At 43.4% G+C, this 288,358-nt stretch overlaps 1 protein-coding gene across 1 annotated transcript; it reads right to left on the reverse strand.

The window, feature by feature from the left end:
• Positions 1–20,509: 20,509 nt before the first annotated feature.
• PPM1H (protein phosphatase, Mg2+/Mn2+ dependent 1H) lies at positions 20,510–236,045 on the reverse strand. The gene is made up of 10 exons (XM_065408660.1): positions 235,810–236,045; positions 120,215–120,383; positions 108,345–108,689; positions 96,450–96,562; positions 73,151–73,235; positions 63,977–64,095; positions 48,522–48,585; positions 44,014–44,121; positions 31,297–31,448; positions 20,510–20,657 (listed from the first exon to the last, which is right to left on the reverse strand). Exons 1-10 carry the CDS (start codon positions 236,043–236,045, stop codon positions 20,510–20,512), a joined length of 1,539 nt encoding a protein of 512 aa, XP_065264732.1.
• Between the last annotated feature and the right edge of the window lie 52,313 nt (positions 236,046–288,358).

Consider the following 288,358-nt stretch of genomic DNA (forward strand, 5'->3'; position numbering starts at 1 on the left):
GTGAAAAATCTCAGCTTCTTTTTCAAGAGACGATCCCTATGCGGATTCCAAACGCGGGCAGAGCTGGAACTGTTCATAGTAGTGTCCTTTGACCTGCATGTGCATCACCGGTGCCCCGTGACACATCCAAGGCTTTAAGAGGCTGTGTGGGTCGATGCCGCTCCAGTTCCTTCTTACAGCTGCATGGCCAGCATCAGAACCCCTGTGCCTTGGTGCGCTGAGCCTGCTAAAAGAACTGCTGTCCGCTTCTTTTTTGTACATAGTTTCTAGTTGTATAGAGTTGTCTGTTACTGTAGTTAGTTAGGTCTTCCTTTGACTTTTATCCCTGCAGGGCCCTTACCCAGGGGAGTATGCTGAGGCAAGCTGGTTTTAACAACTGTGCTTCGTGTCCGCGTACCTTCTCTGTCAGCAACGAACACCACTGTTGCCTTTACTGGCTTGGCAAAGCCGCCATCATCGCCCATTGCTCCATCTGCCGTTCTTTCCCCTCCAGAACTCAAGCAGCTCGAGAACTTTGCCACCACAAGTACCTCATGGAGGAGGCTACACGCCCACATGCGCAACCAGCTCTGGCACTGCCGGCTCTGTCAGAGCGGCACCCCCAGTGCTGCCCTGGGCCCCAAAAGCTCAAAAACCTTAACACTTAAGACGAAAAACCATTATTTCTTTTCAATGTCATGGGTTTTAAGGGCCTTGGCTACACTTGAAATGCTACTGCTGTATCACTTCAGAGTAGACACTACCTATGCTGCAGGGCGGGAGTTCTCCCATCGGCATAGGTAATCCACTTCTTCAAGAGTGGGTAGCTAGGTCAACAGAAAAATTCTCCCATTGACCTAGCACTGTCTACATGGGGACTTAGGTTAGCTTAAATACATTGCTGGGGTGGGGTGGGGGGTTGGGGGTGTCTCTATGTGTGTGTGTCTTTTCACACCCCTGAGCAACATAGCTGGGTCGATCTAAGTGTAGCCCAGCCCTTAGCCACTCTCATGATTTTCACAGGCCTGACTCATGGTTTCTGAATGCTTGGGATAGGTAATGTTTTGGTTTTTGTCCCTGTTCCTGTTTGAACTAATACTTTAAAAGTGGCTTGGGAAGCAGGTTGCTTTTTTTTTTAGATGAACTACTCGTGAGATTATCTGTGGAATCCTCCAAATGGTAACGCTAAAGGAGAGAAAGCCTGTGCACAGAACTTATTTTAGACTTACTTTTGTTTGTTGCTATTAAGGTCCCCTGCATAGTGGCCAACCGACTCCCACTCTGCTGTGATGCTGTGATGTTACCACTAAAACAGAAGGACCATCCCCCATCTTCCCTCCAGTGCAAGGAGCTGGCATAGGAGACAGCATCAAGGGGGTGCCCTTTATTTTTCTCCCAAAGAATTTTGCAAAGTTTAAGATGCTATTTATTATTTCCTTTCCCATGGAAGATATTGCTATAATATTTAGAAATAAAAAGAATAGTGCAATTGTGGTGAGGAGCCTAGAAAGGAGGCCAGCAGGTCCAATCCAAACACTTTAACTCTTGCAAATGAAGTTTGGCCAAATCATTCACCTTGTTCCTGCTAGAGACAGTTTTCCTGTTCCTGTAGAACTAATTTTGATTAGCGAGTTGTTGTTGATGTTGGTAATTGTGGAGATATTTAGGGCATGATTTTTGGTTAGTTCCTCAAACATTAGCATATTTGCCTTCTTCTCAGAATCAACGGATCCAAGGAATTCTGGGGGGTTCCAGAAGGGGCCAGCTTTGCTTGAAGATGAAGCTCTGATCCGGTAAAAGCTTACACATGTACCTGAATAATCCCATTGACTAATGTGCATAACGTTAAGTGAGTAAAGCAAAGTAGCATGCTCCAGGTCTGGGAGCAATTAACAGTGAAGACGTTACTGCAATAATTTTTCTTTCTTTCAGCTCCTGGAACATTTATAATCAGATTGTGATTTCATACACTCTACTTGCTGTTCAAAGTTACATTACAATTTTTTTAATACATACAGTTTGCTATGGCATATTCAGTGCTCAATATTCTATTTGTGCTGGCTAGTTGGGAGTGTTCCCAAAAGTTATGTGGTATTCTTTCTGTTTTCTAGTTGAATGAGCACTACTCCTATAATTGGAAGGAAAGATTGAAACAACAGCTAGGGAACTCTCTTAGGAGAGGTAACAGATAAACAGGATCAGAGTATTTGCCTTTCTAGGCCACACAGGCCTTGCCTGAGGCACCATTCTTAGAAAAATGCCAGCTCCTGTAAGATTTATTGGCTGATCATAGAGTTTAGTATTCTCACATGCACACAAAGTCATAGTGTGTGTGGACCTGAGATCTAGCTGTGACGGGCGTGGTTATATCCTTGTCTGCTCATTGAATTGCTTCTGTGGCGTTATAAGAACACTGTGCCCTTGGTATGTTAAGCTACTAACATCCCATCCTCTATAACATTCCAAATTCATGTATGGAAAACTGAATTGCTTTAATGTTATGACTTGTCTACACTATGCAGCTTTTAGCGACAAGGCTGTCACAGCCTTGTCACTAAAAGTCAGCATGTCTGAACACTCTCTGTTGGTATTTTGTCAGCACTTTTGCCGACAAAATACTTCCAGCCCCGTGAGCGGCATAGCTTTGTTGGCAGGAGAGTGCTCCTGCCAACAAAGCCGCGTTCACACTGCTGCTTGTGTCGGCAAAACTTTTGTCTTTCGTGAGGGGGCTTTTTTAAGTACCCGTGAAAGACAAAAGTTTTGTCAACAATGTCGCAGTGTAGACAAGGAACTAAAGTGGCAAACAACTACAACAGGGTGAAAGCACTACTGAAGAAAATTCATTTTTAAATGTGAGCAATACTCTCTTGCTGTAGTCCCCCAGCTCTGCTTCTAAACTGTTATTAAATTATGGTATTGTTAAACTAATGTGTGAGGTCACTAAGGGTGAGATTCACAAGGGGGACTTAGGTTGAGCAGTTCAGTGCCTAACTTTTAGGTGCCCTGCTATGCAGGGGAATTCCACTTTGTATAAAATACCGAAATAGGGACTTGAATTTGGGTCATCCATATCACAGGTTAATGCACTAACGTGCCAGACTGTACCCCTATGTTCACCCACTTTTACAGGACTATGATAAATTTCATACAAAATATGCCTTGTGAGTTATCATTTGAAAATTCATAATTTACTGACCATTTACTGGGGTGGCTGGTGTTGGGGCTGCACTACCTGCCCGGAGCTCAGACCGCACTGTCCGGCCACCCAGTGCTCTGGGGCTTGGGGCGCTGCTGCCCAGTGCTCTGGGGCTGGCCACCCGGTGCACCAGGGCTGGTGGCGCTGCCACCTGGGGCTGGGGAAGCTGTGGCTGCACTGCCTGGCACTGGGGCTGGGGGCCATGGCAGGGGTGCTCTGGGCTCCTGTGGGGAGGGATGCAGAAGGGGAGGAGAAAGGGTGGGGGTGGGGCCTTGGGCACAAGGGGAGCGGGTGAGGGCTAGGCTCCCCCAATGGCTGGGTCACCCGCCACCCATGGAGCTGACTGAGGAGATAGCTGAGCCATTAGCAATTAACTTCAAAAAGTCATGGAAGATGGGAGAGATTCCAGAGAACTGGAATAGGGCAAATACAGTACCAATTTATAAAAGGGGGAATAAGGACAACCCGGGGAATTACAGACCAGTCATCTTAACTTCTGTACCCGGAGAGATAATGAAACAAATAATTAAGCAATCAATTTGCATATACCTAGAAGATAATAAGATGATAGGTAACAGTCAGCATGAATTTGTCAAGAACAAATTATGTCAAACCAACCTAATAGCTTTCTTTGACAGGGTAACAAGCCTTGTGGATGGGGGGAAGCGGTAGATGTGGTATAGCTTGACTTTAGTAAGACTATTGATTCTGTCTCGCATAACTGTCTCATAAACAAACTAGGAAAATACAACCTAGATGGAGCTACTATAAAGTGGGTGCATAACTTGTTGGAAAACCAGTCCCAATGGTTATCAGTGGTTCACAGTCAAGCTGAAAGGGCATATCAAGTGGGGTCTCGCAGGGATCTGTTCTGGGTCCGGTAGTGTTCAATATCTTCATCATTGATTTAGCTAATGACATAGAGCATAAAGTTTGCAGCTGATAGCAAGCTGGGAGGGCTTGCAAGTGCTTTGGAGGATAGGATTAAAATTCAGACTGATCTGGACAAACTGGAGAAATGGTCTGAAGTAACTAGGATGAAATTCAGTAAGGACAAATGCAAAGTACTCCACTTAGGAAGGAACAATCAGTTGCACACATACAAAATGGGAAATGATTGACTAGGATGAAGTACTGTGGAAAGGGATCTGGGGGGTCATAGTAGACCACAAGCTAAATATGACTCAACAGTGTAACACTGTTGGAAAAAAAGCGACCATCATTCTGGGATGTATTAGCAGGAATGTTGTAAGTAAGACATGAGAAGTGATTCTTCCCCTCTAGTCCGCGCTGATTAGCCTTCAACTGGAGTATTGTGTCCAGTTCTAGGTGCCGCATTTTAGGAAAGATGTGGGCAAATTGGAGAAAACCCAGAGGAAAGCAACAAAAATGATCAAAGGTCTAGAAAACATGACCTGTCAGGGAAGATTGAAAAAATTGGGTTTGTTTAGTCTGGAGAAACGATGACTGACAGGGGACATGATAACAGTTTTCAGGTACATAAAAGGTTGTTACAAGGAGGAGGGAGAAAATTTTTTCTTGTTAACCCCTGAGCATAGGACAAGAAGCAATGGGCTTAAATTGCAGCAAGGGTAGTTTAGGTTGGACATTAGGAAAAACTTCCTGTCATGGTGGTTAAGCCATGGAGTAAATTGCCTAGGGAGGTTGTGAAATCTCAATAATTGGAGATTTTTTTAAGAGCTGGTTAGACAAACACCTGTCAGGGATGGTCTAGATCAGGGGTTCTCAACCTTTTTCTTTCTGACCCCCCACCCCTTGCAATGTGCTATTAAAAACTCAAGAGCCCAGCAGTGAGGTGGGGTGGAGGGCTTGAGCCTCTGGCCACCGGGCAGAGGGGGCCCTCAGGCATCGGTGTAGTTTAATGGCTGTTGGGGGGGGCGGGGGAGGGCAGGGCCCAGGCCAGCTCTGCAGTGGGGCCTGGGGAGGGCGCACCACCTCCACCTCGTGACTCACCTCAGTGGGCCACCCAGCCTGACTGGGTTATTGGAGGGGGAGGGGCTCAGATAAAAAAGTTTGAAACAGGGTGGGGGGTTAGCTAGGAATGGTGTGCAGAGAGGGGTATAGCGCAGGGTGCAGGCAGGGGTTAGCTAGGAACTGTGTGCAGTGAGGGGTGTAACGCAGGGTGCAGCGAGGAGAGTAGCTCAGGGCGTTGGCAGAGGGGGCTAGCTAGGGGCTGCATACAGGCGGGGGCATCGCTCAGGTGCAGGGAGAGGGATAGCTAGGGGCTGTGTACTAGGAGCTGGGGTGGGCTCTCCCCTCCCTCCCTGTGGTTGCTGCTCCCTGAGGGCTCTGCCACCTAGGAGCCAGCCCCCCCCCAGGGCGACTCTTACAGGCTGCCCGAGCAGTCAAAGGGGGCTGGAAGCTGAGGAGCAGCCGCAACCCTGGGCACTAGCAGCAGGAGACAGGGGAGCTCTGCGGCTGCCAGCTCCATGGCACAAGCCAGAGCAGCAGCCACCCCGCACTGCCTGGATCCGGGTTCCTGCCTCCGACCTGGCGGGGGGGTTGTGTGTGTGAGAAGGAGGTGGAGGGGGAGGGTATGGAGTTGACCCCAGGACAGCCCTGCTCTGGGTAAGGTGCTGCAGTTTTGGTGGTGGGGGAGGAAGAGACAATGTCACCCCACCCAACATTACCCCTGGCCTCAGGGCTTTAGCCCCACAGGGCTCACCAGGGCTTGGGGCTTTTGCCCCTTGGGGGTGGGGGCACTAGGGCTTCAGCCCCATAGGGATCACCACAGCTCCCAGCTTTAGCTCTGTGGGAGCACCGTGGATCAGGGCTCCGGGGTTCAGCCATGCAGTTCCCTGCTTTAGCCCCACAGGTGCACTGGGGCTCGTGGCTTCAGCCCAGCAGCTCCCAGGTTCAGCCCCACGGGGGCACTGGGGCTTGGGTCTTCAGCCCCAGGGCCCCACAGTCCCCCTGAAATGGCTCAGAGCACCCCAGGGGGCTGCAGACCCCCAGTTGAGAACCGCTGGTCTTGATAATACTTAGACCTGCCTTGAGTGCAGGGGACTGGACTAGAAGGTCTCGCGAGTTGCCTTCCAGTTCTATGATATTACTAAGACATGTTCCAAATCTGGGGAGCAGTCACAAACTAGTTCCCTAGAGACAAAAGGCTAGTCGATGCCTCAACCACGTGTCAACAAAATCAAATGGACCATCACCTGGTTAGAGGGCTCTTTTTTGGCAGGAGCAAAATAATCTTGACAATGAAGCAGCTTGGGGTTCTCAGCCACACACACTTTCTGTCTCCTGAACCGCAGGTGGAGAGGATTGCAAAGAAGAGAAAGACCTATAAGGGAGAGCAGACTCCTGAAATGATCTAAACCAGTGTGTTTGGGAAACTCCATTTGGGCTAACAGGATTTGTGCATATCATTTTCTATTAATAAAATGACAGACTTTATATGAGCTTATATGAGAGAGCTGAGCAGAGCAAGGCATACATTTCTGGGGAAAGTCTGGGACTGGGAATTTGCTGGTGTTGTGCTGCAATGTAATTCATGAGTGGCTGGCTATAGCACTCATACAATATAACTGGGAATAATTTACATGCTGGAGGCGTGGTGTGAGCAGACTAGGAGTGGTTGCTCTTATAGCAAAGCCATATAAAGGGAACCGCAGGGTGGCAAACTAAGGGGAGACAGCTGTTCATCGAGCCAGAATGTACCCTGGGTAATGTCACCCCTAACCACTAGGCTATGGACTCATGTTCTGTTTCATCCGCAATGAATATTTAAATATTTTATACCATGTGGAACAGCTTGAACAGGAGAGCTTGGGAGAGGCCTGCTGTATTAATTTAGATGGTATATATGGGCCCAAAGAGCCAAAGGTGTTAACACAAGCCTGAAACTGGCCAACATTAAACAGTTTTAAACAAGGGTTGAGGGGTTCGTGTACAGAGACTTCAGCCTGCTTCATACCATGGCAAACACACATTAAAAAGCTTTAAAACCTTTTATTAAAGATAAAGGAAAAGAAAAGGAGTTAAAGCATTTGAAATGTAAAGTATTAAATAAGGCTTTCATTTTAACCATTACACTTGTTTCCTTTTCCTTTAGCTGGAGAGTTTTTATAAGGCCTTCATCCCCCCTCCCCCCCGTTGACAATCTTTTAGATGGCATTAAAGATGGCAACAACTGGTCTTTTGGGGAAAGAAAGAGTTTGTTGAGATGGGCTGGAGCTGTCATTGTTGCTGTTACTGGCCGAGCCTGTTTCCTAGAAGAATCAAACAAGATAAATGCACTGAAGAGGGCAGAGAAAAGACAAGCAAAGATAGAAAATGTAGCCTCTGTTGCTGGTGTTGATGTTCATTTGCAATCTCTGCTGGAAAAACACAGGCATGGTACATGGTTTTAGCAGTCACTCCAGGACCTGGCAAACTTGTACCAGCATTGGGCTATTTAGGACATTGCTTTTAGCTGCATCTTTGGTGACAGGCTCAGCACAGTGCTGCATAATATACAGTCTTGGCTGGCTAAAACAGACACTCATTAAACAGGAGGACCGAATGGCTAGGTAGCAGTTCTGCAGAAAAGGACCTAGGGGTCACAGTGGACGAGAAGCTGGATATGAGTCAACAGTGTGCTCTTGTTGCCAAGAAGGCTAACGGCATTTTGGGCTGTATAAGTAGGGGCATTGCCAGCAGATCGAGGAACGTGATCATTACCCTTTATTCGACATTGGTGAGGCCTCATCTGGAGTACTGTGTCCAGTTTTGGGCCCCACACTACAAGAAGGATGTGGAAAAATTGGAAAGAGTCCAGCGGAGGGCAACAAAAATGATTAGGGGTCTGGAGCACATGACTTATGAGGAGAGGCTGAGGGAACTGGGATTGTTTAGTCTCCAGAAGAGAAGAATGAGGGGGGATTTGATAGCTGCTTTCAACTACCTGAGGGGGGGTTCCAAAGGGGATGGAGCTCGGCTGTTCTCAGTGGTGGCAGATGACAGACCAAGGAGCAATGGTCTCAAGTTGCAGTGGGGGAGGTCTAGGTTGGATATTAGGAAACACTATTTCACTAGGAGGGTGGTGAAGCACTGGAATGCTTTACCTAGGGAGGTGGTGGAATCTCCTTCCTTAGAGGTTTTTAAGGTCAGGCTTGACAAAGCCCTGGCTGGGATGATTTAGTTGGGAATTGGTCCTGCTTTGAGCAGGGGGTTGGACTAGATGACCTCCTGAGGTCCCTTCCAACCCTGATATTCTATGATTCTATGGAAAAGGAGAGGGCTAGAAAAGTGAAGAAATGAGGTGGGGAAGGAAAAGGACACCTGGGGAGGGAGCCAGTCTGACATCCCGGGTGGTATTTGGAATTTAGCTGGAGCCAGTGAAGATGGTGGTGTCCTCTGGAGTCCTCTCTTGGACTGTTGTGGTCAGGACATGTCTCAGGATCAGAAGAACATGATGAAGACCCAAAGATGTCCTGGTGGATCCCAGGCTCCCAGAAGACTGGGGCAATGATAGCCATGATGGTGATGCTCACTCCTTTCCCTTCTTTCAATCAGCAATTGTGCTTGCGCTCGATTCCCCCCCAAAAGGGAGCAATGGATGGAATAGGCCCATCACCTCATTATTTTTTCCACCTATTTGGGCCTAATTTCTGACTCGCTGATGCTGGTTCATTGATTTCTGGTCCCACATGTCTCTTAATTATCCGACATGATTTTTACACAGTCCTTGAACTATATCAGTCGGCCTTTTGTTTGGACTAATTCAGTCTGTCTCCCTTTTGCACCTTTTTCCATCAACATTTGTTGCTATGCAACATTTTATGACACTTCACTCGCTTGTTACAATGAAGCTCACAATTAGGGTAAATGTATACACCCCAATAGTCCAACAGAATCCCGATAGCCCACTGGTCAGGGTACTCAGCTGCTTAGTGTCAAGGACTTTGGCAGTGATAATTTGGAGGGTGGCTGGCTCTCTTGGTGCTGTCTGTAGATGTTGCTTATGTGGAGACAATGCCTGATCAGTGATCTACACTACTGCTAAGTACAAGTGACTTCAAGCATTGCGCTCTCGAGGGTCCTGTGGATCTGGCGTGTGGTGAAGTACCTGGCTGAGAGACGTTGGGTCTGCACTGCTATGGGAGGTGCTGCCCCACAGTGCCAGCACTCAGTGGTTGAGGTGGACAGACTTACACTTTGCCTCATGCTGGCTTTTCGTGGGTGGGGCTGGAGGTGAGCACCACAACATTTGAGTGCTTGCGATGACAGATCTGACAGAGGTTGCAGCGAATGTCCAGCATGGATGAGCACGTCTTTCTTCTGTACTGATACTGTTTGATATTGTCTGCTGTGTTAACCCCTCAGGAGTAGCAGCTTCAACACTGGAAGAACCCTTGAGCACAGAGACACGTCTCATAGACGAGACTTCAAAACACCAAACCAAAAAGGCACCAAAACAGAAGTGCTGAGGCAAAAGCTATTGTAGCACCAAAGAGATGGCCCAAGGTCACTGAACCAAAGTGCCTCTGAGGTCTGGTACCCTGCTGGTGCCCCTGAATATGCAGTGGGATCACCAAAATAAAACAAGCAAAGAACCAGCCCCAACAGGAACGGAGATGGGAACACTTGAAAGGATAGTGAAGCAGAATAGGTGCTGCGTCGCCTGAAGAGCTGGATCGGTCCTGCTGGGAGCTCTTTTTCTGCCCTTGTTCAAGAAGAACTGACAGGATAATTCCAGGTATAACATTTAAGTTCAGAAGAGGCCTGAGACCATTAGTAAGGGGATTGGCCTTGCATTCCTAGCTCGTGCTGCTGCCTTTAGGGAACAACACCAAAAACAACAAGTCTTAAGAAAATCTTAAGGGAGTTCTGACTGTCTTGCTTTAGGGAACAAACATTGAGGAGTGAAAAATCAGGCACATTTGGTATCTTTAAAGACTGGACAATTATGTTTTAACATCCCCATAGAGGAAAATGGCTCGCTAATCCAAGAGACAAGGTGGGTGAGGTAATATCTTGTACAGGACCAATTTCTGTTGGTGAAAGAGACAAGTTTTCAAGCTTACAAAGAGGTCTTCTCCAGGTCTAATCCCAGACTGTTAGTTGGTTTATGGCCATAAACATGACTGTTTATTATCTGCATTTTTTTTTGTCTTATTTAATGTATCTGTAGCTAGCCTGGTCATTCATACAAATACCTAATCCTTTTGAAATCCTACTTTAGTTCTTTGCCTCATATCTGGTGGCAGCACAGACTAGATCTGCAGTCTCATTATGCAGTGAGTAAAAATATATTTCCTTAGATCATGTTTAAATGTGGCCCTTCTTAATTTCATTGCTAAATAGGGTAAAGAAGAGCCCCCCAACTGACCGCTTCTGCACCATTATTTTTTATACCTTTGTTATGTTCCCTCTTATTCATCTTGCTTTAGAACTAAATAGTTGTTCTTTCAGTCTCCTCCTTAGGGCTTTCCATGCCTCTAATCATTTCAGTTGTCCTTCCATTGTTTTGCAAAGTAGAACACTTAAAAAAAAATCCATCTTTGTCATTCCCCATAAAAGCAGGATGTGCAATAACTTTAGCTTATACACTCTTCCCGCCACAGTTCTAGAGTAGACCTGGAATCAGTAAACGTTGCAATCTAGGCTCATATGCTAGAAACGTCGAGCAGCTAGCACAGGAATGTGTTTAAGACGATATCATTTTTCAGGCCATTAACAGCTTTTCAATAATTAGGCAAAACACAGTAAAATGCTACAACTTGCATCATTCCTCTATGATGTTTAGTTAATTAACGCCATCCTGTAAAAGTAGCAAGCATAAATTATGGTGCCAACCATTCGTTTACTATATATAGAGAGCAATTGTTACTTTGGGTCTGAGTTGTGAATGTCACCTAATTCCTAAGGAATGAAAATAGCAAGTACATTACAGTAGCCACTCTCATGCATAGTTTAGACCTGCATTTCTCAAATGCGACCACCGTGGCCACATGCAGTCACCAGAGGCTTTTTTTTGTGGCCACAGCGTCCTGGACTGTTATGGGCGGGGGGCGGGCAAAGTAATGGCCCCCTCCCTGTTACTCCTGGATGCACCGCTTTGGTGTTGGTTGCTGGGGCTGCCAGTAGTGGTTTGGTCCTGCTTCCCCTGTGGAGACACCTGGGGCACAATGTTGGAGGACCAGGCAAGCTGATGAGTTTCCCACCTTCCCAGGGGTGGTGGGGTTCAGGCTTTGGGCTTCAGCAGCCCAGGGTTGGCAGGAGAGCGGGGCGGCAGGCTCTGGCCACAGGGCTTTGGGCACCAGCTCCCCACCTACCCCCATTGCCCCTAGCCCCCGCTGCCTCCCCCGACCCCCCCATCCAGGGCTTAATTTGTCCCCATGCTTGAGTAAATCTGCTGTGAAAAGTGATACTTGTATGCTTGTTAATATCACTTTTCACAAGACTCACTAGCTAGCAATACATAAATTACAATGATTTAAACAGCTATATGTGCTTATTTGTTTTTCCTAAAGCGAATTAAGTATTTTAAGAAAAAGTGTGAGCGGGGCCACTAGCAAGAGATGGTAGCTACACTCTGAGGCCACGAAAAAAATTTGTCCTGCCAACCCCTGGTTTAGACTGTATCTGAGGGGAGAGCAGTAGAACCACTCTAGGTCTAGTCATTACAAATGTTGTACTTGGAAGGGCACCGATTATAGGTTAAAAAAGGCTTTGATATTCTTTAGTTCCCTGTCATTACATACTATAGACCAGAGGTGGCCAAACTGCAGTGAGCAAGCTGCATGCAGCGCTTTTACAGTTAAAGTGTGGCTCACGGGGCCCCCTCTTCACATGCCCCCTCTTCTCTGCCTACCAGACTGGGGGGGGGGGGGGGAGGGGAAGAGTTCAGGGCTTCTACCCTGCAGCAGGGTAGCAGGGCTAGGGGCTTCTGCTAGAGATGACTGGTACCTGCTGAGAGTGGGAGTGCACAATTTAAAGGTTCAGCTCCCACAACAGCTTGAGGCACACCTCTCCCCCCCCCCCCCCAGCATGCCCTGCCCATTACCCTCACCAGCCCCTCCCTGCAGCTCCCAGGTATTAGCTCTGCATGGCGAGACAGTGGCAAATAGCTGGGAACTGCAGGGAGGGGCGGCTGTTTAGGCACCACAGGGAGGTAGCAGCGGTTCTCCCTGAAGCTCCCAGTTGTTTGCCACTGTATTGCCCCACGGCTGCAGTGCCCAGCTTGTCTGCTCCAGCACCTACCCCACACACGTTGCCTCTGGCTTCGGCCCAGCGGGGATGGGGTCTCGGGTTTTTAGCCCTGCAGAGCACGCCTGCCAGGGCTCAGGGCTTCAGCAGGAGCAAGGCTTCAGCCTCAAGCCCTGGCAGGCACCTCCAATGGGGCTGAAGCCCCAAGACACCCCTCCCCCCACCCCCGAGGCTCAAGCCCCGAGCCCCAGCAGGTCCACCGTGGCTCTTGACCATCTGAAGATTGTCGTATGTGGCTCGGGGGGTCAGTACATTTGGCCATCCCGATCTAGACCCTTGTTTCTGCAGTTTCCAAGCGTGCTAGGCACATTCCAGAACAAAGAAAGGAGCTACAATCTTTGCCCCCAATAGGCATGACTCAGCAGTAAACAATGGGGCATATACTGAGGAAAAGCAAGAGTAAAAGTAATAAAAAAATCACACAGCTGCGCACTTCCCAGTATGGTAAGTGACCATTATGGTCACTGGTTTAATTTTTTTTTAAAAAGAAACGAATTAATTGTGACTATACAGAACGTGTGTGTGTGTGTGGTTTTTTTTTTAAAGGAAATATTAGATTGAAGGGCTGTGGTGTGAGGAGAAGATTTTGAAAAGTGTAACCAGTAGCTTGGCATATAATGCTCATTTGTGCTTTTAGAAATCACCCTCAGATTGAACAGGGATTGTACATGTTAAAGAGTAAAATAAACAATCCAGTGTCATTACACTACATAAAACCCTACATTGTATGGATAAGGAAACCCTGAGTTATATTTTAGTGTAATTAATATACTGGAGGAGGAGTAGGGAAATGAAAAAATAGCATTAATTTAGTAAGCTTTCTGGGGGTATTTTCTTCACACATGTAAACAATGTATGGGTTGATTGCTGGGAAATGTTTCTGAAGCTGACAGAGAGATGCAATTCCAGCTTTTTAATGAAGTGCTGGAGTTCTAGGATACATGGTATCCTGCAGGAATATTGCCCTGGGCTCTGGTCTGCTATGATTCAAAGAGGCAGGCATTACTACATGTATCTAGTGCACCTTACAGATGCTTCTTCACTTCTATGACTCAAGTATACATTTGTTTAGCTTGGTGGAATCATCAGAATTATGTCTGGATTTATGATTATGCAGCTTGAGAATGTAAGCCCATGCGTCCTAAGAAAGTGACCCTTCCTGAAGATATGTGGACTTTTTGTGACAGTCTCTGCCCCAAAGCAATACCCTGGCACCCCCACATTTACCATGGTGATATGATTATATGTTTTGTGCACAGTATGCCTTGTAAGGTATCATTCTAAAAGTCTTCATCTGTTAAACATTAATAGCCTGTTGGATTGTATGTGCTGTCATTGTATCTGAAGTTATGAATATTGACTATGTACCAGTATTTCAAATGTATTTCCTCCTTGAGTGACACCACAAGGCAGTTTACATCCAGTCTAGCCAGCACATTGTGGATGTACCATTCAAAGTAATGGCCCATTAAGAAACACAATAGGCCATAGAAGCAGCTTATCCTCGCCTGATGGGTTTTCCTGTGGATGCTTCAGCCAGAATATAAGTAATGGCTGCTATGACGCATCAAAGCATGCAAGGATAAGTGACTAGATCATGTAATACTGGACTCCATGTATTTTTCCACAAACTGTGATGGGGACTTTGCTTGGAACAATGCAGTTCCCGCCACATGGAAGAAGCTATAAAAGTGACATAATTACAGGGCCTCACTCCCCGTACAACACAACACCTAGAAACACATCTGCAAGAAAAGACTTTGAATGAGGGAGAGTGGTCCCAGGTGGGAAAGAAGGAATCCCAGCCTGTGTATGAAAGGTCTGCAAACGGCTTGTACCATCTGGGTGAGAGACTGCTTAATTCAAATCCTGTCTAGTTTATAGAAATTAGATTGTGATTTTGTTTCGTTTTCTAGGTAACTAACTTTGATCTGTACACATTACTTATAATCACTTAAAATCGATCTTTCTGTAGTTAATAAATCTTTTATTTTTTTCCACCTAAAACAGAGTGGTGTTTGAAAAGCAAAAGGGAAATCTGCTCAGGAATGGTGCATTGTCCTCTCCACATTGAGGAAGGGGTGGACTGTATAATAAACATACACACTGGTCAGGCTTTTGGTATAGATGGTATAGTTCTGAATTCCTAGGCTGGGGAACTGGAGGGAAACTGGCTGAAACCTCTATTGTTGGTTCATAAGTGGCTAGTGAAAGCATTCATGTAACTGCAGCTGGGTGTGTCTCTGCTTGTGTATGGCTGTGTAGGTGCAAGTCCAAGAGAGGACTGCAGCTTGTCACAGCATCACAGTGAGTGAGGGAGCCCAGGCTGGTGAGACAGAGGGCTCAGTGGTACCCAGTTCCAGGTTGCCCCCCTGGGGAAGTAAGTCACACTTTTCAAAAGTCACTTCATGTCTAATTTTCATATTCACTTGCTACCATTTTGCATTTGCCATAAACTGAGTTGATGATTGAGCACTTTGCAGGATCATCCTCTGTGTCAGGCTGTGGCCCACTGACCACGACTTAGAGATCCATTGAGGCTGAGAGATCAGATTGTCTCTCATAGAAGCCAGTGACCATGCCATTGCTTCACAAGTGAGACTATTTGGCAGTGAATCATCCCATCTCTTGTAAGACATAGCATGTTAACAATAGTCATTACTAGCCAATCATCAACTCCACAGTAAAGGAATTTGGGACAGCAATCTCCATGACAATGACAATCAAAATAAAGTGTTTATATATATATATATATATATAATTAATTTTTTTATTTTAAAACTTCTTTGCGCATACATTTCTTCAACATCCTCCTTTTTTTTCATTGCACTTAAAAGTTTCAACCCCCCCCCCCCCCCCCCACAAAATATATCCCTTTACTAAACATTTTTTGTTCTCGGGTTACAAAAAAGGTAACATTTCACAGTCACAAAGCAAAAGTACATTGGTCCAAAACATCTTCATCTAACAGATTCTTCTTTGTTTGGGCTATACAAAGTTTAGACAATCAAACGTTCCTCAAAATATGCTAATGACGGAAAGAGGAAAGTGGCAGCTACCAAATTTAAGAAACAAAAAAAGTAGTAAAATAAAGTACCCATGGAAGAACAAAAAAGGTGGAGGTTGACAAGGGAGCCTCCTTCAAGTACATCACAGGTAGAAAACAGCAGCACAGTTACAGCATTGTTTGGTCACTGTCTATATGATAGCCACATTAATAGATCTACATCTAAGAGCCAGATAGAACAAAAAGTTATTTACACATCTAGAATGTTGTGGAAAGAAATGACCAGAGTCTGGAATTCATGTTAGATACAAGCCATGATGTCATGTGTGCAAAAAAAGGCAAGAACAAATATGACAGAGTTGGCTGGGTTGCGTAGTGTCCTTTAAAACCAAGTCTATGTACAAGTACAGTTCAAAGCCAAAACCTGTCCAGATATTGTAAGTGTTGTGCTTCAAATCAGCAAGGAGACAGGGCATAGCTACTACAGTAATTCAGAGACCTCTTTAGTCGCATTTGAGCATGTAAATAATTTCTTGTCAGTCCCGTGGCCTAAAAACCACGTTTGCTTTACACAGTCAGCCTTGTTGCTTTTCAATTTGTTTTATTAGGAAATTTCTCTCTTTTCTGGTGCAGGGGCTATTGACAACGAGCTCTCTCAGGTGGTATGATTATGTATTCACTCAGAGAATGTAACTCTGTTGGTTACCTAATGAAATATCTGGGCTTTCCATTAAATTAAGCAAGAGAAATTTTTGGCCGCATAGGCAGGAGAAAGTTTGAGAGGCAGCTGTATTAGCGTACGGAATAGTATTCAAAGGAGAATAGAGGAAGTCACTTTGCTTGGGATGTTTAAAATAAGACTGGAGCAAGCACTTGGAAAAAAAGCTTTAGGGAGTTATCCAGCATTTGCAGAAGAGATAGACTAGATGGTTTATTAGTCATTTTCCATATATAATTTTTATTAGTCTATGATTTGATGACTTGCCTGATTTTGTAAATAGTACTGCTTGATTGGAGGGGGATAGCATTGTGAAGCAGCAATATTGATTGGCACAGCAAGATTATTACTATAGTTGATCATTCCTAGGCAGTCCAATTCCTGCATGTCAAATATCCTATCAAAATGAGAGCTTTTCTATGTGCTGATCCCTTATGGGCGCATGTGTGTATTGGGAGCGCAGGGACTGAGATTTGCTGTCCCAATGGAATGTGCCTTATTACTGAAGTAGTGCCTTTAAGGTACAAAATCTTCTTGCTGGAAAATGGCATGCACACAACAGTGGTCATAGGTGGGAAGAAAATTTTCAAAGCTTTCTACTTGCCTTCAGAAATGTTTGCTGCTGTGACCCATAATATGCTGAAATCTACAAATGGAAGCAAGAGTCTATGATAAAACAAGATGTACTTGAATATCTTTTCAATAATTCTCCCCCCACCCCCAAATATTCTCCTGCCTCCTAAAAGCATCACGTTTTGGAGAAAAGTATGGAATGCTATACAGAGGTGGTAAGAAGGTATTTATACTAAAAGCCAGGCTACGACAGCATTGTATCAGAGGAAGTTATATTGGGCAGACATTTCTCACAAGGAAAGCATGTGCATGCCTAAGAGGTTTTGAATTAAAAGCAAAACAAAAAACACCAGCACAATTACAGTAAACTTATGTTTGACTGGGAAGCTTTTTATTAAACTAGAACATCCTCAGAGCTCATTAAAACAAGGACTTGACTGCAATTCAGTTTGCACAGAATTCGAGAGTCTGTTTTCTTTCTCAGTGTTCTGAGTGACGTGCTTTTGGCTTTTCCAGGAAGTGCCCTGGAAGCCAACACCATGATCTAGACATGCTAGCTGCAAAGGGATGAGGTGAATTGTGGTGGAAGTCTGAATGAAAAAACAAGAAAACCTACTGAGCTCAATTCACAAAGCAATAGCAATGCTGGGAAGATTTTGCTAAGAGTCATTTTGCTACTTTTGATTTATGCACCTCACTGTTGGTGCCAAACACTTTTAAGGTTACTTTTAAAAAGGTTGTTAAATGGGAAGGTATATTTTCCATTGCAGTTTAAGGACAGTAATATTCTAAATCTTGCTGTAATGCAGAGTCACATATTGCACTGCAGATGAATGAGTTTCAATTAAAAGATCTTTCTTCTTCCTATCTTCTGAATGATGGCAGCTGTAGACACCATGCTTCTAACTAAAATCAAGGATAACACACTGGCATTGGATTTGTATCAATCAGGCTCACAGCGAGTACCATAGGCATTACCTTGAGATGTACCAGTGCTCCCTCCTGTTAGTACCGCTGAAAAGGATTTGCCATTGTTTCCCTCCTGATTTAAGTGAACTGAATCATTGAGGACTACACAGCTACAAAACCCATGAAAAAGTACATGGATAAGTTTACTAGGCCAAACAAAGAAAAAATAAATAGGTGCATGAGGAAAAAGCTCTTGCTTGAACTATAAAACATATGAGAGATTATGTGGAAAATGTTCTAGACTCAGTGAGATTTCAAATCTGCATCTCTCTTTCCATTTGCATAAAGAAATAGGGGTAAGGGCAAAAAAGGTAAAGCACAGCAGTACATAAGCAGATATGCTGCTGATTTATGTAGGCTCTGGATTGTGAACCAGCTGTGTTTTCTGCGGTGCTATCATACGCAGGCACTGTGGAATCCATGGAACAGTTTGCAGGCTACAATCATACACTTGGGACACGTTTGAGCCAAATTATCCATACAGCACTGCCTCGTTTCAGCTTGGAACTCCTGCTACTATTGACAGGGAGGGGCTTTTAAGTCTGGTGCACTGGGATTGTTGTACTTGCACATCAAAGTGGCATAGCAGCCCTTGTAGTGCCACGGATTGAACTAAACACCTGTTGAGCTTCACTGAAAACACACGGTACCTTGTTTACGTAGCACATAATAAATTACTCAGTTGGAAGGCTCCAGGCCTGTCCTATTCAGAAGAAAATGTGACCACCTCAGGGAATGCAAAGGACGCGGCATCCACTTGTTAAAGCTGGCACTTTCTCCTTTGGGACAAACTTCCCATTTGTGAGGTGTCTAGTTAGCTCTCCCATATTTCTAGGATTATGTCAACTGCATTTCTCCTAGCTAGCCAATTTTATTTACAAACTGGGATCAGCAGCTCCAGCAGTCGAAGGTTAGGGGGCTCGCTAGCCATGAGGACCCAGCTATCTGTTAGCAGATTCTGAAAAAAGGACTGAAATCACTGGCAGCGAAGAGAGTTCTATGTTTATAGACCAGTAACTGCAGCTATGTCTGCATTGCGGTCTGTGGAGCCATAACCATCTAGCTACCCCAGGTCCCAATAACAGTGAAGACGCAGCAGTGTGGGTGTCAGCAGAGGCTGTCCAAGCTCCCCGGGACCTCTGGGCACACCCTGGCATTGCTAGCCCACGCTGAAGCTCACTGCTGTTTTTAGCCAGATTAGTTAGATTGAGGCTAGCGCGGGTATGGCTACATGAACTGCAAATCACACCTCCAATTACTGCACTACACTGGCTATGTCTGTGCTGCATTTTGCCTGAATGGTTTCCTGTTGCACTGTTGCTTCTACGCTGGTATCTTATTTAGAGAGATTTTTCTTAACATCAAGTGAGTGCAACTGGCAGAGGAGACCAAGCAAGCCAAGGACTTCCACTAACGCGTTAATCCTCGATCCCTGGTACCAAAAGGTGCAGAGTTATGAGTGAGTTGCCACCTTCTGAGCATGGGACTCTGATGATGGGGGCAGGGCAGAGGGCTTTTATGATGAATAATAAGGGAGACAGAAATGAAAGGCTTTTCAATAAGGTTGCTATCTGTGTTCCTGGGTTAATAACTAGAACAATAACATTTACCATAGACACCCAATTAAACCCAAACTCAGAAGACAAAATACATTTACTGAACACTGATCGCTAAGCTGTATGTCCAGTGATCTTTTCAACAGGATGCATCATAAAGCAGACAGACCCAGCCAAAGAATGAAAATCCTAGGTCCCAAACGGTACGTCTACTCTCCAGCGAGGAGCAAGCCTCCCAGCCTGGGCAGACGGACTCAAGCTCGAGTGCTAAAAATAGGAATGTGGACATTGTGGCTCAGGCTGGAGCTCAGCCTCTCAAGCCCACGGACCTCTTAGACTTGAGAGCCCAAGCTCCAGCCTGAGCTGAAATGTCGATCCTGCTATTTTTAGTGCACTACCTCGAGCCCCGCTAGCACGAGTCAGTCTACCTGAGCTGCAGGGTAGCCCGACCCAAAGAAACCTTGGCTTCCAGAGGAACTCTGCATCAAGTCAAGATCTGGTACATCATGGTCATATCAAAGGAAATCTTGACAAAATTCCTGTTGCAAGATTTATTCTTGTATCGACACAATGTGCCCTACTCTCCAGGGCAATTTTTGCAGATGGCTTGGCTGTGGTGAGCTAGACCGAGTCACAAGGACAGTCTTGGTTTTGCCACCAGAACATGTGAAATAAGGAGCTGTAAAGTCTCTGAAGGGGGTTTAAGTGGGAAAAATGAGAATTCAATCATACATGTACAATTTTTGGAAGGTCTTCATGGAAAAAGAATGACAATTACTCGTAATGACCAATAACGTCAAGTGTCAGATCAAGTTTTAACTTTTTTTTTTTTTTTAAATGACCCATCCCAAGGCCATGACTTCAGTCATCTTGGGGATGTTAAGAGCCTCACTGGCTTTCAATCCCCGTTTCTATTTTCAAAACTGAAAATGGCTGTTTCAAGCCACATGGTAAACTGAAAAAGATTAAGTCCTGTTTCAGGTCACAATGGGGTCCTCACTTGGAGGGACAATACAGGGAACCATCAATCCATAATATATTAGCAGCATTTAAGTTCCATTCCTGTTAAGCACCAAAAACCATTAATATAGGGAAGCTGTAACCTTAAGAGATACCTTTAATCGTGTGCAGGATATGTGCAGAGCCCTACCTTTTGGGCAGAAACATCGCCTTCCAGCATGAGTTTAGATTAAATTACATCAATCAGAACTGTCCTGGTCAGATCTGAACATCATGTCTTTTCAAAGGCTCTTCCTAAAAAGACCACCCTCCCATTATCATTGTCGGTGCTACTTTCATGACAAGTTGTTTCCATGTATTAAAGGAATGACATAGACAGAAATGTCGTCTCCTGAGCCCAGTCTGTCATTGGATATTCTCCAGCCCCTGTCCTTCAGCACTCCCCTGGCTCGCATCACCAGGTCCTGAGCTGCTAGCGTGTATCTGTGGAGGAGGAGGAACACAGTTACATTGCAGAAATAGAGCATGCAGAGATCACGGTTGCTAGTATTATGAAGAATGTGTTTTCACAGCTCATGAGATTTACATTTGTGAGATACAAAGACAAGCTGTCAGATCCGTTCATCAGCAATCAAAGAACAAGTGTTGACTACTAGTAAAAATTATTTAGCACCTGAGGATCTCTAAGCATTTTACAAATTTTAAAGCATTAGGTCAAGTTTTTCACAAGCGGCTAGCGATTTTGGGTGCCCAACTCGAGACACCTTAAGGTCGCCCGATTTGCAGAAAGTGCTGAACATCCCTCAGAAAATTAGGCCTTTGTAAGGGGTCTTATATGGAGCACCCCAAAAAAATCACTAAACCCCTTTTGAAAACCTTGACCGTCAGCGTCAAACACCTCTTTAAAGAAAGTTAAATAGTAGTATACCCATTTCACAGATTGATACACTATGGCAAAGAGGGTGAGCAACGCATAGTGAGTTGGTTACAAAGCCAAAAATAAAATCCAGGAACTCCCTGATCTTTACTTCAATTTATACCTTACACCAAAAGGATGAATTGTCAGTTTCCACTGAAACAGTATCCTATTTTTGAAACCATTATAATTATTTTAAAACTGACAAAATACATAGAGGTTATATAGTCAGATTAATGAAATCAGCACTCTCTTTAAATTTATTAATTCAGTGAAGACCATTCCAAACTGACATGTCAGGTGCTTACTGTATTGGAAATATTTGCTAGCCATTTCATTAAGTTACAAAACTGTGAAACAGAGCAGCACTCCATTGAGCTGAGCTGCATTGTATTTTATTGCAGATATTTGTTGTCCCCCAGCTTCATGAAACAGTTGAGAAACAATGACACTGCTCTGGGGGCCAGAAGCACAAAGGTGGCACATAGCCAACCTTGGACCCTGCCCAGCTCTTGTTCTGCATGATTCTCTAGCAGAACTCAGTCAGGGCCAATATGTATAACTGAAATGTTAGAGACACACGGTGGGTGAGGCAATATCTTTTATTGGACCAACTTTGTTGGAGAGAGAGAGACAAGCTTTCGAGCCACACAGAGCTCTTCTTCAGATCCCAAAGCAGGAAGAGCTCTGTGTAGCTTGTCTCTCTGTCCAACAGAAGTTGGTCCAATAAAAGATATTACCCCACCTACCTTGCCTCTGTAATATCCTGGGACCGACATGGCTACAACAACCCTGTACATAACTGAAATGTTGTCAGTTCAATGACCATATGCTCAGCTACAGAGGCCTGCAGTTTTGCACTACACTAAAACATATTTGCAGGACATTTAGAGGAACGATCACAACAACAAATCCCTAAATGGCTAACTTGTGATTTTGACAGGATTGATTCTACCTTCCAGAGGATTATGACAAAACTGATCACAATGGCACTGGAGCATCAGTGCAGGACACTTCCGTTTCCAAGAGAAAGCAGCTCACTTACAACTTCTCAGATACATAGCCCTCAGTCTGAAAGATCAGCTGCTTAGTAGTGTTATTTTTACAGCACGAGTCCTTGCTCAACTCTACCTCTGGTGCCAATGCAATATTTACCATGAAGAATATCCCACATAATCCTAGTTGCATTAGCTGGATCCACACTTCCATGACAAAGTACATTTTCACCCATCACAAGGCTATCTCAATGCTGATAATCATTGTCATCTCTGTTTTCCCAATGCCTGGCTGCTTCTGCCTGGAAAGGGGCAGCAGGATGAGTGTGTGTGTTTTGGGGGTGGGAAGGTATCCAGGGGCTGTATAATAAAATCAGTGCCAAACACTGGCCCAAATATACAGGGAACAGGAACCAAAGACTCTGGCATCATGGCAAACCCCATAGACGTCAGGTAGGTTGCCCCACCAACTGTGAGGGATCCCTTCCTAGAACACCACAAAGTACAAGGGACAAGGCCCCAAAACCAGTTCTAAGGGCAGCACTCCAGGGAAACCTTTCGGGGAAGTGACCTGCACCAGAACTCATCTAAGGACAAAGAGCAGACACTTCAAATGATCATAAATGGCAGGGCGCTCATTATGCAAGAGATGGTTACTACAGGATTTGAGGTTAGAATAAGCTGAGAATGCATTATTTAATGGCACAAAGCTTGAATCAGAAAAGATTGTATGTAACTGGTGAAGATGAATACTCAAGAAACAGTATGACGGTGGTCATTATTACGGTTTTTCATTTTAACACTTGTTGGTGTCTCAGCCCTCCAGGAAATATTAAGACACACTACACAACGACTCAGCAGTTGGAAGGGATTTTTAAAATACAATGTAAACTTCACTGCACAGTAAATGGAGATTGAAAATCGGAATGTAAAGGAAGGGTCAATGTCAAATGCAAATAACGGATTAAAAGCAGAGAATGGTGTGTTTTGGCGATGCAGTGAGAAACTGGTAAGATTTTCTAGGCCTCACTAGTTTTAACAAGAGATTTCCTCTCTGTGCTAAGAAAGGGGTCTAAGGGTCATTTTACACAAGTGAAGAGGTAATGACATAGGCACAAACTCTCTCTTAGACACACACACGCTGCAGTTGCCAAGGTCTGTTCTATAGCAAAGATCCTGAAGAACAGGGAGAGAAGATAACAAGAAGCACTGACCCTATTGCCCTAATACAAAATGAAATTTCATTTTCTAAAGAAATACACATTGATACGCCTCAGCTTCCATATACCAACATCCAATGTGAGGCTAAAGAACACACAAATTCCGCATGGCACACCCAGAGCTTGTATCAGACATGCGGTGAATAAAAACAATCAACGAGAGTTGCAGCTAAGAGCATTTCAAGGATTTCTCAATTTTTGTCAGAATTTAGGAGAAGAAAATGCCAGCAAGCCAGTGAAAGGGAAAGTTTATCTTTCACCTGTTCCTAATTTACAAGGGCTTCCCACAATTCAAGAACACAAAGGAGTCACTATTGCTTTTAAGCTGCTGTATAAAAGCTGAAGGGCTTTCCTGTTTAAAGTGGTGTTCTGAAATGACAAGATGACAAAAGCCTTCAATAAGCCAGAGAGTCTCACAAAGACAGAATATGAAAAACACAAGAAAACGAGGATGTTGAAGCTAAGAAAACAGAGGAGGTAAAGACAGTAGAGAGGGAACATATTCCTCTTCCAATGCAGAGTTGAATTAGAGCACTGCTGTTCGGCTGGGCATCAGAGGAAATGGGGTGAATTTCTGGCACTTGGCGATGAATAGCAGCAGCAGTCCATTATTGAATGCTTTATCCACTAATGCTGTGAACTTGGGATTCAACTGTCAAGATAGCATTAGAGAACTGCTGAAATAGTCTTAAAGTACTTCTTCCCCAATGACGAGCTGCACCGGAATGCAACTTTTGTGATTTGAGAGTACTTTTTTCCCTCCCACTGAAGCTTTCCGTATTGATCAGCGGAGTACTGCAAAGAGAAATGGCTGCAGTGGGGGAAATACACTCTTGGCAGACTGTATGGCCTTTTTGGGCTGCTTCCCAGCCTCCCAAGCACAAAGGAGGTACAGAGACTCCCCAGAACCTCCTACCTATCCCCCACAGCCTGAGAGTGGGGACAGGACATGGGGAAAGGTGAGAAGGAAAGATTTTTGAAGTAGCAATCAGGGAGCACAGCTGCAATGCCTTAGCTGTATCAGCCTCATACGAGGAAACAGCATGATACTGATGCTCCTTCATTGTCTTCTTCATTTATGCTTTTTCACCGCTCCCTATGTATGGACTGCACTTCCTGAGTTGATCTGCAAGGCCACCTTCCAATCATCATTCATGTTCCCCTTTAAGGCCCATTCTTGCCACAACACCTACAAGAAATTAGCCAGCTAGGATGTCCATTTTGTGTAAATATTAACCCCCCACCACGCCACTGGTTAGCCCGCACTGGGAAACCACAAAGTGATCAACCCTCCCTACTGTCTTGTTCCTTCACGTCTCATTGTGCAAGTTCCTTGGGGCAGGGATCATGTCATCTGTTTTGGGGAGACGCAGAGCATCAGCTATATCAGCTATTATAAACACGTAATAATCCTGAAGCGTAGTCTTATGTCTCACTGTCCTCTGTTGTTTCTCTTTTCCTTCCCTTTTGCCACATAAGGGCCTTCCCATCATCACTTCACTATGTTTAAAATTAGTAACACTGTTGTGTAATTTCACTTGCATGGCAAGTCGGAGGACAGCAGAATATCAGCAGGTTTATATTTACATATAGGAGGTGACCTCTGTTAGAGCCCAGTGGCCTATATTACAGTGGGATCAGGATGAAGACACTGTGCTAGTGCTCTAATGGACACTTGAAGTAGAAAATGAAGCCTTCAGATTCAGCCACACAGCTTGGAAGACATTCCAGATGACGACCACAATGTGGCAGGTACCACGACAATGCAAAACTTCTGCAGTTTATCTCATGAATCCACCGTGCTTTCCATGTGATTGCACCGCCATAGTTTTTAAAAGAGGAGATAGAACCAAAACCTCATATCAAACTATGCCTGAAACACAGGAAAGCTTGGATTTGAGGTTCCATTTTTGTAATGGGATGAACTAGAACCTGAATCTGAATACGGCTTCATTTTAGGAAGAGTGCATATAGGTATTTTGCAGTTTGGGCCCATCTTTAGGATTCAACAAAGAATTTATATAGATAACAGAGAACATCCAGAGTTCCAATACTAAGAATTAACAAACTAACAAAAGCCCCAAGAGTTTTGGAAGGGATGTAAACTGTCATGTGTCAGAGCATTAATTAATGGGTGTTAGTAAGAAACCATTCCTGTGGACAGATGATTCCATAACTGCTTACTCTAGTGTTTCTTGCATCTTCCTCTAAAGCTTCTACTATTGGTTACTGTTGGAAACTGGGCTAGATGGACCACTAATCTCACCCAACATGGAGGTTCTTATTATAACCACAATGTGGAAGGTATTACAGGATCCATACAATTTCTCCCATGGGTCATTTCCACATTCCCCGTCATTTAAAAATTCAAGTTGATGAATTTACCGTAGAGTGTGTTACTAAACTTATCAAACAAGATGGAATTTTGCTGGACAACGTTATTTTAAACATATTTGCAAAGTGATCAATACGTAAGATCTCTGCTTAACTGACTACTCCGAAGAATGGGACACTGTTTCATAGTCAGGACTGCTATACAATCATGAATCCATTAGCTATACTTCATTTGGACTACTGTGAGGTAATTAGGTAAAATCTTTCACACAGTACTTTAAACCCTTTAAATATTCTTTATAACCAAGCAGCAAGAGCAATTCTGCAAGGTAATTTTCATAAATATCATTGTAAGCCACATGAAAGACTGTTCTAATTACCTCTTGCAAGCTGGCATGAAAAATGCCTTGCCACTATTATTTATAAGTCCCTAAATGATCTGGCACAAAATTACTTAAAAGAACAAATTAACATTCACTTCAGATGTCCATTCATAGAACACCAGTTCAAACACTAATAAATGTGTTTGTTCTGAGACTTAAGTAAAGAAGGTCCTGATTCTGGTGTGACTTACACTGGAATAGATCAGGAGTAACCTCACTAAATTTAATGGAGTTAAACCAATGTTAGATGGATCAGAATGAGACCCAGAAAATCTGCTTTTCCTTTTAGGATTCCTAATCTTTTGTATACTGTATAATAACCTCTACTAATTAGTTCAGCTAACTCATTGGTGACATTTAACAAAGAATCTTCATTCTTAGTGCAAGAAATGTGTGGCAAAGCTACCTCATTATCCGCCTTCGTATCCCACCTCAAAACTCTCCTTTGCCATGATACCTACAAAAAAGCTGACAGTGATTAGACTGCTGGCATGCACAGACCAGTGCCTACCATGCAGACCAATTATGTTTCACGGTTTACTTGTACTCCCCCAACCATCTAATCCATCATCTGGTGTATCTTGTCTTATATTTAGACCGTAAACCCCTTGAGGCAGGGACTGTCACCTTTTTTGTTCTGAGTGTACAGACCTGCCACAGATGGGGTGCAGATCTATGAGTAGGGCCCCTAGGCACTATGGCAGGGGCGGGCAAACTTTTTGGCCTGAGGGCCACATCGGGTTTCCAAAATTGAATGGGGGGCCGGTGCCTCCCCAAACAGCCAGGTGTGGCCCAGCCCCCAACCCCTATCTCACCCCCCCTGCTTCTCACCCCCTGACAGCCCCTCTGGGGACTCCTGCCCCATCCAACCCCCCCGTTCCCTGTTGGCCCCCCTGGGACTCCTGCCCCATCCACCACCCCTTGCTCCCTGTCCCCGACCGCTCCCGGACCCCCCGCCCCTGACTGGCTCCCGGCACCCTATCCAACCCCCCCTCCTTCCACACCCCCGCCCCCTGACCACCACCCTGAACTCCCCAGCCCTCTTACCACGCTGCCTGGAGCACCGGTGGCTGGCTGCGCTACAGCTGCGCTGCCCAGAGCGCCGGCTCAGGCCGCGGCTCTGCAGCTGCGCTGCCTGGCCATCCGGAGCATTGTGCTGGCGGTGCATTGAGCAGAGGCTGCGGGGGAGGGGGAACAGGAACAGCAGGGAGGGGCTAGGGGTAGCCTCCCGGGCCAGGAGCTCAGGGGACGGGCAGGAGGGTCCCGTGGGCTGGATGTGGCCGTGGGCCGTAGTTTGCCCACCTCTGCACTATGGTAATAAAAATAAAAACAACAAGGAGTCCTTGTGGCACCTTAGAGACTAACAAATTGATTTGGGCATAAGCTTTCAAAAGCTTATGCCCAAATCAATTTGTTAGTCTCTAAGGTGCCACAAGGACTCCTTGTTTTTGCTGATACAGACTACCACGACTACCACTCTGAAATAAAAATAAAGTTATCAACTTCTGAATGATTGAAAGATTAGACCTATTGTAAATGGTTAGCTGCTGAATAGGTAGGCACTATTATTTGTATTGTGGTAGCAGACCCCAGAGAGATCAAGATCCTATTGGTCTAGCTGCTGTACACTAATGTAGCAGGAGACGGTCTCTGCCCAGAATCTATTGAAATCTGAATAGATAAGGCCGGCAGAGTGGGAGGAAGGGAGTATTATCACCCCCATTTCACATATGGGGAACAGAGGCACAGAGAGATGCAGTGACTTGCCCAAGTTCACACAGGAAGTCTGTGGCAGAGCCAGGAATTAAATCTGATCTCTGTGCAGTGACTTACCCTCACGACCATGCTTCCTCTCCACTGTTAATTTACAATAAGCTATTCATGATTCCGGGTACGTGTATGTCCTTGGATAGCGTTGCTGATGTCAACTCGGATAAACTGAGATTCCCCGAATAAAGTTTTAAATAATATATTGTTTGGCGACTCCCTCCCCCACATTATCAACCAGGTGAGGCACCTCAAAGTTCTGACCATTCTTCCTCTGCCATCGCCTAACACCCTGAGGATCCCTCTGTTCCTAACTGATTCCTGACTAGTTTCTCCTCCTCTTTCCACTACTTCCCTCACAGGAGCTTAGAGAAGTTCTGGGTCTGCTACTAACTGATGATAGGATTTCATTAGTTTGTAACAAAAGTTTTGGGAAAGCTTGTTTAAATAAAGATGGCGGCCATGCCAAAACCGGGAAATCAACAATCAAGCAACTTGTTTCTAAGCTGAACGGCACACAAAACCCAGCTCTCCATTCCCCCGGGCATATTCCTGCACTGTTGCAAGTAGAATCATGTCCTGAAAAGAGGAGAAAAATTACAGGAAAATTCTCTAGGATGGGGGATGGTCAACACTGCTCTCTGTCTGTCCACCGTGGAGCACTACTTCAGACTCAGATGAGCCGTACGTTCTGATCAGCAAAGGACTTTCCCTGGGGTTCTCTATGCTTTTTGACTGGCTGAGTCACCAAGCTCACTTTAAGCTTTGCAGACAGCCCTTTCTTCTAACTGCTTGCTAAGGCAGTCCTTGCTACCCACCTAGAGACAACTGTGCCTCAGATTTTCCAAGAGAAAGTCATTGTGCCTAATAGGGAATGAATGGGGTGATTGTAGGCAGCTGCCCTGGGAGCTACAAGTGTTTGTCATAGAGTTCAAGGCCAGAAGAGACCACCAGATCATCCAGTCTGACCTCCTGCATATCACAGGCAACTAAACACCACTCAGCCACCTCCACACCAAGGCCAACACCCAGAATTAGACCAAAATATTGTAGCCCTAGGAAGACTAAACTATAGTGTGCCATAGGTAGAGAACAGGAGGAACTGTGGTGCACCAGTGGCCAAGGCCCCGGTAATGGCATGGAATTAAGTGAGAAATACCCAGATGATCCTGGCAAGTGACCCATTCCCCATGCTGCAGAAGAAGCCAACGCACATCCCCTCAAAGTCACTGCCAATCTGACACAGGGGGAAATTCCTTCCCAACCCCATGTATGGCCATTAGTTTAACATTGTGTGCATATTCTTAAGTAATCAGTGCCTATTTTTTAGGCCCTGTTCCTAGGCACTATTCACCTACCCAGCCTCTCTTCCTCCCAACCCAGGATGGTGGGTTGGATGTCCACATGACCAGCTGTTGCCTCCATCATGGCTTTCAGATTCCTCTCATTGCGGTGGCAAGTTGGAGTCAGCACTCAGTAGTACTATGTGCATGTACTAGCAGTGAGCAAGAAGCAACCAAGATAAGAAGGGCAGCACCAGGTTTTGTGGACAGTTCTTCTGAGACTCTCCCTTTTGGGGGGCAGGTGAGTGTGGCAGGTGTGCACAGGGAGAGAGGAAGCAACAGCTGGGCGAATGAAGTCCCAGAGAGGTGGGGAGGTTCCAGGAAGCAACCTCTCAAACAACTTATTTATAGAACAGACAAACAGTCACTACAGTATTAGGGGAGCCTTTTAGCACTTGGTTTGGCTGGTATCTACCTCTTTGGGAACAGGGCAGGAGAAAGGGGGATGGGTTTTCCCAATCCTGCTGGCACATCCCTAGACTTCGTTGTTGTATTTTTAAATGAAAGCACCATTTTGTGTTGGCTGTTCAGCATATACATATGCTGCTGCTGCTTCTCTTCTCTTGGGCACGCTGTATGATGCCATAGCCCTGGCCTCTCCTGCAAAACCTAGTATTTATTTATCTATCTATCTTAGCAAAGGGACTAATAAGCTGTAGGGAAGTCAAGCAGCCCAGGCTCTCTCATTTCTACCACATCTCTCAGAGAGGAGATTGTGAAGGTCAGAATGTCACAGCTGCAGCTTCACGCTAATCATCCATTCACCTGACAATCCAGCACTTGCAGTGAAATGCTATTTTACATTCCATGTTTGTAAGTGTCAGTATAAGAAAATACTGTTTGCAATTTTCTCTAGAATGGCTGTCACTTAAAAACCCAAGTGGCTGTCAGAGTGCCTTTGCCCATGGTTATCTTCCCCGTTTTCCCTTTGTGTGGTAGTACAGGGCTAAGCCTGAAAAGATGATGATTCAGAAACAAACACATGAAGCATTTTCAGACTTGCTGTCCTCTTTCCCACACCAACTGCCATCAACAGACTAATGTAACTAGAGCTCTATGGATTTTTCCACACATTTTCATTTGGGTGCCAAAATATCCCAGATTTTGTGTCTGACACTGGGCTGCCCTCCCAAGGGAAATGGAAACAAAATGTTTAAAAAGCTCTATTCTCTCGTGTGTTCGAGTGGGAGTTTTCATAAAAGGAAAAATGCAACCCAGGAGAGGGGATGGCTCAGGAGAAAGGGGTGGCTGGGCACAGAAACCACGGGGCCTGAAGTTGGGAAGCAACAATGAGGCCCCCTTCACTCTGATATTTTAATTCACAATAAAACTGACTGACCCACTCACTCAAGGGAGAACATGTGACATTTAGCTCTTTGGGAACGTTTGTATTGCTAGATAATAGGATGCTGGGAAGAGCAATGTTGACCAGGAAGAGGAGATAAAGCCAGGAAAATAGCAAATATTATTGATGAAAGAGGCTGCAATCAAACTTTTAATCTCTTGTTCTCACTCAACTTATCCAGCCGTTGGCACTCTGGGCATGTGCTATTAAAGACTGGTTTTAAGAACATAATATGACCAGTAAAGTGAACGCACAATGAGCAATGGTACGGGAGCCCCGCATTCAAAAACCACATGTAGCCTCAAGGCTCCTGCACCACATGACTGCACTGAGGAAAAGATGCTCAGAACCTGTAGGGGCAAGGTGGGCAAACTACCTTTCCTTCCAGCACTCCCTAGCAACAACGCCTACTGGGTTGGTGCTGTGGCACTGCAGCTGCTAAATTCCTCAGGGGAAAGAGAAAGTTATTTTTAAGTGGGAAATGGCTTCCCAGAGGGAAATGATCAGCCAGACAAACAAATATGCCATGTCCTTCACTGGGAGAAGCTGAGGTCTCCACACAGCTTTAGTGTGGTGGGGAAAATAGAACCCGTGCCAAGATACTGCCCAGCCTATCCCCGTACAGTCAGCAGGTTTTTTAACACATCTTTGATAATTCCCACTTTGAGAGCCTCCAAGCTGCAAACCTATCCATAAAGATACAGAAAAACTTACAAGAGAAGGTTCATTCACTTCATGTTACTCTCTCGAAACAAATGAGTTACAAACCCCAGGCTTGCTGCAGCAGAGGAATTCTAACAGTCAGGTAAGAGCACAAACCTGTGGGGATCATCAGGGTCACAGTTTGGTAGGAAGTTTGTGACAGCTTCTGCCACTTCTTCATTTAATAATACATCCCAGAGTCCATCGGTAGCTAAGATCAGCACATCCTCTGGTCCGTGCTCATACTGCAGAAGATTGTAGACTCTCACCTACAATCACAAAACAAGAGATTCAGTCACATGAAGGAGGAAATATTCCAATTCTTGTGAAAATCTGCTGATGCTGGTCTTGAGTTAGCAACTTAGACAGGGGCGCTCAAATAACTCCCACATGTAGCACTTTTGCTCTACCCTCCCCACCCCCAGTAGGGCAACTTCTTCATCGAGCTGGCAATCTCTCTTAGGCCCTGATTCAAAATAGCATACCCTACTGCTGGATGGCGCTTAATCAGGTGCTTAAGTGTTGACCTGAATAGGAACAGACTTGAGTGTTCTTGAATCAGGGTTCTAATGCATTTATGTAGTGCTGACAGCGGTGATCAAAACAATCAAACCTATTCCTCTCCCTTCTCCTCTTGTGGCCATGCTCTGCATTTTGGCTATTCTCCATCATCGGGATAGCTGGTCAAATAAGAATTTAATAATTTATTTGATGAATTTTTAATAACTGTTTTCACTATTTGCCCAGAACCCATTAACTATGCCCAATAAATTGCACGTGTTCTGAAGTGCTTAGTGCATTGTATAAGGATTTGCTACCTAAAGTCTTTTCTATAGCCCTGATCCAGCAAAGAACGTAAGAATATGCTTAACTTTAAGCATGTGAGTGGTTCCATTGAAGTGAATGGATCATATTCTTAAGTGATTTGAGGGACTGGGGCCAATTTAAGGAACCACATAAAATATCAGTGGAAAAGGTTCTTCCATACTAGGCTATTTCCCTAAAATGCCCATAGGTTTTGTTACTTAAGGCTGCAGTCATATAGCCAAGAACTGAACTGACTTCTCAATCTGGCCCCTGATGCTGAAGAATCTGACATCCAATGTTTAAAATGGCCTCCCGTAACCCCCTGCTTGACTGAGCTGTCTAAACCATGAAATCAGGGGGTTAACTGAGTCAGCACACGAACAAAGGTCAATGCAAGTTTTTCAAATGAGTCTTTTGTTGGATGTAAGTCTTCTTCCAGCCTGCCCTGCATTCCAACTGTCAAACCGCCTGCTCCTTTAATTCCCCAAACTAAAACTTGGAATCCTCGGGAACCACTCACAGAGCACTTTAATTACGCCAGCAATGACTGTAATTTGAAAGACGTGTGACAACCTTGGCAAGGTAGACAAGAAGAAATGATGATCTGTAATAGAATTTGGGAATAGTGCACCTGGTCACACATGCTGCTTTATCCTTGTGCTTCAATAGCAGCATCGGTGTTCCACAAATTTGTTCAGACATGTACTTGGCACAGCTAGAAGACGGGGAGTTATTTCATTCTCTCTTGGCGCACTCTCTCGTTAGGAGCCAAGGAGCAGGAAATGCACATAAAATTCTTGGACCTTTCAACTTAATTGTGAATTTTATGGGATTGCAACCAGGATAGGAGAAACAATCATGTTGATCTCAGTGCTAATTCTCACCATTTTTTCCTTTTGCTCTAAAGGGGGAGAGGGTTATTTGTAAAATGTATCAATTGCTTAAGGTCTATCTGAGTGAGGACTCTCGAGATGAGCCCCCCCCCCCCCCCAAAAGTCAACCTAAAACACTCCCATCTGTCTTTACCTCCTGATTCAAATCTATCAGGAATACAACTCCAGAGCAGCAAATTTAGTCTATGGAGACTGAGTGTTACAGGTACGCTTCTGTGCCAATCCACAGAGGATACGAGTGTTTGCAGCCCCCACACTATAGAACCTTGGCTCTTTAGTGCAAAATGTAGCAGCTCATGCTTTTGTTTGTTGAGGTCAGCAGCTCAACTCCCAGTGTATTGGCCGAGATGATGGTCATCACACAAAAACACGTTTGGAAGTCAGATCTCTTGGATGTTAGCTACTTTTATACAGATAGTAAGATACTTAAATGTTAATTATCCACTTAGCAGTGAATCACTCAGAACAAAACAACATGTAAATCAGCAGACTTCTAAAATCCATCTCTGCCCCATCTCCCTCACCTAGATACAGAAAGTTCAAATTAAAGTAACAGATCTCCTCCTGCTAGCACTGGGGGAAAATGTTATCGGCCAGATCTTGCTCGTACTGAAGTCAATAGCAGATCTCCCATTGATGTGTATGGAGCAAGATTGGAGCCTATGGCTGCAGCTTCAAGGCAATAGAATTCTGTCAAAACTAGAGCTGATGCAGCAGATGAAGGACCCAAGATGTATATTTCTGCAAACTCTAGTGTACATTACTGAGAAGAGAGACTATTTTGAAATTCAGGTTTTGGGGAAAACTCAGGCAAAGATGATATGACTAATTTGGGAACTAGTGGCTATTTCTTATGAGGAAAGACTAAGCTTGACATGTTCAATCCTGAAAAGAGATGGCAAGGAGATGGATACTGACAGACACCTAATGATGCACAGTAGTTAAGGGGGATGGGCAATGGTGTGAACAAAGAACTGGCTATTTGACTAGTATGCAGTTCAAGGAAAATAAGAATGTGAAGTTATGGAAAGAGATTGGGTTAGTTGTCAGATGAGTTAGTTGTCAGATGTGGCTCTCACCCAAAGAATGATTATCACATCTATTTACTGTAATAAAGTAGTCACCTTTATAAACTTTCCAAACTTTTGTAGATAGGTAGGATATTACAGTATTCATATTATTTCCTATACCAAGCAGAGGACATGTCCCATGTCCCGGTGATGTCACCTGGTCGCAAAGTAAAGTATTTAAGGGTGGCCACAATATTTCTTTTTCCCTTCAGTTTTCTAAAATATATCTACGGGTAGCTAGCGCACACTAATAGAAATGAGTTAATTTAGAGCTGTTCATAGAATCACAGTATTTCAGAGGCAGGCTGTCTTGCCCAGATGCATTCCCACTTAGCGGAGCTGTTCCAGTTCTCATTTTTAATACTATCGTCTTGTATTAGTTATTTGCGATTTTACAGTGGAGTAGCACGACACTAGCATTCTCATGTGGTATACGTATGGCATTACAGGCATTTTATGTGGCCGAGAGCTACTTATCAACTCCAGCTCACAAGCCATTTTCTCCAAACCCCTGAGCTACCCCCTGCTTGCTGCCCTTCCTCAATAATAATTCAGGAAATTCAGCAGATATGAGATTTAAATGATGTTATGGCTGTGACACAAATCACTCAAACTTGCATGCGCTTCAAATGGATACAGAACTCTCCAGCTCACACAGACGTGGGTGGATGGCCAGCCAGACCACCAGGCAACCTGGGCAAAAGCCATTTTCCCAATCTAGACGGACTCTCTGTATGGCTTCCACTCCCTCTTACTTCCTAAACTCCCCCTGCTCCCTCTATGCATTTAGGAAACCCTCTGTCCACCTCCAATGGTCATCAGGAAGGATGGACAATTTGGGATTTACCTCGTGGTCTGTCTTAATTAGCCCATACCGCAACTTCATATCTAAGAGTAGGAATGTTTAAAGCTAGCAACAAAGAAGTAGCGTCACTTCTGCACAGCCAGCCAGCAAGGAGAGGGCGGGTCAAGATGAATTACACCATGACTGGGGTCTTCAGACCTCTGCTAAGTTTTAGCAGTGGATGCTCTGTACTACAGCTCACCGTTATGCACTCTCTCTATCTGGATATGGATTGTGCATTCTGTTATTCAGCAAAGCTCTTAATGTGTGCGGAGGAAATACTCCAGCACCAAATCCTGGATTGGTGATACAAAGGATGGGTCAGGTTTGTGTTTACATCACAACAGAATCTACCATACATACATAATCCCAACTATACATATACAATGATGGGATCTAAATTAGCTGTTATCATTCAAGAAAGATCTTGGCGTCATCGTGGATAGTACTCAGAAAACATCCACTCAGTGGGCAGCAGCAGTCAAAAAAGCTAACAGAACGCTGGTAATCATTAAGAAAGGGATAGATAATAAGACAGAAAATATATTGCTTCTTTATAAATCCATGGTATGCCCACATCTTGAATACGGCGTGCAGATGTGGTCTCAAAAAAGATATACTGGAAATGGAAAAGGTTCAGAAAAGGGCAACAAAAATTATTAGGGGCATGGAACAGCTTCCATTTGAGGAGAGATTAATAAGACTGGGACCTGGTCTACACTACGATTTTAGGTCGAATTTAGCAGCGTTACCTCGATTTAAGCCTGGACCCGTCCACACAACGAAGCCCCCTTTTTTTTTTTTTTTTAAACTTAAAGGGCTCTTTAAATCGATTTCTTTACTCCTCCTCCGACGAGGGGATTAGCGCTGAAATCGGTCTTGCTGGGTTGAATTTGGGGTAGTGTGGACGCAATTCGACGGTATTGGCCTCTGGGAGCTATCCCAGAGTGCTCCATTGTGACCGCTCTGGACAGCGCTCTCAACTCAGATGCACTGGCCAGGTAGACAGGAAAAGGCCCGCGAACTTTTGAATCTCATTTCCTGTTTGGCCAGCGTGGCAAGGTGCAGGTGAGTGCAGATCTCATCAGCAGAGGTGACCATGATGGAGTCCCAGGATCGCAAAAGAGCTCCAGCATGGACCGAACGGGAGGTACGGGATCTGCTCGCCATATGGGGAGACGAATCCGTGCTAGCTGAACTCCGTTGCAGTAAACGAAATGCCAAAACATTAGAAAAAGTCTCAAAGGGCATGAAGGACAGAGGCCATAACAGGGACGCACAGCAGCGCCGCGTGAAAATTAAGGAGCTAAGGCAAGCCTACCACAAAACCAGAGAGGCAAACTCTGGGTCAGAGCCGCAGACATGCGGCTTCTACGCTGAGCTGCATGCCATGCTAGGGGCTGCAGCCACCACTACCCCAACCCTGTGCTTTGACTCCGTCAATGGAGAATCACGCAACATGGAAGCGGGTTTTAGGGACGAGGAAGATGATGATGAAGAGATTGAAGATAGCTCACAGCAAGGAAGCAGAGAAACCAGTTTCCCCAACAGCCAGGATACGTTTTTCACCCTGGACCTGGAGCCAGTAACCCCCGACCCCAGCCAAGGCGTGCTCCCGGCCCCTGAGGGCGGACAAGGGACCTCTGGTGAGTGTACCTTTGTAAATATTAGATGTGGTTTAAAAGAAAGCGTGTTTAATGATTAATTTGCCCTGGCATTCACGGCCAGTACAGCTACTGGAAAAGTCTGTTAACGTGTATTGGGAAGGAGCGGAAATCCTCCAGGGACATCTCCATAAAGCTCTCCTGGATGTACTCCCAAAGCCTTTGCAAAAGGTTTCTGGGGAGGGCTGCCTTATTCCGTTCGCCATGGTAGGACACTTTACCACGCCAGGCCAGTAGCACGTAGTCTGGAATCATTGCATAACAAAGTATGGCAGCGTATGGTCCCAGTGTTTGCTGGCATTCAGACAACATCCATTTCTTATCTCTCTGTGTTATCCTCAGGAGAGTGATATCATTCATGGTCACCTGGTTGAAATAGGGTGCTTTTATTAAGGGGACATTCAGAGGTGCCCGTTCCTGCTCGGCTGTGCAGCTGAACAGAAATGTTCCCTGCTGTTAGCCACGCGGTGGGGGGAGGGGTGAAGTGATCATCCCAGAGAATTGCGTGTGTGTGTGTGGGGGGGTTATTTGGGTTTGTGCTACACGCTAACCGGCAAACCGCAGCCCCTCCATTTAAATTGCCAACCCATTTTAAATGGCCAACCCAATGGCCGCTTGGTATGGGAAATGAGGGCGCTGCTGTTTGAAACCATCCCCACATGTTATGAAGGTTAAAGAAGCCAAAAGACTGTGGCTTACCATGGCTGCCTGCAAGCCGAATTCTGTTGCCTGGCACTGCGTGAGTGATCTCTCACACCAAACCGGCAGGCCCTCAATATAAATAAGAGGCAAAATGCGACCTTGTAATGAAAGCACATGTGCTGTGTAATGTGAACAGCAAGATTTAACGGGAAAGAGTGATCCTATTGTTCTCTAAAATGTGTCTTTTTAACTACCAATCTCCCTTTTCCCCCACCAGCTGCAAATGTTTCTCCTCTGCAGAGGCTAGCGAAGATTAGAAGGTGAAAAAAATGCACTCAGGATGACATGTTCTCGGAGCTCCAGATGTCCTCCCACGCTGACAGAGCACAACAGAATGCGTGGAGGCAGACAGTGTCAGAGTGCAGGAAAGCACAATATGAACGCAAGGAGAGGTGGTGTGCTGAATCGCGGGCTGAAGAGAGTAAGTGGCAGGCTGAAGAGGATAGGTGGCGTCAGATTGCTGACAGAAGGCAAGAGTCGATGCTCCGACTGCTGGAGCATCAAACTGATATGCTCCAGCGTATGGTTGAGCTACAGGAAAGGCAGAAGGAGCGCAGACCGCTGTTACAGCCCCTGTGTAACCAACAGCCCTCCTCCCCAAGTTCCATAGCCTCCTCACCCAGACACCCAAGGATGCGGTGGGGGGGCCTCTGGCCACCCAGCCACTCCACCCCAGAGGATTGCCCAAGCAACAGAAGGCTGGCCTTCAATAAGTTTTAAAGTTTTAAATTGCAGTGTGGCCTTGTCCTTCCCTCCTCCCCCACCCCACCCCACCCCACCCGGCGCTTCCCTCCTCCCCCACCCCTCCCTGGCTACCTTGGCAGTTATCCCCCTATTTGTATGATGAATTAATAAAGAATGCATGAATGTGAAGTAACAATGACTTTACTGCCTCTGCAAGCGGTGATCGAAGGGGGGAGGGGAGGGTGGCTAGCTTACAGGGAAGTAGAGTGGGGGAGGGGGGGAGGGTTTCATCAAGGAGAAACAAACAGAACTTTCACACCGTAGCCTGGCCAGTCATGAAACTGGTTTTCAAAGCTTCTCTGATGCGCACCGTGCCCTGCTGTGCTCTTCTAACCGCCCTGGTGTCTGGCTGCGCATAATCAGTGGCCAGGCGATTTGCCTCAACCTTCCACCCCGCCATAAATGTCTCCTCCTTACTCGCACAGATATTGTGGAGCGCACAGCAAGCAGTAATAATAATGGGAATATTGGTTTCGCTGAGGTCTATCCGAGTCAGTAAACTGCACCAGCGTGCTTTTAAATGTCCAAATGCACATTCTACCACCATTCTGCACTTGCTCAGCCTATAGTTGAACAGGTCCTGATTACTGTCCAGGCTGCCTGTGTATGGTTTCATGAGCCATGGCATTAAGGTGTAGGCTGGGTCCCCAAGGACAACTATAGGCATTTCAACATCCCCAGTGGTTATTTTCTGGTCTGAGAAGAAAGTCCCTTCCTGCAGCTTTTGAAACAGACCAGAGTTTCTGAAGACGCGAGCGTCATGTACCTTTCCCGGCCATCCCATGTTGATGTTGGCGAAACGTCCCTTGTGATCCACCAGTGCTTGCAGCAGCATTGAAAAGTACCCCTTTCGGTTTATGTACTCGCTGGCTTGGTGCTCCGGTGCCAAGATAGGGATATGGGTTCCGTCTATCGCCCCACCACAGTTAGGGAATCCCATTTCAGCAAAGCCATCCACTATGACCTGCACATTTCCCAGAGTCACTACCCTTGATATCAGCAGCTCTTTGATTGCATTGCCCACTCCAAATTGATTCCCAATTGACCGGTAGCTGTCTGGCGTTGCAAGTTTCCACAGGGCTATCGCCACTCGCTTCTCAACTGTGAGGGCTGCTCTCATCTTGGTATTCTGGCGCTTCAGATCAGGAGAAAGCAAGTCACAAAGTTCCATGAAAGTGCCCTTATGCATGCGAAAGTTTTGCAGCCACTGGGAATCATCCCAGACCTGCAACACTATGCAGTCCCACCAGTCTGTGCTTGTTTTCCGGGCCCAGAATCGGCATTCCACGGCATGAACCTGCCCTATTAACACCATGATGTGCACATTGCCGGGGCCCGTACTTTGTGAGAAGTCTATGTCCATGTCTATTTCCTCATCACTCTCGTCACCGTGCTGCCGTCACCTCCTCGCCTGGTTTTGCTTTGGCAGGTTCTGGTTCTGCATATACTTCAGGATAATGTGCGTGTTGGTTACAGTGCTCATAATTGCCGCGGTGATCTGAGCGGGCTCCATGATCCCAGTGCTATGGCATCTGGGCTGAAAAAAGGCGCGAAACGATTGTCTGCCGTTGCTTTCATGGAGGAAGGGAGGGAGTGGGGGCCTGACGACATGTACCCAGAATCACCCGCGACACTGTTTTTGCCCCATCAGACATTGGGATCTCAACCCAGAATTCCAATGGGCGGTGGAGACTGCGGGAACTGTGGGATAGCTACCCACAATGCAACACTCCGGAAGTCGACGCTAGCCTCGGTACTGTGGACGCAGTCCGCCGACTTAATGCATTTAGAGCATTTTGTGTGGGGACACACACAAAATTAATTTTATAAAAATGATTTCTAAACAACCGACTTCTATAAATTCCACCTAATTTTGTAGTGTAGACATACCCTGGGACTTTTCAGCTTGGAAAAGAGACAACTAAAGGGGGATATGATAGAGGTCTATAAAATCATGACTGGTGTGGAGAAAGTAATAAGGAAATGTTATTTATTCCTTCTCATAACACAAGAACTAGGGGTCATCAAATGAAATTAATAGGCAGCAGATTTAAAACAAACAAAAGGAAGCATTTCTTCACACAGCGCACTGTCAACCTGTGGAACTCTTTGCCCGAGGATGTTGTGAAGGCCAAGACTATAACAGGGTTCAAAAATGAACTAGATAAATTCATGGAGGATAGGTCCACCAATGGCTATTAGCCAGGATGGGCAGGGATGGTGTCCCTAACCTCTGTTTGCCAGAAGCTGGGAATGGGTGACAGGGGATGGATCACCTGATGATTACCTGTTCTGTTCATTCCCTCTGGGGCACCTGGCATTGGCCACTGTTGTAAGATAGGATACTGGGCTAGATGGACTATTGGTCTAACCCAGTAAGGCCGTTCTTATGCACTCACCTGCAAAAGGCCATACTTGGCTTGTGAAAGAGCCACACCTGATCTGGTATCCCATTCATGTTCTTAAGCGAGCCAGCCAACTCTGGCTTGAAAACTACCCGTAGCAAATGGACATGTGAGCCTGCAGCCACCTGAGATGCTCCTGAACCAGCCTGGCCTAGTGGAATTCAAGCCAAGAGGGGCAACACTCTATATTCAGCTTCAGCTGCCTTTACTATCAATCAGCACAGCTACTTCAATAAATTAAATCCTTTCTTAATTGTATTGTTCCTTCTACGTGCAGCGTCATCCAATGCAGTTTCATTGGCAAACATGGAAATCTCTTTCAATACCATCTTCCAAGTAATTTATATGTAAATAATGAAAAGCTGGTCCCAACACTGTTCCCTGCAGCACTCACCAATTAACCTCCTTTTAGCTTTTTACTGCTACCTTTTGTTTCCTGCCCTTTAGCCAATTCCCAGTGTACTGTGCCAACTTTCCCCTTACTCCATGGCTGTCTTTTATATTAACCTACGAGGCAGAACATTTTCTCAAATGCTTTCTGAGAAATCCAAGCGCTGTGTAAGACCATCTACTGCATTTTTCATTTCTTCCCTGGCAGTAGTAGCCTAAAAGAATTCCAAGCTAGTCAGATTTGACCTGCTATTCCTGAAATCACCTCGATTCTCCTGAATCAAACAGTCCCTCTCCAAATATTTACCCGATTTGTTCCTTTAAATGGAAGTGCTAAAGCTTTCTCCCAAACACTGATGTCAGTCTAACATTGTGTGGTTTCCTTTTACATACTGTGAAGTGTTCAGCAAGCTCTTTTATCACAGCCTTTATGGGAAAAGGTTCTTCAGTTCTCCATCTCCACATCATTCAGTCAGACGAGTGATCAGATGAAGTAACAAGGGCCAAATGGCGCCATCGGATGCATGCCTCTTCCAACGAATGGGTGAGTAATCATTTGAAGAATCTTAAAACCAAACCTTACTTCCCAGATACAGGGACAAGATTTCTATTGAATTCTAATGCCAGAATTTCATATTAAGATTTGTCAAATGATTATTTCACTATGAAAAATAGATCTGTAATACAACTGAGATAGCCTCAGCTCTGGTAAGTCTGCTTTGTGCTTCTCCAGTTCATTATAAGTGGTTCAGTTTTCTAGAGCTGTGAAAGTCTTCCAAATTTTGTCTCATACCAGCTGAATCACTGAATGCTGATGGTCAGACTTGGATACTGGTCTGCTCCTCTCATGGGTTGGTACGTCTATTATAATAAAATTTGATTAATCCAAAAGTTACTTAAACCTACACTTCTGGATTTAGACTCTGAGTCTGCTTCTTCAGATATTTATATGGTTATGATTTCAGATGCGTTTCTGTTGCAATCTTATATCATAGCTTTGGTTTTACGATTTGAAACAAATTTGCCATGTTCTCCCCTGGCCTGGGAAAGAGGGCAGTGGCTATGGCACAGGACCTGAAGTCAGAAGATGTAGTTCTATCCTGTCACTGACTCACTGTGTGACTAACTTCTCTATGCCTCAGATTCTCAGTCTGTAAAATGGAAATTATTTCCCCCCACCTTTATATAATTATTTGAGGTCCACTGATGAGCAAGTGCTATAGAAGTTGCAAGTATTATTACTACTAAATTTACTTCCAAATGCAAGTTCCCCAAATGGCAGCACAAGGCATTGCTTCTTAACATAGCTTTGTCTGCAAGATGTATTGCAGGTTCCTGACGATATATAGACAATATTTGAGACAAGAGCATTGTTCGGTGTGTGGGGTTTTTTGGCACATGTATTTGTTTTCTCATAGAATTTGATTTCTGCTGGCACTATCTCAAGATTGCTAGGGCTGGTATTCTTCATTTCCTGCTACTGGCCCCTGCGACATTTCTGCTAGCCTTAACTGCCAAAAGACTATGGAAACAAGGATCTTTTTTGCTGCCATTTGATCAGGCACTTGCAGAGTCTGAGACTCAGAGTATGTGTTGTGCGCACCACGTTTTGGAATTCAAACACAAATTGGAAAAACCTACAAGATGCAGAAATCTAGAAGATCTTTATATTGCATGAATGAATGTTACTGCAGCCAATGGATCGTGTGGTGTGTCCTGGATGGAAGCTAGAGGCATGTAGGTAAGTATAGCGGACAGTAGGTTTCCGGTATAGGGTGGTGTTTATGTGACCATCGCTTATTAGCACTGTAGTGTCTAGGAAATGAAACCCGTTACTGCAGCAATTGGCAAGGTCAATCCTGCCGAGATACTACACTAGAGCCAGACCTTGGAGTGCCAGAAAGAGGAGATAGAATTGTAGCATTACACTGGCACAAAACAAATCTATTACAACCATGAGGGCAGAAATGCCGATTCCCTGGCTTGGGATAGCAGAGACGGTTCAAAAGTAAGAAATGGCATACACTGAAAAAAAACAGGGAAAGGAGCAGAATGCGAGTGAGGAAGGATGACGGGTGCTGTCAATAGACTTCTTTTCTTTAAGTGACCAGAATCTCTCTGCAGCTGTCTTTTCAAGCCTCAGTGCAAGCACTTTTTAGTCAGGACTTGTTAGTTTGGCAGCAACACTATGTTTCAGTGTGTGCAAGCTCGCTTGCTCCCTCTCCGTCGTCTTTACTAGGGCACTCAGCATCATAGCATGTAGGTCTCAACAACTAGGTTAAATGTTGGCAACTGTTGAGTATTTGCTGAAGCCAGTGGGAGGTGCAGAACTCTCAGGATTTGACCCATGGTAATTAAGATTCATGTGTGTTCACAGTGGATTCTACTCTTCAGCTCTGTAGGCTTGACCTGTCTTGCTTACTGTTTTAAATATAATGTTCATTATTGATTCTGTATATTTTGTTATTCCAGGGTGGCTTATGCAAAAAAGGAGTTTTCGATGAAGACAGCCAGGCTCAGGCTCATTCTAAGAACCTCCAGTAGGCCACTGCAACATCCTGGACCATCAACTGAAAAGGCCCTACATCCTGTTCTGAAGTGCTTTACTCCAAATACCATCAGCTACCATGTATTGGATAGTGATGAACTGAAAATCTTCTGAAGTTAGGTCCCAACTGACTGAAGGCCTTAAAGATTAAGCATTGGGTCTGCAAGGTAAGTGGATCAAGGGCAGGTGTGCAGTGTATTTTGATGTGCCCTGGCTATTTTTCCTCCTTAGACACTGGGGTTCTGTCCTGTGTACAAGCTGTAGTTTCCATGTTGCCATGCAAGAAATCAGAGACTCCAGTATCTAGGTTCTATTCTCTTATTTCAGAAGCTGACATGAGCTTTAAATTCTGTGTCAGTAGCATGCTCAGTCACTGAAAGGGAAATGTAGGGGGAAGAGCATCTTGTGCCACTGAATAGTGAATCCTTGGGCTGACCATGAAGCAGCTGCAGAGTCACATCTAGTGCCCCTCAGGCAGAAGGACATTAACCATGACACTTAGAAGGCGGGAAGGCATCAGGGGCCTGACAGGGATATGTACATTCCTGGGGCAGTAGGAAGAGGAATGAAAACTACATTACTATGTAGCGAATGGCATCAGTCCTGTCATTATTTCCACCCTTCATTTAAACATTTATTTAAGTGATCAAATAACATTCTGGACATTGTCCACAGTTGAGGGTAATTCAGGATGAACAAAGTGCGCTTAGTTTAATTAATTTTCCTTCACTCCCATAAATCATGTAACAAAAACATGGAGGGCGTACCTCGGGAGATGAGGACAGAAAAGGTTTGATGTAGATATTGGAGTCATGCACCTTCAGGTCATGGTCTCCAAGTCCTCTAGTTACTCCAATAGTTGCCATGACACGAGCCTGGAAACAAGAGAAACGCATTAGTATCAAAGCCAATTCCTCACACAATGTTAATGTGGTAGAGAATTAAAAACTGACCCCACCACACAACTGCTAGGGCTTTTGGAGGAATTACCTCTCTTTTTCAATGTCTCCTCCCCTATACGGGGAAGTTAACATAGACAGTGACCTTTAAGCAGCTAAAATTGTGGAAGTGAAAAGACTACCCACCAGGATCACTCTGACTTCAATTTCTCCCTTTCTGCAGGGCCAAGAAAAAACCTGCCTATCATTCTAGACCATAATTAAATTCCCCTGAGTAGTTCAGGAGTGGGTTTAACATCCACTGCATCCTCAGGTGGTTTGTGAAATTTGGGAATGCTGCAAATACTTGCTGTCTCAAAATTATATATAGCACAGAGAGAAAGAGAATGAATGAATGAATGGTGTGTGTGTGTGTGTGTGTGTGTGTGTGTGTGTGTGTGTGTGTGTGTGTGTGTGTGTGTGTGTGTGTGTGTGTGTGTGTGTGTAAGTGAGAAAAAGGTCAGTAAAATAAAAACGTGTAATCTCAACCAGAATCAAAATTCTCTCTCATTAAGCTAAGTCTTCAGGAATTTAAAAATACCTAATGCACCTCTCTCTATCACTTCCTTGTTCTCCCTTCCCCTCCCCTATTTCCCCATTTCTGTTTATTCTAACTTATGCATTGTCTAGAGCCTAGATTGTGAGCTCTCTGGGACAGTTGTTTGTGCAGGGTCTAGGACAATGGAGCCTTAATCTCTCTGTAAGAGACCTCAAGTACTACTTGCACTAGAAGTACTAAATTATATTAAGTGTATGAAGCACTCAGCATGTTAGTCAATGAGAGCACTCTGTTAGCGGAATATTTTGATAGCTCTTTCTTGAAGTATTGTCATTTCCTATATGCAACATCCCCCTGACCACCTGGGAAGAGGGGAGATGCTGAGTGGTAGGCAGCTTTTGAAAAAAGGCAGGTAAGTTAAATATTGAGGGTGCCTCCCTCCTTTCATTTTGTTTAGGAGTACCAGACAAGGATGGCTGTTATGCTTTGCTTTGGCAATGGAGCCATTTGCAGTGAGTGTGAGAAACAGTCCTATGGTAAAAGGCATCAGAATGCCTTCTGGATTAAACACATAATAGCTTTTCATGCCGACAACATCTTGTTATATCTGCAGGAGCCAGGAGCCTCATTAAAAATTATAGAGCTTTGGAATTTGGGCAAGTATCAGGCTTCAAAATAAACTACGATAAATCTGAAATTTTAGGAATTAATATTCCCAAAAGGGTCAAAACAAATTGTTGTCACATCTACATAAACTTAAATGGGTAAAGGAATCTTTAAAATAGTTGAGAATAAATACTGTGGAGAAACATAAAAATCATTTTAAGGCAAGTGATCCTTCAATGTGAAATAAAATGATGAAAGTCTTGGAAGAATGGATGAATAAGAAATAACTTGGCTTGGTAGGGTAGCCTTGGTAAAGATGAATGTCCTCCCAGTAATTTTTTTTCAGTACATCTCTGTTGGTATCCCTGACATGACATCAGAAACATGGCAGAATGCACTATTAAAATTCATATGGAAACATAAGGCCAAGGGTGAGTTCTAAGTTCCGTAAAAGTAGGGTGGACTAGCTTTCCCTAATTTGGGTTTATTATTATTATGCATCACAATTAAAATATGGGGTCATCTAGGCTAACAACAGACCATCCAAACATGGGGTAAAATTCTAACAAGACTATAGCCCAAATATGGCTATTCATAGTAATTGTTGAGTTAAAAAGAAACATACGTCACCAAAAATAAAAGGTGGTCATTTATCCAGACCACCTTAGCAGCTCTGGACAAATTTTCTAAATTCCTGTCACCAAGACCCTCTTCCTCAACTACTTTCATTAATAATCAGGAATTTATCCCTAGAACGTATCAAAGTGGCTGTCCACTGTGGGTGAGAGCTGAGCTTATTCAATTCAGACAGCTGTTCCTCGGTACTGATTTGAAATCATACCAAATTATACCATGTAATAATGTAAGTGATATAAATATCCCATATTGTCAATATCCCATAAGTCAAACATTTTATTGTGAAAGCTGGATATGAGGTGGCTCTATCTAGACCTTTAACCACGTTTGAAAAGTTGAGCCAGGAGCAAGCTGAAACAAAAGGTTTAATTTCTAAAACATACACCATTTGGATTGAAAAAGATGTTGATAAGAAAACAATCCAGATGAAAAGATGGGAGAAGGATTTGGACAAAGAAATTGATGCGGGTGAGTGGGTCTCTCTGTGGGAAAGGGGATATTCATCTTCAATATGTGTAGCTCAAAAGATTAATAATTTATAAAAATTATTACTGTATAGATGGCATTAGACTCCAGTTAAGATCCATAATATTTTTGCTACTAGGGAAGAGCTCTTTTGAAGGGATTGGAGGTAAAGGGAAACATACTTGCACATAGGCTGGATGTGTCCAGGATTTAGATGGTTTGCAGAGGCAATTATTAAAGAGATTCATTTTATGACAAAATGCTGGCATCCTAGAGATCCCCTGATCTGCTTCCTTAAAGCTCAAGTAAAGGTTCGGCCTTTTAAGCAGAACTACAAATTAATTACATTTTTGTTAGCAGCTAGACCTTGTGTTGCACATTATTGGAAAAATGTGACCCCCTCCTCCTATAGAATTGTTGTGTAATAAAATATGGACGGTTCTTGTAATGGAAAAGCTTTCACACCAAGAATGTACACAAGAGAAGTGCCAAAAAGAAGATCGGTATTTAGACACTTGGCACTCTTTTTAGCATACTCAGAGGAGGAGGGCTGCTCAACCAGCAAACCAAAAGCTTTAGCTGATTTCTTTGAATATTAATCTGATCCTGAATAAGTAATATATGGTTTAGTACGTTAACATTTTATTTTAATTTTGTCTTAATAAAAAGTAAAAAAAAAACACAACCACCACCCTGGGGGGTTAATAACGAAGGCAGCAGGATGTCTCTTCATAATGGAGTGCTGCCACATATTTCCTTTGGCAAGACAAGAACCATGAGGCAAACTCAAATCGCTGATGTGACAATAATATGAACAGGGTCATTACTGGGAACAGCAATAGTTTTAGAGATGCACCTCATTCCCCAATACCCTCTTTCAAAGTGCTTCTCCTGACTGCAGAACCAGTACAGACAAGATCTTCAATTACCTCAAACACCTCACCTACTTGCTAGAGCACATTTCCCCTGAAACATCAGCCATTCCTCCAAGAAACTCCTGAGTCTTCCTTAACTAATACCATGCCACAGAGCAGCCAGCAAGATACTCTCACAGGGCAATGAACCCAACATCTTCTCCCAACAACCTTCCTACCACCCTCCAGTCAAGGGGATGGGAATCTGGGGCCACCTCTGAACCAGGAAGCTTATGCTATGGATGCCAGCTAGTGACCGAGATTACTTTAAATAACATTATACATTAAAACACTACATCCACAAAACAAAGAGAAAATAAATTAAAAAATAACAGGTGCACAAACTCTTTGCAAACAAAAGAACCAATCCCATCAAACCTGCAGATAAGCTACAGCAGGTTTGAATCCTTCATAACTAGATTATATCTGAAGATTGCATATTTCTGTATTCAAATAAGAATCCAAACAGTGGGGAAATGCTGTTTGGAAACACAGTGAGCATACTAATGTCAGCAAACTGAGACCTCTGTGTCCTTATATTCATCCTATTGCTATGTCTAGCTAGGCTTGTTGGGATCAGAGCGAATAATCTTGCTGTTCATAATCATGCAATTGGTAACACAGTGGCACTTGGATGAAATTATCATTAAAAAAAAAAAATTTAGTTCTTATCACTCCGAATGTGTTACCTTTCCCTGAGATCACACCCACCTATGCCTCCCCTTATGTCAGAATTTCAACAGCTTCCTTTATCTCAATATACTGTAAATCATGGTTAAACACACAACTGCTGTTTTATTCAGCAAAGTGGATAGATTTTTGTCTTCTTCACCCAACCAATCCACATTTAAAATGCATTTCATAACCATGCCATGAGAACTATCTGCACATGAACAGCAATTTAAGATGGTCTCATTTTAGCTTATTTGCAACAATGCAAAACACTCTTACGAGCTGCGTGCATGTAAGAAAACAAAAGTAAATTGAGCAACAAATGACTAAGTTTGTTATAAAACTACCTTTTAATACACTGCACTTTTCCCTCCCTGAAGACAGCAGAGACTGATTTATGTCAGACACAATATTCTTTCAAGCTGTCAAAATGATAAAATAAAGAGATACTGAGTGGAAAACATTGGACTGCCACAGGCTACACTGAGTGGTAAACAGCACAGAGTTCTTTATCCCTTTGGTTCAAGGAAAGCTCACATGCCTACCTTCTTGCCTTCTCCATATATAAGGGGAAACTTCAAGTCGTCCTCTTCAATGCTTTTGTATGCCCTGTGGGGGGGGATAAACAACATTTTTTTTTAAAGCTTGCACTCAATTAGTGACCCAGTGCCCTAACACAAGCAGCTGTGTATATTTTTATTATTTTTTCCTAGAGACTCCATCTTTGCAGCAAGCTGCCAATTTGTTTTTGTTTTTTCTGTGTAGAGATTTTCCTTACAGAACTGTGCTATTTGAACAAAAGAAAAGCTAATCCAAAGTACATGCAGTATTTAACACCAAGCTGTCCTTGTTTCTATTAAGCAGAAGAAAGTACAGGTAAACTGGAACAACATCCTAATTAGCGAAGGGGGTAGGAGGGGAGATATATTGCTGGGCATGGCATCAGCCGTACAATTATACATTGCCATAAAGAGCAGTGATTGGATTCACATTAATAATCTGAAACTGTGAGAAACAGCAGAGTTTGTAGATGGCTGAAGTGTGAAACAGTTCTCAGATCCAGTTCTCACTTTCAGGAGCTGTTTATAACAAAGCAAGCTTCATATTGCGGAGGGCGTGAGAAGATATTTAGAGCCCATTTGACCTTGGCTAGGACATTCAAGGTTGCCAGAAATTCTGTGTTTCATCACAGCTTTCAAATGGCTGAGAGATGAGAGAAGAATGAGTTCATCCTCTAAATGTGTTTACTCCATGTGTGCATACTCTACCTTTTACACGACTGATTTTTAGCACTGATGGGGTTAAAAGGTTAGCAATTTTCCTGGTGAGAAATTAAGAAACATAGAAGGTTGTAACTATTATAGCTCTTGAGAATCCTTTTGTATTACCGAACATATTCTCAGATCAATGAAATGGGGTGCTCGCTGGGTTTAGGTATGTAGCCCGAAACATCAGACAACAGGATTCACCTCCATCGCCTTCTCTATATGACAAACATTTTTTTCCCTTTGCTATTTTCTCCCCTTCCCCACCATTTGAGTTACCTCAGACACATCACCTGAGAGAACAAATCAGTATTCAGCACTGAACTGGAATGCACGAGTGTGAAAAAAGAATGCACAGTAGCGCACCCACTTGTCAGTCTCACCCAGAGCCTCAACACCTAATGTTCAGCTCTGGAGCTGGACTGGTTGTTTGAAGTCATGGGAATCAAATGCAATTAGGTTTAAACAACATTAAGGTTGTGACACAAACCAGCAGAAGCCAGGAAATTAAAGTTTAAGGCTGAAATCCTATGCTGAAACCCGCCTGTAACAACCCCGCCTGCTACCCTGAAATATTGCATAGAGCTGGGATTAATACAGGGTGTTACATTACGTAAGTACCTGTGCTGCACTACCTTGGCACAGCACGGGCAAGTAATGATCAAGAGACAGTGACACAGGCATGATATTTAAGTCTCATCTTTACCTTGCCTTGCATGGTCAGCTGGTGTCAAAATTAGCTTTTTCAATTTTTGTTTCCATATTAAAAAGTTAGGTAAATGTATTTGAGTGAAAATAATAATAATAATTGCATATTTACCATGTGCATTGAATGCAGCTCCTGGAGCAGATAAAGTCTATCATACAATGAAAGCCACTTTTTTTGTGAAATCTATGTAGCTGCTACTGCCCAGATACTACAGTTAAAGAAGGCATTCGTGCTACAGACTGAAAAATACAGCTACAAACTGGGGAAATACTGGCTCTGCTGTAGGAAGCACAACTGAGTCTTTTCTATGCTCTAAGCTATTGAGCTAGTACAGCCAAAGGATGATTTCTTGGGTTGATGTTCTTCCACTTTCTTGGGGAGAAATAACTGTCCATTACAAAAATTATGTGATATTCACACCCTAAATAAACCGGAAAAAAAAGATTTTTCTATTAGACACACCAAGTAAACTTAGTGCACTGATTCAATTCAAAAGCAAAGCTAGTTTCTTGATGGAAGGAACAAAGTCAGTTGTACAGCAGAAAGAACCAAGATGAGATACTAGCAGAATCTGTGGAAGAACAGGAGTCATGAGTCTCCATGATGGGACAGCCCAGAGGGTGTCTTTTTACAGGAGTGAATGAACGGGGGATGCTCTAGAGCTGGAGGAACAGGGTTAATACATGGCGAACATCTCAATGAGGAGAGCACATGGGGCTACTGAGCTGAAGTGCACAGCAGCAATGTACTGTTGAGAAAGCATCTGAGTGATGTCTTCCTGGGGTTTTCTATGGGGGATAGAAGCAGGTCAGATCCAGAATCTGAAAGGAAAAGAGTCATAGATCACCTCATGTGCAACCTTAGGGCTAGCATGAGACCCGTCTGCATATGGAGCCATATGTAGGTGTGCTGCCCAGGAGCAGCCCAGGGAAGGACTTATAACACCTATCACCACTGTACAAGGTGGGCTCAGTTCTCCCTGTGTCTGAGCAGAGCTGACAGGGAAACAGTGGCAGCTTCCTGATTCCCCGTTAAAAAGCTACAGGGTGGGCGCCTTTAACTTAGGTAACCGGTGCAAGGTCTTAAGAGTCACAAATTCCTCACTTGCTCTCTATTTTGTTTCCAGTAGAAAGTAACTAACTATAGCCTGAAAAGGATGCAGATTACTTCCTCCCCTTCCCCCAACTTGGCTGATATATTGAGGGGAACGGTTGCGACAGCTCCACTCACTCCCCACCTGCTCTGGAGCACATTTCCCCACCCCCAATTAAACCCAAAATGCAGGGAGGATCCCAAAGCAAGCCCCATAGAGGACTGGGGAGGTTTCATTTCCCAGCATGGCTGTATTATGGCCAGTCAGAATCTGACCCCAAGTAACAAGGATGTTATGTGATTCAATATTACATACCGGATGGATCCAAATGGCTCTCATATCATAATCTAGTAAGGCCAACAAGCCATGAAAGATTTCTAAACTAATATTTTTGGCTTGTTATATATATATATATATATTTCAAATAGCAAACACCACTAAGCCATGGCACTAACTCCCTGACAATTTCCTTTTTTAATAACAAACTGAGCCTGATCTTGAGCCACAAGACTACAGAAAAGTTAAAAATGCTTAAGCCTCTGGTTCTCCCAATGTACCCTATGCTGTAAGTTACTTGGAGCAAGGACCATGTCTGTCCTTATGCCTTCATGGACAGTGCTAGACACACGGTTGGTGCTAAAATAAGATAACATTATTAATAACTTTTGTTATTAATTCATCATTAATTTTGTTATATATTCATCACCATAATGACTGAGAATCTTTCAGTTGGGCATTAAGCAATGTTGTTTGGTCTCTCTTCCTCTACCCAGAGGGAGAAGCGTGTGTAGTGAAGTTCAGACCTGCAGGAGAATGATAAAGGACAGCTTTTCAGCCAGCAGTTTAGTGATTCCACTGGGGAGGAGGAAGGAAACTGTGAAGCTCCTTTTGATTTATACTGTGTGAAACCTACTGTTGATTTCACATAGGCTACAACCTTCTGGGCTATTTCACTTGACTTTAAGAAATAAAGTTGCATTTACGCTTGCCTGTGTTGTTTATAGAGAGAACACTGTATATATACAGATACTATATGGCCATTGGTATGTCATAAAACAGATGCATGCGGAGGTAGAGGAACCTTCCATTTTGTAAAAAATGCTAGCACAAGCCCTCTTGAAACATCCATGTAATTCAACCTAAGCTCCCTTCGATAACAAAACAAATGCAGTTTCGTTGCGACTTGTAATGAAATGCTAAACTGTATTATACTGTTCAGCCACTAGGTGGCTTTTTATTTAAATGAACCTCTTCCGTCCCTGGCAGAGCATCAAAGGATCTTATGACGAACACATTTGGTGTATATAAGCAAGCTCTGTAGCCAGTTCACATCTGGTACAGAAGTACATGACATGGTGTCAGGAGTAAATTAAGAACAGAAACAGAAGGAACAAAGCAACACTGGTTTCAGAAAGAAGGAAAACAGCAATAAACACAGGTGCTGACTTTCATTTTTCTGGGTGGGTGCTCCATGCCCACTCTGCCCCAAAGCCCCGCACCCACTCTGCCCCTTCCCCCAAAGCCCCACCCTCGCCCCACCTCTTCCTGCCCCTGTTCCGCCCCCTCTTCCAGTGCCCTGGCCTCACTACACCTCTTCCTGCCACTTCCTGCCTGCCGCCAAACAGCTGATTGGTGGGGGAGAGGGGGCACCAAAAGACTGATTGGCAGAGGGCTAGTGGGTGCTGAGCACCCACTTTTTTCCCCCCTGTGGGTGTTCCAGCCCCGGAGCACCCATGGAGTCTGCACCTATGGCAATGAAGGTTGCAGGATCTCATCAACATGCCACTCTTCAATGCCCCAGAGAACTTCAGCTTCTTTAATTTATGCTATGGGGATGCAGGCAGAGCATCTCTTTAAATCCTTAGATTTTACTGAAGACAGTCACAAAGGTATCTATGCTAAAGGGTTTAGGCTATGTTGATACATACTTTATACCCCAGAGAAATGTGGTTTATGAAAGAGCATGTTTTCACCAGAGAATTGAAGAACGAGGGGGAAATGTTGAATGTTTTATAAGAGTTCTGCACACATTGGCTGAAAACTGATTTTCAGAATGCAAAACATAAAAATATCAAAGACAGGCTGGCTATTGGATTAGCAGATGAAAACCCTTCCCAGAAGCTACAATTGAAGACAGATTTAACCCTAGTCACAGCTATTCAAATAGCAAAACACTCTGAACTGGTGAAACAGCAAAACCTAGAGAAATCTGACAAACTTAAAAAACCTAAAACTAGCTTAGAAATTGTAAAAAGACATTTATGCGTTAAAAGTCATCATCATAAAACCCCTGAGGCAAGGAGAGAGAACTTCCCTACATACACAAAGTGTGGAAAAAAGTCATATTCCAAGAAATGATGCATGTCCAGCCAGAGCACAGAGTATAATAAATGCATGAAATATGGATATTTTGCAGCTGTTTGCCTCACCAACGCAGTCAGGGAATTGACTCGTATTACAGACAATCAAGAGCCATTGTTTCTGGGATCTATCACTTAAATTGAATATTCGTGGCAGGACTATTGACTTTAAAATTGACTCAAGAGCTGATGTCACAGTCATCTCAGAAGGGATTTACAATCACCGTCAGCCCTTTCCACAGCTGAAGTCATCTGACACAGCTCTGATTAGCCCTGGAGGTATTCTGAATCACATGGGCTTGTTCACCACAGAAACAAATTACAAAGACAAAAGCAATGCTTTTAGAATGCATGTGATCAAAGGATCAAAGACAGCATGCCAGTCACAATGGGCCTATGGAGAAAGGTGGAAGAACTTGACAGAGGATTTGACGATATCGGACTTTTGAAAAGAGATCCAGTACAAATCAACTTGAGAGACAAGGCTGAACCATATATTGTACAAACACCTCTACCAGACAGACCTTGGAAGAGGCTAGTTGCAGATTTATGCAAAGTCAGAGGACATCCTTACCTGGTCATAGTGGACTATTTTTCCAGGTATATAGAAATAATTTACTTAAAAGACATAGCATGTCACAGTGCTTTTGAGAAACTGAAGTGTGCTTTTGCTCATATTAGTGTTCCAGAACAATTAGTGATGGACAATGGACCATAATTCACTGCAGCAGAATTTAAGTCATTCCAAATGAAATACGACTGATCATATTGTTAGCAGCTCACATTAGCCACAAGCGAATGGAGAGGCTGAGAGAGCTGTACGGACAGCCAAGAAAGTCTTACAGCAGAAAGATCCATTACTTGTTCTTCTGAGTTACAGATCAACACACAGCAGTTATAGGATACAGTCCAGCACAACTTCTGATGGGAAGACAACTCAGAACTACGGTTCCAACTTTGGAAAAGAACCTGTTTCCAAAGTGGCCACACATGGAGAGTAGCCAAATTGGATTAAAAGGCTCAAAGAGCTTATGTACACTTTTAAACAGATGTCACTCAGAGAACTGCCAGGTCTAGAGCCTGGTGACTGTGTTAATATCAAACTGGATGGAGAAAAGGATGGACAACTTGAACTGTTGTAAAGAAAAAGAATTCAGCACCCAGATCATATGTGATCGAGACTGACAGTGGAGAGTACAGCAGAAACCATTGACATCTACAGTTTGTTCCTCAGAAAGAACAACAAACAGAACAAACTCTACAGATGGCAGACGCAGAACAAGACGATGATGACTCAAACTGACCACAGCCAGTCGCTGCAACTAATGGAGAGCCAAATGACCAAGTTATTACACATTTGGTTCATATAATTAGAAAACAAGTATGATTCAGAGACACTTGACAGACTGATATGTGCTCAACCTCAAAGACAGCATGATAGTGTAAATATTGTAAATGGCAGGAATGTAGAACCTGCAAGGGGAAATGGAATGGAATGGAATGGAATGCTGAACTGTATTATACTTTTCAGGTGGCACAATATTTACCTTATCCAAATGAACCTCAGCCATACCTAGCAGAGCATTAAAAGATCTCACGATGAACACATCTGGTGTGTACAAGCAAGCTCTGTAGCCAATTCTGTACCAGATATGAAGTGCATGACACAGCCCTTCAGTTTTCTCCTTACTTTCCTGACCAATGTCTCAGAAAAAAGCAATGGCCACAAGAGCATGACAAAAGTAGTAGTAAAAGCAAGGTTGTGATATTGCTTACTGCTCTGAGCCTCCTTAAATCCTGTCAATGCCTCCATCACAAACTGGGTTTAAAAGGGAAAAAGGAAAAAGGAAAGAAAGAAGGGTAGCATGTACTTGGATGGATCTAACTGGTATTTTTTACTTGGTTTCGTCTTTTTTTTTTTTTCATTTTTAAAAAGTAATTGTGAAAGACTGTTGCAGTCCAGAAATACTCAGTAAAGGCCTAGCATACACACCACCCACAAGTTACATTTGGATTCAGTACCAACATTTTGGAAAACAGGGCCAAATTGCATCAGGAGCCAAAAGAGGTGCCAAAACTAGAAGCAACCAAGATCTAGATCAGAGGTGGGCAGAGTATGGCCCGCGGGACCGTCCTGCCCGGCCCCTGAGCTCCTGGCCCAGGAGGCTAGCCCCCGGCCCCTCCCCTGCTGTTCCCCCTCCTCTGCAGCCTCAGCTCACCCCGCCGCCGGGCAGCTCAGTACCGGCGCACCCCCTGCAGGGGGTGGGGGCAGGGGAGAGCAGGGAGGGAGGCCCACCCGCAGCCTCAGGGGAGCAGGCAGGCGGTGCGGTGGCAGGAGTGCTGCGAGCCCGGGCTGGAGGACTCAGGAGGAGCATCGGGCGGCCGCGCAGCCGGCTAGAGAGAAGTGGCACTTTAAAGGGGAAACTGCCGCTTCTCTCAGGCTGTGCGGCTACCCCTGTTCCTCCTGAGTCCTCTGCCCATGTTCGCAGGGCCACATTCCAAAAGGGGCTGGGGAGGGGCTCCAGGGGGGCAGTTAGGGGCAGAGGATCCCAGGAGGGGGTGGTCAGAGGACAGGGAGGGGGGGTTAGTTAGGGGGTGGGGTCCCAGGGAGCGGTTAGGGGCAGGGGGTCCCAGGAGGGGGCAGTCAGGGGCCAGGGAGGGGGGTTGGATAGAGGGTGGGAGTCCCGGGGGGCCTGTTGGGGGCGGGGATGTGGATAGGGGTCGGGGGACAGTCAGGGAACTGGCAGCAGGGGGGTTGGATAGGGGGTGGGGTCCCGGGGGGGGCGGTTAGCAGTGGGAGGTCCCGGGAGGGGGCGGTTAGGGGACAAGGAGCAGGGGGGATTGGATGGGTCGGCGGTTCTGAGGGGGGCAGTCAGGGGGCGGGAAGTGGGAGGGGGCGGTTATGGGACAAGGAGCGGGGGGGTTGGATGGGTCGGCGGTGCTGAGGGGGGCAGTCAGGGGGCGGGAAGTGGAAGGGAGCCAGGCTGTTTGGGGAGGCACAGCCTTCCCTACCTGACCCTCCATACCATTTCGCAACCCCGATGTGGCCCTCGGGCCAAAAAGTTTGCCCATCCCTGACCTAGATGATGTTACTCATATGCTAAGTGGAATCTGGTCTAAGCACACTGCAGAAAATTAGGAGGACACTGCTAAATGTCCTGCACAGGGCAATCTCTGGAACAAACTTCCCATGCGTTGATAATGACAGCAGCTACCACCAAGTGTTCTTTAAATAGTTAAAATCCTCTAAAAGGTTATGAATGTCCACATCTTCTCTTTTAGGCACAAAGACCCAGATTTTGAAAAACAGGAACCTAAACTTAGGAACCTGTCTGGTTTTCAAAATTCCTGCGTGCCCAGTGAATCCTATTGATATCAATGGGAACCGTTTGGTGCTGAATTTTGAAGAAAAAAAAAACCAAAAACCTGTTAGTGCTTAAATATGGATACAGTTTGGTCTCATCTGTTAGTTTTCTACGTACAAAATTTTTAAATTGGCTTTATAAAACATGAAAAAATATGTTGTATTTTAACTCAACTTTGTTTAAATATACTCATTTAAAAAGAAAATTGAGTGAATTTATCACTTGTGAAAAGTGTCATATTGACATCCTTGGGCATGAACAGATTGGCACTGATAACACAAATTATCCCTTGCAGTTCTGCTAACAGGCCTCAGCCCTACTCTGGGAAGGATCAGCTCTGCGGCTGAGAGGGTAGTTCAGATTTCACGTCCATTCCATGCTTTCCTTTTCTACTGAGACTGACTACAAAGTTGCCAGAGCCCATTGCAAGTTCCTCCAGTGGTGCAAGTGGAATCCATTTCTTACCAGTACGGGGGCAGAGGGAGGAGCAGCTAACGGGGGGCACGTGACCCCCTCACGTGACTCCTCCCCATCCTTCCCCCAGCCCGGGGCCCCCACACTCTTCCCGTCCCCTCCCCATAACCCACTCCCCTAGGGTGACCAGATGTCCCGATTTTATAGGGTCAGTCCCGGTTTTTGGGTCTTTTTCTTATATAGGCTCCTATTACCCACCCGATTTTTCACATTTGCTGTCTGGTCACCCTACACTCCTCTCACCTGGGGGCACGGGGGTCTCTGTCCTCCTCCTTCTGTGTGTGTCGGAGACTTCAGAACCGCAGCCAGGAAAGGAGCAGAACGCCGGCAGCTCCTCCGGCGTAGCTCTACCACCCCCAGCCCCGCTCCCCCAGCCCTGTCCTCTGAGAGACGCAGCTCTCCTGGGAACTGCAGCGGGGAAAGGAGCAGAACTGGGGCCAGCGGGCAGCCCCACGCAGGCAGCTCCTGTGGTGCTGCTGTACGGCCCCCAGCCCTGACCTCTGGCAGGGCTGCTGTACAGACAGAAGAGACCCTGAGTGTAAGGGCTGGAGGTGGTACAGCTGCGCCAGAGGAGCTGCTGACGTGGGGCCTCCCGGCAGCCCCACGTTCTGCTCCTCCTGTCTCTTTCTGGTATGCCATACTGGCTGTAATATCTTGCTGGTACGGCACAGCAGACCGTACTGCCCTACTTGCACTGCTGAGTCCCCCCAATGAGACATCCAGTACAAACCTGAACAAACAACCCAATGGAAACAGTTAATGGCACGTGGCGTGGTTTCAAGGGGATATAGCTTGACACGCAACTTCACGAGCCACTTATGTTAAGTAAAAAGAAAGGACAGCAGTTTCAGACATGTTCTGTTTGCAGTGATAACAAGGCTAGGGGCATCCCTTTAAGACAGGTTTGAGAACACAAGCTGTTCTCAATACCCCCACACTACTTCTCTCTAACCAACATTCCCAGCTCATACAGCTAGAAAGTGGGGTTTTAATCCTTGAGCAACATATAGATGAAACTGACTAGAAATGATCCCTTATTTACCTGTCTCTGGATAGATGGGGAACAAAGGTTGGAACTAATTCTTTGAATAAAGGGTGTTCAAATCATTAATCTACAGGAACTGGTTCTCTATATAGTATATTTGATTACTGTCACTGAACCAGAATAATTAGCCACTTATTACCATGCCTTCAAAGGAGAGGAGAGATAGTTTAGTGTGGTTAAGGAACACTACCTTTGAAAATCAGGCAACTCAGGCCCTGATCCAGAAAAGTATTTAAATATGTGCTTAAATTTAAGCACATGCTTATTTGCTTTTTCTGGATCAGAACCTTGGTTAGGACCCTATATATGGATATAGGTGTCTGACTTTAAGCAGTCTTTGAAAACGTTCGCTGTAATCGGCTGATGCCTCAGTTTTCTCAGCTGTCATCTTCATGTCATGAGGTTGAATGGGTGTGTACAACTAAACTGAAAACCTAACATGGAAGGTGCTAAAGAGGAGCTAAAAGTATTCAAAAAGCCTGTACAAGGGAGTGGTGGTTGTGAGGGAGGGGAAGATGGCAGAAATAAGCAACAAAACTAAAGAAAAGATTTTCACATTAAAATATATTCGAGGAGGTAAAATCCTTTTTTTTTTTTTTTTTTTACACAGAGAACCCAGCAGAGAGGGGTCTGTTGCATAAATGGTGGGAAACTGCTAAGACATCTCGTGGCTCTACTTTTCTCCTTTTGGTGCAGCAATGACTATTACTTTTCTGTTCTGTCTTTGTTTTATCCTGCCCCAAAGACACTGGCTCAGTTCCTGTGGCATGTGTGCACTTGGGGAAAGCAGAGTCATTCGTCACTGTCAGGAGATGTGCTGTACACAGCAGGTCAGGTCTCATCCCCCGCTGTTCCTGCAGCTAGAGCTGCAAATCTTGAAAAGATGCAGAACATGCACATTGCAAACAACCATTTATCATTCCAGAGCTGTGCTCCAGACAACGAGCTGCCTCATCCGCACATGTGAAAGAACCATTCTCCAGCCCTCTCCCATTACAGGAGCTTTGCAAGCGGCTAATTCGCCTTGCTATTTTCTCCCTCTTGCTCTGTTTGCTAGTAGCTCTGGATTACAGTTCCTGCTGCAAAAATGACATCCTACCCCCCTGTTCTCTAGAAAGGCCTAAAGCTGCCAAGGTTGCCATAATCATTAAATTATGAAAATGTAAGTCGCTGGGAGAAAATTAATACCAGGCACGACCAGGAAAAGGCTGCTTTCTTGTGAAGTAATTATGAAATTAAAATTTGATCTCTCCCTGGCAGTTCTACAAAGGATATGAGACTGAGGTCTAAGCACAACAATACAGTCAGAATTTCAACAGAGGAAGCACACAGGGTTCCACTAGACAAAAAAGCCCATAAAATACTAATAAAAAATATGAACTTTTTATTGTAAATTACATGAATTTGGCTAAAAGGTGTAATCAAGTGGGTGAAGATGCAGGGTTTGCAGACTTCCAATTACTCTTTACAACTTGGAGTCAAGCTGTTAGGAAATGCAGCTTATCTGAATAAGACTAATAATGCTAAGTTAATTAGACCCACAGGCATTGACCAGCAGATAAATTCAGGCCTAAAAGAGGGACACTGCCACTTTAAATACTGCCTTGGGATCCGAGGGAAAGCTAATGAGGAGTGTCAGTTGGGGCTGTTTTATTAGGTGGTTCTCTAGAGGATAAAGCCTGAGGTTTCTGTAACAAGGCTTCTGTGCTTGATTCAATAAATCAATTTATATTAAACAGGGGTGCAGCGCTGGCGTCTGCTTCATAAAGCACTCTGTGGCATTTCTCAATCTGCTTATCCACTTCTCTGTCAGGCTACCTGAATGTGCTGTCAGAGGACATTGAACAGAGCAATAACGAATAGGACAGCATCCACCTTGACATTATTGTTCAAAATCAACTTGCGTGTTCCCAAGCAAAACATGCGCAATTGGCTCTTGGTGTGGGATTTTGGGTCCCCGTTAAGTGATTAATGAGACCTTATTTTTAAGAGCTGGAGTCTGAGCTGCAGACGCCAGTGCAGGCTGCACAATAAAAGCAAAGGTCATCCATCCTAAACAAAATTAAAAAACCAACTTCGCTTTAAACTCATTTTATCAGATGATCAGAGGCTGAAAGATCTTCCCTGTTAGAAAGGAAAGAGAGAGCACTAAATAGGTTGGCAGCATTCCAGGAGGTGGACAATATTGACCCTAGAGTAAAATGGTTTTTGTTTAGTGCTAGTCCTAGGATACCAGCCTTTTTGGTATGGAGTAAGTCGCACAGAGAGATCCCTCCCCAAAACGTGATGGCCATTGGTGGCTAATTGTATACAACAACCACAAAACCTCACAGACACAGATGATCTGGGAACAGCTGTACCATTAGGTACACAGAATGCTCAGATTCTGTTTATGACTTCTATTCACTTTATTCCTAGTTTTTAATCCCTTACATGTAGTTGGGACTACAGCTGGTTGGAACATTTTCAATAAAATGCAATTTTGTCAAAGCCAAAATATTTTGCGGAGACATACATTTTCACCAGGAAGGATTTTTTGTCCAAGGTTCTGGTCACTTCTGACACACACAAAAAAAATCTTCCTGACTCAAAAAGCTCAGGTATCAGTTTCAAACCAGCCATTTCAACACAATTCTGTTTTTGTGAAAATGTTCCAAAGGTTTGGGTTTTGTTCCCATACAGATTGAAAATAAATTCTGAAACCTCACAAGCTGCCATGAAATGGAACGTTGGCAGCTGCTAGACTTTATGGCCACAAGTGAAGAAACATCACTGGTGTATCTGTTGTCTCATGGACAGCCCAGCAGGACATGTGGAAAGATACCAAACATGCCATCTTCATGACAAGGTTTAACTTCTACCAGCCATAGGCCTGGGAACCCAGTACCACAGATCCAGCTGTGAGAAACTGCTCTTTCAACTTAGTAATACAGACGTCTGCCAGAAAATTGCAGCTTGAGATAGCCCAGAGGCTTGTTCAGCAGGAGACAGAGCTCTTAAGATACAATGCCAGCTACAATATATATCCCGTGATGGCTGCTCAACACAACGCCGAGGGGGGTGACTTGCATTAAGCTCCCACCTAAAGGCTATAGTGGAATTTTTGGCACAAAATCTGAACACACGAGACAGAGAAAGGAGACAAGGTTGGGGGTGGGGGTCGGGTAAGGATTGGGGGAGAAGGGAAAGGGTTGGTCTCAAAGCAATTACAGGCAGCCTTAGACTAGTGTGAGGCAGTGCATGTTGCCGGATCGGTGGCCGTCCTTATGCTATGAGGAAGCTTGGCAGCTCTGCTACCACTGTGAGCTGCTGAAACAAAGCCAATGTGGAAACTTCACAGAGGAAAAAAAAAATGAAAAAAGAAGCCCAACTGCATTATGACAGTTCCAGAGACAATAACCTTTTGTAATCCAAACAAGCTAGCCAAGCCAATCTATTGTTGAGCCTCTGAAAAACTCCAGAGCACAGTAGAAGGGAAAAAAAAAATCCTATAGCTTCTAATAGAAAACACAGAAAAACGCCCTGAATTTTAAAATCAAGCACAGTTCCTCTTTCAAGAGAAACCCTGGGGGCTATGTTTTACACCACTGGACTTAATTATTGAATGCAAAGAAAACTAACAAAGTGTGAGAGTGAGCGTTTCTCTTTCAAAAACCACCCACACATCTACTCACTTGTGCAGGAGGTTCGCAGATCAAAGATCTTGCGAATTAATTCAACCCCTCCCCCCCATGCCCTTCTCTCTCTTCAAATTTGGCATGAAGAGGTCTAGGTTTGGCACTGGCTTAGTACACCAGGTTATACTATAGTGAGTCTTGTGGAGAAGGTAAGGAAATATATGCTGGTTTAAACTCTATAATAGCTACCTTAACTCAAGGAGGGAAAGGGAGAAGTAAGTAACCTGAGGAGAGAAATCATCATCATGAAATAACAATCACTGAGCCTGTAGGTATGTTAGAAATCTAACATCTTAACCATATTTTTAGCCATTAAAAGGATTCCAAACGTTGAACTCAGGGGCCTGTTTTATGAGCTAAACAGAAGACTCCTGCCTAGAAGATTATTACATAAGAACACACAGGTAGTGGGAAGCACAACTTCCTTGACCAAGCACATTTAAAACGGAAATGGCACCCTTATCTGATCAGCTAAGCTTCACGAGGACATAGCAGTCCCTTCACCATTAGATTGTTTTCAGCTCTGAAGCAGAGAAACAAGAGAGACTGCTGATACGCCAGCACCGGACTTAGTCTGAGAAAATGGCTACAAGATACTCAACTGCTGACCAACGACTCCAGTACAAAAGTGGTCCCCCCTTCTTTGCTCACATTTATAAATTCAGAGACTAGAGGGAAGACGTGGCATCATCTTCCACTTGCATTTTTGTGGCTCTTTCCATGCCCTTGTTCTTCAACAGTCAGTACACCCGTGGTGTACTTATAGGTGAATTTTTAGTCATGGTTTAAGACATGTTAACTAACAGGATTGTAAACTGTAGTGTAAACGCTATGCAAATGTTTGTCCTCTCTTACTCATCTCCTTTTTAAAGCTATTTTAAAATACCATCCCCCGAATCTCCTCATATGAATGTGTTTCCAGGCCTTTGATCATTCTTGTTGCCCTTCCTTAAACACACCTTTAATTTTGCAAAATTTCTTTTTTAGCTGGGATGACTGAAATAGGACATATAATTGATTTATATAATGGCATTATAATATTATCTGTATTATTCACCATCCCATTCCTTATTCATCCTGACATTGTTTGCCTTTTTGACCACAGATGCACAGCTCCATTGAGCAGTTCACAATGATGCCCAGGTTTTGCCTGAGTCGATACAGTTAATTTAGAACCCCATAAGGTGTTTGAGTAGTTGGAATTTTTCCCTCGCGTGTGGATTACTTTGCATTTATCAACACTGAATTTCATTTGCCATTGTGTTGCCCATTCACCCAGCTTGTTTAGGTCTCTGAAGTTCCTCCCATTATTCTCTGCTCCTGACTAACCTAAATGACTGTGTTATCTGCAAATCTCGCTACCTCATTGCTCATTCCCCTTTCCAGAGAACTGATAAATATATTAAACAATGCGATAACTGTTACAGAATCTTGAGTCACCCTGCTGTTAACTCTTTGCCAAAAAGGAAATTTGACCATTTATTCCTCTTCTTTGTTTCCCTTCTCCTAGCCAGTTTTTAATACTTTGCCCCTCACCCAATGACTACTTACCTTCTTTAGTAGCTTCTTGTGAGGGACCTTGTCCAAGTTCTTTTGAAAGTCTAGGGGTATCTACCCTACAACCACTTCAGTGGCACATTATTGAAGAGTTCTTCAAGCACATTATTAAAGAAAATGAATTTATGTTAAACCAGAGACTACAATATTTATAAAACAGAATGATTTCAAACACATGAAAGAGTCGCATGATATGTCCTTTGAGGGTCTTGCCTCACTATCACTTCTCACACCAAGAATGAGCCAAGGTCATAACTCTAGACAATCTCTGATTTATTTAAGATTTTGTTTTCTAAAAAGAATAAAAAGTTGGATAGAGGGAGATCCCCTTTCACAACACACACACACACACACACACACACTGCTGTTTTGATGTAGACAGATTTATGCTAATCAAGAATGCATGCATTATTTCCCCCCCCCCCTTTCAATGCTCAGAAACGGCATGTTCTTACCAGCCAGTCATGTTAAAGTCCCTGTAGAGCATCCTCTTCCCAACTTCCTTACGCTGCACCCTCCTTGGAAACTCTAAATGTGTGAACTCGTTACCCAGCAAGTGGGGCTGCATGAAAGCCTATGGGCAAAAAAACAGAAACCATGCTCATATCTTACAACAAAATTCATCTATAAGATAGTTTCTCTCCCCCTCCCCCACTTTTATGTATTTTTTAATTTTTTAAAAAGAGGCGATGAGTAACTATCCTAGCAAACAGTATTCATACACATGAATAAAAATCTGACAGACTATTTGGTGCTTAGTGCAGAAAGCTAATCAGATACCTCCATAATCAGCAGTGAGATCTCCCCCAAGTCTTCTATTTTCTCCCACTTAATAAATACTAATACTTAGTACTTGTATAGCATATTTCATCCATTTATCTCAAGGCAGTTTGACAAGGTGGATAAGCATTATCATTAAGGCTAAGATTCTGTCAAGGGTATTTTTAGTAAAAGACACGGACAGGTCACGGGCAATGAATAAAAATTCATAGAAGCCCACGACCTGTCCCTGACTTTTACTAAAAATACCCGGGGAGGTGAGGGGGGGGGGGGGCAAACAAAGTTCAGCTGGGGCTTGCAGCTGCTCCTGTGGCAGGGGCTGACGGCTGCTGCTCCAGTCCCAGTGGGGCTGACCCAACCCCAGCTGTTGTTCTGGCGGCCCCAGGGCTGGCTGCTGGCCAGCTGTTTTGACAGCCACTGCTTTAGCAGCCCTGGGGCTGACAGCTGCTCCAGACCTGCCCCAGAAGTAGTCACAGAGATCCTGGAAAGTCATGGAATCTATGACCTCTGTGACAGAATCGTAGCCTTAATTATCATCCCATTTTACACCTGCAGAATCTGAGAGAGAGATCAAGGCCCATCTTCAGTCAGCCAGCCAGTTCCCATTTTTGTAGCATTTTTATTAATTGCTTTCCTTCTTCTAAGGAAAAAAAAAAAAAAAAAAGCAGTACTGACCCCATTTCTCCTGTTAAACCTGGACCAGTTCCTGACAAATTGCCTATAACAAATAAACTCTGGGTTATACAATATTTTCTGTTACCATGAGTATATCTGGTCCTCCCGGAAGTGAATAATTTTTCATGCCGGACAGATCCAATCATAGTATGGGTAAACACATTTACTAGAGCTAGTCAGAAAATGGAATCCTCCCCCTGAAAGAAAATATCAAGTTTTCAGCCAAAAACTGAAATATTCCAGTCCTGCCTCATGGGAGTTGTAGTTTGGGTGCCTCATATTCCCTTTCTCCTCTGTGTGCCCGGTTCCCTGGTCAAACGACATCTTTCCACATGAAGCACTATGGTCTCAGTTCTTGGTGATGGGAGGCAGTGTATCATGGTAGCTGCATGGCAGTAGTGCATCATGGGAGATTAAATTCATCCAGTGACCCTGGCCCATAGAAAAGAACTGGAGCATGAGGCACCAGAACTACAATTCTCATGAGGCACTGTGGCGGCATTTCAGAATCAAAATATTTCTGTTTTCTGCCAAAATATTTTGGGTTTTGGCTTTCAGATGTTAAATAAAAATTGATTTTTTTTTGTGGAAAGTGGACACTTTTCACAGAAAATTTAATTTAGTTAAAAACGAAATTTTCTGTCAAAAACAGCTTTGGCGAAAATTTTTTGATCAGCCCTAATATTTACACAGCTCTGCCAACGTGCCTCAGTTGTGCCCTGCTGCACTCCAGCTATTGAGATCCTTGGTCTCTCTATCAATGACTGCTTGCTAATGTTACTAAAGGGTCTGGTGATTCTGTGATGGGGACCAACTTCAGACTAAACCATTCGTTTTCATTTGGGGTCTAGAAAGAAGTTACACCGAAATCCCCAGATGTGAAAAGTTAATCCATTAACACTGTGCCTGAGCTCACATACAACATTAACAGTTATGTTTCCCCTCCACATTTTACCATAAGCAGCAGCAAAAAGACAAACGAAAAAACATTTAAGGCTTAATTACATGTGCATACTGGTGGGGTTTTTGCATTTACTGGCAGTGAGCTCCTGCCTGAGACAAACTGAGCCAAATTAGCCAGGGATCACTGGGCCTAAGGTGGACAGACAAAAGTTGCATTTCCCCTTAGCCTTCTGGAAATGCCCCTTTCCCCCCCGTTCAGCTGGTTAAGGGAATAAAATCTGCCTTATCTTCAGCAGCAGCTGCAGTCAGGGAAGATCAAATGAGTTGGCATTAGTTTCTAGCTATGACATAAATGTAGTACTCATGAAAAGTGAGCAGTTGGGAGTATCTGAAACCTTTACTGATTTACCCAATAGCTCTCATACAAATAGGTCAAAATAAAATATTTCCTTCATTTAAGGCGTGAACTTGCGGAATTCAGTGGGAGTTGGATCAGGCTCAACACATCACCTCTCTATCCTAAAGAAACCAATTGCTTCCATTCTTTTATCCAGATATCTTTTGAGAAGAAATCTCCAGCTTCACTGAAATGGAGTCAAGGCAGATGACGTTCTGACTGGCTAACTAGAGTGCAGTCTACTTTCAAGGCCCAACTTTCAAGTTTGATGGAGACCTTCTGCTCTTTTGCTGGAACAAGAGTTCCATCAAATCCCTTCTCAGCACAGGACAATATTACTTTATCTGCAAACTGTAGTCTTCAATAAAGTTCCCCTAAAATATTGTCCTAACGGGCCATGTAGATGGATCACTGTTCCCTGCTAAAAGAAAGAAATTATTGTAAGGTATTACTGATTTTTAAAAATGTCTAGTGAGATCAAACCTATAGCATACATCTTGGAAAGAGGTTTTCTGTACTTTTACTTTAGTATTTTAGATATCCAATATGTAAATTTATGTATAATCATTGCGTTTATCTTTTTTTCTTTTATTTTGAAAACTATACACATCTAAAAGAGTTTGATTCAGTATATTGCAGTATAAAATATATTTGGTAATTTTTGACAGCCAAGAGATGGAATAGAAACCTGGTTGCTAATTTTAATAGATAATTTTATATTTTACTGATGTCCTAAATAAATTCCAGAAACTCAGTATTTTATTATAGTTTTTTCTGGATTTTTCCAATATTCACTCTTTTTTCATCTGCTGTGTTGAAAAAAAGAAGTCAATAATCAGTTTAGAACGTTGTTGATTTCAGTTTTTGTAAAAAATACATGGATTATCTTGAGCAAATAATTACAAATCCAGTCCACTTAAAGCTTAGTGTTCTCTGCCTTTAAAACAGGCAGCACTGTTTAAAACACAAAAACACCCTACCACCAATGGAGTTTTTTCCCTCTTAGATTATCAAATTGCTTGTTTTACTGTATAGACAACTCCAAAAGAAACTAAATCCATAAGGCTTTTAGCAACATTTTTTCTTGGAAAATAAGAATTTCCCTTATTGCAAAGGGAAAGTGATTGTGAGAGACTGCGTTTCATAAAGATTTGCTCAGATGGAAAGTCTAAGGTCACACATGAAATAAGATTAATAAAGCTGGCAGAGCTACCAGTGGACTGCTAATGTTCAAATAAGATTTCTCTTCCGCAGCCTACCCTCAATGTTTGATTTACAATCTAAGAATCTTAACTTGATTCTAGTATTTTTGACGTCAGTAAAACAGAGAAGGAGAAGAGGAATTTGGAAGCTGCTGGTGTCTGAATGTGAGTTGAATTCTTATGTGAAGAAACATTTCTTTTGCAGTTATTCTTGAAGTTTCCCTGGTAATTCTATAAAGTGATATGAATGTGCCACTATAAAACACAGGCTTGACTCCTTTCAGACTGACTTATTGAGAACTGTTCCCTATTTACTACGAGGCGTGGCTCTTCGCCTTCCTCCTGGTGACAGATTGTGCTTTGCAATAGAAAAAGAAAATAAATACAAAACAAAAATCTTCAACATCTGCAGATCTTTAAAGGAGATCCACAAGCAGACACAAAGAAATCTCTTTAATTGATCAACAAAAGCAAAATGTGAATCAATTCTAACAACATTTAAATAGTGGTTAGACATCACATTTATCAATGATTTTACATATACTCAGTCTAGGTTTAAAAGTATGCTAAGGGGAAAATATATTTCACAGAAAAAATGTTACTTAGCTTTAAAGCAAAAACAACCAACCTTGGTGAATATCAAATACTTTACTTTCTGTATCCTTACCAGGCTAGTTAAGAAGGCTTCACTCTACTATTCTGGCTTTAGGGTACAAAAAATATTTTCCACCATTTTGGTCTTTCAACAGTTATTACTGTCTGCTTTGGCACAAATCTACAGTATTCTGTATTATATGCTTTTGGGAGTCAGCCATTTTATGGTTGTCTATATTAAAAATTCAGTGTTAGTTATGCTCTTTTAACAGTTAGCCATGTAGAAAAGAACCCGCTCATGGAAATATGAGTCACTTTTCTTTCAACAGGCCGGTTTCCCCATTTCCTTTTTATTAAAATTGATCTGGAAAGCAAATGTGAAAACTAAGTTAACTCACATTTATCCCAACAAATTAGGCTGTAGAGAGCATTTGTGTGCCTTACAATTCTCTTTGCGAAGTCCTTTAATGTTGACTACTTCACTCAGGCTATCCTAGAATGCATCATTCTGTGACATCCAACATCAGAAGTTTCATTGCAACTCATGGTACTATCAGGGTTGCCATTTTCACCCATACATATAGCCAAGCCTCAAGGTATAGTACTATTCCTTTAATACAAGGACAATTATCATTGTGCCTTTTCCTCAAGCATTACATTTTAGTTCACGACCCCACACTCAAACTGGAAAAGGTTAAGTGTGATGCATCCAGGAGAGGTTCCAAGCATACTGGTCAGTTACTCTAGGGCTGGATCCATATTCAAAGCCAAACAACAGGAAATCTAAATAGGGGAAAACATTAGAAAAAGAAAACAAGTCTCCAGGATCAGAAATATAGGGCCAGGTCCTTGGTGGACAGTTGTAGTTCCCTTTATATGGGAAAGTTTCCAACTGGTGGAGAACTGACACTGGCTGTCTCTAGCACCAGATGAGCACAAAAAGTGGCCTATAGACACCTTTGCCCCTCCGTCTGCCCAATGCACCAAGCAGAGCTCTGGTGCATCTGAAGATTTGGATCTAAGGATTTTGATCTAAGGTGAATGTGTAAAGAAACACAAGAGTAAGAAATTTGGACAAAATGGGTATTTTGGAAGTAGACTGTACTACCATTAACCAACACTCATTGTTAGGAAGTTGAAAGGAGCCCCCGCTCCCCAAACCATACAAAATATTTCCATATCTCAGGTAATACTTTGTAAACTAATCTTTCAGACAGAGAAGTATCTATTTAAAAGAATTACATGAGGGGACGGATGGTCTTGTAGCCAACGCATTAGACATACTCAGAAGATCTGGGTTCAATTCCCAGCTCAGGCACAAAATTCTTGTGTATTGTAGAGCAAGTCATGTAATGTCTCTGAGCCTCAGTTCCCCATCTGTAAAATGGAATAGCAATAATTCCTTCTGCCCACTCCTGCTCTTTCTAGACTGCAAACTTTCTGAAGCAGGAACCCTGCCTTGAATTGCGTACGGACAATATTTAGGCCGACTGTAATGCAAATGATAATGTTGTACCTGTCTGCAAAAGTCAATATTAACAGAAGTTTCTAGAGGGAATACATGATAAAATATATGTTGCAAAAATGCACTAAATGGCAAAATCTAGAATGATTCATATTAAAAGTCTCTTCAGAAGATAAAAAGGGAAATTGACTGGGGTAATCTCCACAGATATATTTTTTGCCAGCCCAAATGCTGAAGTCTTAGAAAACTTCAGAAGTCAACAAATCAGTGCACAGTCAATATCTGGTTGGATTTTGTCATCTTTTTCACAGCATGTTAGCAAGGGAAGCACCATGATTTCCTTCCAGAGTGCCTCACGGATCATAATAAAAAGGTTGTCACAAATGCTGAGCCCCACAACTTCAAAGCAAAAGGACAACACTTCGTAGGCTGGCAAAAGCCTGTCTGAAGAAGGGCCTACTACATGAATGGAACCTATTGGGGAGCAAGAAGACAACAAGTGCTGTGAATCTGGAGAGGGAAGGGAATGCGAATGTAACACTTGTACATCTTTTGCTAAATGATCTGTGTCTTAAGGTGTCATATCTTTAAGAGGATATGACTGCTAGGAGAGGATCTATAACTGGAAGCTCCAAGAAGTTTCTAGCTCATTGACAGAGCAGATTGCTTCTGCTGCAAACATCCATATGGAATCAGTGAGAGGAATCCAGGGGCTACATTCAGTTAAACGCAGGTTGCATTTGAATGTATGCTTTTCTCCTAAAGAAGTAAAACTCTAGGTGAGACTAGTCCTTACTAGATGGTTGGGGTGAGAGTGACTCGATCAATGGAAGCCCAAGTGCTCCTTGGAGCTGCTAAGAAAGAGGTCCATGCTCATGGATATTGTAGGACAGGCCATACCAAAAACTACGCTATAATTTGGGCTGGTCAGAAAATCTTTTGTCTAATGGTTTTTCTGCATTGTTAAACTAGCTCTAGTTGCAACAGTGACCCGGGCCACTTTCTTCTCTATTTCTGGAGGAGACAAGACTGGAGTGGGTTTATAGTTCATTTGAGCTAAACACATATTACGAGAAGGAAGATTACATTGGCACTGACAACTGCAGAGTGAAATATTTATGTTAAAATGACCAGAATGTGCATTTCTTCCTGTTGTTCGGTATGCATGGGAGAGGGAACTGGGAAACTACATTTAAACTGGAAGCCAGAGACTTGCATCCAAACAAATCCAAAGTAAATACCCTTAAGACAAGGAAGTGCAGTGAATATTGGTTTTCAGAGATGTAAGGATGAAGAGAGACAGGTGATGGCCCTGGACAGATAAAGAGGATGACCAGAAATCTCAGGTGGTTTAGATACATTATAACCAAGCATTTGAACTTTTAGAATTGGATGCTTATTCAAGCTAAATAAGCTTGGGGTTCTTTTGAGGTTTTCCCTAATTAACACTCATTTTCCAAGTGCCTCAAAGTACTGTTAGATGGCTACTACTACTCTTTTTTTTAAACACTGGAGTAAAAGTGTTACCTATGGAACGTTTGAAATTGTCTCTAATTTTGTTTCACACTCTTGCTGTCTTGCGTGTATTTCCTTTGAACATGATACCCATGGCCCAGGCACATTTGCTACATATACAAATGAAATAAACAAAAAAAGGTAAAGAAAATTCCAGGGGAAACAGCAGAAGTGCTTTTCAAATCAGCTGCTGTTTTCAAATATAAGCCAGAAAGGACATCAAAAGAGCAAAATCCCTTCTAGGCAATGCTTTATCTCATATTTTCCTAGAGAAGTGCCAGGCTCCCAAGATACTACAGATTCTCTTTATTTTACAGGAAAACAAATTATTTTAAATATAACTAAGTATAAATATTTATTAGGTCTGCTTTGTATTTGGTTCTCTGAATATGAATACATCCCAAAGTATTTCTTTCCTCTGAAATGTTCAGACTCAAGCAATGAACTGGAATAGGAATTAAATCTGAACAGAAAAACAAAAAGGCATTTCCTTCAAAAAAATGTTTTTAAAATCCCAACAACCTTGCATCTCTACCTCGCCAAATACTGAGACAGTTGGAGTAGGCTGAACATAAAAGGTATTTTAGGAACAGCAGAAGACCATCAGGCCTAGGTTCCCTGTAGAAGGGGCGGGGGACCCCTAGACTGAGAAGCCCTGGGGAGGAAGAAGAGCAAGGCCCTCGGGGTAGCAACCATGAGAACCCTAGACAACAGAGCCCGGACAGGGTAGATTGAGGGGAAGGAGGTGCGGGGGAGATGGCCAGCCCAAGTCCCTTAGAGGGAGAAAAGGAGCAACTGGAGCTCCCCACAACGCAGCTCCCAGGAGAAGAAACAAGGACCCCGCATGGTGGCTTGGGAGAACCCGAGGTGTCCTGCAGGAGGTTGGGATTGGCCTTGACCCTTGACCAGAAGAAAAGGGGATAAAGGAGAAGGATGCTTGCTGGGGTGCGATTGGTGTGAGGACCTGTGGGTGGTGGCAGAGCTATGGGGACATCCGCCCCTCGACCAGTGTACTTTTTGTGGGTGGGGGATGAAGGAACCTCCAGGAGATGATGCCGGTGATTGCCTGAAAAAGGGGGAGAGGCTTCCCCAGACGAACCCTACTGGATGCGGGTGGAGAGGCCGAGGAAGGACGAACCTGGCGGTTCATAAGGGGGCAGGTGTGTGACAGGGTGCTGGCTAGGACACCCTGAGCCAGCCCTCTGTCACAACAGCTCCAATCAGGAAAGGGGAATTGGAGCTGGTGGAGTAAGCGCAGGCCTAAGTGGCAAACGGGGAACAGCTACTGGCCTTGTTAGCCAGGGGCTACATAAACGCTGGCAGGAAGGAAGCCGTGGCAGAGGAAAGGGAGGAGCCAGGGAGTTAGTGGCCGCTCTCCCCTGCTGGCTGCAGAAGCCAACAGTCCCTGGGGCTGCAAGCCTGACACTTTCTGTAGCTACAAGGTGGTGGGAACTTCTACCCTAAATAAAGAGCATGGGTGATTGCACCAAAGCAGAGGTCTACGCCTGGTTTGTGGGTGCAGCAGGGGCAGAAGCTAGAGGGGCCCATCGGCGCCCTGTTACAGTCATACAGTAATCAGTGGGCTCAACTGTTAGTTTTAATGGTGTAAAAATTAAATGGCGGTTTGAGTCAGAAAGAAGTAAAAATATATTTAGTTATTCGTTACATGGCTTATAGGCTAATAGTGCTTTGTACATAAACCATCCTGTCTCTCATCAGCTAGTCATTGGCTGCAGGGGGTTCGGCTGCCCTAAGCAAACTAGTAAAGCATCCATCCCTCCCAATCCACAGTTATCCACACTGAATGAGACCACCCACACTGAATGAAACCACCTCTATGGTAGATCCAGCCTAGGTAAGAGATCTCTGTCAGCCATGCTAATAAAACACGGGAAAACAATATGCACCACAGTCTCTCTCACACACAAATGTCAGACTGCTACATTAAATACCATCGCACAGTAAACACTGGGAGGGAGTTAAGTACCCTACTCAGTTTGCTCATAGATGTGCTATAGTAAAATGTTACTTAACAATCCTGTGAACACATGACAGAGCAACATTCAGCAGCAGCTAGTACAATCCTCAGGTCTCTTACCAGATATTGTAGTCGCTGACGCTCAGTCTCAGGAGTGAATTCTGAAGACATTGGAATAACTTCTTTGTTCCTGATTATTATGGCCCTGCAATTGTCATAAAACATTGTCAGTAGAGACTACAGAAAATACTGGGACATGTGGGCTTTTTCTAACATTAGCTGGGTGCTTATTCTGCTCGGACCAGAGCAAGACAAAAAAAAGTCTCCCTCCCACCCCCCACAAAACATTATAAAAACAGGATGCCAACTCTTGCCCCATTTTATTTTTGGTGGAATAGCAAAACAGTAGATTTGCTTATGTCAAATTCACCTCATTCTTAGAGCTCAGAAAAATCAGGCACCCAAATAATAAGGACAGCAGTTATTTCAACCCAAGTCTACAGGGTATATTCTTATTCGTGAAAGCCAGACACCCAGAGGAGATACTGCAGAATTACTGATTGCAGAACAACCCTTTGCAGGCTTTAATCCCAGTAGGGGCTGACACTCTCCAACCTGCTGGCTTCAGATGACTCATGCAAGCCACTTTCCAGTTATTGATTGGTCGTATGTCATGTCAGAACATATCCATTCTCGCAGCAAATGGAAATGGCAAAGCAAATCCTGTTTAACACAAATCTAACTAGCTACCTGCCAGAGGAAGACGGGTAATGGGATGGCTATAGATCATCTGGCAGATTTCACACACATTTCTGCAAATGGCACAGAGAAAAGAAAATTCTACCAAACAATGAATATATTTCTGTCATCCATATAAAATATCTGTATAAAATAAAATGCCACATTTGTCCCTTGTGTAACTGTTTCAGCTAATGGGAGATACACCAGGGAAGAATTTGGTCCATAATGTTTCTACTGTATTTATTGTTCATGTATCCATTCTAATAATAGAATTGTATTCTCATACTTTTTTATTATTTATGCAGCCCCTCAAGTGGTGCACTCATGGTGCTTTATATGGTGGTTAGAGAAGACATACATGTTCCCAAAGATTTTATAAGCTTCAAATCTGCCCATCTAGATTATTAGAGTACACTGCTACCTCGATATAACGCCACCCGGTATAACACGAATTCGGATATAATGCAGTAAAGCAGTGCTCCGGGTGTGGTGGGGTGGCGGGGTGGGGGGCTGAGCACGCCGGTGGATCAAAGCAAGTTCAATATAACACGGTTTCACCTATAACGCGCTAAGATTTTTTGGCTCCTGAGGACAGCGTTATATTGAGGTAGAGGTGTATCTTAAAATTGGAACACTTGGTGCTGTATTGATTTCCCCCCTTTTTTGACATTACACTATGCATACACAAGTTACTGTTATTTGAATGCAAGTCTTTACAGTTCCAACAGCATATTGATCCCTCCTTTTGTGATCCTTTATGCCCTTTTTACTTGTGCTATTCACATCTTAATTCCTTTGATAATTTGATCCATTTGTTGACTGCTACCCTACATTGGGTATCCTAGTGGCACTGAAAAGCCATCAAAGTATATTGTATATACACACACACATACGCTTTGATGAACCTTAAGCGGAGATTCAAAAGACAGACCCTCCTTGGAAAACACCCGTTAAAGTGCTGCTTTTCACAATTAGGTCTATGGCATAACTACAATACATCACATCCCCATGAGTCATTTAATGCTATATTGGATGAATGTAACCTCCAAATCACTAGCTAATATGCAAATATAGCAATGACATAATGGAATGACAGAGGGAACAAATGGGTTGGGTGGGATTGTAGGGGTTATGTGGAAATGAACAGGGATGCGTGGAGAGGTTAAATCTATGTTGCAGAGAATGCAGAAATGTGGGGCTTCAGTTGCAAGGGGTCTTGTAGTGGGAGGAAAATGTGTGTGTGTGTGTGGGGGGGGGGAATATTTTTGACAGAGACCATGAGCTTATTGCTCTTGGTTTTTCTGAACTCCACATGCAAATGATGCTACAGGTTTATTAGTGGAAGTTAGAGGGGTACACACAGAAACCCACCCAACAGCATCACATTTGCTTCATGAAAGCTAAGAAGCCCATTGCTACTAATATCAGAAATTTCATGTATTTTCTGTGTGGGGAGGGATTCCCCTAGTGGTAATAATTCAATCATTTTAAAATGGGGAGAACACTGGGGAGAAATTTTGGCAGAATCTTCTTCTAAATATAGTTTAAATTAGTAATGGGTCTTCCCCCCCCCCCCCCCTTTCCTCATTCCAGTCTGGTAAAAATGACATGGTGGAAGTCACAATTAGGCTTTGCAGTATGCCCAGTTCAACACCTTCATTTGCAAAACTGAAATAAGAACAGCACTGGCTGTTTTGTGTGCTGGCAACTTTGCTTTATTTTTTGCTAATGGTTAATTTAATGTGGCTTTGAAACAGAGACAACTGCTCAAATACATTAGCCAGTTTTCATAACCCTTTCATCTGTAACACTGCTCTACAGCCAAAATGCTTCTGAAATAAATGTAGTCAAACTTTACTAATTCTGGGTCACTGAGAACGAAAATGATGCTTAAAATTGTTGATTGACTCTAGTTTTCAAGATATGCTATTGGGTCAGTATATACGACCCTTGACTTGGGAATGGCGGAGGATAAGTGAGTTATAAAGGGAAGGGATCTCAATTTAAACCAGAAATGACTAAAATACATCTTTGACTGGATCTATGAATAAATCTATGACTGGGTTTGGACAGTACTTGCTTTTTAGGCAAAACAATGAATGATGCAATCTGAAGCTGGTATTGCATGATATGAATTGCATCATGTTATTCCTAGAAGTCATGGATGATGCAATCATAACGAAGCTTACATCACTCTGCTGAACAAATTGCCCTATATCAGCTCTAGAAATCATACAGTGTCGTGCTCTCTTATTTGTCAGTGTTTGATTTTGCAAAGGGACACATTTCTGTTTAGCCAAAGTGAGCAGAGATGCCTCGTACTTGTGTGAACAGTGCAGATAACTTCTGCTATGTTTGTGGTGAAGTGACTTTTGCATCACAAAAGCGCAGTATAACCACTATGGTTAAGAAAGCCTATCACCTTTATTTTGGCTGCAAAATTGGAGATCAGGACAAGAGGTGGGCCCCAACATATGCTGCAACACTTGTGCAACAAATCTTCGCCAGTGGTTGAACAGGAAAAGGAAATCTATGCCTTTTGCAGTGCCAATGATTTGGAGAGGGCCAACAGATCATACCAGCAATTGTTACTTCTGCATGGTGCCTCCAGTTGGGAAAGGTGTGTCAAAGAAGAAAAAGTGGACTGTGCATTATCCAAACATTCCATCAGCTATACGCCCAGTACCCCACGGAGAAAGACTGCCGGTTCCTGATGCACCAGAATCATTCTCACTTGAGTCAGACGAGGAAGAGGAAGAGGATGAGGATGAAACTTCTGGTCCTGAACCATCAATGTCACAGGACACACATTTTCTCCCATCCTTCTCCTCTGAACCACACCTCATAACACAAGGTGAACTGAATGACCTTGTCAGGGATTTGGAACTACCCAAGAGTAAGGCAGAGCTGTTGGGCTCCAGACTACAGCAGTGGAATCTCCTGGCAGGTGATGTTAGGGTTTCCATGTTCCGTGACCGTCAAAAGGATCTTGTCCCATTCTTCTTCATGGAAGGTGATCTTGTAGCCTGCAACAACATCGATGGTGTGATGGCAGCCCTCAACATCGTTCACGATCCAGATGAGTGGAGACTGTTCATTGATTCATCGAAGACGAGTCTTAAAGCTGTTTTACTGCATAATGGCAATGTTTTGCCATCAATTCCAGTTGGTCATGCAGTCCATATGAAGGAAACCTATGACAACATGAAACAACTTTTGAGGTGCATAAACTATGACCAACATCAATGGCAGCTTTGTGGCGATTTGAAGGTTGTTGCTCTCTTGCTTGGTCTGCAGACTGGATACACAAAGTACTGCTGTTTTCTCTGCGAATGGGATAGTCGTGCAAGAGATTCCCACTACATCAAGAAAGATTGGCCACTCCGACAGTCATTGGAGCCTGGGAGGAAAAGTGTTCAGCATCCACCACTTGTTGAATCAAGGAAGATTTTGTTACCACCCTTACACATCAAGCTGGGTCTGATGAAGAACTTTGTCAAGGCCATTGACAAAACACAAGCAGCTTTCAAGTACCTCCGTGGAAAATTTCCAAGGTTAAGTGAAGCTAAGATAAAGGAAGGGTGTCTTTGTTGGTCCTCAGATTCGTGAACTTCGAGATGATGCATTTGACCATGCACTGCGTGGCAAGGAAAAGACGGCATGGAAAGCCTTCCAGTTAGTGGCAATACATTTTCTCGGAAACAACAAGGCAAACAACTACAGGTTGTTGGTGGAAAATCTCCTCAAGGCATACAAAAGCCTTGGTTGCAACATGTCACTAAAGATACATTTTTTGCACTCTCATCTAGATTTTTTTCCACCGAACTGAGGAGCAGTGAGCGACGAGCACGGCGAGCGATTTCACCAGGACATTGCAACAATGGAGAAACGCTATCAGGGTAAATGGAGCCCATCAATGCTTGCAGACTATTGCTGGACAGTGACAAGAGATGCTCCATTTAATGAATACAAGAGACAAGCCAAGAAGCGCCGAGTAGACACTGAATAGGACTAAACTATGTACAGAATAGTTTTTTGCCTTTTGTTTCATAATAAATTTTATTTATATAACCCTTTTGCTGATTTTTAAAGTGTTACATAAACAGGACAGGTGAAATATTATCATGTAAAGCAACCATAAACACATGAAAAGACCTAGGTTTACAATTTATGATTAAAACTCTACTATCTACACAATATACATAGACATAAAATGTAAAAACTTAAAAATCTTAGAAACAGTAGCCAATCAGTTGTTTTAATTGTCATATTTGAATTCAGCACATCAAAATACATAATAAATAGCACATTTTATCTCTGAAGCAGACGACTTCTCAAAAATTGTAGACCAGTGTAATTTGACTCGTAAGTAATGGTCTGACACAGTTTGAAGGGTCTAGGGTTTCAGCATGTTGATCAATAGTCTGTATTGTGCCATGCTAGAATGATCAAAAGACGTTAACAGAATTTTTTATCTTAAAAGAATGAATTGGAAGGATTCCGTGGATCCTAAATTTGGTCTGAAGGAGCTAATGTTAAAGTCAATGGAAGCATCACTCACATCAGTACTATTGTTAGACTATTAACTTATGAGTTCTACTGTTTTTCAAAAAGCTACCACTTAAGAGATCTATATCAAAATACATTTTAGGGCTCAGGTGCTTCCTGGAAGACACTGGAATATTTCCTGTTTAAGTTCGATGCCTGTCTCAGGCATATATCTGAGGGTAGAACTGAGCCCCAAGGGATTAATATTGCGCACACACAATGACATTCTAAGGTAGGAAAGGCAGTGTTTCATGGGCCCAGCTTGTTTTGACTAGCTATTATAGCCATATGGTGTGAAACAGTACAGCCCAGCATGAGAACCTTGGAACAATCAAAGCAAAAAGGTGACTTTAGGATGGAACAGAGCCTAAGTCCTGAATTTCCTTGAATTTTATTAGTGTTAAATATAAAAATCTAGAATTTATCTTAATGTGAGAGAGAGTTGCAACTGCCCATAAGAGTAAAATGGCTTGGACTGAGGGACTAGATAGCTCAAGAGATTAGAAATGGGACACTCAGGCTTTCACTTCTAGGTCACCGGTTTGAATTCAGCTCAGATCAATAGTAGTGCTCAATATCCCATTACCACTCTCTCAAGCTATCCAGTACTCAGTCCAAGCCATTTAACAGCTACATATCGCTGAAGGTTGTTACTTTCAGTCCACATCACAGATGCTGGCACCACAACTGGCAAGCTTGTTGGCGATCTCACCAAGGAAGCTAAGGATTAAAGTTCTGGTCTAATACTCATTGAAGTAGAAGGGAATCTTTCCAATGAATCCAAAGGATACTGGATCAGCCCTAATTGGACATGGAGACTGAAGTACCCTCTCACCGACCCCTCCATGACCCCTGAAGTACTGCTGCTGCCTAAACAGAGTCTGTTGTGTGGACAAGGCCCTCAATCTCCAGTATGATCAACATCAGTACTACAGTCACTTTAAAAATGACTTGATTTTAAAGGTGCAATCTTGACGACTGACGTGGGAACTAAAAACATTAAAATAACTATTTTGAAAAGTATAAAATACATATTTCTACAGTGCTGGGGGAACTCCGCTTTTAACTTTGTATTTCACATACCAGCAATGCCATGTTATAGCATTATTGCTTCCATCACACACGAAGGGTGTGTGTGTGTGTGTGTGTGTGTGTGTGTGTGTATGTATGTAATGAAAAGTGCTAGCTCCCAGAATATTGTGGGATTGTGGCTGTGAGATTTTATACTAGAATTTCAACTGGCCGAACACTTATGTTTTGGAGGCTGTCCCCCTCTTTAAGGGAATAGCTAGATAGAAAACTACTGGATTTGGAGAGGCTATTGTTCCCACAGCCCATCTGGTTCTGCCATATTTAATGCTGACATTTTAATTTTAACTACACTAGTGAAACATTATAGTACAGCCAGAGGGTGAGGCTGCTATATGAGGCTGGGTGATTCATGTTTGTAGGGAATGAGTATGTCAACACTAACAGAATATTCCTTGATGACAAGGTTACTTCAGATCCAGAGCAATCATTAATTTTTATCAGCTATGAAGAAATAAAAAAAGCACTTACTGCAGGAAATGAAATAAGAAGTGTCAAATACCTTAGGCCCCAAATTGTATTTACTTTGAAAGTTCACTTTTCTTCCAGCTTATTGGCTTTGTGCTGTTCCCCGCCCAGAAAAACACCACTTCATCCCATAGCAATTAAATAAATGGGGGAAAAAAACTGTTCATATATTTTAAGGGCAGTGGGATCATTAGATCACTATTAGATTCCTTTATTATACAGACCATAGAATTTCACCCAGTTACCCCTGTATTGAGCCCAATAACTTCTATTCTTAGTGTAGACCCTACATAAATAATACTGTGAAATTGCACCATGTGCTTTTCACAGCATGTCTACGTGGGTTCTACAAATAAGGGCAGTTATTTTTAGTAGCGTAGAGCTGGTAGAAATGTAGAGAAAAATATGCATTTAAGAAATAAAAACCAATTCAAGTATTTAAAACTGGATGAACCAAAACCTGTTATTGCTACCTCTTTTCTGACCAGGTTAATCCATGGGGAAATCCAAGCAGTATTGCATTTACCTACCGGTTGGATGGGCCAAAGCCCAGTGCACAAGTATATGAAGGGAAACATGCACAAGGTGGAAGCGTAAGAGGGGTACATGTGAATTCTTCATAAAATGTTACCATTTTTATTTCAGTTTGACTCAACTGTGCATTTCATTATGGCCAACTGAATGATCTCTGAGCACGTGAGCACTGTGTCCAATGCATTCTCACACATATTTAAAGTTCTGTTTATTTGTCATATTCAGTGCCAATACCCTAAAGCAATGGTAGGGGCAAGATTTTTACTTTCTGCCTTTAAATTGAATGGTTCATGAGGCAACAAAAATGGGTAACTGGTCACTGCATTTCAGTGTTGTTCCTGCTACTAAGGATTATGAGGAAAATCAATCTTTTATCCCTTAAAAAAATGCATAAAACACTTTTTATATAAAACCGTGAGAGAGAGAATGCACGCACAGGGCAGAGGAGTCCCCTTAAGAGGAGGCAATCATCTGGGAACTTCCAGGCATCCTTTCGTGTAAAAACCATATAAAAGAGGGAAACTCATGCATTTTAGAGAAAGTCATTGTTGGTTACTCTCATTTAATCATAAAGAGAAAGGAACACTTTAGTGAATAAGGTCAAAAGTGTAATTTCCCTGCTGTCGCGGGTCTGTTGGGAATCTAGTGTTCAAAACAAAAGAGGCATCTCCTACTGTTAAGAGTATTCATGGGACGCCCTGATTCCATTACACACTTTTTCAGCCGAAAATGATTTGAAACGCAACATTAAACTGCACATTTCTACAATGGAGGATAAAATCGGGTAGAGGTGACAAAGAGAAACCATTTGGAAAACACTTTTTGACAGCGTATATCACTTCCAAGCCACGGGAGGATGTATCCATTTTGTCAAAAGGTGTTGAGCAGTGGGGATTCTGTACATGTGAGGCAGAAGTGTCTGACTTGTCTGAAGAGGTATTAGAAATGTGTCAATGGAAAAGAAAGAGGGATTAGAATGACAAAGAATAAGGCAAGGTTTTATTACATTCAAAGGGGAACAAAGAAGTAGATTTTAATTAGTTGTGTCACAAAATAGCTGAGAAAAACATGTAAATCCTGTAACTGTGGAATTGGTCTAATGGGTACTTTTTAATAAAGATCAGAAAGCACAACTGCTGGTTTCTGCGATGCTTAAAACAAATCAGCTCTATTTATCTTTTTAACAAATTGCTAATAAATACAAATGCTTAGAAAATGAGCAGAATAAAATTGTTTAGATGTTCCCGTATATAAAAGAGATTTGTTGTGTAAGAATTTTGATGGGGTTTAAATATATTAAAACACACAACCTTTGTTTCCCTTACTTCTAACTAGACTAGTCTGCTTTTAATACGACAGATTAATTTCTCAGTGTCTTACTTCAGCTGGCTTCTACAAACATCTTGCTGTATCAGCGACATTCATGGAACCATAGCACCAGCACTATAATTTTACAGATTAAGGAGGACCCAGCAGGACACTAAAATAGACCATGGTGTGAAATTTAGTTAGCGGTTAACAAGGATGAGTTCCAATGGTGACATGTCCATTATCAAAACCCACAGGGGGTGAAATCCTGGTCCCAGTGAAGGCTATAGCAAAACTCCCACAATTCAACAAGAATGTTCCATTTACACTGGAGGATTCACCCACTCATATCAGACAAGCTTGCAAATGCCTCATCTCTCCTCAATGCCCCCACGAGCATAACATACAATCAACAAAACCCAGAATCAGGAAGAGTCAGAGCGGATGAAATTCTCTGTGAAAGGAGAGTAGATGGAAAGAAAGAATCTCTCAACCCTGGTTTCTTTACATTCCTTAGTGGCAGCATCAGACCTAACCCTTGCATATATAATTATTCATATACAGATCACAAATACTGGATAATTTCTCTTTCAACTGAACAGAAAAGTTTTTCTTTTACTGTAGCTCTCATTGATAGGGAGTACAATCTTCTGGCCCCCTCCATAACCTCTTGGGCTAGCTCCCTATGCCGATTGAAACAGGGAGGGGGAGTGCTCACCAACCAACAAACCAAAGAGGAAGGCAAGATGTGCAAGAGCATCTACTATAGATTCCCCTCCTTCCCCCCAATATAGCTGATATACAGCTATTTCCTTCTGCATTCCCAGGGTCAGAGAGCTGCAGTGAAAAGCTACGTGGCTCTGCCACTGTATGGATTTTGTGGAAGAGGTGAGCTTATAAACTTAGCAGATCTCCCTAAGCACAAGTCTACAACACAATATACAGAATTTTCAGTTTTTATTTTCTTTCAAATTGTATGATTTACTCACATTTACTTTTGAACGTTTATTTCACACTCCTTGTAAGGCACTCTGGACAAAATAAGGGTTGCTAATATATTTCAAAGCCTCTATTCTGATTGGTTGATTTTTTACAAAAAGATTTATTCTACTTTTAATGCAGAATAACAATAGTCAAGTAGAAGCTGTTTGCAGTAGAGGAGCAGTCCTTGTGCATTTCAATGGGAGGGCTTATTCCTCATTCATACTAACACCTGAGTTGATCGGCTTTCTCACTGCCTCAGAGAATAATGAGTATGGATTTTCATACTGAACTCCCCTTGTCAATCAACACACCAACACCTATCATCATCAGTTAGAGGGGACTCCTAGCTTGGGGGTCCCTCACTCTGCCCTGGTTATTTCTTGTGTGCAGAGGTTACCATGGTTTAGCAGGAATCTCCAGGAGTTGGAAGTTGTTGGAATTGAAGGGAATGTGTCTGGAAAGATACATAGAGTTTGATTATCAACTTCTATACCAGGATTGTATGCAGGTATACAGAATGAATAACTATGGCTGAGGTCAATAGATGTTATCTGCACGAACCATAGTCAACTCTGCAAGTACACTATCCAGCACAGACTGAATAATTCAGACTGGCTTTCACAATTAATAGATGTTTTTAAAATGATTCCAATAGTGAATTTGTCTTCTTCAGGATGAGTCTTCTCCAGGCTGGTCTCACTGGCCTTTTGATTGCAAAAGCTGCTCCCAGGTGGTCTTCTTCTGATGGAGTTCATCTCAGCTTGGAAAAGATTGTCCATATTCATCTGGACTCCTTGCTTCAGCTTTGATCCTTGTCCAATTTGATTACTTAAAACAAATAGCGGGACCATGGTTTGCTGCTACTACTTGTGTCCTCATACTGCTTTCCCTCCACACCCATGCAATTGCTGGATCACTGCACTCCACCAGGTCACTGGAAGAGCAATCACACTCAAGCTGCTGGCATTTCAGGAGATGCTTCATATTTTGAGGCTCTCTGCCACAGTCAGAGGTACTGGGGTCAGTGATGTAGTCCCACCTAATCACTGCCTCCCTAGACCAGTCAACTCCAGTGCAGAGTCAATTAAGGCAATGCTAGATAGACCAGGGCTAATCTGTATTGTGTGGAAGGTGCTTGACTTGTGGATGCCAAAGCGCACAGGCTACAGGATTGTTCTCTACTCATTTGCCATAACTGAACCCTTGTCTGTTTGGGTGACAATGTTAGGGGTTTAACAGCGGCAAGAAAGCTTCGTTGTGACTTCAGTTGACTCAACATTGGTGTTATGTCACATAGCAGATGTCTTGGATCTGTGCATTGCCTTGTGGACTCAACTCTACTAGCAACTTCCTGGAGTATATTCGGAAGAGCAATACCTGCCAGGATGTATAGGCTGTTGACATGGGCAGGCTTAAAGCATCCTCTAACATACTGGCAGACAGCATTAAATACAGGGTCTAGCTTCTTTGAGTGAGGGGATCATGCCCACACTTCACAGGCAGAGAGCTTAGAAGAGTGAAAGAATTTAAATACATAGGATGGCTGACAATGGTGCTCTCCTGCATGATATCTGGCATTGTACCAAAGCTGCTTGGTGCAAATAGTGGGAAATGACCCCAGTTCTCTGAGATTAAAAATATGCCAATAAAGTTGAGTGTATAAACTGTAATTTGAACCATTTTAACATATGGAACACAGACTTGACCAGCCACAAGAAAGGAAATCAGTATGTCTCCACCACAGAAATGAAGATATTGATATCATCAAATGGTTGGACATTCAATGACAGGAAACAAAACGAGGTTGTACGTCACCTAAAGTAGGTTTTTCCTATTGAAGACAAGTTGAGGGAGGGTAGGCTATGTTGGTAGGGGCATATTGATTGGATACAGGACCACTATATCAGTAGAATGACTCTTGCAACGATTGTGGACGGAAGATGACCAAGCGGGAGTCCAAAGGCTTGGTAAGTGGACTGGATATCTCAGTGGATCTGAGAGAGACCGATGTGCGTGACAGACTGGCGGATGATCATGAGTTTTGGAAGAAAGCTATAAAAGTTGCTGACCCTGAATAAGGAAGTGGCAAGAAAGAAGAAGCAGTAGTAAAAGTCGACAACAGTGTTACAGTGATGATACACAACTGTGTGTCTCTGGCACAGAACAGCTTGTTGAGAGGTTTGAATATCAAGCCTATGACCTTAAGCACATTTTATTATTTATTGGGTATGCTGGAGAAATGACAGGAGAACCACAGTAGTATAACCTTATTGCTTTTGTTAGGAGGTGGGTTGCTACATATTGTACCAACTGGCGGTTTTGGGACAGTTTTGGTTGGTTGGTTAATTTTTTTTAGTTCCCAAGACAAGTGCCCTGTAGTAATAAGCCAGAATGATCGGATCACTGGGCAAGTCTATATCTTTCACATTGGTGTATAGTTTCCTGGCCACCTAAAAGTGGAAAAAAGGTGAGGGTTTTTTTTGTTGCTGTCCCTGTTTGGGTATCCAGCATCAAGAAATAATCTAGAAGGATCCCTATGGCTGAAAACTACCTGAAAAAGTTAAGTCTATGTTGGTATAGATCCACCTATGTATAACCTTTCAAGGCATGATTATAGAATGTGTGGACAGGTTGGACCGGAGGGTACCCTTGCAGACAGACAAGAAAACCTCTAACCTACATGCAAAGTAAAAGGGGACATTAGAGTCACCACACATACCACTAAGTACTGATCCAGTGGGAACAATGCACAGCTTTCTACAACCCACCTAAACAAGTAATCTCAGCTCACCTCAGTGGAAGTCTCCATTCCTTGGCTATAGCCTGGGCAATATCATCTGCCTGATCTTATGGGAAGAGTTTTCATCTAGGGTTCCTGCACATATACACACTCAGAGTTGATGAGGAACCTCTGTCTCTAATAAAGCTCTAAGAAACTAGACTCAAGGTATTTTAGCTAGAAGCTGATGAGCTGTAACTGCTTAAGTTACCTGAAAAGCCTGTAGACTCCAAGGGCCAGGAGAAGTTGAAAGAGGCTTCCAGCAAAGCAGGGTTCTCAACAGACTTGAGGTACACTCCAAGTGAATCTGGAAAGCTTCCCTCTAAACCCTTTCCTACTTGATATGCCTCAGCATTGGTTCTGAAAAGATTAAGGAAGAATCCACAAGAGCCTCCTTTGAGTGATCTGTCAAAAAGGCATAGGTGGAAGGATAGTCTTGTGGTTAATGCACTGCATTGGGAGACCTGGATTCAGTTCTCAGCTGTGCCACAGACTTCCTGTATGATGTTCACCTCTCTCTGCATCAGTTCTCCAACTATAAAGTGGGGAGAAAACTTCCTTTCTCCCATCATTTGTCTATCTTGTCAGGGCATGGATTCTCTAGCCTACTATGTACATATACAATGTTAATGCAATGGCAACCCAATCTCAGTTTGTGCTACTGTAATATAAATAAATAGGGAGTGATTCCATTTACAGTGGCTAATGTAGCTTAAAAAAAAAAAAAAAAAAAGGGAAATCCCATGAGTGAGAAAGCAAGAAAATGCATGCCTTTTGGGAGCTGGTAACAAGCAGAAAGTGGCTAGCCTATCCCCAGAGGCTACTGCAAAAGTAACATACCCTCCACTTCCACGTAACCTGCAATGACAGCAGTTCACATATGGAAGAAGGAGAGATGGTCAGGACTGAAGACCCATTTTACACAAACTACCAAGTATGCAGGGCTGTTTGCAATGCCACAAACACTATGCTAGAGGGCTAGGAACGTAATACAAGTCCTCTCATAGAAATGAATAAGCTTTGGGGAAGAGGTAAGAACGCTGTTTTGTCTTCAAAGGAATCCATGCGTGGGATGGACTCTAGTCTTTTTTCATTCAGCTTTGTCTTTAAACCTAATTCCTTTCTCTTTAACTCTCCTGACCTGCTGATACAGGCCTCTGTGCCTCTTCATTGCAAAATGGATCATTGTAGGCAGTCACTCAGTTAGATATAATGCACCTGTCTTCTGAAACGCATTGTCCACTGAGATCAGGAAAGTCTCTGCTTTCTCACCACTAAATGTAAAGGCTTGTTTCTTGTCAACTACTTTTATTTACTTTTAAATTAAAGTAATCATTAAAGGAGGATAGCCAATTATGGTATTATTCGAAATCACCTCCAACAGTTTCATCAGGATAAAATGCTGTAAAACCTGAAGTTGCTACTGTTCTTTTTAACCTTTCTGCAATTCTAACTTCTCCTTGCACAAAGAGGATGGAACACTGGGAGCAACAGTGACTCCCACATGCATACAAGCCAGGCTTCTAAAGCAAGGGAGGCAAAAAGAAAAAATGGAGGGAATGCGGGATTTGCTTATATGTTCCCAGTGTGAATGACAGTACATTTATTTCCATGACTTTCTGCTGAGTGAAGACAGACTGTTCTGCACACCAGACTGTAGCTGGAGGAGAGAGAGAAATTCAAATTTATTTTTAAACACCAGCTTTGTTTTAAAAGGGTAGTTTCAATCCAGTCTGCACTGCACTTGAGCTGGATGGGCTGAAGCTAGGCAACCAAAGATTTCAATATCTTCAGTGGTCTTTGCACCTCAGTTATGGTCCCAGGAAGTTTCAATAATCTAAAAAGGGCACAGATAGTTTGGCCAAAATAGGACCTACAACTATTTTTAATAATGAACTTGGTGAGAGAGCATCCTGAAGATTCTAAATGGCCATAGATTTTAAAGAAAAGGCATAATCCTGTTACCTAGAAATTTTTAAGGTTCTAATGAGAAAAAGGCTTACACAAAATAAATGGCTTAGATCTCTTCTGCTCCCCGTGCAGGAGGACTTAAGCAACAAGCATGGGTGCTATTCCAAAGGTTGTGTGGATTTTTTGCTGAGTCAGCACAATATGTGACCTTGGGCAAGTCAGATAATTTCTCTGAGCCTCAGTCTCCTAACCCATAAAATAGGGATAATGATACTTCCCTTCTTTTGTAAAGCACTTTGGGATCTATGGACTCTCAGAGTGAAGTATGATTATTATTGCTGATTATTATTATTGTTATAGTGGTACATAAATAAGACAATTAAGACTGCCATGCAGACTAATGATTAATAAAAAGGACAAAGTAAATCCAGATTAGCTAATAGGGAATGAAGAAAATCAGAAGAGAAAGATCAGATTATTTTACAGGTTTTTTAAATACTATTATAACTAGGGCTCTACCAAATGCACGGTCCATTTTGGTCAATTTCACGGTTATAGGATTTTAACAATCGTAAATGTCATGATTTCAGGTATTTAAATCTGAAATTTCACGGTGTTGTAATTTTAGGGGTCCTGACCCAAAAACGAGTTGTGGGGGAGTCACAAGGTTGTGGTACTGCTACCCTTACTTCTGCGCTGCTGCTGGCGGTGGTGCTGTCTTCAGAGCTGCGTGGCTAGAGAGCAGTGGCTGCTGGCCGGGAGCCCATCTCTGAAGGCAGAGCTGCCGCCAGCGGCTGCGCAGAAGTAAGAGTGGCATGGTATGGTATTGCCACCTTTACTTGTGAACTGCTGCTGGCAGGGCACTGCCTTCAGAGCTGGGTGCCTGGTCAGCAGCGGCCACTCTCTGGCTGCCCAGCTCTGAAGGCAGTGCAGAAATAAGGGTGGCAATAACTACAACCCCCCCCCCCCCAAAATAACCTTGTGACTTCCCTTGCAACACCCTTTTGGGCCAGGCCTTCCAATTTGAGGAACGCTGGACTCCCCCATGAAATCTATATAGTATAGGGTAAAAGCAAACAAAAGACCAGATTTCAGACGAGATGACCAGATTTCACAGTCTGAGATGCGTTTTTCATGGCTGTGAATTTGGTAGGGTCCTAATTATAAACCTTAAAGAGTAAAACAAAAATAGTATGAAGCTATGCAAATTGCCTCCCCATGCTTTATTTTTAAATAGGCATATAGATATAAGGACAAATCATACTGCTAACAATGTCCTGAGTAGTGCAATCATAGTGCTCCTTCAATTCTCCCTTTTTAAAAATTCTGTTTCCATTATAGCACTGTGCTTCAGCCAGTGGACACATGGCTATTTCCCTGCCTCTCTCATCTAGTTTGTACAATCATTAACTCTAAAAGTGAACTCCCCTTCCGAGGACTATTAATGACTGGTGATGAAATGAAAACAAGCAGATATGACCCAGAAGGGAAAGGAGAAGAAACTCAGTGAGCTCCAAACAGGGCCGGCTCTGGCTTTTTTGCCGCCCCAGGCAAAAAAGCCTCCTGCCGCCCCCCCGCGCAGGGGAGGGCGGCGAGCCGCGCCGGGGAGAGCGGAGCCCCGGCGGCCAGAGGCTGCGCCGGGGGGAGGGCGGCGAGCCCGGCCGGGGCTCCGCTCTCCGCGGCGGCCAGAGGCTGCGCCGGGGGGAGGGCGGTGAGCCCGGCCGAGGCTCCGCTCTCCCCGGCGGCCAGAGGCAGCGCCGGGGGGAGGGCGGCGAGCCCGGCCGGGGCTCCGCTCTCCCCGGCGGCCAGAGGCTGCGCCGGGGGGAGGGCGGCGAGCCCGGCCGGGGCTCCGCTCTCCCCGGCGGCCAGAGGCTGCGCCGGGGGGAGGGCGGCGAGCCCGGCCGGGGCTCCGCTCTCCCCGGCGGCCAGAAGCAGCGCCGGGGGGAGGGTGGCGAGCCCGGTCGCGGCCCCGTTCTCGGGCCGGAGCCCCGCGCCACCCCCCTCCAGGTGCCGCCCCAAGCACCAGCTTGGTGGGCTGGTGCCTGGAGCCGGCCCTGGCTCCAAAGCTGGTATTGGGAGAAGGTAGCTTCAACTTCAACCAATATTCATTATTTTATTTTTCTCCTCTTTTGTGAATGGCAACAAGTGTGGATATGACACACTTATTTTCCAACAGTAGTGAGACTGATTAATCTTAACCCAAATGTGAATACCCTGTGTAAAGCAATTACCCAGTATGTTACTGTCATCTAACTAACTATCTGAAGTACATTAGAAAAAGGAAGAGACATTTTTTCCTGGAAACCTAGGTATGTCCGACATTTTTAAAAGGAGAGAGCTTTCCAAATATAAACGAGAGGGGTGGAGTGAGGAGAAGGGAACAAAACAAAATATCAATACGAAAATCTGATTAAGCAAAGTAAAGTCCAATGACCCTCCAATTTGTGAAAGCCTTTGAAATTCTCATCCCTTGTTTTGATCCTTTCGTTTGCACACAAATAAAAAAAGTTCAAGAATCTATTTGCAGATTAGCCAGAGTTTGGGGACTTTGTGGGGAAACCAATCAGCTTGTCTTTTGTTTCTCAATGGAGTGATAAAAGTGCAGCTGTTGAAAGACTTCGTAGCACCACCGTATATAATGCAGCACAAAATGGTGATACTTGCATTCTCTGATAAAATGGGCAGATCCATGCTGGGGCCACCATGAAAACTAAAGGAACTTTTGTGGCCAAGAGGGCTAATCTCTTCATATCACATAAGAGTCATCGGAATGATATTGGGCAACTGTTACACTGAGTCAGCCATCACTGTACTTGGCTAGTAATCAGCAAAGAACATCTGTCCATTTCCTGGTTTACTATCCCTCTATCGCTAAACTACTGACTGACTTTAAAAAAAACCCCAGCAACAACAACAAATAAACCCACCAAAGCGAGGCGAAAACGAACTTAACAAGACTTGTATCATTTTTTTAAAATTAGAAGTTACTCTAACAATACACAATTAAATAATTCTATTTGAATTAAGTGAGCAGTGAAGTTTTACTGTCTTTTACAAAGCAGCTATTCAGATACTCTGGCCTGGTGACTATAGATTGTGTACGTAACACTGGTATGCAAAGTGCAATGTAATAGACTGAGACCAATATAAACTGGAAACTTTATTGAATACAAGACCTATAGTGCTGCAGTCAGCTACCCAGATAACCTTGCATGAATGTTGCTGAATATCCTTCCTGCCAGCACTCATTTCACACAATGTTTGAAGGGAACCAAATAGATGGCTTGACCTTGGGACCTGTACCTTTAAAAGGAAAGCACTGAAAGACTCTCTTTTCATTTTCCCTTCCCCCATGGAGGAGACAGTGTGCCAGGTAGGCTGATGTTTAGCTTAGAGAGAAAGAGACACATTAAAAATCTTTGGCCAAAGTTCAGATATAGATTTTCACTGTACAAGAAGGTATATTTATGACAGAATCTAAGAATGACCAGGCCCACCAATTAGAGAGCGGAAGTGGCTCTCTCTGTAGTTTATCAGACTGTGAAGATGTCACCTCATTTTTAGTAGGATGTTGATATCATGTTCAGCTACTGTAGAACTGTGACTCCTTGGTTAGCAAAAAAATTAATTATATCATTGACATTAGCATTATCTGCTAAGGCCACAACATCATGCTCAATAAGAGTACATCACAAAACCTAGAATTAGCACAGTTTTCCTCCCTTCCATACCCAACTGAAAATGTTCAGCTTGGGTAAGCCTACTAGTCCATGCAGAAGTGAGCTAGTGCTGTACCAGAGGACTGCCTGCTGGTAATTTAGTAATATGGTAATTAAAGTCTTTTCATGATGTAATTACATATCAACTACAAAGGGACAGCTGCTATACAACAGTGCCAGGGTACATGGCATGAAATGATTAGATTTGAGAAGCTTTAGTGGTTAAACTGAATACCACAGACATAACTCCGAGGTGTAGTTAGCACTGCAGAACCCATTATTATTCAAGTCTCACGCTTAGTCTTTCCTTATTCTCATTGTGATAGTAACAGTTTCCTTCATATACCTTGTTTCTATGATACCAGAAAGCCTTTTAAAACCCACCTTTGTAAACCCCTGCTGTTTTGAAATTGCACTGAATTTCAAGCCTAGGTCTATTTCAGGACAAGAGATTCTGTACAAATCAGATCTATCTTGGTACGTATAAACAACGAGGAGTCCTTGTGGCACCTTAGAGACTAACAAATTTATTTGGGCATAAGCTTTCGTGGGCTATAACCCACTTCTTGTCATCTGTTGGGAATGGGCCACATCCACCCTAACTGAATTGGCCTTGTTAGCACTGACCCCCCCACTTGGTAAGGCAACTCCCATCTTTTCATGTGCTGTATATTTATACCTGCTAACTGTATTTTCCACTCCATGCATCTGAAGTGGGTTATAGCCTATGAAAGCTTATGCCCAAATAAATTTGTTAGTCTCTAAGGTGCCACAAGGACTCCTCATTGTTTATACTGATACAGACTAACACGGCTACCCCGCTGAAACTTGGTACGTATGCGGTTCCAATCACTGCAACATGTGATCTTCTTCTATGTACTGTATTCTAACCTATAGGAAACAGAGCTTGATTTATTTGTAGATTTTTACAGAGAGAGAGAGAGAGAGAGAGAGAGAGCGAGAGAGAGAGAGCGTTAACATGCAAGTGAATAGGGGTGTGCGAGAATGGGAGTTAGAGTGGCATGAGAAAAACTGAGGGAAAGCTAAGTTAAATACATTAGTTTTGCATTTACTTCTGGAAGTAGTGAGGAATTTCTTTTCTCTTGAGAGAATTCCACAATGTAGATGTAGCACCAGGAAAGAAAAGTCTCCCACTTACGTTTGATAAGCCTACCCTTTTAGTTTACAATTTCACTGTTCCCTTTTTCATTGCAGTCATTCATAATTGTTCAAAAGGAGTTGCAAAGTGGGTGTAAACAGCAACTATTCTGATTTAGTAGAATTTTGTGCCCACTTTCTACAGGCCAAAAGGACCACCACGGTGTAAGCCAGTGGAGAACCAGTATTTTTATTAGCCATGTGACAAATTATGTCCAATTGTCCCTATGTGGATATGCCTGAAGTTCCTGGCAATAGGCAGGCACTCTCTCAGCTGCCGCCATCTTGGTGATTGGCACCTGTCTTGAACCTGGTACTCTTACTTCTACCTTGCAGAGGTGTGAGAAGTAGGCATCAGGTGCTTGAGACACTCAACTCAATCTAGAGATTTTAAAGCAGTAACGAGCTTTTCCAGCAAAACCCTGCAGAACTTTATTTGTTGGAGATACTTGTTCAGTTTTCAAAGATCTAGACCTGGATGCAGGAGATACCATGCCAGTCAAAGAGCGCTCCCTCTCTAGGTTCTGAAAAGGCCTCTAGCCATTACTCAGCACGACAAACCTATTGCGAAGGCCCCACTGGTACAGATAAAAGATCCAACTGCCAGTGATTTGAAAAGGCCCTATTCACTCTATGGGCCCCTGGGATCCAAGGAGGTCACATGCACTGATGTATGATTGGCAGCAACTCAACTCCAATCCATCAGACCTATGATTGCTATTAGACTCAGACTTTAATGCCAGAAGGAACCATCATGATAATTTAGTCTGACCTCCTGCACATTGCAGGCCACAGAACTTCAACCACCTACTCCTGTAACAGACCCATAACCTCTGGCTGAGTTACTGAAGCCCTCAAATCTTGATGCGAAGACTTCAAATTACAGAAAATCCACCATTTACACTAGTTTAAACCTGCAAATGACCTGTGCCCCATGCTGCAGAGGAAGGTGAAAACCCTCCAAGGTCTCTGCCAATCTGATCTGGAGGAAAATTCCTTCCCCACTCCAAGTATGGCAAATTGTTAAGACCCCAAACATGTAAACAAGACCCACTCACCAGACACCTGGGAAAGAATTTTCTGTAGAAAAGACCCAGAACCCTCCCCCTCTAGTGTCCCATCTCTGGCCATTGGACATATATGCTAATAGCAGACATGGATGGATGGGCCATCTGCCACAGTAGCAATCTCACCATACCATCCCCTTCATAAACTTATCAAGCTGAATCTTGAAACAAATTAGTTTTTTTGTCCTGAGTACTCCCCTGGGAAGGCTGTTCTAGAACTTCACTCCTCTGATAGCTAGAAACCTTCATCTAATTTCAAGCCTAAACTTGTTGATGGCCAGTTTATAGCCATTTGTTCTTGTGCCAGCATTGATCCTTAACTCAAGTACCTCCTCTCCCTCCCTGGTGTTTCTCCTTCTGATATATTTGTAGAGAGCAGTCATATCTCCCCTCAGCCTTCATTTTGTTAGGCTAGACAAGCTAAGCTCCTTAAGTCTCCTTTCGTAAGGCAGGTTCTCCATTTCTCTGATTATCCCAGTAGCCCAATTAGTTCCCTCTCTATTCCTATGCTTCCTCTTCTTCTGAGCATAGACTTTGGAGGGATCCCAAGGGCACTCAGATCCATCAGAATTCTCAGTAACTCAACTCAAGTGAATAATCAAAAATCTCACTTGCCGGAACATCTCATATTGTTCCCTGCTGGATCTGAGGACTTAGGCTTACTCCAGAAGATCCTTTTGGCATTGTGTAACTAACACCCAGAGCACCTCCCACCCCAATAGAAAAATTCTACTCAGTTCCGAGAACCAAGGCCTCCTTCATAAAGAAGGTTTTGAGGCTGTGGTCTGTTCTCACTCAGGTTTTGATGAGAAAGATACAGGGGCAGTACACTCTGTGATGAGTGCTCTCTTCTTTCCAAACACTTAAGGTTTGGGAATGATGGTACAAAAATAAAATCACTGCAGAGCAAAAAGAACACCTCAAAAAACCTTTAGGGGCAGTCATACAGGGTTTTACGATATCAAGGTACCTGTTCCAGAACAATCTGCGGGGCAGAATAAAAAGCAAAGCCCTCTCCAATAAGATCACATATGACATAGTCAGTGACTGCTACTTTCTAATCATACTCCTTTAGTCATGCAGAAGGGAGAATTCTATCTGATTGAGTGAGTAGCTGAAGTGACAGGAGCTGAATTCAGGATAGTGTCTTGTGAGCTTTACTAGTGTGATTAAAAAGGGTGCACTGTGTCTGTAGTCTGCCTAGAGAAATTTAATCCTGGAAGCAAGTTCTAAAAGGAGCTAGTGCACAGATTTTAGTTACAATGTTAGGACTGACGATCCCAGTTGCTTCTAAGTCTGAGCATGTATTGTGTGAACAGCACTAGGAAGTGCTGAAGACGAGGAGACTTTTGTTCAGATTGTAAAAGACTACACCGTAACTTCTCCTCTAACTTAGCCAGCTCAATGGAAGAGTCAGAGATCCAATTTCTTATCCATAGAGCTAGCAGAAACCAGTTGTAATTGTTCTGAATACAAGGCAAGAGACATAAAGAGTGATGCGGCTAGTATTTATGAGGACTGTTGAACTCTAGTATCAGTGTGATGTAATGTGTATGTGCATGTCACTTATCTGTTCACCTCAGAGGTGAAAGTAAAGCCGAAGACTTACCAGTACGGTGGCTGGGGGGGGAGGGGGGGGGGAAAAGGGGCAACAATGTTAAAGCCGCGGCAGCGCTTTAAGCAGGGCTGCCGACGGGGGGGTGCAAAAGGGGCAGCTGGATACAAGCCGGTACTGGCCCATACCGGCTTACAGTCACCCCTGGTTCACCTTGGCCTGATGCTGTGTGTCCAAGGGGGATTTGAGCTTCACATTTTAGTGTCTTTTGTGAACATGAAATTAATGAGTAGTTCAAAAGAAAAGCATGCAATACCTTGTTCCGAATTCAATGTGTGTCTACAAACATCAAGAAGAATCATAGCACTGGCATGCAGAGAACTGGGACAGTGTGCACAAGAGATTATTCTTGCTAGCTGTGAGATTTCTGGGCCTGCTGCCCCCTTAACAGTCTAAAGCTTCTGAGCAGCACTACAGCTGTTCTCTCACTAGCTTAGTCAATACATGCATATACAGAATGAAATTGTGAAAAATATATACTCACAAGCATGCGTGTGCACACAGAAATAGAGATACATTTTTCTTCTTTTAATGACTTTCTGTCTAATATTAGGGCTGCCTACTCCCCTTTTCAGGCTTATGAAGTCTTGCTCCATACCACCCAGAGAATAGCCTTCTTCTCCTCCCTACTTTTCTCAGCTTGTTCTTCTTTCCCAATATGACAGGGCTGCTGCACAAACAGCAAAAAGACTGGAAATCTACAAGAACAGTCTCTCTCTCTCTCTCTCTGGTGGTCGTGTGGGGAGGAAAGAGAGAGTGTTCCAGTATGTTCCTGGTTTTGACTTACTCAGAAGACTTGAAAAACAGCTTTTTCTCTGTGAAATTTCCAGTGGCCAACATTTTATAATTATCATCATCATTATTAAATAAAAGGGGTTAGCTAAATGACCTGAGCTTCCGAGGAGTCCATCAAGTTTCAATCTGAGGGGTAGGTAAATAAATAAATCCTGATTCAGATATTCAGTTCTATCCTAAGCTGTTCATATGCCCAGTTACAAAAGCACTAACCAAATCTGTCATAACTGACTGGCTCTGAACCCATCAAGGATTAGCTAGGAGATCCTCCAAGACTAGGCTGGGGGACAACAGCAACTTCTAGTTCAAAACGTTCTTTCAATTCTCATAAACAAACACAGAACCATTTCAAACAGTGGTTAATAAAAAACTTCCACTAGAACACACAGTAAATGATTTTTTATTTCACACTGCACAAGAGCCATTGAATCATTTAGAGCCTGTTAATAAGGAACGGCAGAATATTCAACTTCTCTAAACACCACTCTTATCTGAATAGCGGGCTTATGTTAGTTTTAGTTTCTATTAAATACTTATTGCAACTGTTCAATATAAACAGTAAGGCATATTATTACTACTCTTATATGAATTGAGATGCATTCCAACCAAGGAGCAGGGCCCCGTTGAGCTACTTTGCTAACTGCCTGTTGCAAAGGCAATTATTATTTTTAGGCAAAAAAACCTAGAGATCCGCTTTGCTTACCTACTGTCACCAGCATTTGCCACGTAGAGCTTCCCCAGCATATACACAACAACAAGGGCTGTGCAGCCACCAGATATACTGTAAACAGTCCTCTCTCGCTCGATTTGTAAATCCTAAGGAAGACAGAAGAGAGTTTATAAACTAGCTCTGCAATTGGCATTTAGGAAGAGCAGATTTTCATTAAAACCTTACATATTCGTATTCCTAAACCAAAAGTCCTGCTGAGTTTGTTTACTTGTTGCTGCCACAACTGTATATTCAGGGAAACAAATGGAACATCAAAGAGCAATGTACATAGGGCCCAATCCTGTTTGTTCCATGGATAAAGTAACCTGGCTAATATCGTGCCAGGCACAGCAGAACCAAGTGCAGTGCTACCCAAGGAGGCCATCCTCTGACTAATATTTGAATTACACTCTGGTTTCTGTTACATTCACGATTTCTGTTACTGCCTACAAATCAATGTTGAGGAAGAAAATCCAAACGAAATCAAATCTTACAGTCTTTTGTCAGAGACATACACACATACATATACTAAAAATACCTATTTTATATCATCTTTGCCATAGACAAGTTTTAAGTTGATATCCCCCGCCATGAATTTTTACATTTTTAGCAAGCTACAGAGTATTTCAAAGGAAGCAGAAATTTTTAACCATCAAAATAATTTCAACCCATAAAGTGGATTTTCAAGGCATTTCCAAGTATGTTAAAACAGTTTTATTCCCTGGCTTTTTATAATGATCCTTTTAAAATCTGAAATCAATGTCCGTTTCCTTACCCATTTTCAGTGTGGCGTGCATATGCTTTGGGACTGTAAGGATGACGGCATTTATGTTTTATTTCGTTTTAATAAGATGACTTCAAAAGTATTTGTTATGATGCAAAAGAGGGATTACTACAATGAGCCTGATTTTTCAGAGAGTATGTCTACACTACAAAATTATGTTGACATAAGTTATGTCGATGTACAGACACCACAGTAATTAAAATCACTTTTGCGTGTCCACACTCCTTGTGTCAGCAGTGCACCTCCGCACTACCTGCATCGATATAAGTGCTGAGAGCAGTGCACCCGTGCATAGCTATCCCACTGTGCAACCTGCCACCACCTAGTGCAGGGTGTTTTGGGAAGGGTTTGCAATGACTCATGGGGGCAAACAAGTTGTACCGGGGTGCCTGGGAACATGATTTCAACATTCCATAATGCAGTTTTCTCCATCGCATAATGTTTCCCGCCTCTTTTCTAAAGCCCCATAAACCTGTGTGCATGCCATCTGAGTGAGAAGAAGCATGGATCCTGCACAGCTCTTTACTACTATGAGGAGTGTTGCAAGTAAGGGACGTCTGATCCTGCAGTATTTGCAGTGTCACCAGAGGAGCCGTGGGGGACATGACGATTCCTTAGAGGCTAGATTGCTGTGGGACACAGGAAAAAATAATTCAAGGTTGTTGGCTGTGTTCACAGAGCAGCTGAAGATGGTGGAGCACCGGTTCTGGGCCTAAGAAACAAGCACTGACTGGTGGAATCACATTGTCATGTAGGTTTAGGATGACAAAACGTGGCTGCAGAACTGTTGGATGTGCAAGGCCACGTTTCCGGATCTGCGTGCAGAGCTTTCGCCTGCCCTCCGGCTCAGCGACACCATAACGAGAGCTGCACTGACAGTGGAGAAGCGAGATGGCGATCACTGTGTGGAAGTTTGTAACACCAGATTGCTACCAATCAGTCAGGAATCAACTGGAGTTGGGAAAACCACCGTGAGGGTTGCTGTGATGCAAGTGTCCAAGGCCATTAATCACATCTCGCTACAAAGGACTGACACTCTGGGCAACGTACAGGACATAGTGAATGGTTTTGCAGTAATGGGGTTCCCGTACTGCGGTGGGGCAGTAGACGGCACACACATCCCTATTTTGGCACCAGACCACCTTGCCAGAGAGTGCACCGACAGAAAGGGCTACTTTTGTGTGGTACTGGAAGCAGTGGTGGATCACTGGGGACATTTTACCAACATCAACGTGGGCTGCTCAGGGAAGGTGCATGACACATGCATCTTTAAGAACACAGGCCTGTTCAGAAAGTTGCAAGCAGGGACTTTCTTTCCAGACCAGAGGACTATCACTGCAGATGTTGAAATGCCAATAGTGATCCCTTACTCCTGTGGCTCACGAAGCCCTGGACAGCTGCAAGGGAGCACTTCAACTACAGGCTCAGCAGGTGCAGAATGACAGTTGAATGTGCCTTTGGCTGTTTGACAGGCCGCTGGCACTGTCTACTCTTGAGATTAGACTTCAGTGAAAAAAAATATCCCAATGGTTATAGCTGGCTGCTGTGTCCTTCATAATATTTGTGAAACAAAGGGAGAGAAGTTTCTGCCTTAGTGAAGTGGCTGTGTGGTGACTTTGAGCAGCCAGATACCAGAGCTATAAGAAGAGCTCAATGTGGAGCTATACAGCTCATGGAGGCTTTGAAATACCATTTTAATAGTGAGCCACGGTTACGTGTGCTGTTTTAACGTGCTCTGCCTTGCGTTGCTTTTTGGCACCCCAGTATGAACCTTGTAATGAGTGCCGTGTGTGTAGCAATATAACATTGCATATGCAGCTATTGCTATTAACTGTGAATGATGTCAGCCCCAACCAGCATATGCTGTAAATTAATAAAGATGAATTAAGTTTCCATAAATAGACTTTTATTACAAACCCATGCAAACAGACATGTTTATAATTGAATTAAACTTTATAAATACAGGGGAAAGAACTGTTGAAGGAGAAAGAACAGTCATTTCCATTTCACAAACACGTACACCAACCATGTCTCTCACAGGTCAGTGCATGTGCTGCTATGATTGCCTGCACTCTCCCCCAGGGTGGAGTGGTAGGCATAGTGCAGTGACCCCAGATGCCACATGGAATGCCGTTCTCTATGTGCTGCAGAGGGAGGTGAGCATGGAACTGTTGAACCTGAAGGTCCACAAGAGTCTACAGCATGTCTGTTTGCTGCTTGAAAAGTGCTAGCATCTGCTGCTGCGTGTCCCTCTCTGCTCTCTTTTCCACTCTATCCCCATCCATGCTGTCTGCGAGGGTATCGAAAGCAGCAGAGGCTTGCAGGATCTCTTGGAACATGCCATCCTGCGTCCTCTTCCTTCTCCTTATCTGGCTGCGCCACTCTGCTGGTGCGGATGCAGAGATCCTCAAGGCCACATTTCCAGCTGCAAAAGATACCATGCACAGAGGTACTATTGTGAGTGTATTCACAAGATAAATTGAAACTTGGTATACTGCATTCACTCCCTTTTATCCACACAAGTTGTAAGCACTACATTCTCACTTCTCTTTGGGATTCATAAAGCAGAGCGGCAGTCCCAGCGATGGTGAGGGAGGGTGGGTACGTTGGGAAAATAAGCAGTGGGGATAGTTCACAGGCATGAGTATATGCGTATAGGACAACTGAGTTGAATACTGGCACTGTTTTCCACAGGTGGTGGGGATTTTAGCTGAACTTCCACTGCTGAGGGTAACAGCGGGTGAAAGGGAATAGCTCCTGCAGGCATCCGGCTGTAGATCGGGGCCATATGCTGCTAGCCTGCACGCTGCAATGGTGCCTGCTGAAATAATTGTTGAGTGGTTTGGGAAAGTGTCCTACCACGGCAGGAGAAATAAGGCAGCCCTCCCCAGAAACCTTTGGCAGAGGATTGCAGACTGCCTTCACAAAAGTTTCCTTGAGATCTCTATGAAGGATTCATGGGACAACCTGGTACACACAAAAACTATTCTGCAGGACCCCCTCAGCAGCTCTACTTCCCCTCTACAGTTAGACAATCTGCTTCTCACTCTACTGGTGATTTCACTACCTCTTCTAGCATAAGTTTAAAAAAAAAAAAAAAAAAAGAGAGAGAGAGAGAGTAAATGAACGGATGTGTCCCTGCAATATCAAAGCAAATTGTATACTTACCAGAGGTTCCTGCCCTTGTATCAGGCTCACCTGTGCTGGACTGTAGGGACTGCCCAGGAGCCAAAAAACAGGTCCTGGCTTGCTGTGCCACTGGATACACCGGTTGCCTGTCCCCCATACTCCTCCTCCTCACTGTTCACAGCTGGGGCCTGTGACTTGGGCTTCCTGAAGTATCCATGGTGCTCTTGGGGGTGGGGTGGTGTCTCCACCAAGGATGGCATGCAGATTTTTGTAAAAGTGGCAGGTCTGTGGCTCTGCACCAGAATGACTGTTAGCCTCCCTGGCTTTCTGGTACGCCTGTCGCAGCTCCTTGGCTTTCACATGGCACTGCTCTGGGTCCCTCTTATAGCCCTTCTCCCCCATGCCCCGAGTGATCTGCTTGTAAATAATGATGTTTCTACAGCTGGATTAGAGCTGTGCCTGCACAGCCTCTTCTCCCCACAGATCCACCACCTCCTGCGTACTCCAGGCAGAAGCGCGTCTGCAGCGTGTAGCCAGTATGGTCAGCTGGGCAGCTGCTAGGTGACCTCTCCATGCCAAGCAACCAGGAAATGAAATTTCAAAAATTCATGGGGCTTTAAAGGGGAGAGAAGTGTACCTGTGTACCTGGCCGGTGGGCAGCGGAGTTCAAAACAGTGACCAAAGTGGTCATGCTGAGGCATTGGAGGACACCTCCTGGAAGCCACTAAAGTTGATGTGTGTAATGCAGTGTCTACACTCACACTGCACTGAGCGAATTATACCAACTTAAGCACTACACCTCTCACGGAGGTGGAGTTAAGTGAGCGCAGCGCGCAAGTTACATCGGTGGGAGAGACATTTTAGTGTAGACACTCAGAGTTAGGTCTATGTAAGCTGCCTTGCATTGACCAGGGCTGAGAATCTGGCCCTTAATAGTTTCATAGATTCCAAGACCAGAAGGGATCACTCTAGACTGACCTCCTACATAACAGGCCATAGAACTTCCCCGAATTAATTCCTGTTTGAGAATCTCTTTCAGAAAAATATCCAATGCATGGGATGGAGAATCTACCACAACTCTTGGTAAATTGTTCCAAGAGTTAATTATCCTCACAGTTAAAAAATGTACACCTTATTTCCCATCTGAATTTGTTTAGCTTCCAGCCATTGAATTGTTATACCTTTCTTTGATAGATTGAAGAGCCTGTTACCAAACATTTGTTCCCTTTGTAGATACTTATAGATGGTGATGAAGTAACCCCATAACCGTCTCTTTGTTAAGCTAGATAGAGTGAGCTCCTTGAGTCTATCACTATAAGGCATGTTTTCTAATCCTTTTATCATTCTCGTGGTTCTTCTCTGAACCTTCTCCAATTTATCATCAACATCCTTCCTGAATTGTGGGCACCAGAACTGGACACAGTATTCCAGCAATGGTTGCACCAGTGCCAAATATGGGAGTTTATATTACCCTACTTATTCCTACTTGATATTCCTGTTTATACAGAACAAAGATTGCATTAGCCCTTTTGGCTACAGCATCACAAAGGGAGCTCATGTCAGCTGATCATCCACCATGATCCTCCAAATCTTTTTTGGAGTCACTGCTTCCCAGGATAGAGTCCCCGAGTGTGTAAGTATGGCCTGCACTTTAATAACACCACTAATTCTGCAAACAGATACATTCAAAAAATGACCATCTTTTTTCCTTACCAGTCTTGACAGTGACTCATGTAGCCATCTGTAGATGCAGGGACAACTTCTGTTCAGAGCTCAAAGTTTTACTACTGTGACGTGCCAAAGTCACCATGCTTTGTTAAATGAAATGTGACCTCAAATTGTGCCCACATTGCTGGATAAGGTATTTATATGTTATGAAAGATAGCTAAGTCTCTGTATACTACTTGGAAAATCTTTGTCACAGTATGTATGTTGCAATGACAGAGTATAGAATTCTCAACTGCTCAGTGTCTCTGAAGCACCGTAGAGGGATTCATTTTGGGTAAAGCCCCTGGGGCATGAAACTTTCCAGATTCTCTATCTACAGTAACTGACTTCCATGAAAACTTGCACATCTCAATAACTCTTTCATTTCCAACTGTGACAAGGTGAATCTTTCAGTGAATTTTTGCAACCACCTCACAGCGAGCAAGCTGCCTGCCTGAGAGCCAAGCAATATTGTAATGGGACAAATCTCAAGTCTTCTCTGCCTGAATTTCACCCAGTGCCACTCCCTGAGATGCTCAGGTTTTGGGAGAACTTTATGCTCCAGTCTAAGAATTGGATCTATGTTCTTCCTGGCTGGTGAAGGCCAGTGGGGAAATATCTGTGGTAAAAGATTGCCACCACTGCCGTTACAGAGAGCTGGCAGCCAACTGCTCTTAAGAAAGCATTCTGCAGCCTCTGATCAACCAGCTGTCACTTGAGGTTAAGAGCATAACCCTTTCTGGCCACTGTTCCACCTTCCATTCTTCAGACAGATTGCGGAGAAGGTTCTGATGAGATAACCCTCACAGTGTCTCTGTTATCCTTGATCCGTGTCAAGCCAAATACAGACTGGGTTTGGCACAGACTGTGTTGGTTACACTGGATGATCTCTTCCTGACAGTGGATGAAGATCAGGTATCGAAGTTCAAATTACGCCGATCAGCTGCCTTTGATACCATCAACCATGATATGTTGCTTGGCTTGCTTGTGCCACCTAGTGGGGAATAGATGGAGCTGCTCTTAGATGACTGTTCTTTTCCCTTGGAGTGGCCACAGAGGGTAACTGGTGCTCTACCCTAAGGGCTCCCATTTGAGGTACAGCAGGGTTCAGTTTTTTTACCCCTCTCATTCAACATATCTATGATGCAGCATGTGTGGCAATGCCTTCAGTACACTTTTCACACCATACAAGCCTGACCCAGTTCTTGGCTGAACTTGGGACACTAATGTGGGCAAGCTGGCTAAGGTTCAGTCCAGACAATACGGAGGCGATGGTAGATTAGGGAAAGCATCACGAGAACATGACAGAGACTGTACTGGCATCTTTCAGTGGTATCCATCTGCTATTTACTGCCCGACTTCACAACTTCAGCGTGGTGTTAGATCATCATTTTCTTTTAGAGGATTAAAATTACAGCACTCAGCAAGAGAGCTGTTTAAATTCCACAAGGTTGTGACCTAGTCTCTTGGATATGGACCGTTTTCCATGTTTTGCCACTTTAACACCTGCATTGTCCATGAGGCTGTCCCTAAAATCCCTTTGGAAACTAAAGCTGGTGCAGTAGGCTGCTGTCTACTTGTTAAGCGGAGAATCATACTAGAAGCACATGCCATTAGTGCTTCATGAACTAGCCTGCCTGCCTATTGGTTTCCAGCTGGAGTTTCATGTTGGTTTTAGTCATGATCAGAAATGGTTTAGGGCTGTTACTGTTAAAATTAGATGCTCAAGCTGAAGCCATCTCTGCTAAAAAAAGAGGGAGGGGGGCTTCTGGCAGACACTTTCCATTAGGGCTCCTCAGCTCTGGTCCTCATTGCCATTTTGCTCCAAAACTGTCCATATCTGTTAATCTCCAGGACACACTGCAAAGCCCATGTATCTGTTCAGGGTTTGGGGGAGGGCTGTGGAGAGGGGTGGGATAAGGATCTTTCTAGGGTGGGGTACACCTGCATTTTCACTTTGACATCCTAGGCAGCTGGTGCTTCTCCTGTGTGTGGTGTTTGCTATGTTGTTTGTACTGATTTGCAATTTAAAGTGTTTAAACCTCCAGAGCCTGGGATAACCATCTATTTTTGTATTTAAATCAAAACTTAATTTTTTTTTTTTTTTAAATGGATTTTTGTTTGTAGTATGGATGTGACAAAACAGTTGTAAGAATCATCACAGGGATGCTGTTTATAGCTTAGGTTGCATTGTCCTGACCACAGTGCTACAGGAAAAACTGTTAGAATACAGACTCACTTAGCCAAGCCAGACAACCATGAGCTAATACTGTCAGAGTTGTAGTGTAGATGGGTCACAGTATAAGACCACTAAAAGGGTATTTGTTCATTCATTGCCATGGCCTACCCAATGGGCCTCGCAGTTCCAAAAAAGGGAAGGCCAAGCAATGCTAATCATGGCCTCCAAAAGAACAAGCAATCTTTCCTCTTTGTGCAACAACTCTGTCCTGAGCAGAAGTTTAAAACAGAGTAGCGATACCTATTCCCCCCCTTCAATGAACTTGAAATCCATTAGTAAGACTCAGAAGTAGGGCTTGTAAATAAGTTTGATCTTGACCCAATTATACATGGTTGTAAACATCACATACGGATTCATTTGCTTTTTAGGTTATCAAGCAGATGCAAGTCTCTCTGTACAGACCATCCAGAAAGTAATGTCCTGTTTCTATGCAGGTTCCAGGCTTCTCAGTCTCCCAAAAGAAACATGGGAATTTATTTAATCTACATTAGAAGGATGAAGGGCTGAGGTAACTCTCTTGGGATTTGAACTTGTGGCTCCAGGAGTGATGCTAAAAAAACCCGATATTCTGAAATATAATGTTTGCATCACCAAGTCAACCCTCCTCTTGTTTTGTCAGTTATTTAAACAATGGATTCTTTCAAGTGTTTCCACCATTCAAAATGGCAGAAATATGACGACATATTCTCATCTTTCAAAATCGCCACCATTTTGATCTGAAAGTTTTACAAGAACAGTTTACTATATTTCATCTACACTGAATACAAATCTTAGTCCTGATTTAGAATCTCAAGTTGAATCCAAACCTGGTTCTGGATTTGAACACTACCTCTTCAGCCCATCTGTTATTTTAGCAGTAAGCCAGCTTTGTATCACTTAACTAATTTTCACCCCAATATAACAAAAACAAAAAGCTATTAACTAAGTCATGACCTGAGAGCAGGATAACTGGGGGTGAGGATATACCTTTCAGATGGGAGTGTACTCTGAGTGGCACTTTTTCTACATAAGGCTGAGTGTGGAGTGGAAGCTCTTTCCTTTAATCTCTCTTTAAAACAAAAAAAGAAAGAAGAGGTAGATGGCTCACCTGTGATGCACAAAGCGATGCATACACCCCCAACAGGTGAAATTCCGATAAGCCCCCTTTTGCTCAGTTCAGCAAGCTGAGTTTGATGGAGTTGAGTTTGATTATATTATCGGAGTAGCTTAATATAGAAGAACACTTGGCAATACACTTCTAGCTCCCCAGGACATGGCCTATAAACCACTCAGGATTTGTCCAGACTACTGTTTTGGGTTGTACTATAACTCGAGTTAACAAATGTAATTGTAAATGCTAACAGTGAACACTCAACTGAATGTGGCCTGGAATAAACATTTGTGATCTCAGGTTACAACATGGAAATAAATTAACACACGCTACAACACAATCAAACATTGTAGTCTAGAAAAAAACAGACAGGAGAGAGGTTAGTAGTTTAAATAGCTGAGTAGGGTAACAGCCTTCCATGGAAAATAAACAGGGTGCCATGTGGTTTACTGTGTGGGGGTGTGGTAGATTGAGCACTCTCCAGAAGAAATCAGATTTGACAGACACTGGAATTATTAATTGAGTTGTGACTAAAAGGGAGTTACACTGAGTCTGACACTTCAGGCAAGACAGGGAAGACCTAATTAGCATTTAAAAGGAGGCTGGGCAGAAAGGAGTAATGGCACACAACACTCCAGGGGAAGAGAAGAGTTGAAGGCCTTCTATTAGGCAGTACCTGAAGGGACGTGCAAAGAGGGTTATATGTACCTACCCAACACTCTATCCAGGTTCAAAGGGTTCCCGTGAAGTGCTGTGTGTTGCAGGAAAGACAACCGAGAACTGTGCCTGCCTACTTTAGGAATGCTGGTTTTTGTTAAACATTGGGTGCAATGATACATTGTGCTACTAAGGAACCCATGTAAATAAGATAACTCAAAAGGGTTGGACTAGCATAAAAACAAAAACACGGATGAGGTACTAATACAGAATGACCACAGTGATATCAAGGAGATCACACCGTTACTTCAGAGAGCGCCAGGCGTATAAAGAAGGACAGAGTTAGAGCGGTAGGAGGAGTGTGTCAGCCTTAGAAATGCTGTTACATAAATCTCTCTCTCACACACACACACCCACCCACACCCACCAATGTTATTCTTTTGCTTAAACCAATTATAAGCACAAGATGTTATCCAGACCTTAGACTGGATATATTGTATTTACTCCTATTTTTTCCCGAATAAAACTGCTTTTTTTTAATTAGAATTGTTATTGTACTGGGGTAACCACTGAGAGCCATTCCTGGAGACAATGATGGAGAGGCAGAAGTGGGGGTAAAAGGTCCCCAGCCTGCAGCATTTGATCAAAGGCATGGGGCAGGAGATACTCATTCTGAATAAAGCCTACTACGATGCCAGCTAGTGACATGGAGAAAGACAAATTGCCATGATTTGTGTGCACAGTCCCTAGCACAATGGAGTCCAAATTTCAGGCAGGGCCCTCAGTGCTATACTAAGCCATGTGCATTTTTGATGATGTTGTGGTGTATACTTCATAATACTAATTTAAATATAGTTGATTCTGTGCAACTTCTATCATCGTGTCGTGTAATAGTAAAAAAAGATTTGTAATAAAAATGTACAACATATTTTACAGTGAATATTTTCAGTTGTACGGTAGTTTGTAAAGAGCTTTCTGATTCTTTGGGAAGGAAAGCACTACACAAAAAGCTAATAATTGTAATTACTGTACTTGAGTGCAGAAATGAAACAGTTCTTTTCTGGAATGACTGCTGCAGTCTGCCAATTAGTCGCATGTACTAAGACTAATTCACATATATGAGGAAAAACTATGTTTGAGTCCTGCCTTTGTACTTCACCTTGAGAATAAAATCTCTGGGAAATGCTTAGTTTAAAACTTTTCTGCACAAAGAGGAGGCTTTTTTAAAGACATAGAATATAGTCATTTCCTAAGGCCTGATCCCACAAGCACTTATCAGGCATAGTTCTAACTGCTAGGAGCGCTCTCAGGTGAGCAAGCACTATGCACAGCGGCAAGAGTTTGCAGAACCAGGCTCCCGCAGGGGATATCCACTCAAGGGTGAATCCCTAGCTCCACTGAAGTCAAATGGAAATTTTGCCACAGACTTCAGTGGAGCCAGAATTTCACCCGAAGTATTCATGTGAATAAAGCATAAATGAGTGGAGGGGTGAGGCCCACCCCCGCAACAATGGGCCAGGGTACAGAGCTACTGTGCAGCCCCTATTCTAGCCTATGAGCTAGAACAACCGCCATTGCTTCTCCACCCAGATGCAGTGGGTACTGGGGCTCTTCCCCTGGTCCACCCGCAACCTGCCAGAACATGGCCTCCTACATCAGCCCAGGCAGGGCTGGTGCAGAGACCCTGCCTGTGGCATGAGGGGTACAGATGCATCCTCCGTGCAGCTCTTTCTCCCACACCCCCTATACAGGGCCCGAGGCCATCCCACTGCACCAGGGTAAATTTCACCATTTTTTATTAGGAAATATACAGACTAGCGTAAATAATTTATCTCACCATTGAAAGCGGATATCTACTATTGTGGAGCAATGTAGCTTTCTACATAATACATCTCCTTTTTTAAAAAACAGCTTCTAAAAGCCATGTCAGCAAGTTAGACAACAATGTGACAGGAAGAATGATCCAATGGTTAATGCAGCTGCCTGGGACTTAGGAGACCTAAGTTCAATTATTTGTTCTTGTATAATCTTGGGCTAAGGAGCCTCCTCTTTGTGTGACAGCTCCCCATCTGTAAAATGGGGATGATAGCACTGCCCCACTCACAGAGGTGTTGCAAGAATAAGTACATGAAAACTGTGAGGTGCTCAGATACCACAGGACTGAGAGCCAGCAAATACACACCTAATTCTAGACTGAACAAGTGAAAAGAAAGTCATCTCCCCCAACCCATGTTACTCATTAAACTGAGTAACAAGTAGTCAACAGCACTGAAATACACCTACCATTTCTTTGAATGCGCTTTCAATAGCTCCAGTAACAAGGCTCTCATGTTGGATCTTCTTCTCTGTAAAGAAGCGTGTTGGAGGGGTGTTGGGTGAGCCCGGAGCCCCAACCCCCCCACGCAGGGAGGCTGCCCTGGTTAGAGTTCTGCTGTTAGCGACCATGCTTTCTGGCTCCTCTCCTAGGCAGGTTGGGGGAAGGACAGCAGAGTTCTTCAGGATCTCCACAATCTCCTGTAGCTGCTCCACAATATGGTGATGAAGCAGTTTGGATGCTACAACAGCTGCCCCAGATCCAGCATGTCCGTCAAACAGTGACCAGTAGTACAAATTGATGCCATCATTTTCCTGTTTATGAGAAGAAGAAAATCACAATGTACACAATTATCAGTGTTGTCAGTGACCCTAGCACCACTGACAGGTCAGCTACAGTCGTTAAGGTGCAACTAACTGTTCCATGATACAAAAAGAGTAGGTTTCTTTCTGGAAAGGAGAAATATGTCATGTCACTTGGCTTTTCCCCCCCCCCTCTTCTGAAAAGGCTGATAAATTTACAGTCTTCAACATACTGCACCAAACATGTCCAGGAGGCAAGACACCTCTGGGATAGGAGGCTAGTTAAATATGCCACTCTATCTTTGCCCTCTCTCTCCCTTGTGAATGACAAATGGGCCACTTGCAGTGAGGCTAGATACTTCTGCATTGTTTCATTCAAATGTAACTTTTCAGTTCTCATTGTGGAGATAAACGTATCAAATCTCACTTCTTTGCTGCTTCCATCAGTTTGCTGGTTTATAATTTTACAATCTTTTTTTCTCTTTTGATAAGGTAAAGACACTGCTGGAAATGATCTGGCACATACCTTCATATCATCACATCCTGCATGTTCTCTGCAAGTCACAGGGCAGTAATATATATTTCCCAGATCTTTCTCTTTTTAAAAAATGAATATGATAGAAAAATACAGCAATGAGAAATTTGTGCTCCTAAGTCACTTTGGCACTTCTGAAAATCCTACCCTAAAATCACCACTCAGCACAGCACTTCAGCATGTGCTTAATATTAAGTCTCATTGATGCCAACAGGACCTAAGCACCTGTGTATGTGTTTTGCTGACTCAGGGCTTAATTTAAATTGACAGACACTCACAGGCAATGTGATTATAGCCACAGACACGGCTGTGATAGAGATTTACTTCATTCTGTCACAAAGGGAAAAAAAAAAATCCACCTCCACCCCACAACAAACCAGCACGAGGCCGACACACAACTTAAGTCCCATAGGATTTGTGCTGGCTTGCTACACCAGGATGAATTTTTACCCAAAATGAGCAATGAGTCAAGGAGCACCAAGATGCAAAGAAGGCCATATGAAAAACAAAAAACGTGGATAATTTCTCAGAGGTGTGTCACAAATCAGCATGTCAAGAAAGGGCAGTCAATCTGAGCTACAACATCCCAATCCTAGCACAAAATCCCCTTTGCAATATCACATAGTTACCCCATCACCGTAAATTCTTGCAATTCAAATTGCTAATGAGCTCTATTGCTGAAATTAACATTTCATTATTAATCCTAATGTTGCTCTAATTGCATGCATCTTTCAAGACATGAATTATAAAATGATTAAGTAAACCTCTCTCTATCTGGTTACCTTCCCTGGACCTGAAGAAGAGCCCTGTGAAGCTCGAAAGCTTGTCCCCTTGTACCAACAGAAGTTGGTCCAATAAAAGATATTACTTCACCTACCTTGTCTTTTTCTAACTATGACTTTTTCTAGCTTAACAAAACACGATGAGGGCCACACTTACAGAATGGGAAACTGCCTCCTGTGAAGCAGTGACTGAAAAGAACTTAGCGGTCAATAGTGGACACGCAACCCAACATAAGCGCCCAGTGCAATGTGGTCACAAAAAGGGTTAATTAATTTATGGAGATATCCTATCTCCTAGAACTGGAAGGGACCTTGAAAAGTCATCGAGTCCAGCCCCCTGCCTTCACTAGCAGGACCAAGTACTGATTTTGCCCCAGATCCCTAAGTGGCCCCCTCAAGGATTGAACTCACAACCCTGGGTTTAGCAAGCCAATGCTCAAACCACTGTGCAACCCTTTATGTACAAAGAGGGGAGAAGTGAGTAGGAGTAGAGAAGTGATATTACCTCTGTACAGCATTGACGAAACCCATACTGGAATACTGAATCCAGTTCTGGTGTCCACGTTTTAAAAAGGGATTTTGAAAAACTAGAGAAGGTGCCGAAAAGAGCCACAAAAACAATTACAGGGCTAGAGAAAATGCCATATAGTGAGACATCTGAAGAGCTCAATCTGTTTAGCTTATCGAAAAGAAGATAGAGAGGTGACTGGATTACAGTTTATAACTATGTTCAAGGGGAGAGAAAAAACCAGATACTAAAGGGTTCTTTAATCTAGAGGAGAAAGGCATAACAAGAACACATGGGTGGAAGCTGAAGCCATACAAATTCAAATTAGAAATAAGGCACACATTTTTATCATGCAGGGTGATTGATCACGGAAACAAACTATCAAGGGAGGTGATGGATTCTCCCATCTCTTGATATCTTCAGATCAAGGCTGGCTCCCTTTCTGAAAGATATGCTTTAGCCAAATGCAAAGTAGGCTTCAGTCAAACCAAAGTTATGGGGTTCAGTACAGGGGTAACTGGGAAAAATTTAATGGTATGTGATATACAGGAGGTCAGATTAGATGAACTAATGGTCCCTTCTGGCCTTAAATTCTAGATATCTGTGAAAGCAACATCCCATCCAATCTCAGTAACTAGAAACACAGGGTGAAATTCAGGCATCTTTGGCTTCAGCGGGACCAAAATTTCACCTATGGCTTAGAATCACTCAAAGTTCACACTAGTGCTGGTTGAAACAATTCTTTCAAAGCTGTTTTTCCATAGGAAATTAGGTTATTGTCTGCTTACCTTGGAAAAATTTGATATTTTGTAAAAAACAAAAATGACCAAACCAAAAGAAATATTTCTATTCAAAATGGTGCTGTTGGCCTCATGGAAGTTATAGTTTGAGTTACTTATGCTCCCATTCTCCTCTGAAGGCCTGGATCTCTGGCTGGACTATAATTTCCCATGAAGTACCGTGGCCAGTGACCCCTATCACAGATGCCCTTCCCTCACAAAGAGAGGAGAAAGTGGTGCATCTTGGAAGATGCAGTCTGGCCAAAGAGCCAAGACCATAGAGGAGAGCATAAGGCACCTGAACTACAACTCGCATGAGACTAGGTGGCTCCATTTTTGAATACAAATACTTGTTTTTCAGCTGAAGTATTTTGGTTTTTGATATTCCAAAAAGTTTAGAGGGTTTTGTCAAAATTTTCAGCAGAAGCCCTCCCCCCCCCCCCCCCCCCGCCCTATTCTGAGTAGCTCTAATTCGCTCTTTAAGGAGAGCAAGTATTAACACCCATGAGAAGGATACTAAGTCATTAAGACCTGCGCAGAGATGTCCACAGCAGACTGCATTTTGCCTCTCCCTGTTTGGCAGTTTGTGCTTACATTTTTTTTGTGTGGCCATTTACTGGTGTTGTAATTCTTCGTCTTCAGTTACCATAGGAAGGCTCTGGTGGCTCTCCTCCTCTGTCTGCTATAGTGGGAAGGTGCCAGGATGGGGCAGAGAGGAGAAGAACTGCTGCCTCAGCTGATTTAGGAGCAGAGCTAGAAGTTCTGCTCCTGAGTCTGTTTCTCCATTTAAGGAAGGCCCTTGCTGGTCAGAAGCAGGACCGGCTCCAGGCACCAGCTTAGCAAGCAGGTGCTTGGGGCGGCCAAGTGGAAGGGGCGGCATGTCGGGCTCTTCGGTGGCGGGTCCCTCATTCCCCTCTCGGAGGGAAGGACCTGCTACCGAATTGCTGCCGAAGAAGAAAGCGGTGCGCCGATCGCAACTTGTTTTTTCCCCCCGCCGCTTGGGGCGGCAAAAACCCTGGAGCCAGCCCTGGTCAGAGGGGGCGCTATGCCAGCATGGCTCTCTGGTTCTGTCAGCAGCGCTGCTCCTGTAGAAGTAGTATTCTCTGGACAAGTGGCCCTCCCTGGGTTAGGAAGGGAGCCTGAATGAGTCAGCATACACACACTCTTCCTCTGTCTCCCACTTGCTCGCTTATGCCTCTAATTCCTGACTTCACTACTCATTCCCTGTGCCCCAGCTGGGTGCATATTCACCAGGCTCTGCCTCAGGATCAGGGAGAGCAGGCCGCACTCCTAACCCAGCTCAGCTCACACACTCCCTCTCCTCCCTGTCACCCATAACTACGGGAAGAGGAAGGAACAGTATCATCCACAGACATACATGCCATCAGCAGGGCTACAAAACACATGAAATTAGCTCAGTTTCTTAAAGATCCTGCTCTTGGGGGCTGCTCCAGCCAAGAGCCTCAACTTCACCAGAGCAGGGAAGGGAATCAACTTCCTCTTAACCGGGGGGCATGGATGGGGCAAACATAGCTGCTCTAACCCTATCTCCCTAAGCTGCCCACGTGAGAGATCATTCACTGAGGTCCTGCATCCCCTGAGGCAGCACAGCAGACCACGGGCCCCCTTTGCAATATAATAAAGTATCAGACACCAGAAATCCCTGACAAACAAAATATTTTCACCATGGCATGCCCCCGGCAACAGTAAATGAATTTGGAATGATGAAGCTTATCCGTTCTAACTTGCCAGGCAGCATGGGTCAGTGGAGGGGACACGGAGCACTCAGGAGACCAGGGTTCCAGTCCCAGCCTCCCCCTGGCATGCCGTGGGACCCCGGGCAAGTCATCTCATCTTTCTGCGCCTGTTTCCCCTTCCACACCTTGTCTATCTTATCTGTCTAGACTGTAAGCTCTACAGCGCAGAGGCTCTCTCTTACTGTGTGTGTGAACAGTGGCCAGCCTAATGGGGCCCTGATCTCACTTGGGGCCTCTAGGTGCTGCTGTAATGGAAGTAATGAGAAGTTCAATGAATTCTATTAAACAAAATAACGTGTTTTAGTTTGAGGCTAGAGAAGACGTGGAACACATGGCTACCTACTGGTAATCTTTCCTGAGAGGGGACAGGGAAGAAATCATGAGACTCTCCGATTTTTTTTTTTTTTTAGAACAATTTTAAAAGGCTCCTTTTAAAGCAAGTATTTTTTTTTTCAGCTTGTGATGCCTCTCGGAATATGCAAGTACAGGAAGAGGGATGGTCCCATGACAAGGACATTGCCTGGGACTTCGAAGCCCAGGTTCAGTTTTTTGCTGCTCCACAAATTTTCCTTGCGACACTGGGCAAATCACTTAGGGTCTGTCTACACCGGCAAGTTACTGCACCACAAGTTATACCACTTCTATTAAAATGTTGGAATTAAACCGCTGATGCGTGTCCACACTGTGCTTCTTGTGACGCTGGAGCGCATCCACATTAGCAGCTATTAGAACGGCAAAGACAGCAGTGCATTGTGGTAGCTATCCCATAGTGCAACTGGCTGCAGGGTGCTTTGGGAAGGGTTTGCAATGCCTCATGGAGCAGGCACAGTGTCACATGATGCAGGTTTCCCAATCCCATTATTCCATGGGCATCCTACTACATTGCCAGCTGCTTTTCAACTGAAGGTGTAGGGAGGGGGGGGGAAAAGAGTGTGTGACAGGGAGTGTGTGTGTGTGTATGGAGGGGGGAGAGAGACAGTGTGTTTGGGGGGGACAGAGAGTGTGTCAGCATGCCGTCTTGTAAGTTCAGACAGCGGCAGGAAGCAATCAGTCCTGAGGCAGGGGGAGGGGGAACCCCCCAACATCAGCCCCTGCCTCCCTCCCTGGGCTCTCTGCACAGCAATCTCTCTCTACACACCCCTCTGTGTTCAACAGCACGAGCATCCCACCTTAATGGTTTGCTTTGTGTCCCAGAGCAGATCAGCACAACATGCAAAGGCTGTCAGAAACGGTGCTTTGAAAGGGAAGGGGTGCACATCTCCAAGGCAGCCGACTTCAAAACAATGAGCAGAGCGGTCACTTGAGGCATTATGGGACAGCTCCGGAGGCCAATTACAGCGCAGAAAGCAATCAAGTATCTACACTGGCAATAAAGCACTGGAGCCTCTGTGCAAATAGCCCTACGACTCTCAGCGAGGTGTTTTTTTTTGCAGCGCTGCAACGGAGGAGTTTCTGCGCACAAAGTGGCTTGACAGTGTGTTCCCGTCTGCAGTTTGAGCGCAAAAAGCTGCTTTACTGTGCAAAAACTTGCCAGTGTAGACAAGTCCTTACTCTCTTTGCCTCAGTTCCCCACCTGTAAAATGGGAATAATGGTAGTTCCCTACAATAGAGAGGTGTGAAGATCAAAATATTGAAGATTGTGAGACATTCAGATATTACGGTAATGAGGGCCAAAAAATACTTTCTTCTGCTGCTGCTTAGTGACTTGGTCACATATTTTTTTATTTCAGTGGCAGTCACAAGCAAAGCTTTGAGTAGCCAGAATGGCTAGCTAGTTGTTTTTGTGGCAGGATAGTGGAAGAGTGAAGCACACAGTTCACAAACAAATTTTTTCCCTGTGAAATTAGCTTTAAAAATATCGGTTCAGTCTGTTGTATTCTATAAAGTAACTGTCTCTCAATCCGGCCTCTCCCCCTCCACTTCTTGTTTGGCTGGTCAGAGTCCTTCAACTGGAAATTTAATCAATCAAAACACAGTAATAATAATATGAAAAAAATCGAAAGTGTTTCTTTTTTAAATTTGGGAAGGATGCAGACCTCTGACTAGGCACCAGAGAAATAATAATAATAAAAAAATAAAAATAAGCAGCCATCTCACTGCACTGAATCCCAAAATGCATTTCTAGTCTGCTGTGAAATGTAATCAGCTTCAGGCTCCTCTGCTACTGGACCTGGCTGAAAGCTAGAACAGCAGTCTTCTGGTTTTGTAATTATAAGATAAATTAATTTTGACCTTTTAAAAATATGCAAGCTTTAGAGATGTGGCCTTTGTTTTTAACAAAGCAACAGACAAAGAATCATATGTGAGACTGCATGTATGTGCACAATAAGAGCTTGAATCACTGACAAAATCATACAGTACACAGCAATACAATTTGGGGCAAACTTTCAGGCAGGCTGGAAACTAGCCTCCCATTGCAGATGAAATGCAGGTGCAAATCTCAATAGTTACATATCCAACTACTTGATTAGCACCTGCAATCTGGTATTTAGAAATGTATTCTTTAGAAATGGCTCCTGCAATGAATCATAAGTGCAATAAAATGCACCCAATTTTTTTCCAAATGCACCCTCAAAATGCAAGCTGGACCACTGAAAATATATACCTGTGGGTCTAACAATAAACAGAAGTGGGTCAGTTGTCACCTTCACTAACCAAATGGTTGGTGAAACACTTCCTGATGTTACAAATGACATGTACAGTAGGCATTGTTGTGCAATGAACCTTAAGTCACACAAAAAATAAATATGCTTTGAAACTGGATGTGCATGAATGACACTACAGTATTAACCAATCAAAATTATCCTGCTTTGAGTTAATATTGTCTCATATTAGTGAATTATCAGTACTAATATTAAATCCTGCATTCTGACTGGTCAGCAACCATGGCAATATCCTCACACAACATAATAAGTAAATAAAACAAGTTCCAACCTAACTGTATCTAATATTGTCAGGGCACTCTCTCCTCCTCCCAGCTGCTAACGATCCAAAACACAGAATTTAATAGAGTTTCTAAGTATAATCTTTGCAATTAAAACAAATGTCCAATCTGGGATCAAACCTAATTAAGTAAGTCAATGGGAAAAATCCTATTTACTTTAGGATCAGGCTTTCTGATTCTTTTCTTCTTCTGCTTTTGTCGTTATTTTGTCAATTTTATTTTAAAAAAATGTTAATTTCGTTTTTCCAGGTTTCCTTGCTTTTTGTGGGCAAAAAAGTAGCCTTGCATCCCTTTCTTGCTTCTCCTCCTCAGTAGAGTCCCACCTTCCCCCTCCTCCTCCTCTTGGGAGGTTCTAACTTTACAGCTCAGCTTTGAGGAATCGGGTCCCAGTCCTTCAAGCTGATGCACACAGGCAGCTTCCTGTCCCCATGCAGAGCCCCACTGATTTCAATGGGGCTCCCCCATGTGGACAGACTCCCACACGTGTGCAAACAGCTTGCAGGATCAGGGCCCTAGTGCAGTGCTTCTCTCCCACCTCCAGCTGCAAAGGAAAATCTGCTGGAAGCCACTTGGTGATACTGCACCAGATGGCAACTTCTCTTGAAAACTACATTTTAGTATTGCTTGGCAGGCATTTCACACATCTCCAAGCAGCACTTCGATCATCCTGGTTCGCGGGGGCTGGGGATTTCCAGTTACTTTGATCAAATGTTAAATGAAAAGGATTTTACAACTTCCAAATTTGGCTGCCATTTAAAAGTCATACAAGCGTCCCAGGGAATGTGAGAAAAACGGAAGACGGGAGAAGCAAGAAAAGGCATGTGAGCTTGCAGAGCATGTTCTGTCAAGTAGTAAAGAATCTGAAGAAAAGAAACAGTATTAATAAATCAACAGATTTTAAAATTTAATTTGCATTTTCTTTTTAATTGTTTTAACTATTTTAAATACCTTTTCCTTAAACAATTATTTAATAAATCCTTTCCTTTTCCCCTCTTCCTTCCTCTATTTACATGGAACCCTTTAATAATCGGAGTAAGATTTCAGAGTGTGTGTCATGCTGGGATATCCCTACTGAGTGGTTGCAGAACTCAATTTTGGCCTTTTTCCTAACAACCCATGAGGTGAAATAACACCCCAGCAAGACACATGCATGAAGCGTCTCATCTCTTTAATTCTACATACTAATGTGATACTGAAGTGCCTGCATTTTATATAATCTTCCTCATATTAAAAAAACAAAATCCTATCATATTAAAAATACAGTATCCTTAGCACTGGGACAACACCAAAGGCAGATACAGATAAAAGATCTGCTATGCTTTAAATAATACAAACAATTAATAATAATAAAGATGTGACATCTTGTCTTTTTTCATAGGTTCAGTCCAGAACACACACAATCAAAAAAAAAAAAAAAAAAAAAAACACACCTCTGCTAGCTGCTGGAGCAAGACTGCCCTCTAGTAGCAAAGTTTCTCTAGCCATATGCTCCCTCTTTTGGGAAAATATTATATTTGCAATTTTAAATCTGCAAGCACTAGTCAGATACATGACTTTGTAAGGTGCACTGCCCCATAGTGCTAATACATATTATAGCATCCTCTCGTGGTCTCTATTTAGCAAATATGGAGGTAGATCTATAGACAGGATATATAAAGAAAATGTATCAAGGATGGGATAGCAAATAATACCGTAAATAGTGTCATGCTATCATAGAGACCTATGGTGCCTCACCTGGAATACTGTGTTTGTTTGTGGTCAACCTCTTTCAAAAAGAGAAATACAGCAGAAATTGAAGAGGCCCACACACAGGTAACAAAAATTAGAATTATGGTAAAACTTCTGTGTGTAGGAAGATTGTAAAGATTAGGACTGTTCACTTCAGAGAAGAAAGGGCATAAGAGTAGTAAATTAAATATCAAATAGTATGGAGAAAGTAAACCTCAGATTCTATAAACCGTTTTTCATAACACGGGAACATGTGGACATTTAACTAGGCTGGAAGTCAGCAAGTTTAAAACTGATAAAAAGAAATAGTTTAAAAACGTAATTAACTTGTGGAACTCTGTCATCATGGAGAAGTTAATGAGAACATCTACTGATTAATGAGTTACATTTAGATAGAATTAAAAATCGTGTAAACTAGGGATAAAAAAACCACTAACTGCCTTTGAGTTGGAAAAACATATTCCCTTTGGGTAAACTATTACGTAAATAGACAAACATAAGGTTTTTACCTTCCTATGAAGCATCTGATTGTGGCAACAGTTGGAGACAAAAAACTAGATTAGATGGAATATTAGTGTGATCTGGCATGATACTTCCTATGCTCCATGAATATCAAAACAGTATATTAGGCAGGAAGACAAAAACAGATGCAACAGTTAACTGTACATGTATCAAATTAGTACTATACTGCAGGATACTAGCATGGTCTTCACTTGTTTTAAAATGAAATACCAAATGAGGTACACATGTGCAATTACTGTGACTGTGTGTACAAGTCATGCATTGCATGTTTACATGGCTATTATGATCATTTGTGCATGCAAATACTGAATAGATTTGCTGAATCTCAGTGTTTGTTTGAATTAGTTCAATGCATAACTGAATGACTATTTTGCCTATGCAACTGAAAGTTTAACTTGTCAGGACCTCGACAAAATCTGTAGAGGAGCTTGAGTAACATTTTTAAAAGAGCCTTATTACTATTTGATGTCATCATTCTCTGCTGTCCTGATGTCTTGAACAATTTCAAACTCACTCTGATCAAATAAAAAGATTCCTCTGTCCCAGTTTTCTTGGTTTTGGTTTTGATGTTTAAGACCTTCCCCCACCACCTTTTACCTGTTCATACCCTCAGGGCAGAGACTGTCTTCTACTTGTTTGTACATACGTTTCTGTAATTGAGAAGTTCCACATATATTTATGGTGCCTTTAAAATAATAATCCTAGTTTGTGAAAGACTGAGTGAGAAATGAAGCTGAAAACATCATGGGGAAGATTGCTGATCTGACAGGCAAACACAAGCACCTAAATGGCACCAACGCATGCATTCTGTTATCAACACATCACATTTCAGTGTCGTATAGTGTCTGCCTACACATACCACATACAGTATATTCTACAATGGCTAAGGCTACGATTATGCACCAGGGCTGGAGCTGTCAGCAGGCAGCCCCGCAGCTCTCAGCCGCTGCTGGTGGCAGCTCCCAGCAGCTCCTAGGCACTGGGCAGCAGAAGGATCCCGGAGCTCCCTGAGGGTCCCCCAGAGTTCCCACTCGCCACTTGGCTCCCCGCAGCAGCCCAGCTGCGGCGGGGGATCCCGCAGTATTTCAGCCGCGGCGGTGCACCCCCCCCAGCATTTCAGCCACGGTGGGCAGGGAGGAGACCCCAAAGCCCACAGCCGCTGTGGCTGCTGGACCTTCCTCCTCTCCATTTTGTCAAGGATATTTTTTAGTAAAAAATCACAGCTAGGTCATGGGCGCCTGTGAATTTTTGTTTATTGCCCGTGACCTGTCCGTGATTTTTACTAAAAATATCCATGACAAAATCTGAGCATTAACAATGGCCAATCTCCCACTGATTGCAAGAAACCCTCTATTTGACTATTTATGTCAAAATCTGCCCACAGGAGAAATTTCTTCCATACCCAAGGCTCTCAATGATTAGCTTATATCATGAAGTACATATATCCTTTTAACTCCTATTTATATATAAATATTGAGACTATTTCTTTTATGAATCCTACTAAGCTCTCTCAATAATATCTTGTGGCAGTGAATGCCACTTGTTAAATATGTATTATAGTAAAAAAGTATTTCCTTTTATCTGTGTTAAATATGTTGCCTTTAAGTTTTGGTTACGTTCTCTTGGGCTTGTGTTATGAGAAAGGATCGACAGGTCCACCCAATGGACCTTCTCTAGATCCTTCATTATTTTATATACCTCTAGCATGTCCCCTATCATTTTTTGTCTCCTCTCTAAATTAGAAAGCCCTCTAAGTGAGAAATATTTTGCAGCATGTGAAATTCACAATCCAAAGGTGGAGCTAAGTAAAATGAGCGAAGCTTTCTTTGATAGAGCAGAGCCAATTAGGCCACAGAGGGGTAACAAGAAAATCTGCAACACTTAGCAAGAATTCTTGGGATTTTCCATTGGTCTTACACCACTGTCTACTTATGTTAGTTTATATTTCTATTCTGACAGCAAGATGAGTGGAGGTTACTTACTGAGTTTTCTTTCAGTTGTAGTCCTTCTCCATTTGGCAATGAGGATCTTCGTTTGGTGGACGTGTTTTTGTTTGGTGTGGAATTGGTGCCTCCAGTTTTCTTCTTTACAAAAAGCACTTCACAACTTGCTTGGTCTTCATTGTGTGTGCTCTTCCCTGCATTTATTACCCTAGAAAAAACAAAAGGCATGTTAGTTTTAGCAAACCTCAGAAGCTTCTATCACTGTTTGCTAAGTGACTTACCAAAAATTAAAGGAACGTGGCCAGAAGGTTTCTAAATACTCATAAGCTTAAAGTTTGACCTTTGACATTTACGAGCACAAGATTTCTTTATGAGATTTTTTTCATAAACAAGCAAGCATTTGGAGCAGTACAAATTGAAAAATGTAAATGAGCATTTCCAGACAACTACATGAGCATTAATTAACTGAATCATTTCTACGACTTATCCATACAAGCAAAACATGAATTTTAAACCAAAATTATACTGGACAGATGCCTGATGAATGGATGAGTCTGGTAATGTTCGTACTTCCCAGCTAAAATACAAAAAAAGAGATTTATAATTGCTCTTTCAGTTTAATTCATATACCTACAATCACCCTCTAATAGCTATGGTTCATAATGGATAGGTCAGCTCCAGGAATCTATTCTGTCCAGTTCCTCTGAGCGGTACAAGCAGAACATATCTACCAAATAGAATGCTCTCCATACTGATGGCACAGAATGGAAGGAAGTGACAGTTATAAAGCACTTACTCTTAAATTTAAAAAAATAAAGAAACAGTAGGAAAGATGGTATGTGGGATACAAACTTCAAAGGGGTGCTCCTATCTCTTGCTTTGACAGGCTGGCAGAGGTTACTTGTACTATGATGAAGTGAAAGGGGCGCATTTTACAGCTCTTTCTTTCCAAATTCATTTCTCTAGGCACAAAGTTTGTAATGCAGTGCACATTTGGGACATGGTGTTGTATTGTTGCATCAATATGTGTCACTGCATGATAGAACATTGTTTTTCAGAGGCAACATTATCACATTTGTGTCAACAGCCCAAGTAAATGCAGAATTCTCATAGTTCTGCGTGCCAAGCCTGTAAAACCTGGGGCAGACTCATGAAATCAGGGCAGTTCTGTGAATTTCAAGATAGACGATAATCTCAACACCCATTAGTCCGCAAACAGAAAGTACAGGTCATAATATTTGCTAACAGTATCTCTATCAGACACTTTGTGAAACAAAATGATAGATACTCTGAAGTACGAATTCCATAAAAAAGAGCTTTAAAACCATGAGCATAAGTACACCTCTACCCCGATATAACACAAATTCTGATATAACGCAGTAAAGCAGTGCTCGGGGGGGGGGGGGGGGGGCTGCGCAATCCAGCAGATCAAAGCAAATTCAATATAATGCGGTTTCACCTATAATGCGGTAAGATTTTTTGGCTCCCGAGGACAGCGTTATATCGAGGTAGAGGTGTATTTGATTCGAGTATTTCAGAGCTTGGTCGTCAGTTAACTAAAACAAATGAACAAGCTCAAACCAATCTTAGATGCAGATTAATTATGCATTGTTTCAATGTGTGTGTTTGTACTATGTATGTTCAACAGTCCTGGAAGGTGAGTGTGTACTGACCTGGAAGTACAATAGCCTCAGATGTGTGAGGAACCTGTACAACATGGGATTATGTCCCGTTACAACAATATAAAGTTATTTCCCTTTTGATTAAATGATTGACTGTCTTCTTCCAAGAACACATTTTCTAACCCATCCCACCCTTTCTCCAAACCATTAAGTCTCCTTGACAAATCATTGTGTGGAGGGAGTTTTGGGCCAGATGGGGCTTTTATTTATTTAAATACATTGCACACTCCTGATAACCATGTGAAAGTACATGAACAACCTGGAGGCATCTCACAACCCATTTAATAAAATCAAACACAACTGATTCCTCGGTCGCTGATATTTTTACCACAATTTGTATACCACATTTTATACTCTTTGAAAATCCTTAATCCAAATTGTGGTGGGTTTTTTTTAAATGGGGAGGGAGAAGGAGAACCACACACACACACACACACACACACACACACACACACACACAGAGTCCACTCTGGGCATCATTTTACCTATTCTTACCAGATTAGAAAAATTCCAAATTTCATGTCACCCCATTTTAAGATAAAAATATCTTTTTCTTTATTGTATATAAATGAATTTTTTTTTCTTTTCGTAAAAGCAACTCAGTTGTACCCTGAAAAAAGACACACCCACTAACCATAACCATACTCGTGAATGAACAGATCATTGAACACCACCAAAATGTTACTATGCTGCAATCTGACATACAAGAATTTGAATGCAGTTAACATCTGTATGCATATTACCACCAGCTGTTTGCAAGGGTTTGTTGTACATAAATATCAACTGTGGATGAAACCATTTTGAGACACTTGCAAGTAAGGGATTAAAGGATGTGTAATTTCAAGCTATCTTTCAGCAGTTTTGCAACTCTGATTAACTCTTATGCCCAATATTTGCCAAGATGGAGTTTAGATATTTGGGTATAATGGGTTTCTGGTCTGAAGGCACATCATTTTCTGGATGCATTTGGAAGGCTGTGGTGTGATTTGAAACAGAAGACGTGAAAGTACAAAGACATCAGGGTAAATAAGCCAGTGGATATTAACTCCCTGACTGCCAATGTGACCAATTAGCTAAAAGCATCACTGAGCAACAGAAAGCTTAACTAAAGTACTGTATTATGGCTTCTAAATATCTTCCTGTAGCTTAGCCCATCACTTTCTCCTCAGCGTGGCTTGAAATGGTTTTCAAGCACCATTTAAGTCATGAACTTAAAAAGCTAAAGGAAAAGAAACATTAGAGCAGCAAAGCTGAGCACATAGGGTGTTCTTTACCGTGAGTCAATACTATTAGCTGCACCTGTTCTGCATAGATCCCAGAACTGCCCTAACTCTGTACTTAATGCTAGACTAAGAACTACTATTGAGAGAGACATTGTGCCCTTCGGGGCTTGTTAGGTCACACACACACACACACACACACACACACACACACACTCTCACTCTCTCTCTCTCTCTATTTATAAAGCGGCTTTATCAAGCAAACCTCTCAAGGAACTGAATGGTTCCAAAAGGCTGAAAGAACAAAGTGACCCAATAGTAAGTAACCTGGTTTGGCAAGGCAATTACCATTAAACATCTGAAGCTTTGTACTTCACTAGTCAGATGTGCCCATGCGTGGAACTAGTTGGTAGAAAGGGACATGAACAAAGGAACTTGGGACACGTTCAAATTATGGCTTAGGAGGTCCCTGAAAGCTATGGTCTGGCCATCTAACTCTTCTGTGAAGGATTTCAATGCCTCTTTAGCCTTTGTCTGATTAACTCCACTCTGTCTTCTCTGAAAAGGTTCTCTTAGTCTGGAAATTCTGATGGAAACTTGAAATATCACAATGTAGCAGTTCTTTCCATTCAGTGCCTAGAAGCTGCAGCATTTGATGCCAGCAAAGGTATCAAATGCTGCAGCTTCTAGGCACTGAATGTGGCTCTAACCTGATGCTGGACCATCCCCGTACCCTCACACAAAAAGGCCTTGAACTTCTGCCACTTTTGGGAAAGGGATTCAGTGAAGGTCCAGGCTTCCCCGTCCTCCCCCAAAGCTTGGGGTGCATTTGGAGCATATATTGTTGGTAATACCAACTTTTGATGCTCAGCACGGAAACCGATAACACCTTCTGGACAGCTTCAAGCAGCTCGGGGTGTTTTCTCCTGCTTGAAATCCTTTAAGCAAATTCTTGGCCAAAGAGATGAGCCTTGCACTGCAACATGAAGACAAAAGAAAATTGCTCCTGAATGTAGAATTCATAAGTATCTGCTGGCTTAGAGTTGAGATGACAAAATATTTTAAAGATAGAAATCAGTGTTTTAAAGTTTTGCTCAATAACTCAAATAACTAGTGTATGCAAAACATTGTCTTTAAAGTATTTAAACAAACTGTACATCACCTTTAAAGACATAGGCTCAGGTTTTCAAAGGAGCCTAAGGGAATTCAATGAAATTCAATGGATTTGGGCACCTAACTCCCTTAGGCCTCTTAGAAAATCCCATCCATATTTATTAAAGATCCAGATCATAACTGGCCCAGAGTTGATGATGCACAAGCAGGTGTAGATGCTACCAATGTGCATGCGCCTCTCCCCTCCGACTCCCAAAGGCAGTCGTGAGTCTGCCTCTCTCCTCCTCCACCAGACTATAGAGAATAGTGCTGGTATTTTTTCCCTCCACTTCCCACTCCCACAAAGCTGTGGCTTTAAAACTACAATATCACTCCAAAATGTGGTGGCTTAATTGTATTTTAGAAAGCAGGATACGATCAAAGAGCTTTAAAAAACTCAAAATATTTGTAAAAGTAAACAAAGACTTTATATATTTAAAGGAGAGGAAATCCAACAAGATACATCAGCAAAACATCCAAGTTTCTTGCTTATACACCTCTACCCCGATATAACGCGACCCGATATAACGCGAATTCGGATATAACACGGAAAAGCAGCACTCCCGGGGGGGGGGGGCAGGGCTGCACGCTCCAGTGGATCAAAGCAAGTTCGATATAACGCGGTTTCACCTATAACACGGTAAGATTTTTTGGCTTCCGAGGACAGTGTTATATCGAGGTAGAGGTGTACAACCATAGTGCATGAAACAGATAATATAAAGATGTATTCCTAAGTTTCAGAAAAGTTCCTTTCACCCTATTTAGAGCAGAATATGCTTTCTTTTTCCACACTGAAACAGTACAATCTTTCCTTCTGTTACCTGACAAGTGTTCTATTTGTGTATCTGTTTCAAATTTCAGTGTACCTGCATTTTGCTCTACGAACTGGTTCATACAACAAATTTTGTTTTTATAGTGAAAATTTGGCTTCTGATATTACTTCTGTCAGAACTGCTGGACTAAGTCCACATTGTGAACTAATTGGAGGCCACTCCACCATATATATAAACCTGCCATGGACAAAACTGTGGGATGCAATTAGGGTGACCAGACAGCAAGTGTGAAAAATCAAGACAGGGGGCAGGGGGTAATAGGTGTCTATATAAGAAAAAGACCCAAATATCGGGACTGTCCCTATAAAATCGGGACATCTGGTCACCCTAGATGTAATGTACAACAAAGACCCAAAATGAAGACCACTAAAAACTATTAATGCTGGGAACTCAAAATGGCAAGGGATTCTTTCCTTTAGTGCAAATAATCCTTTCTATGATCAGTTTCATTTTTTTAAATTTCTGTTGCAATTAATTTTGAATAAGAAAAGTGAAGGGACACCAAATTGGTATGAACCATAGAAGTGACTCTGGGACTAAAGAAAGTGACATTGCTTGAAACAAGGAACATTTAAGAGTTATCCATGCCATGAAAAAAAAAATCTAGCTGCACAGGGATTGCTTAAGAAGCTGTTCAATGCCACAACATCTTTAACTATGCTTCCCAAGCAACAGGGAATATGAAAAAAAAATCGTTAGGAATAACGGAAGTGCAAGCAAAAATTAGGTGAATGCAATAAGCATTTAGCAACAACCACCTCCTATCAGCTCTGCAAAAATGAAGAGTAGGTACCCAGGTGGGTGGTTATTTTGTTACTTCTACAGCAATAAGCAATAGTCCAAAACTGATTGATATTGAACCTATAGAGACAGATGTGCAGCCAGAAAGTTATGAGACTTGAGGATTCAGAAGGTTTTAGTGGTTGCATCTTTTAAGTCAGCGTAACAGTCTCTTTTCTGGGTCAGAGTGCCGATCTTGCTATTTTTTCGTTCCTGGGCATTAAGAATACGAAATCAAAGCACAAAAAGAATAAGACCCACCAAAGTTGTCACTGGTTGAGAAACCTGGCTCTATGCAGATACTACAGCGAATTCTTTCCCAGGTGTCTGGCTGGTGGGTCTCGCCCACATGCTCAGGGTATAACTTATCACCATATTTGGGGTCGAGAAGGAATTTCCCCCAGGTCAGACTATAAGAGACGCTGGGTTTTTTTGCCTTCCTCTGCAGTATGGGGCACAGATCACGTGCAGGTTTAAACCAGTGTAAATGGTGGATTCTCTGTAACTTGAAGTCTTTAAATCATGATTTGAGGACTTCAGTAACTCAGAGGTTATGGGTCTGTTACAGGAATGGGTGGGTGAGGTTCTGTGGCCTGCAATGTGCAGGAGGTCAGATTACATGATCCTTATGGTCCCTTCTGGCCTTTAAGTCTGAGTCTATATTCTAGGTTCTTATAATCAGAGTACACTTGGACAGGGTACAGGACCCTTTCTAGATAGGAGCACCACTTTTCAAAGGCAATCTTAATTGCCAGGAGTTTTCTACAAATTTTTAAATTTTGCTCTGTGTGTGAGAGTCTCATGAACTAAAAGAAAAGTGGACACATGGACGTAGCAATCATTGAGGAGTGCGCTTTTGGGATAGCACCACTTCAATTGCCAAGTTAGAAACACCTGCTTCAATGATGAAAGCTTGTATGGACTAATATAGGAGCAGTGGTAAATGCAAGTTTTAATTGCTCGTAGGCCTGGTGGATCTCGAGAATGCAGAGGAACCTGGTGTCTTTGCAGAGAAGGGCAGTGAGGGGGTGATCAGTTCCAAGAACCTCAGGGTGAATAGTTGATAAAAGTTTGTGAACTTCAGGAAACATTGTAATTTGTGAATGTTCTATGGCACTAGCAACCGAAGGACTGTCTTTACCTAGCATGGCTATTTCAATACCAGCAGGAGATAGGATGAATCCAAGGAATTCTATGGCGGATTGATCATAGGTACATTTTTCTAGCTTATTGTAGAGGCCATGTTGGTATGGCCTCTTTGGGATGGAATGGATATGCATGGTGTGTTGTTAAAAAACAAAAAACAAAAAAACGCATGTCATCCAGGTATGCAACCACATATTGATCCAGAATGTCTCGCAGTACAATCATTAATAAAAATGTTGGAACCTTGCCTTGCATCACACGATACTCGAAGTGACTGTAATGAGTTCAAAAGGCAGTCTTCCATTCGTCCCCAACTCTAACACATACTAGGCTGTATGACCCACTGTGGTCCAGCTGTGTGTATTCCTGAGCAGCATTCATGCAGTCCATTAGTTCAGGTTAGTTTTAATAGGTATTGATTTCAGATGGTGACCTGATTCACAGCCTGATAATCTATGCACAGTTGGAGGCTTCCTTAAGACAGAAAGACAGACAGAGATAAAAAGGAGGACTGGCACCCCGGCAGGCAAGGTGGACTTATGAATAAAGCCCTACGTTCTCCTGTACGTAGGCGTGCAGTCCGGCTAGTTCAGGCTTGGACATGGCATATAGATTCCTGAATGGAATGTTTGCCCCTGGTTGTAGTCAACTGGGCAATCAAAGTCTCTGTGTGGCGGCAAGGGGCCTGCATTTTTGTTTTCTTTCCATCTGAAGACATCACTGTAGTCACGGTATTTGGATAGAAATCAAGGACCAGGATCAGTGGGTGGCTCTGTTGGGCTACTCCAGCTTGCTACCGCTGGGGAACTACTGAGCGCTGCCCATTTCCTGGGCTCAAGCAGTGCTCCTGGCAGGATTCGGGGGGGGGGGGGGGGGGGAGTCAAGTTTTAGTTTTTGCCAGCAGACAAGAGGGTTGTGGAGGGCCACCACAATATATCCAAGGTCACAGGGAAGTTGGGGAATGGATGGTACTGAACTGTAGGGTCTCTCAATGATCTTGGATAGTAAACTTGAGAGGAACAGTTTCCATGGCCACTGGTGCAGAGGATAAGAAGAACCCATTGAACGTCTCTATTAGGTCTGGAATGGCTTGGTCCACAGGGGAATCTGTAGTACCTGGGCTGCTTCTGTATTAATAAAGTTGTCTGCTACATCAGTCCATAAGGGCCCTCTGTGGAGGTTGTGGTTGGGGATTCCCCAGGATTCATAACTCAACTAGCCCTTGTAGGTCAGTGCCGGTAACAGGAACCACCGTGTGTTCCAGCCAGGACCTCAGTGCAGGGTTCAGAGGAACACTGTCAGGATGCCCCGGGTTAACCCCCTTTTCCGAGCCTGGGCTGGCTCATTTCTCAGATTCCTTCAGGCTGGGCTCCTTGTGGGACAATTGGAAATATTGTTATGGTGAGCGGGTCATACTAAGGCAGGTTAAGGTGTTGTTGGTGCTCTCTCTAGGAGCAAGTTGCTGTCGGGTCAAATCTACCTGCATTGACTCAACGGGCTGAGGGACAGCACGTACCAGCTTGGGTGACAGTGCAGCTGGACGGATCTTGTGCATACTGTTCTTTGCATGGAGCTGGTGGGCTTGCCCCCCCCAATGCCTAATTCTCAGCAGCCGGCTGCTCGTTCTGCACCTGCAATGCTCAGTTGTCTGTCTGCAGATGGATTGCCTTCTCGTGCAGTGCCAATGCCCCTTAGGGAACAAGGGAATCCAGTGGGTCCCATCCTCGGTCCCGAGGAGCTGGAGTGGTCTGAGCAAGCTGTGAGGACTGGGGCCCGGGTGGTCAAGCCTTATGGTCAGAGTCAGGACCAGAGCTGGGGTCAAGCCAAGGGTCAGGGGGACAGTGATGGAGCGAGGCAGGAAAGCAGGAACCTGGAAGCGGAGAAGGATCTGAGATAAGGAGGGCAGGAACAGGCCAGGAGGCAGGAACCAGGAACAAGTAGGAAGACAGGGCTCAGGTGAGTAGGCAGGCTCCAAAATGACAGCCAACCAGAGATCCACCTAGTTGCTCTGACAACTTCCTGCATCTCCTCCTGGCTTAAGTAATGCATCTGAGCAATTGGTGGGGCTGGACGTCTCCCCCAATCAGGAGCTTTGCGAGCTGAGCCCTTTATGAACTAGAGCTCCACTAACCCCCTTCTCCACTGGTGAGCTGCCAGGTGGCACCCACAGTCCGATCACTGCCTGGGGACTCATGGCCCAGGTTCAAGACCAGTGATCTCTAACACCTAGGAAGATCTTTAGTGGAGCTTTCTGTGTAAGGATCCAACCTGGTAGGCTCTGCCTTCAGACTGGTGGACATTTATGTTTATGAAACAACAAATCAAAACACCAAAGAGAACTAAATCTCACTTCTAGGTTTCTGCTATTTAGGAGGCAAACAAAGAGCACCTATCAGCATTGGTGAGGGCTATAAGTAGTAACAAGATGTTAGGGGACTTAAAATTGAAGCAGCAGAAATTAACAACAAGGAAGGAGGACTGGAAAGGCGAATCTGTGTATTTAAGGGACTAGACTAGTACAATATCATGTATAGATAAAACATCTGTTATATGAAATATATAAAACATTTTATATATGTATATATAATACATATATAAAACAAAGTCAAGGAATAATTTGTAAGGAAGACATTTTATAAGATCATTATAGAAGTCTTTGACAGCTCTGGAAACTGAAGTACTCCATTGATCTGCAGAAAAGGTTTGACATAGGCAGTGGAAGCCTGAGTTTTCTTCATGCTGTCCTACCAATTTGTTGCCAGCGTGACCTTGTTGCATCAATCTTTAGGAGGGAAGGAAGTTCATTGTCCATCAGATTGAAGTGTCTTGTGATCATACTCGTGACCACACTCAAATGAATAACTTAGAGGTGAAAGAGTAGACTATTCCATTACTAGTCCACTGAGCCACCCTATTCCATGTACACATACTGAAGATTAACATGTCCACTTAATAGATATCACTCTAGGATGAGTAATATTCACTTTGGCTAAGAAACCAGCACTACAAAACCAGAAATATCCAAACATTTGCTAACTTGAATTCTGAAAAGTCAGGACTAAATATTCTGTTCCAAAATGCAGACCTGAAAGTGAACTATTGCACTCAGCAAAGTAGTAAAAATAAAACACACAGGCCATTTACCTTTGAATTATTTTTCATATTTCCCTTGCTGCTGTTCTCTTTGAAGATTTATGCATAGACATGGCCTTTTCTCATAGCTATTATATAATCTCTCCTTGTTCTTACATGGAAGCCAGTCCTTTGTTTAAGGAATTGCAGTAGTTCCCATAACATCATTCTGCAATGCTGCGAAGTGCAGTCTCAGCTCTCCCAGGGTTAAAGGAAATCAAGATAAATGGCTTATGCAAAATTGTTCCAAGCTTTTGAAATTTATCTTTCATATTTAGCATGTGTGAAAGTTAACCTCAAGAGTTTGATGGTGATGGTACTAATCCCTTTTATACAGCTGTCAACTTAAATTAGCACAAAGCTAATCTTCACAAGTGTGACAGAAAGAGTTTACACATTTCCATAGATAAGCATTCATTTCTTATTCACAATATTCATCTAACATAGCAGGTATTGTAAAATTGTATTATCTGAAAGAAAGTAATATTAGTAAGTTGACTTTTTTTCTTATTTAAAAAAAAATCAGAATAGCAGACATCTGTATGAAAGCACCCAAAAATCCAAGAGGCAAGTTAAAAAAAAAAGTACAATTTCTGCCTCCAAGAATCTGCACCTAGAAGGTGAACTCAGAACCCTAGAAATCACTGACACATGGTAGAATAGCTCAGAGCAGAAGTAAGTACTAATGCAGGAATTTTACAACTCATAACTTTTCCTTTGTAAGCACTTTAAATGGCAGATCTATAGGCAGGGAACCATGCACAGAATATACCACAGATTCACTCTTTGCCGTAGAATTGTGGTCCAGAATCCAAGCTTTCCATTTTTATTATTATTTTTTAAAATCAACTTTAAAGCCCCCGTGGATGAAAACTATAAAAACAAAAGCCAAGTGCAAACCAATGCAATGTTGTCTTCCTAAACATGTAGGCAGCCTGAAACAATAGCTGACAGAGGTATGAATTGCCTTTTAATGTTAATGACCTATCAGGTATTTTATAAGCTTCATTGTGACCGCTTGGAAAATATCCTAGGTCACTGCAGTCTCCAAAAAGTACCTTCACAATTTTAAAAATGAAAGTGAGGTTTTTAATACAGCTGAATAAAAAACAATTGCAGTTTCTCAGTCCAGCTGTTCAAAATTCAGTATCATGTTAAATGTAAACTAATTTGAAACACAAATTTTTTGAATTCCCATCACCCAAGTATCTTGTCCAATACTGCATAAAGAAAAGTGCTGTGTGGTACCTTCCAACTGTAGCAATTACTCCTGGTAACCATCTCTGAAGAGAAAGTAAGCAGGTGTCCATGGGCAACCTGACTGTGCTGGTAAATACACAGTAAAGGCAAGGAACTGTGCAGCCTGGAAATACCCCGGTCAGGGGGAGAGATGCAGGTCTCTGCCCAAGAGAGGAAACAGCTGGGAATCTTGAAGCCTGAGAGTGGGTACTCTTGTTGGGCAACTGAGGGGAAATACAGGTGCAGTTGCCTTGAACTGTGACAACTTGATGTGCTTATTTGCAGACTAGGAGTTAGAGGCTACATGACCAGTTGGTTTGTCCCTGTTTTTGTGCTAACCTTTCAAGTTTTTTCCCCTGCAATTTATTTCCCCCAACATGAAGCAGAGAAGCTTCATTTTAGCGTGAGCGCCTAGGCATAACTGCAGAGAGGCGCACACGATCACATAACAGATTGTCAACAGTTCTATAAAGTGATGTACTTGTTTCTTTACTATTCTGTATTATGATGGTGGGGTACAAACCCCGTAGTTAAGTTTGTGACTCCTTTTCATTTGTAAGCACAACTTTGACTTATATGCATGCTTTACCTTATCCCCTGCACCACCTTTCCACCTGAAATTTTGCCTGTGTGATCTTCCAGAAAAGATGGTCCTGTGAAAGCCTACTTTATTCCCAAGAGAAAAAGCATTACATAGAAAACATTAAAAAACAACAACAAAAGAATCTACATGCATGCTAATAAGCTTATCTGAGCTAACCCCAACTCTAACATGGATTCTGGCAGAATGCCATCCTTCAACCCCCCCAACCAAGAGAATTCCTTGTGGTTACCAGTTCATCACAGCTTCAGCTTAGGACAAGCCCTCAGCATTATGGGATCTCAGCAAGCCCAGTCCTTCCAACCTTACCCTAAGGATTGGGGTCTTCTGCAGACGGGACCCTGGTCCATTTGCTGGATCAGGAAGAGTCAGGAATGAACCAGTTTAAAACCAAGGTGTTTATCCATAAATCCTTTCTTTGTTTGGTGGTCCATGGAGAATCCAGTTTCAACTAATATATGTGAACCTCTCCAGGGGATAACTTCAAAGGGTTGATAGCAGAAGTAGTAAATTAGCATCTCCCTCGTACTAAAACAGGTACTTACAATGCCACACCACCACATACCCAACTGCTTTTTTCATATACAACATATCCCAAAGGTATTAACCCTAAATCAATAAGGTTTAACTTAATTCAGTAAAGTTTATCTTCATTCCATAAGGTTCCGTCCCACAAGTATTTAAGAGGTCATATCTTAGGGAAGGATGATAATTAAATGATAATTTAGAAACCTTAAGTTTCTAAAGGAGGAGAGTCTGCTTTTTAGGCTAACTAGGTATATTTAGAGTTCGGATCTGGCTCCTGCTGAAGTCAACGACAAAAGTCGAAGTAATTTCAATGAGAGCTGGACCAAGCTCTTAATGTGTAAATTCATATATGGAATGCGTCTCATGTACACATGCTAAGTTCCAGTAATTTTCAAACTCTTTGTTCCAGCAACAAATATTTCTAAAAAAATAAGCCTTGGTACTTTACCACAGGCCCTACAGTAAAGAGCTATGAAGAACAGGATACATCACACCTTCAGGTGCTAAAACCTACAGATTTTAGCTTTTAGAATTCCATCGGTCATTCTTATAGAGGATCGTTCCTTTCTGCTTCCTCCTTGTATGTACCCACCAAACAGTGGAGCTGGAGTAGATCTAAGTCTGTTGAGTAAAACAATCTCAGTCCCTACCCCTCTTTTACAGGGGAAAAAAAAAAAAAAAGCAGGAACTGTGCAATCAACTTGAACATGGCCAGCAGGGTAAACCCTAAATGCTTTCAGCATAGTGGTGACATTGAGGACGTCTAAACATAGGTTTAAAGGGATTAAAGCCAAAGTTAGCTTCAGTGGAGCAGAAAGTTAGCACATTTTGGGGGTTGGGAAATAAAGCGTGCAAACTTTGGCTGTGAAAACAAACATTACGGACAATTTCAGAGGGTTTAATGAAGGAGAATCTATTTCCCTGGGAAGAAAAATCAAACCCTGGAAATTAGGATTATGAACAGATGTCAACATAGCTGCACCTCCAGTTATTCTTCACCCAAAGCAAAAAATACAACTATTGGCTAATCAATCTATTTCTTCTACAGGCTGGGAAGGAAAAAAGCAAGAGATTGCCATTCCTATTGCTATTTTTAAATACATACAAGGCCCCCAGATACTAAGGTGATTAAGGTCATATAAGCACATAGAATGAGACAGACACAAGAATGTTGGATAAACCAGTGAGATTTAAGAGGCAATGTTGCTACTAAAGAAGAAACAGAGAATCTGCTTTCAGGTCCAAAATGCTCAGTGTTAAGTATAGTAACTTTGCAAATAAGTTGCCAAGTGTGAGCTCATGTCCTTATCTCTAGGGCACCCGCTCCTGCCTGGAGACCCAGCATTGCAGGGGACTTTGCCTGTTTCACCACCTCTGGTGGCCACTTGCTCAGCGGCAGTGACCACTCCCAGCTGATCTCTACTCCAGACTCCTTCATTGACTCTTCTGTTGTTCAGCCCTCCAACCAAGTTGCACAACAGTTCAGTCCCCTTCTGGGGTTCAGCTCCAAGCCAAAGATCCTTTCCCCCTCCTGGACTTAACTTCAATTCTTCCCACTTGACAGCGTACTGACCCCCCACGTGTTTTCCACTTTTCACTCAAGCTGGCCTTCCGCACCTCATGGGCTTCTATCTCAATTGCTTGTCCTCACAGACCCCAGCTTGGAGCTGCTCTCCACTCTAGGGGCCCATCGCAGGAGTTAACCCTGCTCCTGTGGCTCTACTTTCTGGTCACAACCATTCCCAAGCTACCAGACCTTCCTCTAGGCCAGTGGTCCCCAATCTTTTCCATGGGGTGGGCGCCAGACGACTAGCCGCCGAGGACCGTGGCCGCCGGACAAGCAGCTGCCGAAATGCCGCCGTGAAGCGGCAACGTCAAGAGGCGTCGCCGTCAAAATGCCGCCGAAATTCTTGTTGTGACTTCTGTCATGAGGAGTTAAACAGGTAAAAACTATGAATGCCACAATAGAAAAAAGAGAAATTTGTTTCCAGGATAGAAGAATGTACTTGTCCTCTGATGTATGTCAAGAAATTCAGAGCAGGAAAAGGAATTTTGCCTCTCTGCTGAAAGTCTACACTCAGCTTGTATCCTCTACCCACAAAAGTGGGTCAGTCATCTTCAAGGAATCCAAATACTATTTGTGTATTTATGATTTTGATTGAGCTATCCTGACAACTTCTCTTTAAAGGAACCATGGAGGCAGACCAAGGGATGAAACTGGAAGGAAATTCACTAGTTCAGTCATTAAATTCAAAAATCCAGTATCAAGAATATCCAGTTATCATAATTACTGATAATCAAAATGTTGGAAAGTATATTACACCTCATGCTTCAGGACTTACCTCCAGCTTTAGTAGAAACCATGGTGAGGGGGCCAAATTCAATTCTGCTGTAATGGCCTGGCATTCACTGGCACCAGTGTAGGAGCTGGATTTTATAATGTACTATGAGAATTAATGTATGATTTGATTTCATCCTGTCAGCCACCCTTTTTGAATAGCAGAAAGGAATGACAGACCAGAACAATCCTTATGACTAATTATGGTCACCGTTTTGTTTTAGAATGAGTTATAAAGCTACTATGGTTTCCTATATGTATTACAAATTAGGAAATAAGAGACAGGATTCTCTATTGTATCTATGTTAAGAAGATTAGAGGAATGTTGAGAGCCTGAAGCCCCAGTGTGAATTGTTTTAGTTATAAGATTTAGCAAGGCTTGATTTACAATGTATTCTGCTAAATATACAATACTGCTGTCTGTATACCTTTGAAGGTTTCTTTAAGAGATTGTTTGTGTGAATGAGGAATGCATGCATCAGGAAAAGATAAGGTGTGAAAGCCATCACAAATGTCCAGATGGTCAAGAAGAAGTGAGACTTGGAAAGACCAGGAGACAATCAGAAAACATCCATTGTATCCGACGTTAAACATGTTAGCAGCATTGACGACCTCAGAGGTGAGGCAGGCACCCCCGAAGGCGAGACAACAAATAGGAGATAACGATAGGAAGCCGGATAATAACCATCAAATGATAACACCACTTAAGGACTAATGATTACAGGATGACATTGCAAAATTCATGAACTCAAATGGGAATTTACAACTATAAAGCTGGGGTGTTTTGCCATGGAACTCTGGGTTCAGTCCTGCAAGGCCTCGGAGCATCGGATCGCGACCGACAGAACCCAGCTCCACACTCGTGCTCAATCTAACTGGCCATTAGATTGACTCGATTTACAACAGACTGGTAACTATGAACATCACTGGCAGGTGTGAGTGTGAGTGTGAGTGTGAGTGTGAGAGAGAGAGAGAGAGACTGAAAAGCATATGCTAACTGTGGTATTCTCCATAAATGCTGTGTATTTACCTTCCTCTATAAAGATCCCGTGTGCTTTGTATGAGCATACCAGGTCAGAATTAGGCCCCAGAGGAACAAGGGTTCGGGTTTCGTTCCCTTGTTTCCTCCCCTTACTCAATCTGATCTACAAACCCTTCAGCAGCAATTCTACAAAGTTTCAGCTTGTCGCAATGCACACTTGTTTCGTCTTGTAGCTCAGGATTTGCAGGGGTACTGGAATGGGCGGGGGGGGGGGGGGAGACACTTTTTACCAGCTGTAAGGGCGACTGACAGAGAGGAGTGAGCCAGGGCAGGATCTTTGGGGGTGGGGGGGAGGGGAGAGTCAGTGCAGGGGCAGGGCCTCGGGGGAAGGGGCAGTGTGGGACGGGGGGGTTCGCAGTTCGGGAGCTTTCGCCACTCCTGCCCTCTTTGATCCACTTATAAGCAGCTTTATACCCAAGACTGATTTTCTGACATGGTAACTAATCATCACTCTTATTGAATAGTACAAAGGAGCTGTTCTTCTCTAACCATAATTTCTATAAAGGTCCTGCCAGCCCAGCTTGCTTACATAACTTTCCCATCGTTTCACTCATTTCATTACATCATCTCTTCTGCCACTAAACCATTCATTTAAAACGTATCAATCTTCATATAACCTGTTTCCTTTTGCAGGAAATTGACAATTAATGAACCAAAAATGTTAACATACAGTAGAACCTCAGCGTTAGGAATATCAGAGTTACGAACTGACCAGTCAACCACACGTGTCATTTAAGAACTGAAAGTATGCAATCAGGCAGCAGCAGAGACCAAAAAAGCAAATACAGTATAGGACTGTGTTAAACTACTAAAAAAATAAAGGGAAAGTTTAAAAAAAGATTTGATAAGGTAAGGAAACTGTGTCCATGCTTGTTTCATTTAAATTAAGATGGTTAAAAGCAGAATTTTTCCTTCTGCATAGTAAAGTTTTAAAGCTCTATAAAGTCAATGTTCAGCTGTAAACTTTTGGAAGAACCATAACGTTCAAAGTTATGAACATTCCAAAGTTACGAACAACCTCCATTCCTGATGTGTTTGTAACCTTGAGGTTCTACTGTAAAATAATTTGAAGTGTTGAAAGTTTTTTAATAATCCGTTGTTTTTTAGTTGATTCAACAACTTATAATTGTTTATCCCTTACTTAAGAGTCTGAACTAAACTGCAAAAGTTACAATTAGGATTGCAAAAAACCCTCTATATTTAACTCACCCTCTTATCTATAGGAGCCTCTATAGACCCTTATTCTGCAAACACTTAACAGGTAAACAGTCCCACTGAAGTCAGTAAGACTATTTACAGGCATAAGTTAAACAACTGTTTGCAGGATCAGGGCCCTAGTGTGTGAGATCACCTACGGTTGGGAGATCCCTTCCCAATAATAATAATGCAGCGGGGCACTGACAATGTATTACAATAAGTTGAACAACATAATTTAATTATAAGCATACAAAAATAAAAGCTGCCTCCATTGGAGGTTGCTTTTGACCTTTGGTCACCCCCTTGTGGCAATCAGAAGATAACAGCAATTAAGAACATAAGAATGGCAGTACTGGGTCAGACCAAAGGTCCATCCAGCCCAGTATCCTGTCTACCAACAGTGGCCAATGCCAGGTGCCCCAGAGGGAGTGAACCCAACAGGCAATGATCAAGTGATCTCTCTCCTGCCATCCATCTCCACCTTCTGACAAACAGAGGCTAGGGACACCATTCCTTACCCATCCTGGCTAATAGCCATTAATGGACTTAACCGCCATGAATTTATCCAGTTCTCTTTTAAACGCTGTTATAGTCCTAGCCTTCACAACCTCCTCAGGCAAGGAGTTCCACAAGTTGACTGTGCGCTGTGTGAAGAAGAACTTCCTTTTATTTGTTTTAAACCTGCTGCCCATTAATTTCATTTGGTGGCCTCTAGTTCTTGTATTATGGGAACAGGTAAATAACTTTTCCTTATTTACTTTCTCTACATCACTCATGATTTTATATACCTCTATCATATCCCCCCTTAGTCTCCTCTTTTCCAAGCTGAAAAGTCCTAGCCTCTTTAATCTCTCCGCATATGGGACCCGTTCCAAACCCCTCTGCCTCTGTTTCCCTCCTTCTTTGATGGACCGATCACCATCGAGTCAATTTTGACTTGTCACAACCTCAGCCCTCTGGCTGAGTTGTTGGTAGTCCCTTCCCCTCTCAGGATGGTAAAGAGTTCAGTGTGTCTGGAGGCTGGTCACTGGAGGCGGGCAAACTTTTTGGCCCGAGGGCCACATCGGGTTTCGTAAATTGTATGGAGGGCCAGTTAAGGGAAGGGGTCGTGGCCTGGCCCCCACCTCCTATCTGCCCCCCCGGGACTCCTGCCCCATCCAACCCCCCCTGTTCCCTGACAGCCCCTCTGGGACACCTGCCCCATCCACACACACCCACTCCCTGTCCCCTGACTGCCCCCGGAACCCCTGCCCCTGACTGCCCCCTGGGACCCCTGCCCCCATTCAAGCCCGTTTCCCCCCAACTACCATCCACACTCCCCACCCCCTAACCACCACCCCAAACTCCCCTGCCCTCTATCCAACCCCCCCTGCTCCCTGCCCCCTTACCACGCTGCCTGGAGCACCGGTGGCTGGCGGTGCTACAGCCATGCGCCCAGCTGGACCTGGGCCACGCCGCTGCCGCCGCCGCCGCCACCACCACACAGCACAGAGACCGGGTCAGGCCGGCTCTGCAGCTGCGCTGCCCCAGGAGCTCACAGCCCCGCCACCCAGCGCATTGCGCCGGCGGCGGAGCGAGCAAGCTGAGGCTGCGGGGGAGGGGGAACAGCAGGAGAGGGGCTGGGGGCTAGCCTCCTGAGCCAGGAGCTCGGGGGCCGGCCAGGACGGTCCCATGGGCCGGATGTGGCCCGTGGGCCATAGTTTGCCCACCCCTGCCCTAGATGAAGGTCACACAGTCCCTAACCTCTTCAAACATGCCTCATTTGTTCAAGGCCTTAATAAGCCCCTTTGCTGGAATCCAGGCCTATCCACTCCTCTGGGGTCCAGCCCAATCCTTTACTGTTCTCCTGGCCTGCTTCCTACCCTGACTCTCATTGCAGGCTGTTCCTCAGAATTCTCTGTTCTCTCGGCACCTGTTTCTATTTATAGCAGGTACTACAAAAGAACCATCGTCTGGACCATCTTCGTAGCTACCTTCATACTTGCATTATCCTTGCAATCTGAATGTTTGAAGGTCTCACTCAGGGGAAAAAATAATAATTTCAATAACAGCAAAACATTTTTTAAATGTGGAATTTAAACCTCTTGGGGAATTTTTAAAACCATCAGACATCTCAAACTAAACTCTTAGATACTTGCCTACTTCCTACTCTGTTTTCTCCTAATGGATATTATAGTACCTCCATTTTCATTTGAATCACCAAGTTTTATCATTTGAGTTTACATATCAGATACAGTCCCCATATGTGAGATCCTGGCCCTTCTCATGGAATTTATTTTGGCTGAAAAAAATTTATTAGCAAGGAAAGGGTTTTTTTGGGGTGGGATGATTGGCTTTTGTTTTTATGTGAAATTTTTTGTTTAAGAACACATGGATTTCCTATTAGCACAAATAAGTTATTGAAAATTGTTTAATATCTGTATTTTCACACACAGGAAACTAAATCTGGATTTATTGTACTTTGCAAACCCAACTGACTAAAAAAAAATAGCAACAGAGGGTCCTATGGCATCTTTAAGACTAACAGAAGTATTGGAGCATAAGCTTTCGTAGGTGAATGCCCACTTCATCAGACGCAAGTCTTAAAGGTGCCACAGAACCCTCTGTTGCTTTTTACAGATTCAGACTAACACGACTACCCCTCTGATACTAAAAAGAAATAGACCATCTTCCATAAAGTCATGTCTATGGATATCCTGAGGATTAAGCGAACTACCAGCTCATTTTACCACATTTACTTATATATGCAAAAATTTCAGCTGTGAACTGAAATATTTGATTTTGGCTCTAGTCTGCCAGCTCTGTTCCCTCCCTCCCTCCTCCCCCCGCACAATTTCTTTTCAGAAGTACACCATCCCCATCCCGCCTAAGGTAATTTTCTTAAAAATGCTCTTCAAACCATGTCTAAATATTCAAAATAAAATGCATTTTGTGCAGAAGATGCCAAGGTTACATCTATTGATGTAGGCTATAGCAATAATGTCCAGTAGTTGACAGATGAACGAGATGGCTACACAGAGTTCTCACAGACACATTGTCATGTACAAGATATGAGGACCTAGGATTTATCTTTTGGATGCAGAGAAACAGCATCACTAAAGAGTCATTGGCAGCAACACTAAAGAGTCATTGACCAAAAATGCTAGTGCACTGACTGTAAGACAAGTCTTTTTATTATTATAGCGCCAAAAAGCCCTTATCAGGAACAGGGTCCCTTTCTCTTAGTTGCTGTACGTACATGTACGTACACACACACACACACCCAGGACACTCTCCTTACTTCTAAGAAGTAAGGCCCAGATTTTAAGTTGTATTTGGAATTGGTCCACTCAGTGTTGCAATGACTAACTGACTTAGGAGCCTAAGGGCTGGTCTACATGGTGTCGCAGCGTGGTCTGTGGTAGCATCAACTGAGTGAACTGTAGTTTATGTTTTGCTCTAACTGCCCCTGTAGGCCCTGCTGATGAGAACTAAAAGGTACCTAGTGCATGTTAACGTAGTCCTGTTTGAAATGGGACTACATCAGTGCAAACTAGGTACCTTTTAGTTTGCACCAGCAGGGTCTACCTGGGGCAGTTAGAGAATAGCACGCTGGAGTGCTCTATAATTCATAGACCACAATGTGGTACCATGTAGACAAGCCCCTAAGTCTCATTGAAAGTTAATGCATCCAAGACATAATTGAAAGTCAATTTGGGCTCCTAAATTACATGTTGTAACAATGAGCAGAGCCTTGGGCTCGAACTTATTAGCCTTAAAAATATTTCTTATATCATGTTTCTATATCCATTTGAGAGATACAACTTATTACAATGGATTCAAATTAACACTAAATTTGGGTTTCTGTGTTTTAAAATATATGTAAAAATATTTATACGAATCAGCTGCATGCTTTTTTTACATCTGTATATCATTACATTAGCAACAGAAGTGATTCTCATAATGAATTAATATTCTGCCCAATGATCTTTTTAAATAATTTGTGGCCTCAAAAAATAATCCTAAAAATTCTTGTTTAAGAGTTTTCTCCCTGATTCCAGTCACTAGAGACACCTTTCCATTAAATTTTAATAAAAACACAAAATAAAATGCAGAATATTTTTGCCAAACACAAAAGGGGAAAAGAAAAAAAAAAAAAAGAGATTGAGATGCTCATTTGGTCATGAAAAGTAGGCAAATTTTCATGCATTAATCATTTGTTCATCAGCTCAAGGGAGAGAGATAGAGCTTGGACTATGTTCCTTTGTTGCATTTATTTCTCATCTTTCCTAGAAGGTCTTGATCAAGGATTATGGGATCCTTAAGAACAAGCCAAGAACCCACACAGAAATATTAAGCTTCCTGATGGCACAAAAAAGCTCACCTGACTTGCTTTGGCAGTTTATGGGAATAAGGATGTAATTGGGTAATCTACAAAGGGGAAATAAAAATAGGGAGGGAAGAATTGGCAAGGAAGATTAAGAAAAGAAGGTGAAGAAACTAATGGACATTAGAGATAGGTCTCTTCTATTATGGCAAATCATCCACATTTGTCCCCTGGCAGTGCATGACTGCTGCCAGTAGTATATTCTCCAGAGCTTTGACGAATCTAGGCCTAAATGATGTGAAGATTCCACCAGTTCCGTTGGGAGACTACTTCACGTTCTAATGGGACATTTTATCTGATACTTGGTGTAAATTTCCTATTATCTAGGTCTCTAATATATAGTAAAAGTGAATTAAGTGCAGCTCCTCCTTTCAGTTGACCGTTAAGAGACTGTGCCAGCCAGATAAATGCAGAATTAACAATATTAATGAAATACTAGCAAATTGTCTCCTAGACAAAGCAAAAACAACCCCCCAAAAATATCATTCAGAAATTATGTTTTATTCTATTTTTGTTGCCTAGAATATTATTTCAGCAGCCTACAGCAACTCAACTCACCACAGAATAATCTGGCAGGCAATAAAACCCTTGTTCTGCAGGTACGCAAGAGTAGGCAAAGTTTTCCTTTTTAGGAAGAAGAGAAAACTAAATGGTACAGTCTGGTCCAGAAACGATAACTGGATCCTTATTCAGCTGGTAAAACAAATGCTGTATCAACCTAAAAGAAGAGCAAACTCTTGGCAACATATGGAACTGCTGAAGAGATCTGTAATCATGGCACATGCCAAGTAGTGTTTAGGTTTAGACTTCTCCTGCAACTACTAAGGGAAGTTTATTTTATTGTTTTGACTACTGGACAATCCACCATTTTATTCTACTCTATCCTACATAGGTTTTTATACTGTGCTCATCACCATACTATCTGAGCACCTTTCAGTAGTGCAATAAATAGCATGACTAATATGTGTCACGTGTCATTTGTTCTTATTTTCATCCTTTCCCCAAAGGGAGACCTGTGTATGCAGTGGAGTATTTTATTTTGGTGCGGTGGGGGTTGTTTGTAATGTTGCTATGTGTCCATGAAGAGAGGAAGGTAAGGTTGAAGAGTGCACCTTGCACTTGGAGTGGAACGTGGTGAGGTTTGCGATGATCCTTAGGGTTTGTCTACCTGGGGAAGTTATTGCACAGTAAGCAACGGTGTGAATTTGAAGTGAACTAGCTATTCTGCACTAATGTCCTGTATGGACATTCTTACTGCGTACTAATGGCAGGTCTACACTACAGCCAGGATTGACGCTCGGAGATTGATCCGCCGGCGGTCGATTTAGCGGGTCTAGTGAAGACCCGCCAAATCAACAGCAGATTGCTCTCCAGTTGACTCCTGTACTCTACCCCCGACCACAAGAGTAAGGTAAGACAACTGGAGATTTTCTCCCATCGACCCCCCACGGTAACTTGACCTAAGGTACGTCGACTCCAGCTACGTTATTCATGTAGCTGGAGTTGCATAGTGTAGGTCGACTTACTGTGGTAGTGTAGACATAGCCTAAGACTACCTTGAAGCAGTGTAGATTAGTACACTTCCAAAGTACATTAAGCTAATGTGCACAAAGGCACAAAGTGCACAGTAAAAATGTCGAGTAGCTAGTGTACACCAGCTACTTCAGGCTTTTCCCCAAGTAGACAAACCCCTAGTTTGTGTGGAAGATCATTCCACAGTCTGAGCATGGCCCCTGAGAAAGATCCATCTCCCTCACAGACAAGCTTCACATATGCTGCACACCTAAAATAACTTCCATTAGGAGGCAACATTGCCATGAACTGTCTTGAGTGCTAATGAGCTACTTAGGAGCAGCATTCCCATTGTGTGAAGCATACCTGAACCCATGTAAGGTAATTCCCTCAAGCACAGTAACTATATAATTACACAGAGTAACAGGCCAAATGGAGTCAGGAACACTAACTGTGAGAGAGGGGAGAAGACGATGAATGAATGAACTGGCAAAATAGTACGCAAATCTAAGAAGAGAAAGTTGGTGAGTTAATTTTTCAGGCCATGGATAGGTCTCCAGAAGAGGAAGACAATTTTAAGTTCTAGTAACATCTATGAAAGTCCAAATTAATTAGTTCTGGTATATAGTGCTTTGAAGTTGTAGAGTGTTAAGTATCTTTCAACTTTCATATATCTCTTATTTTAGATATGTTACTATATAATGCACTATACTATTAAAAACATGTAACATTAAATCAAAATTGACTCAAAATCCACTGCCCACAATACTCATAGAATTAATCTGCTTTAAAACATCAAATACAGAACATGCATTCAGTTAAAAGTCTGACTGAACAAAACAGCCTTTTTACATGATCTAAAATTCACCAAGCTTGCGTAAAAGCACAAATATTCCCTCCTATGCCAAAAGCCCAGCTAAAACACTTAAAACCATTAAGCCTGCTTTATGCCACCCACATATTCCTGGCCAGTGGAAATTTCCAGGTGGTTGGTTAAGCAAATTATAGTGATTCATAGATCCTAAGGCCAAAAGGAATCATTGTGATCATCTACTTTGACTTCCTGTATAACACAGGCCATAGAACTTCCCCAAAATAATTCCCAGAGCAGAGCTTTTAGAAAAACATCTAATCTTGATTTAAAAATTGCCAGAGATGGCTAAGCCACCATGACCTTTGGTAAATTATTCTAATGGTTAATTACCCTCACTTAAAAATGTACAACTTATTCCAGTCTGAATTTATCTAGCTTCAACTTCCAGACACCGGATCATATTATACCTCTCTGTTAGTCTGAAGAGTCCATTCTCAAATATTTATTTCCCATATACATACTTACAAATGTAATCAAATCATCTCTTAACCTTCTCTTTGTTAAGCTAAATAGACTGAGCTCCTTGAGTCTAACACTACAAGGCATATTTTCTAATCCTTCAATCATTCTCCTAGCTCTTCTCTGACCCTCTCCAATTAATCAACAACCTTCTTTAGTTATGGACAACAGAACTGGACACAGTATTCCAGCACTGGTTGCACCAGTGCCAAATATAGATAACCCTTAGCCCTACTCAAGCTTCTCCTCTTTATGCATCCAAGGATCACGTTAGCCCTTTTAGCCATAGTGTCACACTGGAAGGTCATGTTCAGCTGATTATCCACCATGACCCCCAAATCTTTTTCAGAGTCACTGATTCCCAGGATAAAGTCTTCCATCATGTAAGTATGGCCTACATTTTTTGTTCTTAGATGTATACATTTAGCCATGCTAAAACTCGTATTGTTTGCTTGCGCTCAGCTTGCCAAATGATCACGATCGCTTTGCATCGGTGTCCTGTCCTCTTCATTATCTACCGTGCCTCCATTTTTTGTATAATCAGCAAACTTTATCAATATTGATTTTATGTTTTCTTCCAGGTCATTAATAAAAATGCTAAATAGTGTAGCGCCAAGAACCGATCCCTGTGGGACCTCATAATAAACACAATCACTCTTTGATGATTTCCCATTTTCAAATACATTTTGAGACCTATCAGTTAGCCAGCTTTTAATCCTCTTAATGTGTGCCATGCTAATTTTCTATCGTTCTAGTTTTTTTAATCAAAATGTCATCTGGTACCAAGTGAAACGCCTTACAGAAGGCTATGTATATTATGTCAACACCATTACCTTTATCAACCAAACTTGTAATGTCATAAAATAAAGATATCAAGTTAGTTTGACAGGATCTGTTTTCCAAACATGGCACATCCGTTGCAGGTCACCAGCACTGTTCCATCACCCGCCGACGTGGAATCATACAAAGACGAACCTGCAAGGAAAGCCTCTCACATTCCCTCCCTCAACTCCCTCAGAAACTCTCCTCTGTTCATAGCTCAGTCAACCTTGCCTAGCAAGTGACTTTTTATACCAGATCTCCCTGCTCACTCAGCGCTGTCCCACGGAGTGATTAACAGTGGTGCTTGAACTAGGGATGCTGGCGGGGGTGGGGTGGGGGGGCTGCTGCTCCCCCTGGCTTGAAGTAATAACACCCAACATGGTTACCATTATCAGCACTCCCACTATACAAATTGTTCCGGCACCTCTGATGATTAAGCAGGGATGATCAAAGCTCCAAAGGTCAGAATTTCACAGCCTTTACCAAGGCACCAAACAGACCTTTCTTAGCTGCTTACTCAGGGCCTATGGCTCAGCTACACAGCCTGTACACAGAGACCACACAGTCAACCAAATAATCCATAGACAGACCAACTGCATGCTCGCCATGTCCTGCTACTTCTAAGCACAGTCGGCAGCTTGACATCTGAAACTCTCCTGTTAGCGGTCTCTGTTCACAGCTCTTGAGTTTCCCTAGCAAGTGACTTTTATATCAAGACTCCTCGCTTAGCTCAGCTCCATCCCTCACCACCAAGAAGCACAGAGGAGAGCTCTTTACATTCCAGAAAGTAAGGTATTTCAAATAGAATCTAGGTTCCCTGCCCATTACACCTGTGGTCTGGGGAAGGGCTATAAAAGAAACTGAGCAGATGTTTTAGGAAAGGGTGTATCCTCTCCGCTCCCAGGTCGTTGGAAGGGCCTCAGCTGGCTGTTACCAAGTGTTGTGTGTTACTTTGTTCTTGTTTTGTAATCTTCTTTATATTAATAAAGCTGACCTGAGGAAAGGACTTCAAATTACAGTGGAGTTTGGGCTTTATTTTAACTCCCCAGCTGGTGTATATGCCCACCAAATTATACCAACTTTTTTACTACTTTGCACTACTGTAGCGACAAATTTTTCCATTCTGCCAATTGAGACTAACTCCAAATGTCTACGATGTTAATTAATAGTACCTGTTTACCAAATACATGGCCTATTTTCTTTCAAAACTGTCCAATCCAGTTTTCTGCTTCCACACTCAAAGATTATACTGCGGATGAAACCGGTAATGATGACTGTCTGGTAAATCTGCCAAGATCCCTTAAAATTGATAAGTAGAAAAAAAGGAACCTACGTTTGTCTCCAGAGGTTTCATGCTCAGCACATTCCCCTACTATTGGCCCACATGATGGAAGTGGCACAGTCCTGGAGAGCAGTCCTTTGCATTTCTTGTGGCATGTTGCTTATTATATTAGCGAAAGTTTCCTTCCTCGCTTTCAAATGCCATTTCAAAATTATAAATCCAGAGGTGAAATAAAGGGCAGTCAAACTATTAAACCTACCCTTCCTTCCCTTCTCAGGTAATATGGCAAACATCTTCTCTTTTACTTCTGCAACAGGCAAAAAGGATCAAAAGTAGGTGAAGGTTTGAGAGAACACAATCCTACCCACTTACCCTCCAAAATGTCCTTGGTGCCCTATTTGGAGCTTCTCCAGATAGGAAAATGGAAGGAATCACTGGAAAACCCTTTCCTTCCTCCAGCATGCTCCCAGATCGAAGAGGTAGAGAATGCTCAAAACCTACCAAACAGTCTGCTCAGCAAGTCAAGTCCAGAAGCATCCCTTTCAACCCTACCTGGTCCATGCTTGAAGCTCTGCTCAAGATCATCTAAACCTCTTGAAATCACACTCAGCTGTTTTACAGGACAATTCTTTTCTGGGTGGTATCATTCTTATTTTGCTTCCAACTGTAGAGATTTTCCAAGAGAATAAAGGATTAAAGATAACTTTTTTTAAATTGCTGATTACACTTGCGTTCCCAGGACAAAAATCCAACACATCCAGGGGCAGAATAAGGACACTAAAACAATGACAAGGCCAGATGAATTCAATTGTAGATCAGAATGCTTTTTTCCAATATTAACATAAAACAGCATGTCTGCAAAATGCATGTACTTCACTGAACAAGGGAGCACAAGGTTTTCTGCCATAGCAGTCAAACCAGCCAATGTTTACCCTACTTCCTGCTTGTAATTACACTATTTTTGTTTCCTTAGGCAACTGCTTGTTCTGTCTCAATGGCAGAGCCAGGCCTGGTATTGATTCAGTTAAATTGCAATTTTAGGCCAATGAAAGGCTGTTTGTCAAATAGATTTATTCACTGAAGTCAACAAGTGTTAATTCCGAACCGAAGGGCTCTCTCAAAGTCCCAATATAGCAATAAACCACAACAGGGTGTGTCTTGGAAGCCTATTACCACACACATATATGGCATCAAGCAGCAGCATGGCCCAGGGAACACGGCACTGGAACTCAGGAGACCTGCGTTCTATGCCCAGCTCTGCCTATCATCTGCTATGTGACCTCAGCCAAGTCACTTTACCTCTGCCTCCCACTCTTAGGCCTTGTCAATTTGAGTGTAAGCTCTCTGGAGCAGGGACTGTCTGGTAGTATGTTTTTGTACAGTGTCTAGCACAATGGGGCCCTTATCTGGGTTGGGGACACAATGTGCTACTACACGAATAATTATTACAGACAGGCACAAAGCCAAGGCCAAGTTCCTCCAACCGCCTGAGAATATTTGCCATTGCACACACTGGAGTAGCTCTTTGCTAGCACAGTATGGATGTTTGATTTGAAATACTGAGAGTTTTAAAAATGGATTTTAAGGGCATTTAACATATCCTTCCACCATGAATGAGTGAGAGAGATAAAACAAAACTATGCTCTTGCTACAATTTTGGCTACATTAATTGTAAAATTATTGTTTCAAATGTTTTCTGGAGTTGCAGGACCTCTTCTCCCTCCCCAGGCCCTTTTAGCTGAAGGATGTGACCTAATGGTGATCACTTTCAGCTCCTGCTCTCTATTTAAAAAACCCTTACACCTGGTGAAGTAAGTGTTCCAATATTAATTTTGTACTGGATTGTTGGAGCTGAAAGTGGTCAGGAGGGGCAGCGGGTTCACAGGTGCCAAGGACTGTAAAGGGAGAGGTGGCTTAAAACTGCCATCCCAGCCCCTGAAGTTCTGGTGCTAGCACTCCCATCGCAGCAGGTCTTCAACAGGGAAACGGCTGCTTTCCTTCCCCGGATAGCTGCTTCGCTAAAACTGCTCTTCGCAGTGTCAGAAAAGCAGCCAGGCTGCTCCCTAACTGAAGGAAGCTGAATGAAGATGTTGCTTTAAACACTGCTAGTTCAGTTTCTAAATGTCAGAGTCCAAGCTTAGATGGAGGAATGGGGACAGGAAGTAGCAGAAGACGACAAAGGAGAAAAGGGTTGTGTGGAAGCATGGCCGAGTGGACAGGGGGTCCTAGACTCTGGTTGCCTTTGCAGATAAAGCCTTTGAGGTGAGATGTGTGTAGCTATGAACTAGGAAGAATTTGTTATCTGTGCAGCTTTAAAGTCTAGAACTCTGTGCAGCAGAGTAGGAAAAAGAACTGGATGCAACTATAAAACAGGAGCCTTGTGCTGTACTCTCTCTATGAAACTCTTACTATTTTCTTCTTGTTTTTAACTGTAGGCGTGATGGCTTAATGCAGGCACAATCTGATATAAAATATTTTGAGGAAAAAATCTCTTCTGTGCCCATTACGAAAAATGGATGTAAAAGAGGAAGGATATAAAACCATTTCCTCTCCCCTTTCCCCACCTTTTTATTTAAACCCACTTAACATAAAAGGCACATGGCTATGAGTTTTGATTGGCAAGGACATCGTCACAGGCACAGCTGGACATTGATATATGGCTGTGACATCAACAACACAACCAGGTCTTAGTCAACACAACCAGCTAATCAGGGCTCGCCTTTGGACAGTGCCCAGAGCCACATTTTGATTAACAAAAAATGGACACAACATGGCCCACATTCACAGTATTTTCCTGGACATTCATCACTTATAATTGCCAGCAGTTGCTGCATGTTTTAGAAATGCTCTATAAAAAACCAGAAGCGAGGAGAATAATAATAAGAGTCCAACACTAGCTGATATAAATGGAACTCACTGGAGTTATTACTAAGCTTGTCAGGGAGCATAAGCAATTTAAAATCTAGGGGAAACAATAAATTTTTATAGAGGTGGAAAATAACCATAAAATGAAGAAATGGACACAGTTAAAATGGACACTGAACTCTAATGCGGTGAAGCTGGTGCCGGGAAATGAGGCATGTAATATTTTCTGTTTTCTTTGTAATTTAAAAGGGGGTTAATGAGAATTCTGGTATCTGCCTGCTTCTACTAAAAATAACCAGCCACCAAATCCAACAGAGCACAAGCTAGACTTTTTAAACACCTTTTGGCACTTGTCACTGTGCTCATGTACTGCAGGTATATACTGAAGTATAGATTCTACTTACATCCTGTGCCTTGAAATTATCTATCAAAAGAGCCTGTCCATTGGGAATTAATCTCAGTGTCATTCACTCAAGCAAAACATCTTAAGGGTTAAAACTAAAGGGCTAAAAGTTATTCTAACGTTATTAAATACAAGGGGTTTTTTTTGTACTCTTAACAAAAAATCAAACTGAAAAGATGCAAAGCTGGCATGTGAGTCATTGATAACATGCAAGAAAGCTTTTAACGCAACATACACAGTTTGATTTGAACTGACAAGGATGCAGTTTTAACTTTGATGATCGTTGCAAATTGCTCTACATTTTTCAAAAAGTGCTAAATCAATAGATTTATATAGTCCACACATTACTGCCATAGTCCAAATATGTTAATCAGGTTAGAAAAATCAAAATCAATCCTTGCTAAGGGCATAACTAAACCCAGCTGGGGGTGTGTGTGTGTGTGTAAAACAATCCCTCAAGAGAACAGTTGGGAGAGTTGTAAAAGTCATTCTCAGGGCTACTCAGAATTAAAAACACGCGTTCATAACAGGCACTGACGGAGAGGTAGTGAGCTGAACTATGACAATTATAGCAATATCTTTATTTAGCCACATTTAATCACGTTTAGAATTGCTCACTGAGCTGAGCTAGATGGCACAACAATCACAATGACAGGAAAACTTAAGAGTGCACATTTTTCCAAGAAGAGCTTTTAAGAAGGATTTACATCTTTGTGCAAGGACTCATCAGGGTATAGATTTCCTCTTGGGAGGGCAGAGATCATTCCAGCTGGATGAATAATAAAACCAGCTGATCACTTTCCCCTCCCCCCAACAGCTGAGATTTCCAAATGAGCTTCAGAGTGTTGGGCACCAAATCCCAGCCAATGTCCATAAGTAGTTTGCGTAGCTTATCCTACTTTCCAATCTGTACATGCTGGGTATAGCATTTTCTGAAACTGCCCTGTCTAGATAGGAAAGGCTTAAGCTTCCTCCATTCACAGGACACGTTATAAAGGAAGCTGGGTGCACTGTGACTAGCCTGGGCTAGTGCAGTCACACTAACGTTCCAAGGGAAAACCAGACAGGTTAGGTTTGTGGCAGGAGAGTAGCACTGCAGCTGGTAAGAGGAGAAATTAAGTTTTTCCCTAAGATCTCCAACTTGTTTATAGTTTCCACATTAAACAATGCATATAATTTCCTATATTCATTAATGCCACAAGTTTCCAGTCTGATATTGACACCAAATGGAGTCCTTTTTTTCTTTAACTACTTCCAGAGGCACAGGCCTGCAAACGCTTAGGGCTTGTCTACACTTGAAATACTACAGTGGGACAGTTGCAGCACTTCAATATAGACGCTACCTATGCCAACAGGAAGGGTTCTCCCATCAGCGAAGGTAACCCACGTCTCCAAGAGGCAGCAGGTAGGTCAACGGGCAAATGCTTCTGTCGACTTAGCACTGTCTACACTGGGACTTAGGCAATGCTTAATTTGTAATAAAGAGGTGCTGGGGCTCAAGCATTTTTTTTTAAAAAAAACATTCCTAACTGACGCAGCAAGTCCAGAGGTGCAGGGCTATGAACTGCTAAGCCTAGAGGTGCTGTGACTCAGCCCTGGCACAAATTAAGCACTGGATTTAGGTCAGTTTAACTACGTCTCTCAGGGGTATGGATTTTTCACATCCCTGAGCAGCACAGTTGGGTTCATCTAATTTTCTCGGGTGGACAAGTGCTTATACACATGACTAAGTATGCACATGAGTAGCCCCACTGAACATAGGAATTACCATACATGGTCCATCTAGTCCAGCCCATCTAAACTGCACCAGATGCTACAGAGGAAGGTGCAAGAAACCCCAGAGGAAGCAGATATTGGGTAATCTGCCCCTCATGCAGATTTCCTCCTAATCCCTAATAGTTAGAGATAGTCAGACTCTGAAACACGAAGCTTTATCTCCCTTTCAGTACTCTTTTTGTCAGCATTCTAATTTGGAATATGCTCGTTATCCATGTATATTTCCAAAACATCTTTGAATCTTGCTTAGTTCTTGACCTCAATACTTGTGTTCAATAGGACTATTTGCAGAGTAAGTATTTGTAGAATTGGAGTCTAAATTGGGATACAAGCGCTGAGCTAGAGGTAACATACTAAAAAGAACTTTAAAATTTAGGGTTTGTTTGGACAGTGTTGGAAGCGCCAACTGATGCAACTCAGTAATTTGCATCTTATTGTTTCTTCTAAAAACTGTGCATTGAACCAAATAGAAAACTATATACCACAGGATTATAAATTAGTATCATTACCATTTAACAGCTGAGAAGTGTTCTCAGTTACTACTGTACCTTGACTCTTCTATCCTGGGTGACTCTTAACACAAAACATATTACAGCTGTTACTGTACCATGGATTTTAAAAAGGTAGTGTCCTTGAGTTCTACCGAATCTATTAGTGATAGCAGTTATTCCTGTGATCACATACGAAGAATAGTACCGCGGTTTGTGGAACAGTATCAATGTAGGTAGGTCAAATAAATTTCATTTCACTATACATAGCCCAAACCAGTAATTTTTTTTAAAAATCTGAACACATTCAGCTGCTTAAAATAGCGTTTTCCCAGAGGGTTCATTGTGGAAAGCAGATATTGAAATTCACAGTTCTCTTTATTTTCCTACTTCCTTGCAGTGTGGATTCTAAGTTGAAGAATTGGTAAGAAATCAGATGATCCAAAACAAGGAACCATTTCTCCTAAACACAACCTTTTCCCTGAACTTTGGGAGTGTGACAAAATGAAGCCCAGATCCGGAAGAGTGCTGGGTTCGTTTTTCTGTTTCTGACAAAAAGCAATATTAATGGAGTCAAGTTTGGTGAGAAATAAAACAGACAGGTAGCATCTTATCTCTACTCTCAGAAATAGCATTTTCTTAAAATAAAAAAAAGTTACTAAGACCTGGTCTACATAACAAAGTTAGGTTGACACAAAACAGCTTATGTTGACCTGGTTGTGCATGTGTCGTCACTTAAATTTGGCTCCCACCAACGTAAATGCCCCCTTACACCAACTTCCGCCTCCCCAAGATACGTAGAGTCACAATCAATGTAGTGAGGTCGATGCAGTGTGAGTGCAGACACTATGTTACTTACGTCGACCATTACTGGCTTCCAGCAGATGTCTCACAATGCCCCACACTGACCGCTCTGGTCAACATTGTGAACTCCACTGCCTGGGGGTCATGTAGATGGGAAGCCCCCCCCCCCTTTAAAGTCCTACAAATTTTTGAAAGTCCTTTTCCTGATTGCCTGGGTTGGCCAGCACACGTAGCAGCTCTCCATTGTTGACTGCCCAGCTGATCATGACTGGAGGAGACAGAAAATATTGTATTTCCTCAGCCAATGGGGAGAAGAGGCTGTGCAGGCACACCTCTGAACCAGCCATAGAAATGTAGACATCTACGAACAGATTGCTCCTCCTCCTCTCACAGGAGAAGGGCTATGACCAGGACCACCCACAGTGCTGTGTGAAAGCAAAAGGAGCTGCGGCAGGCATATCAGAAGGCCAGGGAGGCCAACAATCGATCCAATACCAAGCCACAGACCTGACACTTTTACAAAGACTGCATGCTATCCTCGGCAGAGACCCCATCACCTCCCCTAAACGTGACCTGGATACTTTTGAGGATCCCAAGTCACAGGCCCCTGCTGTGCACAGTAAGGAGAGGAGGAGAACAAAGAAGAGGAGGAGGAGGAGTATGGGGGACAGGTGACCTGGGGATCCAGCTGTGCAGCGAGACAGGACTTGTTTTTGACTCCATTGCAGTCCAGCCAGTCCTGACAGTAGAACATGGGCAAGCCTGATGCAAGGGAAGGAACCCTGGGTAGGTATGCAGTTTACTTTGAAATTACAGGGATGGCACCCCAAAGTAGCAGGACACAGCTTCTGATTTACTAATCTCTAATTGTACTACAAGACATACTGGAACAACCAAGCAAGGTAGAGCTGTTATCTGCTTTTCATTCCCCGGCCGTGGGGCCACGTGGAGTAATTTGTTTATATGCACCAGGATGTCCCGTGAATCCTCCATAGAGATCTTGATTAAACTTGTATGGAGGTACTCTGCAACCCTCTGCTGAGCGCTGCCTTATTTCTCCTGCTGCAGTAGGACACTTTCCCACGCCACTCATAACCTCAGCAGGCGCCATTGTAGAACACAGGCTAGCAGCAAATGGGCCCAGGTGGCATGAGGACACCAGCAGTAGCTGTGGTCTCTCTGCCTCTATTACCCTCAGGGGTGTGATACCTGCTAAAATCACCACTGCCTGTGGAAAAACAGAGCTAGTATTCAGTTCCATTGCCCTGTACAACAAGAATCATGCAACCAAGCTATTCTCTCCTCATTTCCCCAACCCTGGAGAGCCATACTCATCATGGCTGGTTTTGTGACTAGTGCCGAGCTCTATCAATCCCAAGCAGAGGAAGTGAGACTGTAGAGCTTACAACTTCTGGGGAGCAAGGGGAGAGAGTTCAACATGGTACGTTTTGATTTCCATCATAAATACACTGACAATGGTGCACTCTGTGTGTTGTATCTGCAACTGCTCACATTGTGGCCTTCAGGTTCTCCCCCTCCACACCCACGGAATGTCTGAACTAGATATGGAGGAGAAAGTAGAGGACTTGGAATGACATGTTCCAGGAGATCCTGCAAGCCAGTGCTGTATCAGAGAATGAGCACAGGCCTAGAGGATTTCCCTTGCAGACAGCCTGGAGAAGGATAAAATGGAGAGGAGAAAAGTGCAGGAAACAGAGAAGTATGTGCAGCAGGAAATGCTTGCATTTCTTAAATAGCAACAGAGATACTGCAGACTCTGGTAGGTTCCACAATCCCAAGCTTGCCTCCCTCTGCAGCCCATTAAGAACTCAATATCGGGACTTCCCTATACCCCACCCTCGCCCAACACTCCACACGGCATCAGGGGTCCGTGCACTACCCTTACCAGTCCATCCCAGTCCAACCCACAGGGGACATTAGAGACAATCACAGCTTCACGTACACTGACCTGTGAAAGCCACGCTTGGTTTGTGTGTACCTGAAACAGACATGCTTGTTCTTTCCCCTTCATAAGTTTCGTTTGCTTAATTTATTAAGTTTTATTAAGTTTTAAATATTTTTAATTGCTTGGTTCATGTTACAGAATAAAATTCTATGTTTTGGAACATAATCCATCTTTATTAGTTCACAACATATGCTGGCTGGTGCTGAGCAGGTCTGAAAGTGACCAATTACCCGTTACCGAACTGTGTCACATAACATCATTCACAAACAATATTCCTACACACATAGCACTCACTGCAAGATTCATACCGGGCCACAAAAGAGCAAGGCCAGCCAGAACATGCTACAGTAACACACACTACTCTGGGATCTCTATTAAAATGGTCTTTCAAAGCCTCCCTGAATTGTATAGCTCCATGTTGAGCTCTTTTAATAGCCCTTGTATCTGGCTGTTCAAATTCAGCAGACAGCCACTCCACCTCCACCCTAGCGAAAGCTTTCCCCCTCTTTGCTTCACTGATATTATGCAGGAAATACCACTGGAATATTTTTCTCACTGGGGCTCAATCTCGTGAGTAAACAACACCAGTGACCCTTCAAATGAGTAAAGGCACATTCAACTGGCATTCTCTACCTGCTCATCCTGCAGCTCCTGGGCTGTTGAAGTGTATGGCTTCATGAGACATGGGAGCAAGAGGTAGGCTGGGTCGTCCAGGATCACTAATGGCATTTCAATATTCCTAATGGTAATCCACCAGTCCGGAAAGAAAGTCCCTGCTTGCAGCTTTCTGAACAGTTCTGTGTTCTTACAGACACAAGTGCCAATTCACTTTCCCTCACCAGCTCACACTGACGTTGGTAAAGCATCCCCAGTGATCCACTAGAGCTTACATAACCATAAAAAACCGAGTCCTTTCTGTGGCAAGGTAGTCTGGTGCCAAAATAGTGATGTGTGTGCTGTCTCTTGCCCCACAGCAGTTCAGGAACCCAACTGCTGCAAATCTACCCACTATGCCCTGCACACTGCTGAGAGTCACGGTTCTGTGTTGCAAGAGGTGATTAATGGCCCCATACACTTGCATGACAACAGCCTCTTTGGTGGATTTCCCGATTCCAAATTGATTCTCGACTGACTGGTAGCAATCGGGCATTGCAAGTTTCCCACAGTGCAATCACCACTTGGCTTCTCAACTGTCAGTACAGCTCTCATTTTGGTGTCCCTGTGCTGGAGTGAGTTCTGCACACAGATTCAGGAACGTGGCCTATCTCATCTGAAAGTTCTGCAGCCACTGCTCATCAACCCAAACCTGTGTTACAATGCGATCCCACCAGTCAGTGTTTGTTTTTCGGGCACAGAACTCGCGCCCCACCATCTCAGCTGCTCTGTGAATTCAACCAACAACCCTGAATTGTTTCTTTCTGTGTCCCACTGCAATCTGGCCTTCAAGGAATCGTCATGTTCCCCGTTGCTCCTCTTGAGACTCTGCAAACACTGCAGGATCATGCGGCCTATGATTGCAATGCTCATGACAATAGTATAGAGCTGTGCAGGCCTTAATGCTTCTGTCAGAGATGGCGGACAGCGAGGAGGGAGGTGCGGGTTTGTGGGAGTTTGAAAAGGCGCAAAAAATACAGGATGCAGATGAAATTATGGGATAGAGAATACTGCATTATGGGAATTCAACCCCATGCTCCCAGTCACCCCGTGTGACTCATTTTGGCCCCATCAGGCATTACAAAAATTTCCCAAAAGACACCATGCTGGATGGTGGTGAGTTGCACAGTGGGATTCTTACCATTGGTGCACTGCACTCTGCATTAGTACCAGCACTTCTGGTGATCACACATACCGCCAACACAAGGAGCCAAGTATGCACATGCACAAGCGATGTACTAACTTAGGTCAACTTATGCTTCTGGAGTTGACTTGCTGAGCAGACTGTTTGATAGGTTTGAGCATTCCCTACCTCTTCGATCTGGGAGCATGGTGGAGGAAGGAAAATGAACCATCTATAAGAAACATTTGAACAAATTGAGACAAGATAGACCTTTAATACGTTCAGGAGAGAAAGCTAAAACCAACAGGCATTTGCACAGACGATACACAGGGCAAAAAGGATGGCGTGGGTCAACAGATCATGCAAATGGATTTCAAGACTCAGTTCCTATTGCTGGTGGACACTGTTTCAACACAATAAGCTTTTGATTATTAGTAATGTCATTTTGGATCAACATTTAAAGCTCCAAGAAAGTAAGCTCTGGTCCTGTAACGTGAACCCAGGTAGGACTAATTGGACATATTTGCTTTCATGGATCACTTTACACCTAAATTACTGGATATAAATAGGAAACACCTTTGAAAACCCCAATAGGAGGGAGGACAAAAAGAAATGCACGTAGTACTATCATTTTCTTCTCAGACCTATGAGGGACAGTGGGCAAGCACTGGCAGCTGATAGACACAAAATAACTTTCCATCCTAAAATGTAATTCGCTGTGGAAAGGTCTCTCCCTGATCTGCCTCCTATTGTAATTGAGTGGGTTGGATTTAAAAAAATAAATCCAACACCACCAAGAGACAGGACAAGTACAAAAAGAAGTGAAGTAAAAAGGAGTGACAAAACACTGCTGAAGAGTTTGGCTAATAAACAAGCAAATAGAATTTGACTGGCTGAGAAGAAAGACTGCCAACGGTGCCTTTCAGCTGTAAGGGTTCTGAATGAGGCAGATGCCAGGTGCATGTAGTGGTCTCAAGAAAGTGAAATGGACACAAATATATCTTTCTTCTCCTTGCAGGTCACCCATAATTCTTCTAGAAAAGAATCGCAATTTAAAACGGAAGTGTTCAGTCTAACAGATAGAACTGTTAAAATCAGTTGCAGATTAAAATGGAGTGACAATGATTTAGGCTTTGCCTACCTGGGAATAACTAAGGAGTTTTTAATGTCATTTTGGAAGAGCAGTTAATGCTAATTACTAAGAACTGTAATCACTTTTCCCTTAAATAATTTGAGTTGGTTAAAAAAGAAACCCAGTGTCAAGAGGAACTCCTTACCTGAGGAGGTTGTGAAGGCTAGGACTATAACAATGTTTAAAAGGGGACTGGATAAATTCATGGCGGCTAAGTCCATAAATGGCTATTAGCCAGGATGGGTAAGAATGGTGTCCCTAGCCTCTGTTCGTCAGAGGATGGAGATGGATGGCAGGAGAGAGATCACTTGATCATTGCCTGTTAGGTTCACTCCCTCTGGGGCACCTGGCATTGGCCACTGTCGGTAGACAGATACTGGGCTAGATGGACCTTTGGTCTGACCCAGTACGGCCTTCTTATGTTCTTATGTAAGAGCCCAATTTAGTGAGTGCAAATTGTTAGAGACCCAGAATTAATTTAAGTTACGGTAATATTGGTGTGCCAAACAGTGAATCCTCTGAAAGACCAAAAAAAGTGAAAATGCTTTTCATTTGCTTAAATTTGAACAAAAGCCTTTATTGTATAATAATTGCATGTTTTATAATAGAGACATGAATATTGAGCTGCTGCAATACCAAAGGTGCATGATAACAAGGGAGTTATCACATTTTTGCTAAAGGAAAAAAGTTGTTTTGTAAAGTAAATAGTAACTCATAACTGCAATCATCTTGTACGCCCTGATCCCTTCTGGAGCGTTTCTCTTTTTTAAATTTTAAGAGGAAATAATTTAAGAATAAAAAGTTGAGGGATGGCTTACCTGGGCCTAAACTCTGCAAAAATGTGTATATCTGTTTAAAGTGCAATGGGATTACTCATGTGCATAAAGTTAAGCACGTACTTCAGTCTCTGTAGGACAGGAACTTTGGTTAAGTGGATAACAATAATCCAAACTGCACAGATGTTTTGGTAACTAATCTAGGGTAGCTTTAGTAAACTTATGAAGTATCCCATAAAACTACTTGGTGATTGAACTGGTAACCATTTTTGCCTCCTCTAAGCAATTATACAATTGTCTTCCAATGCAGAAGATTTTAAAGCAATCAATTTTTTTTAAAGAAGAGGTTCTAGAGACCGCTACCCCTCTCAAACTGCAGAACATCCATAACAAGATTTTTTTTCTTTCATTTATACTCTGTAGTAAGTGAAAAACGTAAGTAATACTAGTGATTCCTCTTCCCTGGTAGGAGAACGCTTTAAATCCAAAACTTATTGAAATTTATGATCAGACAATTCAAATAATTGTGGAAAGTTTGCAAAGGGTTTAAACAAATTCTGTAGAAATTATGCAAGAAATGTACAAAGAAACACTTTATTATGTTTCTTCAATACCATTATGTAGAAGTGAGGATATAATGCAATTCTATTAGAATTTAACCTCGATTATTCAACATATATGTTATTTTGGTCAATTACTTAACTTTTAATCAATTATTTAATTATATTGCCATGTATAAAACACAAAGCAATGGCGACTATAAAGTCTTCACTTGCTATCCCAGCAGGACTTAGTGGAAAATCACGGCTAACGGAAGCACCCCTGACAGCTGGGACCCGAAGAGTGATACCTTGTACCTGGTTGGTTTCCTTTTCATTGCTTCAGAGCCAGGAAAGCTGTGGTTTGACTGCCTGGTCCCCAGGAAAAGCAGTGAATAAATGTCACGGCAGAGACAGAATGTAAAGTTGTGCTCTCTGATTGGCAAGCTTAATGCCACATAAAATAACCTAATGGCTACCAAATTGTTAGGCCCCAAAACCGAAAAACATGCCTATCTCAGTCCTCGCTGTTGTTTCCCATGCATAAAGTTACACGTATACAGGATGTATAGAGGATATATGAAGAAGGCAAGGGAGTTGGGCGGATGCGCCCCGACCCTGGGAAAGAAATGTAAAGGATGGGAAGTTAAACAGATGTATCCTATTTACCCCTAGAAAGGAATCTAACAGACCCCCAGAAGAATAATCAATCAAGGGGGCCCCAACAGCTGTATCCCATCTACCCCTGGGAAGGAATTTAAAATTCCATAGGTTAGCAAAATGTATGCACGCTAAGTTGTTTGTTACTGTGTATAAAAAGGCTTGCTTTGTGCTTGTAAGGTGTGTTCCTCCCTCTGGCAATAGTCGAGGGAGACACCCACTCAGCTGACTGATCAATAAAAGACTTGAAGCCGTCTTCTAGACTCCCGTGCCTCCTTGGGGTAATTGGGCAGCTCCAGGGGGAAACGAGCCCATTTGGCTAACAATGGCGACTCCGCCGGGACTTCTCTCCCTGTAGAGGACACTGACCGGCGGCCGAGGGCGATTCCGAGGAGTGGCCACCTCGAGCTGTTGGTTTGCTCGGGCCTCGGGTCGTCACGATCGGTCGGGGCGGCTGTGTCCTCTCTAAAGAGAACTCCGAAGGACACGGCAGCGAGACGGCTTCAGAAGGAGGGGAAGTCTGACTGCCGGACGCGGCCACTTCGGGCGGTAAGTGCGTTTACCTCCTGGGTTAGAGGAATAACGCCCCCGAGGTGTGGGTTGGACGGTGGAAATCCCCTAGGCAGCCGGTATAAGGGAATGTATGTTAACATTGTTGTAGCATTATAGGTGTTTTTGTCATTGTGTTTTTGGGTTAAAGGGTAAGCAAATAACGGCTAATGAATAACGTCACTAACTCCACAAGTCCCTGGGCTATTCTTAACAATTATTGGGACCTGGAGCAGCCTCAGGGAGTACTCTTGTTTGTGGGAGGGGTAATCTTGTTTCTCCTCCTAATGGTGTGTTGGAAACCGAGACTGTAACTGATTAAGAGATCTGTGTGAAAGATGAATGAGTGCCGCTGCCAGGTCTGAGGCTTAAGCTGACTTCAGCCGCCCCAAGACTCCTGCGAGGGGAAACCCGGTGACCAGGATATCTTGATTGCAAGGGGGGTCAGCCGAACCTCGTGACCAAGCGGATATCTGAGATAGTACTAGATCCCTGCCCCTTTCCTCCCCCCTCTTGATACCTCTGTCTCGAGAAATACTAGGTAAAGCATAATGGGGTCCGGACAAAGCACCTTCTCCGGGACACCCCTGGGATGTATGCTGGATAACTGGAAGGCGTTTAGACGCCAGGCTGATTATGGAGTTGTATTATGTAAAGACAATCTTGTAAAATTCTGTACTCTTGAATGGACGACATTTGGGGTGGAGTGGCCCAGGGGAGGGACACTTAAATCAGAAATCGTACAAGCAGTACATAGCATTGTGACCCGGGATGGGCATTGGGATCAATATCCCTATATAGATATTTGGCAGGACCTCGTGGCCAATCCTCCCCCATGGTTGCAGAAATGCAGATCACAAACTGTTAAAACCTTAATGGCCCGCGCCCCTGTTAGGAAGCCCTGTCCCCCTGTTAAGAAATCTTGTCCACCGGCTGTGATTCCTTGTGCTCCTGATCCTATGCCCCCTCCCCCTCTGTATCCTGGCCTCCCGGTCCTGGCAGCCTCGATTGATGGCCCCTCTCCCTCTGAGGGTGAGGCCTCAGCTATAGAAACAAGGGATGAGCCGAGCGTACCAGATTCCTCCGAACAGGAGCCCCCTCCGACCCCCTCAGGCTCCCGGGTGTCTGATTACACTAGGAGCAAGAAAAGTCAGGCGATAATTCACCTTAGCCCCGCAGTAACTCCAGGAAGGAAAATGTGGAAATTGGCACCTAATTATTCACCCGGGGACACTCGACTAACCCTTACTAGCTCCTCAGACAAGGGTAAGGATAAATCAGTATTCGAGTGCCCCCTGAGGGAAACTGCACTCCCCGGGGGTGGGCTCACTATGATATATGTTCCCTTTACTACTAGTGATCTATATAATTGGAAACAACAAAATCCCCCGTTCTCGGAAGACCCTGCCCCGCTAACAACAGTATTTGAAACCTTAATTACGGCCCACAACCCTACCTGGGGCGACATGAGGGTCGCTCTTAACACTCTATTAACCGCGGAAGAAAGGCGTTTAGTCCTCTCAAAGGCCCGCGAGTGGGTAGTTGAAACAGAGGGAAACTCAGCCACGGTAGCTGAGCGACTGCCTGAAAGCCCTCCTGAATGGAAACATGATGACACAGGCCGGGCTTCTCATAGCCGATACGCCACGGCTATAGTCCAGGGTATGAAGCGCTGCATTAGGAAAACCCCAAATTGGGCCAAATTATATAATATAAGGCAGGAAAAGAGTGAAAATCCAGCTGCTTTTTATGAGCGGCTTTGTAATACCTGTAAAAGATACACAGACCTGGATCCTGAGGATATCAACGGGAAGCGGGTACTAATCCCCCTTTTCATTGGGCAGTCCTACGAGGACATTAGAAAGAAGCTGCAAAAGTTGGAGGGGGCGTCGGGCAAGAATATAGAGGAACTGTTAGAAATTGCCATGAAAGTTTATGATCGGAGGGATGATGAGGAGCGAAAGAAAGGGGCCCGCGTTTTAGCCATGGCCCTAAGGGAAGGAAATGAGGAAAGGGGGGACAAAGTTAAGGGACGGCAAGGGCCACCTGGGAAGGGGAGGGGCCCTCGCCTGGGTCGAAATCAGTGCGCTATCTGTAAGGAAGAAGGGCACTGGAAGAATGAATGTCCCCGGTGACAGGCCATGGGAAAGGAACGTAAAGATAGAACCCCGTCCCTTCCCATCCTCTACAACAGCACGGGACGTTCAGGGGAGGGATCTTCCCCATAGGGGGGCCGGGGGACCCAGCGGCCCCTCCTGGCGGCGCAAGCTGCCAGCCTGGATCCCACGGTAAAAATTAAAGTGGAGGGCCGCCCAATTGAAGCCCTTATTGATACTGGGGCCACCCTTAGTTTGCTCCCCCTTAATAAGGCTCCCCGAGGTAGAGCTCGGGAGCGTGCCATGGTCCAGGGAATAGAAGGACAAACTACCGCTTTAGGAAAAACCTTGCCACTCCTAGTAAAAATTGGGGACCGTCAAATCTCCCACCAGTTTGTTTGCAGCCCCTCTTGCCCCATCGCGCTGCTCGGACGAGATATTCTTACTAAGCTGCAGGCAGAGATCTCGTTCGATAAAGGGACTATGGAAGTTAGACTCCCTAAGCAGCAATCCTCCAACTACCAGATGGCTTTGATAAGCGCTGGAAATCACTCCCCGGAATGTCAGGGGAGGAGTGAAGCGAGCCAGCTGTCAGGGGTTAACCTTGAGGTTTGGGCAGAGGAGGGAGGCGTTGCTCGGGCTCGGAATGCTTCACCAGTGCATATTTCCCTTAAGGGGGGAAGCAGCCCGGTCCGAATTCGACAATACCCCCTTAAGCTGACCACTAGAGTCGGGTTAAAACCTCTGATTCAAAAGTTTCTGCAGTGTGGGTGGCTCAGGGAAGGCACGTCTCCTTATAACACTCCGATAATGGGGGTGCCTAAGCCTAATGGACAGTATCGGTTGGTCCAGGACCTAAGACAGATTAACAAGTTAATTGAAGCCCCCTATTCAGTCGTCCCGAATCCCCATACTATTCTGGGCCAAGTTCCCAAAAATCACAGCTGGTTCTCTGTAATAGATTTAAAAGATGCCTTCTTTTCCATTCCCCTTGATTTGGAGTCTCAGAGACTGTTTGCCTTCGAGTGGGAGGACCCAGATACCCACTACAAAGCGCAATACCTTTGGACCGTTGTCCCACAAGGACTTACCTGTGCACCCGAGATTTTTGGTAGCCAGTTAAGAAGGGACCTCGCCCCATTCCTGGCTAAACACCCTTCATGTAATATAGTCCAGTATTGCGATGATTTGCTCTTAAGTACTGAGACAGAGACGGCTTGTAAAGAGCAGACTATAGAGCTCCTTAATTACCTTGGGGCACAGGGGTATAAGGTCTCAAAGGAAAAAGCGCAACTGGTTAGACAGCAGGTCACTTTTCTGGGGTATCATTTGTGCCAAGGAAGTCGCAGTCTGGGTAAAGAAAGAATCCAGGTTATACTTAACAACCCTCAGCCCCGGAACCCCCGAGAATTAAGGGCCTTTCTGGGATTAACTGGCTTTTGTCGGCTCTGGATCCCTGACTACGGGGGAAGAGCCAAACCATTATATGAATCCTTGACTAAAGAAGGTCTGCTCCATTGGACATGGACCAAAGAAATGGAAAAAGCATTTCGAGAGCTAAAAGAGGCCTTGGTTCAGCCTCCTGCTCTAGCCCTCCCTGACCCTCGAAAGCCATTCACCCTGTACATTCATGAAAGGGGAGGGGTGGCTGCTGGAGTTCTATGCCAAAGATCGGGACCAACCTGGCGACCCATTGGATATTACTCAAAGGTGTTGGACCCTGTCGCCAAGGGATGGCCTGCCTGTTTACGGGCCGTTGCAGCAACCGCTCTCCTCGTACAGGAGGCCGAAAAATTGACCCTGGGAGGGGACACTGAGGTTGTGGTACCCCATGGGGTGCCTCAAATATTAGGGACAGGTGCTGGGGAGAAGCATCTAAATCCCAGCCGACATACCAGATATGAAGTAGGGCTTTTGCTAGCTCCTAATCTGACCTTTAGGACAGTTAGCTCCCTCAACCCAGCTACCCTATTGCCCGACCCTCGGGTTTCTCATGAGACCGGGCCCACTCATGACTGTATTGAAGTCTTGCAACAAGAAACCAAACCTCGCCCTGATCTTTCGGACTTGCCATGGCCCAACCCTGAAATTGAAGGGTACGTTGATGGGTCCAGCTACGTGATAGATGGCAAGCGGTTCACCGGCGCAGCGGTAGTAATTAAGGACAAAGGGATATACAAGTTTAAACTTAGCCCTAATTTGTCCGCCCAGGCTGCGGAGCTAGTGGCTCTTATCGAGGCTCTCCGGTTAGGAGCTGGGAAAACTATTAACCTATATACTGACAGCCGCTATGCTTATATGGTGGTACATGCTCACGGGACCCTGTGGAAAGAAAGGGGATTTATCACAGCGTCAGGCCAAAGAATTGCACATGGAAGTCTCATCAAAGCACTTCTTGAGGCTTTGATGCTTCCCCTCCGGGTTGCCGTGATACACGTGCGTGCCCATGGAAGGGCCCCGGAGGCTGAGCAACGTAGATACAATCAATTGGCTGATCAGGCCGCAAAGGAGGCCGGCCGGAAAGGGGCCTCATGGCTCCTCTTGGTCCAAGATACAGAAGCTAAAAACCCCCCTCCCCAATACACAGCTGAGGAGGTATGCCACGCGCAGGCTGCGGGGGCCCGGCAGGTTCCCTCGGGATGGTGGAAACTACCAGGAGGGGAGACTTTTGTCCCCCGACCAGTGCTTCAGGAAATTCTTCGGCACATGCATAAAGAGGGACATATGGGGTCGGGGGCAATGGTCGATTTGGCCACCCGATCCCTAAAGGGGCTGGGCATGCACATGGAAGCCCAGAGAATAGTTAGTAATTGCCCTGTCTGCCAACGAACTAACCAAAAGGGGTGTGGCCCTCCCGCCCCAATGGGAGGCCGGCCGTGGGCCACGTACCCTTTTCAGAGATGGCAGGTGGACTTTGCAGAAATGCCCCCTTGCCGGGGCTATAAATACTTACTCGTATTTGTGGATCAACTTACGGGATGGGTAGAGTGTTACCCCACCCGGCATTGCCAGGCCCGGGCTGTTACTAAGGCCCTGTTGCATGAGATACTTCCCCGATTCCACCTCCCCGAAACGATTGAATCTGATCAGGGAAGCCACTTTACCTCACAAGTGGTCCAACAGGTGTCCCAAGCACTCGGTATACAATGGAAGTTGCATACACCCTGGAGACCGCAAAGCTCGGGTCAAGTAGAAAGAATGAATAGAACTCTCAAAGATACTCTGACTAAAATATGCACAGAATCTAGTTTAAAGTGGCTTGATGCCCTACCACTCGCCCTCACCCGCGTTCGAAGGGCCCCACGTAAGGGTCTTAAACTCTCGCCATTCGAACTAGTTTTTGGATTTCCACCCCGAGTACTTATCCCGGGATTCCGGGAGGATGTAACCTGGGAAGTGGGAAATGACTTACTATGGAAACAGGTTTCCGGGTTGCAATCTGTTTTATTGCAGCTTCATCGATACGCGGCGCCATTCCAGGCCCTCCCCTTGGATCAGACCGTGCATCCATTCCGGATCGGTGACCAGGTCCTTGTCAAGAAGTGGAAACGCGACCCCCTTACGCCAAAGTGGGACGGTCCACATACCGTTTCGCTCATCAGCCAGGCCGCAGTTAAAATTCTCGGGAGCGACAAATGGACACATCACACCCGGGTAAAGCGGTTTCTGAACCCAAGCCCGGAGACTGAATCAGCGGAAGAGGACACCAGCCCTCTGCCCACCCCGGTCCCGGACGCCCGGGGTGGCACAGGCGAAGACTCCACCTGGGAGTATCAGCATTTGGACGGACTAAAGGGGCTGTTTAGAAAAAGATAATGAAATTGTTGGTAATATCTCTGTTTATGTACTTCCATCACTGTTATGGTTGGGGGAATAGGTTTGTACAGCTGGGGGAGACAATAGCAAACTCCTTTAACCTCAGTAACTGTTGGGTGTGTGGAGGCCCAGGGGAAATAAATGAGTGGCCTTGGGTAGCCCAGCCGGTACAACCCAAATGGTGGCTCAGTAATTTAAGTATAGTCCACGATGGAACGGGAGTTTGGACCGAGGATAGTAGCCCCTGGCGACTTTATTCTTCTGGAGTAGGTGTTCTCTGCCTTAATCGGACAAGGCGGGAGGGAGAGGGAGTGTATTTGGGAGAAAGCAAGTGTGATTGGACTCTATCCCTAGGGTATGACTGCTGGGATCGCTACTGTCGCCCGTACGACTGTTCTAGATATCAGGGGCGATGGAACCAGACCCATGTAAAGCTTACCAATAATAGTTGGGTAAGATGCTCCTTCCAACACTACACGGGCGAAGGTTGCAAGGCGGCCGGACGGGATGGGTTCTTTGATAGACTATTTTTAGTTTGCCCGCGAGACAATACCACTAGCAAGGACCACGTGGTACGGTGGCATCGTTGGGCATGGCAGCATCAGAATGGAACTCGAGTATGGGGTTTCAGCCAGTTCTGGTCTAGCACCGATCAGCTGAAATGGGGCTGCAATTGTGTCTGGAAGGCGGGAGCTGGGGCATGGAAATGTAATTATTGCGACCCAGATAGTGGACTTGTGGGGGGACCTTTGGGGCCAAGTAATCCTTTATATTTCGACCACATGAAGGACGACGAGGATGACGAAACCTGGACTGGCCCCTTTGCTAATGGAACCTGGGCTCTAAAGGGCCATTATTGGATCTGTGGATCCTATGCCTACCGAAGATTGCCTCCAAACTGGTCAGGAATATGTTATGTTGGATATATAAGACCCTTGTTCTTTCTATTACCCCAGATGCAGGGAAATAAGTTGGGAATTAAGGTGTATGATGATTTAATTAGAGAAAGGCGGTTCGTAGACTCCACCTTGGCCGCCGGAAGCTCCCAAACATGGGGAGCTCAGGAATGGCCCCCTGAAAGAATCATACAACACTATGGTCCAGCTACATGAAATCCTAATGAGTGGATCTCAGGGGCAAGGGAGCCCATTTATAATTTAAATCGAATAATTAGGCTGCAAGCCGTCTTAGAAATAATAACTAATCAGACGGCTGCAGCTCTTGATCTTTTGGCCGATCAGTCCACTCAGATGAGGAATGTGCTCTACCAGCATCATCTAGTTCTAGATTATTTGCTGGCAGAAGAAGGGGGAATCTGTGCAAAATTAAATGAATCCAATTGCTGTTTACAAATAGATGATAATGGAAAAGCGGTAAAACAGCTAACAAAAGAAATGAGGAAGCTAGCCCATGTCCCGGTCCAAACATGGGGTGGGTGGAATATGAATTGGTTCACGTCCTGGTTACCGCAACTGGGATGGCTCCGAGAAGGCCTTTTTCTCTTTATACTCTTTATCACAACCCTATTAACCCTAGCTTGCTTTGCTCCCTGTGTAGTTGCATTAGTCCGGCGAATAGCTAAACGAATTATACACCAACGAATGATGGCCCTATACCAGCCAGTGAAGGCTGAGGATTGGGGGCCATAAGGCTCTCAAAATGCTTTTTAGGGGGGAATCTTGTTAGGCCCCAAAACCGAAAAACATGCCTATCTCAGTCCTCGCTGTTGTTTCCCATGCATAAAGTTACACGTATACAGGATGTATAGAGGATATATGAAGAAGGCAAGGGAGTTGGGCGGATGCGCCCCGACCCTGGGAAAGAAATGTAAAGGATGGGAAGTTAAACAGATGTATCCTATTTACCCCTAGAAAGGAATCTAACAGACCCCCAGAAGAATAATCAATCAAGGGGGCCCCAACAGCTGTATCCCATCTACCCCTGGGAAGGAATTTAAAATTCCATAGGTTAGCAAAATGTATGCACGCTAAGTTGTTTGTTACTGTGTATAAAAAGGCTTGCTTTGTGCTTGTAAGGTGTGTTCCTCCCTCTGGCAATAGTCGAGGGAGACACCCACTCAGCTGACTGATCAATAAAAGACTTGAAGCCGTCTTCTAGACTCCCGTGCCTCCTTGGGGTAATTGGGCAGCTCCAGGGGGAAACGAGCCCATTTGGCTAACAAAATCCAATAGCAGAACCTTACTGGGAAGGAGGACAACAGTATAACCAAAAAAATTCAATTTTAGCAAAATTAAATAAAGAAATAAAATCCAGCTTTCAATTTACCAAAGGGCAGACTATCTCAATTCTCCGGTACACACTGCACTCTGAATGGATGAAGTGTTTTTCTACTTGCACGTGGTTTTTTCATTCTCAGGTTGTGTCAGTTTTCTACAGTATAAGGGCAAAAACCTATAATTCCTAGAATTGGTTTGAAAAAGTAATTAGGAAAATATCAACAAACTTGTTCCTTTGCAAGATCCAAAAAGATTTTGCTGCTGTTCCAATGTGTACAATTTGTCCTATCTGGATTATTGCCTTATGATTATTCAAATCAAAAGCATGTAAGGCATCTTGGCTGTGAAAATGAGTGTACTGAGGTCTTTCTGTTCTTAATTTAGATTCCTAAATATTAAGAGGTCCTTAGTCAATTATTTCATTCATACAAAGTTGTCCAGGAATAGTGGAAGCTGCCCACACAGTTTTCCTTCACCAGTTATAGACCGACAACAATAACTGTAGCTACACCCACTCCCATTCACTTTCCACTCAGGTGAGGCATAAATAACGCTGTCTAGCATGCCTCTCTGCACTCAGTTTGAGAATTTCCCCCCACTTCCCAATACCCTAGGTGGCTGCCTGCAGATATGCACTCGTTACTGTTGGCATTGTGTGTGTGCAAACCCTAAACATTTTGAAAAAAATCTAGGTCTTGATCCTGTAATAAGCTTGGGAGGAGTGCTACAGGATTGGGACATTACACCGTCACAGTCTTCAAATAATAAAAATTCACGCAAACAGCATTATATTTAGAGAAACAGAACTAGCAGCAAAATTATTTATTATTAAACATTTATTTGTATCACTATAGCAGTTAGGTACTTCAGTCACAGATAAGGACCCCACTATGCCAGGTGCTGTACAAACAGAACAAGAAGGTGGTCGCAGTTCCAAAGGCCTCATAATACAAGGATAAACTGCCCCCTCGTCACCCTATATATAGGCAACCTCCAGCAATTATATTCAGGCCTTTTGTCTGCCTAGGAGAAGCTGTGACAAGCCTGAAACAATTTGAAAAGCTAAAAACACACCTGTCTAAAAAGAGCGGTTTTCAAACTTCTCTAGTAACACAGGGTCACAGAATGGAGAAGGTGGTTCTGGGACTCCTCTCCCACCTAGCCACAAAGAAAGAGATGGTGGTTGTAACTTCCTGTGGTGGGGTGTCTGCCCCACACTGGCCGAAGAGGGGTTAAAGCAGCCCCAGGTAGGCTGCGCAGGAAGCAGCCAATTTGGAGAGACAGTCAATCAGGAGAAGGTTTAGAGAGACAGCCAATCAGGGCCAGGCTGGGCCACGTAAGATCTGCTGAACAGAGCAGCTTCAGTCACTCCCTGAAGTTCGAGGAAGGAGGCCTGGCAACCCTGAAGGAGGGAGAAGAGACAGCACCATAGTCCAAGCAGTGCTGGGCGGGGTCAGGGGAGCATGAGTGAACTCCTGGCTGACTGCTGCCAGACTGAGGCCCTGATACAAGGGCGGAGAAGGTGCTAGGGCTGCAGGGAAGTGGCCCAGGGAAACAGACATCAGGGGTTGGAGGTGATGGAGCGCATGACTGCCGGTCACCACCCACCCCCTTTGGCCCCAGTTGCCACGGAGGCAAGTGGCTGGGCGGAGGACTGCCGGCCCCCCAGAAGTGGGAGGGGTGAGAGAGAGAACTGAGTGGGGGCACAGCTGGAGGGCAGTGTCCAGAAGAGGACACCGCGGTCCTGAGAGCGACACGGGTCCTGATGGCAGAAGAAACGGCGGCGAGATGCCACTAGGTGAAGGTGCACTAGTAAACCAGAGCTAATTCCCAGGACGGCCAGCAGGAGGCACCACAGTGGTGAGTTGAGCCCCGTTACACTACCCTAGACCCATTTTTGACCTATCCTGGGGGTCATAACTCCCACGTTGATACCATGTTCTAGAACATGGACTATTTCACTATCAGTTTACATTGGAACAAAATAACCACAGCAGATGTAAAATATTGTACAACAGGTATGCCCACCTCTACAGCTGTCGCACCCTGAGTTTGTAATTAAAACCTTGACTCCCTTTGAAATAAGTTTTGACTCTAAAGGGTTCATCTTGGTTACAAAATAAAGTCTAATACTCCATTAGCTAACATGCCAGTCCCAGGCTAATGCTGCTCGTTTTAAAGACTGTGATGTAAACAGAATCCCCAGCAGCTGACACACATCGAGAACGGCTTAACTGGTCATTATCGTCATTCCTGGACAGACACTACAGTAACCATCTGGCTCTTATCGTAAAAATATCAAAATCTTACATGCACTCAGAGCTGCACACATTGAATACAAGTGGAAATCACTAGGTATTTCAGCAATGCCAAAACTGGCAAAATGGCTCATATAGGAGATGAGCGAAGTAATCATTTAAATGTTGTCTGGTACAGACAATGTATTAACATTTTCCATATTGTCTTTCCTTCCTTCCATTCCTTTGGGAGGCAGGGAGAAGGCCAATCACATTGTGTCTCTTTGAAGCTCGTTTACATAATACCATGTAATTTATTAATGTTTAGAAATCTCTGCAAATGCTTTGAAGAGCGTCTCTCCTTCATGATTTGCCACTAGCACAACTTGCTTAGTGGGGGTGCGTGTAGGGGCTGGAAGTAGGTAACTGTGGGGATAAAGATCACAGTAACAAACAGCCTAAACATGAAAAATAAGTGTACCAAAATGCCTGCACAGAAATACTGGGCTTGAGCTTAATTTCAGTTTGCAAGTAATTCTACTGTTGTACTGTCATCTCGGTACATAACACAGCCTTAGTGGAATGGCATTTTCACTTCTCTGGTGTTGTTTCCTCATTTTAGCTACTTTTCTTATTGGCTCACCACCTCCCCTGGTAGATGGGTGGGAAGAGTTTGGGCTTAGTCCTCTGGCCTTCCTCTTCCAGGGTCAACAAAAACAAACAGTCCAAACAAAACAGTCTCTTCACTCTGCCCTTTCCAGTTTCTATAGGCCAGTAGCCTTGTTCAAGTTCAGTCAGTCCTGTCAGATACTGGACTGTGTGCTCTCAGACAATCCCTCTTATACCCCTTCAAGCTGGGGCTGTCAGTTCATCCCTCCTGATGGCGCTGATGCAGTGTAGGGAAACCCAGTCCCCGCCCTCAACTTTGGGTTCCTTCCAACCAAAGACAATTATAAAGCAGCACATCCGCTTCACTCCAAACCTGGAGTTCTTTTCTGGACCATTTCCTATATAGCCTTAAAAATCCTAAACCAGAGCTCTATGACTGGAGATTTCTTCTAGCCATTCATCAGGCTGATTCCTCTTGGCTAGTTTCTCCTGCCACCTCCTGCCCATTACTGAGGACAAGCAGCTCTTTTTTATATAGTGGCTCTGAGTGTCACTTGTCGTCAGATAACCACCCTGAGGCTACAGCTCTCATCAGTCCGCTGGAGAGCTGATGGCTCACACAGTGCTGATCCTGCAATGGAGAATGTGAATACCTGTAAGAAGCAGCTGGAAGCCAAGTGGGGGAGCCAGCCTTGATGCCTGTTCTAGAGGCTACTGCTACATTAGAGGTTGAGGAGAGCTGCCCTTCAGAGCTGCCAGTTACCCACAGGAAAGACATCAGGAAAGACCTCTGTCTGCTATGTGCTCATTATCTAAAGGCCACAGTCAGGCTCTGTTCCATCTATGCCAGTCATTGGACAAACACATTCTGAATTATTTCCACATAACTGTTAACAGTCCAAAACTCCACAGTAAGGTGTGAGGAACAGGGGAACAACCACAATGGTTATTTACAAAAAACCTTTAAACATTCATCCGTTTTCATTCAACCCCCCTCACCAGATTACAGATCTGTATTAATAAAGTCCCTCATATGGATCTGGAAAAAGAAACTTAACAGGAAAATAATGAAGTTTCCCAAAACACTTCTGGAGCTTTAAAAAACAGTTCTCTAGGGAATACTGCCACCTCATTGCTAACAGTCTCTCTTTTTTAAGGTTTCAGAGTAGCAGCCGTGTTAGTCTGTATCCGCAAAAAGAACAGGAGTACTTGTGGCACCTTAGAGACTAACAAATTTGTTAGTCTCTAAGGTGCCACAAGTACTCCTGTACTCTTTTTTAAGGTGGTCAATATATCTTAGGCAGGATAATCCTTCCTGATCATTTTTTTGATTTACAAAATCCTCATGCACGGGTCCCTAAACATGCAAAAGCAAAGAAAAGAAAGATTTACATCCACAGTGATATAATCAGCACTTTCGCCTGCTGGCACAGAGACTAATAGGGGATTCTTGTAATCATTTCACAAATCCAGATGACTATTTCTTACAACCATGCTCTTGAGTTGAGAGGTCAATATTCTTACAAACACTACCAAGTTTCCCTATGGCCTAAAGTATGCTATAACAGGAACAGAAGTACACTGGCTAGGGATCTAGGGGAATCAATGTAGCTAAGCACTACTGTGAAATCTTACACAAAAAGAAATGAAACATTACTTAGAGTGATAGCTAAACCACTTAAGTACCAGACACAAAGTTTTGCAAGGGTAGCTGCAGTAGTTCTCACTAGTTGCCTCTTAATGAAGTGGCAGGTGGCATTTCAATGATGTAAAGCTCTTTGTAACCACAATATGTCACGTGGTTGATCCATGTGCAGTTAGTGGTACATCTATACTGGAATAAAAGGTGCATGGCACAGCCGCAGCTGACCCAGGTCAGCCAACTCGGGCTCAGGCTGCGGCCTGCGGGGCTAAAAATTGCTGTGTAGACATTCAGGCTCGGACTGCAGTCCAGGCTGTGGGACATTCCCCCTTCACAAGAAGGCAGGGAAAGACTCTGGCAGCAGGACACTACACTGCTAAAAAGAGAGAGAGGTAAGGCACTGCTTGGGCATATGGAGAGCTGCGTAGGGTACATACCCTAAGGGTTCAGGCGTGTCTTTACTCATCTGGTTTGTATATTTTGCATCACTGGGCTCAAAGAAGCTTCTGATTGCTCAGAGCTACCCATTTTAAGTAGAATACTGTTCCAGCAGATTAAAAAAAACCATCAACAACTGTTCCATGTGCTGCTTCAAATTGCAAACACGAGTGTTTTAGAGCAAAGTGACCCCAAACTTGAACTGTGGCTCTACTTACCTGGAGAAGGCAGTAGGAGGATTAGAGCAGTGAACTAAGTCAGGGCTCTGGATTCTATTCCCAGCGCTATCAGATTCACCATTTAACCTCTTTGAGCTGCCGTTTGCCCAGCCACAAAATCAGGATAATACTTATCTTCGTTACAGGATTTTGTGAAGTTGAATTTATTTTGTACAATCATTATTATTATTAAAATTAGTATTGCAGTAGCAGCTAGAAGCCCCAGTAATGAACCAAGACCCCACTGCGCCAGGTGCTGTACAATTACAGGACAAAAAGATAGACAGTAAGCTCTCTGGGGCAGGGACTAAGTAGTGTTAATGTTTTATGATCCTCTGACAGGTGCAATAGGAATTGTAAGCTTTAAGTAAAGCCATACCCCACTGTGATGATTATTTACTCATGTATATTGAATATCAATAGTGTTTTTCAAAACACAGGAAAAAAACATCTCCACCAATCCCTGTGCTAAAGAGCATACGATCTTAAAAAAAGAGGAGCGGGAGAAAAGGGAAGCACACAAGCAAATTGATCTGGGGGATAAGCTTGTTTTCTGTTACCTCCTATTATTTTTTAATTAACTACCTCAACTCTTTCTCTACTTAGTAGTTTAAGTACCTTCAGCTTTACTTATTCACTTAAACACCAACTTCCACTGCAACTCTCTCAGTGATCCCAACCAGCCATTCCCAACCCGTTTTAATTCACCTCCTTTTTGAGTCCTGCCTTCCTATTCCTCCCAAAGCATCACCACTCCAACTATCATGCTAGGGCCGGGAGGGAAAGATTAGGTGCAGCCAATCACATGGAAATTTTAGAGTTCTAAATGTGGGAAAACTCCACTCAGTTCTGGGTGCCTGGCCATCTGCAACCCATGAAACCCTCAAGGCCAACTGGTAATGGGGTTACAAGAATATCCTGATTCTGATATGTACATTCTGAGTCACCAAAGAAGGCCAATTGAGGTCTTAAATAAAAGCCAGGGTCACAGTGGTCATTAATATTGTTGTGAAATGTATGTACAGATGCTATGTATAGAGTTTTGAATGCTGAAAATGTTCTAAAGTCTGTATCAAGGCAGACTTGATAAAGAGCTTTTCTGTCAGACAAAAGAATTTGTATTCACCTGTCTCCTGATTGACATGTAAAGTATGCATTGTAAGCTAACAAGTGGAAAGCTCGGTTTATAGGACCCTACCAAATTCCCAGTCAATAACCACATTCTTGTCAATATCACGGCAAGAGGGTTTTTTAATTGGTCAATTTCACGATTTCAGATGTTTACATATAAAATTTCACAGTGTTGTAACCATGGGGGTCCCGACTGAAAATGGGATAGTGGGGGGGAGGGTTGCAAAACTGCCACCCTCACTTCTAAGTAGGTACAATCTCCTCCATGCTGGTGAGAGAGTGTCCCAACCAGGGCCCCTAGCTGCTAGTCCTGGCCAGTGGCGGATTAATACTGGAACCCTGGTCAATTTTGTGCACCCTCTCCCCCTGCCCCTGAAAAATGGGTGCCCTGAGCCCTGGAAGAAGCCCTGGGGAAAGAAACCTGGGTGCCCCGAGCCCCACTGGGAGCTGTGGGGGGCAGAAGCCCCGAATCCTGGCTGGAACAATGGGGGGCGCTGCCTCTGGAGGTGGATCTGATCTCTCCACCAAGAGCAGCCATGCAGGGGAAGGACAATTCTTGTCCCTCCCCAGCCCGGACTAGCAGCTGGGGCGCTCCCAGCAGCACGAGATCAGATTTCACAGGGAAAGGCTTATTTCACAGTATGTGATACGTTTTTCATGGCCATGAAATTGGTAAGGCCCTATCTATTTACATACAAAGTCAGGGACGATAGGAGATCAATCAGGCAGTAGCACGCTGGAGAATAAACTACAGAGAGTTATCCTGACTCTGGGTCCAGACAATAACATTTGGGGATATAAGGAAAAGGCAAAGAAGACACCTCTTTTCCCTGCACCTAGGAATTTATTGGGCAGTGTGATTATCTTCATGCAAATGGGATCACAACCTGCCCTGGCTGAAACGGCAAAGGACATTTGGAGTGAGATAACAGGATAATCTGCTGTCGAGAAGTTTTAAGTATAGTGTCTAGAAATCAGGTTATGATTTTGTTTTATATGAAACCCTTGTTTCTATTATCCTTTCTCAATAGCTCTTGAATACTGAACCTTTGACAATAAACCTGTTCTTGTTTTCACTATAAATGTATCTCAGTGCTATGGTATTACACAAGGAGCTGATCCAGAGTTGAATCATACAGTTTGGTGCATGCACTGTCCCCTTGGAAATAGCAGATCTGGTATTTCTGTGAGTGATCAGTGGATAAGGGGCTGGACACTACAGGGAATGCTTCAAATAGGGACTGTGATACCCCTACTGTTAACCTGCACGGCAAAGCAAGGGCTAGCGTAGCCCAGAGGAGATTATTTGGGTGGCTAACCAACTAGTGGTATCAGGAAGCTGATACCAAGTACAAGCAAGTCTCCCTCATGCTGGAGGCAGGGGGCTAACAAGGTGACTCTCAACCCCGAGAACTGTCACACCATCCCACCCACTCAGTCCTAAAGTAGCTCCTGATGCTCTTCTCCCCAGTAGGATCATTCCAAATATCACAGGGGACATTGAATTTCTTATAACGGAGGGTGTTTTCAATAGGTTTACCCAATAATCAAGGTTGAAACTTACACACATTAAAGATATGTGTAGTGTGATTCCGACAGAGAAACTAAGCACAACTCCAAAAAGCATTGGCCAGAAAAAGTCTTCCCCTGCATTCAGCTGATGCTGCTACAATGAAGGTCCTGGCTTGAGGCTCAGCAGTTGCAGACAGACCACACAGACAGAGCATGTGCAGTAGCAACTGGAAGATGCTGCTAAACATGAAGACCTGTCTACGGTCTTACTATCAGACAGGACAACGTATTAAATACACGTGAAGGAGAGTGGTGTTTGCCAGAACAACAGGTTAGAGACTTTTTAATCTAATTTACCCAGAAATTATAAAAATTATTTTAAAACAATACATTAATGCCTAAAAATATAAATCTAAGGGATGTTTGGTCAAAATCTCTAGGTTGAAAGATCTCAGAGAACACAATATGCTTTGTTCACAGATCGGTATTTGTGTTAGCTTGTCTCCTCCAAGTAGAGGCCTCTCCTTCTCTGTATCTTCTAGATGGAAATGCTGATCCTATGATGGATGCATCTTGACCTGGCCTGCAGGACAACAGATGATGCTTCAACAATGAAGAGAGTAACAAAGCCCTGTATATGGCATGTTGTCTACACAGCTGGGAAGCATAAAATTCCCAGGTTTAGTAACAAACCTGTCTCTAGACTAATGCTTCCAGTTTCTGATTTCCAAAACAGGTGATCAATAAAACTAACAACTCCATGGTGAAGTCCTGATGGCCCAACTGCTCAAAATTTAAACTATGTTTATTGACTTGGCGGTGTATTGAAGAAGTAAACGCTGCCAGAGTATTGACAGCTCTCAGGAATTACCCGCAAGAAGATGCAGCAAAATGTCCTGAAGTCAAAGCCTTTTACAATTTTTGTTTTCTCTTCTGTTTTGTTTGGTTTCATTATTATTGAAGTACACACTTTCTGGCTCTCCCCTCTGAGATTCTGTCTTAATGCATCCTTTTGCACTGGAATTCCAGTGAAACGTACAAAGCCAAGGCAGCCTATCACCAAATACAGAAGAAGTGGAAGGCACAAAACACAGGCCAAACCCAGAGAGGAGCAAGTGTGCATCCAATGTGACAGAAGAGATTGAGACAGTAAAAGAAATTGCAAGAAAGATAGTTTGAGGAAATATCAGGACCCATGAAAAACATCTCATCAAAAAGCAGTTACAAAGGACTGTGTGACCCTGGGAGAAGGAAGAAAGACAGCAGAGTTTGCATCATGCAATAGACTACTTACACAATTCTGGCCCAATTCTGTTCCCATTGATGTGAATGGCAAAACCTGCATTTAACCAATGACTCATCATCAAGCCCTTAGAGTATGATAAAATATATTCCCAAGTATAGAGGCTTTAGCTGAAAAACTAATCCCAAGAGTGTGATGAATCCACAAAAACAAAGACGTTCAGAATTAAGAGTAGAATTAGATTGACATTTGTTTCTAAGTCATTGCTCAGTGCCTGGCTCCTGCAAAGAAATCTGAAAAGTTAGTGCTATTACAGATCATATGTACTGCAATTTTTCAGCCAGAACAGTGAGTGAGATATAATGTCCTTGTTTTGATTATTAATTACAGTTTTAGGTGCATAAGAATTAAGTTTTTTAACCAATATTTTTATTCGAGTTCTCCATAGCTGCTATCGTTTTTTCTCTCCCCCGTAAAGTTAGTTTTACTCACTTGAGAGAGTAACAGCTTTTCGGAGCCGTAATAGACTTCATGCCTTTTTTTTAATACATATCAATTATGTGATAGACAGAAATGGCTCTTTTGGTGCTCTTAAATTTTATGACATGGTGTTAGTTTGGACTATGAGACTGCTACAAATTAAACAGTTTTTTTTTTAAGTTACTGAATAAACATACAGAAGTTAAATCATCCATTAATTCCCCCTCCTTAACGCACAGCACCCTCAAAGGGCCTACTTCTTGTTATATGCTTCAAATGCATTTCTACTTCCCCCAAGCACTGCAAATTTCTGAGCTCGACAAGCAGCCAGCAGAGTGCTCAGGTCATGGCATTGCAGCTTTCACATGTACATTTATACACCTCAGAAACAACCAATACACAAACGTGCTGGTACGAATGAGGAGCAGATTTGTAGTTATTCCTTTCTGGGAGGTATTCTGGTTAAGAGAAACATACAAATGGTAATTCCAATTCTCTTGACCCTGGAAAGGAAAGCCCACTCTTAACTCTCCAGTTCTCTCAAGCCAAACTGAGTTCAATTGACTTCAGCTACCACACAGTTCTGGAACTCTCTTAATAGCCCCCAAGACATCAATGTGATGCCTAGTACTGGATTCCAGCCTTCTCCTAGGATAGGGCAATTAAGTTATATATTTGCAAATAGACCCATTTTCTCAGTGAAGGTACAACAAAGTCTTGAAGGATTCCCCCTCCATTTTTCAGTTTACTTCCCCCATCCTTAAGACTCTGTATTATGACACTCACTCTGGCCCCCATGAAACACGGAGGCTGCCTAGGGTTTGGGGTGGGGGAAGAACAGAGAACACACTCCCTTATTCAGGAGCTGAGAGCACTAACTCCATAGAAGAGTACTTTCAGAGAGTGGCAGGTTCCAATGATTCTGCATTGGAATATAGAGTTCGTCTGCTGAGTCACTACGTCAGTTGCCCCAACACCACATAAAAGGTGACGGTTGTCAGGCAATCTTGTCATCTCTTGTTGTTCTTGGACACCTCCTCTAGGGTGGCCTGATACCATCTCAAATGTAACCCTGTCAAAGCCGAACTACTTAATTCTCCTCCCAAACCCTATCAGCTACACCCTTGCTCATTATGGACGACAGCACCACCATGCTTCTTGTCACTCATGGATGCAGGGCCACCTTAGACTCCTCCCTCTATTGCCTCTCCACCTACCCAGGCTGTAACAGAGTCCAATTTCTTCTTCCCTTATGTTCTCTAAAATTCAGCGCTTCCCCTCCATTCCACTGTGAAATTGCTAATCTGTGCCCTGGTCACCACCTCCTCCGGTCTTTGTGATACTAACCTTGTCTAACCCCAGTTAATTCAAATGGTTGCAGCCCCTTTTTCTTCAACCATGTCGCCCCTTCTGAGTCACTAAAGTACCTCCCCATTGTGCTGTGTGTCACATTTAAGCATTTTGCCCACACTGCATCCCCTTCCTACATCTCTGGTTGGTATCCTTTTGTGTCCCTCCTCCTCTCCATCCATTGGAGACAGAAACCTCAATCCTCCCTTAAACCCATTCTCTCAATAATCACTGCACCTTCTTCCAGGCTGTTTTATGTGCTTGGAATGACCTGCCAAAAATTGGTGTGTCCTTCTCCCACAAATCATAGAATCATAGAACTGGAGGGACCTCAAGAGGTCATCTAGTCCAGTCACCTGCACACATGGCAGAACTAAGTATTATCTAGACCATCCCTGACAGCTGTTTGTTTAACCTGCTCTTAAAAACCTCCAATGATTGAGATTCCACAACCTCCCTAGGCAATTTATTCTAGTGCTTAACCACCCTGACATTTAGGAAGTTTTTCCTAATGTCCATCCTAAACCGCCCTTGCTGCACTTTAAGCCCATTGCTTCCTGTCCTATCCTCAGGAGGTTAAGAAGAACAAGTGTTCTCACTCCTCCCTGTAACAACCTTTTATATACTTGAAAACTGTTATGTTCCGTTCCCCCCCACACACACACAGTCTTCTCTTTTCCAGACTAAACAAACCCAATTTTTTCAATCTTCCCTCATAGGTCATGTTTTCTAGACCTGTAATCATTTTTGTTGCTCTTCTCTTTCTCCAATTTGTCCACATCTTTCCTGAAATGTGGCGCCCAGACCTGGACACAATACTCACATTGAGGCCTAATCAGCGTGGAGTAGAGCTAGGATGACCAGATGTCCCGATTTTATAGGGACAGTCCCAATATTTGGGGCTTTGTTTTATATAGGCGCCTATTGCCCCCCATCCCCGTCCCAATTTCACACTTGCTGTCTGGTCACCCTAAGTAGAGCAGAAGAATTACTTCTCGTGTCTTGCTTGTAACACTCCAACTAATACATCTCAGAATGATGTTTGCTTTTTTTGCAACAGTGTTACACTGTTGACTCATATTTAGCTTGGGATCCACTATGACCCTCAGATCCCTTTCCGCAGCACTCCGTCCTAGCCAGTCATTGCCCATTTTGTGTGTGTGCACAACTGATTGCTTCTTCCCAAGTGGAGTACTTTGCATTTGTCCTTATTTAACTTCATCCTATTTACTTCAGACCATTTCTCCAGTTTGTCCAGATCATTTTGAATTATAATCCTATCCTCCAAAGCACTTGCAACCCCTCCCAGGTTGGTATCATCCACAAACTTTACAAATGTACTCTCTATGCCATTATCTAAATCATTGAAGAAGATATTGAACTGAACCAGACCCCAAACTGATCCCTGTGGGACCCCACTCGTTATGCCCTTCCAGCATGACTGTGAACCACTGATAACTTCTCTCTGGAAATGGTTTTCCAACCAGTTATGCACCCACCTAATAGTAGCTCCATCTAGATTGTATTTCCCTAGTTTGTTCATGAGAAGGTCATGCGAGACAGTATCAAAAACTTTAATAAAGTCAAGATATACCACATCTACCGCTTCCCCCCCATCACAACTAAAATCCCACTTCTACTGCAACCCCCCACAAAACCGCCCCACAAAACATGTCCCTGTCATCACCCAATAACTTTGCTTGTATGTTGCAGCCATTTATTCCACCCTAATTCTTTTTGTCTTACAAACTGAAACTTCTTTGGAACAGATCCTGCATTTTCCTTTCTATTTGTCCAGCACCTAGCACATTTTGGGTGATCCCACAATACAAATAATAAACCATAACAGTTTGCCACTATTAAGAATGTTGCATTACAAATCCTTCTCCAGCCAAACTTGGTTTCCAATAGCAGATGCTTAAATGTGAAATGCTCAGACTAGAGAGGCTACAAAAAATAGAAGATCCAGTAATAATGGGGATTTCAACTATCCCCATATTCATAGACTTTAAGGTCAGAAGGGACCATTATGATCATCTAGTCTGACCTTGATGCGGTACATGCCACCTGGTACATGCCAGGAAGGGATACAGAGATAAAATTTCTAGACACCATTAATGATTGTTTCTTGGAGCAGCTAGTCAAGGAACCCACAAAGGGAGAGGCAATTCTTAATTTAGTTCTAAGCGGAGCACAGGATCTGGTCAAAGAGACGATTATAGCTGAACCGCTTGGTAATAGCGACCATAATGTAATATCCTTGTAGGGAAGCAAATACCAAAGAAACCTACCACGGTAGCATTTAACTTCAGAAAGGGGAACTACACAAAAATGAGGAATCTAATTAAACAGAAATTGAAAGGAAGAGTCACGAGTGAAATGCCTGCAAGCTATATGAAACCATAATAGAGGCTCAAACTTAAAATGTATACCACATATAAAAAAAAAAAAAATTGTAAGAGGACCAAAAAAAAAAAAAAAAAAAAAAAAAAAAGCCATCATGGCTAACCAGAGTAAAATAACGAAGGTTAGAGGCAAAAAGGCATCCTTTAAAAATTGGAACTCAAATCCTACTGAGGAAAATAGAAAGGAGCATAAACTCTGGCAAATCAAGCGTAAAAGTATAATTAGGCAGGCCAAAAATAAATTTGAAGACCAACTTGCAAAAGGCACAAAAACTAATAGCAAAAAAAAATTTAAGTACATCAGAAGCAGGAAGCCTGACAAACAATCAGTGGGGACAATGGATGATTGAGGTGCTAAAGAAGCACTCAAGGAAGAAAAGGCCATTGCGGAGAAGCTAAACGAATTCTTTGCATCGGTCTTCGGTGCAGAGGATGTGAGAGAGATCCCCACATCCAAGGCATTCTTTTTAGGTGACAACCTCAGGAACTGTCCCAGACTGAAGTGTCAAAGGAGGTTTTGGAACAAATTGATAAATTAAAGAGTAGTACGACACCAGGACCAGAGGGTATTCATCCAAGAATTCTGAAGGAACTCGAATATGAAATTGCAGAACTACTAACTGTAGTATGCAACCTATCGCTTAACTCAGCCTCTGTACCTGATAACTGGAGAATAGGTAATGTTAATGCCAATTTTTAAAAAAGCTCCCAAGGTAATCCTGGCAATTAGAAGCCAGTAAGCCTAATTTCAGTACCAAAGTGATTGAAACTATAGTAAAAAACAGATTTATCAGACACATAAATGAACACAATACATTGGGGAAAGAGTCAACATAGCTTTTGTATAGGGAAATCATGCCTCACTAAAGGCTCCTAAGAATATTAAGCAGTAATGAGCTCAGAGGAAAGATCCTCTCCTGGATCAGTAACTGGTTACAAAATAGGAAACGAAGTGTAGGAATAAATGGTCAATTTTCAAATGGAGAATGGTAAATAGCAGGGTCCCCCAAGGATCTCTACTGGGACCTGTGCTGTTCAACATATTCATAAATGGTGTGGGGAAAGGGGTAAAAGTGAGGTGGAAAAGATTTCAGATGACACAAAATTACTCAAGATAGTTAAGTCCAAAGCTGTCTGTGAAGAGTTACAAAAGGGATCTCAATAAACTGGGTGAATGGGTGAAAAAAATGGTAGATGAAATTCAGTGTTGATAAGTGCAAAATACTGCACACTGGAAAAAATAATCCCAACTATACATACACAAAACGATGGGGTCTAAATTAGCTATTCCCACTCAAGAAAGATCTTGGAGTCATTGTGGATAGTTCTCTGAAAACATCCGCTCAATGTGAGGCAGCAGTCAAAAAAGCTAATAGAATGTTAGGAATCATTAGGATAGGGATAGATAATTAAACAGTAATCATCATAATGCCACTATATAAATCCATGGTACGCCCGCACCTTGAATATTGTGTGCGGTTCTGGTCAACCCATCTCAAAAAGGATATAATGGAAAAGGTACAGAGAAGGGCAACAAAAATGATCAGGGGTATGAAACAGCTTCCATATGAGGAGAGATTAAAAAGACTGGGACTGCTCATCTTAGAAGAGATGACTAAGGGAGGATATGAGAGAGGTCTATAAAATCATGAAACTTGCAGAGAAAGTGAATCGGGAAGTTTTTATTGACCCCTTCACATAACACAAGCACCAGGGTCACCAAATGAAATTAACAGGCACAGATTTAAAATAAACATAAAGAAGTATTTCTTAATGCAACACACTGCCAACTTGTGGAACTCATTGCCGGGGGATGTTGTGAAGGCCAAAAGTATAAATGGATTAAAAAAAGAATTAGGTAAATTCATAAAGGATAGGTGCATCAATGGCTATTAGCCAAGATGGTCAGGGATACAACCCTATGCTCTGGTTGTCTCTATAGCGCTGACTGCCAGAAGCTGGGAATATGGATGACAAGGATGGATCATTTGATAATTGCCCTGTTCTGTTCACCCCCTCTGAAGCATCTGACACTGGCCACTGTCAGAAGACAGGATACAGTGCTACATGCACCATTGGTCTGACCCTCAATGGCCATTCTTATGTTCTTAAAGAACACATTAATGGGATTTAAAGAACTCATATTAGAAAAAGAACACCATTGAGCTATCCAACCAGCTTCTTGATCAATGACCTGTAGCAGTCCCATCTATACTAGCAGCATTTGTTTTTTTAAACACTAACATGGCTCTCTGTACTTTCATAGGCATTACAGGAACTGTGAGCACTTTGATGGTCACCAAGGGAAAGTTGCTTGGTTAAGCTCTCTCTATTGTTTTCATTCTCAGATTTGCTTCCCTCTATATTAGTGACACCTGAACATGGATATTAGCATCTTTCATCCAGGGGAAACTGGGAGGAAAAATAGCAGATCTGGAATGAATTTCCTCTTAGTCCAGTATATATTTGCATCCTTCTTTTCCCTTTCTCCAGGACCTTCTCCCCCTAAATCAGAACCTATCCTCGATCACAGACTTTTAATTTTATCAGATGGGTGAAGTAACCAGACTGCTCTGAAGGCCATTAAGATGCATCGCAGACTGCAGCATTCTCTAATGTTTCTTACTGTGTATGTCTCGCTTGAATATTTTGCAAGTAATTTTCTATAATTTTAAAATAAAGTCTCCATGTTTTAGTATGTACTGTCAACATGTTAATGTAATGAGAAGTGGAAAGCTTTCTGAATGAACGAAGATACAGTTCAGCATAAACTGTTTTTCGAATCCAAATTCTACAACATTAATAGTACCATACTCTGACCCAGCACCTGCCATTTTGAAAGTTTCTTTCATTATCCCATCAGAGTTACAGAGCTAGTTTTATCTCTGTCCCCTTCTTGGTCTCTCTGAATGCACCCCCTCAGGCATCAAGCCTTGTGCCTTTACTTATCACAGGGTGGAATTCTGCAATTCTCCCACTCCTAGACTGAGCCCTGGACTACAAAGCCCTGTGTATTGACCCAACAAGTCTGACTGAGTTCTGGCACTTGCAGTTCTTCCCTTTGTGAGTCTGTGACCAGTGGTATCCAGTGATAAAACAGCTTTCCTCAAACCAAAGTATTGTTTATTTTAACAGTAGGAAACAAAGCACCAGAGAAAAGAGGATTTTAAAAACAGTCTACTTGCATATCTATCTTACCTAAAGGTTTTCCATCCCCTGCGGGTAACTTAGGCAAGTCTAACTTCTTCAGACACCCCAATAGGTAGCTTTGTGTCAGTCTGGTTTCCAGGGCCGGCTCCAGGGTTTTGGCTGCCCCAAGCAGCCAAACAAAAAAGCCGCGATCGCAATCTGCTGCGGCAATTCGGCGGGAGGTCCTTCGCTCCGAGCAGGAGTGAGGGACCGTCCGCCGAATTGCCGCCGAACAGCTGGACGTGCCACCCCTCTCCGAAGCGGCCGCCCCAAGCACCTGCTTGGTAAGCTGGTGCCTGGAACCGGCCCTGCTGGTTTCCCACAAAGAACTTCCCCGCTCACTTGAGAGAGCGTTCCTTTTTAAACCTGCCATAGTCCTTTCGATCTTCTGGTTCTCCCAGGTCATTTCTTATCCTGGCTTTGTTTCTTAACAGCTCTCCAGTGTTTGCTGGGAAGTAATTTATCTTAACGCATACTTTTTCTTTCTTGCTTGATTTTCCTTACTGATCTCTATTAAATTAAACCAATATATTCAGACAGTAAACATCCCAATAGCCAGGTAAACATACAGTATTCATAAATTATTGCAGACAAGCTGCGGTTCCACCACAAACACATTCTTTATAGAAAAGATCAGGATGCCAGAATGGAAAATAGTTACCGTCACATGTTGGAAAGATAACGTTTGATTAACTATTTGCATACCATTAGAAATGATGCGCTGTGACCAAAGACAACCCTGGATTCACATCCTGCATGCTATTGTAATAATCTTAGTACAAAATATGCCTTGTGAGGTATCATTTGAAAACTAATATCTTGATGGTCAATAATATCATGGTGAAATGTGTGTAGTGTATAAAGTTGTGAACATACACTGAAATTATGACTGCAGTTTGTTTGCCAGACTAGTCTGGGGGAGTGGGTAAATCTGTCCTTCAAAGACAAAGGACAAGCTGATACCTCTAGCCAGGTGCCATCAAAGCTGATTTGCCAATCCCCTGTCAAGTGATTCTTTGGCAATGGAGGAGGGCAGGAGCAGATCAATCTGCATTCTAAAAAACAACATGGAACCTCTTTCACCACGAGACTCCATGTCTCCATCCTCATAGCTGGAATGAAAAGTATATAGGGTAAGCCTCAGGAAAATGCATTTCAAAGGGGGACTGGACTATAAAAGTGAGGAGCAAAAACACCCCAGGTATTCTGTCTCTCTCTCACACTTCACTCTTTTGCCTAAAAAGACAGAGGAACCAGACCTTTGGACTTTGAGGGCAGATCTTGACTTGAGAATTTGGTCAGCTGTGTTGCTGGGAACATGTGGTAAGGCTTTTACCGTCGTTTTAACTTCATTTCTCTTGTAACCATTTGAGTTTAATGCATTATACTTGTACTCACTTAAAATCTCTCTTTGTAGTTAAATAAACTTGTTTTATTCTTTAATCAAAACTCATCCAGTGTTGCATTTAAACTGAACTGTGTGGGTAACTCCAATTAAAGTAGCAAAGCATTGTACAATGACCCCATACAGGGGCAATGGACCTCTAATCTCTGAACTGTGCAGGAGAGGGCTGGACAGTGCAGAACATGTTTTGGGGGGAAATCTGGGACTGGGAGTGTGCTGGGGTCACCCTGCAAGCAGTAACCAGGGCTGGTGAAAGCCAGAGTATGACTGAAGTGTGCTGGCAGGCTGCAGCTATACACAGACACTCAGGGTGTGACCTGCAGGCTATTTGTGAGAGGCTCAGGTTGGGAGTTACAGCACCAAAGCATTGTGAGGCACCCAAGGTTACACAGTGTATATACACCATACAAAGTGGCAGTGGAAAATACATTATTATTGTGTGACCCCTGGCACTGGTGTCTGCAGTCTACACTGCAGCTTCCATCATCCCCATGAAAAGAAGAAACACAATGTAAGAGCAATAGCCTCAAGTGTGCTAGGCCTGCAACACTCATTGGACCATAAGAGACTTTCATTCTAATCAGTAAGAAGCTCATTTAAATCTCAGCAAAGACATTACCTCTAGGCTCGCACATCCCTTTTTGCAGAGTCCTGTCAATTCATTAGCAGCATTTGCTTTACAACAATGTTCTATGTTTTTGTTATTAAGATAGTTTGTTTTTCTTTCTACCGTATACATGCATGAAGTGTGTAGGATGCATAATTCTTAGCTATACTGATTTTCTGGTTAGCAGTACGGCAATCAGATATTTATTCCCAGTTACCCAGACTGTAGTAAAGTTATTCCCATGTAGCAAAATGATAAATAGAGGAGCAAATCTAGAGTTGTTACCGGTCTCTAATTTCAAACCCACCATCCTTTAAACCAGGCAAATGCTAAAATACAAGGGAAGCTTTTCTCCATTATTTTAAAAGCTATTTTTCAGACTCACTTGTGTCTCCCATAATTTATCCTCTCAGTGGGTTTGATCCAACAGAAAGATTCTTATTGGTGTCAGCAAGAGTTAAATTAGGCCCTAAAGTAGCAACCCCTGATACAATTGCAAATAGCAATAAATAACTACAGAAAATCCAGGAGTTTATATAGTTCAAAATCAACTGAAATGTCTAAACAGTTAATTACAAAACAAGGTTGGCCCATCTGTCCAAAATCCGACTCTGTTTTATAGTTTTAATCATACTTTAAGATTAAATTCTGCTCAGGTAGACAGTGTTACAACCTGTACTTTCTTCCTGACATTTAGAAGTGTGAAGAAAGGAATAAAAAAATATTTTGCAAGATAAAAATCTGCTTTACTACACCACTCCCAGTGTTCAGAGCACAAAAGGTAAGTAGAGTGTGGGAGGGTGAAATCTTTAAATCTGCATTATTTGGGTTATGTTTATGGTAAATTGTTTACCTTTTATGAGTTTTAACATATACACAGAGACCACATTATTATTACACTTACTTATGTAGTTATTCTTAATTACATATTCTGTTTCTTTTTAAATCAAAGTGTTTTTATAGGAGGTTCCTTGGGCTGTTTCCTGTTACAAGTGACAAAAAGAACAGCTTTTAACACCCAGAGGTTTAGTGACTATTTCTGAACCCTTCTGCATTAGCTAGTTGCAAGCCTGTAAACATGTTTGTTGCAAATTCTTTTAATTGTAAGACACTAATTGGGTTGAAATGACGACTTCCAAGATTAGTTTACAAGATAAAAAACAAACACACACAAAGTTTCTTCATAGTAATGTGTCACGTGGTACCCAAGAAGTTATGTTGTTCCGATAAAGAACCCACAGAAGAGTCAGCGACAACATATTCATTTCTTATAGGCCAGTTTTTGATCAAAGGAGTGCCAAGGGGAAGAAGGGAATAAACTGGTTACGGCAGTCGCAGTGCTATCTTTAAAGATATAAAGAGAGGAAACTGAACCCCAAAGTCTGTGCACTTTCACTCTCCCTCTGTCCTCCTGGCACATACAAAAGGTTTGTTTCCACTTGGAATCTCTGAATTTAATTATAAACTCCAGGATAAATTTATACCAAACAATCCTTTTTTAACAAATGCTCCAACAGTTAAAGAAATATTGTAAAAAAACAGATTATACTCAGCTACAAAGTTACCGAAGAATTCCCTTAAGTGTTTTATTTCAAACTCAGGTTTCTAATCAACAGTTCTTTCGCTGATGGTTCATTTTCTTAAACTGCAAACATTTCATTTCTAAATGTCAGCATGATTTCATCGATGCTATTCTGTTATGAACAAAAAGATACACTAACTGCAAACATGGATAAGCTCCATCTGATGACTATTTCTTTATTCAAATTCATATTATGGAAGTGGAATATTTCAGAAAACCAGCTAAATACATTTTCAAAATAAAACACGAAGGACACCTAGAAAGTGATACGTGTCACAAAATGCCTTTTCAGTCTATCAGAACGTCCCCTCTCCGGCCTAGCATCAAATGATTTAGCTGGAGACAGCTGCCCTTCTTCCAAGTGCTTGCAGACATTAGGACATTTTTCGGAGGGCATTGGTTGGGTCTATAGAAATACATGAGTATACAGAAGTATATAAAGCTGTACGTCATTCACACGTTCGCAGTGGAACCCACAATATCTCATCCTCTCTCCAATTGGTCTCATGGCTATATCTACACTGCAGCTGGAGATTATAATGTTGCCCAGTGCTTTAGGTATGTACTCAGCTAGTGGCATGAGCTAGCCACCAGTATATCCCCAACTACACTGCTATATTTAGTGCACTATCTCGATCAAAGCTAACAAGGGTACTCAGGGCAGATACTTTTCCAAACAGCTCTACAAACACAGCCCACACAGGACATGAAGTAAAAACTCACCCCCTTCCCAGTTTGAAATTATTTGCAAACAACAATAATAAAGTTCTCTTAGGACTAGCTGCTTCTGGGGTTCCTCCCTCAGTACTGCTCAGTACATACCTTGATTCTCTCCCCCATCAATCTTAGATCTTAGTGGTAGAGATATGCTTTCAGTCTAAGAGGGCATAGGTTTAAGCCCTGCTGTTGGCCCAAGTGGGGTCAGCTGCAAAAGTGGCAACCTTGTGGAGGTTTATGGGCATTTTGGGGGTATATTTGTTAAATATTATATATTTATGGTATTTTTTTTTTAAAGAAACACTGTAGATACAGATCCTATACAGAGAATTACCACATTATTGTAATGATGGCATTTTAGAATAAGTGAGGGCACTTCTCTTGGTTCTTTCTAACCATCTAGGTGATTTCTAAGGTGCCTAGCACCTCGGTATCTAAGCATTAGAGATAAGGTAACACAAGGAAGGAATCTCGTGGTCAAGCACTAGTCTCTAGGCTAAAGGCTGGAAAAACACGGTTAAGTAGCAGGTCACAATTAAACTTTATTGGCAGATCTCTGTGAGGAAGCATGTACTAAACATTGGCTGGAGACAAGCTATCGGGTGTTTGCTTTCAACAGTAAAATCTCCCAAATATCTCATATTCTTCACCCCTTTCCCACCATTTGTCCGGGGGGGGGGGGGGGGGGGGGGGGGGAGGAGAAGGGTGTATTTTAGCAGAAGGGATGCATTTTTGTCTACATATAATTATTTGGGATTGAGATTGAGTGAAGAAATGGGGAAGGCTTTTCTGGGCTCCTACCATTCCTGCACTTCCTACGTGCACTGGCCTCCTTAAAGGGCCCTCTGCTATGGTGATGCTCCCATGAGTTGAGAAGGGCTGGACAAGTCACTCTCTAGAGCCTGTCAGTGAAAATCTGAGTACAGGTCATGAGTGGAAGTGAAGAAAAAATTTGTTTCCTGCATGGCGGGGATAAGCCTTGCTACTTTTGCAGCATTCCCAGCCCAAATAAGGAGGGTTCATGCAATCCAACCTACCCATCTATATTCTTTTATGATCTGCCTCATCATAATATCTGAGCGCCTCACACTCATTAATTTATCCTAACAACATTCCTCTGAAGTAGAGAGGTATTAGTATCTCTTCCCAGGCTGAGAGGGAACTAAAGCAGAGTAGATTAAGGGTATGTCTGCACTAGAGCTGGAAGGTGTAATCGCCCACTGAAGTAGATATACCCATGCTAGCTCTGATCAAGCTAGTGTGCTAAAAATAGCAGTACAGCTGTGGCAGCAGGAGGGGCTGGCCACCTGAGTACGTACGTAGGGTCTCAGATGGGATCACTCTCAGGGTGGCTAGTCCCTCCCACAGCACTGGCTACACTTCTATTTTTAGCATACCAGCACAATCAGAGCTAACATGGGATGTCTGCTTGAGCTGGAAGTTGCACCATCCTGCTCCAATGTAGACGTACCCTCAGTGACTCACTCCAGCTCTCTCAGAAATTCAGATCTCCCGAATGTCAATCCAGTGCCCTAGCCCAAGGGCCATCTACCCTAAATCCAGTGGTACTTTCACACATGAAAATAAAAAGGCCTTAATTTTAGCTGTTATCAAATAACATATATAACAAACTAAAATGAGGAGCAAAAAATTTCTATTCACTCATCTGACAAATATTTATGTAGCTATTGAAGAAGATTAGATTATATTATGATTGCTTGGGAAAATGTAAAAAGGAGAGAGATGTAATAGTACAGTATCTTATGAAAAAGCTTTCCATTCATTAAGCAGAGAAGGGAAAAACATACAACACTATCAGTATTCTTCTAGCTGTCAAAGATACATGTGTGCCTGAATAAATACAAATGCTCTCTAATTAAAAAGGTTTCTCAAAGCTATAAACTGACAGAAATATTTTAGAAGTCCTTTCAGGTGGATGCTTTTCATGGTAGCTGCTAAAAAGATCTTTTCTACCACAATATTTAAATTTAAAACTCAACCTTGGCAATTTCAAACTGTAGGCTGCTGCTCTTTTGAAGTATTAAAGCTACCACTTTGCAAATAAGTGACAGAGCTAGAAGTATCATTGTCATCACATCTCTAAGCAATGATTTCTTGAGAACTATTATCCAATGCGATTGTGGTAGTGGATGACAACTCAGGCTTTTAAAAATCACTGTCACCAGGTGCAAGAATTTTCTTATCACAACTATTCTGGATGGAGGGGAGAGATCGGCAAGGAAACCTACCTTATTGAGGTCAGAGCATGTAGGGATGCAGTGAGAAAGGCCAAAAGCCGTGTAGAGTTGGACCTCGCGAGGGGAATTAAATCCAATAGTAAGAGGTTTTATAGCCATATAAATAGGAAGAAAACAAAGAAAGAGGAAGTGGGTCCGCTGAAGAATGTAGATGGAGTGGAGATTAAGGATAATCTAGGCATGGCACAATATCTAAATGAATATTTTGCGTCGGTCTTTAATAAGGCTAATGAAGGGCTTAGGAATAGAGGGAGCAGGACAGAGGGGAATAAAGGAGGGGCGATTGACATTACAGTATCAGAGGTGGAAGCCAAACTTGACCAGCTAAATGGGACTAAATTGGGCGGACCAGATGATCTTCATCCTAGAATATTGAAGGAGCTGGCGCGAGAAATTGCAAGCCCCTTAGCGATAATTTTTAATGAATCTGTAAACTCGGGGGTGGTACCGTTGGACTGGAAAATAGCTAATGTGGTTCCTATTTTCAAGAAGGGGAAAAAAAGTGACCCGGGTAACTACAGGCCTGTTAGTTTAACTTCTGTAGTATGCAAGGTCTTGGAAAAAATTTTGAAGGAGAAAGTAGTTAAGGACCAGGGAGGTCAGACTAGATGACCATATTGGTCCCTTCTGACCTTAAAGTCTATGAGTCTATATATCGAATTTGGGGGTGCAGTACCTGATTTGGTTTCTTGCTCAATTATAAACCTATTTTGGATAATTTTTCTAAAAAGGTGAAAGTACAGAGTGTCTCCATGGCTACTAATAAGGCTGGTATGCTACACTTATATTCGTACAGTGTTGCAATCTGTACTCAGAACTGTAGAAAAGCTTATTAAGGCCAGCTACGTTGTTAAATTTATAGCCATGTTGCTATAAACTAACACTTCAACTGCAAAGTCAATCTCTAGCTGGGAGGGGATTCTTTTCTGGACAGTTAAAATGTACCAATTACTGTGTTTATTGGTACTGAAATCTTTTCAGGAAATTCAGAGATTCAGGCTGTTTAAGACCAGAAGGAACCATTGTGACCATCTAGCCTGACCTGTATAACACAGACCATAGAATTTTCCCCAAATAGTTCCTTTTGAAATAGAGCATATCCTTTAAAAAAAAATCCAATCGTGATTTAAGAATTGCCAGAGATGGAGAATCCATCACGACTCTTGGTAAACTGTTTCAATGGTTAATTATCCTCACTGTTAAAAATGCACTCCTTATTCTGAATTTGTCTAGCTTCAACTTCCAGTCACTGGATCGTTTTATTATACCTTTCTCTGCTAAACTGAAGAGACTGTTATCAAATAGTTGTTCCCCATGTAGGTACTTACAGATGGTGATCAAGTCACCCCTTAATCTTCTCTTTGTTAAACTACGGTAAATAGTCTTCTTTAGTCTATCAGCATAAGGCATGTTTTTCTAATCCTTGAATCATTCTTGTGACTCTTCTCTGAACCCTCTCATTTATCAACATACTACTTTAATTGTAGACACCAGAACTGAACATAGTATTCCATCAGCAGTTGCACCAGTGCTAAAGAAAGGTAAACTAACTGCTCTATTCTCACTTGAGATTCCCCTGTTTATGCATCCAAGGATAGTCCTTTTGGACACAGCATTGCCCTGGGAGGTCATGTTCAATAGATTATCCACCACAACCCACAAATCTTTTTCAGAGTCACCACTTCCCAGAATAGAGTCCCCCATCCTGTATATATGGCCAACATTCTTTGTTCTTAGGTTTATACATGTAGCTGTACAGTAAAACCTCAGAGTTATGAGCACCAGTGTTACAAAACTGACCAGTCAACCACACACGTCATTTGGAACTGGAAGTATGCAATCAGGCAGCAGTAGAAACAAACAAACAAACAAAAAAGCAAATATAGTACAGTACTGTGTTAAACGTAAACTACTAAATAAAAAGGGAAAGCAGCATTTTTCTTCTGCATAGTAAAGTTTAAAAGCTATATTAAGTCAATGTTGAGTTGTAAACTTTTGAAAGAATCACCACAATGTTTTGTTCAGAGCTATGAACATTTCAGAGTTACGAACAACCTCTATTCCCGAGGTGTTCTTAACTGAGGTTCTACTGTATTAAAATACATATTGTTTGCTTAAACCCAGCTTACCAAGCAATTCAGATCGCTCTGTATCAGTGACTTAGCCTCTTGATTATTTACCATAATCTAGTCTGACCTCTTGTATGTCACAGGCCATTACATTTTTTTACCCAGTTACCCCTGTACTGAGCAAATAACTTGGGTATAACTGATGCATTACTAGTATTTGACTTAAACGTATCTTCCACAAAGGCATCCAGTCTTATCTGAAGACAACAGGAGGTGGAGAATCCATCAAATCCCTTGGTTGTTCTTCCAATGGTCACCCTCACCATATAAAATGTGTGCCTTATTTTAATTTGTCTGGTGATAACTTTTAGTCATTGGTTCTCATTATGCCCTTGTTTGTTAGATTAAAGAGCCCTTTAGTACTCAATATCTTCTCCTTGTGTAGGTACTTATACATTATAATCAAGTTACCTCCCAATATTCTTTTTGATAAGCTAAATAAAATTGGCATTTTCCCTAATTAATTTTGCTCATAATTTCTGTCAGATTTGAGAAATTAGTGCTTTTGAAGCATTATGTAAACATAATTACTGATCGGTACTGTCCTCTCTTTGCCCATATTTAATGTAATCAGGTCATGATCACTGGCCCCCAGGCAATGACCAGCCTCCAGACCAGTGATTAATTCATTTTTATTTGTCATAGGAGTTCCAACATAGATGTACTTACTGTGGGATGTAATACCTTGTGTTATAAAACCATGATCTATAATTTCTAGAAATTATAGAATGATGTTTGTCTAATGACTGAATGCGACCTCCAGCTTGTCTCCCCCAAACTAAAGTCCTCTCTAACAACACAATTTTTCTTTCTACATATTACAGCTAACAGGTGCTTAAGGAATAACTCATTCTGTTCTCTAGCTTGATTTAGTCATCTGTAACAGATCCCCACTCCCTCCTGATCTTTGTTAGCACATGAATCCATATGATTTTTTTAAAATCCCAAGTTTTTGACTTTTTCCAATAGCCTTAAAACAGGTAATGGCGTGTTTAATGTAGAGTACTGCCACCCCACCCCCACAATCTTTTACCCACTTTATCCTTCTTAAACAAGTTATAACCAGTGATTTAGAGACATTCCAGTCACGTGACTCATTCCAGCAGGTCTCAGTAACGCCAATTATATCAAATTTCTTCTCATCAATGAGGCTTTCTAATTCCTCTTGATTGTCACCTAGACACTTAGCATTGGTATATAAGCATCAGTTCAATTTATTTGCAACTCACTAAGTTTGAATTTGACACACATTTGCCTCCTTATCACCCTCCCTTTGCATTGTTAAATGCCCTATTGGGTACTGCAGCTAGCTAGTCTCCAAACTAAGATTTCCCCCTTCCGGTGAGATGTAGGAGTAACACTGTCTGGAGTGGCTCATGACAGAGTGCTTATCTCAAGGCAAACGGTCAAAAACACCCCAAGCCAGTGGTGTGTTCTATAATTAGACTTCACCAAGTCAGTAACAAATGTGAACTCCTGGCTCACTAGAACAGTTTTACCATGGAGTCACAGACAGTTCCCTTAGACTCTATCTTGCCACCCAGACAAACTGGACTTAGTGATAAATGGTCACTTACACGAAAAAAAAAACCCACCACAATATTCAGGTCGCTTCCAGTCCCAGGAGAGCAGTCATCTACCCAGATTAATTGATACTCTAGATCTTACACCAAAACTAACGCCTGTAGCCAATCCTGTAATAAACGATCTAAAGGTTTATTAAATAGAAAAAAAAAACCAAGAGAATTATTTACAGGTTAAAGCAAGTAAACATATACATACAAATGAGTTACCATCTAAATCTTAAGAGTGACAAAGCTGTAGTGATCTGTCAATTAAAAGTGTCTTTCAGGGCGGGCCCAGGAGGCAGCCCCTGGGGAATCCCTGGTTTCAGTTTAGAGCCTCTGTCCCTGTCAGAGTTTACACAGTGAAAAGAGATGGGAAAATTTTCCTGTGACTGTTTTTTCTCTTTCATTCAGCTTCTAAGTCCACAGGACTTGTTTCCGTGCACATAGCATTTCCAAGGTGTGATAGGGCCATTAACCAAACCTTTGTATTGGGATGTTCCTTGATGGTCCATCTGATTTTGATAGTCATTCTGGATGGGCGGGGCAGGGGGGAGGGGGAGATGAGTCCCATGCCTGGGTTCACAAGTTCAGAGCAAACATTTTCAAAGGTATAAAGTAGGGCTGTCAAGTGATTAAAAAATTAATCGCGATTAATTGCACTGTTAAATAATAGAATACACCTCTACCCAGATATAACGCTGTCCTCGGGAGCCAAAAAAATCACATTATATTGAACTTGCTTTGATCTGCCGGAGCGCGCAGCCCCACCCCCCCGGAGCGCTGCTTTATCGTGTTATATCCGAATTCGTGTTATATCGGGTCAGAGGTGTACCATTTATTTAAATAATTTTGGATATTTCCTACATTTTCAAATATATTGATTTCAATTACAACACAGAATACAAAGTGTACAGTTCTCACTTTATATTATTTTTATTACAAATATTTGCACTATAAAAAACAAAAGAAATAGTATTGTTCAATTCACCTAATACAAGCACTGTAGTGCAATCTCTTTAACATGAAAGTTGAACTTACAAATGTAGAATTATGTACAAAAAATAACTGCACTCAAAAACAAAACTGTGTAAAACTGTAGAGCCTACAAGTCCACTCAGTCCTTCTCGTTCAGCCAATTGCTCAAACAAGTTTGTTTACATTTGCAGGCGATAATGCTGCCCGCTTCTTGTTTACGTCACCTGAAAGTAAGAACAGGCGTTCCCATGGCACTGTTGTAGCCGGCATCAAAAGATATTTATGTGCCAGATGCACTAAAGATTCATATGTCCCTTCATGCTTCAACCACCATTCCAGAGACACGTGTCCATGCCAATGACAGGTTTTGCTCAACAACAATCCAAAGCAGTGCAGACCGATGCATGTTCATTTTCATTATCTGAGTCAGATGTCACTAGCAGAAAGCTGATTTTCTTTTTTGTAGTTTCCAAATCGGACTGTTGCTCTTTTAACTCTTCTGAAAGCATGTTCCACACCTCCTCCCCCTCAGGGCAGGTCTTCACTACGGGGGGGGGGGGGGTCGATTTAAGATACGCAAATTCAGCTAGGCGAATAGCGTAGCTGAATTCGACGTATCGGAGCCGACTTACCCCGCCGTGAGGACGGCGGCAAAATTGACCTCCGCGGCTCCCAGTCGACGGCGCTTACTCCCAGCTCCGCTGGTGGAGTAAGAGCGTCAATTCGGGGATCGATTGTCGCGTCCCGACGAGACGCGGTAATTCGATCCCCGAGAGATCGATTTCTACCCGCCGATTCAGGCGGGTAGTGTAGACCTAGCCTCAGATTTTGGAAGGCACTTCAGATTCTTAAACCTTGGGAAGAGTGCTGTACCTATCTTTAGAAATCTCAGATTGGTACCTTCTTTGTGTTTTGGCAAATCTGCAGTGAAAGTGTTCTTAAAATGAACAACATATGCTGGGGCATCATCCGAAACTGCTATAACATGAAATATATGGCAGAATGCGGGTAAAACAGAGCAGGAGACATGCAATTCTCCCCCCAAGGAGTTCAGTCACAAATTTAATTTACGCATGTTTTTTTTTAAATGAGCATCATCAACGTGGAAGCATGTCCTGTGGAATGGCGGTCGAAACGTGAAGGGACATACGAATATTTAGCATATATCAGGGATCTCAAACTCAAATCACCACAAGGGCCACATGAGGACTAGTACATTGGCCCGAAGGCCGCATCACTGACACCTTTTCACACAAAGATACAAAAGCCCCGCCCTCGTCCCCGCCTCCACTCCTTCCATGAGGCCCTGCCCTGCCCCACCTCTTCCCACTCCTTTCCCGTCCCTTCCCACCCCTTCCCCGAAGTCCTTGCCCCAATCCGCCCCCTTCCTGCCCCTATTCCAACCTTCCCCAAATCCCCACCCAAGCCCCGCTTCTTCTCCGCCTCCTCCCCTGAATGCACCGTATCCCCGTTCCTTTCCCTCTCCCTCCTGGAAAGTCCTAAGCGCCGCCAAACAGCTGTTTGGTGGGGGGGAAGCGCTGGGAGGTAGGCGGAGGAGCGGGGATACGGTGTGCTCGGGGGGGGCGGAGGCAGGAGGGCGGGGGGTGAGGGGAGCTATGGCGGGCCACAGGAAATAACTCCGTGGGCCGCATGTTTAAGACCCCTGGCATATATGGCACATAAATACCTTGCAATGCTGGCTACAAAAGTGCCATGCGAACGCCTGTTCTCACTTTCATGTGATATTGTAAATAATAAGTGGGCAGCATTATCTCCTGCAAATGTAAACAAACTTGTTTGTCTGAGCTATTGGCTGAACAAGAAGTAGGACTGTGTGGACTTGTAGGCACTAAAGTTTTACGCTGTTTTATTTTGAGTGCAGTTATGTAACACAAACAAAATCTACATTTGTAAGTTGCACTTTCATGATAAAAAGATTGCACTACAGTACTTGTATAAGGCGAACTAAAAAATACTATTTCTTTTATCATTTTTACAGTGCAAATATTTGTAATAAATATAAAAGGAGCACTGTACACTTTGTATTCTGTGTTGTAACATAAATCAATATATTTGAAAATGTAGAAAAATATTGACAAATATTTAATACATTTCAATTGGTATTCTATTGTTTAACAGTGTGATTCAAAAAAAATTGCGGTTAATTGCACTTTTAGTTAATCGCGTGAGTTAACTGCGATTAAATCGACAGCCCTAGTATACAGCAAAACATACATATTTTGTTATAGCATGCAATATAGACATTGCAAGTGAGATTAATGCATGCAGCAACTTACAAGCAATTCATACAGGCTAAACACTAAATGCATTCTTATAAGGCTAATACCTATTTTGAGCAAATTAACATACAGGTGAACGGGTCCTGTCTCCAGACATAAGTTTGTCAGTTCTTAGCTAATGCATGGAGCCTGGGCAAGAGCTAGCATCTGGCCTGCCAGTGTCACAGCAGTCCATCCCATTCATACAGCCCTCTCCCTGCTACTATGTGGCTCAATGTTCTACAAAATAAAAGCTTCAGCTTCACAGTCATGCAGCTAATAGTCCACCTCCAGTACTTTCTGCCTTCTCTCACTCCTGGGATTGGAAAGATCTCCAAGAATATTATTTCTTCAGCTCCCTTCCAAGGATCCTGAAGTCTTCTATAATCTGTGCAGTTCCACATGATACCAAGTCATTGGTTCCAAGGTATACCACCACCAGCGGAGATCTGCCAGGTGACTTCATAATCTCATCCAATATTGTGGTTACATTTCATATTTTCACTCTGGGGAGACAACTCACCCTCCTGTTGTCCTTATGTCCTTTGCTAAATTCCTTTTCCCTTCTTCTATGTAGACACCAATGATGACTGTTTGCCCTCTTAAGATGATTGAGGAGCCTCTCTCGGATGCTATTAGCAAGCATGACCATCTTAATTTGCATTACGATGTTAAAAACAGTTTGTGATTTCAAAGTAAAATCTTATCTAACATACAAAATGAACATGCTCCCTCAATTCTGCATCTTAAAATTTCCAGAAGAAATACAGTAAACCAAATCTATATTTTAAATCTACTCCCTTTACTAAGTGTCAGCTATCTTAGCCCCTGGAGATTTTTATACTAATTGGGCAGTAGTTCCAGTGGCAATGTTATTCTACAACAATAATTATCAAGGAATGAATCATTGAATGATGTGGAAAAAATTCATTGTCATGATGGATTTTTTTATTATTATTTCACATGAAAACAGGCGAGATTATTTGCTTTTACTCCTTTCCTCAGCTTCCAAATGATAGCAAAGTTAGAAGCTAACGTATTACGACCTGAATCAAATGAAATCCTCAGCCCAGAAGTCCAGCACTGCTGGTTACGGCTATCCCCTTTGTGGACCACTCTTAGGGTCATGCAATCATTCAATTCCTGCAGCAAAGAATATAATCACATAATGCTAGAAGAGAGATACTCTGCCTTCAAAGACTGAATAGATGCAAGTACCAAATTCAGCCCTAGAGCAAATGGTTGCAATGCAATTGAATTAATAGGAGCTGTGCAGGCTTATACCAGTACCACAATTGGACTGGAGAGTTTGGTACATTGTGACTATGAACAATTTAAATTCTTGCTCTCAGAGAGAGAGAGAGAGAGAGAGAGATCACAACCCGAGACTAACATGGTCTCTGCTTCTACACCATCACAGTTATCTGGTACAATGACTGCCAGAATTTTACAACCTGCAAAAACCTAATGAAAAGTAAAGATCAACAGACTCAAGGATTGACAAATATCCTTTATTAAAACTCTCTCACTTGTAAGAATCACTCAGAAATAAGTACACATACCAGGCAGGTTTAGCATGCCCAAACCAAGGCACCCTGAAAAATTGTGACGTGTCTACTGTTTAAAGCAAGGAAACTATTGCATATTTTATTCAGATTTTTTAAATGTGTGTGTCCATTTGCTCTAGGTGCACATACAAATATTAGAAAATATATGAAGAATTAAACATCAATTGCTCCCCCTCCCCACCCACCCCCAACAAAACTAATCCCAGTTCCACCCCTTTTTAAAACCTAAGAAATACACGGGTAAAAGTAGCATTGGTTGGAAACAGAGGGAGAAATTTCAGATAAAGGGAAGAAGCTTTTTCTAATAGGAAGAAACAGTGCTCACTAAGGCCAGATTTCAATATCTTGACTCCCAATGAACAGTACTGACCAGTCCAGGAACAATACTGTTGATTTCAGGGGGACTACCAACATTCAGAGTGAATAAGGGTATCAGAATGTGGGCGTAGGAAGCTGCATATTTGAACTGTTTGAAAACTGAAAGTCACGGAGCCTGCTGAACACCCTATTCTTTGCAATTATCATAACGAGCCAATGAGTTGCCCTAGCACTACTGCCACAACAGGAGATTTTCACAAAACCTCAATGTAGAAAAGGCCTACGTGTCACTCAGCATAGGACACCACCGTCAACCCTGCAAACTGGTCTCACACACCTGCTGTACCTCTGCCGGGTCTTATAACAGCCTGGTCCTTAGTCAATATTATAACAATCTGGTATTTTCAACCACAACAAAGGAAGTATTAGGGCCTGAGAGGCTTGATGACACCAAGAATTTTTTGAGACACACAGAAGTGAGAATATGATTCCCCCCCATCCCATATGCCCTTTGTTTCCCTTCCTGGGGTAGCCCAAGGTCTAGTGTGCTTCAGCAGCAGCAGTGGGAACTACAAGTTATGAACTACCACCTGCGGCATGTTGGGAGAACTTCCAAGGTCCTGCCAGGAAGAACCCTCCGCCCTCCCAGCAGGAAGTTTCAGCACTGACTGAAGTTGGGAGCACATGGCAGGCAAGCAGAGAGAAGGCTGCTGGACTGGAATCCTGTTCTATGTTTCCTTACAGAAGAAAACTTTGCTCTTGGTGGTTTGTTTGAGTGGATCTGGTCTGAGGTGAATACACACTGGCATACAACACAAAACACACTGAGGACCCTTAGGCCCAGTTTCCCAAAGTTGTGCAAAAAGCCCCAAAGCAGAATTACCCTATCTTGAACAACCTCACACTGGGACAGAAAACAGGAGCGGGGGCTACACTAGGTTCTTAAGAAAAACAGACAACCATTCTCACAGGAGAGTCTCCCATTGACACACTGCCGCAATTCATAAGGGCATTCAGAAAGGTTTTGTAACAACAGATTCTAGTTTAGAAAAATCAAACTGTTTCCCCTTGGATCTGATCCTCTAGCAATGAAGATTCTAGAAGGGAACATCATTTAAAGAGGAACAATAAGAGTTCAGAGAGACTGAGGGAAATTCAGATAATAAAATAGTCCTGTCTCACCAGAGCAATGTTCCAGCTGAGAAGTGCAACAACAAGGCTTCAGTTATATCTTCCAACTGCTAACTAATGAGTGGCAACATTCTTATGGAAGGAGATATTGAGAACATTTTAGCTGCATATATTACACAAGTGTTTGGCAACCCATGCTGGGGAGAAATCTCAATCAACTGTTTTTATACCTGCTATTTTGGGTGAGAGAAGGAGTAAGATAAACAGCGTTTCAAGAACACAAGTGCTCTGTGTATTGACAGAAGGCCGAGTACCATCTGGCATAAAGCCTGTGCTTCTCAGAAAGAGCAGAGTTTTTTGTTTGTTTTTTCCTTTTAAAAGGTTCTCTTTGGGGAGAACGTTAGGAGAGCAATTTCTGCTGGCAATGACAAAGGGTCCTCAAAACCTCACCTGATTCTTGTCATCTTCAGTACATATACAGATGAAACCTATGCTGCCAATTACTGTGGGTCCTCACTCCCCTCTCCAACTACAGAGGTCTGCTAAAGCTATACAGGAAGAGATTCCTTTTCAGAAGCCCCCCAGGACAAAGCCTACATTTATAATAAAGCAACGCTCATTATTAACCACAGATTCCAATTAGTGGTCAGATTTTTATTTTTAAATTCCCAGACACTGACCAAATGAGAGTAAATACATTATTTATGATTGAGCTGAAATGCAATTTCATAAGCATCGTCAGATTATTTTGCAGGTTGGGAGCCTTATTTCACCCTCCAATGGGAAAACCTGCATGCGTGGGAGTGTAGGCAGGAGGACAGAGAACCAAGGAAAATCAACTGGGTTCACTTTGCAGAGTTTCTGATGCTCAGTGAAGAAAGATTTGAAGGGCTACAGAAGCAGGCACATCCTTCAGACCCCATGGAAAACTGGTGACGTGCAAGCTCCTTTGTGGTGTTGAATGCTTCCTCTTAGCAATATACCAACAGACATGTCGTATAATTCCAGTAATCTGAATTCCCTGATCAGAAAATCCTAGTTATCCAAATCCAGTGTATCCTACATGTAATCAAGTATCAGAGGAGTAGCCGTGTTAGTCTGAATCTGTAAAAAGCAACAGAGGGTCCTGTGGCACCTTTAAGACTAACAGAAGTATTGGGAGCATAAGCTTTCGTGGGTAAGAACCTCACTTCTTCAGATGCAAGAAGTGCATCTGAAGAAGTGAGGTTCTTACCCACGAAAGCTTATGCTCCCAATACTTCTGTTAGTCTTAAAGGTGCCACAGGACTCTCTGTTGCTTCCTACATGTAAGGTAGCCCTTTTTTAATCACCTACTAATAACTGCTCAATTAGCGTCTTAGCACCTGTTAGCACTAATCAGTGGCTTTGTATTTGTATAGCAGCTCTTTTGCATCAGTCATGGCTGTGCAAAAAATAAATGCTCACAAATGACAATGGTTTTCAAAAAGATAAATAATTCAAAATTAAAATTATGTACACAGTGGTTTTAATACAATGTTAGTGTTATAAGAAGTTTTTTTACACTCTTTGCTAAATACTTTGTACATTATTAAACATCGGCAGTACTCCCTTCATTCTCCATATTTCTGTATTCGTGAAACTGCAGCTCAAAATAGCATGTCTGTTTATCCAAACACCTGGTTATCTGAAACTTTTTGATGTTTTCCAGGCCAGTCAGATAAACGGGAATGTACTGTAATACCTCCCACTTAATTCTATCTGTCTGAGGAGCCATGATGCCATTGACTCCCCAGTATACAAAATCCCCTTTTCTCAAGTTGCAAGCAGCTTTAACATCTGCATGGATATTTAACAGGTCCCAAGTGGAGCCTGTTGCAGACAATGGGGACCCCCGGCCCTGGAAATCTGAACTCATGGAGCCCTCAACAAACAGAATGAGGATGGAGGCACCTCCATGCATTTCTGGCTGCAGGGGAAAATCTCCCAAAGAACTGCTTCTTCACTCAGCACCCATGCAACTGGGGAGAACTAAGCCCTTAATAATCACCTACAATGAAAACTACTTGCAGCATGTACTTCACGTATGGGTTTGTCTTAAAACACTTACCTTAAGAGCACCAACGCAACTGGTTTTACTGCCTACCTATTTACTTACTTGAATTGCAAGTTAATGTTTCATTTCCCAGGAAATGACTGAGGGGGGAAAAACAAAAATGGAGCAAGGAGCAATCGTTATCCAGGAGAACTGGCGGTAACCAAGATAACAGCAAGAAAAGTGGAAGAGAATTTCTAAGCACCAATAAAGCCAGCTACAGCAGAGTACTATTTAATTCATATTTGCAAGTTAAAATAATTTGAATAATATTAAAACCAGGATAGAAGCTGTTTTGGCTAAAAGGCAAATAACTAATAACTTTCCTTTTTCTTTAACAAGGAACATAGCTTAATTAACCAGGCTTCACAAAGAAAGCATGTGCCATCAAGCTCTGCTGCAAAAGGACTACTTGGTTGAAGGCTGCTTGCTTCCTGCCCCCTACCCCACAACAGCAAGGCATTGTGTACACAGGACAAGGAGGAAAACACTCTCTCTCACTCAGTCAGCACAAGCATCTAGAAGTGGAGAGTGCTCACAACCCAATGCCCCTGTGACATGAAAAGCAGACTTCCGATCAGTGCACTACCAGAGCTGCACTGAAATCTAAATAGTTTAGATACTTCCTGTTTAGATACTTCCTGTCTCTCTGTATTTCCTCAAAGATTTCCCACCACTTCCTTAAACTAAAATAAGGCAAAATCTGAACTTCCCATCTTCTCCTAAACTCTCCCACTTCTGCATTACCTGGAAAAGTCCACTATCCCTGATGTAGTTTAACCTGCAACATAACTAATCTCACAGAGCCCATTGGAGGATTAGTTCCTGTTCAATTTAAAATTCTTTCCTTTGGCATGCTCTCATTGCGATGTTGATCATTTTCATCCCAAATCAGCAGCCCAATAAGGACTTCCATACCATGCAGATCAGAGATCCAGGAGATGATGCTTTAGAATAATTCTGGTGACAAAGTAATCCTGATATACCCTTAAATTTGTATCTGTCCCAAGGGGGTGGTATACAGTGCAGAGTTTTGCACTTTCTTTACTGAGTCAGACCTGATAAAACCCTTGGCTTGCATTGAAAGCTGAAAATATTTTTACATTTTCCAGTCTAGCCAAGACCTCCTCAAGTATTTCCATGGGGGTAACACTCACATTTGAAGGTCTAATTTGAATTTTCTAGATCTATTTGAATCCTTAACTAGTCTGGTTTTATTACAATGCCCACACTGTTTACTTAGGCATAAGAACATAAGAATGGCCCTACTGGGTCAGACCAAAGGTCCATCTAGCCCAGTATCCTGTCTTCCGACAGTGGCCAGTGCCAGGTGCCCCAGAGGGAATGAACAGAACAGGTAATAATCAAGTGATACATCCCGTCGCTCATTCCCAGCTTCTGGCAAACAGAAGCTAGGGACACCATTTCTGCCCATCCTGGCTAATAGCCATTGATGGACCGATCCTCCATGAATTTATCTAGTTCTTTTTTGAACCCTGTTATGGTCTTGGCCTTCACAACATTCTCTGGCAAGGAGTTCCACAGGTTGACTGTACGTTGTGTGAAGAAATATTTTTTTGTTTGTTTTAAACCTGCTGCCTATTAATTTCATTTGGTGATCCCTAGCTCTTGTGTTATGAGCAGTAAACAACACTTCCTTATCTACTTTCTCTACATCAGTCATGATTTTATGGACCTCAATCATATCTCCCCTTAGCGGTCTCTTTTCCAATCTGAAAAGTCCCCGTCTTATTACTCTCTCCTCATACGGAAGCCGTTCCATACCCCTAATCATGCCCTTTTCTGTACCTTTTCCAATTCCAATATATCTTTGAGATGGGGCGACCACATCTGCACACAGTATTTATATAGAGGCAACATATTTTCTGTCTTATTATCTATCCTTTTCTTAATTATTCCCAGCATTCTGTTTGCTTTTTTGACTGCTACTGCACACTGAGTGGATGTTTTCAGAGAACTATCCACAGTGACTCCAAGATCTCTTTCTTGAGTGGTAACAGCTAATTTAGACCCCATCATTTTATATGTATAGTTTGGACTATGCTTTCCAATGTGCATTACTTCGCATTTATCAACATGGAATTACATCAGCCATTTTGTTGCCCAGTCACCCAGTTTTGAGAGATCCTTTTATAGCTCTTTGCATCTGCCTGAGTCTTAACTATCTTTAGTAGTTTTGCATCATCTGCAAATTTTGTCACCTCACTTTTTACCCCTTTTTCCTGATCATTTATGAATATGTTGAATAGGACTCGTCCCAGAACAGACCCCTGGGGGACACCACTATTTACCTCTCTCCATTCTGAAAACTGACAGGTGATGTCTGTATTTGTGTAACAGCATCTAATTTAACCATCTGGTCTAATTTCGCTTTTACTTTACTGCTCACTGCTAATAGGACATGATCATGATAAGATACACATTTCTGGTCGTACACGAGAACTATATCAGTGTAATGTATTATAGCCTCAAAATGTCCTTGTCCATTAAATGCCTCAACAAATTCCTTAAAATATTTTTTGCATAATGTTCTGTAGAAACTTTTTGCACTCATTTGAAATTTTACACCCATCTGCATTTGCAGACTGCTCATCAACCGACACAAGGTATTTCCTGTTCCACCTTTAGTGAGTGACATCTGTCCTTGTAAAGACATTCCAGTGTAGCTTTCCCACATGAACTCATTACGTCTCCCTTCTATTAAAAATGCTTAGTTTTCAATTTTAGCGTTACATATCCTCTCACTGTGATTGCATTCCGTTCCAGTATTCATTTACTTTTTGTTAATTTCCAGTGCAATGAAGCAATCACCTGTTCCACTGGATATTATTAAATATATGGAAACCAACAAAAAGCTCTGTTTCTGCATCAGTATCTCCTCCTAGTTTTCTGACTGCACGGTCATGAACGTATTTCCTTTTCTATTTCTTTGCAATTTGTGCTAATAGAAACTCTCCTGCAAAATGGTTAATTTTACTACATGCATGAGACAGTGTTGGACACTACTATATTGCAAGTGACTCCTTATTTATTGCAAACAAATCTGGTCTCTCCCATTTGCTTATCCTTATCTTCCATCTGGGTGTCTCAGTAAGAATTTTTAATTAAAGGCACTTCAGTTCTTTCACTTCTTAAAGCTTTCATTTGGGAAGCAGTTTTCAAAATCCATCTGTTCTTTACAAAGTTAAGTCCATTTATTGAAATTATTATATTATACTACAAATAATCCAGTCTATAATTAGTCCAACTGTTAAACTGTTTCAAATTCATAGGATTTATCTACCTTACATAGGTCCATAACAATGCTCAATTGTCTAATCTGGCAGTTCATTTCTTCTTTAAAAAAAAAAAAAAAAAAAAAAAAAAGGTCCTTCCTAAATGCCATTCTTGTGTGAATCACAATATTCTTGAAATGTTTGAAAAACTGTCTAGCATTTTGCAGGCGCTTCATGCTCCCATTGGCTTGAACTGCAAATCTCCCACGCTTCTGGGCATGACACATGCAGCAGCATGGAGAATTTCACCTGCTCAGATCTCTTTGCAATACCACTTGATTCCACGAAAGCTTAGGAGTGCTGTACTCATTGCTTCCAGTTCTCTTTCAGGTCTCCTTCTAGATTAAGTGATTCATTCGCTCCATTTTTTGCAAAGATTTAGTTTTCTTCTGACACCCTGTAATAAGAGTGACATGTACAAGAGAGCTGGGAACAAACAACTTTATTTCATGGGTCCCAGATGCCTGTCATGAGTCTGGGATACAAAAGGTTAAGACCCCTACCATATGACGAAGTGTCACTATCCAATTACTCCAGTAGCTACTCTTAGGCCTGGTCTACACTAGGCGTTTATGTCGAATTTAGCACCGTTAAATCGAATTAACCCTGCACCCGTCCACACCACGAGGCTATTTAGTTTGACATAGAGGGCTCTTAAATTCGACTTCTGTACTCCTCCCCAACGAGGGGAGTAGCCCTAAATTCGACATGGCCATATCGAATTAGGCTTGGTGTGGATGGAAATCGACGGTAATAGCTCCGGGAGCTATCCCACAGTGCACCACTCTGTTGACGCTCTGGACAGCAGTCCGAGCTCGGATGCTCTGCCCAGCCACACAGGAAAAGCCCCGGGAAAATTTGAATTCCTTTTCCTGTCTGGGCAGTTGGAATCTCATTTCCTGTTTGGACATCGTGGCGAGCTCAGCAGCACTGGCAACGATGCAGAGCTCTCCAGCAGAGATGGCCGTGCAATCCCAGAATAGAAAGAGGGCCCCAGCATGGACTGATCGGGAAGTCTTGGATCTCATCGCTGTGTGGGGCGATGAGTCCGTGCTTTCCGAGCTGCGCTCCAAAAGACGGAACGCAAAGATCTATGAGAAGATCTCGAAAGCCATGGCAGAGAGAGGATACAGCCGGGATGCAACGCAGTGCCGCGTGAAAATCAAGGAGCTGAGACAAGGCTACCAGAAGACCAAAGAGGCAAACGGACGCTCCGGATCCCAGCCCCACACATCCCGTTTCTACGAGGCACTGCATTCCATCCCTGGTGCGGCCGCCACCACTACCCCACCACTGACCGTGGACTCTGAGGATGGAATATTGTCCAGGGCCGGTTCCTCGGACATGTTAGCGGACGGGGAAGGTGAGGAAGGAGATGAGGAGGACGAGGCAGTCGGCAGCGCTTACCAAGCTGATTTCCCCGACAGCCAGGAGCTCTTCATCACCCTTACAGAGATCCCCTACCAACCCTCCCCAGCATGTAACCCGGACACAGATTCAGGGGAAGGATCAAGCGGTAAGTGCTTTAAACATATAAACCTTTATTTTGTACAAAACTAGAATATTAATACTAATAACAATCTTTGATTCATGATTTCTTCCCCCATGGCGCTTAAATAATCACTAACAAGTATTTGTAAAAAAATCAAACAGTGTCCGGTTGTGCATGATTGTGCTGCCCAAGCTGCTCCACTCTTTTGTCGCTGCTACTGCAGCTAGATGAAAAGCCGCTCTATATGTCCGGGGATAGAGCAGTAGTCCTCAACAGACATTTCAACAAAGCTCTCCTGGAGGTAAAGGGATAGCCTGTTCATCAGGTTCCTTGGGAGAGCGGCTTTACTTGGTCCTCCAAAGTAAGAGACGTTCCCGCGCCAGGAGACAAGCAGGTACTCAGGAATCAGCGCCTTGCAGATCATGGCGGCATAGGGCCCCGGTCTCTGCGTGCTTTCTCGAAGCATCCTCCGGATCTCGTTGTCCAGGATCCTCATGAGGGTGATGTCGGTCATGACAACCTGCTTTGAATTAGGTAGGGGACTGTTAGTATTGGGACTGCTTGCAACAAGTTCCTTTACAGAACTGTGACCGCTGGTTTACAGCCACGCGGTGGGGGCAGGAGAGGGTCAGCATCCAGGGATCTTTCCCTGGCACATCCGCAAGGGGGTGGGACAGGGCCACAGTTCTTGCTTGGCCGACTGATGGCAGCACAGACTGGCATTGCTTTCAATGTGAAAGGTGGCCAGTGGTACTCCTAAAGTTTTAATCTGCAACAAGTCTATGGCTTACCATCTTTGCCTGCTACAGAGAGTACCGTGTCCTGCCCCGGTTCCCAAATCGGCAGTGCAAAAGCCCAGGCACTGAAGGCGAGGTTCGAAAATTCGACCTTGTCCTCAGTGCGCATGTGATAGGTGTGGTTCATGGTCTTGTTCACGGAGAAAGACTATGTTCTTGTGAATCAAGGTTCTTGATTCACAACTACATTTATCTTTCGGAGGAATTCACTGCCTTTTCCTCATTCCCACAGCCACATCTGCAACTGTCTCCCAACCCAGCCTGGAATCACACTCCCAGAGGCTAGCGCACATTAGGCGGAGGAAGAAGAAGACGCGAGAGGACATGTTCTCTGAACTTATGGGCTGCTCCCGAGCCCAGGCAGCACCGCATAGCCAGTGGAGGGAGAATTTGTCCCAAATGCACCGGATACACATGGACCGTGAGGAGAGGTGGCAGCAGGAAGACCAGCAGGCGACTCAAACGCTGCTTGGACTTCTGAGGGAGCAAACGGACACGCTCCGGCGCCTTGTTGATGTTCTGCAGGAACGGAGGCAGGAGGACAGAGCCCCGCTGCAGTCTATCAGGAGCCGCACTCCCCCGCCACCAAGTCCCATACCCCCCTCGCCCAAAGTCCAAAGAAGAGGGGCGGGAGAGTCCGTGAAAACTCTCACTCCACCCCTGCAGACTGCTCAAGCACCAGAAGGCTGTCATTCCCCAAAATTTGAAAAGTCCTTTCCTGGCCGCCTCAAGCAAGCCCCCGTCCAAGTTTCACCCCCCAGTTTCATGTGTGGTTGTTAATAAAAAATACGTTTTTGTTCATTACTGTTTCAGTCATGCTGTTTTGAGGGAGAGTCTGTCTGCAGGGGGGGAAGGGGCTTGGTAATTGGACAGGACATTCACCTTTAGCAGGCTACAGAGGCGGGGGCAGGTCCAGCAGCAGGGCACATACACAGTGCACTGACTAGTTACCCTGGTCAGTCTGGGAGGTGGTTTTCATGTTCTGTGCGTGGGGTGGGGGGGGGTGTTGCTCTGTGACTTTGTGGCGGGGGAGGGCAGTTACAGATGTTATGCAGCGGTCCTTGTCCTGGATCACAGAGCCACGCAGCAGGGGATCTGTAACCCTCCTCCCCCTGCCATAAAGTCACACAGCCCCCACATACACGCAGTCCCGCTCAGGAGGGCTGGCAGGCTCCGTGGAAACAACCAATCCGCCACTGCGATTCCTGTCATTCCTGGAGTTTAGAAGGATCATTTGCATCAGTACACTACACCCGCTCCCCACCACAGTCTGCGTCCCAGGTTTAAAACATTCCCGCGAAAACAGTAATAAAGACAACGGTGTTCATTAACAAAATAAAACTAAATTTATTTTTTTGGAAGGGGGTGGTGGGGGTCTGTAACTGGAGAGGATAGTCATCCTTAACTGGGTAAAGAAAGGGGGGCAGGTTCAGCTTCTCTGAACAGAAACTTTAAAGTCACTGGTCACCCTGCTCAGTGTGGAACCAGGCTTTCAAAGCATCCCGGATGCACAGCGCGTCCCGCTGTGCTCTTCTAATCGCCCGGCTGTCTGGCTGGGCATAATCAGATGCCAGGCTATTTGCCTCAACCTCCCACCCCGCCATAAAGGTCTCCCCCTTGCTCTCACACAGATTGTGGAGCACACAGCAAGCAGCTATAACAATGGGGATATTGGTTTCGCTGAGATCACAGCGAGTGAGTAAGCTTCTCCATCTCCCCTTGAGACGTCCAAAAGCACACTCCACCACCATTCTGCACTTGCTCAGCCGGTAGTTGAAGAGTTCTTTTTCAGAGTCCAGGGCGCCAGTGTAGGGCTTCATGAGCCAGGGCATTAGCGGGTAGGCTGGGTCCCCCAGGATGACTGTAGGCATCTCCACATCCCCAAGAGTTATTTTGTGGTCCGGGAAGTAAATACCTTCCTGCAGCCGTCTAAACAGACCAGAGTTCCTGAAGACGCGAGCGTCATGAACCTTGCCCGGCCATCCGACGTTGATGTTGGTAAAACGTCCCCTGTGGTCCACCAGTGCTTGCAGCACCATTGAAAAGTAGCCCTTTCGGTTGATGTACTGGCTGGCCTGGTGGTCCGGTCCCAGGATAGGGATGCGAGTTCCATCTATAGCCCCACCGCAGTTTGGGAATCCCATCGCGGCGAAGCCATCTATGATGACCTCCACGTTTCCCAGGGTCACTACCTTTGAGAGCAGTACCTTGACAATTGCCTTGGCTAATTGCATCACAACAATCCCCACGGTAGATTTGCCCACGCCAAACTGGTTCGCGACAGACCGGTAGCTGTCCGGCGTTGCAAGCTTCCAGAGGGCTATGGCCACTCGCTTCTGGACAGTCAGGGCTGCTCGCATCCGGGTGTCATTGCGCTTCAGGGCAGGTGACAGCAACTCACAAAGTTCCAGGAAAGTCCCCTTCCGCATGCGAAAGTTTCGCAGCCACTGGGATTCGTCCCAGACCTGCAGCACTATGCGGTCCCACCAGTCAGTGCTTGTTTCCCGTGCCCAGAATCGCCGTTCCACAACATCCAGATGACCCATTGTCACCGTGATGTCCTCGGAGCTGGGTCCCGTGCTTTGTGAGAGGTCTGTGCCCCTCTCAGAGTTCAGGCCCTCACCGCGGTGCCGTAGCCTCCTCGCCTGGTTCATCTGCATCTGCCTCTGGGAAAGGTGGATGATAACCTGCGAGGCATTCACAAGTGCCACAACTGCAGCGATGGTCGCAGCGGGATCCATGCTCGCAGTGCTGTGGCATCCGCGCTGTCACTGACCCGAAAAGCGCGCGAACTGATTTCCCGCCGGCGCTTTCAGGGAGGGAGGGAGGGCGGTATTGACAGACGGATGACGACAATTACCCAAAAGCACCCTCGACCCTTTTTTTTTACCCAGAAGGCATTGGCGGCTCGACCCAGAATTCCAATGGGCTGCGGGGACTGCGGGAACTGTGGGATAGCTGCCCACAGTGCACCGCTTCCAATGTTGACGCTTTCCCCCTAAGTGTGGGCTCACAAAGTCGAATTACTGTCCTTAGTGTGGACACACAAGTTCGACTTAGCAATATCGATTCCACATATTCGATTTAAGTGAAATCGAAATACCCTCGTAGTGTAGACATACCCTTATACTTCCCATTCACCTACGTAGAATTTTCCATGAAAAATTACTTCAGATGTTTACTTCAATGTAAATCCTAATACTCAAAGCAATACAACCAATTAAACCAAACATTTTCAAGCACACGTCAGGGACGCAAAGGGAGAGGTTGCACAGCGAACAAAAACAGAAAGGAAGACGTTTGCGTATGTTTTTCCTGCTTTCTCTCTAAAATGTCTGTATTGCTATTGCTTTCAGAAATGTGGTGTGGAGGATTAAGCCAGTAAGAATTGATAGATAAGGAATAAAAATGCCAAAATTCCACTGGCAAGAAGCATCTCAACACAGATTATATTTTTATACTATAGCTTATCAGAGTTCTTGGCTCAGAGAGGGCAGCTCTTACTTCTGTATCCCGTAAACAAAGTCACCCTCTCTTGGTCCAAAAATGTTGCTTTCTGCAATGCCTAAGTGATTATATTTTAAACAATAGCAATCAGTATGGACTGAATATATTTTAGAAGATAAACTATTTTTAAGTTGCCCAATGTCCCACCCGTATCCTCATAGAAGCTTGGACATATTTTCTTCTCTACCATTTTATTAAAAATCCCCCCCCCCCCCCGGTGCTGGAAATAAATTGTTTTATCACTTTGTACAGCACCAGCCACCATCTCAGAACAGCTCTGGGAATGTTAATTGCTATGCTTCTGCAGACTCAGCAGGAGGCACTCCAAGATGCATAGAATCATAGAAGATTAGGGTGGAAGAGACCTCAGGAGGTCATCTAGTCCAACCCCATGCTCAAACTAGTCCAAATCTAGCCCAACTCCCCCCTCAACTAAATCATCCCAGCCAGTGCTTTGCCAAGCCGGGCCTTAAAAACCTCTAAGGATGGCGATTCCACCATCTCCCTAGGTAACCCATTCCAGTGTTTCACCACCCTCCTAGTGAAATAGTTTTTCCTAATCTCCAACCTAGACCTCCCCCACTGCAACTTGAGACCATTGCTCCTTGTTCTGTCATCTGCCACCACTGAGAACAGCCAAGCTCCATCCTCTTTGGAACCCCCCTTCAGATAGTTGAAGGCTGCTATCAAATCCCCCCTCAAAAATAAGCCCAGTTCCCTTAGCCTCTCCTCATAAGTCATGTGCCCCAGCCCGCTAATCATTTTTGTTGCCCTCCGCTAGACTCTCTCCAATTTGTCCACATCCTTTCTGTAATGGGGGGGCCCAAAACTGGACACAATACTCCACATATGGCCTCACCAGTGCCGAATAGTGGGGAATAATCACTTTCCTTGATCTGCTGGCAATGCTCCTACTAATGCAGCCCAATATGCCGTTAGCCTTCTTGGCAACAAGGGCACAGTGTTAACTCATATCCAGCTTCTCCTCCACTCTAATCCCCAGGTCCTTTTCTGCAGAACTGCTGCTTAGCCAGTCGGTCCCTAGCCTGTAGCGGTGCATGGGATTCTTCTCTCTTTTGCCTGTCCTTTGTTTGCTGCTCACTTGGTTCACAACTGGCTGCTTTTTTATAAGGCTGTTGGCTCAAAGCCCTCCCTCCAATCAGCCACTCAAGGCCCACCTGAAACAAAGCACTCCCAATTCACACTTTTCAAACAAACAAACACACAGTCAAACAGTCCCTGCAACTAGCTCCAGTCAAACAAATGGTCACAGCAGACAAACACTCAGCTATTCACCCCACCAGCTTACAACACAGACCCCTTAATGCAGCACTCACCGTCGCTCCTCTCAGATGGTTCCCTGGCAAACTCCCCCTGTTTGCCTGTCCTCTGTTAGCCATTTTGGTCTCTGACTAAAAAATGGTGGTTATTTAAAACAAAAACCCCACATACATATATGGGACTGCAGGAATGACCACAGCAGATCAATTCAGTGGTCTTCCAAGTCCAATATACTTTCTGCTTTAGTCACCAGTACCAGATGCTTGAAAGGCAATACATTTTCAATATTATTTCTATCCCCTGCCTTATGCATTCTAACATTTTGTTTGCTAAGTGTGCAGTGGTGGTCAAAATAAGCAGATATTTTCAGAGAATTCACCATAACAATGCCCAGGTCTTTTTCCTGAGCGGTTACAGTAATTTCAGAACCCACAGGGGTTCAAATTCTTCCTTCTAACATGCATTACTTTGCATTTATCCACGAGTTTCATCCAGTTGCCCATTCAACTAGTTTTATTAGGTCCCTCTGAACTTCAACCGTCTTCACATAATTATTTAGTGACCAGCACTTGCCACCTCATTGCTTATTCCCTTTTCTAGATAATTGATTGCTATATTAAATACTAACAGTCTGAGCACAGAACTCTGGGACACCCTACTGTTTGCCTTTGGCAATGTTGAATATAGGCCTTTCAATCCTACTCACTGTTTTCTCTTTCTTAGGGTATGTCTATGCTGGAGCTGGAAGCCTCAGCTCGACTAGACATACCCACATTAGTGCTCATGGATCTAGCGCTCTAAAAACAGAAGTATAGCCATAGTGGCATGACCAGCGGGATGGGATAGCCATTCTGAGTATAACCCCGTCTGGCTACCACCGTCATGGCTACCCTTCTATTTTTAGCATGCTAGCTCAGATCTGTCTACTCAAGCTAGAAATTACATCCTCCAGATCTAGTGAGCCGTACCTTTAAGTAGTTTATAAACCACAGCAGAACTTTATCTCTTCTCCCATGACAACTTAATACAATTTATTTGGACTAAGGAAACTTAACAGTTCTTCTTTATCCACTATTTTGCCAACATGCTCAAAAAAAGTTAGTAGATTATAGAAGCTTTTCCTTTAAAGAAGCCATTCAGAATATATATAGAGGACAATGTGTAAAAAATGGATTTTTATTACTCTGTAGTATTTATCAGAGTACGTACACCTCTACCTCGATATAACGCTGTCCTCGGGAGCCAAAAAACTCTTACCGCGTTATAGGTGAAACCGCGTTATATCGAACTTGCTTTGATCCGCTGGAGTGCGCAGCCCCGCCCCCCGGGGCGCTGCTTTACTGCGTTATATCCAAATTCATGTTATATCGGGCCGCGTTATATCGGGGTAGAGGTGTATGTACTACTGCCAGAGTACTTATGGTATTCCATATAGTCAGAAAGGGAAAAAACTAGAAATACTGCAGTAAGTTTAACTACTGCCAGGCAACAACTGTTAAGGTTTTAATGTCACCCACTATATATGTATGTTTAAACCTTGATATTAGATTTTATTGACAACCTAGATCCCAATCTGCAACCTTTACACACATACTAAGCATTTGAATAGCCCCAGTGACTTCAATGACAACTCACATGCTTAAAAGTTAAACATGTATATATGTTTGCAATATCAGGGACTTTAACTATAACTATTTAAGGAAAGGGACATTTTCTTGTCTGAAAAGCTGCGTGTGTGTGTGGTATTGTGTACATAAATCGTAACAATTATTGGTCAAGTTTTGTGTCTCATCTACAGTGTTTGGGAATGATAAACTGGTCAGTGTGGAGATGTCTGTCAGAACCTTTCACAGTTCTTCCCAACTGCTCACATTGCCTTTCCTGTATAAAGAAACATTTCAAGAAAAATCAATATGATGGGGAAAGGGTAATTTAATTTAAAGTTGTAATCGAACTCTATAGGGTCAGCAAGAGAGCAGGAGAAGGTCATGTGAATGTAAAGGGGAACTCATGCTTTTCAGATCTTTGAGAGAACCAAGTCTCTATTTGATTGGGCTGCTCAGCTCCTTTGTATATATGCCACCACATCTCATGGAACTATGAGACAGAATGGAAGTATAGACAGCACTGCCACTTCCTTGTTACTTCAACCACTAAATATGTTGGCCTGAAATTATTGAAATAATCCTTTTACGCAGTTCTCTACTCTCCCTTATTGTTGTTTCCCCAGACAGTAAAATACATTTTAAAGGACATTCAAAAACCTGAGTCTTAATTATTAGACAGGCTTCTCTTAAGACATGATCAGAGAGGAGATGTTATATAGTGGGTGTTTAAATTGCAGCCCTTATCCAGTCCTAAAACTAGTTTTTTAGAATTACTTCGAAAAAAGGCTTTGAAGGAATGTTCTAGTTAGAAAACACAAGCACCTGGAAATTCCCTGTTAATATTGTAAGCAACTATTAATTCTTATTAGATTACAGTTAATTTGTAAATGCAGTAAAATCAAAGCACCTCCAAAAAAATGCAACCTTGACCCAGCCCTTTTATGTGGTTAATATTGAAATACATTGTTTTAAGTGTATGAGAGTCTTCAGTTAATGTTATGATCTCTGCACCAGCAATGGCTCTTCTTGCATTGGAATCAATGTTGTGGATCTTGAAGTTGTAGGCCTATGACAGCCCGTTAATAATATTGGGCAAAATTAATTCCAGTTGCTTCCAACTAATCATTCCCCTCCCTAGCCCCACAGAGTTTACCCAGAAGTGATAATACAGCTTGTGTCTATATAATCTTTTAATTGGAACCTCTATTCTCCCTCCGCCTCCAGAGATTCCAGAGGCTGGCACAACCTGATATCACAATTCTGTTGGAGTCGTATCCCAAATTGAGAGGGAGGGGAGGAGAAGGAAGTCTAGTTCATATCGCAAAGAGATAATAATAATAATAATAATTCTCCCCAGCTAAAATTGTGGATCACTCTACAGCAACACAATGTATTGCTTAAAAGGAACTAATGCAATCCTTTCAATCCATCCAGTATATAGATTACGTCACATGATAAAATCCTAAAGTCTTTGGCTAATCTTGAAGCTAAATATTATTCAATTAATTTCCAAGTTAGTCAGTCCTTTTACACAAAGGGAAATTTTCTGCAAGCCTCCACATCTTTTCTCTCTCTTGTTCATCACCTCAGCCCTGCCTTCTGCAAACATAAACTGAAATTCAATCTCATGGGAAAGCAGTGTAAATTGAAGCACAGGACTGGGAGCCAAAACACTCCCAAATTCTAATCCCAGCCCTGATACTGCTTCTGTGTGGCTTTGAGCAGGTGATAACCTGTCTCAGTTTCCCCATCTGTGAAATGGGGGATAAGATTTCTTTCCCTATCTCACAGGGGTATCATGAGCATTATTTAAACTTTGTAAAGCTCTTTATTACTACAGAATGGTAGCATCTAAAGACCCAGACCCTTGATTGTGAGAGGCACTATACACACAATCAAAAGACAATCCTTGCCATAAAGATCATAAGATAATGACTTCTAAATATTTTGTTAATCAATTCTGCACATCAATGTTGCTTGCACACAGGAATACTGGTGCAGTTTTTAAACCATTCCTCACCTTTGACTCTCAATCTCCCTCCATATCTCTGGTATGTTGGTTTACTACTCCCTGTAGCCCTTTATCATGTCATGTTTCCACATAAAGGAGCAAATTTGTCTTTGATACGCAAACATATGGTTCCATACAGGCTATTAGCATCACTGGGAATAATATGTGCATCAATGGAAAATATTTCCCCAGTTTATTTACTTTGTGTACTAGAAATTGCAAAATTTAGGAGGGACAGATCTGAATAAAAATATTACATTTTCCCTGAATAGGATTAACATACCACTGCACCAACAATAAATAGCAATAATTTAGTAGCAAATAGGATCCCATCCATGTACATAGCAACCGTTGGACCCACCAATATTTATGGAGCAATCATAGCCTGTGCATAAATTGTTTCTCGTTCATGTTGAGTGCTTGGGAATTCCCTCTATTGCAAAGTTTTACATTGTTCTTCCATTTCCATTTAGAAAGCTGAAAAACAGAATAATGTAAATTATGCTGAGTAACAATACTATGGCATAGAGTGGGTTCCAAGGGTTCTTATTTCCCACTGTAGCTAATAGTGTATATTCAAGGCTGACTCAGCTGAATTGCAAAATAATTCACTCACCATACATAAAAGCACTTGGGCTATTTCACAACTTGTGAATTACAAATCAGAAACTTTTCTGAGACCAAGTAAGGAACAGGATTATAGCTAATCATATTAGCCTAGAACTGCTTTTTTTTTTTTTAAGTATTGAAGTTAGAGATATGAAACTTCCCACATTTTCACATGCCAACTGCATTCTGTGAGACATTAGTTTATTAATAAGTAATAGAATTATCATGTTCAGACCTGGGATTTTAGAGGATTAGGGGGATGCTGAAATAATCCACCAAGAAGTACTTGTGGGCTCTGTGCTTTTGGTAAGGAGTAAAAAGGCCTTAAACAGACAATGAGGAGTAAATTGGAGGGAGACGCAATCTGAAAGAAGGTGCGTTTCAGCGTACATTTTGGAAAGGTTGTTTTGCAAAGGTATTTTAGGACATGGATCTCAATTAAAGACTTTCTTGGGAGGAATGAAATTCAGCAGCCCATTGTTCAGAGCATTCTCCCAAACATATGAGCTGGAGGGAAAGGGCTGGCAAGAACCTGGCATTCACCAGATTCCGGCAGTCTTATATTTGGTACCATGGAACTTTACAGTGTTACAGAAACAGTTACTGCAGCCACTTAAAGAATTCCAAAGTCGCTCATCCATCTAACAGCTTTCACAACTTTATGATTTAACACATGATTATATGAACAGTGATCACTGGCATGATTTAACTTTGTGATCACTAGTTTTTAAGTTATAGAACTGTAAACATCTGAATCCGAGGACATATTCCATACAAAGAACATTTATACAGTGATCCAGCTGCATTGTTAAATGCTCAAAATTTGAATTTTTTTTTTTTTTTTTTTTTTACATTTTATATAATTTTAGCTTTGGGCAGAAACCAGACATGGAAAACTTCTGAAAAACAAAGGTTTCAAGAAGTTATGACAAATTGAAGACAGGGGGTTAGAACGGAAACTAATCTGAAACCTTATCTATAGCACTCAGTCCAACTGTAGTTCATTTAACCACTGCCTCCTCTTGCCACATACCACTTACAAATATTTAACTCAAGGAAAATAAAATTTAGCTTAAATAAAATTCTGGGTTAAGATCTTACACCAAATTTCAGTCCAAATGGTACATACCCCTGAAATACCAGTTTTGTAATGGTAGCACTGAGACCAGGCAACATTTTCATGCTATTTAAAAGTGTTCATAACCAATAATTTAGGGAACTTGGAAATTTTTACTCGAGAAATTGCTGCCTAAGGCCATGTACTGCTTAGAAACATGTGTTTAATTAGAGCACAGCTGACAAGAGCAGTTAGCATTCCCTGAATACTAGCTCTTCCCAAAAATACATAAAAACTACTTTAAAACATCATGAACCACGTTTAAAAGGCTAAAGCTTACAACAGACTTTGGACCAATAATAGAGGGTGACAGATTCAGATCTCAGCTACACTGGTGTAAAACCGTAGTAATTTCACTGAAACAATGGAGTTACTAGGATTTGCACAAACACGTAGCAGATCAGCAACAGACCCAATGTGCTCAAGGAGAAGACAGCGAGGTACCATAAAAACAAAGCGTATGACCAATATATGCAGATTGCGATATAAACATTTGAGAGCGAGAAGACGGGTGAGGTAATATCTTTTATTGGACCAACTTCTCTTGGTGGAAGGTACAAGTGGGGACTCATGTGACTCAAGTCGTGACCCACATGGGCTCAGTCTGCGCGCCTGCGAAGAACTGCAGGACCATGGCCTGTACTGCTCATGGCGGTCCACTGACATACTGATGTATCAGAATAAAACACCAATTCTATAGAATTTACTTTTAAGTGTAACATCTGGTATGATTTGACTAAGAGTCAGAAGAGCTAGGTTCTATCGCCAGTCACATTTCTTCTGTGACCTTAGTAAATTAATTTAGGTCAAAATTTGCAAAAATTGGTCCTCAGAGTTAGAACTAAAGGATTTAGGAGCATAACAGTGAGGGTCATTAACTACTGGAACTCTGTACCAACGGTTGTGGTGGTTTCTCCATCACTGGCAATTTTCAAATCAAGATCAGATGTTTTTCTAAAAGATCTGTAAGACAAATCCAGCAATTTCCTGCAATATCTTTGGGTGATCTTACTATATTAAATTTATGTACCATTGTGGGCCAGGGATTGTATGTACAGGTCTGTCGCATCTTAGGCGCATTTAACATGTGCGATTTCAGCTTTACCCGGTGGGCAAAACAAAAAGAGAAAAATAACAATTTAAATACTGTTTCTGTAGTGCAGGCGATTTCGCCCTCCATTACATTCAATGTAATTTTGACTATACGCGATTTTCGCTTTAGGCGCTGACTGCGGAACGTAACCCCAGCGTAAGATGAGACAGACCTGTAATTCCATGGGGGAGGACCCAAGCCCTTCAGGAACTCACAACAGAGGGAGAGATTCAGCAAATTCACTCAGGTTATAACATCTCCCGAGGGGTACCACCACCTGGAAAGATCTGCATGTTGTCAGGAACAAGGACTTGCAGTTGTACCTGCCCAGTCTCCAATCAGCCTATGAGAACAGCTGAGCCGCAGAACGGTGACCTGCTTGACCATTGATGGCTGAGGAAGAAGTCAGCAAGCCTGTTCCTAAACCCAGCAGCAACTGATCTCCGGCTGCTCAGTGCACATGCCCTTAGCTACAATCTCTCCTGTACCTGTCCTGCTCCTAGCCTTGCTCCAGCCCTCATCCTGTCTTGTTCCCAGCCCTGCTCCTGTCCTGCCTAGTCCTCTCCAGCCCTCCTCTCCTGCTTGGTTCCTGACTCTGACTCTCACCCTTGGCTCCGACTCCTGGTTCCTGACTCACTCTGACCTGTGCTCCTGCTCCAACCACTAGGCCTGACTGCCCACGTCCCTGTTCCTGCCAGTTTGAGCAACCCATAAGGGACAAAAGCAGGCTCTGCTGCCACAGTGTACCCCACAAAGGCCCACATCCCCATGACAGAGTTAATGAAGCTCCTGCAGAGTCTATCGACTCAGGTTAGCACCCTGCAGACACAGACTGCAGTCTCATGGGTAAACACTACACCACCGGCAGTTCATGCCCCTCATAGAATCATAGAAATGAAGGGCTGGAAGGGACTTTGAGAGGCCATCAAGTCCAGCCCCCTGCGCTGTGGCAGGGCCAAGTAAACATAGACCATCCTTGACAGGTGTTTGCCCAACTTGTTTTTTAAAGTTTTTAAATGATGGGGACTCCACAACTTCCCTTGGAAGCCTATTCCAGACCTTACCTACCTAATAGTTAGAAAGTTTTTCCTAATATCTAACCCAGGGGTAGGCAACCTATGGCACGCGTACCGAAGGCGGCACGCGAGCTGATTTTCAGTGGCACTCACACTGCCCGGGTCCTGGCAACTGGTCCGGGGGGCTCTGCATTTTAATTTAATTTTAAATGAAGCTTCTTAAACATTTTAAAAACCTTATTTACTTTACATACAATAGTTTAGTTATATATTATAGACCTATAGAAAGAGACCTTCTAAAAACGTTAAAATGTATTACTGGCACACGAAACCTTAAATCAGAGTGAATAAATGAAGACTCGGCACACCACTTCCGAAAGGTTGCTGACCCCTGATCTAACCTAAACCTCCCTTGCTGCAGATTAAGCCCATTACTTCTTGTCCTACTCCCAGGGCACATGGAGAACAGTTGGTCACCACCCTCTTTATAACAGCCCTTAACATATTGGAAGACTTATCGGGTCGCCCCTGTCTTCTTTTCTCAAGACTAAACATGCCCAGTTTTGTCAACCATGGGTTTTTTGAACCATCAGTGGCTCCTGTTCCCACCAACCCTGCCAGGACGGGACTTATCCTTAGTCTGCTGTCTGGAGAAGCACTGGCATGGGCCTCCTTGGCTTAAGAAGACTAGTTCTCTTCTGGGCCAGTTTGAGGAGTGTGCCCGTGCCATGTTGGTTGTTTTTGATTACCTGAACTGTATGCACACAGCCAAGGCCGCACTGCAGGTCCTGCGGTAGGGAGTCCAGAGGATAGCCAGCAATGCTGCAGACTTTCGGCACCTTGTGACGGACACTGAATGGAATGAGGCTGCTCAGTGCTACAACCTCCGGCTGAGCCTGAATGTGATGAACTGATGCGGGCAGAACTCCCAGTCAGCCTGGACTCATTTATTGACCTAAGTATTCATGACTGGCCATCAGAACTGTGACCATAGGCACCATTGTATTCACACCTTACACCCTACTGCAATGATTTTTGTACAAAATATGCATTGTATGGTATCGTTTGAAAACTAAAACCACACTGGTCAATAATATTTAAAATATGTGCAACAATGCTGAATGAGAAATTATGGGTGCTCATTAATAGTGTGCTTTAAAATCTGTGACTAAAAGATGTTTAAACCAGGCATGTCATGGGGAATTGATAAACAGATTTCCTCTAGACAAATCAAAGAGGCTGACACCTCAAACCAGGAGTAGCCCAAATTCAATGGGCTATTCATTTGTATCCGAGGCTGCAGTAGGAGAAATAATTTGCATAGTAGCAATGACCTGCATGGGAGGAACCAGCAAGGAGACTTTTTTTCCTGACATCGCAGCTCTTGTACTCAGAATAAACTAATGAACTTTATCTGGGGTACCCTTCAGAAGAATCAATTTCAAAGGTATATGGGACTATAAAGAGACGGGCAAAAGAACTCCAAGTTTTCTTTCACCTAAGACGACAAATGAACCAAAACACTTTGGACTTCATGGGAGATCCTGACCAAGGGGGATGGTCAGCCGTCTTGCTGGAAGGAGGTCTCGTAAGACTCTTAACAAAACTACAGTCTTGGTTCAAGGTAAGCCTTCATCACTAGAAAGCCCCTTTTCACTTTTATTTGCTTGTAACCATTTCTAACTTTATCCCTTATGCCTGAACTCACTTAAAACCTCTCTCTTTTGTTAATAAACTTGTTTTAATCCAAATCAACTGTGTTTGAAGTGAAGTGATTATTAACTCCAGTTAAAGCAATAAGGTACTGTGCTTTTGTCTCTTTAAAGGAACAACAGACCTTATTACTTCTCTAAAGTGTTCCAGGAGAGGACTGGCTATTTCAGGGCTAACGGTTTGGGGGAAGTTTGGGAGCGGATGGTTTTGGGGTCACTTGGCTAGTGTAACCAAGGCTGGTGGAGACCAGAGTGTAGCTGGGGTGTAACTCTGCTGGAGTCAGAGTTGCTGAACCAGGGCTGCCTAACTCACAGATACAGATACACATGCTTGTGTGCTGGCTAGGAAAACCCAGACAGGGAGCTACAGCAGCAGAGCAGTTTAAGGGACGCAGGGTTAAAGGACAAGCAGTGACAACCTCTCACTGCTCTGGGTTGCACCAGAAAGACAAGCCCAGCCAAGTGGAACTATGACATCTGGGACAAGGAGCTGCTTGAAATTAAGGCAACTTTTGAGGAGTGGCATTGCCTTCTTGAAGAATCCCAATTCCCAGTTCAGATCCTTAATGGATCACAAAAATCTGGAGTATGGCCTGAAACCTAAACCAATGCCAGATCCGCTAGTCCCTTTTCTTTGCCCAATTTGATTTAGTTGCAACATATCAGCCACGTTTGAAAAATGGGAAGACAGATGTCCTGTCCTGCAAGCTGGCCAAGTTATGTGGGACACCATTTTCCACCCTACTTAAGCCATTCAAGTTTGTCTTTGGAACAGTGGACAGGAACCTAAATGTGCCTCATTCAGTTCCTGCTGTCTCATGACACTTTTGCCACCCAGACCTGCCAGACCTTGGATGATGCAGGCACTCAACATGATTCAGAGTTTCAGTTACAGTATGGAATTCTCCACCAGACACACTGCATTTATGTTTCAGACGGCCAGCCTAAACTCAAGGTTCTCAAACTATGTCATGATTCCTGGCTCACACACCAATTCGCCAAACTAAAACCAGGAACTTGGTTTTGAAAAATTTCTGGTGGCCATGAATATAGTCATATGTTAGGAAATACGCTGACTCCTGCAACCTGTGTTCCCGGACCAAGAACCCTTGAGGAAGGGCGTTTGGTCTCCTTCAGCCCCTACTGAACCAGTCTCAGCCCTGGATTTCATATTAGAACAACCCCACTCTTAGGGAGGTATAGTTGTGTTGGTCTCGGTTGATCTCCTGAGCAAGACTGCACACATTATCCCTTCTTGCATGGTTCTCACCACTCTGGAAACTGCCTGCCTCTTTCTTGAGCACATCTTCCAGCTCCACAGACTACCAGCAGGCATTGTATTGAACCAAGGCCCACAGTGTGTCTCGTGTTTCTGGTGAGAGCTCTTCAAACTCTTGGGGGTAGAACCCCTCACCTCCTCTGCATATATCCACAGACCAATGTGCAGATGGGGTAGGCAAACCAGATTCTCGTACGGTACCTCTGGTGCTTCCAGAATTACCATCAGGATGACTGGATCTCCATATACCATTAGTTTATAACAATGCAATCTATGCCTTTACTCTGCAGACCTTGTTCTAGGTCAGTTACAGCTTTCACTCTTGCTTCCACACAGAGCTGCTTACAAGCAGCAGACCTGGTCACCATCTGCATCACATAACAAAAAGAGCTATAGAACATCAAGCAGCTGCTAAAAAGCTCTATAAGCAAGATGCAGATAGGGGCTGTCAAGCCACACCTAACCTAATTATCAGGGACAACATCTGGGAGTCAACTCAATACCTCTGGTTTTCCTGGCCTGCGGCCAAGTTATATCACCAACACATGGGGCCATTAGAAATCACTGAACAAGTCAATCCAGTGACATTCAGGCCCCATCTGCTTGAATCAATGAAAACCCACCCCATGTTCCTATCCTGAAACCCTATCACGAGAACCCCCTCTCGGGTCAATCCAACCCACTGCCAATACCCATCATGGTGCAATAACAAGAAGGATTTCTCATCCACTAGATTTTCAACTTGAAATGAGTTTGTGGTAAGCTTCTCTACTTGGTGAGCTGAGAAGTCTATGACCTTAAGGACTGATTGTGGGAACCGGCAGAAAATGTACTTGCCCCCAAGCTGGTATGAGCACCGAGCTCATCCAGAGAAGCTGGATCTGGGGAGTCCTAGGCCGTGTCCTTGAGGGAGAGAGGGTACTGTCTGCAATGCAGATTTGCAGCTGCCCAGTCTCCAGGCAGCCTATGAACACAGCCGAGCCACAACAGGGCCACCTGATTGGCTGAGGAACTCAGAAGGCCTGCTTTTAAGCCCAGCAGCAACAACTGATCTTTGGCTGCTCAACACACACACACACACACACACACACACACACACACACACACACACACACACACCCCTAAAAATCTTGCCTGCCCTGCTCCTAGCCTTGATCCAGTCCCAATCCTGCCTTGCTCCTACCCTGCCCAATCCTCTCCAGCCATGTTCAGTTCCTGATTCCAGCTCTGACCCTTGGCCCTGACTCCAGCTCTGCCCATCTCTGTTCCGACCACTAGGCCTGACCACCCACGTCCTGGCTGCTGACATATATACTGGTTCAAACTGGATTCTCTAGAGAACAACAGACAAAGAAAGAACTTTTAGATAAATATCCTGAGTTTAAACTAACTTACTTTCTGATCCAGCAAGGGAAGCTCCAGTCCTTTCTGGGAAGAGTTGGAAAGACTTAACCTAATTTCAGGGGTAGGCTTGTTCTGAGTTAACAGCTATTAGGAACTTGTACCCACAGGAAAACCCCTTGGTGGGGTCTGAAGAACTGACCACCAGCTGGAGTCCTTGTTGGAGTTGGAGTGATTACTGCTAATCTTATTAGCATATGTGTAGGTTCTTTAAATAGGTTCTCTCTGTAATGCTTTCACCTTAGAAATAAATGTGCTTGCTTAGGAAAAGTTCAGTAACTTATTCTAATAGGCAATTACGCTATTTATAGCCTCTGAGGAGAAGGCAAAGCAGGCCTCCTTAGGCTGTCTGACTTGCTAGGGAATTCACAATGTAGGCAGGGAACTTTGCAGCCTTGAAATACCCCCCAGGAGAGGGAGCTGGAACCCTGAGAGCTGGTGCCCTTGGTAGACCATAGATGGGGAATACAGGTGCAGTTGCCCTGAACTGTGACAATATGCTCTAGTTTAAACAGGAATTATTTCTGGGAAGTTCAATAGCCTGTGTTATAGTATCTATGAATGAGATTACCCCCATGTGTACGGTTATGCACACAATGAAGTCTTTGGAGGATAAAGACCTTAGACTGGACCTTAAATCAGTGGGCTGGGAACTTCTGGGTGCTTAGCACTTCTAAAAGTCAAGCCACCGATTTAGATGCTTAAAAATGGATTTAGAAAATTAATCTGAAGCACCCTGTTTTGCAGGTCTTAATCTCCCTAGGTGAGATCCTCACCCCTTTCCCAGTCACTTTATGCCAGGTAAAAGGGACAGAGACATAAAGGGGCCTTAAAAGCCTCAATTCCAGCCAGGATCAGATTCCCCCAGTTCAAGAATTGTAGATGACTGCTGTGAGGCTGCCTTCTAAGGATCCACACACAAACCCTGGCAGAGGGGGTGTGCCGGAATGAGGCTGCAGGTAAGAGCAGAATCTCAGGGATCTATCTGCAGCCCAAAGGACTGCAGAGATTCCAAACAGCACTGCTCACCACAGGCAGCTGGGAACAGACTACCATATCTTCGACAGGTCCCCAGGGGTTCTCTAAATTAGGATGAGGGCCTTTCTAGCTCCCATAGCAGCACAGGATAAGGAGGGCTTAACCTTAGAGCCACCCTAGCCCTGTCTAAATTTCTCCCTCTATCTATTGGGCATGTTAATACAGTACTTACCTTCCATCCATTGGCACTGCGAAGCTTAATTCATTAGTGTCTGTAAAGTGGTATGAGAACCACAGATGGAACATGCTATCGAAATGCAAACAATTCTTACTAGTTATGGGTTATACAAGATAGTGTCTTATTTAAAAAAAAAGTTAAATACAAATGACGACTTACTTTTGATGGTTTAACTGTTGAAATTTTACACTTTCTTTTTCCCACCAATTTTACTTGTTTTATTCAGGAGAAACTAATTTTCACACACACACACACACACACACACACACACACACCCCCACCCCTCTTGCAGCAGAAGCCAAACTGGCTCCATTTAGTTTTACTACTTAGTTGGTGATGCAGCTGCATCAGCAATGTCACCACAAACGTGGATGCTCTGAAAACTGTTAACTGCAAAGGGACACAAAAGAAGGAACCAAAAAGAACAGATCATTTTATATTGGTTCTTCCAAAGCAAGTTATTGGAGGTTGCTATACATTTCTCAATGGTAAAATGGAGAATTAAAAAAATAAAAAACCTAAACATATTGGGATCTGGGACCTTCCTCCACCAGAATATAATTCTTTTGAAGGAACATTGAGTCAAAGTTTGAGCCCAAAGCATTTGACAGTGTTTCTTATCCTACAGATATGTCCACTGGAGTTAATAAGAAACTGACGTTATCTCAGAGTGAAACTGGCAGACTGTTCTTTCTAAACAACAGGGAAAGACAACAGAGTAATACAGTTTTGCACCAGATCTGCTCCATTCCTACCAGTCTTAGAGATGGTAATAGGGTGGCACTCCTCCTCTGAGATTGCTTATCAATGCCAGAGCTTCACGGAATTCAGCTAGTGAAGGAAGCCCCAGTGTGGAAAATAAGAATGAAAATTACAATGAACTAGGAAACAGATGCTAAACAACTGAAATGAGTTGCATTGGCTTCTCAGATGACAGTTCTTTTACCTCTTCTTTAATTCCATGAAACCACAGGATCTCCTAGGATACAGTTCTTACTATAGTTCAGCAGTCCTGGATTGCTGCTCTAGACCTCTCTCTCTCCAATCTAGACTTCACAACTTCATTCTGAATTTCACAAGTAGTCATAGCTCCAGCATTCCAGCTGTAGATGGGCAATTAAAACAGTTCAGGGCTGCATTCCTATCTTGTTTCCTTCAGAACTGCATGCATTCACGCTACACAACAATGAAAATGTTAAGACAAATGATTTACCTTACTCCCTTTAGTTCTGAAAATGACAAAAATTGTGCCGCAAAAGCCAAGTGCCCAAAGGCATGGAAAGCACTGGTCTAAGCAGATGGCGGAGAGCCAGGAACTCTTGAGACCCACTTCCAATGCTCATACCCTTTGCAGGTCTCAACCTCTCTGCCTCAATTTCTTCACCTGTGAAATGGAAATATTAACCTACACATGCCCTTCCCCAGATTGTTTTGAAAATAAATTAATATTTGCAAAGCACTTGGCAGATTAAAGGCATTACATAAATGTTAAGTGCTAGCTCTCATGGGAGGAGTGGACTTTCTAAAGCCCTTGTAAATATGTCATTTCTGTAGTCTGTTTTGCAGGAGGCTGAAGGAATATGGGCTTGAAGAGAAGTTTAATATATATTACATTACATAAGAAGACCACATACCCAGAGGATTTGAATTTTAAAGTAATTCATCAGGCCATACTTTAAATCTATTGCTCTCAACTAAAGAAGGAAACCAAGAATTCATCGTTCTCTATAATTTAAATCAAATACTGAAATTCAACTTTGTGTGTGTTCATCCCTGAGTAGAGAGAGGCCAGGAGAACAAGAGCAGGGGGCTTGTTTCAGAGTTCTTCTTTTATCATACGTACTTCTTACTGAAATCACAGAATTAGCACTGCCTATAAGAAACCTGTTTACAGTGGGAACATGAGTCATACTCCTAACTGACTATTGGAAACAGCAGCTCCCAGAAATGATAAACTACTTTTAATTCACATGAGCACAACTGCTGTGTTATCTCCTGTTAACAGTGTGGTCTGGGGGTTAGAACAAGGGACTGGGAGTCAGGACTTATAGGTTCTATTCCAGACTCTTCCATCAACCTTAGGCAAGTAATAACCTCAGTGCCTCAGTTTACCCATTGGCATGGTTGAAATAATAGTACTTTCCTACCTCAGAGGGTTGTTACAAGGCTTAATGTAATGTTAAGATCCTAAGTATTTTTATATGAAGGGTAATTCAAGTCATTCCTATACAACATATTTTCACTATCTTGTCTCAGAAGTTAGAAACTTTGGGCTGGCACTTTCAGTCTTTATATTTTGATCTTTAGTCTTTCAAGCAACATTCTTGTACACCCAGCTTAAAGGCAATGAATCTGAGTAAGTAATACAGTAAGAGAAAATTAATTGCAATGTCATCAGCTTAAGAAAAGGACCAGCACATCAAGAAAAAAAAAAAATCATATCCTGTTTTTCCTCCCTGTTTCCACAAAATTATTGCTGTAACAACATGGCACTATAATGATGCTGTATAAGGCAACAGTTACACAATACTTCACCTAGAGCTCTACATCCATTATGGGTCAGTGATCACCACACCGCAGAGAAAATGTAATTGCTAGTGCAGGCCTGCAGTGCAGAAAAAACATAATATTGCAAGACATCTAAAGTGTAACATTATGAAAAGAGCCCAAAAACACTGGACATGTGTTTCATCAAAAAAAGAAGAGCACCACTGGGATAACAAGAAGTCAGTGTTTCAAAGCTATTAACACACACACACACACACACACACACACACCCCCCTTGCCCATACCAACTATTCAAACAAACAGCAGAGATCAAAGCACAATTTAGAAAGGAGTTAAGGCAAAATTTGCTTTTTGCAGATGGTCATAGATAATCCAGTTAAGAACAGTATCAAAGACAACACTGAATACTTTGAAGGGGCATCTACAGGAGTTTCTCAGCGAGATCGTAGGAAGGTGAGATACTGAGAAATGAGGAAATAAGGCCAGACAAGGCTGGCTGGGACCTCATCACTTAGACGTTTATTAATTTACAAAAGAAATTATAGCACTGAGTTTTGAGCTACAAGAAATGCACGTTAGCATTTAAGCCAGTTGGAGTAGAACTAGAACATTGTTTTACTGTCAAAGCTGTTAAAGAATGATTTCTTAGTATGGGAAAGTGCCTGCTTATTTCCTGAATGAAATTCCTTCAGAACAACTAGCTGGGCTATTCCCCAGTAAGTCCAAGAAAAGTTTGCTAGCCCTAAATATATTCTGGAGTAAAAGAAAGTGGACTGACCTTTATCACTGTATTATAGGTTAGCCCAAAAACCTTAACCAGTACCAAGGCCCCATACAAACACAAAATAGAAGAAATACATCTGTATTAAAGAGTTTCTGATCTACTTTAAGACAACAATAAATGAGTGTAAAACAAATGAAGGGAATGTAGGAGGAAGGATGAGAGTAAACGTGATAGGTTAGCTATGTGCACAGCTAAGACACCACTGAGTGTCAAACAGGTTATTTATTTGTATCACATAGTTTTAAAATTATAAAGTTATATTAGTAGCCTTAGTTCATTAGTCTGTTTAGCAAGTGTGAAACAAGGCTGAAAGCAGAGTCAGCACACATTCTCTTGAGAAGGGGGTGATGGGACAGCAGTGTACATTGAGGAAACTGCTGTAAAGAGAAAATTGTGAAGTTATTCCTGTGAGCTTCCCTCCTATTAACAGGGTAATCTAAATAAGCAAAAGACCAACAGACAAGTTATGTATGGCAGAATGTAAAGCCATCAAGAGCACAGACCTAATGCCTCTTGAGAATGGCCCAACACTCAGGAAAACAGAAGGTACTTTGCAAAATGTCAGATGGCTAAATGTCAAATGGGAACTTTTCCATGCTCAAGCTGACCACTTCTCAAAAAAAGAAAGAAGGCATGTTAGGTAGAGAAGAGCAAGTGTATTTAAAACAATTACTCTTTTTGATTAGAGGTACAGCTAGGAAAAAAGAAATTGTATCCTGAATTGTTGATAAAAATATATTAATCCTTGATGTAAATCAACAGAAGTTAGTGGTGTTATATAAAAAAAAAAACATTGGCACAATGTTTATTCTAACGTTACGAGTGCTTTAAGATAGTTTGATAGGCCTGTATGTATCAGGTGAGTCAGAACATCTCTCATCATAAAGTAAAAACAAACAAACGAAAAAAAACCCAAAACACCACCACTGATTTGAGAGACCGTTTTTTTTTTGCACAAAATTGCATGAACATTATAAGTTACCTTTGGAATAAAGGAAATGTCTAGTTGAAAGAAATAACTATCTTTTGTCAATCTAAAGAAAGGGGTGGATCTACTGTCAAAGCTTGATAGGTCTCAATTCTTCTGGCAGAAGTAACAGCCAGAAGGGAGGTTGTTTTCCAACTGTTCAGTGAATAAGCAGATAAGGAAACCTCAGCAAGTCCCTGCAGATCCCATACTCAAATACCAGGAAGGAACAATACTTTACCCCTTGCCTCTAAGATATATTTTTGAGGATTTTTTCTTTTTTTGCTCTACATAGTATCCACATTGTTGTACAATTCCACCTGAATGGGGAATGTAGAGAATGATACCAGACTGCAAATCTCAGATTTTAAGAAAGGGTAGCTTAATCAAAATTAGAAACAAATTAGAATGTTGTCACTTAATTTTGCTGAGTTTAATAAATTGTTGCGTAGCAAATTCTTACAAATAAGTTAAATTGTGAACAAATCGTAACATTTCTGTAAAAGAAAACATCCTGAAATTCTAACATGGGAGATGCAAGAGAAAAGGGGAAAGAAGGATGGGTTGTTCCAAGGGATAACTCCAGACTTGACAGCAAATACCATTTCATTATGGCAATATATGGTGGGACCCAAGCAGTTACCATCATCACTTTAGTCACAAGATACTGAGAGATCATGAAGATCCCGTCTCTTTGGGGATCAATTATGGAAGAAATCATTGAAGTAAAGGCTTCCTTCATCTTTGTGACTGGAGACCTTATTTTGTCTGTGGCCCCAGTAGTTTGAGTTCAGCCAGTACTAAAATATATCTATCTATCTAAAGATCCCTATCCTATCAGAATAGATTCTAAATGCTGACTCAAATTTGTATGATGTCTTTAAGATGGATGCCAACAATAAAAGGACTTCTGGAGCCATAAGTAAACTGCCATGTCTGTTACTACACATTATGTGAAACCTAAAAGGATCCTACTATCTGTAATAGGAAAATTGATTTCATCCCTATGCACAGTAAGAGTTCATTTGCTTTCTTTACTCATGCCTAGATTTTCATAATTGTTGCTGATTTCTAGGTAGGGAACTTGTTTATGAAAAGAGCTGACAAGATATTGCAGTAAAGAAGTTAGTAAAGGGATTCCAATATGGAAATAAAGACATTGAGTTGATCACAGATAGAGAATTCTGCATCTAAAAGACGCACTTTAAAACACAATGGAAAAGGAGTTAGGGGAGAACAGTCTTTTCTAACCTTGCCTCTTGAGCGAAAACTAGAGAAGCAAGGACTAAGTCACTTCCTCAAATATTATGTCATGAGTTAGTGCACAGGGATAGCAGACTCCACGCTGATATCCCTTCAATTAATTACTAAGGGAGATCTCTATAGAAAAGAAAACATTCCGTTACAGTACGAATGTTAAAAAGTATTGTGGGAGGACTTAGTTCCTTACAATAAAGCAAATCAACTTTTTGAAAAAATACATTCCACCTTCCTATCCCTTTTCCAGGCAATTTTAAATTTCTGCCATCTCTATTCTCCCCTTGATATATGGGCATAACACCCATTATCACCAAATTGTATGTTGAGCTGAGGGAAGAACAGGCCATTTTATATATATAAAACACCAAATACTGTCATGATTAAGTCACAAAGTTGTTAGCCTACACACACACACACACCCCCGCAAAAAATAAATTTGAAGTTGCCATTATTTTCCTTTGTAACACAACAATTCCCTGAACCCACAACCATTTTCTTTGCTCAGTAATGACTGTTTTTCCTGCTTTGCATTGGGAAGATGGTGCAATTTTGACATTTGCTTATTTCACCACAGCTTCTGTAAACAATACCTTGGTATTCTACTGTGAAACCCAATTTCGAACGTTCTAGAAATTCGTTTCAGAGACAAACATTAGTGGAAAAGTTTGCTAAGGAGACTATTTCCCCCTCTTTCTTCAGCAGTGGAAGAGCTTCCAATGGGCCCTATTCAACTCCCATTGAAGTCAATAAATGTCTCTCAATGAGTTCAATGGGAGTTGGATCAAAACTAATGGATTGTCTCTTTTCACATAGCTACCAACAGGTCCTGCATGTTAACTGAACTGCACACCAGATTAACACTGCAAAAGTGAAATTTATCATACAGGTAAGATGAAGACCTTCTTCTTTTACTTATCACAACCACCATAAAGAAAATGGCTATCTGCAAACATAAATTCACATAAGGAATACAATTTCCCACATAATCCCACTATGCTTTGTTTTCTAGCATCACACTTTTCCTTCTTGAAAGACTCATTCCACATTAAAACTTGTTGGACTCCCATACATGTGCTTAGTCCACTAACAACAATCTATTTCGTACTTCATTACTGACTTGCCGTGTCCTTTAGCAAATCATTGGACCTCAATTAGCCCCTTTGGTAAAGGACGATTGAGTTACAGATTATTTTAGGACCAGAACAATTTACAGTTTTATAAACATTCAAACCTCGCCCATTTTGATAGAGACCATCAAACAACTTTGCTGTAAGCTAAAATTGTGAGGAAAAAGAAAACTTTAAATTCTCTAAATCCCATTTTACATTTCAGCACTTCCAATCATGTTAGGACAGATCATTTGTACCTTTTTATAAGGCTACATTTGCTCATTAAGGCCTTGCTCCTACTCCTAAAGTTGTCAGAGTTAGTTTTTCTATTACCTTTAAAGGCTATGTCTACGTTACCACTTTTGTCAGTATAACTTATGCCACTCGGGAGTGTGAAAAAAAACACCCCTCTGAGCAACATAAGTTACACCAACAGAAATGCCAGTGTGGACAGTGCTATGTTGGCAGGACAGCTTCTCTCGCCGACATAGTTACTGCCACTCGTTGGGGATGGTTTAATTATGTCAACGGGAGAGCTCTCTCCTGTCGGCATAGAGCGGCTACACAGGAGACCTTATAGCGGTGCAGCTCATCAGTACAGCTGTGCCCTATAAGCTCTCTAGTGCAGTCACGGCATTGCATTAGATCCTAAGAGACAGAGCCTCACAGAAAAGAAGATACCTCTTTCCCAACCCCTGGATTGTTTGTAGCTTCTGTAATTTATGCATTGCTATTGCCATGGTTGGCCTTACAGTTTGTAATCTCCAGACCTCAATCATGCTCCCACTGAAGCAAATGGTAAAACTAATACTGAATTCAACGGGAGCCAAATCATGCACCAGCACACAAGTCTCTCTGAAACTGGTTCCCTTGTTGAACAGTGGGATGGGGCCTCCCATCCAAGCAAGCTCTGCACTTTGTGTCCTGCTCTTGAAGAACTGGCCCTAAGAGGTCATTTGCCTTGATTGTGCTTAAGACTGGAACTGGCTACTGACCAGATACACGATTCCTTCCAAAATAAACAGCAATGATACGACTCAAGGCAATGAACTATGGGCACTGCAATGAGTGGCCAGAACAATTCATTTCTCAGCTTGTCTGTATCTTCACAGTATGTTTCCTTTCCATTCGTTTAGAGCTTGGGATCCTCGAGTCCCTCTTAAACATGGATCTTCAATATAATATTTGCAATGGGAAGTCTTGGGTCTTCAGTGCATCAGAGAGAGGATATTAGGCCAGCACAAAATGTATTGAATGCAGCTAGCTCTAAAGGAAGCTGCCCAAGAATGTGTCGCTTCACCATTCCTTGTTAATAAGCTTCTCCACAAACTACCTAAATCAAGTTTAGTGTCGGTGCATATTTTCATTCAAGTCAGCAATAAACACATAAAGCTGCTCAACTGATTTATTCCCCCCACCTCCCCCAGCCCAATGCTGATACTCATTTTCAAAGAGTACAAAAGTCTCACTTTCATCAAATCCCTCCTATCTGGGCATTCACAATACATCCGATCACCAGCAGTTATCACCGAGATTTAGAAGAGCAGTTTATCATTTTAATCCTTTGACTGAGGAAAATTAAGTATGTAGTACAGCTGTAAACATCAGTTGTGATTGTGCAGGAGTCTGAGATACAGGAGATGAGCTGGGGTGCAAGAGCACCAGAGAACTACTGTAGTCTCCTTCATTCCACCTTCCTCGCCCAGCTCCCAGAGCCAATATGTTGGAGGAAGGAGGATGGAAATTTTTTAGAATGGGAGTGATCAATGACAAACACTGGTGTTGCACTCTGAGCTGCACAGGCCTGGGAAGGGATGTGTTAAATCCTAGTTCCCCATCCTCTCCAGCAACACAACCAGAGATAGACACCTAACACAGTCCTCTCACTCAAACACGCTTATGCACCAATTTTGGATTAGCCAAAATTCTGTTATTAAACGTCTATAAGAATTCCTGCCCCCGGGGCCTAAAGGGGCAGCCCAGAGAGAAAAGCAGAACAACATTATTTTGCAAAACAGGGGGTTCATTTCAGGAAGGGAGAAAGCAGCCTGCCCTGTGAGAGGCTCCAAACAAGAGACCTACTCAACTCAACACATGCACCACCCACCCTTAGCAGGGACAGAAACCATCCCGGCTAGGTGGGCATGCTGGGGGGTGGGGGGGGGAGGGGGAAGAGGGTGTTACAAGAGACACTGCCGGGCCCCCAGGGGGCCTAGCCCCATGGCACGAGAAGAGAAGGGGGCAGGAGCAGTGAGGGGCTGATGTGCATTACCCTTGATGTGCCCGGATACCAACAGCGTGTATGCTCCGCTGCCCCCCACACCTCCCCGGAGCGCCGCCGATAACCCCCCTCCAGGGGGCACCCCCTGCCCGGTCTGCGGGGCAGACGCATGGCCCCGGGGAGGCTGCTGTACTCACTCGGCGTATCCCGTGGTCCAGGGCAGGCGCTTGGTCTCCTTGTTGAGGATGAGGATGGGCCGGGCGATGTGGTCGGCGGAGCACTCGACCTCGTCCGCAGACAGCCCCAGGAACTCGGGTCTCCCGTAGGGGAAGCGCAGGGGCAAGTCCGAGCCGCTGCCGTGCTCCGAGCCCGAGCTGCCAGCCATGATGCCACCCATGAAATTGGCCACGGCAGACTTCACCCGAGTGAGCATGTTACTCCCGCCGGCCGCCCCCGCAGCACCCTCCAGCGCGGGGAGCCGGGCGCACCAAGGGCCAGCCCAGCCGGTACGCCGCTCCTCAGGCTGCCCCCGCGACACTTCCGCAATGGAGGAGCTGCATGAAGCGAGCGGCCAGGAATTTCACCAGCAGGGACGAGCGAGGAGCAGCGGCGGCTGTGGAGCGCTGGTTGCAGCAGCAGCAGGTTCCCCCTCCCAGTATGAGGAGCGCTGAACTAAGCCCAGGAGCAGCGGCGGCGGCGGCTGTGTCATGTGATTTACCCGGGCAGCTTCCTGCTCCTCCTGCTGCAAAAAAACTGCTGGCACAGGCTTGGCAGGGGCAGTAGCGGGGTTGGGGCAGCAGCTACCCCTCCTACCCCCCGGCAGCAGCAATGCAGGCACGTTAGGTGCGCTGGGGAATGTTTTCAGGGGGGAGGAGTGGTTAGGATCGTGGACAGGTTGGGGTAATCAGAAAGCTGGCAATAAAACAGGTGTGAATTCACGCCCTGCCCGGAGAGCTCTGGGAGCGCACCTTATGACATCAGTGATCCCCCTAAAGTCAGCTTGAATGAAGACATCAAAATGTGGCCCCGGCCAAAGTGATTGTGTGAGTGGGGTTCCCTTTAAGTAAATAAAGAGCCCCGCAATTAGGATTGCGTGGTGGAAACAGGGAAATCCTGAGGAAGTTGCTAACTCTGGGGGAGATTAAAAAGAAAAATATTTCCCTATCATGGTAAAACGGTACGTTCACACTTTCCCTCTAACACTGCAATTTTATCTAACTGTGGGTTCAACTTTACAATCAATGCAGTGCAGCTAGTGTTGTGGGATATTTTATTTTTGAATCCTGTGATACTGAAATCAGGGATAAATCTAAAAGTCAAAGGTAGGAAGCTCAGAACTATCCTGACAAAAGGGATACCTTACAAAAGCCTTTGAAGGTCATATTTTAAAAGAATGTTTATTTACAGTATTAACATTTAATTGTATGGATTGTTATACTTCAAGGATTGGTGGCAGTTTGGATCAGAACTGCTGGTGTCTGTTGGGTTACACCATTAGAACCAACTTGTTAAAACATGTGGGTCATATATAGCATATGCAGTTTAATATTGCCTACATTTGTATAAGGAAGTGGATTTATATAATGATAAAGTTCTTCCTCCTTCCCTTATAAAGTTCACCACCGCACATTTTCCTGTTTTAAAAAAAAAAAGCTGGACAAAGAAAGTCAAAACTTAGTCATTAACTAAGATCCCAATCCTTCAAAACACTTACATAGGCAAGTAAATGTATGTATGTTTTACAGGACTGGGGTCTAAGATCTTATTTACCTGTAGGCTCTCTTGTCTTAATTTTAACAACAGGTCATGGTGAGTGTTTTAGATAGGAATGATAATTTCTAAACCCCAATAATTATGTCTGTTTCAGAGTCTTTATTTGGAAGCCTGAGGAATTTGAAGGATATTCATTAGTTTTTCATTTCAAAGTTGTTTATTCGAGACATTAATTAAGCCTATTGAGCCAAAGGTAGATTAATGAAGCTAACACTAAGTATGTGATAAGGGCCCCATGAAATACAGAGTCACAAACACCAAATATCCGATATACATGTGTTTGTTTATTACGGTATGGCGCTAGTACTTCACTATTGATATTCTAGGACCTACACATGCAAAAGTATTTGAAATTAGCACCTCACAGGTTGATAGAAACATGTTGTAAACCTTCCAGTACTACTAATTGTGCATTTCAGGTTTTATCTCCCTGGTCAAGTTGCATAGGTCATCATTTTAAACAAAATGTGAAGAAAAAACAAAGTTCAATAGAGGCCTGTTAAAATTTAAATGTCTCCACTGGGGTGTCACTACTGGCAAAAAAATTATCTAGGGTTGTCCATATTTGACAGAGGAAGACAAGCCCAGGATGTTTGGGGTTCTGTTAAATGTCCTGTATTTTTGACTGTCTTGGTACAATTATCCCTCAGCCAGCCTCTTTCCAGCTGCAGATCACTCACTATCCTTTTCACTTGCCTGTTAAATGACCTATAATTTTCACTGGATGAACATTGCAGCCCATGTTGCCTCACTACCCTTCTAAGAGCCCCTGAACATGCAGAATAGGAAGAGCAAGCAGATGGAACCTTGTAGAACTCCACCCAAGTATCTGTGGGGAAGACGAGCAATCTTGGATCTTTCTGTGAGCAGAACAAAGTCACTAAAGAGCAACTTCACGCATTTCCAGTGTGGCACATCAACAGCACCTTATGATCAACAGTGTCAGAGGCAGCTGACATGTAATATCAGCCCAGATGTCATCTTCAGCCATTACCAGGAAGAGATCATCAGCCAATGCAACCACAATGCAGACTTCGTGCTGTACCCAGTTGGTTCCCAAATTCACAAGGATCAAGGAAATGTGAGGCCTGTAGATATCATAAGAGCTATTTCACCACAACCTTTTCAATAATCTTAACCACTGAGGAAAGATTAGATACAGGATGAAAATCAGATTGTCAACACTAATATGATTTCTTGAACAAAATCTGTGGGCTTTGGAGCTGTGCTCCAGCTCCGGGCTCCACTCCAAAGCCCTGAATGATTCCTTAAGAGAAGACAGCGAGCCTACTCTTTAAGGGAGGCATTGACAGTCTCCATTAGCACGAGGCCCAACACCCATACCCCTTTGGCCTTTACTGGCCAAGAAGATCCAGAATCCAGAGCACATCTGTTGCATGAAATTTCCCCAACAAATCCAGTACTTTGGAGAGAATCACTGGGGAAAATTTCAATAGAGATTATGTAGTATTTGTCCCCCATACCCTGATAGGCATCATTTTAAACAAAATGTAAAGAAGAACAAAGGGAAACATAGGCCCGTTAGAATCTCAATGATTTTCTCAACGAGATAACAAGAGATTTCCTCACAGCAGGAGGAACTCCAATCAGACACCAAGTGGAAACAGCCTGGACTAACTAAGTTATTTGCCAAACAAAACAAATCTGTGTGCTGACTGAGGTTCTGTGGATGCTATGTTGGAGGCAAAGAACCTCGTATTTGCCTCCCACATAGCCACAGTAATAGTGTAAAAAATGTTTGACACAGTCTGTCAGTTTCAACCCAACATTTCCATAATTGGCGTTCTAGCCATCTTCCCTCTCACATCATCTGCAAATCAAGGTGACTTGACTTTGATCTGTGAATCAGAGGATATCACAGAAGAGGCTGGCACTATACTATGGCTGAGCCCAGCTGATTGTTGTAAAATGATAAACATATCTATTGTGTCTCACAGAGTCCCATGGAAATGCTCCAGTTACATTACTACCTGAGAGAAGGCCATTAAAAAATACCTCATTCTTACATAAAAGGTGCGCCCCAACATCAGACTGCAGGAGATCATGGTCAGGCCATATTGGAGATATGTTCTCTGTGGCCTGGGCATATAGAATAGTATCCTGGCCTGTGATCCAGCTTGCCCAATCCTGGTACCTTTATGTGATGATGAGAAAGACCTCAAAAGGTATGGCGATTCAGTTCAGAGAAACATCCAAGTGCCAAGCTGTCTATCCAAATGTTTTAAACCTGACTCTCTCCCTCTCTAAAACCCTGTGGCTGAAGCCAGGAAAAGGCCACTCAAACTGGATTTTTTTATCCTACATCACTTGTAAATATTCTCTCTGAGTGCTGCACTGCTCTAACTGATATATATATATACAAAACAGAGATCCTGATCCTGCAGTGAATTCTACACAGGCTGAACCTTTCATCTGCAAGTCAGGGCCGGAAATATACTCTCATGGAGTTCACCATGGTTTGCCAACTTGCCCTATACATTTTTTAAATGGAAGAAATAACTTTTTATTGAGAAGAAAAAATACAATAAAATTTACAAACAGGCTACTAATACAAAACCCCATGTTGCAGAAAGGAAAGAAACAGCTCTACTATGCATAGGGATGTTTTAAAGAAAATAAAAGGATACAATATTTTTAAGCCATCACAATTTCTGTTTAGACCACCCAAGTGATTTACACTGTATTCTCATCATCATTCATTGTTTCAAGAAAACACAACAAAATACAACTTAAAAAATAGTGCTTGCAAAAAACACCCCTATAAATGATGTAGAATACTGGTGTATTTGTACACTGTTCTGTCTGTCAAGAGTGTGGGAGTGCTTAAGCAGAGATTATCCTATAGGAGTTACTGGAAGAATGGGTGTATGTAAAGAATGAGCATCAAGTCAATGTATTTCTGGAGGAAGATTATTCAATCACTGTTCATAAAAACAATCCTGATACAGGTCCTTTTTGTTTCTTTTGCAGAGTTTAAGGATGTTCTTGAATATATTCCAAGAGAGGCACTAGTTCTTCTGAAAATCCTTAAATAAGTTCTCAAATACACCTGTTTTCTACATGTATAAAGAAAGGATGACAGTGTGTGTACCATACCACCAAAGGCCTACTTCTGCGCTCTTCAAGGTCAACGAGAGCATAATTGGACCCAAAGCATTTATTGCAGGAGTGTTAATATTACTTGCTTGTACATTTTAGTACTTTCTTTTATTTAATTTTTCATCACTGGCCTCTGTCTTGCTCTGATTGAAATCAAGGGGGAAATTCCCAAAGACTTCAGTGAGAGCAGAAGCAGAATTTGATATGAGAGGAATACAGCATTTCTAATAGGACCAAGTGTCATTACCCCGCTGCATATGTACAAAATCAGTTAGTGCCACGGCACAGAGCTGTGTGCCACACCTAGTGCTGGTGACCAATGTAGTGAGTGTATGACAATCATCACTGGCCACCAGCTAGCCTCGTATGGTGAAAAGGAGACCAAATGCATAAAATAGTACACAGCCTCTCCACCAGGAAGACCCGGTAACTAGGACATCACTTGCCCAGGCTAATTCTGCAAGGGATCTTGCAGCAGCATGGGGCACCATCGGTGTAATGAGCAGGTCCACCAGTGTGTGGAATACATGCTGACATTCATTAACTCATGCTCCCAGCTACTGGATTGATGGTGAAGACCTCAACGGTCTCTATGGTAGATGAGAGCTACACTCAAACAGTGTAACAAGCAGGTGCAGGCATAGGAGTTATCCACTACTACAGAGGGCACATTGAATGATTCTGTATCCATGGCCACAAACTGCACCCTACCCCCTGCCAGTTGTCTTGGGAGTTCGTGTCATTGGAGTTCAAGAGAATGGGTGGGTGAGTGTGGATGTTGCCACTCAAGCCATTACCACTTCTTGCGTATGAGTTCTGAGGGTGGAGGAAAGTCCTACGGTGATAGGTGAAGGGCAAAGTGACAGGCATGGTGACGCTGGTGGTCATAGTCACAGACCTGCATGCAGGCAGCCCTCATGGGCTGGTCCCTTGGTGCTGTGCCTGGAAGTAGCACAACCATTCGGCAACATCTTGGGCATCTGAGCAGCTCTGTTCATGATTACACTGCTTATCCCAGATGGGGCTAGAAAAGGTGTGCGGTCAGAAAATGAGCAAACTCACAATCACAATAGCTTTGTGGAATGTTAGGACTCTATATGACAACCCTACCACCAGTGGACCTGAAAGAGGCACAGCACTTGTTGCAAGAGAACTGGCTACTGGTTTCACTCAGTGCTGCACTGAGTGAAACCAGACTCACTGATGAAGGGTAACTCTCAGAGATCGGTGCAGAGTACCCATTCTTCTGGTGAGGCTGCCCACCCACACAGCCATGACAATCGGGTGTTGGCTTTGCCATTAGCAACTCCATTGCTGCCAAGCTTGAAAGTCTACCTGATGGCATAAGTAATTGTCTTACGTTTCTATGGTTGCAATTGAAACACGAGTAGTACACTACCATCCTCAGCACTTACACTCCCACCATGACAAATGCAGACGATGAGAAAGAAACGTTCTACGGTGATTTAGACAAACTCTTAACATCTACAGCAGCATCAGATAAACTGATCATCATGGGGAACTTTAATGCAAGGGTTGTAAGTAATGTGGTAACCGGGCAGCATACCCATTGGACAGCAAGGGACTGGGAAAGAGAATAGCAATGGAACTCTGCTACTCAGTGAGTGCAACAAGCAGCAATTAGCAATCATTAATACTTTTTCCACCTACCAGACAAAAAAACCCAACCCAACATGGATGCACCGAAGATCCAAACAATGCCATCTTATTGACTACATCGTTGTTCTGGGACAAATTCTACAGGATGTACAAATCACTACAGCCATGCGTGGGACAGGCTGCTGGACAGACCATTGCATGATGTGCTCAAAACTCTTACTGATAATACAACCAGTGCATCATAAGTCATCATCTAAACCAATCAGATGGCTCAATGTAAAGCAATTACAATGTAAAGCTACACAAGCACAGCTCTGCAACAACATCACCGTGGCTCTGTCTGACCTTGCAGGATTGACTACTCATGCTAATGTAAATTGTGAGTGGGCAACTCTTCATGATACTGAAGATCTCATGGCATTCCTGCAGAAATATTCAAGTATGGAGGCGAGACCTTGTTAAGGTGACTGTCTGGACTCTTTCTCAATATATGGAGAACTGAAGATATACTATATGACTTCAAAGATATCACTATTGTTACCATATACACAACAGGAAAGGTAAAAAGTCCAACTGTGGCAACTATTGCAGTATCTTGTTACTCTCTATCACTGGAAATGTTCCGGCCAGAGTACGCTTTGATTGTCTGCTACGTAACATCACTAATTGTGTGCTATCTGAGTTGCAGTGCAGTTTCACACCAAAGCAAGGAATGGCAGACATGATATTTGTAGTTTGTCAGATGCAGGAGAAATACAGAAACAGCAACAGGACCTTTACGCTGTCTTCATCAACTTGGCTAAAGCATTTGACACCATCAGTAGACCTACACTTTTGCAATTCTTATGTAAGTTTGGTTGTCCAGAAAAATTCACTGACATTATGAGGCTATTTCATGACAGAATGCTCAGAGAAGTCTGTGTAGAGCTATTCTGTCTGACCCATTTCCTGTCACTAATGGTATTAAAGAAAGCTGCATAATTGGTCCAATCCTGTTCAATCTCTTTTATGTAGCAATGGTCGATGATGCTACAAGAGACCTGAATGCGAGTATCAGGATATTCATAGACTCATAGTTCCTCTGGAAGATTATTCAACCCGCAACAGGCTGCGATCTTCCACAAAAGTCTTTGAGGCAATTGTTCATGGGTTGTTGTATGCTGATGATTGTGCTCTAGAGCAGTGGTTCCCAAACTTGGTTCGCGGCTTGTTCAGGGTAAGCCCCTGGCGGGCCGCGAGACGCTTTGTTTACCTGAGCATCCGCAGGTACGGCCGCTCGCAGCTCCCAGTGGCTGCGGTTTGCCATTCCCTGCCAATGGGAGCTGTGGGAAGCGGTGGCCCAGCTTACCCTGAACAAGCCGCGAACCAAGTTTGGGAACCACTGCTCTAGTGGCACATCCTACAGAAGAGATAGAATTGATTTTGGATAGATTTGCAGAGTCTGCAGAAAGGTACAAGCTGACAATCAATATGAAAAAGACAGAAGTTGTGTCAGCCTGCACCAGGGAATACCTACACGAAACCAAAAGTCATCATCAGCAACACTGAAAGCTGTTACAGACTTCTGCTATCTTGGCAGCACATGGTTGAATGATGCTGCTATAGACAAGGAACTGACAAGTCGCAGCAATAAAGCCAGTTCATCATTTGGCAGACTATAAGACAGAGTCTGGCAGCAACATGGTATTAAGCTTCAAACCAAGCTAAAATCTGTAAAGCGGTTATGCTGTCCAATTTGTAGTATGGGTGCAAGACCTGGACCTGCTGCAGGCATCATATCAAGCTTCTAGATATGGTCCATTTATGACAGCTGTGTGCCATACTCTGCTTCAAATGGCAGGATAAAGTTACCAATAATGAGGTTCTGGAATGTAGTCAGTCCACAAGGATTGAAGCCATGCTTATCGCATCACAGTTATGCTGGTGTTGAGGATGGATGACAGTGAAATGCCAAATAAGTTGCTGTATGGTGAACTTAAAGTGGGCAACTGCATACAAGATGACCAGAAGAAACACTTCAAAGATGCAGTGAAGCATAATTTGAAAAAAGAGCAATATTCATGTCGACAGCTGGGAGTCTTCAGATATAGGTAGATCATCCTACCAAGCAGCAGTCAATGATGGGGATACTCAGTTGAGATTAACCACCGTATGGATCTTGAAGCACAGAGACTGAGTCGTAAACAGCAGCAGATTGAGCAGGCATAGACTGTAATCCCTTTCTCGATATTGAGCTACATATGCACTCAGTGCAGAAAGGACTGCCACTTGCACATTGGCCTATTTAGCCACACTCGTACTCAAAAGATGTAATACTGTTATCAGTGTCATCTTCAGTCATGAAGAACACTAACCAAAAAATGTACAAAGTGTGCACCAGTATGAAGAGCTGTTACTGAACTGGGTCTGAGAGTATGTCAGAGTAGCTGTTTGGATATTATGGTGATGGGGTTATACAAGTATCTGTGGGGATAAAGTCATTTTAAGGGACAAATTTTGTCCCATGAGTTAGTAGACAAAATGAAACCTGTTACTACAAATGACTCTGCTCAGGAGATTCCAGCATCCTCATGACGTCGTTCTTACTTTTACAACAGTGTCATGGGATCTTTAATAAGAAGTTTTACATCTCATCTGGGAGACAGAACCTCCAGCAGCATGATGCCCACAGCAACACAGTGAGTCAGCAAGGAAAATGCCATGTATTAAATCATCAGTACCACTTCCTGCAGTACCATAGCTCCCATCCAAACACTGAGCAAGCCCAGCCTTGCTTTGCTTATCAAATATGACAGGTTTGCTGCCAGAGGTGCTATTGTCAGTGCTCTTCTATAAATAGAGGCGGCTTTAAAAATAAATAACAACCAGCAATACTTAGGGGGATATGTTTCCTCATCTGATCCTGACCTCTGTGGCAGCATATTCAGAAGATGAAAAGTTAGAAATGAATTAGTCAATATTAATTTGATACGTGGACTCTGCTGTTGAGAAAGTTCAGGGGTTTGGAGGGTAGAGTGAGTTTTTCTGGCAATGTATATGCCAGTATGATGTTCAGATTGCCTGTGAGCCAAATCTAATCCCTTTACTCACTGACTAGAACCTTACTCCACACATAGTCCTATTATGTCTGCTTGGGATTCTTGAAGACTAAGGTGCTATAAAGGTAGCAGAATCTGGTCCTGCATGATTTGTCCCCAGGCAAGTATTCAATACTAATATATGTCACACAAAAACTACATGAGAACAACGTTATTAAGTTACAAAGTCAAGCACTCAAGTGAGGAAATGCCAGAATAAAACTTGTATATGCAACCATAATTCAGGGGCTAGGGTACATCTGTTGCCAACCTGCAAGGCAAAGACTGGGCTGGTGTAGCCCAGAGGAGAGTGCTTGAGTGGCTGATGGCTTAGTTGTGGAAGGGAGCGAACCCTGAGCTAGTACAGGCAAGACTCCCCTGTGCCAGAGGCAAGTGGTGACAAGGTGGCTCACAGCCCTGGGTGCCTGAGAAGCATCACCACTATCAAGGAGCTCTTTGTACTCACTTATAAATGGGGTGGATGATTTTCATGATTCTCCAGGCATTTTAAATTTACCTGGAGCCAGAGAATCCCTCTGCACATACCAGAAATGGCACTTAATACTGCTGTAAATGTCACCAGAGCGATCTTGCTTCAGCCAGTGTTCTTTTACTTTCTTTTCTGTAGTCTCTCTTTTTTCTCTGCTTGTGGCTATATCTGCTAACAGTGGGATGGAATAGGAATTAGCCTGCTTATGTGCTCTAACTGGCCACTTTTTGTGCTGGACATGGAGCAAAAATGATCAGCTACTTTTTTATGCTTCTTCGCTCTGCTTTCTGCAAGAGAAGATCTTGATAAGCTTTGTGCTACTGACCTCAGTGTATAATGTTGAAAGTAAATACATGTATGGGGTGGGGGCATTCAAGAGGGACTGGGTGGCTCCTGAGACATGCAATGGATTTGTGATGGGGTGGACTTGCCCCGCACTGGAATGGCAGGGATTAAGGCAGCGCTCTTAGCAGCAGAAGCCACACACCCTCGACCCTGCTGGGCATGCTCCAACTGCTGCCGCAGTATAAAAGGGAGCAGCCTAGCTCAGTCCAGGCTGATTGCCAAGGAGGAAGGATGCTTGGTAGAGGCTCCAGCCCAGGAGCCGTTACAGCCCTTACCTATGGGAGCCGAAGAGCCCAAGACCCAGACCAGAGGCCTGCCACCATCGGAACCCCAGGGACCGTCCTGCACTGAGGAGCCTGGAGGCCCCGATGCCCTATGTACCGCTGCTGCAGGAAAGTTGGTAGGAAGTGACCCAGAGAGGGTGAGTGAGTGGTACCTTCTACCCTCATGAGTTCAGCATGTTTCGGTGGGATTCCCCACTGACCCAGTGGCGGATCATTCCGCCACTGTTAGGGCCCTGGGTAGGGGCCCCGTGGAGTAGAGTGGGCCCAGGCCCCCCTACCGGGGCTGCTTCCCCCCTTGTGATGGCCCCCAGGTACTGGCCACCAGGCCACACGACCCTGCATCCCAGGGCAGTGGTATTGACTCCGGCCACTAGGCCACACTACCCTGCATCCAAGGGTGGTGCTATTGACTCCAGCCACTAAGCCACACTACCCTGCATCCGAGGGTGGTGATATTGACTCCAGCCACTGAAACATTGGGGCACTGAGATCTGGAGTGAAACTTCACAGTGCAAACCCATGTCTAAATAAATGTGAAGAAATATTATCTGCAGAGCAGCAGACAGGTGTAGAGACTACAGGGGCCAAAGTCTGAGGAAAATGACTGACTATCTGAAAAAGTGGAGGCTCTGGGGGAAAAAAGGTGATTTTCTTATTAGAATGAGGCTTATGAGTTTTTGGCCTGGCAGAAGACATAAGTCTTGAGATGGGAATTTGGAGGGGGTCTGGGAGTCAATTTGACAAAAAGATGGAGAAAATGAGGGAGTCTGTTCCAGGTATGAGGAGAGGGAGAAGGATCTATTCCTGCTGTGGCGAGACCGTGACCATGAATCAGACGTACTAATGATAAACATTCTATGATCTACTATGCAGATACCATTGGGTGAGATTTTCAAAAGTGTCTTAAGAGCAAGGTACCCACATTGCACTGAATTTCAATAGGAGCTGGACATCTAACACCTTTATGTCTTCTGAAAATCCCACCCATTGTGTCTATAAATTTAAGATGGAGGTACTTTCTCCTAATTTTTTCTTGGTTTTGTGTTTTGGAGTTTAGATTTTTTTTAAATTTAAATAAATACTCCTGGCAAGAGCCATAATATTTTAAAGTCAGCCTGGGCACATAGGGTGCCAAATAAAGCCATATGCTGCAGTCTTTCCCAGGTAAAATGCCATTGAAGTAACTGGGGATTTTGCCCAAGTAACAGCTGAAAGATTGGGCCTCATGGACATTTGTAACTGAGTTGTGATTAAAGAGTTTCAAGCCAATTTATGGTGTTGGTCAGTTAAAAATAGTTTTATTTTTTCACTTAATCCCCAGATGTGAATCTTGACCTGCTAGTCTTTTGTAAAGCAGGAGTTTAGGAACTGTTTTCCCGATTTATCTTATCCCTCTGACTGTGCAGAGTCACGGGGCATGGATCAGCGTTCACGTCGCACTCCCCATCAGTACCCGGCCTGGGCCGGGGAAGCTAATGATCCAACCAGTGGACCAAATTGGGTGAACAATCCTGGTCATGTGCCACCTGAGCACGTTGTGCATACACTAAGAAGACGACCAACATACCAATCAGCTTGGCTACAGGTACCCCGAATATATAGGAGTTGAGCATTCCATTTTAAATGCACAGATTGCTATGGTATTGACTAATCAGCCCCTAGTGTCTGGTCAATATTAAGAAAAGCAAGAATGTCCCCAAAGCAAAGCATAACAAACACATTAAATTCCAGGCAAAGGTGGGCATTTAAAATGTATAGGCTGTTACAGAGCTCTTGATGAAAGCAGAGCAGATGAAAGCACTTAAATATTTATTAAGACATGGCTTTAAAAAATTGCTTTCTTGACTAGTCTTATGAGCTCTCCTGTACTGGTTCTCCAATAAAGCACTGTGTATGTAATTCCTTATTTTACAAACCCTTTTAAAGGTCTCTTGGCATAGAATCTGCTGCTTTTTCTGCAAAGATGCGTATCACTAGTGTGTGCTCTAGGTCCTTTTTGATCTTAGGGCTGGTCCACACTAACCCCCCAGTTCGAACTAAGATACGCAACTTCAGCTACGTGAATAACGTAGCTGAAGTCGAAGTACCTTAGTTCGAAATACAAGGTACTTACCGCGGGTCCACACGCGGCAGGCAGGCTCCCCAGTCGACTGCGCGTACTCCTCTTGGAGAGCAGGAGTACTGGCGTCGACGGCGAGCACTTCCGGGATCGATTTATCACGTCTAGACAAGACGCGATAAATCGATCCCAGAAGATCGATTGCTTACCGCCGAAACCGGAGGTAAGTATAGACGTACCCTTAGACATGAAACATTTTTTCCTTTTCCTATTCCTGTATTTCATGGGCTGATCCTCTTTATTTAAAAGTTTATGATGTCCAAACAGGTTTGAACTTATTTATTTATATGCGTTGTTTCTTCATCTTGTTTTTTTAGCTTGACTTTTCCTTATTTTTACTTCCTTATATTTTCTACTGCATGGAAAGTCTGGTTTCTTACAATCTTTTATTTACAGTAGCTTTTATATTTTAAAAAAGCCGCTCTTTCTCCAAGTATGGTTTCAGCTATATTCCTACTTAAACCCAATAGCATTGAGAACAAAAAGATGCAGCGGTTTAATTTGCCATTTTTTTTCTTGAATTGAACTGGATCAGTGGTTGCAACTCCGGACTTAATTTTGTATTGCAGTAGCAAAACTGAGGGACTGTCCTATAATGGAATGTTATCAATAGGGCTGGTTAGAAATTTTCTGATGAAACTTAGTTTCCAATGTCCACAGCTCTGTATCAGGGAGTCTGCCAACCTGCAGAGCCCTGGCTAGAGCTGGGTCTGTCAGGGCTAGTAGGCTTCCTGCTCCGCGGCTCTAGGGCAGACCCACCAGGGCTTCCATGTTTCCAGGTTCCATGGCTCTGATGCAGCCTGACATGTGGTCTGTCCTAAGGCTGGAGACCTGCGTGCTTCCAAGGTGTGCAGCTTTGGCCAAACCCATGCCAGGGCTTTAGGGGTTTCTAGGCTCCCTGCTGAGGAGATGGGAAGTACAGAAACACTGGGAGATCCAACTAACTGGAGCTCCAGGCTGGCCGGGAATCTGGAAGCACTGGTGTCACTGGCCCCGGGGCAGTCCACATTGAGGAGAGGGGGCTACCTTGGAGCTGTAGACCCTGGGATCCCTGCTAGCTTCTTAGTGAGACCAATATTCTTGTCAGTTTCATGATTTCCCCCCCCCCCCCCCAAATACACAGGAATGTCAATTTCACTCAGTAGCTGCTGGTACCAGGAAGCAAATATTTTGGAAACAGCATATGGTGGTGTTTTCTAAATGAATATTTTTTCCAGGTTTCTCACTTTGGCAAGACAATTCCAAAATTTTCAGAATCAGTTCAAACCAATCAGACTCCCCCCCCCCCCCCGATATTTCATCTCTAGTTATCAATAAGTTAGTTGTGGTCATCCTGAATGTCAAACTGAACTTCTACATTTCACTTTCTAGACTGTTAGAATGCTTGACTGTTTTTGCTGTTGTGCCTTTCCATATTCTTCATGCTGATTTAGGAGGAGTTCTCAGATCACAGTAATTGTGAACCCTACATTACGTGTGCTTCCAACAATAGAAGAAAATGAAGAGCCAAATTCTGCACTGATTAGCACCCTGTGGAGATTTCACTGCGAGTTTGTCAGTGCAAAATCTGGACTGGATAATCAACAAAAAAATCCATTTGCAAAAAAGCACCACTTGCACATCACCTACAGCTCTGCTAGACAAATCACCTCAACAAATGTTGGCTCTAAGCCATCAAACTGCCTTGACAATAAGAAATCTCCATGACCTGTCAGTTTTGCCAGTTAATCACCAGCTGACCTATTTGAAAACCAAATTAACTTTGGACATCTATGCTTTATAAGTTTTCAACTGCTGTGGGATACAACAAGTTAAATAGAAGAGACACTTTCTGATGGATAAAATTTTAATTACAAGCTCCTGCTAAATAATGGGAGATCTGGTAAGTATCCTAAGCTACTGAAAATGAAATTCCTTATCTGTTTTAATATATTGTGCTTTAAAAACAAGTCTTCAGCGACCCCCTTATGTGAGTTGTGAATTTATCTCAATTATATTAAGGAAATAACAGGTAAAAATTTAGAGTGACATTCTCTGGAGCTGAATTTATCCCAGTAACTCCTTAGACTTCAATAGAATTGTGTGCCTCATTGCAGCAGGGCTGAATATGGCCCACTATTTCTGGATATACCCCTTGAAAAGAATTCCCACCATGAGGCAGGGGATGGGCTAGGTAGATTTATAATTTACTTAATCCGGTGTTTTCAGCTACAGGTATGAGGCCAGACCCATACCTGCAGGGCCGGGTCTACCATTTTTGCCGCCCCAAGCAAAAAAAAAAAAAAAAAAAGGCAGCTCGGACTGCTGCCGCCCAAACTGCCGAAGCGCAAAAAAAAAAAAAAAAAAGTCGCCCGGACTCTGCTGCCCCAAGAATGGACGGAATGCCGCCCCAGGCATGTGCTTGCTCCGCTGGTGCCTGGAGCCGGCCCTGCATACCTGGCATGATCCCCCTTGACGTTAATGAGAGGTGAAGGTACTTGGCTTGCACTCATCACCTTGGAGGTTGATGCTTCTGTGAAAAATAGTGACCAAATGGATTACTAATTATTATTATATATATTGTGTTAGCACCTGGACACCCCTACATCTGCGCTGCTCAGCCCTGAACAAATATATACCAAAAGGACTGTCCCTTTCCCAAAATTCAGTATAAAAATATACACCTGCATTGTTTCAGTTTACACTTTTTGTATCAGAAGGGAGTGACCTACAGTAAGTTACAATTTCATAGGTAGCACAGTGTAAAGAAAGATGGGAAGTGTAAGGTCTACAATTATGAATGATTTAATGGTATGATGAAGTAAAATGACTGTAATTGAACTAAAAGGGCATGTCCATATAGGGGACCTAGGACTAAAGGTCCTGATTTTCAGAAATGCTGAGCACCCAGCTGAAGTCAAAGGGCGCTACAGAGGTTCAGCACTTTTGAAAATCAGGTTCAAAGAGTTACTTAGTGTGATGTTGGGGTGATAATTCACAAACTCAAAAGGAGATCAAAGAAAACATTTACATCAGTAAGAGTTACAGTGATCCATGAACCTGAGAAAACAGTTCAAAGCTTCTCCAGCCTAAGACAGGTCTAGATTAACAGCACAGCAAGTATTTAAGATGTTGATAACAAAAGGTCTCCCTGACCTTGTTGGCAGCCAGGTTGATATAATAGGTTCTCAAGGATGAAACTCTTTTGAAAAGTTTCTCAACTGCATGTGGCACATCTATCACTCATAGCATTTTTTAAAAACCTATTGAAAAAATGCAAACAAAACCATGCTCCACGTTGATGTTTGTCTCCCTGAGTTCCTCATATAGGATTTTGCAATACAGGACTATATTTCTCTCTATCTTTTCTATAAAGTCCCTGCTGGCATTAAGTAACATTCTGTACCAGCAGCTTTCAGAAGTAGGGACTGAATTTGATTTTCATCATTATAGTATTTTGAGATCCACAGGGTGTGCTTTAACCTAGCTCCCAAATGTGGGCAGTGGCACCAACAATATAGAAGGCAGTAGTAGAAGCTGTTTTTTTTAAAAAGTATTCAGACTGACTTGGCAGATCATAACAAATGCTAGTGATGTAAACAGCAATACCTCTCCCAAATTTTTATATCCAGGCATGAAATGCTGTTATTGCAACATCTGGCCATTTAGGACTTTTTAATTGCCTTTATATTGCACAACTTGATGAGACACTTTCTGGGGTTACCCAGGGCTGTGAGGCACATGTGCCCTTAGCATGAGGAAACCTTGTCTGTGCCCTTCAGGGGGCCAGCTCTCCATGTCCACTGGCTACAGGCAACACAAGCACTCCCCTCTAGGTCTACACAAGCCCCACTGCCTTTCTACAGGTTAGCAAGAGGCACACTCCTATCCCTTAGCCCTCTGAGCGTCTCCATGGAGGTCCAAGCTCCTGCTCCAGTAGACACTTGCAGTAATCAGATTTACTGCTTCCAAAGAGGCAGTGCACCACAGCTTACCAGTTCTACCTCAGATCACTGCTCCACTTAACATACACAGCATTGAAATATGTTTATAGTGAAATCAAGTATAAGTTTATTTAACAAAGCCTTGGCTACACTGGCGCTGTACAGCGCTGCAACTTACTGTGCTCAGGGGTGTGAAAACGCCCCCCCCCCCCCGAGCGCAGCGAGTGCAGCACTGTAAAGCGCCAGTGTAATCAGCGCCTGCAGCGCTGCACGCTCGCTCGCAGCGCTGCAAGCTACTCCCCTCGGAGGAGGGGAATTCAGCGCTGTGAATTCCCAAGTGTAGCCAAGGCCCGAGATTCAACTAATAGCAAGCAGTAGCATTGGAAACAAACAGTTACATATAAAATAAATTCATAACATATTCTATAACCTAGTCTTAATTAACAAGATAATCTCATGTCTTGTAGAGTATTGCTCACCTAGAATCCTTGTGGTGTTTTACAGCCAGGCTTTGCTGTGGTCCTTCATTCATGAAAGAAACTCTGTCAGCTTGCTGTTCCTCTGCTAAGTGAAGGAGCAAGTGTGTTCCCTTGCCTCCCATCCTTTGTCTTCATTCATAACCAGGAGTGCTGTTTTGTTTCTTCCTGTAGATTTTCTCTCTTGTGGATTTTACAACCTTTTGTCAGGCGCTGGGCTTAGTCACAAAGGCCTCCAGTGTGAGGCAGACAAAACATAATACACATATGACCAGACAGGGAGAAAAGTATCTGTTACCTTCCACCTGAAAGGAACCGGTCTGAAGCATGTGACCTCTGGTGACTTGCCTTAACTTTAAGAACATCATTTTCCGTATAGATACATAACTTCTTAAATATTATCCATCCATACATTTCACAATGGTTATGATGACCTGTGGGTTAATAGCTCTCAGTAGACCTTACCTGCCACCTTTTGGTGAACTATTATGCATATATCTGACCCAGGGTTCTCTGTAAAACCCTATGCACCCCTGTACCCTCTGCCAGTTGGCAACAAGAGGTCCCTGGGTCATACATGAGCATCAGAATGTCCCAGTGATAATGGAGATAGAACTCAGGTTCTATTTCTCCAAGAAAGCAAGTTTGGTTTTCAGAAGTGCTGGGCACCGAAAGCTTCCATTGACATCAGTGAGATTTGTGGGTGCTCAGCAGTTCTAAAAAATAAAGTCATTGATGTTTAGCTGCCTAAATATGAATTTAGGATCTGGATTTAGGCATCTAGGTATGACATATTTGTCCAGAGTAAATAGTCACTTTTATAACTATCATTGACATTATCTCCATTTTTGATAAAATTACAACTGCCACTGGCTTCAGCACCTGAGAAATCCCACCAACACACGTACCATGCACTGTGTCTTAAACAAAGGTTTGAAAGAACAATTTCATCTTGTGTCCCTAACCCTGCAGAAATTTACACACAAGTAGCTTTACATATATCATTTCCATCATAGAACGGACCTACTCAGAAAACTGATATTTTCTTTAAGGTAAAGACAAACTCCTCTCCAGTGAGAGTCGCCTTTAGGGCAGCAAGAGGATCATACAATGTCTTTCTGTGTAAGTCTTTCCAGTCTGACTCCCCACCCCCGCATTTGCAGAAGGTAAATGCAACAGTAAAAATAGACAGAAGACAAAATATTATCTTACAATACTGCACCTCTTAACATTTAAAGTATCTTTCATAACGCTTATTAAAGCCATGGGGAGTTCCACACTTAAATACTGATGCATCAAAGTGACCATATGATTCATAGTAAAATTTCTATCTGAATATCAGTTTTATGTGCTGTGTAGTAATAGTGAAGAAGCTGCTGCAAGGCTTACAACCTGTCATTATCCAGTATGGATGGGAAATGTTCTGTGTAGAGGTTTTAATATACTGCTCATATAAAAACCTGCATTATGTTTTTGTAGTTGATATATGAAGCCATATCACTCAGTGCCATGTTAGCTCCAGATTTCACTGCTGTGCTCTGAACACAGTCAGTGGGTAACTCTGACAGGGGTGTACAGGTGCCCCTTGGAAGGGAACTCAGAATCCTACTGTACCCCACCCCTTTGATTCTCCTAGGAGGAGGCTGCACAAAGGTGGGATGTGGCAAAGCTCTCTGCTTGGACCACCAAAGGACCCGCACACCCCATTGGTGTACTGATGCATAATAAATACCAATTAGTATGATACATTTTGCCTGGGGTCACATACTGTAAAGACAATTGTCCTCAAATTCTTTAAACGATAGAATTCTCAAAGAGAAAGTCCACAGTCTCAAAACCAATCTGCATATGCAAACAAAAGCCATGGCATTTCAACTAATTCTGTCTTCAAGGATTATATATTCAGTGGGCCTGATTCTCCCTACTTACAGTGTTTTAACTCCATTGATATCATTGGAGTTACTCCTGACCTACACAGGTGTAAGCAAGTTTAGAATCAGGCCTAATATCTATCTATCCAGCTCTGACTGATGCCCCATGGGTGTAGACCACCAATTAATGAATGTGCTTTGCAGAGGAATTTATTTTAAGTACAGGTGGTAAGTTCAGTGCTACCAACCAGCAGTGCAAGTTACCAGAACAATCCAAGGAAATAAAAGTGTGCTAAAGACAGGTTTTATTGACACTATAGTTCTGTTCCCATTAGGGCTGTCGATTAATCACAGTCAACTCACACGATTAACTCAAAAAAATGAACTGCAATTAAAAAAATTAATCATGATTAATCTCACTGTTAAACAATAGAATACCAATTGAAATTTATTAAATATTTCTGGATGTTTTTCTACATTTTCAAGCCTATTTCCAGTCTGAATTTGTTGAGTTCCACCTTCCAGCCACTGGATCATATTATACCAGGTCTGCACAACATACGGCCCGCGGGCCACAGGCGGCCCACGTGGACTCACTGTGCGGCCCGCCGGGGGGTGAGTAGGTGAGCTCACTGTGTGGCCCGCGGGGGGGTGAGTAGGTGGGCTCCCTGTGTGGCCTGCCGGGGGGGTGAGTAGGTAAGCCAACGGCCAGCCAGCTGGCTTGCTGGCCGGCCGGTTGGCTGGCCGGCGGGGTGGTGAAGGGGCCAATGTCAGGCTGGACTCTGGAGAGTGAGGGTGAGCCAATGGCAGGAGGCGGGGGCAGCGGCAGAAGATAAAAGGCCAGGCAAGTGAGCTGGCGGTGGGGGAGGGGGGGTGAGGCGAGCGGGGGGGCAGGTGAACCGGCGGTGGGGGAAGGGGGGTGAGGAGGCGAGCGGGGGGTCAGGTGAGCCGGAGGGGGGGCTGAGGAGGTGAGCGGGGGGCATGTGAGCTGGCGGTGGGGGAGGGGGGGGTGAGGAGGCGAGCGGGGGGTCAGGTGAGCCGGAGGGGGGGCTGAGGAGGCAAGCGGGGGGGCAGGTGAGCCGGCGGCGGGGGAGGAGGGGCTGAGGAGGCGAGCGGGGGGGCAGGTGAGCCGGTGGCGGGTGAGGGGGGGCTGAGGAGGTGAGCGGGGGGCATGTGAGCCTGGGGGGCAGGTGAGCCGGCGGCGGGGGAGGGGTGGCTGAGGAGGTGAGCGGGGGGGCGGGTGAGCAGGAGGGGGGGCTGAGGAGGCGGGCTGGGGGGCAGGTGAGTCGGCGGCGTGGGAGGGGTGGCTGAGGAGGTGAGCAGGAGGGCAGATGAGCCGGCAGCAGTGGGGGCAGGTGAGCCGGAGGGGGGGGGCTAAGGAGTCGAGCGGGGGGCAAGTGAGCCAGAGGGGGGTGGCTGAGGAGACGAGGGGGGGGGCAGGTGAGCCGACGGCGGGGGAGGGGTGGCTGAGGAGGTGAGCGGGGGGGCGGGTGAGCAGGAGGGGGGGCTGAGGAGGCGGGCTGGGGGGCAGGTGAGTCGGCGGCGTGGGAGGGGTGGCTGAGGAGGTGAGCAGGAGGGCAGATGAGCCGGCAGCGGTGGGGGCAGGTGAGCCGGAGGGGGGGGGCTAAGGAGTTGAGCGGGGGGCAAGTTAGCCAGAGGGGGGTGGCTGAGGAGACGAGGGGGGGGGCAGGTGAGCCGACGGCGGGGGAGGGGTGGCTGAGGAGGCAAGTGGGCGAGAGGGGAGACCTAGAGCCAGAGTGTGGGGGTATTGCCAGGGGGCAGCACTCCAGATCAAAGGGCACAGGGGTCTGGGAGGGATACGGGGCCAGCGGCAGTGGGACACCGGCCTGCAGAGGGTGCTCCAACGGCTGTATGAGCTAATTCCCAAGAAGACCAGCAGGAGGCGCTGCCAGGGTGTGTCCTGCTTGCTTACATGGGTGCTGGGGGGGTGGGTGTTTTGGCGGGGGTGGGCGGCGCTGGAGGGGCGGTGTTTCAGCGGGGCCGGGGGGTTTCGGCCCTCAGCTATTTTCTTTGGAGTAATATGGCCCTCGCCTTTTTATGAGTTGTGCAGGCCTGTATTATACCTCTCTCTGCTAGACTGAAGAACCCATTATTTAATATTGTTTCCCATGAAGGTATTCACAGATTAAGTAAATTACCCCTTAACCTTCTCATTGTTAAACTAAATAGATTGAGCTCTTTGAGTCTTATTCTTGTGGCTCTTCTCTGAACCATCTCCAATTTAACAACATCCTTCTTGAATTGAGGACACCATAACTAGACACAGTATTCCAGCAGCGGTTGCACCAGTGCCAGATATAGAGGTGAAATTACCTCTACTCCTACTTGAGATTTCCCTGTTTATTCATCCAAAGACCGGGATAGCCCTTTTGGCCACAACGTCAGACAGGGAGGTCATGTTCAGCTGATTATCCACCAGTACCCCCAAATCTTTTTCCAGAGTTAAAGCTTCCCAGGATGGAGTTCCCCATTCTGTAAGTATGGCCTCTGTTCTTTGTTCCTAGACTTATACATATACATTAAGACATTTAGCCACATTAAAAACACATATTGTTTGCTTGTGCCCACCTTACCAAGCAATCCAGATCTGTCTATATCAGTATCCTGTCCTCTTCATTATTTACCACTCCCCTAATTTTTTTTTGTCATCTACAAACTTTATCAGAGATGATTTTATGTTTTCTTCCAGGTCACTGATAAAAAATGTTAAATAGCACAGGGCCAAGACCTGATGCCTATAGAACCCCCCTAGAAACATACTCGCTCGGTGATGATTCCCCAATTACAATTACATTTTGAGACCCATCAGTTAGTCAGCTTTTAATCCATTAATGTGTGCCAAGTTAATTTTATATCATTCCGTTTTTAAATCAAAATGTTGCGTGGTACTAAGTCAAATGATTTACAAAAGTCTAACCACTCTCCTTCATTTAAGATAGTTGTAAAAAGCCATTAAGTTACTTTATGGAACCAGTAGTGGGCTCCATCAGAAGCACAAAAGCCTAAGCATACCAGTACAGTAGTTAGGAACTAGTGATATGGAGAATTAAGACCATTGGCAATGGAAATGTGAACTATTTACTGTGCTACCCCTTTAATGCAACCCATAGCCCTATGTTATATATCCGTTATTGGACTTTGTCCATTGAATGGGACTGTATTTGCAATAAAGTGAATATTGATGTAACAGCATGCTTACATTGATCAGCATACTTAAAACTTTTTTAGCTATTTTAAAAATAGGCTTCTCTGCCCTCAGCTGAGGTTTGTAACGTGCATCTATAATTCCACATTTCCTCTTTCCTCCCTTTAGACAGCTCATTATATTTTCATGCTTTATCTATACCCTTATGGGTATTAATAATGAAGTTTAACCTTGTGAAAGAAGGATTGTTTCTATTTCAAAGAAGAATGTGTTATGGAACCATTTGATGCAGCAACGATATTGTGTTTGTAATATCTCTTTCATGGTTGAATATTTATGCTGGACATCACACAGGATACAAATGCAAATTAATATAGTAGAATGGGCTTAGGAAGAATCATTTCTCTCGGTGAATCAGATGTAATCATTTCCTTGCTATCTTGCAGTTGAAACCATTTTATGGACAATACAGCTAGGTGAATGACTCACAACAAATGTTTTATCTGACAAATTTAGCCTCTCTTTCTTTTTGTAGAATTTTTGAGAGCAAAACATAATTTCTTCAAATGTATTTGTTGTTTCAGTTCATTGGACAATTTCATTTTGCAAATTGTCTTCCTTTGTGGACTGAACACCAACAGTTCTGAGATTCCAGTATTATCTGTTCAGGCTCTGTTGGTTGGATATGGTTGGTGTTATGTTCATGGAATACACAGAGAAATGTTAGAAAAAAACATCAAACACTCTTGTTGGAAAGTTGCAAAGTACCATTATTTATACTTAGAATCCAGAATGATAATACACAGTAACAAAAGAGAGAGAGCGAGAGCAGGCTGCTCCCTAAGGCAGAGGGGGACAACTCATCGCACATAGTTCTAGGCTGTTTTTTTCCAGACTGACTTTGATTGCACACTTCCCTACAGAGCCCCCTAACCTGCAAGCTGGACCAGGAACCCCCAGCCACCTCCACGCCATGGCCACAGCCTTTGTTATAGCTTGCAGTTCCAACACAGTCCTCAATACACCACAGTTGGTCAGACAAGTCACATGGTATTGTTTCTGTTCCCTGATTGGATGAATATGCACTTTCTATGCCAATACTTGCATGTGCATATTTAAAATTCCATTTCAGTTCATATTTTTACCTGCAAATTGAAATTCTCTTTCCACTAGAGCTGGTTAGGAATGGTCAAAGTGATTTTTCAACAGAAAATGCAGTTCTCAAAACTGATTTAGCAGAATTTTTTTTTTGTCAGAAAAGTTTAAGTGAAATATCTTGTTTTGGGTTCAACCCAAATTTGGTTTGTTGCAGTGCCTCATGCTTTCATTCTCCTCTTTGGAGCTGACTCCTTGGCCAGACTACATCTCCTATGATGCACCATGGTCTCTTCTTTGACTAAGCCATGTGACTTCCATAATACATACACGACTGCAGGTGAATCAAAACATTTGGACATTTCCAGATTGAAATTTTCTGCACTTTTCATTCCATGAAAAAATTATATTTATGTTTCATCCTGACTGAGACAAAAACAAACATTGAACTATCAAAATTTCCTGCAGGACAGAAATTCTATCACTCAGCTCTACTTTCCAGATATTCCGGTGCCAGTAAAAATTGGAGTAAAAAGTTAGTAAAAAGAGAAAAAAAGAGGGAGAACAAAAAAGGGAACAGAGTCTAGTCAAACAAGCTCATTTTAAAAATTGGCAGCTCTTGTTCTTCATTTCCAAGCATTCCTGTGAAGTGTACCTTCCAAGCTGACACCAACCTTCTTCATATCCTCCTTTAGCAACTCAACCCATCATTTTCTAGGTCTTCCACATGGTCTTAGTCCTATGACTACTAGATCTTGTACTTCTGCCAATATATCCTGTACCTCATAGTTTCACATGACCCAGCCACCTCAGCTGATACTCCCTCAGATCTTCCATGATGGGGGCTACCTGCACCATCGCTCGTACAATTTCACTGTGTAGCTCTTGTTTTTACCTGAGCATTCTCATTTCAGCAGTGTGAAGTAGTTGTCCTTCTCAGCCTGCATTCTTACCTGTATGTCATGACTGGCCTAATCATGGTCTTATACACTTTGCTCTTTGGTTTATTTGGCATATTCTTATTGCAGAAAATTCCCATCAACTCTCTGCATTTGCACCAAGCACTTTCATGCAACTCCTAACATCCAGACTTCCATCATAACTCAATACTGAATTGAGGTATTTGAATTGTTGCACAGACTAGCTTTATATAATCTAGTTTTACTGGCATCTTGTTGTTCCGTTTCAAGAAGGCATCACATGTATTCAGTCTTTTGTTGGCTGATTTGTAAACCATTTTTTTCTAGTGCAGCCCTCCATCATGCTAGATCCCTTTCCAGTTTGTATTTATCTTTGCAACACAACATGTCATAAGTGACAAGCATGCCCCATGGAACCTCACCCCTAATCTCCTGCATCTAGATGTCCATTACAATCAGAAAGAGGAATGGGCTTAAAACTGATCCTTAATGTAACCCTGCCCTCATTATGAATGGCTCACTGTAGCCACAGCTGCTTCTCACTACTGTTGAGCTACCCTCATACATATTCATGATTGTCTGAACATATATCTCCGGCTGATTTCATGACCACAGACACCACCATATCAATTCTCTCGGAACTCTGTTATAAGCCATGTGCCACCATGCAGGGTGTCCCCAGTGCACACCCTTGCATCTGGACGTGGTACGTCTCAGGAGACCCGACTCCCTACAGCCTGGAGTACAATTAAATCGAAACAAGCTTCAGGTGTTAAGGTGCACCCTCCCTTGAGAGTCTCATTTATTTAACAGAAAGTTCTGCAGAAAGCACAAAGAAAATCCTTTGTCTCAGATTCCTTTCTGAGAGACTCAGTCTGTTTGCCCCTACGTGAGTCAACCATTCACCTTCATCCAGGCTCTCCATCCTAGGATCATATCTTCCACTCAACTCACGTTCCCTGCCCTAGGAGCACAGGTTCAGCTCAGTTCACCCTAGAACAGCTCTTTGCTCAGGGAGCACAGCTTCGATTTAGTTCACACCCACTACCCCGGGAGCACAGCTTCTGCCTAACTCAGGCTCTCTGGGAGCTCCCCTCCTCTGGAGTCTCCCTCAACTCAGCTATCAGAAGCCTTTTATTAGGCCCAAATGCTTCATTGTTTAATTAACTGTCTGCCATTTACCTAGGCAGTTAATTATACCCAGGAGGACCTGGGTTGGCTCAATTCTCTTGCAGACCCTGTCAGACTCCATCAGAGGACCAGCTACCCTATGACACCTTCTCTAAGTCCACAAACACTAACTGCAGTTCCTTGCATTTCTAACTGTACATCTTTTGCAATATTCTGGCTGCAAGTACTGCATCCATAGTTGACCTTTCTGGCATAAACCTGAATTGGTTGTCACTTACTTGGTGCTCCAGTTCCTCACAAAGTCTTTTCTTGATAATTCTTTCCAACAGTTTCATTGTGTGATTCATTAACCTATTTCTTGCTAAGTCATCATGGGCGGTGCGTGAACCTCCCCTTCTGGGAGGCTAGACCCCGGCACTGCCCCTTCTGCCCAAGGCCCTGCCCTGTCTGCCTCCCCTCGCCCGCCAGAGCCCCGGAACTCCTCCCCACCCATGGCTGGAGAAGCCCTGGATGAACTGCCCCAGTCTTCCCAAGCCCCAGGCTGCTGCCAGCCACCCCGAACTGGCCCGCCTGAGCACCGGCCTGACCTCCGGGCAGGCCCGAGCCACCCCTGGCCACCAGCCAGCCTGAGCCACAGGGCACCCAAACCCTGAGCTCCAGGCCACTGGCCTGAGCTGAGCCCCCTGCCTTCGGGGGAGAGAAGAAATGAGGGCGGGGCCACGGCCTGGCTTAGGGGAGGCCTAGCCTCCCCTTGGCCTATTATACTGGCTGCCCATGTAAGTCATGGCATGTAAATTAGAAACCCAGGAGATGGAGGAGGCAGCAAAATGTGGTTAGCAAGCATGGAAAGAGGTATGCTCAGCATCACAAAGAGAGATAGGAAAACAAATGTAAAGCGCAAACCAAGGAGAAAGTTGTTTTTAAAAGTGTGAATAATCTACAATGGAGATGTGATACCTAGCTTCATAAGAAGAAACAACAGCTGATTATATTTAGACAGAAGACAGTAATCGTATTGTGGGCACTACCATGGCAAACAGCAATGAAGATGGAAACATTAATTGATGATCTTTTATAGTCTGGTCGCCTACTTGCTATAATTGCCCCAGACCAGGAATGATTGGTAACACAATAGAGAAGCCTTCATATTATGATAGACTGGATGCATTGACATCCAGAGGAAGACCAGGCATGATTGAGCTATGCAGTCTGATCACCTAGGCAAATCCTATGTAATACAGAAGGAATTCAGGAGTAGAAGACATGGGATATTACATTTACCCAATATGCCAATAAAGAGATGTATTTGGCTGAACAATAAGGTTGAGCAAATAATGATTAGTTGAATTCTCAGATGCTAAAGATGTTTCTGCTGCACAGCTTCTCTCCTCATTCATCACTAATGATTAATGCCTCTCACCTATGGAATTCAGACAATCCAGGAAGTTTTTGGAAAGTGTAGGGGACAATTTCCTGATGCAAGTGCTGGAGGAACCAACTAGGGGCAGAGCTCTTCTAGACCTGCTGCTCACAAACCGGGAAGCATTAGTAGGGGAAGCAAAAGTGGATGGGAACCTGGGAGGCAGTGACCATGAGATGGTCGAGTTCAGGATCCTGACACAAGGAAGAAAGGAGAGCAGCAGAATACGGACCCTGGACTTCAGAAAAGCAGACTTTGACTCCCTCAGGGAACTGATGGGCAGGATCCCCTGGGAGAATAACATGAGGGGGAAAGGAGTCCAGGAGAGCTGGCTGTATTTTAAAGAATCCTTATTGAGGTTGCAGGAAAAAAACATCCCAATGAGTAGAAAGAACAGTAAATATGGCAGGCGACCAGCTTGGCTTAACAGCGAAATCCTTGCTGACCTTAAACGCAAAAAAGAAGCTTACAAGAAGTGGAAGATTGGACAAATGACCAGGGAGGACTATAAAAATATTGCTCTAAAAATATTGCTCAGGCATGCAGGAGTGAAATCAGGAAGGCCAAATCACACTTGGAGTTGCAGCTAGCAAGAGATGTTAAGAGTAACAAGAAGGGTTTCTTCCGGAATGTTTGCAACAAGAAGAAAGTCAAGGAAAGTGTGGGCCCCTTACTGAATGAGGGAGGCAACCTAGTAACAGAGGATGTGGAAAAAGCTAATGAACTCAATGCTTTTTTTGCCTCTGTCTTCACGAACAAGGTCAGCTCCCAGACTGCTGCACTGGGCAGCACAGTGGGGAGAAGGTGACCAGCCCTCTGTGGAGAAAGAAGTGGTTCAGGACTGTTTAGAAAAACTGGACGAGCACAAGTCCATGGGGCCGGATGCGCTGCATCCGAGGGTGCTAAAGGAGTTGGCAGATGTGATTGCAGAGCCATTGGCCATTATCTTTGAAAACTCATGGAGATCGGGGGAGGTCCTGGATGACTGGAAAAAGGCTAATGTAGTGCCCATCTTTAAAAAAGGGAAGGAGGAGGATCCGGGGAACTACAGGCCAGTCAGCCTCACCTCAGTCCCTGGAAAAATCATGGAGCAGGTCCTCAAGGAATCAATTCTGAAACACTTAGAGGAGAGGAAAGTGATCAGGAACAGTCAGCATGGATTCACCAAGGGCAAGTTATGCCTGACTAACCTAATTGCCTTCTATGAGGAGATAACGGACTCTGTGGATGAGGGGAAAGCAGCGGATGTGTTATTCCTTGACTTTAGCAAAGCTTTTGATACGGTCTCCTACAGTATTCCTGCCAGCAAGTTAAAGAAGTATGGGCTGGATGAATGGACTATAAGGTGGATAGAAAGCTGGCTAGATCGTCGGGCTCAATGGGTAGTGATCAATGGCTCCATGTCTAGTTGGCAGCCGGTTTCAAGCGGAATGCCCCAAGGGTCGGTCCTGGGGCCGGTTTTGTTCAATATCTTCATTAATGATCTGGAGGATGGCGTGGCCTGCATTCTCAGCAAGTTTGCAGATGACACTAAACTGGGAGGAGTGGTAGATACGCTGGAGGGTAGGGATAGGATACAGAGGGACCTAGACAAATTAGAGGATTGGGCCAAAAGAAACCTGATGAGGTTCAACAAAGACAAGTGCAGAGTCCTGCACTTAGGACGGAAGAATCCTATGCACTGTTACAGACTAGGGACCGAATGGCTAGGAAGCAGTTCTGCAGAAAAGGATCTAGGGGTTACAGTGGACGAGAAGCTGGATATGAGTCGACAGTGTGCCCTTGTTGCCAAGAAGGCTAACGGCATTTTGGGCTGTATAAGTAGGGGCATTGCCAGCAGATCGAAGGACGTGATCATTCCCCTCTATTCGACATTGGTGAGGCCTCATCTGGAGTACTGTGTCCAGTTTTGGGCCCCACACTACAAGAAGGATGTGGAAAAATTGGAAAGAGTCCAGCGGAGGGCAACAAAAATGATTAGGGGGCTGGAGCACATGACTTATGAGGAGAGGCTGAGGGAACTGGGATTGCTTAGTCTGCAGAAGAGAAGAATGAGGGGGGATTTGATAGCTGCTTTCAACTACCTGAAAGGGGGTTTCAAAGAGGATGGATCTAGACTGTTCTCAGTGGTACCTGATGACAGGACAAGGAGTAGTGGTCTCAAGTTGCAGTTGGGGAGGTTTAGGTTGGATATTAGGAAAAACTTTTTCACTAGGAGAGTGGTGAAGCACTGGAATGGGTTACCTAGGGAGGTGGTGGAATCTCCTTCCTTAGAGGTTTTTAAGGTCAGGCTTGACAAAGCCCTGGCTGGGATGATTTAGTTAGGAATTTGTCCTGCTTTGAGCAGAGGGTTGGACTAGATGACCTCCTGAGGTCCCTTCCAACCCTGATATTCTATGATTCTATGAATTCAGAAATGGTCCAGTGTTGTTGCTGGAGGCTCCAGGACTAAGCACCTCTCAAGCAGGCTCTGTCTGCCCCTCACTATGACAACAGAGAAGCCCTGCAAGCATGTCCAGGAGGTGCTATAGGCAGCTCTTCAGGAGCCTCAGAGGGCAAGCTATGCCCTGTGCTGTAAGCCCCTGATCCCTGTACTTCCAGAAGATGGGGTGTCAGGGTTCCCTCCCCACTCTGAACTCTGGGGTACAGATGTGGGGACCCGCATGAAAAAAACCCTAAGCTTATTTCTACCAGCTTAGGTTTAAAACTTCCTTCCTTGCCCTTGGTATCACTGCCACCACCAAGTGATTTAAACAAACATTTAGGGAGGGCCACTTGGAGCCCTACCTCCCCCAAAATATCCCCCCAAGCCACTACACCCCCTTTCCTGGGGAGGCTTGAGAATAATATCCTAACCAATTTGTTACAAAGTGAGCACAGATCAACACCCCTGGGTCTTTAGGACACTGAAAAACAATCAGGTTCTTAAAAGAAGTTTATTTAAAAAAAAATTAAAGAATCATCCCTGTAAAATCAGGATGGAAGGTAACTTACAGGGTAACAAAAAGATTCAAAACACAGAGGATTTCCCCTCTAGGCAAAACTTTAAAGTTACAAAACCAGGGATAAACCTCCCTCTTAGCACAGGGAAAAATTCACAAGCTAAAACAGAAGATAATCTAACGCATTTCCTTGCTATTACTTACTATTTCTGTAATATTAGATGCTTAGTTCAGATATGGCTTAGGGAGATGTATTTTCCCTGCCCTTGTTCCTCGCTGACCCGGAGAGAGCAAAGGAACACAAAACAAAAACCTTCCCCCACAGATTTGAAAGTATCTTCTCCCCTTATTGGTCCTTTTGGTCAGGTGCCAACCAGGTTATCTGAGCTTCTTAACCCTTTACAGGTAAAGGATGGATTAACCCTTTACACGGTAAGGAGGGATTTTATGCTACCCTTAGCTGTATGTTTATGACATGGGGCTTGAGGAAGCAAACCATGCCCTGCTGCCACTGGCTGTTGACCCTCACTCTACCAGGGAATGAGGCTTTGAGTTGGACAGGCATGTACGCTCTCAATCCCCACCCAAAACCACAACTGCACTGTGGGAGGCTCAACCAGTAATGTGAAGATTTCCATGGAGAGGGGAACCCCTCACAGCCTGCTCAGGTTAGTCTTGCAAACTCCGGAGACTCCTGGTCCCAAAAAGGCAAAACCAAATGTCTCCTTTGGAAGGCAGCAATACATATTGTTAAAAAAGCAAGTGGTGTAAAAATCAGGGTTTAAATCCTTTCTCCTTTGCCTTCCCACCCTGGGAGAGAGTTTCTGGGACTTTTCTCCTCACAGAAGCTCCCTCACAGCGCTCTGTATCAGGCTCACTGCCCCTCCCCCACCCTGCAATGTCTGGCTATTCAGACAAGCCTGTCCCATTGTGATGTCCTGTCTCAGACTGAAGTGTAATGGAAATTGTGCCTCTCTGGTTTTCAGCCCACAGATCCTCTCTCTGCCAGGTCAAGGGGCTCAGAGTCTGATGTGTGGGAAGGGGTCTCCCTCTATGCCCTCCCCCGCTTCAGAGGCTGGCTCGACACTAAAGTGTAAGGAGCGCTTCAAGCAGTCTGTGCCCAGAAGAGGCACGTAAGGACTCCATTCCCCATAGAGCTGCACCATCATGAGATTACTGGGAGATAAGTGAGAAATCCCTTCCTGTGTTCAAAACCACTCCTGTTTTACTGAGTAAAGCTCTGAGTCTCCTAAATGACTCAGATAGGCACTAGCCAACCTGGGGAAACAGGCAGGAATCCTTTCTGGTTCCTACCTAGCAGATTATTCCCACAATAAAAATATTTTTGCCAGTTCCCCTAATTAGCTGGGGTGTTCTGAGGCCAGGATGAACAGCATGCTAGCTCCCTCCTGTGAACGGTCAGGGGAAGTACTGCACACGCGCTACCAAAAAAGAGTTACATTAAAATGTTTAGATAGATAGATATAACTAAAGGGATTTCAGACATTTTGGGAAAATAATGTTGGTGTGGCAGTAGCATCACCAATGAAAGACAGTCACATCGTCAGAAGGCAACTTCCTTTCAAAAGATCCTGACACACTACACAGAAATTTCAAAGCCTCAATTGTAGCTCTCAGACCAAATGTTTTTCCTGTGCTTAGTCAGGGAAATCTACTAGGAGGCAAACAACTGTCTCATTGACTAGGGGTATGTTCACTTGGAATGGGAGCTCTTGGGTTCTATTTTTGTCAAATCCTTGGTGGGACTTATGACAAAAGCAATGACTTCTAAGTTGGTGGCTATAATGAAGCTGTGTTACACCCATGAATAGCAATCTTTCATCCTAAACAGATACCTTGGGCATCCAAATTTACAACTGAATAGCTGTCTGGGAAAATATTAGATAAATTAATAGCGGAGACAGCAGAGAGGCCTCAACCCTAACTAGCAAAGCCCGCAGAGCAATCTGTTGATTAACACCATCACCATAGGTATTCAAGAAGGGACTATTCCTCTAGCAGAGGAAAAAATCTGGAGCAGAAGCTCCCAACAAAACTTGGATATAAATTTTCTTCCAGCATCAGTAAAATCCTTAGAACGACAAAAACAAAATGGAACATTTGTGTAGGAGAACTCACAAGATTCTTCTTTTTGATCTACCTTCTGCACCCAAAAATGGCGGTTAGTAGTCACAGCAAGGCTCAGATCACAAGATGTGCATCTATACCAGGGGTAGGCAACCTATGGCACACGTGCCGAAGGCGGCACATGAGCTGATTTTCAGTGGCACTCACACTGCCCAGGTCCTGGCCACCGGTCCAGGGGCCTCTGCATTTTAATTTAATTTTAAATGAAGCTTCTAAAAAATTTTAAAAACCTTATTTACTTTACATACAATAGTTTAGTTATATATTATAGACTTATAGAAAGAGACCTTCTAAAAACGTTAAAATGTATTACTGGCACACGAAACCTTAAATTAGAGTGAATAAATGAAGACTCGGCACACCACTTCTGAAAGGTTGCCGACCCCTGATCTATACCCATTCATGGACAACATGCCAATCACTGCCCAGTCCAGAAAAGCAGACCCACTCATACTTGCCAGCTGCTGGAAAGGATTCATTCCCACCAGTTTAAAATCAAGAACCTTTAGAACACAATACACAGCAGTATATCCATGGGTCAAAACAGATATAGCTCAGGTGGACATAATTTTACCACAATGGTAAAGATTTGCAAAGATCCAAAACTTCACTGTGTCAGCCATTTCCTGGCACCGATCATATGTTGCCAGTTATCTCCAGCAGATAGGTTTTCCATGCTGGTGCATGAGTGAATCCTGAATGGGATTTCTCAAAATGCACCTCCACAAATACACCCATTCACTAGATACAAAGCAAAATTATGAGTTATTCCCAGATCACATATGAATGTTTCTCCATTGCCAAATAAAGTACAAACTACATACTGACAAAGCAATTTTTGCGTAGGGCCTTGCATATCCATTATGGAAGCAAGCCTTGCAGGGTGAGGACCTTACCTGGAAGACAAGTTTCCAAAAGCTCAGAGTACACATCCTTTTATTTCACTTTGACATCCCTATCAGTGGCATGTCTGAACAAAAACATATACAGACATGGCCACATGGGTTCACACCAGTGTGCCACTGCGTCCAATACCAACTGCTTTAGAAGAAGGTTCAAGACATCATGTAGTGGGAAGTTATGGTGCTTACAGGGGAAATTTCCTCCTACTTCCCACCAGAAGTTGACTCATGATTGATCATGAGTGCTTATATCCCTTCCAAAACTAGGGAGAAACCACAGGCCACAGCTTCTCTGTGGCAATGGAAAGCATGTCCTAGACATAGAAGAACCTGCTGTTTCAAAGATAGTTTGAATAAAGGATGCAGACGAGGAAAAGGAAGAGTTGAAATCCTCCTCCTAGTCCCCTGCTAGCTCAGAAGATAATTGACATTTGACAGGGCAGCCGTAGAACCTTCATTGCACCTGCAAAAAAACCATCAGACCTTTTATTCATAGTTTCCAAGTTCAGAAGGGACCATTGTGATAATCTAGCCTAACCTCCTATATAAGATAGGCCACACAACTTCCCCAAAATAATGCCTAGAGCATAGCTTTCAGAAAAACATCCAATCCTGATTTCAAAATTGCCAATGATGAAGAATCCACCATGGCCATTGGTCAGTTGTTCCAGTGGTTAATTACCCTTACTGTTTAAAATCTACACCATTTCCAGCCTGAATTTATCTAGCTTCAACTTCCTGACATTGGATCATGTTATACTTTTCTCTGCTACACCGAAGAGCCCATTATCAAATATTTCCCCATGTAGGTACTCAGGGGTGGTGGGAATCATAGGCAGGGGGAGGCCATGCCTCCCCAAAGAGCCTAGCGTGGCCCTGCCTATGTTCCACCAGCCCCCCCCCCCCGCCTGCTGCTCCCTTCTGTGGCTGAGAGGCTGGGGCAGGCAAGATGGGGCCCGTAGTGCGCAAGACCACGCCACGCCACCTGTCCTCCCAGCACTGGGACCACGCTGGGCCCGGGGGTGCTCCGGCGGCGCTGCCTGCCTAGCAGTGAGACCATGCTGGGGCCGGGGGCAATCTGGCGGTGCCGCCTGCCTGCCTAGCACTGAGACCACGCTTGGGCCGGGGGCAATCTGGCAGTGCCGCCTGCCTAGCACTGAGACCACGCTGGGGCCGGGGGCGCTCCGGCGGCACCACCCAGCGCTAGAACCACGCTGGGGCCGGGGGCGCTCCAGCAGCACTGCCTGCCCACCCCCCCAGCGCTGGGCCCGAGGGCGCTCCAGCCGCGTCGCCCGCCCACCCAGCGTTGGGGCTGGGTGCGTGCAGAGGGGCCAGCGGCCACAGGGGGGCAGTGTGCTCCGAGCTCCAGTGGGGAAGTAGAAGGGGCGGGGGACTAGCCTCCCCCAAGGGCACCTGCACCCGCTGCCCATGTAGGTACTTATAGATTGCAATCAAGTCACCCCTTAACCTTTTCTTTGTTAAACAGATAGATTCAAGGAGCTCAATCGGTATAATGCATGTTTTCTAATCCTTTAATCATTCTTGTGGCACTTCTCTGAAACCTTTCCAATTTATCAATATCCTTCTTGAATTGCAAACAGCAGAACTGGACACAGTGTTCCAGCAGCAGTTGCACCATTGCCAAATACAAAGGTAAAAATAATCTCTCTACTCTTGCTCAAGAATCCTGTTTATGCATCCAAGGGTCTCATTAGCCCTTTTGGCCACAGCATCATACTTTTGGTCATGTTCAGCTGATTAGCCACCATGACCCCCGAATTTTTTTTCAGAATTACTGCTTCCCAGAATACAATCTCCTCTCTTATAAGTATGGACACCATTCTTTGTTCCTAGATGTATACATTTGTATCTGTGACCTGTCCTCTTCATTATTTACCACTCCCCCAATTTTTGTCTCATCAGCAAACTTTATTAATGATGATTTTGTTTTCTTCCAGGTCATTAATAAAAATGTTAAATAGAGCCAAGAACAGATCCCTGCAGGACCCATTAGGAACACACCCATTCAATGATAATTCCCCATTTACAATTACATTTTTAGTATCCAAACATAAATGATCAGTTAGTCAGCTTTTAATCCATTTAATGTTGCCATCTCCATTTTATGTCATGCTAGTGTTTTTTAATCAAAATCCCATGTGGTTCCAAGTCAAATACCTTACAGAAATCTAAGTCTATTACATTAACACTATTACTTTTTTATTATATTAAAGTTTGGTTGATAAAGGTATCAGATTAGTTTGACAGGATCTATTTTCCATAAACCCATGCTGTTAGGATAATAAAAATAATGCCGCCTTTAATTTTTTTTTTGTTAATCAAATCCCGTATCAGCTCCTCCATTACCTTGCCTGGGATTAATGTCAAACTGACAGGCCCTGTAATTATCTATGTCATCCCACTTACCTTTTTTACCTTGAAGCAAGGACTCCTTCATCTGGAACTGAATGATCTACAGTTTATAGCCTGGCATTGGAAGAGAAATGTAGTTCAATAGGGTTTCTCCAAAACTCTCATCAATATATTCTGTTTATCTAGACCAAGGGTCGGCAACCTATGGCACACCTGCCCAAGGCGGCACGCAAGCTGATTTTCAGTGGCACTCACACTGCCCGGGGCCTGGCCACTGGTCCGGGGGCTCTGCATTTTAATTTAATTTTAAATGAAGCTTCTTAAACATTTTAAAAACCTTATTTACTTTACATACAACAATAGTTTAGTTATATATTATAGACTTATAGAAAGAGACCTTCTAAAAAACATTAAAATGTATTAGTGGCATGCAAAACCTTAAATCAGAGTGAATAAATGAAGACTCGGCACACCACTTCTGAAAGGCTGCTGACCCCTGATCTAGACAGTAGTCAACCAGAAATTTTCCGTCATTGATTAGGTCAAATTATATTTCTAGTGTGAAGGGAAACAAAAAGTTCCTTGGGGCAGGAACCATTTCTTTATTTATACAATGCCCAACACAATGGGGTCTTGGACTCCAGATGTTACTGTAATACAAGTTGTTATTATAACTGAAACGTTCTGGTGAGCTCAGCTTCACTAGAGTTTTTCCAAGATGCTCAACTGGAGTCTTACAACCAAGCACCATAGAAAAGTAAGTAACACCTCCAGCAGCATTCTTTAGGTGGGTATATAAGCCTCCCCAGCTGAGTATCAACAAAATGTCAAGATTATTCAGAATGGCAGATTGGACAAGACTCCGGTTTGCCTTTCTAGTTACCATTGCCTCCAAAAGAAAGGGGTTTAGAATTAGTTTCTCTGTCCATAGAAGACCCTACTGTGGTCATGAGTAAAGTTATTCTTATAGCTCCAGAAACCTGTCCATTGAAGGTAAGTTCTTCTTTCCCCAAATAACTGGGAAATAGTTCTCCTTTCATATGATTCCAATCCTCGGCATGCCTTTAGAAGGTTGTGGCATAAATGGGCATACCTGGAATTCTAAAGATATATTTCAAGCATATGAAGCACACACCCCAATTGTTCCTGTTCATTTCTTTCTATCCAAATGCCAGGGCCTTTGGGTTCCAAAGTTGCTGCAGGCAAGATGTAAAAATCCTGCATCAGTTGGCATGCTAGGCATCTGGGCTACTATTTATGAAGAAGGAGTTAAGGTCCTACTGGCATTTTGGGGAAAAGTGTATGCGCATCATCTGAAGAAGATTTGCAAAGTAGGTTTCCATTCCTCTACTGAGGCATCCATTGATAGGAAGGAATTGCTGGGCTGGTTTCCATATAATTTCTTTAAATGACAAAGCTATATGCAGGGGAAATTCTATTTCTGTCTATTACTCTAATAATTTTTCTGCTTCTCTCCCTATTTCTGTGATTCACTGCTCACTATTTCCCATTAGTAATGAATGAGAGGAGAAGCTGTGCAGCAGAATGAGAAATTTCTTACCTGATCATTGTGAGTGGGCAGTCAGGCCTAATGGCTAAAACAGGAGTGAGGCCTAGAGGTTGGAGCCAGAGTCAGCAGCTCAGAAGCAGAGCTGAGGGTCAGAGCCAGACTCAAGAACCAGAAGTTGAGCCAGGGGTGAGAGCCGGAGTTGGGAATAAGCAGGGAAGCAGGACAGGAGCAAAGCCTGCACAGTAGTAATTGCAGTTGCAGGCATAAATCAGGGACCTGCTGCTGAACTTAAAAGCAGGCCTGCTGGTTCCCTTCAGCCAATCAGGCAGGCTGGCCATTCAGACAGTCCTACTGCAACCTAGCTAAATTCATTAATTTGTCTTGAAGCTGGGTTGTCTAGTCCTCAATCTCAGCTGAAAGGAGCTCCCTCCTGACAATCATTTTCTGTATGTTAGTAGTTTCACTCTTCATTCAATCCACCCTGGAATAGAATTTATAACAATTGAAACTTTCTCTTCAAGAAGACTTGAACATATAACTTCCTTAAGGTTATTTGCAAATTGTATCAAGCCGCCATCTCAATGCCGATAACTGCCACTTTGGAAGAACTCTTCTGGTGGCCTGAGCTGAAGGGTGTGGCTTAATTCTGGAGCCTCCAGCACAAACACTGGACGGCCTCTGAATTCCACAGGTGGGAGATAGTACTCATTAGTGCTAAATGATGAGAGACATTGCTAAGAAATAGCCATCAGATAAGAAATGTCTCCTATGCATGTATTTAGGCAATTAACTGTCAACTGGTAGATAAGAGTTGGATGAGTAGGTATATAAAAAAGTGCTAGACAAAAAGACTAAGAAAGCAAATATTGTCACCTTGCAGGAAATACCTACCATAATAATTCCATAAAGAGTGCAAGGAGATGTTTAACAAAGCAGTAAAATGATAGCCTTCAATCCTGCAAAACATTTGTGCACATGAGCTACATTACACATGGGCTGATGATGCTCAATCAGTCTTTCAGTGGGACTGTTCCCATACCTAAGGTTACCATGTTTGTTAGTGTTGCCAGGTACCAGATTGAGGTACTAGAGAACAGGATTGTAAAAGAATATCAGAGAACAAAGCTTGAAGACAGATTCCTCTTTGTAAAACTGAAATGGAAAGCGGACTACCGCTATACAACTATATTCTCTTCCTGGAGCACAAAGGGAGTAAATATTACAGGGGCAGATTTTCTAGTCAGAAATAGTAACTCCCTTTTCCTGCTGGCTTCTCTCTACCAACCAGGTGTTGCCTTTCTCATAGGCCACTGTTCTGCTCTAAGCAGCAGTTCCCACTAGTACTGCTTGGTCTCCAAGGCAACTCTGGCCAGTAGAGTTAGGTAGCCATTCTCAGCAGCAGCTTCCACCTCTCTCCCTTCCATTATTGGTGCCAGAAAACAACACAACAACACTTATGTTAGCCACTGCTGTACATGAGTGTGGTGACACCTATATCTCAGTCCCTGCTACAGCACTCACTTAATGGAGCTGGTGAACAATTCACAATGAACAATTAATTTAACAAATGGAACCCTTTTTTCTGTTTGTGAATCGTCTATGAATAGACTTCAATGTTTGCTGATTTGTCTGCTATTCATAGATTCATAGATTCTAGGACTGGAAGGGACCTCGAGAGGTCATCGAGTCCAGTCCCCTGCCCGCATGGCAGGACCAAATACTGTCTAGACCATCCCTGATAGACATTTATCTAACCTACTCTTAAATATCTCCAGAGATGGAGATGCCACAACCTCCCTAGGCAATTTATTCCAGTGTTTAACCACCCTGACAGTTAGGAACTTTTTTCGAATGTCCAACCTAGACCTCCCTTGCTGCAGTTTAAGCCCATTGCTTCTTGTTCTATCCTTAGAGTCTAAGGTGAACAAGTTTTCTCCCTCCTCCTTATGACACCCTTTTAGATACCTGAAAACTGCTATCATGTCCCCTCTCAGTCTTCTCTTTTCCAAACTAAACAAACCCAGTTCTTTCAGCCTTCCTTCATAGGTCATGTTCTCAAGACCTTTAATCATTCTTGTTGCTCTTCTCTGGACCCTCTCCAATTTCTCCACATCTTTCTTGAAATGCAGTGCCCAGAACTGGACACAATACTCCAGATAAGGCCTAACCAGCACAGAGTAGAGCGGAAGAATGACTTCTCGTCTCTTGCTCACAACAGACCTGTTAATACATCCCAGAATCATGTTTGCTTTTTTTGCAACAGCATCACACTGTTGACTCATATTTAGCTTGTGGTCCACTATAACCCCTAGATCCCTTTCTGCTGTACTCCTTCCTAGACAGTCTCTTCCCATTCTGTATGTGTGAAACTGATTTTTCCTTCCTAAGTGGAGCACTTTGCATTTGTCTTTGTTAAACTTCATCCTGTTTACCTCAGACTATTTCTCCAATTTATCCAGATCATTTTGAATTATGACCCTGTCCTCCAAAGCAGTTGCAATCCCTCCCAGTTTCTTCAACATATGTTTTGTTAACAAATTTCAGTGAATGGATTGTCCATGTACTATTCACTGGAAGCATTCCTTTGAATACTAAGTCAAATGGAAATTTTTTCATCCCTGAATTTAATTTTGTGACTGAACAAACTTAGCTATTGTCTGAAAAATTGCTTTCCAAAATGGGATTCCTATGAATAAAACATGTTTTGTACAGAAGTTAATGAAAATCTAATAAAATGGGATGTAAATACAGTAAGTGTAATTCTATTTTGAAGTTGACAAAATATTCATAAATAATTTCTCACTACAATACTTGTCATAAAAGTAAGCTTGCCCAGCACAAATTAAAAGCATCTGGGTGATGAATATCCTTACGTTTTAAATCTGTTTGGGGATTGGCTTAGCTTTCCCCATCATTTTGGTTTTGAAGGCTGTAAATTGGCAGAGGAATGTTGGGAATTTCTGCCAATCATATCACAGAACACTGAAAACATCAAACTGTAGTTTACTATTAAGTGCCAAAGAATGAGGCAGCTAAAATCTCATACCTTGATCTCAAGACAGAAGCTACGGTAAAAACAGGAAGTGGTACATTCTTGCTTTCATAGTACACTAAGGCTACAGCCACAGTGCTGCAGCTGTGCGGCTGTAGCACTTCAGTGTGGACACTTACTACAGCGACAGGAGGGGTTCTCCCATTGGTGCAGTAAATCCGTCTTCTCAAGAGGTGTTAGCTGGGTTGTAAGCAGTCTGAATGAGCTCTCCCCTGACACCTACCCTGCCTAGGTGCTCAACATGATGGGATTGCTTGCCCAAATGGTCACTTTTGGCTGGTATGGGATCCCCAGTCTCCCTGTTTCTGGGGCAGGAGTAATAAAGGGTTGTTATCCTTGTTGTGTGAATCAAGGGCAGCAGAACTGTACTTGGCATTTCCCAATTGAGGGACTCACCCTCAACTAAATGGCACTCACTAGCAGGGCCGGCTCCAGGCACCAGCGCAGCAAGCAGGTGTTTGGGGCGGCCAACGGAGAGGGGCTGCACGTCCAGCTCTTCGACGGCGGGTCCCTCTGTCCCTCTTGGAGGAAAGGACCTGCAGCCGAATTGCCACCGAAGAACAAAGCGGCGGCGGTAGAGCTGCCGCCAATCGTAGCTTTTTTTAATGTTATTTTATTTTCGCCGCTTGGGGTGGCAAAAACGCTGGAGCCGGCTCTGCTCACTAGGCAGGGGACATGGGTTCCAAAGCCCAGTGAGTTGAGAGAGGGTGGGGACAGGTACTTGTGCCTGGTGATGTGGGCCTTGCCTAAGGGCTAACACACCATTTGACCCTTCCTCTCTCCACTGTGTAATAACAGCGCTAATTGAGAGTCTTGTTACATGCTGCAGAGCTGAAATCACTGATACCTAGGCCTACATATTAGACCTGCTTTGGGACAGCGTCTCTGATGCAAGCGACTGCCCAGTGTGCACCAGCAGTAAGACTCCCCCACTAATAGCTGAAATCACTGAGAGCTGTGTTAAGTGGGGGGCCCTGAAGACATCTTGGTGCGGCCAGCAGGATGGCTGGTGGCGAGGCCTGGTGAGGGGCCAGCAGGGTGGCTGGCAGAGAGTGCCAGAGCAGAACCCTGTAGAGAGGGGAGGTGAGTGAGTACCCAAGCAGTGGAGCAAGTAGGGTGCCTCCTTATCACCCCCTCCACCCAGGTGGGAGGTAGACTGTGCAGATGCACCTCTGAACTCTGGGTCTGCACTGTCCAAGGACCACAACTGTGAGTGGGGTGCAGAGAAGGGGCGGGCATGTTAAAGAGCCTTAAGGGTTGCTGGACTTAAGAACTTGAGGGGAGAAGGACACTATCCAACTTACTTGGGGGTGGGTCTTTTGCTCATGGTTTATGTTTATAAACCCTATTTGTGGTGTTTCCCCAAATTAATGCCACATTATTTCCCTCCTTTTATTAAAAGTTTTTTGCTACACTCAGACTCTGTGCTTGCGAGAGGGGAAGTACTGCCTCTTAGAGGCGCCCAGGGGGTGGTGTGTAATTGTCCCAGGTCACTGGGTTGGGGCTCGAGCCAGTTTTGTGTTGTATTGTTGAAAAGGAACCCCTAGATACTGAACCCGGCCCTTGTTGCTGCCAACTCTGACTGGCAGAAGAGTTACAGTGGACACTTACAACAGCAACAGGAGGGGTTCTCCCATTTGTGCAGTAAATCTGTCTTCCCAAGAGATGTTAGCTAGGTCAACTGATGAATTCTTGTCTACAGAGGGACTTGGGTCGTCTTGACTACATTGCTCGTGGGTGTTGGATTTTTCACACCTCTGAGCAACGTAGCTAGGTCAATCTAATTTTCTATTGAAGACCAGCCCTAAGACTGTAAGTTTCTGGTCTTCCAGGATACTATACACAGTCACTTTTTTCTTGAAAATTTATGTCCTAGTTCTATAATTAACTCTAACATAACTTGGAGAAAAGAACTCCATATTATGTGTTCCCTGGAAAGAGTTTTAACTTGAAAGACAATGCTAGGTTCTTGGGGTACCTTCTGCTGTGGCCTTTTAGTGGGACAGCTGTAAAAAGGCAAAGAGAAAAACATATAGAACACTGAAGTAGGATCAGTATAATGTAAACATGGTCACATTAATGCAGAGAGGAGGTATCTTAAGTTACTGAGATCTCACATTTCATATTTGACAGTAAGACAAAACACTAGATGATTATACTGCCAAGAATGAGGATCACTTCTTCCATTTGTATTACTAGTGTAGTGCCCCCTATTCACCCACTTACCTCCTTTAGCACCAATCTCCTTTCGGGTATTGATGGACAGGCCTGGGTTCTTCTGGATCCCGCCTCCCACTAGGCAGGTGCAACTTCTTTATTTTCTTCCCAGAATTTATTTGGCAGTGCCTCCATCACCCTCACTCCTTCCTGGCAAGGTCACCAGGGCAGCTTCGGAGGAAAATTCTAACCACTGTATAACCCCCACTTACTTGCCAAACAGTTGGAGAGCTTATTCTTTATATTCCCAAGAAATAACAGAAACACATACAATATATTCAATACATAATTGTATTAAACAGGAGGTAAATATAATATAACTGGGTAAAACACTATTATCAGGGTCACCGGAGCCCATGCTGATAATACTCATGAATTTCCCCAGTGAGGTGACCTGATATAGCAAATGTAAAAATTAGTGTCCCATTGGTACGCGTACTTTGTAGGGGCCCTCGATGACCTGTGCCCACATCGTCTGTGCAGCAGTTAGCAGCTTGGTTGACTTGGTTCAGTACAGCCCAGACAACTGACATGTGAGATAAGATGGTAAATCCCTCCACAGGTGTAATAGGCAGCAGGTAATAAAATCCCCAAACCCTTACCCCCTGGCTTGAGGCACAGTTCAGGGAATAGGGTGTCTCCCAAACAATTTCCCTGACTAGCTAACTAAAAGATGGGGACTCAGAGCTCTGAGAATGATACTCAGGTTCAGAGGTGGCTCTGGACTCCTCAGTCACAGTAGAGAGGCTGATGATTAAGATTCTGTCATGGTTATTTTTAGTAAAAGTCAGGGACAGGTCATGGGCAATAAACAAAAATTCACAGAAGCCTGTGACCTGTCGCTGACTTTTACTAAAAATAACTGTGACAAAATGGGGCTGGGGAGGGGATGAGAGCCCGAGCCCTGCTCCAGGAGTGATGCGGGGGGGGAGGGGGGTTGTCCATCACCCACTGCAGCTGACAGCTCTGGGGTCCCCCCACCATCACCACCACCCATGGCGGCTGGGAGCTGTGGAGTCCAGCTGGCTGACAGCTCCAGCCCCCACTGCCCTGGGGCTGAAGCGGAAAATGTCATGGAGGTCTCTTCGAAGTCATGGAATCCATGACTTCCGTGACCTCTGTGACATAATCTTAGCATTACTGATGATCACTGCTGGCAGGCATCCTCTTCATGCAGGAGTCAGGCTGCTTCTGCTGCCAGGATTTCCCCTCACCACAAAGAGGGGTGGAGCTCCGGGTGCGGATGACAAAACTGTACTAAAAATCCAAACTTTAGCCTCCAACGCAGGCTGAGGAACACTCACAGAAGGGGGCAGCCCTGGACTAGCAGCCAGAGCAGAGCTGGCCAGGTGGTGAATGATTTTACCTGGGGAGCTGGAGGACTAACTCAGCCTGGCTAGAGCGGTGGATTTTCTCAACAAAATTCTACAAACTGAGAGTCACCTTGAAGAGGGAAAAGCCCAACCTGAGGGATATTGCTTCCAGGTCCCCAGAGGCCAGTTCTCAGGGGGAACCCTGTGTGAAAGGTTCCCCCCAGGGTGTCACCTGAACTGGGGTACTATTGAGCCCTCTGACCCACCAGACTGGGCTCCCTCTCACACTGTGCTACTGTGACAAGCTGCAGATATGGTCCCGGTCTTACACTTCCACCAGCATACACACAGGTAGGGACACACCCAGCTGCAGTTACATGCAGGCTCTCTGACAAGCCACTGCACGAACCAACAGTAGAAAGGCTAAAGCCAAGGTAACTCTCAGCTCCCCAGGCACACACCCCCTCTGGAGCATAAACCCAAAATTATACCATCTTGTACTGAACAGGGAACTGTACAGCGTAAACTCATAGAGTCCCCCACCCAATGTGGAGAGGAATATGCAACAGCCTTTCTGAGCTAAGATTCCCACGCACTTCACTCCAAACTCACTGGTTTAGATTAAAACATAAAATAAATTTATTAACAACAAAAGATAGATTTTAAGTGATTATAAGTGATAGCAAAGAGATTAAAGCAGATTACCTAGCAAATAAACAAAAACGCAACCTAAGCTTAATATACTAGATAGCCAGTCTATTAATAGCAGATTCTCACCCTCACTGATGGTACAGGCAGACTTGTAGATTCTTAAGGCACAAGCTGCATTAGCTTTATAGCTTGGGTTTCTCGGGTCTTCATACACAGGCTAGAAATCTTTTTAGCTTGGATCCAGCACTTTCCCCAGGTCAGTTCTTGTTCCTCACGTGGTTCCAGGAGTCTTCTCGTGTGTGGAGTGAAGAACAACAGATGATGATACTCTGTGCCTTATAGAGCTTAAGCATATGTCGGGAACCCTTCGTTTCAAAACTTGGTTCCCAGACCGGTTTGTGAAAAAAATAGTGACATCCCAAGATGGAGTCCAGAATCATGTGGCCTGGTCACATGTCCTTGTAGAGTCACAGAAGCCATTACTTACAGGCTGCATTACTTACATGCATACAAATAGGATAATCATATTCAGCGAATCATAATTTTTCCAATGACACCTTACATGACCCATTTTGCATAAAATATGTAATAATTATGTTATAATCATATTATAATAATATCACTATGAAGAATATGGGGTGCAGAGTCACACCCTGCATGCAGGTTTGGGGTTCACCATACCAGTCCTTCCCTTTCTGTGGCTGGCTCCAGACTACTCCCAAAATGGCTTCTCTCCCACCCCACATAGGGCTCCCAAGAGAGGGCATCTCATTTCCTATTGGTCGGGCTAGCTCTTCTTCCCTGGCTTTCCCTTGTCAATCCTTTGACTGTGCCCCCTCCTCCGAGCAGGCATGCCTGCAATCCTCCCCCCAAGCCAACAGGGCCCCTGTTGTTCTAAATAGTCTCTCTTCTCTCTCCCTCTGGGTTGCCTGGCAGACTCTGAGTTTGCCGTTGGCTCCCCCTCCCTACCAGGGACAGTGTGCCCCTCCCTGAGTTACCTGCACACAGGGACCTAGGTGAGCTCCTTGGCCTTGGTTACACTAGTCTTCTAAAGTAACATCTGATTAGCTGCTGTGTTTTATTACTAAAAGCTGGGGTGATGGGAGAGCTGCTGAAACATTACCTTTATTCTCCCAGCTGCTTTCCAAAGTACCTTATGGAAGAAAGTGTCACATTTCATTAAACTGTATCATTCATATCCCACAAAGGGTTTGGAGATAATTTATAAATCTCATAATAATTTTCTATGCTACTCCATTTTTCATTCTTTTTAAGTTGCATGGTAATACTTTTTAAAATGCTTCTAAAGACCTTTGTACAGCTGGATCCTTGGGCTGGTGTATATTGGCACGGTTCCATTGAAGTCAATGGAGCAGTGCCATTTTACACCAAATTAGGGTCTGGCCCATTATTTACAGTAGATATAAGCATTCAATTTCTGTGTCAGCAGTTAGCACTCTGTTAATTTGAATTGACTGGGTTACACTGCATGTTCTCAGACCTATCAGCTGTGCCTAAGGAAAATGGATATTGTCATTCTTTTCAGTCTCAGCATACCTCTAAGTCTGGGGTTATCTTATTTTTTACAGTTAATTGTACACACAAGAACTCTTGAAACTCCAGATGTATGAAGCGTTATATATGCTGAGGATAATCTCCCATCACTATAATTTTTTTCCTCCACTAGTTTTCACTGTGTGCTTCATTTTGGCTGCTTGTCACTCATTAGAAGGGTCAGTGAAACATTTGGTTCTTGAAGGGTTCAGTGCTATATTACATGTGGTGTAAACATATTATCAGAGGTGTAAACACTAGTAAAGCAATAATTTATGGTGAATTATTGCAGACTGCAATTTTCTTAACTTTTTTATTCACATTTTTAATGATTTTTTGTACTCCTGGGATTGATCATAAATGGTTTCCTGTGAGTATTCGATACTCATTATACAAAATTCTAGCTCTGTTGCTTAGTTGTGATTGGTAGCAGAAGACAGAAGAAGGTGGTTTGTCTGCTCCCTGATGGGACAGCCGTAACTCTGAAGCCTGAGAAAGTCATGGAAACTATGAATCTCTCAGAGGGAGGTAGTAGTTTAGGGAGAGACAATGAGCAAGGTTAGGAAATTTCAGAAGTGAAAAGTGGATGAGGCGGCTCAGGGCGGGCCCCTCCCTGCACACTTGTGTCTCTGTGCAGGGCTCAGCCACAACTGATGAAGAGTATAGGCACTGCTATAGGTTACTGATAGACTGTGCTGCTGGTGCTTGGCTCCCCAAAGTGGCATTGGCTCAATTCACTCTGCACCCTTTCCAAGGGTGGTAGAGCTTCCACTCAGTGTGTGCTCCCAGTCGGTCTCAGGGGGATTTATCACCGAGTCAGCCAAAATCTGAAACTCCTCGTGCTGCTCAGCTTCTCTTCCCCACACACCCACAATCTGGCCAGTGGCTTAAAGCCATATGTTGGTCCCAGGTGCAATGTGCTTCTAGGACATCTTAAGTTTCAGCAATATTTTACTATGTGAGTCTACACTGTGAAAAGCTTCTGCTCTCCAGGAACTGGTACCAGATTGTAATTTGAGGTCCCACAGAATAATAAGGTTGAAAAAATACATTAAACAGAAAAAGCTATACACATTATGATTTGCCTAGGCAATAGAAATTACTCTATTTTAACTCCTGACATCATTTAAGCTCCTTGGAGCAGGAACCTTGTCTTCTAATCAACAGTAAAACATCACATACACCTTTGCTGCTATATAAATAAATAATAAAAATTAGAAACTATTATCCACAATGCTCAGTCATCCTATACAATCTGAATAGAGGTCTTCATGTCCACATACTCTATATTTAGCTCACAATAACGTTTCAGTAAATTTGGTCTTACAGTTCATACTAGTGGTTGGTATGACAGCTTGGTTAGCATATGATCAGCATTGTTCTTGGTAAACTCTCTAGAAATAGGCTGTGTTGGATGTGTGTCACTGGAACAAAGTGTGCCGTGTTTGAATTTGTATCAGTAATATTTCATGCTACACCTTAAACAAAGCACATCAAACAAACAAACAAAAATCCCACAACCCATCCATTTGTGTAAGAGATTAGGTACATGTCTAAGTAACATTCAAGGATCACAATCTCTGGACACAATGCTCAGAGCTGCTTTGGGCTATTTAATGAAAGTGCCTGGACATTTGCTGCTTGCATAATGAATGAGATATCTCTTTATGTTGGACTCTCTCAAGATCCACAACCTAGGGTACCCATGATCCTGATGCTCCCAAACCTCCGATTTACCCAGCTGAACTGGAAGTAAGTCCTACAGCTGTAAAAGTTTCCTTGACATAAAATACATAACATGCCTCCTTAGAGATTTCAGCACCAACTTCTGTTGAGTCTGAACATTAAGAGAAGAGGAGAGAAGGAAGGAATTTTTAGCAGCAGATAGCACAACGTATTATGTTATTAAATGACAGGGTGCTAACTATGGTTGTTATTTTAAGGAAAAGATATAGCAAAAAGCTATAGCACAACATACATAGAGCAGGAAATGAGAGGAATTGCTGTAGAGTTGTTTATGCATTATCTCAACTTTGCATTAATGTACATTACTAACATATACAGTCAGGAGAGAATCTTGCTGTTGTAGAGGGCTCAATTATGCATGCTTTAGAACCCAAGTATTCTGTTCAGCAGAGCATCTGGAATCTCTGCAAAGGGTAAAGGAATCCTTTCCCCCAGACAGATTGCAATCTTGGCTGCAGTCCTGCTCTGCTAATGGCAAGAGTAGATTCTACCTCCTTGTTGGGTAAGGACCTGTGGATCTTCCACCCTGTGTTGGAATGCACCCCTGTATTCACACTATACACACTATTGAAATAATCTTTGTAGAAGGCATGCCTTTGGAGGTATCATTTGAAAACTCATAACTTGCTGATCAGTAATATCAAGTTAAAATGCATATAGTGACATTATATGTAAAGATATAAACATAAGCTGAAATCATGACTGAAGTATGTTTTCCAGATAAGTCTGAGGAGTGGTTAAACCAATTTCTCAAAGACAAAGGGCAAGCTGACACCCTACCCAGGTGTCAACAAAGCTGATGGGCCATTGCCTACCAAGTGGCCATTCTTTGGAAAGAAATGAGTCAGTGGCAAAGAGATCTGCATCTTAGCAAAGAAACAGCATGGAGTCTCCTTCCTTCATCAGAATGCCCGTCTCCTGGTTCTTAGCTGGAAATGCTTTTGAAAGAGAGCCTAAAAAACTACATAAAGTGGGGGCAAACACCCAAAGACACCCTCTACCTCTCTGTTTCTGGCATTGTATCTAAGAAGACAAAGGAAAACAGCCTTTGGACTTGGGGAGAAGGGGTCCTGACCTAAAGAGTTTGGTCAGTAATGCAGTTGGAACCATATGGATTCTTTTTACTCCTGTAGATTTTATTATGTTTGTGTTTTGTTTTGTTCTGTTGGGGGGGGGAGAGGGGGCTAGAGGGATGATTATTGCCTACGTTTAGAGAATGTTAGGTGTAACTGGCTCTCATGCACCCTTTCTAAACTCTCTTGCAAAATTCCCGTTTGCTGTTCATGTTCATTAGCTCCTCTGGTATCTTAGAAACTGGCTTTTTAAACCCCTGTTCTCCCTGAGTAGTCCCACCCTGGGTTAACAGTTAATGGATCCTAAAGGGATTAGGGACCAGAGCCTAGTTAAGTAGCTCTTCGCCTTGCTTGGAGTTCTTATAATCCTCTTAGAAATATCTGTATGCCCCTCAAACTCTGCATTCATACTGTGTCCAGTACAGGAGCACATTACTGTAGGTATAGGAAGACCAGAGTTGAAAGCCATCTGGAAAAGATCTGTAACTGCAGCAGGGACTGGTTAATAAAACAAAGACATCTGAAACAAAAAACCAAGTAAAGAATGTCCCCATTGATTAGAAAGTGAAAGGAAATGTAAAACTAATTTCCCTCTGCCTCTCAGGAGGCATAGTACATAATATATGTGGCTATTTACTTACAGAGAACAAAACTGCTGACAGAATATCCTGCATTCACATTCATGGAACTGTTTAAATCTATTTGGAACATCCCTGTGCCTGAAATATTTAATCTTTCAGTGTTAATTTCAATATGTGACAGCCTAGCACAGCACTATTAAATGCACACAGAATTGCTGTTATTTAGAACCCTGTTGTTTCTGATAATTATCAGCTAGAAAGTGTGCTTAAGTTGAGTACCAGGAAGTCTTGTGTTTATGTCTCCTTAATGAGAGAAATGCACCATACTAGAGGTAAGTGATTATGATGATAAGCTGCTTCCTGCTGTTTGACCTGTCGAGAAAGAGCTATAGAACCATAATCAGGAAGAATCAGATATCATAGAGCATATCTAAAAAAAAAATAATATGAATGGAACCTCCCTGAAACCTGCAAAAAGGTTTTTAAAGTAGATGTGAAGAACTTTTATGGAATACCCTTAAACTGTTGCAGGAAAACTCACGCAGATACAATATGTGTCTATATACACCTCTACCCTGCTATAACATGACCCGATATAACACGAATTCGGATATAATGCGGTAAAGCAGCACTCGGGGGGGGGGGGGGCAGGGCTGTGCGCTCCGGCAGATCAAAGCAAGTTTGATATAATGTGGTTTCACCTATAACGCGGTAAGATTTTTTGGCTCCTGAGGATAGCGTTATATCAGGGTAGAGGTGTATTTATATGTGGGGGAAGTATGATCTTGGGAGTAAGCCATAGTACTGGGACTCTGGAAAACTGGATTCTATTCTCAGCTCTTCCACTGACTTCTTGTGTGACCTTGAACAAGCCACTTACAGAGCTGAGTGAAATTCAGAGGACCAGTAAAAGGCCTTTGCTTCACTCAAGTTCTGCTTAAGTTTTATTTTGAGAGCAAGAAAAGTTTCAGCGGAATACATAGATGATGAAAACTCATTATTGTTAATGTGAATGGCTGGTTTAATTTCCCTGCCCATCATGCTGAAATTTTATGCTTTACATCATCCTTTGTGGACTGCTGAGCTCTATTTTATAAACTGTATTTTGAGTGCATTCCCTTTGATGAGACAGATACTGAAAAGAAAGCTGTGAGAGTCTCTGTCTAATGCATATTTCTTTTTACATTTTCTTCTGGAGATAATGTCTTGATTGTAAATGATTTCTTTGTTGCTAGTACGGTATATTAAACATCAGTTAATGTGGCTTTTAACTAAATGCCAATAAGACATTAAAGAGGAACTTTCATGCTGGAGAAAACTAATTTAAACATGAGTTAATTTCATATTCATGGGGTTTTAGATTTCTCCTTGCCTGTTTTGTTAATAATTAACAGTTATATTTCATCAGGAGATTATCAGTCTTGCGAGGTACCAAAACTTACTTAGCTTAAAGTTGTTTTTGTTCCTTGCAAGTGTTGCATGATTTCTCCACATTTCATTTGCTATAGCAACTATAATAGACTCTTGCTGTCCAGCTGATAGTAAGCAGTCATTTTCTCATGGCATGAGAACATTGTAGTAACCTTGCTGTATACATAGTGCACACCACTTGTGCAGTTATCTCTAGGAGAGTGATTACTTTGATAGGCATGTGCAGGTTCAAACAGTCTTCTTGAATGGTAGAAAAGCCCTTTCAATAAAGAAATAAACCCTGTCTGCTATGCTACCATTATAGCATGCCACCATCATCCAGGCTATTCACAGTCCTACTGAACAGTGGCTTGTTTTATTCAATAAGAAAAAGAAATAAAGCTGGTACCACTGAAGGATCTCTCTTTCACTGCAGAGATCTTTCCATGGGCAGGTTAAGCTGGTAGGGCAGTGTGGAGCGTCCACACTATGCTAGACAATCTGACTCAAGAAAAGCCTAAGAACCTGATTCTCATTTACATTAAGGTCCCTTTGCACTGCTCCGGCATCCACTTTAAAACCCCTTTATGCTGCCAGAGTGGTATAAAGGGGCTTTAGCATAAAAGAGAATCAGGTCCATAAATACTAAATACTTCAAATAGTCTAAGCTAGTCAACATGGAAGCAGAATGCTGAGAGAGATTATTATCCACTTGCCCTTGTGAAAACCTCTTCCACTTCTGAGCAAGCAGGTGCAGAGGAAGACACAGTTTTCCACACCATTTAATTCCTGCAGTGCCATTCTTCAGGGGGAGCAAAGCCTGAGTGAAATAGCTGTGGTGTGGAGGCTCTGCACCTGTCATGCATCATGAGGGTTTCTCTGTGCCTCTTCCAAATAGGCCAGTACAGAATGACCCGGTGAGGGTGTGATGGTTCGCTGGGTGCTGAGGACTTTGAATCACTCTGTTACCCCCCTGCCTTCAGCAAGAGAGAGACTTGCTTGTGCTTAACTGGGTGTCCCTGAGACCTTCAACCTGTTAGCCACCCAAACAATCTCCTCAGGGCTCTTCCAGCCCTTATGTTGCCTTGCAGGTTAACAATAGTTACACCCCAGTCCCTGAACCCCTCTGAAGCATTCCCCTGTAGTGTTCAGCCACTGATCCACTGAAACAGCCACAGTAATACCAGCTCTGCTGTCTCCAGGGTAACAGTACACACGTCAGCCTGTTGGATTCAACTGAAAATCAGCTCCTATATAACATCACAGCACTGAGATATGTTTATAGTGAAAACAATCATAAGTTTATTATCAAAGGCTAAGATTTAAGAACTAGTGAGTAAGGATAATAGGAACAACAACAAACTTAGGCTAACCATCTGTCTAAAAGTAATCTTATCTCACCTAAATGTCCTTTATAGTGCTTCCAACCAGGGCAGGTTGGGATTCAGTTTTCATGAATGTAATCACACTGCCCAGTTACTTCCTCAGGCGCTGAATAAAGGGGTGTCCTTTTGCCTTCTCCTTATATTCCCCAAAGTTCATTGTTTTCCACCTGAGTCAGGATGACCCCCTGAGGTTTATCCCTCGGTGTGCTTACTCCATGTTGTCTTCACATCCTCCTGTTGACTTTGGATGTAAATGATGTTTCCATTCTGTTGACTTACAATGCTTAATTTACATGTGAACTATGGTAGACAGATGAACATACCTCCTCTCTCTGGCAGAAACCTGTTTGTTAACCCTGCCTTGATTATACACACACACACACACACAACTTCTTACATAATATCATTGTGAAATGTATGTACAGAGTCTAATGTTCAGCATGATTCTGGCTTCCATTTAAGACTTCACACAGTATTCTTTGTGGATAAATGCTATGAAAGCAATATGCTAGGTATAGTGAGTTTGTCAGGGCCATTAGGAGTTGCTGTTACAGAATAGTGAACCCTTTGCCAGTTGGCATTGAGGGTTCTTGGAGTCACAGAGGGCAGGGCAGGGGAGATGCTGCTGATTCCACATAAGCTTGGATCCCATGGTTCAAAAGCCTCAAATAAGTACTACATTGTAGATCTGAGGCCTGCCTGCAAGTATGAGATGGTGATAAGTTCTATCCCATGCACCCCTATTTACTACCTACCACAAAGCCCGATTACTCAAGATTTATACAGGGAGAGGTAAGTTTCTCTCTTAATACAGAAAGTCCCAACACATAAATAAAATACTATAATGACAGCATTTAAAATACAATCCTTGTTTAACAAAATTGTTACAAGTGACAGTATTGAAAGTTGCATTGCTAAAAAAATCTACACACACACACACACGAATATAACCTGCCCCTAAAAAGTCCTAGGATAAGCATTAATTTGTCCATTAGCAAATGGTAAAGCAATAATGCAAATAATGGTAAAGTGCCAACAAAAATCCTTTACAAACATTCC

This window comes from Emys orbicularis, chromosome 1 (genome assembly GCF_028017835.1).
Source record: "Emys orbicularis isolate rEmyOrb1 chromosome 1, rEmyOrb1.hap1, whole genome shotgun sequence".
Taxonomy (NCBI): domain Eukaryota; kingdom Metazoa; phylum Chordata; order Testudines; family Emydidae; genus Emys; species Emys orbicularis.

What these genes read in the sequence shown, in the direction of transcription:
- PPM1H (XM_065408660.1), bottom strand. Translation starts at nt 236,045, where the DNA reads ATGCTCACTCGGGTGAAGTCTGCCGTGGCCAATTTCATGGGTGGCATC. An exon ending in TATATGGAGAAGGCAAGAAG is followed by an intron (nt 44,122 to 48,521) that starts GTAGGCATGTGA and finishes TCTTGTTTCCAG; the next exon opens with GCTCGTGTCATGGCAACTAT. An exon ending in GACCCTGATGATCCCCACAG is followed by an intron (nt 20,658 to 31,296) that starts GTTTGTGCTCTT and finishes CCTCCTCCACAG; the next exon opens with ATACACGCTAGCAGCTCAGG.